This window comes from Brachyistius frenatus, unplaced genomic scaffold (assembly GCF_029030835.1).
Source record: "Brachyistius frenatus isolate BFR_SWC_R1_liver_20210118 unplaced genomic scaffold, ASM2903083v1 Contig_2, whole genome shotgun sequence".
Classification (NCBI taxonomy): domain Eukaryota; kingdom Metazoa; phylum Chordata; class Actinopteri; family Embiotocidae; genus Brachyistius; species Brachyistius frenatus.
Window position 1 is genome coordinate 3,510,661 of NW_027210601.1, and position 285,907 is coordinate 3,796,567.

At 40.4% G+C, this 285,907-nt stretch overlaps 19 protein-coding genes and 1 long non-coding RNA gene across 22 annotated transcripts in view; 12 read left to right on the forward strand and 8 right to left on the reverse strand.

Annotated features, from left to right (window-relative positions):
* Positions 1–15,754: 15,754 nt before the first annotated feature.
* LOC138618363 (brevican core protein-like) lies at positions 15,755–34,230 on the reverse strand. The gene is made up of 14 exons (XM_069694080.1): positions 33,981–34,230; positions 27,735–27,814; positions 27,166–27,543; positions 26,802–26,976; positions 26,503–26,630; positions 25,741–26,034; positions 24,679–25,512; positions 22,978–24,507; positions 18,575–18,682; positions 17,911–18,069; positions 17,725–17,807; positions 17,046–17,190; positions 16,710–16,892; positions 15,755–16,538 (listed from the first exon to the last, which is right to left on the reverse strand). The coding sequence occupies exons 1-14, from the start codon at positions 33,998–34,000 to the stop codon at positions 16,417–16,419; spliced, it is 4,239 nt and encodes a 1,412-aa protein (XP_069550181.1). The 5' UTR covers positions 34,001–34,230; the 3' UTR covers positions 15,755–16,416.
* Positions 34,231–41,332: 7,102 nt separating this feature from the next.
* On the reverse strand, positions 41,333–44,865 carry mrpl24 (mitochondrial ribosomal protein L24). The gene is made up of 6 exons (XM_069694094.1): positions 44,796–44,865; positions 44,345–44,541; positions 43,398–43,493; positions 42,841–42,944; positions 42,217–42,347; positions 41,333–41,852 (listed from the first exon to the last, which is right to left on the reverse strand). Exons 2-6 carry the CDS (start codon positions 44,525–44,527, stop codon positions 41,716–41,718), a joined length of 651 nt encoding a protein of 216 aa, XP_069550195.1. The 5' UTR covers positions 44,528–44,541; positions 44,796–44,865; the 3' UTR covers positions 41,333–41,715.
* Positions 44,866–46,034: 1,169 nt separating this feature from the next.
* On the reverse strand, positions 46,035–53,448 carry LOC138618375 (hepatoma-derived growth factor-like). Its single transcript, XM_069694106.1, has 6 exons — positions 52,963–53,448; positions 50,651–50,727; positions 49,853–49,991; positions 49,597–49,755; positions 49,306–49,494; positions 46,035–47,844 (listed from the first exon to the last, which is right to left on the reverse strand). The coding sequence occupies exons 1-6, from the start codon at positions 53,047–53,049 to the stop codon at positions 47,824–47,826; spliced, it is 672 nt and encodes a 223-aa protein (XP_069550207.1). The 5' UTR covers positions 53,050–53,448; the 3' UTR covers positions 46,035–47,823.
* A 1,576-nt stretch (positions 53,449–55,024) lies between these two features.
* Positions 55,025–60,446, forward strand: prcc (proline rich mitotic checkpoint control factor). Its single transcript, XM_069694118.1, has 7 exons — positions 55,025–56,157; positions 56,259–56,306; positions 56,444–57,028; positions 57,428–57,520; positions 57,674–57,820; positions 58,270–58,335; positions 59,228–60,446. Exons 1-7 carry the CDS (start codon positions 55,846–55,848, stop codon positions 59,312–59,314), a joined length of 1,338 nt encoding a protein of 445 aa, XP_069550219.1. The 5' UTR covers positions 55,025–55,845; the 3' UTR covers positions 59,315–60,446.
* A 540-nt stretch (positions 60,447–60,986) lies between these two features.
* mrpl9 (mitochondrial ribosomal protein L9) lies at positions 60,987–63,888 on the reverse strand. The gene is made up of 7 exons (XM_069694132.1): positions 63,726–63,888; positions 63,011–63,170; positions 62,788–62,912; positions 62,642–62,695; positions 62,389–62,490; positions 62,163–62,246; positions 60,987–61,850 (listed from the first exon to the last, which is right to left on the reverse strand). Exons 1-7 carry the CDS (start codon positions 63,804–63,806, stop codon positions 61,539–61,541), a joined length of 918 nt encoding a protein of 305 aa, XP_069550233.1. The 5' UTR covers positions 63,807–63,888; the 3' UTR covers positions 60,987–61,538.
* A 561-nt stretch (positions 63,889–64,449) lies between these two features.
* LOC138618412 (transmembrane protein 272-like) lies at positions 64,450–66,767 on the reverse strand. 2 transcript variants are annotated; one of them, XM_069694145.1, is made up of 5 exons: positions 66,695–66,767; positions 66,544–66,606; positions 66,388–66,438; positions 66,078–66,269; positions 64,450–65,503 (listed from the first exon to the last, which is right to left on the reverse strand). In XM_069694145.1, exons 2-5 carry the CDS (start codon positions 66,602–66,604, stop codon positions 65,253–65,255), a joined length of 555 nt encoding a protein of 184 aa, XP_069550246.1. In that variant the 5' UTR covers positions 66,605–66,606; positions 66,695–66,767; the 3' UTR covers positions 64,450–65,252. The 2 variants fall into 2 exon arrangements, with proteins under 2 accessions (XP_069550246.1, XP_069550247.1); XM_069694146.1 differs by lacking the exon at positions 66,695–66,767 and having other exon boundaries at positions 66,544–66,688.
* Positions 66,768–67,742: 975 nt separating this feature from the next.
* On the reverse strand, positions 67,743–71,139 carry LOC138618400 (1-phosphatidylinositol phosphodiesterase). The gene is made up of 4 exons (XM_069694140.1): positions 71,017–71,139; positions 70,207–70,293; positions 68,857–69,427; positions 67,743–68,114 (listed from the first exon to the last, which is right to left on the reverse strand). The coding sequence occupies exons 2-4, from the start codon at positions 70,275–70,277 to the stop codon at positions 67,743–67,745; spliced, it is 1,014 nt and encodes a 337-aa protein (XP_069550241.1). The 5' UTR covers positions 70,278–70,293; positions 71,017–71,139.
* Positions 71,140–74,970: 3,831 nt separating this feature from the next.
* Positions 74,971–77,223, forward strand: rpz2 (rapunzel 2). The gene is made up of 2 exons (XM_069694155.1): positions 74,971–75,055; positions 76,196–77,223. Exon 2 carries the CDS (start codon positions 76,238–76,240, stop codon positions 76,922–76,924), a length of 687 nt encoding a protein of 228 aa, XP_069550256.1. The 5' UTR covers positions 74,971–75,055; positions 76,196–76,237; the 3' UTR covers positions 76,925–77,223.
* A 794-nt stretch (positions 77,224–78,017) lies between these two features.
* krit1 (KRIT1 ankyrin repeat containing) lies at positions 78,018–85,989 on the forward strand. 2 transcript variants are annotated; one of them, XM_069694174.1, is made up of 17 exons: positions 78,018–78,252; positions 79,076–79,245; positions 79,538–79,694; positions 79,824–79,916; positions 79,998–80,127; positions 80,235–80,478; positions 80,636–80,751; positions 80,961–81,104; positions 82,608–82,764; positions 83,300–83,407; positions 83,827–83,983; positions 84,190–84,341; positions 84,460–84,626; positions 84,778–84,865; positions 84,981–85,187; positions 85,365–85,481; positions 85,655–85,989. In XM_069694174.1, the coding sequence occupies exons 2-17, from the start codon at positions 79,144–79,146 to the stop codon at positions 85,742–85,744; spliced, it is 2,229 nt and encodes a 742-aa protein (XP_069550275.1). In that variant the 5' UTR covers positions 78,018–78,252; positions 79,076–79,143; the 3' UTR covers positions 85,745–85,989. The 2 variants fall into 2 exon arrangements, with proteins under 2 accessions (XP_069550275.1, XP_069550267.1); XM_069694166.1 differs by having other exon boundaries at positions 78,018–78,210.
* A 798-nt stretch (positions 85,990–86,787) lies between these two features.
* cyp51 (cytochrome P450, family 51) lies at positions 86,788–91,018 on the forward strand. Its single transcript, XM_069694249.1, has 10 exons — positions 86,788–87,136; positions 87,228–87,326; positions 87,862–88,038; positions 88,171–88,297; positions 88,655–88,829; positions 88,923–89,042; positions 89,251–89,446; positions 89,934–90,029; positions 90,178–90,346; positions 90,472–91,018. Exons 1-10 carry the CDS (start codon positions 86,987–86,989, stop codon positions 90,648–90,650), a joined length of 1,488 nt encoding a protein of 495 aa, XP_069550350.1. The 5' UTR covers positions 86,788–86,986; the 3' UTR covers positions 90,651–91,018.
* Positions 91,019–91,977: 959 nt separating this feature from the next.
* Positions 91,978–161,113, reverse strand: akap9 (A kinase (PRKA) anchor protein 9). The gene is made up of 55 exons (XM_069694263.1): positions 160,890–161,113; positions 152,147–152,413; positions 148,132–148,176; positions 146,945–147,007; positions 145,248–145,397; positions 144,472–144,627; positions 144,142–144,339; positions 141,130–144,015; positions 139,139–139,216; positions 136,248–136,395; positions 136,006–136,073; positions 135,775–135,895; positions 135,449–135,546; positions 134,837–134,915; positions 134,084–134,342; positions 132,391–132,442; positions 131,138–131,485; positions 130,354–130,632; positions 128,011–128,147; positions 127,563–127,750; positions 125,245–125,477; positions 118,270–118,432; positions 115,819–115,913; positions 114,381–114,498; positions 113,039–113,077; positions 111,842–112,074; positions 110,837–110,956; positions 107,417–107,593; positions 106,803–106,907; positions 106,127–106,279; positions 105,463–105,549; positions 103,989–105,017; positions 102,975–103,091; positions 102,841–102,885; positions 102,595–102,735; positions 102,295–102,339; positions 101,111–102,163; positions 100,733–100,790; positions 100,158–100,279; positions 99,729–99,917; positions 99,321–99,488; positions 98,914–99,019; positions 98,511–98,706; positions 97,626–97,776; positions 97,152–97,496; positions 96,688–96,987; positions 95,960–96,189; positions 95,173–95,278; positions 94,779–94,973; positions 94,346–94,546; positions 93,902–94,134; positions 93,717–93,811; positions 93,499–93,631; positions 92,938–93,068; positions 91,978–92,506 (listed from the first exon to the last, which is right to left on the reverse strand). Exons 1-55 carry the CDS (start codon positions 160,935–160,937, stop codon positions 92,463–92,465), a joined length of 12,624 nt encoding a protein of 4,207 aa, XP_069550364.1. The 5' UTR covers positions 160,938–161,113; the 3' UTR covers positions 91,978–92,462.
* A 4,081-nt stretch (positions 161,114–165,194) lies between these two features.
* LOC138621772 (transcription termination factor 1, mitochondrial) lies at positions 165,195–167,358 on the forward strand. The gene is made up of 2 exons (XM_069700079.1): positions 165,195–165,226; positions 165,828–167,358. The coding sequence occupies exon 2, from the start codon at positions 165,877–165,879 to the stop codon at positions 167,035–167,037; it is 1,161 nt and encodes a 386-aa protein (XP_069556180.1). The 5' UTR covers positions 165,195–165,226; positions 165,828–165,876; the 3' UTR covers positions 167,038–167,358.
* Positions 167,359–167,636: 278 nt separating this feature from the next.
* Positions 167,637–174,042, forward strand: dus3l (dihydrouridine synthase 3-like (S. cerevisiae)). Its single transcript, XM_069694185.1, has 16 exons — positions 167,637–167,919; positions 168,090–168,197; positions 169,231–169,492; positions 169,587–169,935; positions 170,210–170,280; positions 170,401–170,490; positions 170,701–170,742; positions 170,893–171,045; positions 171,195–171,311; positions 171,522–171,587; positions 171,813–171,923; positions 172,378–172,474; positions 172,637–172,712; positions 172,937–173,125; positions 173,522–173,650; positions 173,757–174,042. The coding sequence occupies exons 2-16, from the start codon at positions 168,121–168,123 to the stop codon at positions 173,827–173,829; spliced, it is 1,902 nt and encodes a 633-aa protein (XP_069550286.1). The 5' UTR covers positions 167,637–167,919; positions 168,090–168,120; the 3' UTR covers positions 173,830–174,042.
* Positions 174,043–175,750: 1,708 nt separating this feature from the next.
* LOC138621516 (zona pellucida sperm-binding protein 4-like) lies at positions 175,751–180,360 on the forward strand. The gene is made up of 12 exons (XM_069699650.1): positions 175,751–175,907; positions 176,591–176,956; positions 177,057–177,169; positions 177,289–177,517; positions 177,657–177,779; positions 178,220–178,392; positions 178,972–179,069; positions 179,226–179,374; positions 179,484–179,661; positions 179,747–179,882; positions 180,208–180,282; positions 180,352–180,360. Exons 1-12 carry the CDS (start codon positions 175,751–175,753, stop codon positions 180,358–180,360), a joined length of 1,806 nt encoding a protein of 601 aa, XP_069555751.1.
* Positions 180,361–181,117: 757 nt separating this feature from the next.
* On the forward strand, positions 181,118–188,245 carry cndp2 (carnosine dipeptidase 2). The gene is made up of 12 exons (XM_069694198.1): positions 181,118–181,225; positions 182,310–182,387; positions 182,799–182,942; positions 183,064–183,226; positions 184,596–184,684; positions 185,776–185,976; positions 186,150–186,234; positions 186,320–186,480; positions 186,592–186,756; positions 187,185–187,326; positions 187,668–187,815; positions 188,056–188,245. The coding sequence occupies exons 2-12, from the start codon at positions 182,328–182,330 to the stop codon at positions 188,120–188,122; spliced, it is 1,425 nt and encodes a 474-aa protein (XP_069550299.1). The 5' UTR covers positions 181,118–181,225; positions 182,310–182,327; the 3' UTR covers positions 188,123–188,245.
* A 1,024-nt stretch (positions 188,246–189,269) lies between these two features.
* On the forward strand, positions 189,270–201,799 carry recql4 (RecQ helicase-like 4). The gene is made up of 28 exons (XM_069694209.1): positions 189,270–189,651; positions 189,841–189,874; positions 190,106–190,212; positions 190,395–190,541; positions 190,698–190,855; positions 191,057–192,137; positions 192,246–192,328; positions 192,417–192,516; positions 192,818–192,986; positions 193,446–193,556; positions 193,784–193,951; positions 194,046–194,138; positions 194,231–194,367; positions 194,543–194,626; positions 194,884–195,072; positions 195,453–195,635; positions 195,777–195,978; positions 196,188–196,381; positions 196,564–196,647; positions 197,340–197,477; positions 197,617–197,721; positions 197,826–198,063; positions 198,359–198,488; positions 198,664–198,830; positions 199,171–199,348; positions 199,957–200,110; positions 200,460–200,568; positions 201,481–201,799. The coding sequence occupies exons 1-28, from the start codon at positions 189,562–189,564 to the stop codon at positions 201,600–201,602; spliced, it is 4,755 nt and encodes a 1,584-aa protein (XP_069550310.1). The 5' UTR covers positions 189,270–189,561; the 3' UTR covers positions 201,603–201,799.
* Positions 201,800–207,074: 5,275 nt separating this feature from the next.
* On the reverse strand, positions 207,075–216,159 carry slc39a4 (solute carrier family 39 member 4). Its single transcript, XM_069694222.1, has 12 exons — positions 215,950–216,159; positions 213,612–213,959; positions 212,278–212,479; positions 211,881–212,059; positions 211,417–211,600; positions 210,850–211,022; positions 210,410–210,595; positions 209,927–210,031; positions 209,482–209,536; positions 209,204–209,356; positions 208,922–209,109; positions 207,075–208,817 (listed from the first exon to the last, which is right to left on the reverse strand). The coding sequence occupies exons 1-12, from the start codon at positions 216,157–216,159 to the stop codon at positions 208,689–208,691; spliced, it is 2,112 nt and encodes a 703-aa protein (XP_069550323.1). The 3' UTR covers positions 207,075–208,688.
* Positions 216,160–218,387: 2,228 nt separating this feature from the next.
* Positions 218,388–219,640, forward strand: LOC138621781 (uncharacterized). Its single transcript, XR_011310964.1, has 2 exons — positions 218,388–218,675; positions 219,422–219,640. It is a non-coding gene; the product is annotated as an uncharacterized lncRNA (long non-coding RNA).
* Positions 219,641–232,425: 12,785 nt separating this feature from the next.
* LOC138618492 (CD59 glycoprotein-like) lies at positions 232,426–235,560 on the forward strand. Its single transcript, XM_069694235.1, has 4 exons — positions 232,426–232,489; positions 232,655–232,714; positions 234,323–234,430; positions 235,249–235,560. The coding sequence occupies exons 2-4, from the start codon at positions 232,660–232,662 to the stop codon at positions 235,407–235,409; spliced, it is 324 nt and encodes a 107-aa protein (XP_069550336.1). The 5' UTR covers positions 232,426–232,489; positions 232,655–232,659; the 3' UTR covers positions 235,410–235,560.
* A 41,360-nt stretch (positions 235,561–276,920) lies between these two features.
* Positions 276,921–285,907, forward strand: part of LOC138618515 (transcriptional repressor scratch 1-like) — a 9,911-nt gene continuing 924 nt past the window's right edge. The window contains exons 1-2 of the mRNA XM_069694274.1: positions 276,921–277,864; positions 284,150–285,907. The exon at positions 284,150–285,907 is cut by the window's right edge and continues 924 nt beyond it. Of these exons, the coding sequence (XP_069550375.1) occupies positions 277,741–277,864; positions 284,150–284,925 (900 nt within the window). The 5' untranslated portion in view covers positions 276,921–277,740 and the 3' untranslated portion in view covers positions 284,926–285,907. The remainder of the gene's footprint in view (positions 277,865–284,149) is intronic.

Here is a 285,907-nt window from a genome sequence, read left to right on the forward strand (position 1 = left end):
TTTTTAATCTTCTCTGACCTACTACTCTGAACACAGTGACATTCGTAACACAACAGTCAAAACCAACATGTCACCCAGTCCGTCACAATATAAATATATATATAGAATATATATTATAATACTGATCTACCCTCGACAGTAAAGTCATCTTAAAGATGTGGTTTTACAGTGAAGGTATCTCCTGAGGTGTGTAATTAATCAATTTATAAAACAAAAAGCCCTCGTAAAAACGTCTGGAGATGGAAACCCTCTGGTGCCGAGTACAGATAATGTGTTCATAACAACATCGAACACAACCACTGATCAATGTTTACACGCAGTGCACATTTGCTGAAAACCCAAGTCACATCTGGATGATGTGTCGTGTCTGGGGCAGCGTGGCACAGCTGCTACAGAGAAGATCCAAGCCAGAGGATCCAGCTGCTGCTGCTGTGCTGTGTTGGATACAGCCTCTGAAAACATCTGGAGGAACGAGCACCGCGGTCGGCTCACAAACACTCCGGGGTTCAACGAAACGAGGTTTCTGTGTTTCGTATTCATGCATTACAAAACACGACAGTTACTTAAAAGTATTAATCAGTTACCATCTAAAAGGTCTGCAAAAACAGTGCGGCACAACTCGCCTTCAGGTGATGATACAAGACAGAAGGATGACGAAGATTAATCCAAGTTTAATGATAAAAAAAAGACAGGCAGACAAGAATTTTTTATTTTTTTTCGTATTCTTTATCACAAAGTTTTACATGATCCGATATGTTAAGTTGCCCGTCAGTGGAGGCAGACAGAAAGACACATATTTCTAAAATGAAAGTGTATAAATTATTATCAACCCTAATTCACAGTTTTTAAATGTGCAACTAGATGTGCTTTCAGTTTCTTGAAGAGGCTTCACCTTTCATCCAAGTGGAAAAAAAAGAAAAGAAAAGAAATCCAGTTAGATGGATCTTGGCTACTAAAAGCCTAAATTAACTTATCATAAGCTAATAGCTTTGGCTGACAGTGACGTCCAGGCTTTGCTCAGGCGGTAAGAAAAATAAAAAACAACAACACAGGTTTAGATTTTAGGGTTAAATTTGTAAATGAAATGGGTTTTTTTGTTCCTAATGAATTTCAAAAAATACTTTTAGTAACATAGTCTGACAATAATATGTCTCAATAGTCTTTTTTTAATGATTGTGTTTAAATATCAATAAGTGTAGTTGTATATCGGTTCTAAAATACTTAAATTGTAAAACATTATTGGTGAATTTAGTCATGCTTATAACTGACTTTTACATGAAATCCCTTATTTGTATAATGAGGAATCATAATCAGTATAATCAAAGTAGAAGACTTCAATTTACAACCGATGGCACCACGTGCTTAAGTGGGTGACCTTTCGCACACAGACTTGCCTTTAGTAAGCTTTGATTCTATACAAGTAATTAACAGGTACATTTAAATTAGAAAACACTGAGCAGTCATAACTGCTGCAAATGTCAAATCAATTATAGAATACTTCATGACTGTATATGACCTAATCTAGGAAACCTTCACAATCACAGCATTAGTATCATGGAAAAGTAATGTCAGAGAAACATTTTAATACTGTATCTTTAAAATCCTTCACACAGTTTGTAGTTTGTGGAACTATTTTGTTGCATCTGTTCTTCTGAACCACTGACATTCTTACGATACACTGCAGGTTAAATAAACATGAGCAGTTCTACAAACTATATGACAAATGGACTGATTGTAAAGCATCAGTCAGACCCCTTAATGTGAAAAACACAGCACTGGAAATCATGTACAGCCAATTATACAGTGTGCTGTGTCTTAAATGAGCCTAATTACAGAGTGATCAAGATCAAGACCTATTCTAGGCCGAGATAGAAATACACTAACATTTTTCAGTTCATGCACTTTCTTACTTCAGGGTAGAGAATTTCCACAGTTTAAGATCTAAATATAAACTGTAACATTTAAGGTGTCAAAATCATTACATCAGTGTATTAAAGGGAAAAAAAATTCAAACGTCTGTTAAAAATCCCACCATTACTGCAAGCATAAGTACTCCTAAAGTTGTGGTTAACATGATAATTCGCAGTGCAGACGCTGACTTTGAAGTAAAAGTTAAATCCTGAATGACTGTGCCATATGAAATGTACGGGCCCTCTGCTTCAGTCAGGGCTGCAGAGTGGCCTCCAGACAGCAGGAGAGTTACGGGAACAGTCTGATTATGATGGAATCAATGACAAAACAAAAGCTCATGTCTGGGAGGAAAATCGTGGGAAGTGCCGCCGAGGGCCTGATTAGCATTCTGTATTGCGAGTCCCCCGTAGGCCGTCTCCTGGAGCCCCCCGACCCAGAAGTGAAGAATGGCTGCGCGGGAGGGGAGGGGGCAGAGACGGGGGATAGGTTGCAGAGGGCCAGACGGGGGATGCGGAAAGTCAAGGAAGACAGCCTCACAAAGACAGGCATGGTGCTGTGGTGGTGGTGGTGGACGGGGGAGGTGCTGGAGGGCTCGAGGCTGCCACCGTGAAATCAGGCGGTGTGAGGGAACTGGGTTCAAGTTCAACGGCAAATCCTCATCTGCATGTCGAGGTGATGAAGATGAAATGTCTCTTGAAGAAGTCTGGCCAACTTAAACTGACTACATCATGTCTGACCCCATCTACGTCTGTCTAAATCTAGCTGACCTGAGAGAAAACTGCTAAAAAAAAAAAATCTCAACAGTTTCAGCTCTAAACAAAAGCCCATCAAAGCCCTTGAAGAAACCGCATGAAAGCGGGACATCACTAGCTGAAGACGACTTGAAAGCAAAGCCAGTGACTGAGAAGAAAATAAGACAACACAGTACATCCCATAAACATCATTAACTTTGGATAAAAGATATGTTTGGATTCATACTCCGCGGTGGTTCTGTAACCGTGTTTATGGAGACGTAACCAGTTGCATTTGAATACACTGAACCGCAACAGACTCGGCATCAAATATTTACTCTGATGTAAACCGATCTCTACTTCACACATGTAGCTCCATCTCGAGGTAACAACTTCTTCAAACTTTTAGACAGTGATTTTAGGCAAAGATCACATGACAAGCAGCTGATGCACTGAAGATACTACTGTAAATTGAATGCTGATCAGGAGCGATGATGCTTTAAATGTTCTCATTCTTTACAAATCTGGCCTTTTGCCAATAGCCAAATACCTAAAGTACATACAACTTAACTGAAATGGTTTCATTCCCAGCACATCTCCACTTGCTTCCTGTCTCTTTACAGACTGAAAATAAAGTTAGATTTTTCACCATGTTTGTGGTTTTTTTAAGGCATCCGAGCTCATTCTGTCTGTTTAATATTAAACAATTTAGTGAAAGTAACACTGAAGAGAAGTACGTTTTTCGCCCTTCTTTGCTATTTTTTAAATCAGACAGTTTTAAAGACTAGTTTATTAAGAGAATTGTTTTGTTTTTGTATCTGTGCCAAAGTGATTAGTGTTAGTATATAAATAAACAATAACTATCCCTAATGGGAATATGATGTACTACTTATGAAGCAAAGAAACAGTCCATGTCTCACAGTAGAGACGATTGTGTTTGCAACAAACTATTGCTAATAAATTATTGCTAAAACTGGTTTTGTTCGGTGTTGACTGCCAGTTGTTTTATTCTTTTTGGAAAAAGTCAAGCAATATAATTACAAACTGACTGTGTTTGCAAATAAATTTGCAGTTAAAGTATATTAAATGTATTGAATATTTGTTTCTTTTTATCTTATTGGGAATGGTCCATATCAGCATCACTACAGATTCCAGCAACAGACTGACACAGTTGTGCTGCGATTCTAGATATTTATCCAACCAAGTATACCAGCTTACTGGATGCTATTTATCGAGATGACATTGTGGAAAAACAAACACCTTAAAACTCAATAAATCAAGGTCAGAAATTAAGTGTGACATCAAGATATCTGACCTCAGGGCGGAGGGACAATGGTCACTTCCTCCCTTGTAATTCACGACCTCTCCACAGTCACACAGTCAAGTGTTTACATTTGTGTGTGTGTGTGTGTGGGGGGGGGGGAGGAGGTCACCTCTGTGTGACCCTCGTTGATGGCCTTTTAAATCTACAAGTTGTTTGACCTTTGATCCCTTTTGATTGTTGTTCTGCCTCCTCGCAGGCCTCTGGGATTTCTCCTAAAGACACCTGTGAAATCCTGATGGTTAGTTTTTATGCCGGCACACCCTCCTGATTTAACACTATTAATTCTTGCTAAAATGGGCAGTAAGCGTTGGAAGAGTTACTCAGACCCTGCACAAAAATTAAAGTGCCACAATGAAGTACTCAAAGTCGGACTAAAATTCCTGCATTCAAAATCATATTTAAGGAAAGTTACAGGAGTATAATTTTCTTACCATGTCAAAATTTATTGAAATAGACACGTCATTTAGTATTTTTTTTATTTGTATTTATATGTATATATTTAGTAAAACAATCAAAGAAGGTCCTGTTGAAAGGGCAGACTTTTTTTTTTTTTTATACCAGGAGCTCATATGAACACAACCTATTTGTGCATCATCAAAAGACAAAAAAGCTGGTGGAGGATTTATAAGATCATTATGAGGTTTATGAAGTCAAGTGTTACCTGAAATGTAACTACAGTTGCCACATAAATGTGAGAGTAAAAATTACAGTATTGAAATGTAAATATTCAAAGTTCAAGAACGTCAAATTTGTACTTAACATATGTGGAGTAGACAAGTGAATGCACCAAATTGCTGACAACCACTGAACAGTTTTAACATGGAAAGAAGCAAGAAAAACAATACTGTACATTTACAGTATGTTCAGCTTGTTTGCAGTTAAAATAATCTGAGATCATAAAGCTCTTGACTTGAAAACAGTTTGGTGAAAGATTAAATAAACAAGATATTTTTTGAAAATATTAAATGTCAGAACCATGCTCCCCGGTTCATTCCTAAACTCCACAGTGGGGGAGCAGGTCAAGAAGGTCGAGGCTGGATAAAGAGGCTGTTGACCTGCTGGTTTGCTGAGTTTAACCTCTTGGCCTCCTTTTTGATGAGAGCTCAGAGGTCAGGACTCAGCCAGGAGGGGAAGTCTTTTCCACGGACAGTCAGACAGGAGGAGGAAGTGTGTCGCTGGTCCCCAGCGGACCGTGAAGATCTACTAACACACACACATACACGTGTGCTCAGACAGACGCACACATCACAACTTAACAGCTCATTTCTAAATGTATGCAGACTGCTGCAAAAACAAAACAGTCAGGTTGAAAAAGAATCTCCTGACTTTTCCTTTTTGTTGCGTTAACACACATTGTTAAAGATCAAGCATGGGAATGCTCAGTTGAACGTCTCCCAACAAATGTACATTGTCTGAAAATTATTTCTGTCTCAAAGCCATTCACTCGCTGGTTTCCCACAAAAACAGTCTAGTGGGTCCTATTGCACATTTTGTGAATTATCCCTAGACTCTCTCAGACCATTGACAGAGGGGCGCCGAGCTCGATGGGAAAACAATATCTCGTTGATTGCGATAAAAAAAACGATCCATCCAGGCGAAGACACAGGCACAAAACATGGCTAGAAATCAGCCATGAGTATGTCATGGCACGCTGGAGGGTCTGACTACTTAATTAGACATATAAAAAGGCTGGGTCAGACGGAGCAGACAGGCAAAGAAAGGCAGGCGAGATGAGGCCCTTCAAATCGTCTGCATCACACTGTGTGTGTGTGTGTGTGTGTGTGTGTGTGTGTGTGTGTGTGTGTGTGTGTGTGTGTGTGTGTGTGTGTGTGTGTGTGTGTGTGTGTGTGTGTGTGTGTGTGTGTGCGTGCGTGTGTGTGTGTGTGCGTGTGTCTGGATGGCGCTGTGAGAAAGTGTGTGCCATGTCGTTTGCATGTCTGAGTCTCGGCTGTGCAGGTCTGTGTGTCTGACCGCGTGCAGGAACGCGTCTGTCTGCCACATCTGTGTGAGTGTTTGTGTACTCCTGTGTTTTTATGTGCAGTGAATAAATGAATGAACATGCTAAAGGTGCGCTGTGGTTCTCTGTGGTGGAACGGAGAAACAGTTCCTTATGTCGATCGCCTAAATCTATGAAAATGATGATGGCTTTCAGAAGATGTGTCAGGTTGTAAAAATGTGAAATACTCTGTAAAGCACATACATGCAGCTTTTAGGGGCATAAATCATGCATAAGAAGCTTAGAGCTACATATCGGTAACTTGTGTATGATATAAAAGACTCTCGAGCACAAATGATCCAGAAAATGCACAGATGCTGAGCTCTGTGCTAAACATGTTATATCACAGTGTAAGCCAGTGGTTCCCACCCTGGAGGGTTGAGAGGATTTAGATGCACGAGTAATGTAAAAGAAAGTGCACAATATGTCAAAAAATACTTTTTCTGTCAGATATTCCTCCAACCTTGGCTTATTTTCTATTAGCATCCCTGAATGGTTTTGCCATTAAAAAGGATTTATATTGCACAAGATATAAAAATTTCTATTTGATTAAATTGCCCACACAAACACACACACACACACACACACAATCAGACACTAGCGATCACACAGACACCAATTTTACACCGCAGAGTCTGTTTACAGCAGCTGGGGAGCACCGCCGCATGCATGAAATGTTGTTGCGTCTCCAGAGGCCTGAAATCATGCCAACATCGGTTGAGGCTAAAGACTACGAGAAAAAAAAATGAGCGTGGAGTTAGATGGAAATAGATGACCAGACCTCTGTTACCTGCTCCTTATCTCTGCTCACAGCTACATTCGCTGCTGAAATCGACAACAGAATCTCAGATCTAACTGTCAGCAGCTCTGTTGCATTGTGGGTACTGTGTCCAGGTTTCGTCAAGGAATCTTAAATCAATCCAACTTTGTTTAAAAAGCACCTTTCAAACAAATCAAATGTAAATCAAAATGCTTTACAAACGACTGATGAAATGTAGGATGTTAAAAATTGATTAGAGACCAAGGAGGGATAAAAAGACGATGTCACCAGTTCTGCTGCATTGATTTGGATCCTTTTTTAAAACGGACTCCATGTTACAAGCAGAAGTGCAATGCTCTTCTGGTTGGAAGTTGTGAACAAGTCACAAACCAGATGGAAAGGGAACACTGGTCTATCCTCTGCTAACTATCTACAGTCTTTGTGACACTGAAGAACCGAGTTAAACGCACCGAGTAAAAAACAATGGCTCGTAGAGAGGAACACGATGGCACTCTGCGCTGATTCACCGAGGAGCATTTCAGTAACATTTTAAAGTCAGATATGTAGCTTTGTCAGCACTTGAGTCCAATTTGATTGAACTTAAAAAAAAATTAAAAAAAATCTCCAAAACCTTTTGATTCTTCAAAATTCATCCATTTTCTCATTAAATCCATTCATGCTTTTCTAACCTGTCCAGATCTCTTGTTACAAACCAAACACTAGCTGGTATCATAAATACTCTTAGATTATGAAAAAGGTCCACTTTTGTCATCCATAAACACAAGGACATCACAGCGCTTCCATCTCGACAATTACCACTGCAGATTACCAACAACTGGGAGCAAAACCCCATGAAAATAAAACCACAGGTCAAAACAACATAAAGTGAAACACGAGAAAGAACCAGAAAATTGGTCACATCACTTTCATATGCCATAATTCTGCAGTTCGATGTGCGATTGTCAAATATAATATATTTCTAAGGTGGTAAATGATGAAGGGGAATAACTTGACTATTGTGAATAACTTGACTATTGTAAATAACAAGCAAGCAGGAATAAAGGCGGATTTGAGCTGTTAAACAGAAGATTTTCTCATGTTTATTATCCTCCTCAACAAGCTAACATGACAAGCTTTCATTTGATATTACATTTTTCCTGTCATTTCAACACAGCACCATCTGCAGGATGTCTGCTTTCCTGTGTAGGTATTAATATTAAATTCAGGTTTTTTCTGGCCACCGTGGTTTGAATTTTAGTCTCCACTGTGTGAGTCTGCTCAGACTGGTGTTCAAACTATGTTAAGTGTATAAGAGAGGACAAAGAATGTGCCTCAAAAAGTCATTAATGGTCTAAACAAGTCCGAACCACTTATAATAATCACTTATTCTTACTCACTCAGAGTTGCTTGTGAGCAGACATGCCGCAGTCAGTCTGGACTGGGGTCTGTGGGTGAGAACCGACTGGGAACCCTCCATCCCAGCTGCAGCTATTTGTTGTCTGCAAGACATAGAGGAGAGGTCACAGGTCAAATAAGTTCACAGGAACTCGGGGCTTTCACATGTTAATGCTTCAGAGCGACACCAGAAAAACACAGTGGTGATTATAACCTTGTCAGGACACTGTTTATTTAAATGCATCACAATCTCATGTTTGAAGGACACATCTCCCCAACAGGTGGATATGAATGACTCTGGGTTAACAAGTTTAAAACCAGAGCACTTCTTGAAAGTGACAAGAAAATACTGACATGAGCAAACATGAGTGAGATGGTGAAGCTGCTGCTGCGTTCAAAATGTCACTAGAAGCCACCAAAGCAAACAAGAGTCACATCTGGTTTACAAAATGTGTTTTATGAATAATTATTTTACTGTGTTATAGACAGTGGAGGAACCTTTTTGTGAGCTCAGCTACTAAACTTGAACTCGAGGGGAGAAAACTGTAATTTTTACTCCACTTTGTGACATCTGATGTTACTTTAATTAAGATTTTTGTATGTTAATAGACTGTCTCTTAATTTTGCAGACGATACTTAAGATTTTTTTGTTCTTCAAACAGTATTTTTACATTGTACAAGGCTCTGAATAAACCCTCTACTACTGGTTGTGTATTAAAAACTTGCCACCTCCCATCCTTTCTATGTATTTTATTGTGCTACTGTATAATATCTTGTATATCTGATTTATAACTGTTCTTTTATTTCCATTTGAAAAGCAACAAATAAATATGAAAAATAAATATGGGAGCACTTTTAAATGCTTTAACAAGCATATAGTACTATGTTAATGTATTCAAAGACTGTTGTAACTCAAGTTACACACTAGAATATCACCGGGCGTCCTTGGGTCTTTGGTGTTAAGATGCTGACCATGTAACGTCCGAGATTCACCAAGGACCTTTGTTGCATGCCATTCCCCTGTCTCTCTTCTGCCACTCATTTCTTATCAGGTTTTTACTGTGCTCTATGTATTAAATGCCAACACATCCCAAACTACTCTAAACAAACCACTAATGCACCGTCTTAAGTTCCCATGTGAAGAAATAGTGTTGTTAAGTTCTGTTGTCAGGACCTTAAGACCCCTGAAATAACTTGTGATGTAAGTTGGCGCCATATATAAAAAAATCAAATTGAAAATCTATTTTCTTTTTCTATAATCAAAACCTGCGATCATTTAGCACCATCTGAACACTGAGGTACGGTTACACACCCTCACATGTACACCTGAGATGGGAGATCAATCACCAATGCAGAAGAATAGCTGTGAGAACAAGAGTCTCACAGAAACATGCACAACATGAGCGCTACCAATCAGCCTCAGGACTTATTCCCACGTTGTTCAATCACACCAACTAAAACAGAGGCTGAACATCGAGAAGTGATTCCCATGCAGTTATTTTGGAGCTACAACTTCAGTTCAGAGTGCCCCCAGCTGGAGCTCCGCAGCACTGCAGCTGCTGAGCATCATCAAGATGCTTTAACTCACAAAATATGACCAAACAACTGCATGTTTCTCAACGTGATGCTGCTTTTTTTTTTTTTCTAATTATTTACTGATTTCCAACACAGAAATCTTTGTAATTATCAAGTCAGTCATTTAATCTGTAATGAAAATCGATGACAATATTGTTAGAAGTACCTTTAAATACTTGCAAACATGTCCTCGGTACTTGGATGCTTATTTGCCATGGAATCAAAAACCAGGTTGGCTTTTGTTTGTTCAAGTATAAAGGAAAAATAAACCCACATTGTTCTTTTCTTTAGAATCTGTAATTTCCAACCTGCGGCCAAGATAAACCTGACAGGTCAAGAAATGATTAAAGCAAATTAAAGAAGATCAAAATCTCTCTCTTCATTTGTTATTTTGGTGGAATCTAAAATGTATTTATGTGAAGCAGTCTAAAAAAAGAAATACTTAAAGCTCAACACCGTGTCCAGACCAAGATGAGGGTTTTGTTTTAAGGGGTCACAACTCAAAAGAATTGGGGAACCATGCTAGAGGAAATTAACATTAACATACAAGGGGTTCTTTATACAGAATTTTTTTTTAAATTACAAAGAAATATATGAGCTCAATTAGATTTTTAGAACGACCTAAGGGGTGCAAATATTTGATTTGATGAAATGCTACCAAATGATTGCTCCTAAAGGTTAAAATCTTTAGTGACTGATACTCCCATTAATGGTTTCCCATGCAGGCTGCGTCCTCCATATTGCACCTCCATGGGTTCAAATTATAACCTATTTGTCTCTGTTGTTTTCACACGGCTGCCTGTCAATCAGTCCTCCCACCCCCAGCGCAAATTGGTGCGGTGTGAAAACAGCCACTCGGTGCCCTGTGGGTCTAATTGGCTTGGATTTAAGAAGCCATTATATCAGTGAGGCTGATCTGAAGCTGAAGCTGCTGACTGCAGGCGGCCCACACTTTTCGTCGTGCCGAGAAGCGGATGCCGCTGCATCCAGCTGCTGCAGCTGCACACTCCCTTTAACAAAGATTTCTTACAAACACACTGTATGAAGATGACTGTCTGAAGGTGGAGTTGCACTGTACTCCATCACATGTAAATAATAAATAGTGAGTAATATTTGTTATTGGCTACCAGTTGATTTAACTGTATTAACAGACTGATTTTAAAAGGAATACATGCTGATTTATAATTATAATTGACAATCATTAATATTACCAGTGTAAATGTCCTGTAACAGTTGATTTGTAAAAGTTTATAATGACAGAAAAAGATGCAGTAAAGCTGAAATAAATTAAACATCACACAACACAATTCTTACAAGATTTACAATAAGATATTATCTCAGAGGTATATATATATACTTATATATATATACTAGTGCTTCATATTTATAAGAAATAAGAACAAAAGTAAATATGGCACAGACACGATATTCTTGTTCCTCATCTGTTCAACACGTTAGAAATAGAAATAGGAGAACAGGTCACTTTGTCTGTAACGGTCTTCACTGGCAGTTAGACAAGTCGGTTTTAAACGAAATAATGTGCAGTTTCTACAAATACTATTTTCTTGAATATAAAAGGGTTTTTCAGTGATGTTCCTTAAAAGTATCGAGATGGCGATTACTGTATCAGTAAACTAGAAGTGAACCTGAACTTCCGGGGTTTATAGTTAAGTTCATGTTCTGTACTTTCAGTGAACAGAGAAAAATATAATATTATTTTATTTTAAAATCTGTTTTAAGATGTTCCTGACCACAAAAAAAAGGATAACAGAGTTTTCCTCTATCAAAAATGACAGATCTCTGAAAAATGTAAAAATGGAAGGAATTTGTCATGATTTTTTCAAAGTCAAATTAAATGTAGAACTTTGTAAGGTTAAAGAAACTTTAATCATTTAATATCATGTTACCTTTATGGGGGAAAAAAACCACTTCATGCTAACTGATTGGAGAAGACTTTTTCTGTGACTGTGGTGTATGTGCGCACACACACACACACACACACACAGACAGAGAGAGAGAGAGTATATTCCTGCATATTGTAGTATAAGGACCAGAAGAAGAAGGGGACACCGCTCAGACCCCAAAAACACAAAAACAAACAATAAAGTCCAAATTGGAATTCAGTGAGGAGTGAAGCCACAAAGGTTGTTTGTGTCCCAGCGAGCAGCGACAGTGGGGTGAAGGGTTGTGGGTAAAGCTCACTTCTGAGGTTCCCAGCCAACTTGGCACGCCTTTTCAACTTCTCCTCGCCCCTCTGTCTTCTCATTGTGCGGACAAAAGCAATCTTGTTAAGTCCTGAACCGACTGTTCAGTCATTACCGATATGTTTTGTGTAAATCATCATCTGTTTCCTCTCAAATTCTGGCAGCGGAGTCATCGCACGACGATTCACAGTATGTAAACTGTGCCGCACGCAATCTGGAAAAATGTTTTGTTTACGTCCTATTACAAGAATCTGGAGAATAAAAATTCATTATTCTAACACAATATATTCCTGTAGTTTCATCTGAACAAAAAGATCATCTTGTGCAGGTTGTGAATGTGAAATTCTTTAATAATTAATTTAATTTGAATATGACAACAAAGTGCTGATGAACAGAAACAACTTTGAAATTAAATTTATCATTTAGGTCATATATCAAGTAAGACTGACACTATTTGCTGGTTAAAGCTCCTCAAATGTGCATATTTACTAATTTTCTAACGTTTGTATCATTATAAATGAACTATATTCAGGTTTGTTTTACACTTAATTGATCAGTTTGAAAAAATAATTTTGGGTATTTTTAACTATTTTCTGACACCTAATAGACTAAATAATTTATTAAGCAAATAGTATAGATAAATGTATAATGAAAATATTCTTAAAGTCTTGTCCTTGTGGCATTTTATAGACTAAAATATAATCTACAAATCTCAAAAATGACCAGTAAAGTAATCCATTATGAGAAAGTTTAGCAGCACAGCTACGATAATTACTCCTCACTCCTCTCCCTGCAGTTCACACCGGCAGTCATTTTCGGGCGTCAAGCACCTCACACTTCGGGTTTGAGGAGGTGGGCCCTCAATTAGTGAGCCACGCGTCCCGTGGAAGAAAGAGGAACTCCATAAGGAGTCTGTAAAGACTGGCCTCCGTTCACTCTGCTTTGACCCTGCCACCTCGGGGTCACAGGCCACAACACACTCCCATCTGGAGCCGTGTTATCGGCTCTATGACAAAGAGGCCGGACACCGAACTCCTGCATTCAGGCTGAGCTGTATGAGGCTATTCAAGGCCTGAGAACTGTGGTCTTGCTCCAGCAGAGACACTTCTCTGCACATCCACCCAGCTCCACGAGTCCAACCTCAACCTCTGATCAGCACAGATAATATGAGGCTGTCTTTTTTTAATTGAGCTGAAACATAAAGGCAGGAGGGCTGCACGCCTATACTGCCCACCGGGGGAGCAGCCTGGAGCAACTATACAGCTGTATGTTTGACCAGTGAGCAGCACTAATGTGGAGCTGTTCCAAGATGAATGCCTTGCTCAGTGGCAGAGCTGGGGGAAAAAAGTGCTTCCCATTCACCATCTGAAACCAGTGAAAATACAAAATATTAACAATAACAACGTATGAGAAGTTTTTCGCCTGTTTAATGCAGATCTTAAACTTTTTATTAACTGATTACACACTCTCGTCAAATTTGAATGGATTTCCATTTTATTATACTTCACAATTCAGAGGTAATTATTGCAGTTTTTACTCTGCATTTATTCTAATAACTTTGGTGACTAATATCTTGACTATATTCTATATTATTCATCAGAATTTTCATATTAATTATGATGTTTTAATATCTGTTAAAATGAGACTTTATTGATCCCTGGGGGGAAACTTACAAGCTACCCTGCAGCCCTTCTTTCTCTGTTGCGACATCAAAGTAACTTGCATAAATAATTATAACCCAATAATATTCTTACACAATGACACAATTCTGCACAATGAGTACTTTGACTTTTAGTACTTTTAAGTAGAACTTTGTTCACTGAACTTTTTTCACCACTGCACAAAACACAGACATTTCAGGGTTAATGATGCAGTTGGGAATTCATCTGTTGAATCGCCTGGCACAAACAGACATCTTTAAATCATTTATGTGCAATCCAACCCCCCACCCCCCCAATTTTTTTTTTTTATTTTTATTTTTTTTTAAATTACGTTTTCTTATATAAACAACAGATGACAGCAGTGGACTCTGCTTATTAAATAATTTAATACAACAAAATGGGAGACTATTTTTCAGCTGACCTAACAAGATTAATTGATTCATGTCTTAAGCATAAGCAGCAGAACTTCAGGCTCTGGCATTGGCTGATGTTTAGTTGACTTTCCATCTTTAGTTACAAATTAAAGGGATTAAAAAATATTTGATAAAGAATAATAACAGGTTCTATGTCAAGTCTAATATTATACCCAGTTGTCTGTATGTGGACATAATGGAGCAGGCTGTTAGTATAACTGTTTTATATTAGCCAGGGGGATTCTTTTATTTCAGCTGCAAATTATCTCATTCACTTTCATCACCTACAAAAGACTGCACATTTTATATTTGGTAAGTAGAGAAAGCCCACAAAGAATCACAGCACACCCAGTTACAAAAGTGATGACGCTTGTACAGTCTAATACCATTTTTATGCAACTGTATGCAGCCAGTAAGAAATGCAAATCAAAGTGGGCTCCAAACAACATATATTTAACCTAAATCTATTCTCCCTGATAAAGTCCATGTCTGCAGTGTCTCTGAGGAACAACTCGTGAAACAGGCATGTTTGTTTCCGCTTTTCTGTTGTTGATATGGCAGTGATCAACACATTTTGTGAGGGATCAGCTGTGAAGTCAACACGTTCTTCCCTGACATTTTGCCATCCAGTTTCGTACAAGTCCAACAAATCGTGGCACAGTGATGCCATCTGGTGGCAGAATAACCGTTGAGGAAAATTACTTGTAAATCTGTGCAGAAATATGTGAAGAATTCAGGATGAAACCTGAACAGGTGCGTGGCCTCAGCATGGAGCACTTGGTGTGTCAACCAGGCTTCTCTCGGATAAATATTCATTATTACTTTATCAAGCAAATTCGTAGCACTGACAACGTCATGTTTTTAAGCGACCATTCTCAGATGTGCTCAATGCAGGACCCTGTTTTAATGCTTTTCTGCCTTTTCTGCACACAAACGCTCACAACGCCAAAGGACACTTGCCTTCCCTTCTCCTTTTTCACTACACACTTAATAGGTGTTGATATTTTGACCCGCGACAAACTCACGTTTACAAACATAAATCTACTTACTTTCTGCGTCCCTCCTGTTTTCCCTCCATTTTCCAACCAAGTGACGAAACCGTGACGCAACATTCGCGCGGCTTGTGATTGGGTGTGGGCGGACCTGCGCACAGGTAGATTGATCACCTTATTTGACTTGGCATGTGGTTGTTGTTTAACGTCAGTTTCCTCTGTGACTGTTATAGTCTGTGTGAGACTTAAAGATCCAGGTTCACTGCTTCTCAGTTTTTATTTTGTAAATTTACAAAAAAAAAAAAAAAAAAAGTACAGCATCAGCTGAAATGGGTCCTGAATTATTTGCAGACTTCATGTCTTATAAAACTGTGTCAAAATAAATTGCACCCAAATGGTGTAAATTCCTAAAGGTTGTCAAATTACCACAAACTAACACAAATGTATTATAATTTAAGTAGAAGAGTTCTGGTTTCACTGACCTTGGAGGTATCAGGATATATGTTACAGAAGGGGAGATGTGGGGTTAACAGGTTAACCTGTATGAAAACCTCAGAAAGTAAGCTATGTCTTGCTAAAAAAAAAAGTGGGACCAAGTGATCAAATGGGACACAGCTTTGGAAACACAAGGGGGGGGGGGAGCTTTCTGGGTGCAGTGGCCACATAAGACACCAGACAATACACAAAAAAAGATATAGTACAGTAGTTTATGTTTACACAGGGCTCGGTTATATATTTATAATGTCAGTGTTTGGCAATTAATCCACATGAAATGAAGCCACCACACAGTGCTGAGGGTAAAATAAGAGCGTGATTTATTCTTTGCTCTGTTCTACAGAACTTTATTACAACATAAAGCTGAAGAACAAAACTGTGTCTGCTGGAAATCAAAGGTTTCGCTGAAAAAAATGCGGACAGCAATCACAAGTGTGAAAACTACTATATGTACAGCATTTATTGACCGTTAGTTTTAGATTGAGTTTGTACTTTGGAGTTGTAGGATTCTTTGATAAAGTAGGAAAATAGGAACATGTTACAATAAAATTTAAATTGGATGAAAGTGTCTTGAAGATTTTAGCACCATGAGACACAATGAGACCGGTAATTGATGTAGATTTTGACCTGACAACATAGTAATAAAGAGTCCACACATTTACTTTAGAGTCAAAAGGACTGATCGGGTAATCAGTTTAAGTGCAATAACCATTTAAAATCTATTTAACCAAATACAGTAAAAATATCTTAAAGGACAAGAAATAGGAACGTTTAACTTCCTGTCTGTGCTCAGACTCACTCTGATTGGCTGATAAGAGGCTTCAGTTTGTGTCTTTATTCTTCTGTGGTTCATTTTGTCTTGTTTGAGCATTCATTGGTAAAAGAACTTGACCCTACACCTTGTCGTGTTACAGTAACAGAGTTGAAAGGAAACGAGTCAAGAGAAGCAGGTCTGCCTTTTAAAACCTGATGTTCCAGTACTGCAGAATATCTTTACTGGCCTCAAAGTCATCTTCAGTTGTAGCAAAGTTGATGTCGGTGGGTGACGTCACCTCAGGGTCCAGCGTAGGGCCTCCAGCCTCTGAGGAGAAAAAGGTTTTAGTGTTTTAATCCAGTTTCTTTTGTTTTGGTTTTCTTCTTCTTCTGAATCTAATAATCAATTCACATCAGCCACAGAATAAAAGAAGATTATTGATGGTTCATTTCATGAAGGTTTTTTTTAATGGATTATAAGGATAATCTCAGATTTTACCAGCGATGCACTGGATCTGTGGTCTCTCCCAGTTGCCTCCAGACAGACATCTGACCAGAGGGTTTAGTCGTTGCTGGAAACCCTCTGTGCAGTGATAACGTACGACCGCATTGGTCTCGTATCTCTGTCGAGTTTTTCCGAATGTGGAGGTATTGCGGACCTTTGGTGGTGGACCACAAGAGGCTGTTGGAAGAGCATCTTTCTTTAGGCCACATAAAGAATTAATCTCTGATCTATTATGATGTAACAGCTCGAAACAACCACACGAGGGAGATAAAACCCTTCTGCAGTAAAAGAGCTGTAACATGCGTTTTCATCCTCATTAATGTGACTCACAGGTGCCTTTCTTGCAGGTGTATGAGAGGTGATAGTTGCAGGGTACGTCACTCCAGCGCCCGTCATCGTGCCACACCATCACCACACAGTCTTCTCCGGAGAGGAAGTAGCTGTCTGGCTGCCCTCTATACCAGTTCTCATACAGCTGTAAAGATGCAGAGAAAATATATGATCATAGATTTATGTACTTGCATGCAATAATTAGAACAAAATGTATGGAAATGTAAAGTGTGTCCATGTTTATGTCAGGCAAAAGACATTCTTTACAATTCTCTGTTTGACAAAATGAAATCTATTCAGCTTTGTTTTTGTTTAACAATAAAACATGAAAGATAAAAAAAAAAAAAAAGGTACAAAAACAATATAATTAACCTGGATGCAGGCTTTCTAAAGGGCTGAATTTTTTTTTTACAATATCCTGTTAAAGTAAGTAAAAAGTAAATGAGAGCAACCCCACAAATACTTACTCTCAAAAATAGGAAAAATTGAATAAATTAAATGAAAGTGCAAGTAAAAATATCAAACGTTTGATTTGATTCGATGAGTTGTTTTTTTTAATATAATAATCCTCTGCTTGGACATCCTCCTTTATCTATCAGCAGTGTTTATCTTCTGTGATGTAGTATGCAATTACATAACTGTAACCTGCAATCAACTGTGTTTCTATGACATTCCTCACCAGTGGGTTGCCATCAGACCAGCGGAAATCATCCTCAATGGTTTTATCATTCAGGCCGGTCCACTGGTATTCTTTGTAGTTGCCTGATGAGGAGGACATAACATTCAATAAATTAATAAATAAAAATCCCACATTTATATCAAACCATGTCTCATTTCCTACATGTATTTGTTGGTCTCAACCTACTGTTGATGTAACTCTGTTCCTCAGGGGTCATGATGGAGACCAGATGAGCTCCCTGCATGCGACACTGCTGCTCTGCGACCTCCCAGCTCAGACGCTGGCTGAAGTGTCGGTAGCAGAAACCGTGAAATTTATCCCAGCCTGTTTCACATCGCTCCAGGTCTGAAAAAAAAAATCCCACAGCAGGAGACAGGTCAAACGAGACAAACAGTCTTTAGATGTCTCAGTAGGTTACGACCCCTCCCTTTCTACTTGTTGTGGCTCAAGCGGCCTCTTGAGCTGGCAGTCAGGGAGGCTCGTTAAGGTGATGTGGTGGTACCTGTGTTGGCCTCTACCAGTGCTACAAATACCAGCCTGGTTTCATTGTGTCTCTCTCTCCTCGGCTCCACATCTCCTGGTTTGGTTCGGTTGACTTAACCTTTCACCTTCAACACTTGCATACATATTTATCACCCATCCATGCATTACATTCACCACTGATGCTACTCATCTTCACACCTCATGTTTCTTTTATAGTTTAACTTTGTTAATTTTAAATAAAACTCTCCATTGGCATTTCAACCTGTCTCTTCTCCCCTCCTCTTTGTCGCAAGCACTGAGCCGGTTTGTGACATGTCAGTTTAGTGGAAATTGTTGATTGGTTTGAGTTTAACAGCAGAGAGCTCACCAGTCTGACAGAGGTCTCCTCCGTATGTTGGCAAACAGAGACATTTAACCTTCCCACCTCGGTCAGTGCAGGTACCTCCATTGAGACAGGGGTCGTCCAAACAGGCGTCTGAAACACAACAGAGGGCCACTTCAGATCAATCTACAGCTGAAACCATATAGCAGAGGACGTGTATGTCATTATTCAGACATATTTTAATTTCATGAAGCCTGTGAGTATAATTAGTGCATCAAAAGAAATTTGAAACAATATTTAATGATGTCTGAAGCATTGCTAATCATTTCTGTGTGAACCACATGGTAAGTTAAATGCTTATATATGCTTACATTAGTTAAATGATTGTAAAAAATAATAGTGTTTCGCTAGTGTATCACTGGATGCTTCTACAGATGAAAGGACATCAGGATCCATGTGAGCCAACAGATGGCAGCAGAGAACAAGCTTTTCAGCGTCACACGAGGACAAAGTCCTCAAATCCTCTTCTGGCTTCTTTGGTGCATCCCTGACACTTCTGTGTTCATTTCTTCTTTCTTCTTCTTACACTCTATATCAATAACAAACCTTGAAAATAATTTTTGTGTGAGGTGTAATCCAGACATGGGGCTCCTATGGCTCTCTGATCAATTTAAAAAAGGCCACTGGTCAGTCCAGGAGATGTTCGTCTGATTTAAAAAGGTGTGGCGACTTTAAAATAAATTGTATTTTGTTTGCTAAAACATAACATGTCAACAAAGTATGTTTGGAAAACAATGTTCCTTTGTAAATGCAAAGGCATTTTGAATAACCATGTTTTTATCTTCTGCTCTCCATTAAAGGTTCAGTGTTTAGGATTTAGAGGGATCTATTGGCAGTATTGAATTATAATCTTTATGCTTGTGTTTTCATTAGTGTATAATCGTCGGAAACTAAGAATCTTTGTTTTTATTTCCTCACAATGAGATAACAAAATCATATCTACACAGGGAGCGGGTCCTCTTCCATGGAGTGCGCCATGTTACACCACCATGTTACACCGCCATGTTTCTAAAGAAGGCCTGAGTGAACCAAACACTGAACTTCTGAGCTGTTCCTGTGCAGAAAGAAGCTATTGTTCACTTTGGTGATGGTTATTACAGTATGTCAACTATTGGGACAAAGGCTGATGGCATTAGGTGGTTGGTGTTCCTATAGAAAATCAACTGATGACATTATTTTATTTTGATTAATTCCCACTATTTTACCTTGTAATTCACAAACAGAGTTTTGCATTAATTCTTTCACAAAAAGCCCCCAAAAGGCCCACACAGGATTATTGTTTATTTTCTGATTTTGGTTGCTGCTGGTTATTACAAAGATCGTAATTTGGGAGAAATTCATCGGTCACCTCATCTGACAGCTCTCCCATGTGTACTCATGCTGGAGTGACCTACTTCGACCCTTTTCTATGTCTTTATGTTACAAACCCTCTATATGTATGAGTCATTGTACAAGAGAAATACAGCACCTCTTGGCTTCTGGCTATGTGTCACCATCAGATAACAGTTGTTTAAAGTCCTGAGGAGAAAAGATGGGTTGGAGTTTCGTTTTGTTTTTCTAAATTTGTAAAAAGAAGGTAAAATGAAGGCATGTGTGTCCAAGCTGAAATTAAACATTTTACAAGTGAATTTGGTTTATTTTCTTCCTTTGACACCCTGTAAACACAGACTCTGTGTCGTCTGTCATTATGCCCACACTCGCATGCTGCTCTTTTCAGAAACCTCTGTACGGGTCAGTGTGTGTAAGAAAGGTAATCACTGCTTTACACGAGTCAAATGAGAATCAGATGCAGTCAGAGAAAAAACGTCATTCTATTTTGCTGAAGAATACACAACTGGTGAGAGGAAAACCATTGAGGAGCCTTTTAAGTCTTAAGTATGAAAAAATTATAACTTGGACAGTGACCCATGTTGGCATCTCTATAATAGTCAAAGATTGTTTTCATTTACATTTCAGCAGGGACCCGGTTTCAAATATATATTTACATTATTCCTCTCTCTTCCATTCCCTTCCCTTCCCAAAAGCACAACAATAAATTGCATGAAGGTGATAATGTGAGGTTGGTAATTTGAATTACTGAATGAGGGATTTCTTTTCCATTGTGTTTTCTTCCGCTCTAAAAACAGCTGAGTCTCCAGCATTTTACACCATGAATAGTCCAACACATAAAGGTCACTGCTCCCCAAATTAAGGCTTAATGGAGGTGCTGATTAAATGTGGAAAAAAAGGAAACGCTTCTGCATGCTGCAGTCTGTGCAATACTTCTGAGGCAAATATTTTGGATGATTGAAGAATGTCTCATGAATTGCAGTTTAATCATTTAAATTGTATCAATTAGAGAAAGCAGACACAGACTCACATTAGAAATGTCTCCTGCAATAAAAGTATTAGTTTTACAGTGATGGTAAAAAAATTGTGAGGTGGCTACGTTTGAGACTGGGTTGCCAAACAAGGAAGTCAGGTGACGGAGTATGAAGAGTTGAAAAGTCCAAATGCGTGGCTTTCATCTAAGAGAGTTGTTTGAGTAGTGTACGTTAAGCAAGTAACTCACTATATCTAACGTACCTTGACATAACTGAACCTAATTTAACGTACGTAACCTAACCAAGTACTTTTAGTGCCTAAACATAACCAAACTACAACTGTGTAAAGACAAACATAGGCATCTCACAATTTTAGAGCGCTTATTGTGAAAGCAATACGTTTTGCGCTGTGCACCAATGTAACTCTTACATATTTTGATGTGAGACTGTGTTGTGATATGAGTAAAACAATAACAAATAAAGTTGCACTTCAACATTGGATCAATCTTAGCTGGATAATAGTTTTAAGTTTCACCAAGCAGCAGGTGTCGATAAATCTGACATTGTGTACAGCATCTTTCCCATGTAGAATGCCTTACAACATTTTGTTATATTAAAAATAATTCATGTCCCAAAATACAGGATATTTGCTGGATTAAATATATGCTAATTTACTGTGTATTGTTTTGTCAACAGATGTAAAAGAACTTCTCCGAAAATCTAGTTGAAGTTTTTATAATTCTTCTAGTCTAAAATATCAACAACTTCTTCAAATGACACAAAAAACAAATTGTATGAAAGCCAATTTCTGCACACAAATGAAGTGAAGAAAATTAAATTAAGTTTGCATTCTAGAATCAAAAATATTAAGTTTGAATCAAATTGATGAGGAATGCAGTCAAAATTAACTATGAGAATTTTTAGTCTTTTCATTATTTTTTTGGTTATTGTTTCGGTTTTGTTTTCTTCTCAGAAATGAGCTTCCATACAATGCATCACTGTCCGTAGCTGCCCTTTTGGATTGTATGTGTGCAGTAGATACTACTCTGTCATTTTTAAACTAAAACGCAGAAACCAAAGGAAAAAATATTAAGAATAGATTAATCAACTAGTGGTGAGACAAGAAACAAATATAGATTAGTTGTCTTTATCAGTATTTGACCTAAAAACACAATACAAATCTTGAACGATCATGATTGAACAACAGATCATGACTTCAGAATGGAACATTAATGACCAAAGAACATTTCTAAACATGTTACTAAATCCCACCTCTTACAACAAAGCAACACCGAACATATTTTGTGCTTTTAAACATAATAATAATCTGTGCTTCTGGTACTAGACTGACTAAAAAAAAGTAATAAAAGTAAAACCAAAAAATACCAAGAAAGACAACAGTTAACACTTAAATGTAAAGTATTACTGCAGTTGCATTGGTCAGTGCTGTTAACATTCAATGTGATTGCTGCTACATTCCAGAGACAAATCAAGTCCCTTATTGAGTTACTTTCAGATTTATGGAAAGGACATTGTTGGATTTGATACTTAGCAGGAAGAAAATTATTGCAGAATAATTTGCACTATTTTGGAGCAAAGATCGATTATTTACAAATAAAATCTAATGATCAACATCCTGATTTAAGGTTCACCAAGGCCTATAACCATCACTCTCACAGGAAAAAATTGTCGAAGAAGCGCTAAAATACTCATACCAGTATATTACTTCACAGAAGTCAATCTTTGGATGAGGGAGACAACATCATGCACAACGATACTGGACTGTCGACAAATGTCAAATGGGAGCTGTCCCAGTGTGAGTATCTTGGAGGGTAGAGTGGAGATCACAAGGAGAGCAATGAGGAGTGTGTGAGGGTGAAGCGGGAGGAGTCAGAGGGGTAAGTGGGCTTGCTGAGACAACAAGTGAAACAAACGGGGGGAAGTCGTTTGAAAAGCAGGAGGGGTGTTTTACAGAAAAATGGAGTAGAGGCAAGTTGGGCAGAGGACAGACCAGGGGATTTTAGTGCATCATTGCGTTGAGTAGGAAGAGGACGGTTAGGCTGATGAGAGTGGCTTTAACATTACCTGAAGATTTCCCTGTACCGCCTACAGCTGCCCTCTCATTGGGCAAGATAAGCAGGGTGGGTGGCTTGGTGAGACTAATCTCAAAATCCACCAGACCGTGATCCACTGGTGGTATGGTCATCTTCTCTGGTTCAGCTGTCTCGTGGAGAACTTTGGGTGTCGTCGTGGCCGGACTCCATGTTTGTCTAGACCAGTGTGTGGTGGTGGTGATGGTGGTGGTGGTCGTCTTCGCGGAAGCAGCAGTGGACTTTGTACTCAGGGAGGAATCTGAAGCTGCAATGGAGGGGGTTTTACGGCTGTACTCATGATCGTTCAGAGACTCTTGGGGTCCAGCGGCGGTGGTCATCAGAGCCCAATCAGATGTTTGAGAATTGAGAGGAATGACGGTAAAGTCCTCAAGGGTAGGGGAATCATTAACGTCTCCTTCAAAGGTTGGGGCAACATTAAGGTCTTCTTCAAAGGTTGGGGCAACAATAGCTTCTTCATCAAAGGTGGGGGCAATGTTAATGTCTTCTTCAAGGGTTGGGGCAATGGTAATGTCTTCTTCAAGGGTTGGGGCAATGTTAATGTCTTCTTCAAGGGTTGGGGCAATGGTAATGTCTTCTTCAAGGGTTGGGGCAATGGTAATGTCTTCTTCAAGGGTTGGGGCAATGGTAATGTCTTCTTCAAGGGTTGGGGCAATGGTAATGTCTTCTTCAACGGTTGGGGCAATGGTAATGTCTTCTTCAAGGTTTGGGGCAGCATTTGCTTCTGCTTCAAGGGTTGAGGAAATGTTAGCTTCTTCAAGGGTTGAGGAAACGTTAGCGTCTTCTTCAAGGGTTGAGGAAACATTAGCGTCTTCTTCAAGGGTTGAGGAAACGTTAGCTTCTTCTTCAAGGGTTGAGTTAGCTTCTTCAAGGGTTGGGGCAACCTTAGCTTCTGCCTTAAGGACAAGATTTGGGATAATTTCAACTTCTTTTTCCACTGAAAAGGAAATGTTGGCTTCTTCTCCAAGAGTTGGGGAAACTTTAATTTCTTCTTCAAGGGTTGGAGCTACTTTAATGTCTTCTCGAAGGGTGGGATTAATTGTACCCGGTTCAGATCCACTTGCCTCTTCATAAGCACCGGTCACAGTATCCAAATACACTCTGTAACCTGATGTTCGATACCGTGCTGTGGTGGATTCAGTAGGTGAGTGAGAGGTGTTCGAGACCACTGGAGACTCAGTGGTAGCTAAACTTACTTCAGAAACTAGCTGGTCTTCAGACTTTGTTGAGTGCAGATTTGTTTCCTCACTTTCCATGTTGAGTGTGTCTTCAATTTCTAAGCTTGTACTTCCCTCCTGTCTAGAAATGGGAGACTCCCACAGCTGTGGCGCTGTGGACAGGACTTCCAAAGCAATTTTGTCAGAAAGGCGAGACCCAGAGGACATGGTTGCATCTGGACCTGCAGTCAGGGGTTCAGTCGGAGCGCTGCTAGCAGAGACAGAAGAAGATGGGTAGGAGTTGACACCGGAAATGGAGCTGACTGCTTCCACATCACGGTCCCTCTCTGGAAAGGAGTACAAAACATTTTTGGAGTTGTAAATACATATATTAAAGGAATAACAGGTAATAGGAATAACATGCTGGTGGCAGAGAGTAGAAAATCGTGACAAGAAGGCAATTCTTTTAAGATAGTAATGTTTGTCTTTTTGTTAGACTCAGAAAAGGCTTCACATACCTTGAGAGGTATCTCCAGACCCATCCATGACGACCCACGTTGAGGTTAGCGCCTCAATGGTGAACTTGGTTGTTTGGGCTAGTTGTGTGAGAATTGTTCTTTCTTCTTCTGAGGCCTGAGTTGTGAGTGACATCTGCAAAGGATCTTCTACTGCGGCCTCCTGAAGCAAGGGGTCAAGGGTGATAGGGGTTCCCGCCCAGAGAGTCTCCTCTTGAGTATGGTTGCTGTCTGTCTCAGTGTAATTTTCTTGTGATCTGTTTAAAGTCAGGTTGGTTTCCTGTACTTCTTTGGCCTGTATCAGCTTCTCTAATGGCTCTGTGTCTAGGATTGTCTGGTTCTGAGTGTGAGGTTCATATGTGGTACTTTCCAGCTCAGATTGGTGAAAGGTGAAGCTCAGGTTCTGGTGGGAGTCTGTCTCGTTGTAAACACTGGGCAATAATGACTTGTTTTGTGGAGAATTGTAGGTTTCTGTGCTGCTGATTGTGCTGTTCATCAGTGCTGTGGGATGCTGGGAATTGTAGCTCATTTCTGTTGGAGGTAAAGTTTCGTCAGATGGCTGAATGAGATCCAGCGTAGATGTGGTGTTGATGGGAGACTCTGTGATGTCTGATATAATTGTTGAGTCTATGTCGACTTGGTTTTCTTCAGTAAAAGGGACAGGGATCAAAGGCAAAGATTCAAGCACACTTTGGGCCTCTCGCTCCACTTGTTCTTCTTGTTGGTTCAGATGAAGTTCTTGATCTTTTTCCAGCAGAATAACAACATTTTGTTCAACGTCTTCAGGTTCTGTGGCCATGTAGTCCATCGGCGAGTCAGTGGAAGTGTTTCTGTTTTCTGTATAGGGTGGGTAAGCAATTAAAAATCTGTTTTAAGAAGGTATGATTATGACAATTTTGTCCATCTCCTTGAAGTTATCTTCAAGCACGGATTGCTTTAGTGTGACGTGAATAGTTTTCTATTATGACTAGTATAACTGAGTCATAATAAACAGTTTGCATTTACACCAAATGTCATTTTAATGTTATCTAATATAAACATATTTTTGAAGCACGAGATGCTCACCTTTGAAACAGTAAACGTCATGAAGGCTGGACAGCTCTGGGAAACCAGTTTGGTTGCTGAAGCGGTAGACAGTTTTGACGCCTGCCTGAGACCCTCCGCAGCGGTCCCTGGGGGTTATGATGGGGTAGCGCACGCTGCCGTCAGACAGCCACCCGGGACTGCAACGGTCCAGTCCTTCACTCCACGCCAAGTACAACTGTGCTGTTGTAGCCAGCTCTGCCCCTGCAGCTCTGCAGTAGGACTGTGCTTCGGCAAATGATAAGTGCTGCGGGATGTTCTCATGGAACATCTCCCCTACAAACACACAATATTTTCAATATTTTTTTTTACCATATTTATAATATATTGGACACTAGCTTGGATCATCAAGTTTATTGTGTTTATAAGTCGATAAAGTCCAAGCAAAACTTTGGGGTGACTGATTTTAGCTTATCACAGATATATCTGTACATAGTGGGTGGTATGTTGGCTGATGAGAAACATGAAATTGCAGCACAGGAATGAAACACAATTATGGAGATTGTCCACCACATATCATTAAGGTCATTTTGCAAGTGTAAAATGTCCTATGTAATTCACATCTTACACAAATTTATCACACTTCTATAGTAAACAAATTAAGAGAAGGGCAAAAATGTTTTGATAAATCATAGCAGATATGCGGTTATTGTAGTTTTTAGGTTCTTAAATACTAATATCAGTACTGGTTCACAAAAATCTAGTATTTAGTAGTGAAAATTATTTTAATATTATGATTCATACCATCAATTTTTTCTATGTAACAATAAGCATCAAATAGATCATCTGGATCCATTGTCCCATAGTTTCTCACTCCTGGTTGCCCTTCCATGTCACCGTGGCAACCTTCACGGGGCACTTGGATTGGGTACCTGCACGAAAAACAAGCAGCTTTTCTTACATGAAAGTAACATGTGCAACATACAGCTACAGATGTTTCTAAAGACAACAGGTGAATCAGACAGAATGAACAACAGATCTAGTATATTGCCAAGATCAGGTGCAGTCTTCAAAGCGAAGGTTTGAGTATTTGTGTAGTTTACCTGACAGACTGGTCTGCCAGCCAGCCTGCATCACACTGCTCGTATCCATCATAATAAGCTGCCAGCAGCTGGTCAGGAGTGGCAATTTGTGCCCCGATGGCTTCACAGGCCCTCTGAGCCTGATGGAAAGTAAAGGCATACCTGCCCAAAGCATCTCTGTAGTGGAACACAACACCTAAACACACACAAAAATGTACATATTCACATACTAACAAAATTACTGCATATAAATAACACGTGCAAAATCTGATCTCTTAAAAACAGCATCTTACTAATACGACAGACAATTGAAAACAGCTAAGGACACTCAAAATTATAATCTCTCCCACACTTTAATGATGATCTGTGTTTTTCATTGTGCTACCTTTGACCTTGAGTTGCATGAGGTCGCTGGCATCCTCCAGGCCCTGCTGCACCTCACAGCGATAGTGACCCGAGTCACTGGAGCGCAGATCTCCCAGCCAAAGTGACAGATCGTCAAGGGAGGAGGTGTAGTTGAGCAATGCGGCACGGTCCCGGTACACCTCGTTGACCTTCACCCTTTGATCCCGTGCCACCAAGATCAGTGTCTCCACCCCACCGGACACCACTGTCCACTTAACCCGCGGTTCAACAGGGGAGGAAGAGGAGGCGGTGGGTATGGAGGACAGAGACACCATGCAGGGGATGGAGATGGAGCTGCCCAATGGGGCAAAAACCGGACCTGAGTGGGGGATTGTCACCTGGAGCTGCCGCACCTCATCTGCAACCAAAAAAAAAGTCCCAGTCTCTGAGGAACAGAGCGGCGCTGTACATTTGCTGAAAATAGTGAATCATGCTCTAACCTTTAAATGTACTTTTGTATTCTCTGCCTATGAATAGTATTCATTTGGCATATTAAAAATCATGAAGATTTATATGATGAGAAAGAGATAAGGGGAAATGTAGACATACCATAAGCAGATGGAGTTTGGGTGGGAAAAGCCAGAGTAAGACAGAAGACTGCACAGAGAAGTGGAAGAAACTGGAGATGTCTATGGAGAAAACAAAACAAAACACAGTATGAATTCATATAAAATACAGTTGAAACAGATAAAGATTAATAAAATAAATCCTAAAGTAAACTCAAGGAGCAAATGACACAAAGTCAATTTTCAATTTCCACTTTCACACATAATTAACCTTAAAAAGGCAGAGTGATTTCTGTCATTGGAAGTCATGTTTTGTGTTGGTTCAGCTAGTCTAAGCTTGAACACGCTCCATTGATCTCACTAAATTGATATATTGTGATATTAAAGGCCACAACCTTTGTGTTCACCACAGCTTCAACCTACTGTGGTTTAGTGTGGTACACGTGCAGACAAGTAGCTGGGAAATAAGAAAGTCTCGTTGCGATTGTTAGCAAATCTTCTTTTGCAGTTTTGTTATTTATGTTTTCTTTACATAATAGAGTTTAGTAATTCATCTTACCACACAGTTTACATAAAAAATAAAAATGTACATACAGAAGGCAAAAAGGGCCATAAAACAGCAACTATAGATTTTTATTTAAGGAAAATTAAGAAAGAAATGATCTTATATCTTTCTCTTTTATCTATAATATATTCCCACCATAAAACTTGTATTTTTAGGAGATATTGTTAAAAACAATGACAAGCCAATGGCCAAGCTAGCAGCTCTCTGAGGCTCTAATTAGAGCAGCCTTAGTTTAGCTTGTTAGCATCTTAACAAACACTAAAACTGAACGGGAAAGTCTACAAAATTTATTGGTGATCCATCCAATAGTTGTTGAGATATATCAAAAAATAAATTAAAAAAGCTCCCATTTTCAAAAACAAAAACCAGCATGAAATGTATTGCAGGTCTGTAGCTATTGCATTAGTTTTAAATAGGTGTACCTAATAAACTGGCAACAGAGTGCAACCATTATACATGTAGATAAAAAATGGTGACCTGCCAGTTTTGCCTGAACGAAACAACTTTGGAGAAAAATCTCTGTATAAAACACACAAGTCCCACAAGATAGTACAAAAAAAAAAAAAAAAGAATCTCAGAGTTCAACCATGCAACATAAAAGACCAACTTCTCTGGTTTTCAGAGGGAAGCTGAGAGCACAGACTCCTAACCACAAGCCATTCATCACCTCCGGGAGCTAATGACATGGCGTCCTAGCCCAGCGGCACCGTGCCAGCTCTCCGTCACCAGCCTGGCCCTGTTATTAACCCAGTAGGCATGGCAGGACTTCCACAGTGACCTCACGCAACCTCCTAAAGGAGCCCATGATGAAGCTGCAAATGTTCATCCGTCATTAAAAAGTAGCATTCTGGCTCCAGGACTTTTCAGGGCTCAGATAGCGAAGAGTGCCTTTATGGTTCTGAAATGTGGCACAATTTTAACGTGTATATCAACACGTACCTTCCCATTAATCCTTGTTTATAATAATTATGGCACTTTTACCTTCAACTTAACATTGTATGACCTTTCAGTGCTGTCAAATATTCAAAACTACTGAATATTGGATATGTATTACTCAACCATCTACATCTACAGCTGAAATCAGAGAGTGAAAGGTTGCAAGGTTGCATCACAAAGTTAACTGACCAGCAGCAAATTGACTCCTGGTGAAACTAATTCTAAATAAATTTTCTTTATTATTATAAAATTGTGAAAAATGGGAACAAATGGATTTAAAAAAATAACCCAGGTCTTTACTAAAAATGAACTGCACACAGTTTGTACTTTACATATAAGAAATCAACATATAAGCATCAGACATCAAACTACAATTTTAGAAAGCTTCGTTTCATTAAACATCAAAAATGCTTTTCCAAAATCATAACAGCTTAGTTTTATGTTGTGAGTGTTCTTGAAGGAATTGGTTTTAATTTTGTCCAGCTGTGAGAAGCTCTTCTGTTTCTTTTATGCATTGCAGGACAGTTTTATTTTTAGTAAGTATACCGACTGCTTTGAAAATGCCTTATTTTTTTTTTAACTCTTCCAGGTGTGAACACACCAGAAAACATAGTATAGATGTGGGACACAGCAATGGGGTGTGAGAATGAGAGAGCAGCTGAATATAATGAAAATGCTCCTGATATGCCCATGTTGTTTCGAGGAAGTCAGCTAAAACAGTTTTAAACAAGTTCAGACAAAGAAGTTTCAGATTGTTTGACTGTTGCTGATGCCACCAACACAACCAAACTCTTAATGGGCACAAAAGAGGCTCGAAAAAAAATCCATAGCAAAGCTGTCTGTGGGTCTAGGTGAGGTTTTAACACAGTTTTGGCACTTGCACAGCATGAGCTCAACATGATAAAACATTTGTAATTACAAATTATTACAGTAGCTGTTAATCATGTTAAAGCTGAAGAAACAAAGTAAATATTACCAAGGTCAGAGCCGCTGGATCGAGCGAGAAGTTTAACAAGTGCTAACAAAGTTGACCTTTTCTGCATCTGTAAATCAAACACAGCCTTCGTAAGGAGTCGGCACCAACACAGCTCACTAACTTGTGTCAGATTAAATGGCCTTCTTTAATGTCAGAATAACTGTTGTCTGTTTCCTCTCCAGCTGGGTGGACTCCACAGGGCTGGCATCACTATTAGTATTCTTGACAAGAAAACCTCTCACAAAAAGCGTGCAGTGGGCCAAGAGGACAGCTGCACACTGTGCTTTCACTTTATACCCACTCCCTTACAAAAGGCTTCAGGGAAAATTAAAGGACGAAGCACTGGCACACTCGCCTGCTTTTTCTCTTTTCTTTCTCTCGCTCTTTTCATGGATGGAAAAGGAAGTTTTAAACCACTGAGAATCGTTCTGGAGGAGGCTTTGTACAAAAGAAACGGGCCCATTAAGACCCTACACACTGATTCAAATGATTACTGTTGTGACAGTGTGCCTAAATATCGGCTTGTGCATTCAGATCGATGACAGAGGAGAAAACCCTGGTCGCTGCTGGTTATTTTTGTGCCGTTGTTTCGCTGAGGTCTTTGGCCTCGCTGTCACCAGGCGCTTTGTAGTCCTGCTCATTTTAACGAGAGTAACAATGAAGAAAAGTCAAGCTGAAATCAATGCCACCCACTGCATTTAGAGGTCCGCAAACTGCAGCTAATGCATTATCCACAAGGAGGACTAATCCAGTCTCCTCCTCCTGCAGACAAGTACAGTGAACAGCTGCGGACTAACATCTCGGTCATTAGTGGAAAAATACAAATCTGGATTAAATCTGCATTTTCAACTTTAAATTTGAATGGAATAAGTAGTATTCAAGGAACATAAAAATTATGCTAGGATCCCTGTCTGTGCTGCACTAACAAACTCGTGGGTGGCCTCTGCAGTGCTCTGCATCAGGGTCAATACAGACAAACCTCGTCTCCACCAACAAACCAGAAAATGACTCCCGATTCCAGTTTAGGCAGGTCAAACATTTGTGACTGATGTGCTGTGAGCTCTGGAGAGTGCTGAGCTGGATCCATCTGTTTTTACCTTTTAGATTTCAGGCTTATTGGCAAGACTAAAAACTAAATATACACCAGGAATATGCATCATAAGTCACTTAAACAAAGTTACAAGATTATTAAAGAAGGCACCAGGATAAAATTAACTTTCGTCCTATCCAACAGCACAATTAAAGTCAACATAAAGTTGTACTCCATCTTGCAGTTACATTCTAATGTAACTATCGTAACATTTAGCAGGATTAGATCATTTTGAAACTTTGCAAACAAATCACTGTTTTTATATCTTCTTGTTAGAATTTGACAAATAGCTGCCAAAAAGAGCTTATTTCTTAGTTCTGCTCCTGTATGTCTGTGAGGATAACGGTCAGATTTCTAGTGAGCAGCTAGACTGATTAAAAATGTGTAAAGAGGGCAAAATAATTGGCAACAACAATGATCAATTCCTTCCCCTATTTACCTCCAAAGCAAATCCTCCAAATCTGTGTATGCTGATGACATTTGACTAATAACCCAGGACCAGAAAAAAAAAAAAAATCACCAACTAGCCTCCTTAAATAAGAAAAAAACCTGAACAACAATTAAAAATTCAGCACAAATGAACTAAAGCTCAGGCTTCACGTAACTTGACGGGAGTTTGACGGGATGAAGTCCTTTAAGGTAGCTGAGCTAAAGATCAGAAACAACCGAAATCCCCAACTAAGCGTATCAGGGCTGGCCTGCTGTAAACTTCGGTGCAGAGCAGATTGGCCTTTTGTGCTCCACGTCAGACTATTCACTCAGCACCACACCTCTGACTCCCTGCACCATCAAACCTAACACCTCCACACAACCGAAAGGTTGCACTTACTCACAGCAATCCCCACACTATGCAGACTTCTCCAATAAACCAATCGTCTGTCTCCCAACAAGATGGCTGCTTTGGAAACACCACCCACCAGGTGATTCATCACCACCCAGTTCGTCTGGGAAAGAGTCAAGCGAAGTTTCAAATAAACATCTGATCCCAGACCTGACTCAGCAAATCCATGGACAGACCACCGCATGTAGATGACTGGCCTATTATACCCAAGAGGAACCTTTCTGACCTCCTGATTAGATTATGTGACTTCAGGCTCAGGTGGGCTCTGCTTCGGAAGACCGATCACTTTCTCAGTTCAGCACCAACATGGCTACAATTAGGTACCTTCGGTTTTAAATCATTTGTGTGTTTGCTGACAATTAAACCAAGGTAGCGTAAAAGAGGTAGCTGTTGGCAGAATGACTTTCCTTTAAGCAAAGGATTGATGTTTTTATTGCTGCTTAAAGCTTTCCATTACTTGTAAGTCATTCCAGTAACCTTAAACCACGAAAGAGGCATATGCTACAACCCTCGCTGCCTAGCTCACATTGTTGACTTTGGAGTTTAATGGGCTGATCCCAGTTTATTTTCTGGGATTTTTAACAACATTTCCACAGTGAGTGTGAGCTAGGTGAGCTTATGTTTCTGAATTTCAACTCCAACGTCTAGAAAACAGAAAGAAATTGATAGACCATTTTCTGTGTAGATTAAAAAAAAAATAATAATAATAATATGCATGAGTAATATATAATACTCGTTATCGTCTTTAAAGACACAACAACACAAAACATTTCCAACTGCATCAAACTATAATTACGTCATGAAATTATCATTAGTGAATTAGAGGGTTTTTTTTTCTGAACACCCTTAGATACAGCAGTGTCATTGTGTTGCTCTGCCTCATATTTGTTATCCTGATAATCAGGCTGAATTTCCATTGTGTTTTTGATTTCATTATTTATTCTGAACATTTGGATGTGGGCAGCCAGGCTTTAAATGTAGGTCTTAGTCTAACTCTAGCAGCTACAGTCACTGCAGTTTCAGCCACACTCACTACTAATGATCGAGTATCACCAGCTGTACTTCACCTTCATTTCTACAGACTGCCTCACACTTTCTACCATGCTTCATGTTTATCGTTGGGGCAGAGTAACATTTTGTCTCCATTTTCATATGAAATTGCAAGACAACCAAACCAGTGCTTTTTCTTGCTTCACCGGTTAATGTCAGACCAAAGAGTCACAGGACCATCAAACAGAAGAAAGGAAACCTTCAACGTCTGCCTTGTGTTTCTGTGTGCCCTCTGTCTCGCTACCTGTCTATTACTGGCATCCACCCGAGCCCCGAGGTGGACCACGGAGAGCGAAGAGTCTACATAAGCACTTAAGACAAAAAGCAGGTTCCTGTGTCTGAAGGGCACATGAAAGCATGAAAAACAGCATTGAAATGCACTTTTGCAGTAGACTGGATCACATGGTTGCTTTCAATAAATGTAGAGGACAGTAAATCGATTTTAAATAGACGTCATCCTCAATTTTCCTTCATCTCCATAGAAATATCCATGCACATCTATTTGAAAAATCATCACAGGACTCCACAATCATTTCACAACCAAGGATGCTGATGTGGAGAAAATCTTTTCAAAAAACATTCATCTGCCTTAAAGCAGTGTAAGAAAAGAAGATAAAACATTGAACATAGCAAGACATTTTTTTTAATAAAAAGTTATTCTTAAGTGAGTTGCACCAGAACCTGAGCAGGACAGCAACTACTCCAACACGGTTAAGTACAGAGGGTTGCTTTCTGAACAATTTAACATGAAACTGATTTCAAAAGAACTTTGAAACGATCAAACCGCATCAACTGCGCATCATTAAAACAGCAGCTCAAACACAAGCCTACCGGATTGTTCTTAGCAGCATTTCAGCTGATGCAGGATGGACGGACTTCTTGGATGAAACAAGTATTTTCCGTCAGTTCCTCTCAGCTTGCTGCAGTGCGACTGTCCTGTCAGGGGAGAGCGGCTCTCTGGATGCTGCCTGCCCTGCACAGGTAAACGGAAGCTGGGGCTGCTGTCGCACCGACGGACTCAGAGGCTCGCGGAGAAAGAAAGGAGGGAGTTGGGAGAAAGTGACGCCAGATATGAAATCCTGAACTGCCCACTTTTTCAACCAACAATCGGGATGGAGATGACGCATGCCTGTCGGGGTGGGTGGGGGGGTGGATTGGGAGGGATGACATCTGAAACAACCGATGTTATAGGCTATGAAGTGAAGCCTCCACTCAGGAGATGACCTATATGGTTTTTTTTTTTCTGTTTTACTGCAGGGCGACAAATACATTGAGCGTCATTTGGATGAGCCAGGGTGACTTGAGTCAGCGCAGCAGCAGTCCGGAGTGAGTTGCTGATGCTGCTGCAGGTACTAATAATGCAGTATAGTCAGGAAGGATAGGGAAGCTGCCTCTTTTCCTGACTCTGGCTCAGTTTTGAGAGACATTCATACCTTGAACAAGTTTGCAAGCAGTACCAGTATAAATGAGCAGTTTGAATCATCCTGGGGAGGAACAGTCCCTGTAACAGGACACAGCTGGTGCGCCAGCATTTACTCCAATCTGCAGGATGTCTTTGATCAATAAACTGAATGCTGTATGTCAAAGTTTATGAGCTATTAACTTCAACTAATATCGAAATGCGTGTTAAAAGAAATTAAATATACTTTAATGTAGCAAAAAAGCAGATATATATTTCTGACACAAATAATAAATTGATTATATTTTTAAGCGGATGTTAATTTCTTGTTTTCACAACTGGGAAGCCTAAAAAATATTGATACAACTGCTGTTGAAAAGGAATGAAGCTTTCGTGACCCTGCTCAAGGTCAGATTAATCCCAATGGAGCAAAAATAAACACTGTGCCTTTTGGGACGACGTTTCTCCCGACATCACTATAGATCATGTCATCTCCAAGTAAACAAAATCAAACACAAATTTATGCAGGCAGGCACACAGTGGCCTAATGGCGTGGCACATTACTCATTGACTCTATTTTAAAACGTATATAGGCTACATTCTGGGTCTGAAAATTGAAGCCGATGGAAAAGTGCCCTTAAGGGCAATACCACTGATAGCCACAAGGGGTTGGCTCCAAAAAACCTCTGGCTTCAACAGACTCTCATTCAAAGGGTGCCAACTTCTCTCATTAAATATAAAGTCAGTCATTTTTTTTCACAAATCATTATAGTGTCATTCACTAAATTCACTCTTTCTGATCAGTGTTTCTGGTGATCCAGCTGAAAATAATTTCAGATTGAATTAGATATCAAGCCTCAAAGAGAGGTATGTGTGGGGGATGTCGGGTTTGATTCGACATGAATGGGGTGAAGTAAGGTTTTCAGTATAGGTATGTGGGTTTAGCTCGTCCTAATATGGTCCCATCTGGTTTCCAAGAACCAATATGGCACCAGCCAAAATGCCAAACCCGAGGCTTTAATACGACAGCTTACAAACCAATAGGTGGTGTCACGATGGATTTCTTCTTGGCATAACTACATAAGCGTCCATGGTTTGATTACTGGCCAGCTGGACCTATTGTATGTCACACCCCAACCCCCCGTCCCCATGTTTCCTGTCAGTATCTCCACTGTCAGCACCAATAAAGGCATAAATGCCACAACTACGCACATAAACTATCTGACAAACACTGGTTTATTCAAAACATATTGACATCTTTCCTAATTCAGTTGATGTTGTAATTTTATGTTACATTTTCACAAACTAGTTTCGTAGATTTCCAGTCCATAAAACAGGAGAAGCAGTGTGAACCTGGAGCAGGTGCATGCTTTGCACAGTTAATAATTCAGCTGAGTGGGGTGAGCACTGACTCACCTCAGTCAATACTGTGTGAGATTTGTGGCCAAGCTCAACCTGTTTGAGTTACGAGTTACATAAAGTACCCTATATTTTCAGGAATCTACTGTACCTTCCCATCTGTTTATACTGTATGTAACAGACACACACAAAGTCGAGGTAAACTTATAGCCGTGCCCTCTGCAGACAGCGTGAATGGTGCTTTATAGTGGTCTTCCTGTGACTCGGCAGCAGGGTGGTGCTGCACACCCGAGGAATCTCACACCCAGATAACAGCAGGAGAAATGTCAGATCTCAGAGAGCAGACGCAGATCAGAGGTGTGCTTCCAGCGATAAATGACTGTCAGAGTGACCCAGACTGATTCACGTCCAGACAACAGTTAGACATCATTCTCTGCTGTCATTTGGACTTGAGCAGTCGAGGAGTAAAGTGAAGAAAAAAGCCGGCGCTCAAGCAGAAACTTCCTCCGTTCAGAATCCATCCTTGGGCAACTTTCTTCACCAACAAATTATAACTGACCATGACCTCTGACCTTTTGTCTGTAGAGTTGGCCAAAGAAGAAAAGGTCTTACTGATGAAGATCATTTTTGACACGGAAAGTGTCAAATTGTTAACTGGCTTGTAAGAGTTTTTCACCATGTCATCATTTTATCCTTTTAGAAATGTGTAAAAATCTTTCAACATCACAGTGTGAATTCACAAACAGTCAATCAATCTTTCCTATAGTGTATATCAGTGCAAATTTGCCCTACCTCACAAATGACAAGATTTAAGTGCTTTTCTGCATTAATATATTATATTATACTGCACAACAGGCAGGAATCATAATGGTTGTTGGAAACTTCAAGTTTAGTTTTACTTCGAGAAAGGATATAATTAATTCTTCCACCGCTGATGTCAGTGACACATCCTTTCCAGAATGTTTAAAAATAATAATGTTAGAAACAGAGTGGGCTTCACTCCACTCCACTTCCCAGGGTGTAAAATCCTTTGATGCCGGATGAGACTTTACTGATCAGGATTTAGAAAGAGGTTATGAAGACACAAAGGATTTGGTTGGGCTCACAAAGAACACTTTTATCCATATGACTGAACAAAACATTGTTCTAATAAACACGAATTGAAAAGGATATAATTGCAGCTGACGTCTTAATATTTTGACTGACATTTCTGAGAAATCTGATTCTCAACTGCAGGATAATCTCCAGTAACATGTGGAAAAGTGTCCTATGAAAATGAAATGTTCATGTTTCATACAACATCTTACACTATATACGATACAATTTAACTTTTTTTTTTTATGTGAACGATATATTTTCTTTTAACAATTTAGTTAACATGAATATAGGACATGTAAATCAAGAGTGAATGATTCCAAAAGGAAAGGTAAGCACAGCATTTTACGGTCCTTTTCAGCTCCTAACTGTAACATATTGAGGTCATATACAAGAATCCACCGGGAGACGACCAAATTAGACCAAACATAGTCAAACATGCATGCAAGCCATGCCTCAAGACCTGCATACAAGCTAACGTTACATTTTCCAGCAGCCTTCAAACAACCAGCCTATAATTAGACACTATCATTACATTGTAGCTGAGCTTAGATCATCAAGTGAGTCAAGAGCAGCATTCAAACTTAGGTTTAAAGTGCCTTTAGATCCACAGGAGAATTTAGAGCTGTCGTTTACGGAGAGAGGCAGCGAGCAACTACAAGCACTTACTGAAAACAATTGAAAGGACTTTTAATGTAATCAGATTCGTTAGATTAACGAACAATAACACTTCTGCGAGTGAGTTGGACTCTGACACGTGAAGCCTGCGCCACCAGGTGGGACTCATTAGTTCATGTGGCTGAGAAGCAAATGTGACTCAGCTGAAATGCAGAGCACAGCCTGCAGTTTATTTTTATGTATTCCTAATCCTGCTTGAGTCATGTCAGTGGTTTCGTTTATCTGGGTTACCAGAATTGCTGTCAAATTACCACAAAGTAGAAGTTACAAGATGGCCAATCCTTTAACTCATTCTCCCCTGCACGAGTGGAGACTCGCGTAAATCTGTGCTTTTGTGTGTGAATGGAAAAAATGAAGACAAACGAAGCAATACAAAAGGTTCCACTTCACCAACATTACACTTCACCTGGCTGCAGCTCCAGACTGAAATCCACACAACACGCATGCAATGGCAGGAAAGACGACCAGCCTTTGAATAATTTTTCCTCCCATAAAAGCAAAACCTCAAAACCCTGTTTCCGCTGACTGGCTGCTTTTATTCCCTGTTGGATGAGGAGCGACAAAGGCAAACTGGTTCAGGAGGAACGAGTCTGGGAAAACTGCTGCATTCATCGACTCCACCGGCCAAACCGACGACTTGCCATGCTTTCTGCATGATGTTACTGCTCTGACCAGAAATTAGGGTCCAGAGAGCCACTGTGAGATTTTGATGCAATTACTCTATCTGTGACACATCATTTTTTGGGTTGTTTTCTTTTTGTGTCATTTCCTGGCATAGAGGCTAGTTGCTTCACCAGCTGGAGATCTGGCAAGTTAACGTTCAGTAAATCTATACATGTGGTTAACCGGTGAGGAAAAACAGACTTGATGTGCTTTATAGGCCGCCTCCCTCGTATATGACAGATAAATGTAGAGCTGAGGATGAGCTCAAATAAGACTGGGCACTTTATAGATAAATCTGGACATTTATAGCTATAATGGGATGTTTTAAGTGTTTTTTTTATGGAATAACCATTATTTTTAAAGTAAGAGGTGCAATTTATTCAGGACCATAGTGAAAACCTTAGATATAAAAAAGAAGCCCAAATCCTGCAGTTCAACGCAATCTACAAAAGTGTAACTCAAAAAAGCCTGTAAAATTTCACAAAATCTTTTCCTAATTTTCTTAACTTGTTTTTTTTTTAACATATATTTCTTTTAGGTTTATTTCAATCTCCCTACATTATGTTCTTAATGCTTTATGACACTCCCAAGATACAACTCTGGTTGAAAATTCCAGAATAATTTTGAATCAGTATCATATTTCATTTATTTATCTAAAGTCTATTTAACATAGTTATTGTATTAATTATTTTTTTAATATATTATTCTATTATATATTTCCAAATTATATCTAAATTAGTCATCTGTGTAATTACAGACTATAACTTCTCCCCAGGAGGCCAAACTTCTCCAAATATAGAAAACATTTAGTCCTGAATTTAAATGTTGACCAACTATCTGTATTCACATTAACCCACACAGCCATGCAGGTGTTTTTTTTTTTATTATTATTTTTTAAATCTAATATGATACCAAGCTAATAAAACACTTTTTTATTCTGATGTCATCTCAACGTAACACCACTGCAGCTAACCAGAGGATCTGACTGGTTTGTTTAAACCCCGATTATGTGGCACCGTTGTTGGATCAAAAGTATGGAAAATGTGGGGGAAAAAAACTAAAGCACCATCCCCCTTCAGCAGCTGCTCCAAAAATGTCCTTTAATATTTCAATAGGCCTTTATACTAAAACACAAGTGAAAGCCATAATATTTAATGATGGCTCTGGACCATTAAAGCGTCTCAGTAAACCCTGTGACGGTGAGCCAGCCAACACTGGAACCCGTGCACATGAAGGACATGCCGTACTGATATTAAGTCTGTCGGAATAGTAAGGATGAAAACTTCTTTCTAAGTATCATATGAATTCATTCTTATCAAATTCAAATCAGTTTTATGTCCCCAGAGAAACAATTGCATCTTTTTAAATGCTTTTCCACATTTTAAATACAATTTACCTTTGAATATTCTTACCTTTCATCTTATTTTCACCCTTAACATTTACTTGTAATCGTCTATGGGGGAGTGGCATGGGTTTAGAATAAGATGTTCAGAAAACAACATGCCTGCTTGGGGCGCTATGGGGTTAATTTTGGGGAATGTTAATGGCTTTGTAGGTTGATTATATGGGAATTATACAGGAACTTAAACAAAATGAAAGCAAGTCTAACTGTCGTGAAGAAATTGACAAATTAACCACTGTACTTAGCATGAAAAGAGGGTAAAATATACAGTAATATTCACAGTCATGCTGTAAGGGAACAAACTACCCAATTTAAAGTGATATTTCCTTCTTTTTTTTTTCAAATCTTTTTTATACCCGTGTTATTTTCTATAGCGGCTCATAAAATTAATAAATGATATCAAACTTGAAATCTGAAAAACTGTTACACAACACAGGTAAAACACACAGTGCCAAAAGTCAAATGAGGTCAGTGAGGACTGAAAGTAACCGGTCTGTGTCGTCTCCTCCCGAGCCAGTTCTGTCTCCACAGTTTCCCAGACACGTTGGAAAGACCGACTCATTTGTCTAAAGGTTTTTACTTTTGGAGAGCTGCATGTCTGGGCTTTTGTAAAATAATATGACTACTTTCAGCCTTATGAATGATCCAACAAGGCAGCAACCATTACCATTTTTAATCCTGCCAACACCAAGAATAATGTTACTTTTCCAGTTATACAGACTGTGTATATGAAGCTTTGTGCGAACCACTGGTATTGGCTTACTCAACATTGTCATCTCAGTTCAAATGCTGCAAGTTTCTAAAACCTTTCATGTTTTACTCCTGTAAAGTGAATATTCGCATGGTGTGGGAGAAAATTTTCATTTTCTCTTCCCAAATTACTGTATCTTGATGTTGACATATCAAATCCAAACTAACTTTCAAAAACTTAAACATGCATTGTCTTATTCTTTGGCAATTGAGGGCAACGAGTTATGAACAACACCAACATCTGATGTTGATATGGTGAACAAGTTAGTAAACAGTTACGTTTAAACATCCAGTAGACACAGTTGAGTCGAATCCAGGACAGTGCAAGTCCAGTGTTTTACTTTAGTTTTTTACTGTTTTGGTCTCCATTAAGTCCTGAAGGAAATATCTGTCTGTTTAGCTGCTTAATGCTAGATTATGTTCAACAGGTAGTCTCTTATTTCATCACAGACTTTTAATGAAAACCAGTTTGATGAGAGCATGCAGTGACTATCAAAACATTTCAGTTTAACCAAGCGTCGACCTCCGGGGCTGAAAAATGAAGCCAACGCAGAGGTGCCAAAACCTGCAGTTCCTCACATGACCTCTTGAGGCTGGCTGTAAAAGCGAGTCAATCCTCACAACAACAAAAAACACAACCAACTTTACAGCAGAAATAAACAGGTTTACATTCGATAGCAAAACACACTTTTGGTCTCTGTAGCTATTTTTTGCCCATACATGAAAATGATGTGGGGGATGACATTTTTTAACAACTCATTCATTTAAATTGGGCATAAATAAGGGCAGGGCAGCCTTGAGTGACAGGTGGGTGCCATCACAGTAAAGTTTCAACCCCCACGCACAACCTCTTTGCCCATTTTTGGAAGGCAGAGTCAACCACTGCCGAGTTGGCGAAAAACTGCTTCAAAACTCCTCTTCACAAAATTGTGTGATGTCACGAAGGCTACGTCTATTTTTTTTAATAACACCAAAGCGATGAGCTGAAAGAGGCGAGAATGATTAGTCTGATTTCACCTTCTCATACTGTTTCTTTAATGTCTTTAATAATTTGTTTGTTGCTACAGTATTTTAAAGTCTATACACCTTTCTCTTGGCATCCTCTCAGTCTTTTTGCGAGTTGCCCTTCAGCTTGACTCCCTCCAGAACAAGGTCTGTTCAGAGTCCCTGTGAAAACTGGACAGCACAATAAGGAGCCTTAATGTCTCTGATTTGCCTGGTCAGTACCAGTAGGACCTTTTGTGCCGCCTGTTCTCCTTGATACCCAGTTTCTCCATGACTTCCTCTTCCAGGGTTTTCAGAGATGGTGCGTACGTCTTTTCTAGAGTGTCTTCGGGGCTGGTATCTTTAGGCCCATCTGTAAAGGCAAAGGGCAAAAACAAATGAGACATTTTTAACAGTATAAACATATAAAAAAATATTAAGCTTTTAGCATAAAAACTTAAATTTATACACAATGCAAGCAACAGGAATGACATCATGGGAGGGTTGTTCAGCAGTGTCAAAATTGAGCATTTCCCATGTGTCTTCTAGTTTGGATAGAAATATTTCCACTGTAAAACAATCAAACAGCATGACACAGAAAACTATTTTTGGTATCCAAGTCTGCACAGGGTTTAAAAATATACAACAGCTGGCTTTAATGTGCTGACTGTCACTTTCACATGGAATAAACTGGTTACTGAAAAGACGACCCCTCCAATCAAAACACACGCTCTCACCTTTCCACTGCTGTGGCACGATGCCATCTCGTCGCTCCACAACAGGTTTTGGGATGATTCGACCTGTCCTGGCTGACACTCGAACCCTCTCGCCCTCCTCTGTGAACTTCCACTCCACCTCAGTTGGCTTCCTGCAGTATTAAGATCATTCCGACAGAATTGGTCTGTTAACATATTAAAGATCTGGTGCACGTATTTAGGAAATGCTGAATTACTCTTTAGCATTGCATTGCTGTTTACTTTAATGATGATGTGGAGGAAAGCTAAGTATTAAATACAGCACGTGAACATTACAGATGCACAGAGAATACAGACGTAACACAGATGTAACACCTCAAAATATCACTAGGGAAAGTAAGATGTGTCAGACTCATTAAAGACGAGCTCTTACTTTACTATTTTAGGTTTGTCGCTGTTCTTTACCTGGTGTTTTATTGTACGAACACCTGGAGTTCCAGCTTTTACTTAAGAGTTTAAATTACCAATAATTTCAGACCATCTAATAAGAAGGACAAACAATCATTTTGACTGCTAACCTCCGGTGCACCTATTTTATCGTCCTTACATGGTTGTGTACAAGCATATCCACAATTTGAACCAGGACTGTGGTTCAGCTTGCCGTACCTGTCTGAGGGGTCAATGAGGGCGATGTCGCCCAGCAGGATCGGAGCCTCGCTGGCGATGTAGGTCCCACGGTAATCCAGCGTTTTTCCAATATACCTGTGATGCTGAGATGAAAAACAATAGTTCACAGTTCTCCAACTTAAAAGGTAGAAAGGCCAAACAGATCATGGCCAAATGGCTTTCTGTATTCGCTGCACCCTGATCGCAGACATCTGCCTCCATCTGCTGGTGCTAAAGAATAAATACATTGCGTTTTAAACGCTGCAAAGTTGTCACTGTTACCTTCATCTTCTGGTGAAATAATAGGTTTGGTAACGTCTTCTCTTTGAAGAGAGTGAAATATCAGAGAACAGATAGCTTTTCATCTTCTCAGCAGCAACATCATGCAGACTTTGATGCAATCAATTCATGCACTTACACAGCCAAAACAAGTCATTATAATCTTCCTGTTGGATAGCAAGACAGCAATCAAAAAAAATTACAGAATCAGAATAATTCACAGAAGATATAAAACTAAATGTTCTATAAAATTGAACATGTCGGTGCAGTTTCCTTACTGTGTTCAGTCCCTCCAGGATGACCCAGTTTCTGTGTCTGAAGACTTGGATCACTTTTCCCTGCTTCCCTTTGTCTTTCCCAGCAAGAATCTCGACCTGAGAAACAGATGAAAAGCCGATACTGATTTCTGTGCAAACAAAATTAATCGATGCACTTTCATTACATTATTAAACTGAGATTGGCCCAAAAGAAATTGAGTTTCACAGTTGCAACCGGCAGATTCGCTCTCAGTAGTCCTCATGCATTAGTTACAGCAAATGGATCTTACTTTTCATGACACGAGCTTAGTTTTCAAAACACAAAAATAATTCAAGCCAGAATATTACAAGCACCAGCTGTATGTCCCCTTAAAGTTGGATCAGCATTTTAAGTGTGTAGGTTTTAGGGGTTCTTTTGGCAGAAATGGAAGATAACATTCATAATTAAATGGTTGTCAGTCTTTCTGAGGGACTGGCATCCTGTGTCCAGGGCGTACTGTGGCTTCACCTAAAGTCAGCTGGGACTTGACCCTGTTCAGTACAAAGCGGGCATAGATAATGGAAAGATATCATTGTAGTTATGTTTTCATTAATAGTCTATTCTTCTCTGTTCTATTGATGCTGTGTGATGTTTTGTTGTTTGGTTGTTTTTGTGTGAACCCCAGGAAGAGTAGTGACATCTTTGTGGAAGAAATAAAGAATAACAAGTAAAGACTAACTTTTGCTTGATTGCTCTGAGACTTTACTTATTTAAGACCTTTTTAGACTTAAAAGCAAAACTTCTGACCTGCTGAAAAAAACAACAACACAGTTGCACTTAAACATCTATATACCTTGAATATTTAATCGTTACGAATACGGTGGTGGGGGGGGGGGGGACTCCGGGTATAAGAAATCACTTATAGCTCTGACAGAAAAATGTACTCGTATCATTTCAGGTTTGCTTGCAAGTCCTGAGTGTTTCTCACCGTGTCCCCTCGGAGCACCGACCAGTCATGTGGCTCCAGCGGCTCCACAAACACCTTCCTCCTCTTCTTCCCCGGAGGATTCAGCCTCTTTGCAGCCGCCGTCCACGGTCTGTTGGTGCCGTAACGGTAATCTTTGGGCACGACGACCCTGGCCGCCATCGACAGGAGAACGGTCAGCCTCATTGTGCTGCAGGGACCTCATCAAATAAAAAAAAAAAAGCACGTTTTCCGTCAACACCGCCAGGTCACAATAGCAACACCAAGCGAAGCTAACGTTAGCTTCCGGAGACGCTATCTTTAACGTTAGCTCAGAGTGGCTAATCAGTCGCCATTGTTTTCTCAAATACACAAAACTCAAATGAGACTGATATTTATGTTTTCAATACAGCCAACAAGTCAAAATGTTGGAATAAAAAGAAAACGGAGTCATGGACATGCAGAAAGAGCTTACCCCCTTGTTGGTGTCAATGTCACATGCAGCAAGGCTCGACACTCGCACTAAAAAAAAAAAAGGAAAGAAATCCGCCCGCAGCGCCACCTGCTGGATAGGAGGGTCAGAGCTGTCTTCACGCATGCGCACTGGGAAAATGTAGTTTGTAGGCAACAGCGATGACGGGTTTGATTTGTGGGCGTGATGCAGGCCGCTGAGGGAAAAATGACCTTCACACTACTGTAGCTGTGTACATCAGTGTATTCAAACCATAAAGGATTACTGGGAGGTTTACAATTCACAGAAGAAAAAAATTACAATGTTTTACTTATCTGAAATAAACTGCTCAGAAAATAAGATCACTGCTAGAGGAAAATCATTTTTGAATTGGAAAAATGAATGGTTTGAAAGTATGAAAAACCCTTTAGGTTTTTCTGCTGTCGCTATATATATTAAACTGTAAACAAAGTAGTTCAAAGTAGCTCTAATTTCAGCAGCTACAACAGTAACATGATGCTTACACACTGATGCTTCAGTATTAATAATCTAACGATGTCATATAATACTACATCAATCGGAGGTACAAAACCAATCATTTCTCTTTAATATTTTACATTTATTTTGCTGCTATAACTTAAACTAAAGTAGGATTTTTAATGCAGGACATTTACTCTTAATAGAGTATGTTTTCATTGCTGTATTGGTACTTTTACTTAAGTAAAGGATCTGAATACTTCTTCCACCACTGGAAACAGATGCACCAGCACCCACACAGATCATTTCAAAATCAATATCAAAAACAAAATGGAACAACAATTTTCCATTCAGCAACTCATGAATAACATTGTGTATATGCACAAACACTATGATTAAAGAACTCAAACTCAACCTAACCTCATGACAAATTCAATGCTGTCAGGACGTGTTGCATAACACCAAATCTAGTTCAGCTATGGCAGCCTTTGGGGCCAAACTGTGCTGTAAGGCTCTCTGGGGAGCAAATTATTTGTGACAACTGCACACAGACACACAAAAAGGTTCCATTGTTAGTGTCATACATTTGCATCAGGGAGGTACTTGGTTTAGGAGGTAATTTACAACTCATGATACTGATTTAAGAAAAAAAAAAAAAAAAAAAAAGTGATTTCAAACAATGTAGTTGGTAAAACCAAAAACAGTTATTTTGATCTGACTCTTTTAGATTCTTTCCAAAAGTACAAAATGTTTAATCTATATTAAACAAGCAGGGTTTGTTGGATCCAAACATGACAGAAACAAATGTGTTGTTTTTTTTTGTAATCAACATGTTTATTAAATGGACTGGCAACTACAATAGTAAACTAAGCGGCAGATTAAGATGGATGGCAGCTTTCAAAAGTAACAGAGAAAGCTGAACCAAAAAGTACACTTTAATAACAAATTAAACGCTTGGATTTAGCTCCAGATCTGAAGTGGCGCTTTGAGCTTTGACCATTATATAATCTGAAATCAGCGGTGTGGTGAAGGAAATGTGGCCGTCTGAGACACAACATTCAGAATTATTTTTTAAAAGCTGTGTTTTCCCTTAAATTCACAACTTGATCAACTGCAGGCTAATGTTTCCAAATACACGAAAGAACACTGAAGCAATGACAATGACATCCAAGTAACATGATGGAAAAGCTTGAACCTTTCAATTCAATTTGCACCAAAATGATCTACGGTGGAAAATAACACCATATTTTTGACCATGTTGTCTCAACAAATGACTGAATGAAACATTAAAACATCACAACTTTGTTTCACAACCAAAATAATAAGACCACTGAAGTAAAACAGACTCATATTCCAGTTAAGAGGATGGGAAAAGAAAAAGTCAGATGGTTCCCTGCACATATTCTTTCTGTTGAGTTTCTCCAAAAAAAAAAATCCCACTTTGTGCAGATCAGAGCCAAGAAAGAAACATATTTGGTACGATCAATTACTGAATGCAATCAAGTGTTCTTGACAATCACATCTCCAGTTTTTAAGCAGCGGTGGCACTGCTGAGCTAAATAGAAATTTATAATAACACGAAAGTAAGAGTTACTTTTGAAAGAATTTGTCAGATAATTTCTTCAGCAATGACTTACTTCCCCCCACAGCAGTTACGAGTGCTCTTCCCCGACTCGAGCTCAGACACAACAACATTCAGGAATGTCTTTCTGCTTTCAACGATGCACATCATCAGCTAAATAGAGTTAGAGAGCGGTTTCTTCTCAGAGTAACTGCAAAGTAACAGTGTGAATCCTAAAACAGTTCTTCTCAAATGGGGTTTTACATATTCAATATGTTCAAAAGCCAAGTAGTCCACATGTGGGATCCTGTGAAGTTAACCACATAATTTGGTCACCTGCATGAAGCAATACACACCAAAGCAACAAAACCAGTGTTGCATAAAAATGTCACAGAGCGAACGAGACAACAATTGATGGGGCAGAAAAAAAAAACCATCTCGAAGTGCAACTCATCATGTATCCAATGACTGAATAAATGACTTGAATTAGGCTGAGAAACTAGGTGATACAAATGGAAGAAAACCAGTTAATCTTTGAACTAAGTCTGAAAGCGTTGGTGAAATTTTTTTCTTTTTCTGTACAATATCTATGTTTTAAAACCAACAAATGGGAGTATGTCAACTATTTATTTTTTTGTGATTTAACTTTTTTTTTTTTTTTACATTTATTTAAATTCAGTGTTTATTCCCTCTCAACTGAAAAATGTTTTGACACCTAGCATTCAGTCTTTGTACTTATGTAATTGCACTTAGAAATAAAAAATATATACACACCAAAATCTCATTTATAAATGAGCCCTAAAATGCTCGCTTCAATTGTTTGAAATCAGATTAGCAAACTTTTTGTTTCTGGGATATATGATATCCCAAAAATAGCAAATGAGGACTTGTTTGTCTCTCAATACAAATTCTCTTATTAATGGCTGAAATGTGGCATCCTGCAGGTAATCATGGTGATGCTTAAATTCCAGAGAGAAGCGTCAAAGGTTGTTGGTTTTCTTCTGTGAGTTGACGTTAAGCACTGTCTGTCACAGGCTGCAGAGAGAACACGGAGAAGCAATTAGAGGAAATATTTAATCAATTTTCTCTTTCTCTTTTAGACACTACAAAAAACATACATACAACTCTCACAATTTATTTTTGCATTGCTGTAAAATATGTCCATTTAACATTACTGCCACCCATTTATTTATTTATTTATTTATTTATTTTAAACCATGGCTTGTTATAACTTCCATGCATCCACTGTTCTCTGTGCAGTGAACGTCATGTTTTTGTTTTAAGTGTTGGTGTGTTTGGCGGTTTGTCTGCAGTTTTCACATCCACCTGCAGAGCATCGGCTGTCAAACACGGCACTTTTTAAAGCAAGAAATGGCCAAAATGTAACCGGCGGCACGGCGCTTTTATCTCCCCCTTTTGCCAATGGCAAGAGATTACAAAAACATTGTTGATGCTTGCTCGTCGTTGGTTCCTCCTTTGCTTGCTCCATAGATACTCTCGCGAATATGGCAATTTAAAACATTGGATAAATTGTTTTGAGTGCCAATCCACCCCTCCCCATGCTCACCACCACCACATGAACATTTGGAAAGTCTAGGAAAGCCAAATGCTTTTATCGGCATTGTGAAAACATATTTGTCAAGGGCTTGAATACATTCATGTATATGTAAAACCCCCGCACTATAGGTTTAAATTTGGGTCCGAACAGTTTATAGACCCATCATAGATAGATCGGTGTTGACATATGTGCTGGCCAATATAAATCTTTTTTTTTTTTTTTTACAGAACATTTCAGAAAAAGAAGCTTGGGATAAATTAAAAATTCTTCTATTTGTGTTAGTTGTTTATATAGTTTTTTTTATTACTATCAAAGTCACAGTGAAGTTTACCATTACAGTGCACTGATGTCAGTGTAGACAATACACTGGAAAATATGCTGCCTCCATTACATATATTTATCGCAATTGTCAAAACTAAATAAAACATCTGTGTCCATGTTTATGTTTATCATTTTTTACTTCTGGTTCTCATTTCTCAACAATTAGAAGATAAAAGTACCATTCTGACTCAAATATACAACAGTAACAATTAACACGTTTCATTCCTGGAAATCATGTTTGAAAAAGTGAGCTTGTCCATTTATGAAGTTTTTCCTCTTTCAAAGGATTTCAAAGTATTCTTCTAAAAAAAACATTGTCCTAAAATCACAGTCACCTACTTAGCCCAATAAATAGTAAAGTTTTTCTAGACTCACCACTTAAATGTCAGAACTTCACACAAGGACATAAATACAACTAAAGAAAATTAAATGCTCACTGAGAAATATAATACTTTACTGGGATGAACGGCAAACGGTGGCTGCTTGGAAGTAAATGAGGGGGAAAAAAGTAAGAGAAAAAAAAAAAAAAAAACACCATCGTGGTCTTTTAACACCCAAACTGAGTCCTAATCATTTGATGTGTCCCAGGTAACCAACATTAGTAATCACTGTCTGACCTTATCTGCTGTTAGCTGGCCCCCTGCTGGAGCATTTTCCTGGGCCTCTGGTTTTGACTCGCTCAGTGAGGAAGGAGCTGTTGCCTTGGGTCCAGCCACATCGTTGAGCTTGGCCTCTGTCTTAGACTTGTTGCTGTCTCCTTTAGAATCACCTTCCGTCTCTTTGTCCTTTGGCCGCTTGGGAGATGCCTGTAAAAGGTTGGACCAAGTGTCGGAGGACCAGTTAGCGTCACGATGAACTGACCACGAAGCGCTCTACGTGGACTGACTGACTGACAGGTTGGAACTCACCTCTGTGGACTCCTCCGCTTTTCGTTTATTTCCTCCCCTCTCATTTTTCTCGTCGATGACCAGAGCCCCTTCGTCCTCGTCGCTGCTGCCTTCAGCATCTGCCTTTTCTGAACTGCCTGTATCGCCTGCTCCTTCTGACGCGTTGTCCTTCTTCGATGACTAAAGGCAGATTATGACATATCACCTCATTGGTCTGTCTGGGTGAAAGTATATGTACTCGCAGTAGATCTCAATCTAGACGTAGACATCTACCCACCTCGTAGCCTTCATGTGTGACGGTGGGGTTGTTCTCGATCTCCCAGAGTCCCTCAGCAAAGCCTTTCCTTTTGTTTGCTTTTCCAAACTTCTCCTTGCATTCATCATACGGGAACAAATCCTTGGCCCCCAGGAATGCCCTACAGAGGTCGAAACATTACCTCGTGCTTTTTCGGTAAATGTACATCCAAATATGTCTATTCTCACACCGAGATAAATGAGCACGCTTTACACTTAAGTCACGATGAAGTTTAGGGATGAAATGGTTCATCATTTGTTACAATAAGTGAAGTTACAACGTTTAAAAAAAAGTCCACAGAGAAATCAAGAGGTCACCCAGAACATCAACAACATCATGTTTCATTTCGAGACAGTAAGTATTCACTCTGAAAATGTACAATTTCATGATAATCTGTCCAGAGATCACTAAGATAACTTGTCTTGGACAAAGGTTAGATTCAATAGTGCCTAAGAAAGGTCACGGAGTAACCAAAGTTATTATAAATAATTCTTTGGTTAACATATTTGCAATTAAATAACACAGTGACCAGCAGTTGCCAATATATATTTATCTAGATTTGCACATCACTTTGTCTTAACAAATAAATAAATACTTCAAAGAAAGTACAAGCTGCAATTAAATAACTTTCTTCCTAGAAATGTATAACTCACATCAGTGACTGGCATTTCCCAGATAGTAAAACATTGGTGTTGTTTTGTTTTTTTTAGCTTCGTTGAATGCTTCATGTTTCTGTAATCTTATTGCATGTGGAATAACACATGAGCACATATTACTCACGTTTCATGTGTCCCAAAAAAGAACACTTGGTACTTGTTTGAGGGCGACTTCACTGCTCCTTCGGGTAACTCGTCAATCTGTGAATTAAGAAGACAGCTTCTTAAAACAAAAGATGTTTATTAATTACAAAAAAATCGGTCAAATGTAAAACAGTAAGTCAAAAGTAGATTCTGACGTGGATGTCCCTGACAAATACAGAACCACAAAGTAAATTAAAAAAATTAAAAACCTATTCACAGCTGACTAATAACTGCAAAGGTTTAAGCCATTTTTTTCTGAAAGTGTTAACTGACACATCAGACAGTCCAGACTGGATGGATTATTTTCATTGTTGATTCATCTTTTTAATGACTTCTTTTCTTATAATCATAGCTTCTATGAATCATTGTGAAAGTATGTGAAAATAATGACGACAAGCTCATCACGAGGTGTGAAAGCTCGAGATAACATTGTAAAGTTGAAAAAAAAAAAAAAAAAGGTTTACAATTTGATAACGTGAGAAGAGCAGCAAATCTTTGCATTTAAGCAGATATAAGTAGAAAATATTTTGCGTTTCTCTTTGATAAATGACATTTACCTGATTATCAAAACTGCGGTTCATTAATTTTCTGTAAATCGACCAATGAGTGAACAGTTTTAACAGTGAGGGTCTTAAGTTTACTTTCAGTTAATGGGACTGGACAGTTACGCAACACAATGGGAGTACTCTCCACAGCTAATTAAAATGGTTTTTGAGATGTTTGATGTCGTGCAACCAGCTGCAGCGTAATTCCCTCTAACTTTAAACTCCCAACGAGGCCGATGGGAGCAGGGGGTCGCTGTTTAAACACCCTCGCAGTGCTCTGTTTGGACCCCACTACTCTGCCAATATTCAAAAAGAAAAGAGCGAGACACCGCGGCACACGAAAGCGCTGTTTTTGATGGGCAGGCACGGCGTCCGTTATAGCCTCTGCCAGATGGGCCTTTTGGCATTCCCAGATAGGACCGGTGTCAGGACAGGCGGGGCCGGGGGCCTGTGGCCTGTTGACATGAGGCCAAGCTGATAAGACTGAAAAAGGAGGGAACAGGCGCAGATCAATATACCGACACTAATGTCACTGCAGAGGGCGAAAGTGCAGATTCATAGGTGTTTGAATTCAGACGTGTCCAATAAAAACAAACAACAACAAGAGGTGGGTGGAAGTTGTTCATTCAGTTGTAATGAACGGTTGTTAACATCAAAGCTGAAACCGGGATCCAGTTGTTCCTGTTCAACTGTGCAAGCCAGATGTGGTGTTATTTTTGGTCGCACACTTTTTCTACAAAGCACTGCTTGATTTCCAATTCCTTATTTTATGTATACGCGCATGAAGTGACAAAAAAAAGATAGAATAAAAAAACAAATAAAATAAAAAGAGAGCTTAAAAGTCCACATTTCCTGCTGCTGAATTATTAGGAAACACTTGACAGGTGTGTTTACGGAGCCGGTAGACATTACTGTTTTTGTTTTATTATTATTATTATTAGCCCGGAGCAAATTCAATTTCAACGTTACGGGCGCAAACGCTGTTGTCATCGTCTCGCAACAAGTGCGGGAGCGGGCGTGTTTTCCAAAGTGTTATAAAAAAAATAAAAAAAAAAAAGTGTGCGGGCTCCACCAGCGGCCGTCGGTCTGTAATCCAAACGGTTCAAAAAGGGGGAAAAACAAACAAAAAAACAACAACTTATTAAAACCGCGTGGGTCGGTCAACTCCAACGGTCCTTCTCCGTTAACGCTGACATCACCGTTCATTGTGTGAGCCAACGTTCTCTTACCGATTTTTAACGGTTACGGAAAAAAAAAAAATAAGAAGCTTTAAGTTAACGTTAACCTAACGGCCTCCCTCCCCCCCACCACCACCTCCTCCTCCTCCTCCCCCCTCCCCCCTTTCTCCCGAAAAGCGGCACGAAAAAAAAAAAAAAGCAGCATTTGTTGGCAAAAAAAAAAAAAAAAAAAAAGAGACGCTCGCAGGCAGCTTTCGGCGTTTTGAGTCCGCTCCGACGAGTCTCCGACACGACGAGTCAACCTGGAAGAAAATGTGCGAATGGCAGCAGCTGCGTGGTGCGTGAAAGGGGGTGACGCTGGCTAACACGACACAGCTAACGCTAACTCATGGTGGCTAACTTGCCGTTAGGCCTCGCAGGTAACCGAGCAGGGGAGGCGGGCGGGCGGGGAGGGAGGGAGGGAAGGAAGGAAGGAAGGCAGCCGGGCGGACATGAACACCAAAACATGAAGCTAGAAACAAGATCTCTCTCTCTCTTCCCCCCTCCCCTCCCCCTCGACGGGCGCTTACCCTCGCAGGCCAGTGTGGATACCCCTTCATTTTGGCAAACACCAGATCTCCAGGTTTGTACTCCTTTTGCCTGTTGGACCGCGGCATGTCTCCGGCAGAAACGGCTGGTTTATTGTCAGATGTGTGTGTAATTAAAGCACCGTCACGCCGCGCTTGCTCCGGTCTCCGTCGCGGTCACAAACCTGCAGCAAACAAGCCCGAGTGTCGGTTTCTCATCCAAAACTGGAGCGAAGACGCGGCGGGCGACTTTTTTTTTTTTTTTCTCCTCCTTTCCTCCTCTCCTCTCCTGCGGATTCAGTTCCGCGCACTTTCAACAAGAATATTTACACGGTTCAATCCCTCTCCCCGGATACACGAGGTAAAATGCGCTAATCGGCATAAACGTTGTCCCACAGTCAACTGGCTCGTCCCTCGGATTATTTGGGTTTGAAATTGAAACCCGCTTCCCTCTTTGCAGACGCGCCCCCAGCTGCCTGAATCCGCAACCGGCAGCGCCCCCGTTGACCAAAACATCTCGGTGCATTTGCTCAAATAAAACAAACTCATCTTTAGGAGGGCAAACTCAAAACTTTCAAAAAGTAACATGTAATTTGGGCCTCGAAGGGATTCACCCAAAAGTAAATTGATTGAGTTAATTTACGGCGATTTAGTCCTCTGCTACCACTTTTTTTTTTTTTTTCCCCCATGCCGGGGGTCTATATAGCCTATGTTGTGTGATAATGCTTGAATAAACACAAATTTATGAATATTTAAGATACAAAACCAAAAATTATAAAGGTCTTAAAATAAATTGTTGACGCGAAGGCCCTCTTAAAACTGGGACTCAGTGGATCAGTTCAAATAGAAGTGGGATTATATGATGTGGGTTACTTAGGTTAGGTATTTACTTTATTAATCCCCGAGGGGAAAAAATTTTTCCCGCTACAGCAGCATACAGAAGCAACAAGATAATAATAGAATAATAGAAAGTAATAAAATAGCAGTCAAATTATAAAATATAAATATAAAATGCACAGTATATACAGTGTATACAGTACAGTATATATCTATATATATTATATTATATACTTATCCATAGTAAATGTATTATTTTCAGTAAATGGGGAGGTCAGTAAACCCCTCAGTTTGAGGAACTAGGCAGCTGAATCGGTCATCAACAAATTGTATTTTAGCCACCTAAAAGAAGGCTCACCCCAAAAAAAATAAAATCTAGATCCGTTTACATTTGGGATGTTTTCACCACTTCACCTTGCTGTCATACAGCCCTTTGTGATGGAGAATGGACTTTGGTGTTTTCGTTTGGATCTGAACATTTCAAAACACCAGTACTCACACAATAACACAAACGTATATTATCTTATTGCTTCTGTATGCTGCTGTAGCGAGAGAAAAAAATTCCCCTCGGGGATTAATAAAGTAACTACCTAACCTAACGTACTCATGAAGGCAGTAGTAGGCCGGCAGCTCCTGTATTTTGCGAAGTAAATTCACTGTTTCCATCAAGTGACTCTGGTGCTTTGTAGTAGTAAAAGTACATACTGCTGCTTGACTCTCCATAGGGGGGATGTAAGTACCTCACACAACCCCTCCTCAAACAAACCAAACTACACCTTTATGGCCCAGAACATCAGTTAATGTGCTTTAGTGGTGCATTTTTTTCTAAACAAATTTCCGGCCAACATTGAAACAAACCTTTAGCTTTTGGGTTCTTATTGTGGTTGGCAACTTTGCAGTCAGTCTTTTTTTTTTTTTAATCCTCCAAACGTAAGCCCTCATTTCAGTCATATGTAGAATAAACATTTTTAATTGTTTGATGTAGTTATTTCAAATGTTTAATGAGATACAACTGGTTAAAAACAAGAACCTGTGCAATGCGACCCGTCATCAATCAGGGCACACATATCTCACACTTCTTTCATTTTCTTTCTCATGAAAGGGTCTTTTTTTTTTTAAAAATTGTTCCCACAAAGTTTGAACAACTATTATTATATGCAGTAACATTATTCTTTTTTTCCTTCCTTAACTTGAACACATGGACAGGAAATATCCTGTGTTCAATAATGTAGGTCTACAAATACAGTATCACTCAGCTGCATTGTCATAATTGTAGAATAATTAAAACAACTTCACTTCGTTTGCTAAAGGTTTGCTACATTTTTTTCCTAAAAGATACTGCGATCATGACCACAATGTCCTGAATTGTTGCTACATTCCTGATCATCAAAGGATTATTATAAGAAAATAGATTTTGCAGTCGCTGTAAATTGATGTTTATTTACACTCCGTCCGCTGGGGGGCGCTAAAGCCCCGAAGTTGTTGACTACCTCACGACAAATAGGCGAAGAAAAGAAAGCTGCGCACAAAACTGCGCAGTTGTCGTTTCATTAGTCGCGAAAGATGGAGGCGAATGTTTTGGTGGAGTCCAGGAACTAACGAGCCCAGTTCATCGGCGTAACAACCCACTAAAGTGTGGCATTTTTGTTGTAAAACAACACAGCTGCCGCATCAGGTGGTGCAATTTTATGCGCAATTATAGTTTTGAGACGAATTTAACTTTTCGAAGGAAGAAACGGTGAGTGAGCTGATGCTGTTTGCTGTGGTGGCCTAGCTAACACCAGCTAGCTCTGTGAAGTTGGACAGTCCTTTCAATTAATCGGCTCACCGGGAGGTTCTCCTTTAACCTGCCGTGTTCCCGCGACACTACAGCTACACCGGGGAACTATTTTGAAACCACTGTGCAAAGATTATTATTGTTGTTGTTTTTTTTTTTACCTCTTAATTGAAGCCTGTGTTGAGCACGGCTTCTTGAGACCCAATTCAAGAAGTGCTCATCCATGTCCACGAGTTTCTGCAGAATATTAATCCTCAGTAGAATCAGCAACCATGTCATTAGTCGCCTACGGCAGCAGTGATGAGAGCGACTCGGAGGAAACCTCCATCCCCGCCGCGGCGGAGAGCAAACCGGGCGCCGGGGGGCTTTTCTCGCGCCTGCCTGCTCCTAGGAAGACGGGATCGGCAGGAAGGTCCGACGGACCAAGCCATGAAACGAGAGCAAGCCCTTCAGCGGCGGACAGCCAGACCGCCGACGACCTAGATCCTCAGCCGTCGAAAGGAGGCTTATTCTCCAGTCTGCCCAAGCCGAGGAAACGAACAGAACCTGTAAAGATAACCGTACCGCAGATCCAGAGACGGGATGTGAGTACCGAGTCAGTTCAGACCTTCGCTGGTAGCAGGTCGTCTCCGCTGTGACAGGAGATCAGGTTGTAATTCATAACCTATTCATTTATTTTCCGTAGTCTGACTCCGATGACGACGAACCAGCAAAGAAGAAAGTACAACCTCAGGTAAGTAAACGGTTGTCGCTCTGCCACTTCCCTCTTTTGTGCTTCTCCGTGATTCTAACCCTTTAAATGAGGCTAAAAGAACAGATAAATTAGGACTTGTAGATTGACAATATGCTATTATTATTTTTCTCCACCAGGGTGCGAGCTCAGGCCTGTCTTCCCTTCTGCCACAACCCAAAAACCTGACGGTGAAGGAGACGGACAGACCTCTGATCCCTCATGCGCTCACCAAACGGCAAGAAGCCAAAGGACCCAAACCCGGAGCTCCTGCTCAGGGTCTGCTTGGTTCTAGTGCGTCTCCCTCTGCTATTAAAGCTGCAGCCAAGTCAGCAGCCCTGCAGCTAGCAAGACAAATAGCCACAGACGACCAGGACGAGGAGGACATAACCCCACAGAACTACTTTTCCCTCAGCGAGAGCTCCCAGCCTCTCCCCGCTGTTGTCCCAAGCTTAGACCCTGAACCAGGAGCCCCCGCAGCCCCCGCAGCCTCCGCAGCCCCCGCAACCTCCGCACCCCCCACACCCCCCACATCCCCCGCAGCCTCCGCATCCCCCGCGGCCCCCGCAGCCTCCGCAGAGTCCCTCCCCGTCACAGCCGCCGATGAGCCGGGACAGTCTGACGCTCCTCTCGACTTTGGGGGGAACCATGAGGCTGCTGGTGCATGGGGAGGTCAATATCCCCAGGTTCAACAACCCATAGCAGGCCCAGAGGCTTTCCCTCAGGTAACAATGACTACATTCTGCATATGACTTTCTAAACCGCTTCAGGTTCAGGCCACACATTATATTTAAAATGTCGTCCTCCCTTCAGGTAGCTTTCGGTTCGGTTCGCGGCATGCCTGCACTTGAATTCCATCCAGCGACATACCTTAGACACCGTTTACAGGACAAACGACACAACGGGCTCCGAAATACAAGAGCCACGTAGCAACATGCAGCGACACCCGCACTGCCATCCAGAACAGACACTATGCTTCTTAATCTATAGTCCCGACTGTGAAAGGCACTTACAACAATTCAGGAAAACCCAGAGGTCTCGCTGTCAAAATGAGATCATCTCCACGGTAAACCAACATGAATGAATTTAAGTGACCTTGTACTTTGTCCTTGCCCTTTTGACAGGGATACTACACTGAGCCATACTACCAAGATCCGAACAGCGGACAGGCAGAGGCTGAAGAGCCTGGGCAGTCCGCCATGTTTGACGATGAAGCGGTAAGAACTGCGCTGCTTCTTTGCCTCATTTTGCTAATTGTGCACCCACGATCGGTCCCGTCATCACTCTCGAGTTTAGGCTCAACAGTAGCTCCTGCTTCAACAGAAGTATATGTGCGTTTGTCCAACTGCTCTCGTCTTGCCGTCCTGCAGTTCATGCGGTTGCAGGGGAAAAGAAACAGAGGCAAAGAGGAGGTGAAGTTTCTGGAGATCAAAGGAGACGACCAGCTGAGCGGAAACCAGCAGTGGATGACCAAGAGCATGACGGAGGAAAAGCAGAACCGCCAGTCCTTTAGCAAGGTGACCTGACCAGCTTTGTGTCACTCAGTGTTTTGCATGGAAGCCCAGAAAACCCGACGAGGGCTCTCGGGTTCATGTTTGTTTGTTGAATGCGAGAGGAAAGAGGTGATGTTGGCTTTTGTGCACCGTGGATTTAAACTCATTTTAGACTGGGAACAACTGAAGCTGTAAAATATTTGATGGCCTCCAATGGGAACATTTGAAGGGGAAGGCAACGCCTCTCGAGATTCCTACAAAATAAAACAAATTGCCGGTGGGCTTGATACTGGCAGGGTTGTTACGTGAATGATTTGATGCAAGTCAAATAGCATGTGAACTCTAAATATGCGAGGATGTCAAAGCCTTTTGGATAGAAACAAATGATTCATTATTGTTTAAGTGTGAAGGTCATGAGACTGTCAGGAACACTTTCTGTAATTTAATGCATCTTTTTCTCTACTTTCCTGCAGAAAAAAGGAGAACAGCCGACGGGACAACAGCGACGCAAGCATCAGATAACATATCTTATTCACCAGGTGAGCCGTGCCGAAGCTCGACTTAAATCTTTCAGCGCTTGCATGGTGTAAATCTTAAGGATCGCACCTCATATTTGACACGAGCTGTTTGGTCAGTGATATGCCGCACATATTGTACCACCAAAAGCATTTCTCATCCCTCTGTCATGCGCAACTGTCAGTACAGTCGCTTTGTGCCGATATTGATTTAACTAACGGAATATATTGCAGCTCGGGGAGAAGAGCTCATAGTCCCGGACTGACCTAACAAATAAATATACCAACACTCTTTGAGCCGGTTTTGAAGGCGATACAGAGCAGGGTGGAAGTCAGGAGTTTCTAGAAGTCCTACACTCAGTGTGACCCGCATGCAAACATCCAGTTCCAGGTTGCCGGCTGCTTTGCCTGTTTGCACAGAGCTAACCTCCAGCCTTGTGTCAATTACTGTGTGCCAGTGATTTTATACGATAAGCTGCAAGAAAACTTCACCACAACTCCTTAAGTTTACTCAAAGCATTCTGGTAAGCTAAAAATAAGTCAAAGGTATCTCTTTGCCAGAACTTGTAGATTTCAGTGCAAATGGCTATTTAGTATATCATTTTGAGTGCTCATCATACAGGAGGCGTGATTTGATGTTATTCAAAATCTGGCTGAGCGCAGTGGGCGGGGATTTATTTGCATTGTTCACAACTCGCACACCTGACTTTAGCTTCTCTGAACCAAGATTTTCCCCTTTGTTTCTCTGGTAGTCTGACCCCCATGTTAAACCTGCATACCGATAACAGATCCCATAATAGTGACAAAATTATCACGCCTAAAAGTTTATGAAAACAGATGTGGCTGTTTCTTCTATTTTCATTTGAAAAAAAATTGCTCCAAATGATGATGAATTTTTCTCTTTGTTCTTTTCCAGGCAAAGGAGCGTGAGCTGGAGCTAAAGAACAGCTGGGCAGATAACAAACTGACCCGCCGGCAGACCCAGGCCAAATATGGTTTCTAAATGTCATAACTGTGGACTCTGATGGCATACAGAAACCCTGCAACAGAAATTAGAGTAGAGCTTTCCACATTTACCCACATAAAGGGAAAAATTGTGTTTAGTTTAAGTATACAAACCTTCAAACTGATTATTTTCTTCCTGCCCTTAATCCTGTTATTTGTGTTGAATTGTTAATATTCAGTAGTTCTTTTGGTCAATTGTTTCATATCTTATTTGTGAAAGCAGTCACAGCCTCTCCACTCTCCACTCTCCACTCAGTAATTTACAGTAAATATAGGCACTATTCCTCCATGAGACTGAAACTGAATTTTTTTAAAGGTACCTTTTGCGAATCAGTGGCAAAAAAAACATGCAATTTGATCACCGTAAATGTTTTTCCTTTGAATGTTGTTTCCCTCCTGTTCGTGACGTACTTTGAGGTGTGACATTGTTTTGGTGGTCAAACACGACTCTACTAAAAGGTTTGGTTCTCTGGGAATTATACAGTTACAATAAAATGTCGCTGTTGATCATGAGAAACGAGCGGAGGTCAAAAGAAAGCGGTGACGTGTTGCATATTTTTACATCAAATCAACATCTTCGCAATGAATATCAGAATATGTATGTTGCAGTTGGTTGTTTCTCATTAAATTAAAATTTAAAAGTTTTGCATATAAATGTAGCCATTTTCTTCTTTTTTTAATTAATTTTTTTTCTATTTTTCATTTCTTTTGGCAGAAAACTGAGTTCACAGGGAACCAAACATTTTCAGCTGCCGTAGCTGTATTCAAGACCAGAAAAACATCTCGAGTTTTACCTGCTGCATCCAGCCAGTGATGCTTCGTTTCAGCATCCTGAACTGGATACGTGCATAATTACCCGTTATGTACCGTGAATATTCTCCAAAAGGGGATGGCATTCATTTTAGGTTGATATCTTATTCTCTGGTATGCCCGAATTCCGTAACTGCAGTTTTCAATATGCTGGGTCAGCATTTTCTGTGTTCCTGACCTGTCCTTTGCCAGAGAGCCCGAGTGTTTTGAATTACAAAAACCTTTGTTTGAGGAAACGTTCACTGAACTGTGTCAGAAGGTCAAATAAAACACTGCCGTTCTCTTCTGGTTTGGAGAAGACTGCGGTTTTCTTTTCCAGATGGAAAGAGGTCGATCTTCAGACTTTTCCATACTGCAAAGTTGTCTTTTAAATGACTACTGAAGCTTCGATATTTTATTATTATATATTATTATTATTTATGTGGCTTTTCACCTTTCCGTAAACAACCCTCCATCGGTATTCTGTTCGTTCTCAAAGAGCAGCAATGTGAACCCACAAACCAGCTTGCATCCAAGTGTAGTACTCCCCATACCTGTTGGATTTTCCAAATATGAACTGCCGTGGGCGGCGGCTCGCTGCATTAACACACGCACAACCTGATCTGCCTCAAAGCTTCGTGTGTTGGGCAGAAACACAACGCATCCAAATGTTATGCAAACGACTGCCAGCGCTTGTGTAAGAGTGCATTTACGCACTTGGCACGGAGCCGACGGTCAGATCACATATCCTCACGCGTAACTTTAACAGGAATAAAAGTCACAAAGCTTAAAACTCTTTGACTTCAGGTCTCATGTAAAGTCTAGCAAAACACACACACACACACACACACACGAGTGTATTGGCACCCAGATTCTAAATTTATTGACTAATGTAGTTAATGGCGTTGCCGGGAGCGCCCGGTTTTGTTTCACCTTCTGTTTTTATTGTGCAGTTAAAATCGATGAATAAATCTTGGATTTTCTTGCCTCCGTACCTGCAGGGCAGTTTACTGTTGTTTCACAATAATGCAGGGAAAATAATAAAATATTATATTATCCCACAGTTCCCTACCTACCCAGCAGCTAACTCTGTCCTTCGATGTAAAACCTTAAAAAAAGATCCTCCCACTATCAAACGGCCGATGACCTTTTATTTTACTGCACAGTCTATTTTTTTCCTCTGAATTCTAAACTGGATCAAAGTTTATTCTTACATTTGTTCCGACACATTTAGATTACATTATTTTAACGGCGCACTAACCAGCAGGAGAACGCACCGAGAGCGACGGGCCAGATTGTGTTGACTTTCTAAATATTTGTCCGGTGTATTTTCTGAGAATGATCGCACAGACACAGTTGTTTTATGCACGCGTGTTGTATTACAGACAAAAACTATCCACTGCAGTTTTACGGACGCGTTCATTTGGAGTCCCTCAATCTTTTTTGGGGCTTTCACCCGGTGGCGCCGCCGTGTCTTGCTCCGCCCGTGTGGTTGCTGCGGCTTCCTCTGCAGCGGAGCTTCCTGTTGAGGTTGTAGCCGGACTCTCGGCGTCTCCACCGGCCTCGGCCTCCGCTGCTGCGTCAGAAACGGCCGTCAAAACAGCGTCCCGCTCATCAGCGGCTTCTGAATTATCTCCGTCTGCCTCCGGATGGCTTTGTGCTTTCTGCTGCCGCTGGTGGCTGGCAGACGGTTCTTCATACTGCACCAACGACATGGGCACGCGAACCGTGTCCAGTCCGTTGACCTGGAAGAATACAGTGTGGAGAATAAGCGGTCTGCTTTTTGGTAAACAACAACCGTATTTGAACATTAGTCACTGTTGTGCTTTAGTAAATGAAATACTTAAGAATGGAAGAAAACCAAAAACGAGGAACACATATTTGAACGTGAAATGAGTAGGTGCTTTTGGTATTATTGTAAAAACACTAAGAAAAGGTAACTCCGTCCCAAAGAAAACTTAAGTACTTGTAAAACGCAGCTGCTTTATTTTGCAGTAATAACAGAAAAACACGTATTTTTGTGTGCAACAGCGTGAAATACACAGATATATTCTTACCGTAACGTCACACCAGTAGTCGCCCAATTCCTTCACCGGCTCAAATGGCAGATTCAATGCATGAGGAGGCACAACGACTCCCAACTAAAGCAAGGTTATATTAAAAAAATAACAATTGTATTGCTTTTGTGTTCATCAGAATCACTTCATATAAACAAAAAAAATTATTCAATTCTATTCGAAATAGAAAAGTAAAGAGGATAAACGCAGAGATAAAGAGCCATACCTTCTTGGCGAACTGTCTACAGACACCTTCTTTAGTGAGCTGGAAATCAGGAGAAGGCATTTTGATCATCTTCAGCTTGGAGCGTTTAAGGAACTCCACCGTCTGCAAAAACACCAGGAAACATTTGTTAAAAAAAAACTAAAAAAAAACTGACATCTGTTAAGTCTGTTGTTCCTTTTACTACTTGATGATTTGTGACTCAGGGACCTGAGTCGTGAGGAAAATCCTGAAAAAAAAGAAAAAGAAATCTCACCATTTCTCCAGTGCGGGTTTGGATTCTGTCTTCTGGCCTCCCCTCGCGCAGGAGCTGCGTGTAAAAAGAGGGCACGGTGACGAAAAGCTACACGTTGTTATCCAACCCGCGTGAACTAAACGACATCATTTAAAAGCAGCACATACTCTTAACTCCTCTGCGAACATCTGTTTGTTCTCCGGCGATGGATACACTGCGAGGCCTTGGGGCAGCAGCTTATTTCGGCCAACGGCCTTCCTCACCAACACCGTGTCCCCTCGTCCACCGAGCTCTGTCAACAAAGTTGTTTCCATTATGTAAATCATTTAACCGGTGCAAAAAGAAAGAAGAAAAAGTTTCTTAACTTCCTGGGACACTGAAGCTACTCACTTGGTACCGTCTGAGTCAGTATGAGCTCCATCTGGTCCTTGGGAGCATGTTTGGAGTCTTCCACCAGCTTGTAGATCCTGTGCCTTCGAGGGTAAAGCCTCGGCGGGCTGCCCACTTTGGACAAGGGCACCTGCCACCATCGCTCCACCACAACGGTGCTCTACGGAAAGATGGAGCGACCGGAGATGAGTTCACAGACCTGTAAGTTTGCTGTTGTGGCAAAACACACGTAGTTAATGTAATTGTTGTTATAGCTCTGCGGAAAAAGAAAACGGTTATGAGTTGGGTTTTTTTTTGGATCGTTCTACTTTATATTTATATTCTTAACCAATCTGACCAAAAATCTATCTTACTATAAGATGCATCGGAGAGGACATTTGAGCTTCCTTTATAATCAAAAATGGCGTTTAAAATTCTTCCCCTAATATACAAAGCCCTTAAATGTATAGCTCCATCTGTTAGTACAGATCTCAGTGTACCTTAGTATCCAACCTTGTGGTTCCTTCCTTCCCATCCTGTCTCTCTCTCTCTCTCTCTCTGCTGTTCTTTTCTCTCTCCGCTCTCCTCACCCAACACCTCCCGACACGACTTTCGTATTGTCCTTAGTTAGGCGTGTCCGATTAAAGCTGTCCATTAATACGCCGGGACCCCCCCCCCCCCCCCCCTCATCATCATGTCATCCGTCCGGTTTGACCGAGCGGAGACACCGACTGACCTGAGCAGCCGTCACGGAGAAGCTCCGGACAGCCGGCTGGCCGAGCAGCTCCTGAAGGACACGGCGGCCCGAGCTCCACATGTTCGTTCGGCAACCGCAGCTCCACCACCTTCAACAGTTTTGAACCGCACAAGTCGTTTCAAGAGGTCCAGCGCAAAAAAAAACAACCTCGCTTGGGCACCGCCACTATTAATTTATCCCCGAACCACACTGTCGATTCGCTGCACGCACGCCAGCAACAAAGATAACTTGCGACGCTTGTTGTGTGACGTAAAAGGACCCCACCGGTTGCGTAGTCGTCCAAAAATAAAGCCGGAATCAAAAAGTCCTGTAATTCGAAAGTCTTACAATCTATAGTCGTAAACTTCGTTTCTAGCGTCAAGATAAAATAGAATTTGCGGCGTGTATACAGATAGATTTGAATATAGGTTGAATGTATTTCATTTAAGCAGTTAATGTCATATGTATATGTCTATGTACACGCACGTGGGCTCTATATGATAAATGTTTTGTCTTTTATGCTTTCTCGTTCAGTTATTAAAGTAAAAATCTATATTATCTGTACAGAAAATACTGTGTATAAAAATGTCAACAAACTCGAACCTTTATAGCAGAAAGAGTACCCGAAGTTTTAGCAGACTATTAGGGTACTTTTTTTTGTTTGTTTATGGTCATTGAAACCTTTTGTGAAAAACTGTTACAGAGCATTCATTTTCAAGTGTCAATACATAATACAGAGGCAAAAATAAACATTTTCTAATCATCACCTCAATCCAAATTTGGGGATAGTAAAAACACAACCATAAAGTCCCTCAGTGCTTAATTTTAAACACTGAAATATCATTAAAAAGAAGTTATGTAGGAAATAGTTTCCTTTTTTACACAATTTATTTATGCAATAAAACACATTCATCTTTTATTTTTAAGCAACGCACTTCATTATTACTGCACCATCTTAAATGGTACAATTAAGAAATGTTATTCCAACTGCAGAAACACATTTGACAGACACATAGCAGAGTTGACTATATAAACATTTATAAACAAAACTAATTACTTATATATCTCAATACTGAATCAATATTAGCTGCCACAAAAGATTTTACAGGTCGTTGTCTTCTGGCTCAAAATATTGACAGTTTTACAAGAAGCACAAGTTCTACAAGAAGCATCTGATCTGACAGGAAGTTGATGTTTCAACAGCTCTTAGATTTCAATACATCAGCTTGTTAAGCAACTAATGTTGAATTTATGTGGAGTGCTGGTGCCATGACATAAGACAATTTCAGGAAACCTCCTTTCTTCAAGCATTTATAGGAGGATTGCAGAAAAGAAAATCTATCTTGTAGCAGTGTTTAGATTTGCAGGTGCCTACTGCGTTAATACCTAGTGTACAACTTTAATAACTACCACAAATAATACAAAAACAAATATCCTTAGCACCAAGAGCGAAATCTGTCAAAAAATTCCACACTTTTGAAAGCCAGTGCAAAGTTAAATTCCTGGAGATATGACCCAGGTGTTAAGTCACACATCACCATAATCACTTGTCGCACCGTAGAAAGAATTGCGGCCGGGTATCAAGTGGCGTGTCGCAACTACAGTCATACAGCAGGTCAGCAGAGCGAAGCAACAACCAAATAAAACCAAGACCGCCAGGGTGACCCACACCAGTGTCGTGATAACAAAGGCAAACTGGTAGGTCGTCCTCTGGCAGTACAGATTTGGTCCGTCTTTTGAGTAGTTTGGAGGATACACCGAATAAATCCAGCTGGTGCCTACAGGGTGCAGACAGACAAGGCATACAAGAGAACATTTCAGTTCAGTTTAGAGTTGAAACTGTCACTGGACTGAACTTAAAGGCCGAGAATATCTGCTTTATACCATGACTGATGGGGTCCAACTTCAACAAGAATTTTCCTTCCAAAGTTAGAACAGCTTTGCCTGTCTGATTTCCATCTATGTTGCTTTCATTGGGTGAGGTTTGATCAGATATCATTGACAGTGACCAAAAACCCCACCAGATGTCATCTGATTCTGACTCAAATAATGCTGGATCCTGATTGGTTGCACGGAATTAAGTGACATCACTTTTTTCTAAATGAGCTTCACCCACTTCAAAACATTAAAGGGTGCACAGAAAAGAAAAGGAAAGTATTGAAAATGTTAAATGACGAAAATTAAAAACGCCGGATCCAATCAATCATGCTAACACAGTAGGTATTTTTTGATTTTTGCTGCAATATGTTTCCAAGTACAAATACCTAAGGCACTACACTTAGTTTCTTTCCATCACTACCTGATTTTAAGCAAAAATGTAAAATGTGTGGAAAGATTCATTTTTGCGCTCACCTGCTATGAACCAGCAGAAACTGAAGATGTGCAGGCAGGTCATGCAGACCGTGCTCAGGATGTAGACGCTGCCGTCCTTGAACATGGACATGGTGTAGGCCATACACAGAGCGAGGATACTGCTTGCTCCCAGCACTATCAGGTAGATGGGGATGTAGGGGTGCAGAGGACAACTTCCCAGATGTGTGATCCCTATGCAGCCGAACAATATCAGATACAACCATGGTAAACATGAAAAAACATACTGAAAGCTGCATTCACAAAATATTTAAAAATGTAAGTTATGGTACTAGTACAAAAGTAGACCGACCCAATCCAATGGCTGCTATCATGACGATCCACCAAATCATGTTCACCACAACTACAAAAAAGAAAGAGGCAGAGGGTCAAGGATTGGTAAAACAGCAACGCAGATTCAAATAACGTAAAAGCAAGGCATGAATTTGATGAAGAAAAATCATCGAACCAATTGTTGCAATCAGCGTGGCTCTATGAGGCCTGGGCTCCATCTGCGGCGATGGATTCATATCTACAGTCAAGACAGAGAGAGTCCTGTCACACTTATACACAAACAACTACGAGTAGAAGAGCTGCAGCAGCACTGCTCCGTACTGTACCTGTCCAGCTGTGAATGGAGACACTTTTAAAAGCCGTTTTCCTCTTCCAGTATTCACCAAACTAGAGGAGCACCATGCGTGAGTCAGCGTCAGTCACTTCTTAACAAAGTGATAACTTTGTGAACATCCTTTGCCGTTTTGACAGGATGTTAAGACATACAGCAAGCGTTTCAACAACTTGTGCAATCCTCTCTGAGTCCAACGAAAAGGAAACAATGATAAAATCAGCCACCGTTATCTGAGATAAACAAACTGCATGCAATATAGGCTGAACAGCTACTGTACATCCCAGCTATAACTGTTTTGTTCTAAAGAGGGTCTGTGAAAATTATGCAATGACCTACCAACATTTTCAACGGGTTTTCAGGCTTTTGACATAACTCATCGGACTTGTAGTGTAGTTCCCTTTTTAAAAGTGATAAAAAATACATTTTAAAACCAACAGGAAACCGCGCAAAGATAAAAAAGCCGATGTGCAATTAGTTTTCATTAAGACTGTGGTTCTGTTGTGTGACAGCTGCAGTCATTTTGTGTTGCAAATGTTGACGCTGCATGTTTCCTACAAGACAGCTTAAGATCAGGATGTTGGTGCCAACTATAGAGGTGCCAACACAACCTGCTCCCATGTGTCTCTGCAGCAGCACTGCCACCCTGTGACGAACATAAACATGACTGTTCACATCAGTCCTGGATAAAATATGACTCTTGACAGCCATTCAAAGGGGTAAAGAAACAAAGACAGCGACCTCTGCCAACGTCAATATCAGCTTGTTGTTCATTTGGATTGTTTCAGGTTTATCACAGCTACCAAATTACCTGACTGGTTTTTAACTGACACAACGTGTCATGACAGCACTTATTATAACACACTTCATCAGTTTTCACAGCAGTTTATTGCTGCACAAAACTCCACATGTTGCCATTTTTGTTTGTTTTTTAATCGACATTTATTTTGTTCTCAGTATCTTTTGTGAGTGACACAAAGAGTTATAATTTAAACCATATTCCTTTTACTATGGTTGAATCTGAGCTACAACGGCTGTCTGGCTCAGACATCAGCAGTAAAATGTTTGATCATCCTCTTTGTAAGTGAAGTGAAACCTGCGTTGCTATGTATCGGGTTAAAGGCCTGTCCTCTCTTTATGACCACTTTTAGCTGGAAGTCAATGATCATTTGAATAATAGGCGCGGCGGGGAAGTCCATGCATATGATTCCAAAGCGCTGGTTCAGGTCTGTCTTGGCTCTCAGGTAGTCATACAGTTGTGCATTGATGCGCTGTGCGACGGCTCTGGGGTATGCAAACAAACCAGCTCCACTGCTGTAGGTGAGAAAGATCTGCGCATTGTTTCCTGCGGGGGCAGCCTCGAGGTGTTCGTAGACACTCTGCCATTTCTCCTCCACATGCAGGAGTGTGGGTACCTACAGGGAACAGCAAAAGGTTTTGTGGTTCAAAAGCATTTTGGGTCAATTCAGAAAATATTTCAAGCATCACAAACTGTTGTACAGATTACTTTAAAAGAGAATGGGAGGTCGATATACAACATATAGATGATATTATATCAGAGGAATCACATTTACTGTTCTTAGCTTAAATATTGTTAAAGACATGAATTTACAATACCACAGAGGCTGTAGTTTAAACATGTTACTGAGAAGCATTTTTGCCTTAAACGCTCTCGAAATGTTCAAGGATACTTATTAGATAGACATTTTGAAAGGTGAAGAAGCAATCTTTAGTAGAAATGATTCGTACACACAACAAATCAAAAAAGGACCACAATACAAAACTAGAAGATCAGAAAATTGTTTTTGACCAGAAAGGTCATCACTTTATCATTTTATCCTACGAGACATTTGTGTCAAATTTTGTCATGATTAGTGTATGGGTTTTTTCAGTTATGGCTATAAACATGTTCTATGAGGTAACAGTGACTTTGACCTTTGACATTTCACCACCAAATCTAATCAATTCATTATTGGAACCAAGAAAACGTTCGTGCCAAATCTAAAGACAGTCCCTGGAGGCCTTCCCGAGATATCACGTTCATGAGGATGGGACGCATGTATGTACGGTCCACCAAAAAAACACATAATGCCTCCGGCCATGGCTCTCACCAGTGACAAGGGATTAAAAAAAAATTATAATAATAATTTGTTATACCTTCCAGTCATCAGCTATGTCCAGGGAACCATACCGCATCCCCAAGTCTGGCCCAGAAAAGTCTTGCAGGATAATGAGTTTCCCTCGGGCCTCGCTCATGGTCGGCATGAGTCGGCTGTGCCATAGCAGGTCCCAGTGAGCGTAACGATGGATGAAGTCCACCACAGCACCGTAGATGTCGTACGTCTCACTGAACTCCTCTTTCACACGCATCAGCACCGTCTCACTTGGATACTCGCGCAGGAAATCAGCCACACCCTCCAGGACGTGACCAAAGTGCGCCCGCTGGTAGGACACCCCGTGATGGATGGTGAGGTTCCCCTTGACGTGACGCACACGGACGTCTAGAAAGCGAACACCGGCGCGGAGCTGAGAGGCCAGGCTCCAGGTCTGGCACTCAGCGTACACACCGCCATACAGGGCCATGGTGTTGTGAGTCCCAGGCATGGTGACCTCAGACAGCGGCTGAGCATCAGGGATTTTGGCCATCCAGGACGGGTTGAGGAACTCCGGGTTGGGAGTGTCATCATAGTCAGGTCTCTGAATCGCACCAGAACTCAAACCAATGATTCTAAAAAAAACAAAAACAGACAAATATGACATATTTAGTTTATCAGCCTTTAAACATGCCAGACGTTCATGTGACTTTTTTTTTTCTTTACTCAGGCACGACTGGAGTCTTACCATTCTGATGTGGGTGCTTTAAAGCTCTTTGATACTAGATAGCTGTTAATTGTGATGGCAATAAATGTTTTTATAGGTATATGTAGAGAACAATATCTCTAAATCACAGTAATCGTATGGTAAAGAATATAAATACAACTAATAAAAAAACAACAACACAAGTGCGTAGGCAATTTGTTCAGAGGTGCCAAGAGCTCAGTGCGCTGTGACGTATGAAAACACATGCGAGTATAAAACATTATGAGAAAACACTTCCTCTAATTGAACCTCATATGCACAGCATTTAGAAAAGAAGTGAGAAAACACACCTAAAGATTGAAATGTGATGCAAATACAGCAAACGAAACCACCATAGTTGTTTTTTTTCTGCTTTTGTACAGCTGCGTTATCTTGTATGGGTTTTTTTGTAGAATGTTTTAGATATCTAAATTTACTTTTCAATGCATTGCACACAAAGTTGCTCTTCAGCTTTTGATTGCTTCCCTTTGTATTCTCTGATTCACCGTTTGCACTTGTTGATCTGAACTGTCTGTGCAGGAAGAAATAAAAGCTGAATTTAAATAACCTAAAACGGGAATTTACAACAATATATTGGCACGCAGTGTGTTAGTCTGATTATGTGTTTAATGTATATGCAGCATGGTTTTTGTTTTTTGACATACTCACCCCAACAGGACAGTCAGGTCAGTTAACAACTTGTCCATTTTTACTGGACCTTGTCTTGTGTTGCTCCTCATGTCTGACTTTCCAGTCCTGAGAACAGAGAATGATTTAGAGGCAAAGGAAAGAAAAAGAAACAGAAAAACAAAAAATGTTATTTAGTTTAATGTACTAAGAGCAACTGGCTAATGAGACGATCATTTAGATACAGTAAGCAGAGCATCAAAAGACAAGAGATCAAGTGACAAATTGCCAGAAAAGTGAGAGAAGTTATCCAAATACTGTATCTATCCTGATGATCATAAAAATAAAAAAAAATCACTTAAAAATACTGTAACAAACAGGTAGTGATAAAACAAATGAAATTTTTGTTCTGGTTCAGTGAATGTTATTCAGTATCTTGCACTGTTATAATGGCATTGATGCCTACACTCCTGATTACAGATGGCAAGTTTAAGCTATTGTCTCAAGTTTACATTTATCGCAGAAAAACAGCAATATTTAAAGAAAGGTTTTTAAATCAATATTTGTTCACTTTTGGTTGAGAAATACATAAAATTAAGAGGAAACAGAAGCTAAATAAATTTTCAGCTCTTGTAAAATTCACTTGCTGACAAGAAAAATAAAGAACACATTAATTTCATGAGAGTGTGTCAGTCTATCAATTTGATTGTGGTTGGGCCTGAGGTCGACCTCACCTCACCCCTCTGCGCCAATTCAATGGCGGGCTTAAACCCATTTAATCCCAAAACTGAACTAAACCATCCACCGTTGCTTTATCGAACCTGCTGATGTGCTGCTCTGTTCGCTTCATACCTGAAACCAGAGGGTGTTCGTCCTCAGTCCAGTCCGGGTGCCTGGGAGATGGACGGCGGGCAGAAAGAGAGGGAGAGAGAGGAGCGGAGGTATCAGAGACAAAATGACAGCCAGCGTTTCGACCTGGGATGTTATTGTGGGAAATACCAGAGGGACGCAGCTGAGCCCTACACTACAGATCTGGGGTGGGAGTGCAGGGGTGTGTATGCATGAGGGGGGAGAGAGAGGAGAAAGGGGAGAGGGGGGAGAGGGGTATTCATCGGATCACGTCCCTAACCTACTGTGGTACGGAAACATCAAATATCCACGAGTCACATCAAGGAAGTAGATCAAAAATCCAGTATTTAATAACTTCCTTCAGTTTATGTTGGTGATTGCTTTGATATAACATATATACCTCATTCTATTTGAAAATAGCATGCAGACAGTGATTAGAAGGTGAAAGTCTGGTAAAGTCAGTAGAATCTTCTTATCATCACTTAAATAATGAGTCACTTATTATTGAGCAAAAGCAGCAAGTGGATCCTAAATCTGCAGCTTTTCTGACAACAAACAATAAACAGAAGTGAAGCTGGATCACAGTGATGAACTTGTGCTTCAGCTGGACTTCAAAAAAGACACAGTGGCTGTTCAGGTATATGCAAGGCAGACATTGCATTCCAGTTTCTCCCCTTTTCTCAGGTTCAAATCCAGTTAAATACCTACAGAAACCTCGACAAATGTCTCTCTAACCAGTTTTAAACAAAAGTTAACAATAATTTTCATTACAAAATGTCCTCTACGATGTGCGATTAATGTGGTCATGTATTTTGAGGTTTACGCTGAAACTCTTTTGTGATGTGTGGACTTAAGTTATCATTTTGCATTGCATTCTGCATGTGTAATCGATGAGCACTTGACATGTAACTTTGCTGCCTTTCTGGCCAGGTCACTATTAAAAAAGATTTTATTTCAAATGTTTTTTGACCTGGTTAATAAAGGTGAGACATATTTTTTTTAAAAGCTGCTTGAAACCTCCATAATTCAGTAAAATTGCAAGAAAGATGGTTTCTGTATTTCTATTATTTTGATGTGCTAAACTATAAAGTCGTGATCTGTTGGCCTTTTATGGCACAATGTAGCGAATGTTATGCACAATCAATCAAATAAAACAAAGTTGAATTGGAGGTGTTTTACAGGCAGAGTGGAGGGTGAATAAAAGCACAGCCTCCTGGTTCGAGTAGCAACTGTCACATTTCAAACATGTAACTTCATGTAACTGTAATTGTCTTTCTATCATCGGTAGAGCGTCACCAAGAAGGTCGGCAACGATCTACAAAACACAAAATGAATCTTTTTACACAAGCATCCCACACAAGAATTCATCTGGGTCCCGCTCGTCCCTTCAGAGGGCGCAGGCTGAGAGGAGTGTGAAGTCCTGAGTAAGGAGGGGTCAGGGCAGTGTGTGTGTGTGTGTGTATGTGCGTATAGTACTTGGAAAAATCTGCAGATGTTTTCCAGTTTTGTCTCATATCACTACGGGGAAAGTCAAATATTACACAACAGTGTTGTCCTTGTCCTGTTGTATAATGTTTGGTTAGCTGCTCCTACAGATTGTATACCCAGAGGGTGCATGATAGAAATTCCGGCAGTTTAAAAATAAATAAATATTCAGGTCAGGTGGAATCCAGGAAGCAGAGCAGTTTTTCTTTTACTTCCCCAGTGAACCACAGACTGGTAAAAACATTTACAGTTTATGTAAAATACAACTAATTAATGGAAGTGTGTGCATCTGCATCTGCCAATCGGCTTGTCGCTCCCTCACTGCGAGCTAAACACTCTACAAAATCACGACTGTTTGCTGTCCCGGCTCCTAAATGGTGGAATGAGCTCCCCAACGACATCAGGACAGCGGAAACTCTGTACCTCTTCCGCCGCAAACTAAAAACACACTGCTTCCGACTTTACCTTGAATAGGTAGCACTTTAGTAGCGCTTAAAATGCCACTTACTTATAGCACTTTGTAGTTTGTCTATCTTGAAGAAAATTGTACTTTCTTAATTGTTGTTGTTCTGAATTTGTACCCTCATGGTTGAAATGAACTTATTGTAAGTCGCTTTGGATAAAAGCGTCAGCTAAATGAAATGTAATGTAATGTAATGTTGTTGATGCCTGTATCAACAGTAATGTAGTTAATTTAACAATTGCTGTCTAAAATGTCTGACATATGATCGTTGGAAACTGGAGTTTGTTATTCAGAGAGAAAAAAACAAAACAAAGTCAACCCATCACTTATCTACCCAGCCTAATAATAGTCTGGGATGATAAATGGTGAGGGAGGTGTTCAGATCTAAACACTGCAATATAAAAGTACTCAATAAGAAGCAAAGATATTTGAAATATCTAATAATGTAGTTGGTGGAGGTGGACCTATGCTATTTTAGATTTCCCTGTAATCTGCAAGACTAAATACTGTTTTAGGTGCTGATTTTTATTCAGTCTATTAGACTTTGTAAGGGGAATGGACACAGTATTTGACATCTTAGCTGGTTTGTTGTACAATTGGCATCACTATGGGAACAATTTTTAAAATTCTTTTAAAATCACTTGTGATGGTTACTGAATGGGAGCATTTTTATTTAATGTGAGCTCACCAAATCAAATTCCTATCTGATATGTTGAAGTGGCAATGAATTGAATATAATATATTCCGTGCAGAAGCTCATTCTCAATACGACCGCCTGATGGAGCCAAAGTAAGACATTTTCAAGTGTGACGCTTTAAAACTCCTTCTAATGAAAATTTAAGCTTCTAACCTTGTTAACATGACAGTCAGAGTTTCATCCATCACATGCACTGTGAGGCCTTCCACATCATCGAGCTGCAGGCGAGCCATTATTCTTTTAATTCTGTTGGGGCTGCTGTTAGTTTGGCCATTTTCCACAGCAGAAATCCAGATTCATCTTAATGAGAGAATAACATTTACGATGCCTCCGTTCCACTCCCAATGAGCTGAGTTTGTATTGTATTTAATATTTCATTTCTATATCAGAACTATATTGTAGTATTTCAGAGACGGCTGTGAAACTGCACTTGGGATCTTTTGTATTGACAAGTCAAAAATGTCTTTAGGTGTTGGGGAGTCTCATGATGTCCATATCTCTAATGCTGTATATGTCTATGCAGCTTTTGGTCATGGGATTTTATATCATGTGTGTGGCCTTTTTCTCTGTTGGAGCATTAACTTTTAGGTAATTTAAAGGGTCAGCTCACCCAAATGTATTCAGATTTTCTCTCACCCCCAATTGTGTCTAGCTGCAAAACTCGTCACTTTCTGTCATCTTTGAACTGTTGACAGCATTTTCTGTCAAGACATTTTTCTTCCTACATTTTTACAACCACTATAGCTACCTGAAAAGTGCTGACAGCTTTTTCTGTGATACTGTATCTGCAAAGAATTGCTGAAATTTTCTTTTACACTGGCAAACAAAATAAACAAATCTATCTCTTTGGTAAGAATAGGAACAGACATGTGAATAAACATTTTCTTTTGTAATTTGGGTGAAATGCCACTTCAATGCTCTGTATGTGTCCTTTCAAAAAAGGATTGAATATGCTTGTCTTCACTGTTTGAAAATTGTGATTAAAAATAAATCAAAGTCTTCTCAGCAGTATCGGTGATGCTCACATAAAACCACAGACAATATGAAGTAGTTTGTTTCCTGATTTTTAAGTGTCACATTGTCAATCACCTACGCTTCCTGAGCATTTCTGTGGTATCTGGTCATCCAAACTGGTTAGGTGGTGTGGAACTTTACAATTAAAACAAAAAGAAACCCACTGTCAGTGTTGCAGCAGCCTGTGGTTGGAGCTTCAGCCACAATGGATCTGAAAAATCTACCCTCATCCAATCAGCACAGGGCATGCCTGACTCACTTCCTGATGTTTAATCCCTTATTTGGCAGGAAGGGGCCGTCCTTATTTGACTAGGGTGGAAAATGGTGGAAAGGAGAGTCAGACGGCTGCAGTAAACAGAGGGATACCAACAGTTTTATCTTTGGTGAGTAGACATATGTCGCCTCTGTGCTTTATAATCTCTCATCTGAAGGATGTTTAATCTCTGTGTGAAAGATGAATCAGCTGTATGGCACTGATAGGAGCACGAGTGGCTGATTCATGTGAGTGACCCGGAATCAGGAAATGAGAGAAAGATGCCTGAAAGCAAACAGAAAAACAGCCAGCCAGAATTTAAGATAAAATACCTGCTGGAGGTTATTTCAGCTGTTACAATGATACTCTGAAGGGCAAGACCTGTAACCATTTGTTTGTGTTCAGTCTTTCTTGTGTTACTACAAAATGAAGACACACCTATTGTTGTCCCAGAGTTAATTTTCCAGAAGGACAACATTGAGAAGGATGATTAATCGCACAACTATGAGACCGATGAATTACAATTAGATTTGGGTCTGTGGTCGTTGATTGCTGCGTGTCATCAGAAACACTCCTTTTAAGTGCTTTATTAATAACAATATGTTTTAATTGAGATTATTTACTAAAACACTAAACAAAATTCAGTAAAAAAAAAAAAAAAAAATCTAAATTTGAGAGATGTTGTTTTGCATCAATTAATTGTGAGTCATTGAAAAAAAACAAACTTTTCTTTTATGTTGATTGATTAAGTCTATTTTAAAGCTAAAACATCAAATTGTGGTGGTTCCAGCATCACAAATGTATTGGCTGTTCTTCTTTGTGTTCTGTCATAATGAATAAAATATGTTTAGGCTTTGGAATGTTTTACTAATATCATCATGAGCTTTTTTCTTCCTTTTTTCTTTTCATATTTTATGGATCAAATGAATTGAATAATTGGGAAAACAAACAAACAGATTTATCAATAATGGAAACATTGTTACCTCTATGCATAGTTATTGAAGGTCTGTGTGTAACATAGCATGACCCCTGTTGGTATCATCTTACAAAGTATGGAGTACAAGCAGCAGCTGCTGACATGTGGTGTGTATGCTCAACATTATGCCTTAAGCTTGATTTTTGGAGTCATGGTAGATGAGGCAACATTTGAGATTCTCTGTGACCAAGTTCTAAGTAAAAGCTCTTGTTTCCGACATCCAAAACAGTTGTGTTTTATGGTGCATTTTGTTGCTTTTTAAAATTTTTTTTTTTTTTTTTTTTATCTCTTCAGCCTTCAGATTCACTTTGTGTCGACCTTACCGTGGCAGCAGGGATGGCTGACGCAGAGCAAATCAAGAAGACTGCAGCCAAAGTGCTGTGCTGTGTGGAGAAGGTTTCCTCCTTTGCCTCCTCCATCGACCCCATCTTTGGCATTGTCTCCTCCTTGGTTGGGGTGGCTCGCAAGGGCCTGATAGATGAGGAGGATCATGCTCTGGACAAGGACTTCAAGGAGATCCAGACCAAGCTGGAGACCATCTCTCAAAAGAACCAACAATGCCTGAGGAAGATCCGCATTGATGAGGTGAACGAAACTTATGGGACGTACGAGGAGCACATCAAACACCAGTACACTGCGTTCAACAGCATGGTGGCCCAGGTGAAGAAAGATCCAGACAACACATCGCGCTACATGGAGACCTTTGAGAAAAGTTATGAGAGAGACAAGAGTGACATAAGCCTGGATGTGTACTACCGCGGTGTGGTGAGTTCAAACACGGTGTTTGGAAGATCTCTGCTGAAGGTGTATCTTGACAACTGTGACGGCGACCGTGAAATCATGGAGCGCCGCTGTTCACACATCGTCCACCTGTTCCACATTGGCCTCATCGCCCTAATGGCCTACACAGCTGTTACACAGGATGACGAAGACGACGTTCGGGTGAAGTGGGCCAAGAGGGTGCAGGAAATCCAGAAGAAGATGGAGGAGGTGCTCAGTCAGTGCAAAGACAAATCGTCCTGAACATGGACCTGCTGTGAGAGGACGTCCTGCGGGTTTGGTGGCGACAACACGACCAACGATCTGCGCTCTTAGCTGTGGACCAATGAAAAAAGACAAATTATGTTATAATATAAAATATATATCAAACCAAAGCCATGTTGATCTGTATCTGATGTTTGAAATGCAGCGTTTTAGTTCTTGGGTGTTTGTTATTTTCAAAGTCGTCATCATAGCTTTCAGCTGCTTGTCACACGTCAATAAAAGCTGAAGTTTTATACAATCTTCTCTTCAATAAAATGCATAAATGATTACGATGTCAACTTGTATATTTGTGAATTTCTGTCACTTTATCTACGCTAAAACTAGCCATTTATATATAAAAAAAAGTTATGCATTCCATAGATATCCACTATACAGTACAGTCCTCAGGTTTTATCCACTCTTCAAGGACATGAGTTGTACTTAAATTAAGGAAAATATAAATATTATTGAGCTCAATAAAACATTCATGTCAAACTAATAACCCTCAGTTCAGAATCAAAACGTAAAAAAAAAAAAAAAAGTGTGGATAAAACCAAATATTTATACATAATATAAAGGACAAAGTAACATTTGTAATTAGACCCATGAGACCTTAATTCAATTTGTATTAATACTCACATAACTTATAGCATCGATAAAGACATGAACGAAGCTGATCAGTGTTGAAAGCATTATTCTATTGAACAATTAGTCACCAAAATAAAAATCCCAGCTGTTCTTCTATTCCAGTTTACATGTGATAGTGTGTGCTAATGTTTTGGCTTCCTCAAGTCTCCCCTGGTTGCCAAGCAACTGCGCATTTCTTTAAGAGGAAAAACAAAAATCAGTAAATAGTACAAAACCATTCATGTAAATGTTTCTATAACTGCAATTAACCCCTGAATATTTTTAAACAAATAAATATATATATATTTTTTAATTTTTATTTGTTTTATTTTGTTTATTGCTTGCGAAATGGCTGCTAAATTGTTGCTATTGCTTGCAGAGTTACGCAGCGAGTAGTTCCGGGCTCTGTTAGTTAACGTCGCACCGCCGCTTGGTTGCGGCGCACCGGGTCCCCCTCGCCGCCAGAGTCCTCTGTTGTCCAACCGGAGCTGCTGCACTGAACGTAACGTGATTCCTCTGTTCGTCTCTGCTGCCCTGCCCCGACTCAAAAGGGCCCGAAGGATACTTCAACCCATGCTCGTGACCGTAAACCTGGAGCAGCCTCCGGGCTCCGGACTCTTCATGTGACGCGCTGAAGACCATCGGGAAGGCGACGCAAGGTGCGTTTGGGTCTGTTTGAGACGCAAGTCGCGTCGCTTTCGGTAAGTTTCGGGCGGCTCGACGAGCGGAAAAGCGGTGATGATCAGTGTAGCATCCCGGCTACTGCTGCTGGTTCAAACTTCAAACAAACCAAAAAAAAAAGTTGACCATGTTTACTGTGGACGCGAATATATAGAAACACCGGACGTACACGGCAGCACGGCGTGTACTGCAAAGTACAAGTATGTAAAAGACTTCGTGTAATAACTGTTTAAAGACGGCACAGTCTGGTTTCCGGGGCGTGACCTTCCTTTGAACTCAACAAGTTGATTTCTGAACTGAGCGTTATGAATGTTGATTATAATGTACTGTATATTAATCCTATTTCACTTCATTTGTGTACAACATCCGTATTTAAATATAATTCGATTTTAAATGCACTAAAACCATTCATATGTGCCCCAATCTTTGTTTTGCTGCTTCTTTTCAAGTTGCATTACAATCAAATAATGCCGTTTTTACAGGTTAATTGAACCTTCAAAGTAAGAGAAATGACAAGTGACTTCTTTCACCATTAGACCTGCAGTGATTATTCAATATATTTGAACGGTTAATAGATAATCCGAATAGTTGCAGACACATTTCTGTTGTTGAACTACTTCATTATTCTAATTGCTTCAGATCTTGTTTAGCTCATCCCAAATGGTGTATAAAGGATTTAAAGATATCATAACATTCCTGGTATTTTTCTTAATGGCTGAAGCTCTTATTTTGTCAGATTTGTTGAGCTTAATGATCAGTGTGAACTAGCTGCCTCTCAGCATTAAATTACTTTTCTCAGCAATCACGATAATATTTTCCCTCACCTGCGATCTTGTGTTTCAGGCATGCCTCTCCACAGCATCTGGCCCCTGTGTAGGATACTTTCTCGGGTCTGAGGAAAAGAGGACACGATGGGCAACGAGGACGGCCTTGAAGATGTGTTCGTTGCTGTCGTTCGTCCGAAGAGTCAAGTCAGCCTGAGCTCGAAGGAATACAGAGCCAAAGCCTACGAGGTATGAAGAGAATCAATCACGTTCTTGCCTCAACATCTAGTGCAGAAAATGTTATATACAGAGGACAATGTGATACAAAATATACTATGAATAAAAACACTCGTACAAAATGCCCATTAAGTAAAAAAAAAAAAAAGCTAGATGGGTGCTAACATAATTACGGTTAGTTGTCACGGCTGTGTGCGTGAACCAGTTAACAGCTCAAACGAGAACAGCTACATCTAACCAGATCAAACTACCGCCAGCACAGAGCTCGTGACTCACTGTCAGTTTCCATGTGTCCTGTGTGAAGATCCTGTTGAAAGAAGTTCCTTTGGAGGCGAAGGAGAAGAAGAGAAAGAAAGTCCTTCTGGCAACAAAGATCAAAGCAGGGGGAGACAAATCCAAATCCATATTGGATTACGTCGACGAAACGATACGACCGATCTCCAATAACCAGGGCTTCATAGGTGAGACTGACATGAATACGAGTCGCAAGCAGTGCAATCAAAGACTTGATATGATCTGACGGATGGCTTAACCCTCATCGTTTTTCGAGTCTTGGGAAGCACTGATCTAAGCACAGTTTTGGTTTGCAGGAAAGCGCGTGGTGTATATGAAGAAATTCACTCTTGAAGGATACAATGAAGGGAAAGAGGCCTCACTTTTTGTTGTGCCAGTCAGTGTTAAAGGTGAGCGAACTGGCTCTGTAGATTCTGTAAAACGCAGTTTGAGCCGTACATGCGTTCGATTAATGAGGTGTTTCTGAACAGACAACAGTAAGCCGGTCCACAGCCCCGGGAGCCCCAGCTTTTACTGCTTCCAGGACATCATGCGGGTGTGCAGTGAGACCAGCGCTCACTTCTGCTCCATCACCTCCAAGATGCTCCTGGCCTTAGACAAGTGAGGATACGTCCGCAAACGCTGTCTTCTCATTCCCAGGAAACGACACCGAGGTGAGGTTTTTGGGGGTGAAATGGTCTTGAGCTCTGCCTCTTTCGCCTCCACAGATGGTTAGCGGAGCAGCACACTGTGCCTCACGCCATCCCCGGTCTGTTCAGGCCGGCACCGGTGGAGCGGGTGAAGACCAACGTCAGTAACCCGGCCTACAGCAGCGAGGGCAAACTGAGTGACGAGGGTCTGCACATGGGCTACACTGCTCTGGAGATCAAAAGCAAGATGATGTCCCTGGAGAAGGCAGACATGTGCATCCTGAATCCCCTCTATGGCTCTGATCTGCAGTACACCAACCGGGTGAGAGACCTCGTCATAAGACCGTCTATATACAAAGAACTATTTCTGTCAATGCCTCTTTCTGTACCAGGAGACTTCACAGACTATAAGTGTATTTGTTATAAAACTTATATTTATAACTGCTTGAACTTAAATATTTCTTTTCTTTTGTCTTTAGGTAGACAAAGTTATCATCAACCCCTACTTTGGGCTTGGAGCACCAGACTACTCCAAGATACAGATCCCCCAGAGGGAGAAATGGCAACATGGCCCCAACTGTGTGACAGAAGACAAGTAAGAGTTTGTTTCCCACACGAATCACACTGTCATTTCTGTCATCTGCCATCATTTGGGGATTCTTGGATCGTCTGGATGGACAGTGTGGATGCTCTGAATTGAACTCACGACCTTTGGCACACATTCACCCACTCTTTTTTCCGCTTTTTGTTTCCGCATCATTAAATGACCTTGAAACCACTCACCACTCACTCCTGTCTCCACAGGGAGCGCCAGTGGGTGGACGACTTTCCTCTCCACCGCAGTGCCTGTGAAGGAGACACGGAGCTGCTCTCTAAGCTTCTGGACAGTGGTTTCTCAGTCAAGCAGCAGGACAGTGATCACTGGGCTCCCATACACTATGCCTGCTGGTGAGTCTGACAATCGTCTCGCAGCCCGAGAAACTCTTAAAGCTGATGTGTGCAGTTTTCTGGAAAAGGCAAAAACAAAACAAAATTAAAACTGCAAGCAGTAATATGCGGGCCCTCGCACGCTGCGCATCGGGGAGCCATCCCCAACGTGCATATTGCATTTCCCAGCTTGCAGTTTTAATTTTGTTTTGTTTCCTGTCTCCAGCAGGGGGCACCATGACTATGAGCAAATCTTACCATACAGGTGTCTTCAGGGCGGGACTGTTATCAAAGATGTAAATGTTTGAGGAAGATGGGAATATGTACATAAAAGTTACAGTCACTTATAGTTTCATGACAAGACGCTCAAAATGGCCGCCACGCCACGGGCACACTGACCGACAAAAACAAATTCATGATGCCGAGACACTTTTTTTTGTACATCTCGTTGTGATACACACGTCCAACGAATTTGGTGCATGTAGGTGAAACTAGTTGCCGGGGCAGCAGTTTAGGAGGCGCTGGCGAGCCGTTTGGCCACGCCCACTCGCAAAACACATATCAGATGTATCGTCTCACCACGCCGGATGTATTGTGACACGTTTCATGAGCATCTGTTGACCTGAAACGTCAACTTCCTGTGTCACGGCAACGCCCTTTGACAAAGTCGCATGAAACTTCTCAGTATATCATCATCAGTGTCTGAAGGCTATTCTGACCCCGACTTTAGGTTCATGTGATCAACCAGCTGGAGGAAGCATGTGAAAGTATGAAATATTTCATTTCCAGTTGCCAGCAGGGGGCGCTATGACTATGAGGGGATATTACCATACAGGTGTATTCAGAGCTGGACTTTTATCAGGGAACGTTTGAGGAAGATTGGAATATGCGCATAAAAGTTACAGCAACTCGTAGTTTCACGGCGAGACGCTCAAAATGGCCGCCACGCCACGTGCACACCGTTGGACGAAAACAAATTCCTTTGATATATTTTCATCTCCCAGGTGTTAAGATAGGACACAGAACTTCAGGTCGGTACGTCAAAGTCTGCAGGAGGAGTTTGTTCAAATACGACGCACACGAACCATCGGTGCTCGGGGCCCTAAAAATACCCAAATTTGAAAATACAGAGTTGCCTCTTCCAATGCTGGGAGAGCAACTTTTCTACCGCTGAATCATGGTTAATATCTGAAGGGACGTGCAGGCACATCTGTATCTGTAGGACAGCCAATAGAAACGCCCCTCACTCTGAGCTGATCCGTAATCGGCCTCAAGTCTCCGTCATCGGCCACATTTTCTCTAAAGCCTTAAATACAGAGCCGAGAGTCGAGCGTTCTCTCAGCTCGCTTAAGATAAAATATACTTAAAAGGTTACTGTGGAGTTTTTGACCGACGGTGAGAAAGAAAACCCTTTTTACCTCAGTTTTTTTTTTTTTATCAAGTATCAAAAAGTTCTTATTTCTTTGGACTTTGTTTTTCCTTGCTTATGATGAATCGTGGTAAAGTTTATGCGTTTCCATGCAGGCACGGTAAAGTTGAAGCGACCAAGCTGTTGCTGGAGAAAGGCAACTGTAACCCAAACCTGCTGAACGGCCAGCTCAGCTCCCCTCTGCACTTCGCAGCCAGAGGAGGCCACGCAGAGATTGCGCAACTCCTGCTGCAGCACCCCGAGATCGACCGGGTACGAAATATGACGCGGAGTTGTGTTCATACTTTGTTTTTTCATCTTCTTTCTTCTGCAGCTACATTAAAATGATTAAACAGACGGTAGAATTTGAACATGATATTGATCAAACGTAGCTGCAGCTACGTACAATATTTTACTTGATAAAATAATGTATTTGCCTGTTTGATCTGTAATATTATTAAGCCATTAAAAAAAAATATTTATCAGATTACAGCATAAATCATAAAACATCTGTTGCAGAAAGGTAGAAAAACATTTCCTGTTATTTATTTTTTTATGTTTAAATTTGCGAAAATTTAAGCTGGACATTTTTTTTTCAGTAAAGTACAAAGAGTGAGGGTATATTTGATTCATGACTCTGAACTTTGTGATAACTGTGTTAAAAAGTTGTATGATTTGTAAATTTCTCTCATCTAGTTGTGGGTTTATATTTAGACGACACAATTGTTTATCATTATAAAAACCTGTAATTCATTTGACGTGGTAGATAAGAATCAGTCATTTCTGTTATTGACTCTTCCAACTGCAGCACATGGAGGACCAGCAGAAGAGATCACCTCTGCAAGTGTGTGAGGAGAACAAACAGAACGAATGGGAGGAGACGGTGAAACTTCTGCAGCAAGCCAACAGCAAACCAGTGAGTCTCACAGTTACTTTATTTGTTGTATTGGAAAACAAATTGTGATGGAACCGATTTGATTTTGTGAAAATAGACGAGTTTCACTGAAACATATACCATCAAGGTAATCATGCTGCTACTCATCCCAGCACTGACATATATACTGAAAAGTATGCGTTAATGTGTGTGCCTTAAAAGTCTATTAAACCGGCCTATGTTTATTAAAAAAAAATAAAAAAAGAAGTAAGAATGCAAGAAAATAGAAGTGCTTGAGGTCAATTGGCTTTGGATGTTAACTGAGGTATGAATTTCTGTGGCAGTTCAGTCCGATGACCACTAGATGGTGGCGTTTCCTCAAGCGTCGTCCCAGGTGTGAGGCAGATTTGAATAGCGAAAGACTGTATTTTACTCTGTTTTTTTTTTGTTGTGTTTCCCAGTATGAAAAGGTCCGCATCTATCGCATGGACGGCTCATATCGCTCTGTGGAGCTAAAACACGGCAACAACACGACGGTGCAGCAGATCATGGAGGGCATGCGTCTCTCTCAGGAGACCCAGCAGTACTTTACCATCTGGATCTGCTCAGAGAACCTCCGTGAGTCCAAATGTTAAACTCTCAAATACATCCAAATGGACACCTGCTCAGTCAGGGTCGAGTCAGGTGTGAAATATTCATTTGAGAACAAGTCTCAGCAAATGTTTTGTGCTGCTTTTCTGATTCAGTGACTTTAACAGAACGAAGCCTTAGTTTGGTTTTTGTTGCAAGATCCCGTGAAGATTTGTGCGTATTTTGTGTGTCAGACCTGCAGCTGAAGCCGTACCACAAGCCCCTGCAGCACCTGCGGATCTGGACAGAGATCGTTACGGACCTGACGGTGCTGGATCCCCAAAGGGAGACACCTCAGCTCTTCCTCCGCAGGGACGTCCGACTGCCTCTTGATGTCGAAAAAAAGGTCGTTCATGCTTACGAGAAGCTTTTTGTTTACAGTCTGTATGTAAGAAAAGTCAGAGACTGACAAGGTTGACTGTAGATGTTGGCTCTTGATGCTGCTACTTACTGTTTTGAAAAAGGTGGAGGATCCACTGGCCATCCTTATCCTGTTCGATGAGGCCCGCCACTGCCTCTTGAAGGGCTTCTTTCCGGCTCCGGACAGCAAGCTGATCACGCTGGCCAGCCTCCTCCTGCAAATCATTTATGGCAACTATGAGAGCAAGAAGCACAAACAAGGCTTCCTCAAGTAAAAGACTGTTTTCAAATCCCATTTGTGTTCAAATATGACTTACCAGACTAACATTTTTCCTAAAAAATTAGGGAAGTGCATAAACAATTTAAGAATGATATGAATATTTTGAACAATGAAGCTACTTTTAATCGTTTTATTTCAACAGTGAGGAAAACCTGAAATCAATTGTGCCGATATCCAAAGTAAAAAGCAAAGCGTACCACTGGACCAACAGGATTCTTCATGAATACAAAGTACATTCATGTTTTTATTTTTTTTAAATTTTTATTGTTTTTAATCCTTTAAATAAAATCCCATTGCTGCCTGAGGTGACTTCTGCCCGTCTGCACCCCCCCCCCTCCCCAACAGGCCCTGAGTACCAGTGAGGGAGTGAGCAAAGAGATGCACCACCTGCAGCGGCTCTTCTTGCAGAACTGCTGGGACATCCCGACCTACGGAGCGGCTTTCTTTACAGGCCAGGTCTACACCAAAGCCAGCGCAAGTAACCACAAAGTCATCCGCGTCTACGTCGGGGTCAACACGAAGGGGCTGCACCTCATGAATATGGAGACCAAGGTGTCCCGCCATCTTTCTTTAATGTTCGAAACTTCTGCCGCACGCCGCATTTTCCTGTCCGCTGAAGCTTTCTGTTTTCTGAACCACGACCAGTTAACGACCTGTCTTGTTTGTTGATTTTAATATGCGGCGTCTCACTTTTGCATGCAAGAATTGACCTAATGCCTTCCCTCGCAGGTCCTTCTCATCAGTTTAGAGTATGGCACTTTCATGTGGCAGCTCGGCCATGCTGACCAGTACTTCCAGATACACAGCGGCGACAACAAAATGAACTTCATCGTGCACACAAAACAGGTAAGTGCTCCAGGATACGACCAACTCTTTGCGCTTCAGTTTTTATATCTGAAGTAGAACGATCCGATCCGGGCACGAATAACCCTCGAGTCCATGTCTAGAACTTTTCTTGGGGATGCAGGCTCAATTTTAAATGCTGCTATGTTCAATGTCCATGACTTTTTTTTTTACAGGCTGGCCTTATTGTGAAGCTTTTAATGAAACTGAGTGGACAGATGACTCCGAATGATAAAGGTGTAACAGACAAATACGCATACGGCTGAACACTGTTGAAGGAGCCACAGCTGCCAAAGATCCCAGTGGAGGTTCTTTGTACTGACCATCATCTGACTGCAACAACTCTGGATGGGGAGTTGGCCTCACCAAAAACGCCTCATTTAGTTTTACAGGCTTCGTGATCTCTTTCACAACTTTACATTGTTTATTTTGACGAGTCATATATGTTGATTGCATGTAAATAGGTTTATTATTTAATGTTTGTTTTAATAAATGGATGTAAGAAAGAGGACGTGTCTGTCACAAAATATTTTCAAAACAATATTCATAAAAAGTGTGGTTTTACAGTGATACATTTTTATGTTATTAATAAGAAGCAACCATGCAGCAGTCTGGTTCATGTTAGAAACCGGCAAATGTTTGAGTTTTCTTTCATGGCATTAAGTACGAAACAAGATACTGCAGAAATACGACATGAAAGACTTTAAAGCAATGACATACACAAACAATATTGTGCATATATATGTTATGTACAGTCTTAATACAGAATAGAACTCCTGAGGTTTTTGAGGGTGTTAATGAAATACACTTAATATCTAAGTTAAATTATATGTTCTACCTTATTTACTTAATTAACTCAATCCATACAGCTGTAGCCTTTTTAGTTAATAGTATTATTGTTTTTTTTGTAAATAGCTTTTGATGTTTTTACACTTAATTAAAAAATTTTGTTGAAACAATCTTTTAAAAATTTTGCAATTACATTTTTTTTTTTTCGATGTCTTGGTACTCAGAAATATTCCATTACCTTGAAGGGAAGGAAACGCGTGGAATAAAGAGTTTTAAGGAAAAGTAAAACGTGGAAAATTAAGATAAAACGAGTTCAATTATGAAAAAAAAAAAAAAAAAAAAGGAAATCAGAAGTCCTGAACATCGACTGGCGGTCGTTGTCCCGCTGTGGTGACATCATATAGCAAGACATGGGTTCAGGTACCGGCAGCCAATCAGAGCGGCAGTTCCTTGACTGACACGCGGCCAACAGCCAATCAAAAGCCAGCATCGGTCAGGCGGGGGGGCGGGACCAGTATTGACAGGTAGAGATGTCGGGGAAATGAACCACGGGTCCGGACCCCCCGACAGGCACGTCAGAGCCTCCGGTCTTCTTTACGCGTTACGACCGAGTGCTAAAAATCAACCGCACACGTCTCCCAGCTGCTGTCGGCGGGTGAGCGACTCTTTTTTTTTTTTGTCCGGGAGGGGGGTAGCGGATCCCAGCCGGTGAAGTTAAAATGTCGATGTACGTATATCAGATGAGCAGCAAACTTATCGGGGACACCGTCGGGACAATGAGCGACAACCTGACCTCCGTGGTGCTGGCAGCCTCCGTCATCACTCTCGCTCTGGGATATATCTTCAAACACTTCTCCGACGAGGACCCGGTCAGTTTTCTTCACATCAAATATGCAGCAAGTGCCCGTTTTAATTCGTCTTAATTCATTCTTGTCGTCGTCACGATTCTTCTTCTCACAGAAACACCCTCCTTACATACCGTCCTGCGTCCCCTTCCTTGGACACGCCGTTGCATTTGGAAAAAGCCCGATTGAATTCCTTGAAAATGCTTATGAAAAAGTGAGTAGCAGAAAATCAACACGCAGCGATTGTTTTTTTTTTTTTTTAACAAAATAGTCTTACTTTTTTTTTTTTTTTTTGCAGAAATGTCAAAATATGATCAGATCCTGCTTCTAAATGATATATTTAATGTTTTACCCAGTTTTCTACTTACTAGATTAAAAAATCTTTGGATTTTTACTTTATAAAACACCCAACTTGGGAAAATAATCCTGCGCAAACCTGTGTTAGTTTGCACCCGTGCATAAAACCCATCTTAACAGTTTAAAATGGGTTTTTGGAGAAGCTTCACACACTTCCTGACATCCCCTAAACTATTTGGCTTGTAAACCCTTAAAACAAAGCAAACAGCGTCAACAGTGATCCAGTAGAGGAATACATAAATATAGATTATAACCAGGTTTTTTTTTTTTTGGATGCAAGTAGTAGAGATCTAAAGGGACACAATTATCCACTGATTCACAAGAAAAAAAAAAAAAAAAAAAAAAAAGCTCCATGTTTGACCTCCTGTGTCTTGCCCGGCTCTCCCCTTCAGTACGGCCCCGTGTTCAGCTTCACCATGGTGGGCAAAACGTTCACCTACCTGCTGGGCAGCGAAGCAGCGACGCTGCTGTTCAACAGCAAGAACGAGGAGCTGAACGCGGAGGACGTCTACTCCCGACTCACCACTCCCGTGTTCGGCAAAGGGGTCGCCTACGACGTGCCGAACCCCGTGAGTCCGTCAGAAGCGACACAAGATCATGTGATAGTGAACATTTACAAATAAGGAAATTCACTTATTATTTTTTTTTTTTTAATTTTTTTCTCTCCCCCCCCCCCCCCCCCTCTCATGCGCGTGTTGCAGATATTTCTGGAACAAAAGAAGATGTTGAAGACTGGACTGAATATTGCCCATTTTAAGGATCACGTGAAGATCCTCGAGGCGGAGACCATCGAGTATTTTCAGAGATGGGGAGACAGCGGGGAGAGAAGTGAGATCTTTCACGAATAACCCCGTGACAACGCGAATATTAGAAAAGTGACTTCGTTCGCTTCACCTTCCTTCAAGATTCCCTAGCCGTAAATAATCCATCGCCTTACAAAGTGTTGTTCAGCCATGTAATTCAATCGCAAACTGCACAATCTGAAGACGCTAAAACACTGAACATATTTTGAAGTGATAAGGAGACGAGGCTCGTGTGTTTGTGCAAAGAATCTGCAAAATGCCTTTTAGTTTATTATTTACCAACTAGACCTAAAAGAAATGCACATTGTTTATCCGTCTGATTGTTTTTGGATTTCCCTGAAAATTGCTGAATCTTACTCAATGAACTTTCACCTGCGTTCAGACCTCTTCGAGGCTCTGTCCGAGCTCATCATCCTGACGGCCAGCAGCTGCCTCCACGGGAAGGAGATCCGCAGCATGTTGGACGAGCGAGTGGCCCAGCTCTACGCCGACCTGGACGGAGGGTTCAGCCACGCTGCCTGGCTCCTGCCCGGCTGGCTGCCCCTGCCCAGCTTCAGGTACAAGTTGGTCTGCGCCTGAACACGACCTGCCACTGTTTACGACACCCGAGTAAACAGCATCCGACTGTTTTTTGTTGTTGTTGTTCTTAGGAAGAGGGACAGAGCTCACAGAGAGATCAAGAACATCTTCTTTAAGGTGATCCAGAAACGCAGGAGGTCTGGAGAGAAAGTGGACGACATCCTGCAGACGCTCATTGATGCCACCTACAAGTAAGCAGGCGTCAGTCCGTTGCCGCGGGTGTGTCCCGAGACAAAGTTCGGGAGCACCAAAATTGTGGGTTTTTTTTTTTTTAGCCAAGAGACTGTCCCATCGTGAAAGTGTCCACGCAAAGAAACACCGGATACATCGTGACGTCTCCGCTGCCGAAACGTGGTAAGGTTTTATTCAAACTTTCCAAACTCGTCCTCCCCTCTTCAGAGATGGACGGCCGCTGAACGACAGCGAGATCGCGGGGATGCTGATTGGTCTCCTGCTGGCGGGTCAGCACACGTCCTCCACCACCAGCGCCTGGATGGGGTTCTTCCTGGCCCGAGACAAAGCTCTGCAGGAGCGCTGCTACGCCGAACAGAGGACGGTCTGCGGAGAGGCCCTGCCTCCACTACACTTTGATCAGGTAAGAGTCGAGTCATTGATTGTGATTTTCATTGTTATCGGGACGATAACTTCATTCCTAAACAAGTATTAAATGGAAAATAAAGGAGCCATTTTATAAACTCAATACACCATGACAACAGCGGTCTACTTCAACACGGATAAGGAACAAAACGTGAGAAAATAAAGAACAAATAAATTGTGCATGGGTTTTATTGTCTTGTTCTTGACAGAAAATCAGGAGACACACCTATAGAAATTCAGGACCCCTCTTTTTTGTTCAGGCAAATTCACTTCAGCTGCGCTGACCACCGAGATTTAGGTTTAGCGTGAGAACAGCTGCATTACGATCAAGCAAGGAGATGGGAACATTTTAGCCCTCAAAACAGACCGACAGGCATGCATCAAATATTTTCTACACTTGGTATCCTCTGGGCTTTTTTTTTTTTTTTTGATGTGATCACAAAGACTTAACTTAAGTGCTAATTCTGTCGCGCCGTCATCCTCAGCTGAAGGATCTCAGTTTGCTGGAGCGCTGTTTAAAGGAAACCCTGCGGCTCCGCCCACCCATCATGACCATGATGAGGATGGCTCGCTCTCCTCAGGTGAGGCCGGCCCGGCCGAGTACACACACACACACACACACACACACACACACACACACACACACACCACCTCTACATTTCACTCCAGTCTCACTCCACATTCTTCTGTCAACTCGCGTCACGATATTTACTGTATCCGCTTCCTCAGACCGCTGCAGGGTACACCATCCCTGTGGGCCACCAGGTCTGCGTCTCCCCGACTGTCAACCACCGTCTGCAGGACACCTGGGCGGAGAGGATGGAGTTCAACCCCGACCGCTACCTCAACGACAACCCCGCAGCGGGAGAGAAGTTTGCCTATGTGCCGTTTGGAGCCGGTAAGAAGAAATATTTCACTGTTCGTTGTTCAAAACAAAACAAAATTTACCACGTGAACCAAATTATTATTTAACTGTATTAAATGAAATAAAAAAAACAACAACCTGTCCTCTTCCATCGTCAGGCCGTCATCGCTGCATCGGGGAGAACTTCGCTTACGTCCAGATTAAAACAATCTGGTCCACCATGCTGCGCTTGTACGACTTTGACCTGGTGGACGGATATTTCCCCACAATCAACTACACCACAATGATTCACACCCCTCACAACCCCGTCATCAGATACAAGAGGAGAAAGCAGTGAGAGACGGGAGGCAGACGCCAGAAACGGGAAACATCCCGAGTGTTTGAAGTGAAGCTCTGACTTCATGGGACTTGAACGGAGAATGATTTTCGATGAATGCACTTTTTTCCTCTCGCGTCAAACCTGTGCTTTTACACCTTCTTTATTTAGTCTGGAGTCCAGCTCTTATTCTGAATGTCCGCTCGGGGTATGTTCTATCATTTCATTCAGTCATTTTTACCATGACAAAACAAAATTCCCGTTGTGATGACAGCAATGTTACGTGCACAGCTCGCACAAAGAAACAAAAAGCCTGGCTGAAAGCGCCTCCAATTTATTTTTGCTGCAATTGTATGTTCTTGAAATTGATAATAAAATATTTGTCAGTGTTTTGTCATATTATCAGGAATATTGATATTGCAGAAATACCCTAAAATATTGTAATATTATTTTAGGGCCGTATCGGCTTTTATATGCTTGTATCTCCGGAGGGAAAAACGTGGCTCAAACTGCAACGCTGATGCTCATATTCACAATGTGAATTTAAAAAAAAAAAAAATTTTTAAAGTAAGATTGGAGAAATATTTGTGTGCCTTTGTGATGGGGGAAACATGCCTATAAGACTTTGAGCCCATCACCAGAAGAATCCCAGAGATCTACATTGTTTATATTGTTTGTCCAGTAATAATGTAGTCCTCAACCAGCTCACCAGCTCGTCCATTTGCAGCTTTCTGTCGGCTAAAGCTTTCGATTCCATGACGTGATCTTCCTCTGCAGATGACAGAGCAGCGTTGCATCAGGACTTTTACTTGTAAAAGTAGTATTGTAGTACTTTTACTTTCAAGTGAAGGTCTGAGCTGTTCTTCCGCCAATGCTAGGGGTCGCATGAGGTCACCAAACTATCTCCTATTAAGAAAGGCAGCGGTAAGTCCGGGAGAAGTCAAACTGAGCATCTGGAGGAGACATGAATCAGGGAAAATAAGGGAAGACACGTATTACACGTTTAAAACACGTTGCAGAAGCTTTAATCAGAGAATTAAATGCTGTTTGAAGTTTTGAGTGAACAAGCGTTTGTAAGAAAAACGAGATTTAAAGATGAGTCAAACTGTTAACAAGTTGTGGCTTCATATTTACAGAAAAAAGTAGTTTAACTTTTCCTTTTTTAGTTTTTATAAGCCCCCAAAAAACTGTTGTTAATATTCAAATGTTTGTGCTTAATATTTTCTTTGAAAAATAAACTTTCTTGGAAACATTTTTGATGTCCTTTGCAGAAAAATGTGGATTTTCCTCCAGGAATGCAGTAAAAGCAAAAAAAAATAAAAATAAAAAAATCCAGAGCTCTTTCAAATAATGTAGTCCTCTTTATTTCAGTTTTTGACAAAATACCCAGAAAATTCAAAGCTCCTACGCTTTACAAAAATACGTTCTTTCTACAAATGTCGTCCGTAGTCTGTCCGCCCTAAACAAAACACAGTGTAGTGTAGAATATCCAGTAGCAGCCTCCTGAACAGTAAACCCAAACATTCTCTACATAACGCTCCACCCATACAACACAAACATATAAATTAATCACAAAGTTTTAAATTAGCATTAGACAAATATACATGATTGTTTGTCATCCACAACAAAGAGGCAGATCAAATTACAAACATAGCTGTTTTTCAAGTGCTGGCGACAAAAAGCCTGAATACAACGTGTTGTACACTAATAAAAAAAAACAACGTGTTTTGGTCCACATGGAAAGATACAGTCCACACCAGAATGATAGAAAACAGCAGAGCGCTCAGCACGAGAAAAGGCAACTGAGTTTCTTCAAGCCAAAGGAATCGGCATCTATCGTCTCAAGCCAAAGTGCAATTGAGCGTATGAAGAAGCACCTGGGGGAGAAAGTAAAAACAGTGTTTAACATACAGCAACACAGCAGCTACAACACTGTGTATCTGAAAGAGATGGCGCCTTCAAATGTAGTTGTGTTTTTTTGTTTTTTTTTGGAACGATTTGCATAAATGAGCCGCAGCTCTGAGGCTATTTGTTCCGAAAAATCGCACAAAGCAGTAGCAGGTAATCCTTTTTTTGTTTTTTTGTTCTTGACATGACATTGAAATACCAAACTGACCCCTTTCTTCAAAAGTTAAACACAAGTTCATATGCTACTTTCATCCCACATCTCTGAAGTCTTTGCCATGTTTATATTACAGAACCTGGTAGTGTGCATATACATGACGGCACGTATTGTTTTTCCCCAGAGGAAGACGAGCTGGGAGAACCGGCCGTGACCCGGTCACTGTGGTGTTCGTGTACGCGTCACCTGATGTCACGCTGCCCAGCCTCCTCTGCAGGGCCTCCAGTCTGGAGATGTAGTCCGTGAGCGCTCGGTCGGGGTCGTAGCTCTGCAGGTGGGAGCAGGTGAGAGCTCCGTGGTCTCCAGCCACGTGAAACCTGCAGAGTGAACACTCGGATTGAACAACTCTGTAAGAGCGGTTGACACTGCGACATGGCTGGTTATAGTCGGGGTGTCATGAGCATGTTTAATGAGGATGTCGCTCGTTTTTGTGTGTCGTATAATATGCTCTTTGCTCTTCGATATGCTATGTACGGTTCTGACTAGTATATATCGGTGTTCTTGATGGATCAAATAGAACATTAATTATCGATGAAACTACATTAAACGTTTTCTGACAACAGCTTTTCAAACACGAGGGTTGTGCTTGCGTTTACCAGTTTCGTGTGATTGTTAACACTATGCTTATATTTTGTATTGACCAGACAATATTTGCAATTTTAGTTGAATTATTTCTGGTATTTTCCCTTTTACCAAATGTTTTAGAAGCAGAAGAGAAAGAGGCGTCAACATGATCGGTGGGTGTACCTGTGTTGTGCGGACATGGCCGATCGTGGGGATTCCCGTCCACTCCTCCCCCGGCTGCTGGAGACTCCTCCTCCTCCTCTGTACATCTCCACGCTGCCTGGATGAAGATAGGGTGAGTCCCTCGCCTCCGTACCTGGCAGAGATGAAGAAAAGTGTGCTGAGCATCCCTTTCGAATGACAAAATAAAGCACCTATAAAACACGCTTCGCTCTGGCTACCTAACGTCTGTCCGGCTCCGCTCTTGTTCACGATGCAGGCGGTCGTGGAGCTCATCCCCGTCGCCTTGTGCCACCGCTTCACGAGGAAACGCATTCTGGAAGATCGGAAACGATTAGCTTGCTAAAAATTCAAAGACATGAACTCTGTTACTTCTGATGTGATCGATAAACCTCCCTGCACCGACCTGGAGAGGGCGATAGAGACCCGGACGGCAGAGCGGAAGCGCATCAGCCCCCGGCGGCGCTGGCTGAGGGACTCCAGGCTGGAGAGCGACGGCCGACCGCCCATCCTGGTCAACAGCGTCAGCGTGGCCTCCTCGCACTCCTGGAAACCGCCCAGCAGTAACAGCAGATACTTCTTCTGGTAGATCAGTGCTTTGCGAAAGCTTTCTGACCTCAGGTACTTCCCATACATTCTCTGGAAGTGGCGACAGAGAAGAGAAGAGCAGGAGAGGATGAGCTTTTCTGGACAGTGGCTTTAACTTCGGTGAACAAAAATCGAAAGCATTTAGGTCATGTTTGCTGGTTTTCAAAGGGAATTTAACACGGGTTGTTTTTGAGCTTCTACCATTTACAACGCCTCAGGAGACATGTAGATTTAAAGTGGTTATTAATTGTTGCTTGCTGACCTTCAGCGCAGCATTGTCGGCCTCCGGTCCGGTTATTTCTCGCAGGTTGTCGGACCTGATTTCTCCCCTGAGTCGGGCCACCTGGGACTGAGCCAGATGTAGAGCTTTGTCCAGACGGATCTTCTCTCGGGTCCAAGCTTCCCGCTCCTGGGAAAGCAGCATACCTGCCGTGTCCGTCTTGGACACTCCTCTTCTGTTGGACTGTAGTAGGAAAAAAAAAAAAAAAAACCTCTTTAGTTGCTGTAATTCTTTTCTTTGCAGTAACATTTGCATGAAAAACACAAATACCACGTCCCCAGTAAACAAATGAGATTACGGCAGATTACTATTGCCGATTAGAACAGAAATACATGACACTGCACTGCAGTCACCGCCTGATCTCAGAACTGTTTTCAGTCTCTATTGAAAGACTATTTTTCTGCGGTGTACTCACGCCGTCGCCTGATCCCAGTCCGGCCTGCCGATAGCGTCGGAGCTCTTCCTCCAGACGGAGCGTGTGGTTCCTCAGATCGTTCTTCTCTTCGGTCAGACGGCTGACGAAACCCGTCAGCTCGGCGTTCTGCCTGAGCAGCCGCTCCGTCAGGGTGTTGGAGGAGCTGGAGGAGCCTCCCGCCAGCAGGGACACGCTCTGAGGGGGAAACAGACAAGCAGTCACAACAGACGCTGTTTGGAAAACACCAACATGAACAGCCGAGTGCAGCTCATTACGACACCCGGGCACCTTCTTTTCAATGAAATATGCGTCTCGCGTATGTTTTGCTTCCGCACGTCATCTATTCAAAAATAAACACAGCGAAGGGATACCGCCGAAATCAAAAGCTGCTGACCTCTGGAATGGAGGGTAGACCCGGGGATTGCTGTAACATGGTGATGACCTCATCAACGTTGGACTGGACCCAGGACAATTCTTCACTGTCGACCTCTGCGGTCGGCCTGTACAGAACACGTGTACAGATTATTAATCAATGAATTTCACTACGTCTGTATGAGAGAAGACCTACATTTCAAGACAGGCGTGTGTTCTGCATATAAACACAAATATGGCTTTAATAAAGCAAATGAAACAATCTGATATTATAAACAGCGATTTCAATTAACATGAAAAAAAATGACACTGATATATTATCATGTTTAAAGCTGATATAGAGAATTTGATAACACATCCAACAGACATATAGTACATCGTGATTTATTTGGAGATGCCTTTAAGGTCGGTAAACAAACTTAAGTCTAAACTTCAAGCTCCTTTTCGGTCCATTTTCGTCTCCACCAATTTATATCTGATTCTCTTGTACCTGAAAACTTCACTGTGTTTACCAGCAGGTCACTAACTTTGTCTTTCGGGGCTGAACGGGTACTGAACAACAGTTTTTTTTTAGAAGTTTGTCACCAAGAATAGTTGTTCAAAAAAGATACTGATATGATTAGAGTGAACCTGAACAGTGAAGCCGTGCAACCAAAACAAATGAGCTGAAAGACGTTAAATTACTAAAAAATAGTTGAGGGAAGCTGCAAAGTCAGGTGATAATTCTTTGTTGGTTCACTCTCACATACAAGTAGTCTTTTGATACATTAATCGGTGTGGAAATATTCATTAATATCTGCTGCGATTACCTGTCGGTGGTCTTGCTGGCCATGCTGCGGATCTTTGAAGAGATGAGATGGAGTTTGCTCACAATCTTGTCCACCGTGCGCCAGGGGCCGTGGTGCGGCCCGCCGGTGTGGCCTGCTGCCGGACCCTCGAGGTGGGGAGACGTGCCGGAGCTCGCTGGCTGAACGTTCCCACTCTTCTGCTGGAACACCCAGTCTTTGGTGCGGTCGGTGGACTCGCTCTGCCGGACGCTCTGTTTAGAGAATAAAATTTGTTTTAAAAAAAAGCCGCAGCTTTAATCCTCCTGATAACATGAGATTAGATGAAAAAAATATGTCTGATCTGGGAAAAAAAATAAAAATATTATAGTTACTAAAGGTCACTGAATCATAAACATGGCTTGACAGTAAAGGTGACCGTTTTTGTTGTTGTTGAAATTCCTGGCCGTTGGTTGCCAACAGTGGCCAATGAGATGTTGTAATTGTTGCATTGGTGATGTCTAAATATTTCTGTCTCACATGCGCAGAGTTTTAGATGGTGAAGCAAATGAAGTTGTTTTAACTGTGCGGTAAAAAGTTTTGACTTACTCATCAACATCACGAAAGAAACTCGATTGATTCATTCGCAATATCGAAATTATTCCAAATTTGCGGCGACTAAAATAGCAACCGTACTTTCAATTTCTGCAGCCACCAGCTGATGCAAGGGCAGAAGCCCCGGTGAAGAAAATGTGCTTTTCTGTGCCACTCACACTCTGGCCGTCGGCCTGCAGAGGTCCACTGCCGTCCCTCTCTCCTCTCTGCTCTCCAAACTGGTTCAACCTCTCCTCCAATCGCTCCTTCTCTTCTTCCAGACACTTTCTCCTCTCCAGCTCTCTCTCCAGCTGCTCCTGGACCTCTGACATCTGTGCCTCCAGCCTCTCCAGCTGCACCCGAGCCTCCAGCAGCGCCTCCTGCTCTCGTCTGGACCTCTGACTCGCCAAAGTCAGCTCCTCTTCTTTTCGTACCACTTCAAGCTTCTGGACCTCGACCTGGCTGAGGAGATGTACCACCTGGAGAGAGAGAAAAAAATAAAAATCAGGTTCAATTAAGATAAACAAAAAAAAAATGCAACATTTAGACACAATACTGCAATGTCACATTCCTGCTACATTATTTTTTCAAGTGAATTAACATTTGTATTTGAGAGGAGTGCGGACACCCATAAACATCCCACCTGTGCGTGTTTGTCGTCCAGCTCCCTCTGCAGTCTTTCCAGCAGACTCCCTTCCTCTTCAGGGCCCCGCCCGTCCTCCTGTACCCGCCCCTCATTGCTGGGGCCGCTGTCGGATGAGACGCCGGTCCGCAGCTCCCTCTCTCTCCCCAGTGCAGTGCTCATCTCCTGGGCCTTGGCTCGCTCGGTTTCCAGCTGGACCTGGAGCTCCTGCTGGCGTCTCTGGAGGCTCAGGCGCTCCTGTTCGGCCTGCTGGGAGAGGTGAGAAGAGGCCTGCCGCTCCTGCTCCAGGGTCAGGGTCAGCTGGGCGACGTGGGTCTTTTGCTCCTCCAGAGTCAGCTGCAGGTCCTGGTGGGAAAACGAAAATAGAATTGGTTCTTAACCTGGCCATTACATTTCAGGGAAAAGCTGACATGTTTGAGCACTCCCAGTGCAAATGAACCGATAATTACTTCATTTAAAATACAGCCGTCTTACCTCCAGCTCCTCTCGTTTACTCTCCTCAGTCCTTCCAGTCCGACACTTCTCCTTCTCCATGGACCACTGAAGATCTCTGCTCCTCTTCCTCTCCTCGGTCAGCTCGTCAGTCAGTGCGTCCACCTCTGCAGCTTTCTGCGATACCTCGGCCCTGATGACACGTTGACATCATTTTATTAAACTGAACTTCAGTCATATACTCACTTTTGAACTGCTGAAGGAGATTTCTTCACACTGAACATCACCTTTGCCTCGTGTTATTTCTGATGGCTAATTTGTACTTTTGGTCACTTGTTTCTTTTGATAGTTTAGTATAATAGTTCAACACTACGTTGACTTGTTTGTTGTTTGAGGGTTATCTTCACTTTATTTTTTACAAGCAGTGTTTCCCCTGGGTTGGCTGCTTTGCGAGTGTGTGCAGGTTTTTTTTGCAGAGCCAGGAGTATTTCCTCTCTGACAGCCAAGATGGATCAAAGTGTTTCCTCCTGTTCTTGTCAGAAGTGCAGCTTTACCAGCAGGAAAGCTGCAGGTGCTCGGGACAGGACGAGTAGCAAAATTGTGAAACTGTGTAATAAATGAAAAAGCTGCAGTTTTTCCAGTCTTGTGAGACATAAAGGGAACTGCAGACTCCTCATAAATACTATCATTACTACCATTGTTTCACTTTTAATTTTTTTTTTTTTTTTATATTATGCCAACAGCAGCTGAATAAGGTCTCATAAAGATGAGATTTCAAATGTTTATTTAATGCGAGATGAGTTATCTTGTGCTCGATAAAAATCAGTATTAAGTGATAAATCTGCAGCTTAAAACAAATGCATATATTCTTAATGCACCCCAAACATACAGTGTTTTCCGGTTACTTAAATGTGTTGGATGTCTAACCTGAGAGTGTCCAGCTCTTTGATGTTTTTGTGTTGAGCCTTGAGCGTCGTCTCCAGCTCCAGTTTAGTCTGGGACAGTTCACCCTTCAGATCCTCCACCAGCAGCATGTCGGCCTCCGCTGCTCCGGCGGCTCTTCCTCCCTCCCTCTGCCCCATCACCCTACAGTCACTGGCCAATGGGAGGGCAGAGTGGCCACCTAAATGAGAAATATTTCAAAAACAATCAATATCAGGCCCTCGTCCTAATCAAAGCAACTGTGTGAGTCAGCCGGTTATTGGATAAACAAAATGTGGAATTATGCTTTTGATATTTACAAGAGAGATGTACAATAATTGCAGTGAAATAAAAACAATATATCAAAAATAAAATTGAGGTGTAAAATGTTTTTTTTAAACTGGTTTACCTTGATTAAGTTGTTCTAGTTGACCACGCAGCTGACGAGTCTCAGAGAGGAGACTGGATCTTTCTGCAGTGTGGAGGGAACCCATGGCCTCTCGGTGTTGGGCGTCCTGCCACAGGAAGACAAAAACATCTGTTTGGTTCAAATGATTTTGAGCCTTTGTGCATCACAAATAAATGTTTACTTACTTCCTTTTGTAGGTTACGAGAAGAGAAAACTGTCTGGATTTCGGAAAATATATTTTCTAATAGAAGTCATAGCATCTATATAACATTTCAATAATAAAGGAATAAATAAATGACAGTCACTAGAATCAAAGTCTTTTTCTCTCAGCTACTGTACATTTATCTGTACAACAGTGAACACTATAAAGTCATCTTAATGAGAGAGACTCAGTTGTAGTTATCGACCTGTTCAGTCAGTCTGCGCTCCAGCTGATTGAGGTGAATGATGGCATCACTGGTGTCCAGCAGGTCCAACTGGCTGTACAGAGCGTTCTTCAGCACGCTCCTCTCCCTCACAAACACCTGCCGCACTGCTTCCAGGAGCTCCCCACGCCAGTCTGAGCTGCCCGACGTCTGCAGCAAGTCACAAAGAGATTCACAGAGATTAAGAGATGAGCACAAAGACAGAGGAGGCAGTTTCTTCCATTTTCTTCCATGAAAAGTTTTTGTTACCCGATTTGAAGAGTTGTACACGGTACAGATTTCTGATATTGGGCTATATAAATAAATCTATTTGTCACCCCATCCAACATTTCTGACTGCTTGAGCTTCAACAAACTCTGGTCGTGTTTTGTGACGAGGCCTTCTCTCTACCTGTGTTTCCCTGTGTGTCTTCATCTGGGTGATGAGGCTTTTGAGAGACTCAACAGTTGCCAGCAGGTCGTCTCTTTCCTTCACCCAGCCTGGGACGTTGAACTGGCCGCCCGCTTCTCCTTCAGAGAAAGGGAGCTCCGACAGAGAGAGAACCTGCATGCCCTCCTGGTGCACCTCACGGAGCAACGTCTGGGTAAACAAACACCACACAAACACGGATGAAATTAGTTTTCCTCTTTTCTATTTCTGTATGATAAAGCCATAAAACACAGAAACACTGCAGGGATGCATCAGTAAATATTTCCAAAAGTAATGCAAATAAAATCAGCCTCGTGATATGCACATTTCCCTGCATGAATCTGCTTGGAAAGGCCACAACATACAGTGCAATTATGTCACTCAGGACTCATGAATAAGTGAAAGTTGTACCTTGATCCGGTCGGGCAGCGGATCATCAGTTTCTCTCCTGGCGCCCTCTGGAGTCGTCCTGAACTCCGGCTGTAAGCTTGGCAGGTCATATCCAGTCCTCTGGCTGTAGTCTGAGCTGCTGTCTGCAAAACCACAAAAACTCTCTTTATTTTTTTTAAACAAAAAAATGAAAGTAGTGAACAGCAAAAGAGGAAATGTGGGGTACCCGACCAGGTACACTGAAGGATTAAGGAGCTCTATTGCTACATAAAGTAAAATACTGGGGCTGAAGTGGTTTGTAGTTTATAACAAATTATTTCTGTAAATTCAAACAAAACACACGACAAAGCTTTGTTAGTTTAGGTTCGCCAAAACAAAAGTTTGACACTTCAGACGGAGCCGTGCTTTCCGTTTCATTCTTTTCAGTCTTTATGCTAAACTAAGGAAATCACTTCCTGGCTGGAGCTTCCCACTAAACAAATAGATACAAAACTACTATCAATCATCTCATCAAACTCTCGATAAGATATACATTTCCTGAAACCTCTCCTGAAAGGAGAGTGGCTCATAGGAGAGATGAACGTGCTGTGTCTTACCACTGGTGTAGCCGTCTCTGAACTGTGATGTAGGACGGTCTTGTCTTGATATCGGAGCCTGGAGAGAATGAAATAAACATTAAAATCAGTCTCTCTCTGTGTCAAAACAGAAAGCGTCAAAAATCTTTAAAACAACATTCAAACTATAGTTCATGAAAATGTAGAACCAGCTTCTGACGGCCACAGCAGTGCAAACGTGTATCGACTAAAACAGTCTTTAAAAGTCAGTACAGGTTTTCAAACAAAATTAAAAATGCAGCTGTTCATGACAAACATGCATTCGAAACAGAATGTATGCAACCTCTCTTACACAATTAAGCAGTTACTGCAGACACATTAATACAGTTCAACATGTTCCTTCTTGTTTCCTGGCCTCACCTCAGCAGTGCGCAGTTTGTCGATAACGGCCTTCAGGGCTTTGCACTCGTCCTCCAGTGCCTGCGTGTCCCTGCGGAGGTTCTCGCTCTCCGAAATGTGCCGAGCCTCCATGTCGAGGATTTCTGCTGCGTGGAGCTCCTGCATCTGTACAATCTTCTCCTGGAACTCTACGATCACTTCCTCCACCTCCTCTTTGGTGGCAGACTTGCTGTCCGGGCTGAGCTCGGACATCTGGAGAGGTTCGGTCTGTGTGAACGAGTCCGTTAGGGCCACGTGTTGCTGCTCCGAGCTGCTGTTGATCCGCTGGCTGTGCGATTTGTTGGAGGACTGGCTGGAAGTGGCAGAGGTTTTCCTGGACAGAGACTGTTTCTCTTTGGCGCTGCTTCCCTTAACAGCCGGCTGTTTGCCTCCTTTCTTTTTGGGCTGTGCGGTGGAGGAGGAAGAAGCTGAGGAAGGAGGCTGCGGAGATGGAGAGGGAGATGGAGTAGGAGGACCAGAGTCTGCTGTCTTCATCAAGGCTGTCTGCACCTCCTGGAGCTCCTCTTTAAGCTTAGAAATGGAGAGTTCCCGGACATTCAACTCCTCCTGGAGCTCCTCTTTAAGCTTAGAAATGGAGAGTTCCCGGACATTCAGCTCCTCCTGGAGCTCCTCTTTAAGCTTAGAAATGGAGAGTTCCCGGACATTCAACTCCTCCTGGAGCTCCTCTTTAAGCTTAGAAATGGAGAGTTCCCGGACATTCAACTCCTCCTGGAGCTCCTCTTTAAGCTTAGAAATGGAGAGTTCCCGGACATTCAACTCCTCCCGGAGTTTGTCATTGTGTTGCCTGTAGCTGTTCAGTTCCTCTTTGGTGGTATCCACATTTGTTCTCACCTCCTGGAGCTCCTCTTTGAGTTTAGAAACGGAAACTTCACTGACTTTGAGATCCTCTTGAAGTTTCTCACTACGCTCCCTGTAGCTGTTGAGTTCTTCTTTGGTGGACGACGATTCATTTCTGATCGCCTCGAGCTCCTGGATAAGCTCCGTCATGCCAGCTCTGTCATCTTCAGCTTTTACCTGGAGGAGAATTAGGCAGGCCGTCAAATTTTATTATACAGCCAGGCATGATAAAAGAATATTTTCAGACAAATCAACATCTGCATCATATTTTAATGCACAAGAATTAGGTCAAAACATTTGTGATTTACTTGGAAAAGTTCTCCTTTAAGCTGAGCAATGGTCATTTCCCGCTCCTAGAAAAAACAATCACGTATGATTAAACTTACTTACACGCAAACAGTACAAATATAATATAAACTCTTTCTCTGGGAAATATGCTCACACTCAAAATGATTGATGCCATTCATGTCTGCATGTTAAGTATGAAGCAACTACCAGCAGCCAGTTAGCGTAGCTTTGCAGATAAACTGAAAACAGCAGGAGGTAACACAATCCACCTATCAAAAGATTATTGTCTAACGTGGATAATATTTTCACTGGCTCTGTACCTGCAGCAGCACCTGCAGCTTCTCCAAACTTTCCTTGCAGCTGTTCAACTCTTCTTTGGTGGCAGCTGCCTCGTTCTGAGCCTCCGTGAGCTCCCGTTGAAGCTCAGACACTTTTGTCTCTTCACTGGCGCTAGATGATACCTAAAGTGACCAGGTTGAAGTATTAAATTTGACTTCCCAGTAAGCAGGTTTGCTTCTTTTAAAATGACTGTTTTATATTCTGAGGGATGACATTTTTCTTCTTACCTTTTGAAGTTGGTCCTGCAGTCTCTCTATTGTTCCTGTTTTCTCCTGCAGAGATAAACACGGGTTTTTCAGTCCCACTAAATATCAGAAATACTGTATGAGTGAACGCTGGGAAGTTGTTTAACAACACATACTCGGAGCTCCTCCTGAAGTTTGCTGCAGGTCTCCTTGTAGCTGTCGAGCTGCTCTTTGGCGGCCGAGACCTCGTCTCTGACCTCCTGCAACTCCTGAAGAAGGTCCTCAGATGAGGCCTGATTAAACAATCACAAATATTCAAACTCATCCGAGCAGTGTTAGACAACAAATCATAATCTCTCAGTTGAATAAAGATTTAAATCCAGTGCACCACAACAAACACAGAATTTAAGTTTATTGCCTGTGTATTGTCTCCAATATGGTCTTCCAGTGTAGCCTACAGTACATATCAAGTGTAATCACTCCCTTTTTTTAAAAAATTATTTTTGTCCAGATGGAAGCCCTCAATTGTCTTTCTGTGACAATTTTCTTTCATCTGTAAGTTTACCTGAGCTTATTAAATGTTAAACAGATGAAGCCTTTTTTTTTTTTTTTTTTTTTTTTTTGGCACGTGGAAGCTCAAATTGATCATTTTTGGATGGATAAAATGTTTTAAATACTTCAATTTCTTTTGTAGTTCCAAGGATTTGATCATTTCCCCTTATCTTTAAAAGCCCAACCTATAACTGGGATTCCAACTGGTATGGTTGGTGACCGTAATATTTTACACATTAAAAACAATTATGAACAAATAAGATTTATTACCTTATGAATGACCTTTCGCTAACATGTCCTACTAATTTCAGTTTCTTTGCTTTACTTCTATAAATAATAAACTAACAGTTTAACTTTAAAGAGGCCTGTGTGCTGCTCTTTAAAGCAATAATTATAATATTTTGGGAAATATGCTTATTTGCTTTCTTGCTGAGAGTTAGATGGAATGATCAACACCACTGTCTCTTTAACTCTAACACAGAGACTGCAAACGGGGGAAAAAGTTAGTCTGTCAGTCACAAACTCTGTCTGCCGTCACCTCTGCAGCAGCAGCTATAGGACTACTGGATATGTGGGACTATTTCTTGGCCCAAAATGTTGGGATATTCCTTATAAAGACCTGTTGGCCGAACTCTCACCTCCACAGGCGACGATGTCCTCTCATGTTTCCTGGCCTTCATCTGACTGAGCAGGTCCATGAGCACAGACAGCCTCCTTTCATACTCCAGCACCTCCTCCTCAGAGCTGGACAGCAGCTGCTTCTGGAGCTCCTGGTCTCTCTGCATCCCGCTCAGTCCGACCTCCAGCTCCCGAAGCTTCTGCGTCAGATGAACCACCTTCCCTGTGGAGACTTGTTTCGATTGACCTGTTCCACTGAAACCCATCCGGGGAATACCAAAGTCACCGAACTCGCAAACATGTGGCTCAGCGTGTCCCTGCAGGCCCTGGTCTTGATGGGATCCCCCTGGCTGCTGCTGCTGCTGCTGGAAGGCCTCCAGTGTGGCCTGACTGACCGGCGCTGGCGCTGCAGCCACGTTTTCCTTCAAACCTTCCTCCAGATGGGAGACCTTCTGTTTGAGACCATCTGCATCGCTCTGAGTCTGCTCCACAAGCAGGCGACAGCGGCTCATCTCAGAGTCTTTTTCACCGACCAGGTCCTCAAGCTCCCGGATTCGGAGACCCAACTCCTCCACTTTGGATGATGCGCTCTGCTCGAGAGCTTGCACTTGGGCCTGCATGACTACAAAACCTGCAGTTTTCTCTCTGAGAACTTCCTCCAGCTCGCCCTCAGAGCTCTCCAGTTTTTCCGTTTCAGCTAAGGCTTCCGCGCTCTCTTTTAAGCGCAGATACGTCTTCAACAGCTTAGTGTGCTCCGTTTTCAGCTTCTCCAGCTCTTTGGTGGCCGAGTCCATTCTCTGCTTCACCTCATCGTATTCCTCCTTGCTTGGCCCCCACCCACCACTCTCGGCCTCACCCTTAGTGTCCTCGTCTTCATCCGCAGACTGCTTTCGCTCGATGTTGGCCAGTTCCTGTTGGAGTTTGTCTATGACTGCATTCAGTTGCTCGAGCTCCTCCTCGTTATTCCTCTTCAAGCGCTCTTGTTCGCTCCGCAGGCACTCAACCTGAGACTCTAGGTCTTTTATCATCTCATCCCTCCCATCAATTTCCTAAAGAGTAAAACGTGGTGGTTATTACACCATACAAATATCAGACTTCACGAGTCCATGGCCAACCCGCGATTTGATTAAACATCGGAGTCTCTGCTGTGATTCGAAAGATTCCTTTAACCCCAGATAATGTCGTTTTAATTGCCATCTTCAACTAAAGTTTATAAACTTGATCAGATTGTAAGCACTTCATAGACTCAGAGGTTTAATAAGCCACCTCACACGAGCAAATGATCACCTCACAACAAAGGATGATGTTGTGGATCTACTTACCGAGACACAACAAGCCAACACCAGCAAAAAGTACAAATGAGGGAACCAAATGGAGCCAAATAAAATAAAAGCGAACAGGGTACCAGAGAACACACACACTGATGCACTTCCACGGAGCCATGCGTATTCGAAATAGACTTTGGTCCTATTTCGCATAAGCATGTTACGTTACCTTGTTATCAGAGGCTGTTTCCATGTGTTGAAGCTTAGTGATCTGTTCATTAAGAAGTGCTATTTCCCTGTCCTTCTGCTCCATCACCTTCAAAAGTCAGAGATTATAATGTAATGGCTATTAATAAACATATTACGCATTAATCTGTCAGCCTTATGGCGGACGAGTGAAAATTCACTAATTGAGAAAAGAGATGTGTCGGCAGCGGCAGTGAGTTTAGCATAGGAAAATAATGGTCAAAAAAAGCCTAAAAAATGCGCGAACATTAGCAACATAGAGCAACGTTTTTTTGGAGTTTGTGAGCAGATATATTAGCGTTTAATAGAAATGATAGTGTTATAAATGTATTGATCAAAACAACTGTCCTGGTTGGGAGCCTTTTTTTTTTTTTTTTTTTTTTTTTTTTTATCATGTGGTTAATTCCTCTGTTGTAGCTGTACAGTTTACATTAAAGCTAATCGCACAATTGTTACACATAAATCAGTTTTATATCAGCAGTAAGCAGCAGTTTAACTTAATTAACAGTTTGCAAGCGGAAAAAAGAAGACGTTAAATGAATCAATCAGTAAAATACTATATAGCACAGTACTGTAGTATGAAGACTATTTTTAATACAATATGTGGTGAGAGTCTCCCAGACAAACACTACAGGTTGTGTATTTACCTGAAGAAAGCTGTCCCTTGTTTCCAGGTATTGCTGCTGGCTGCTTATCTCCTTCCGCTGGATCTCCAGCTGCATGTGGAGCTGCTGCACCTCCTCGCTCTTGTTCTCCAACTCCTCCCTGAACTGCTCCAGTTGCTCCTCCAAGTTACAGATCTGAGGCCACAAATAAATGTCACGACATCTTTTAGAGGAGACGCGACGACACTGTGCAGAATATGGATTGACGTCACTGTCAAGGACTGAAAAACGTCCACAGCTTTTTTTTTTCTTAGCAGCTAAAAGTTAACTATTCCTGTAACTGAAGAAAAAAAGGGCAGACTTTAATATTGGAAAATATAACAGCACTAATGTTTTTCCCTGCAGGACTGTTTTGTTTATGTTAATGCTTTAGTCCTTTGCATGTTGAAATAGTAGTTGATTTGAATTTTTTTTTTTTTTTTTTATCTGCAGTATTGCTCTTAACATATTCTTTAACATTTACTATGAATTCAAACAAACAAAACATCTCTTATGATAATGACATATTTGTATTTCTATATTATGAGTATCAGTGTTTACAATAAGTAACAATGAATATTAGATGTTCAGTAAATACGTTATGTACTGCATATCTGGTCCCAATCACTGGTATACTGAAAACTGATATAAAATAAGCACAAACTGAAGAGCCCACTACCTCTTTCTCTTTCCGCTCCAGGGCTTCTCTCTCCGTTTGTAACTGAGCCTCCAGCGTGGAGTGTTTCGCCTCAGTGATGGATGCATGCTGCTTTTTTTGTTCAACCTGCGAAATAGACACACACCAAAAAAAAGACTCTTTAGCTCAGCAGTTATTTGTAACATGCGCAGAAATCAGTGCACAAATCAAATGGATTTTCAAAGCTTGTATGTTGTCCTTACTGAACCCTGTATAATTGAACTTGAACTCTGGGTAAACCTGCAGCACAGCAAACAGGAACCTTTCCTACACTTCTTTTTGTTCACTCACCACAGCCGTCCACGAACACTGGGGGGCAATCTTGACAGTTGCTAGCTATAGCTCAGCATCATCACCACGAGCAGACTGCCGGGGCGGCTGAAGTAGACCCACCCACACATTGTTCTCCCTCTCTGCACGTCCCAACCCTCCTCCCATTACTCCTCTAGCTGGCACCTCATCTCCATGCTCTCTCACACACACTCTGCTATGCTCTGCAGCTATTATTCAGGCTGGTTTTTCTCTGTTGCCGTCTCTGCTTCGAGCTCCTTCATATGCCCTCTTCCCCCTCTCCCGCCCCTCCCCCCCTCCCTCACCTTCTCCAGGGACTCAGCGCTGGCCAGCAGGGCCTGCTCCAGCTCGCGGATGCGGCTCTCCAGCTTGTCAATCTCTTCGTCGCGCTCTCCCAACTCACGACGCAGCTGCTCGGAGCTGAGCAGCAGCTCACTGCACCAATCCGCCTTCTCCTTCAGCTGGGAGGTCAGCTGGTCCACCTGGTAGTGGAGAGAGAGAGAGAGAGAGAGAGAGAGAGAGAGAGAGAGAGAGAGAGAGAGAGAGAGAGAGAGAGAGAGAGAGAGATGACAGGCGAGGGGGAGAGAGAGGAGTGGGTCGTTTAGCGAGATCCGTTCTCAAGACACCACTCACAACAGCATAGCTGGTACATGAACAGCTAGCTGGGAGGTCAGCTGATCCACCTGAGAAAGGAGGGGGCCGGGAGTGAAAAGAGGTGCAAGGACAGAGGGGAGAGAGAGATTTCACTCGGGGTGACACAGACCACAAAGCAGTACATGAACCAGGGGGACGGCTGGCAGGTAACTGATCCACCTGTGAGATGGGAGAACATCAGCAGATCAATGAGGAGGAGGAGGAGGGGTCAACGGGAGGAAGGTTTGTTTAGGATGAACTGAGAAAGCTATTCATATATTTTTTTATCAGGAAAAGCTAAATGTAGATAATAAACAGTTCCCTGTTTGGTTAGGTACAAACAGAGAGAACAACAATCTCCTTCATTAAAGACTGACTGACTTTCAAAATGCATTTCTAAGGACCGCACGTCACAGAAAACTGATTCTAACCAAATCAAAGTGGAACTGTAGTGAGGCAGATGGTGCACATCTCTTCATAGACGTCCCGTCATTAAATATTAATATGACTCGAGCGTTGGCTGGACTCTTCATGAAAGCATTTCAACACAGAATAAGCTATTTATATAGGTTGAGCTTTATTTTACAAAAATGTTCCATGTGGTTCATACTTGGATGGACGCATTTTTTTGGTGTGATTTCTGACAAATTTCTTGACAGTTTGGAAGAATCTGGCGAGAGAGCTGCTAGTTTTTCCTGCATTGATGCCATAACAGATATTTAAAGCTACACTGAAATTTCACATCAGAGTAACAGATAGGAAAAGTTGTTGAATGTATAAATTAAATGTTTTCATTCAAATATTGTAGTTTTACATAACATACTGAAGTAAAAGGTAAAACAAGGAAGCTTTATTCTGAGAGGCTAATTTACCTAACGCTGATCTATATTAAACTCAACAGTCCTTTAAACTGTTGTTTTTTTTAAAATTTATTTTTATGCTCGGAGGTGGAATTGAGACACAACAGAATGGAGCACAGGGAGGTTTTGGACAGGAGCAGCAGAGGCAGATCAAACTGGAGGACGGAGAAAGAAGGGAATAAGAAAGATGGACAAGCCATTAATCGCTAAGGGGGTTGGCAGGATTACTAAAATGCACTAATTGTTCTATGAGGGAGACTTAGTTTTACGTGTAGCTACAAGCAATACCTTAAAGGTTACTCCATCCACCTGCAATAGCCATGGGAGAGAGAAGGCGGCGGCATAAAGGGTCACAGCATGGAGAGTTTATGGGCGAGAGGGAAGCAGAGGAAGAGAAAGCACTTAGTGATAAAAACGCTACAGAAAGTTCTGAAAATTATAAGATAGAGTTAATCATCAGGGTGTTTACCTGTGAAGTTAAAACTATGTGCAATAAACACTAAAAAAAAACCCCACTAAGAGCACAATTAAATGCCGCAATAAGAAACTTGCTGATTATTGAGGTCAAAGACTAACAAACAGCAGCAGAACAGGGACACTTTAGTTACTGCTGATGAGAAGGAAATGACAGCGAACATTATAATACCATGAATCATCAGTGTCATCCTCCCCTGAATCAATAACTGACTTATCTTGTCATATGATTTTCAAAGAGGTGAGTGAAATGCACCGAGGGCCCGAATCTCGGCAGCTAATTGTGTTCTTTCATTTTATCTAATGAAGAGTTAGATGAATTTAACCGTGCAAGCAAGTTGCCCTCACAAAAGGCAAATGCTGGCAAATAAGTCTGAGGTGTGCCATAATTCAATCGACTGGTTTGAGGACATAATTAACGCTTCAAATGTGCTGCAGTTCACAGTGTTGATCACAATTACATTTCTCCTTGCCCGAAGTGATGCATGATGAGCGGATGAAAGATTAGGATTAATAATGAAATTCTTGAGGTGCCAAGCAGCTGAAAAACCACAAGCGCAACAAATATGCAGCATGAAATGATGAATTTGAGTGATGTACAAAAACAAAAATCATTCAGATATTTGTGCCAACAAGGAGCAATTAAAAAGTGCAAGTGAAGCATTTTCGTAAGACCATCAAATATTGGACAATATCTCCCACACGTGCATCATTTTAGCATCAAAATTCAATGAATAATTCAGGACAGGAACAAATGCCAGAAGGTAAACAAAATCAGCTATTCATAGCTGTGGAAGACTAGAAACTGTATCTGTGGAAAATAATCAGGATTTTCATTTTCATTTGATTTTAATCTGATGATTACGCTCTATTACAACTTTAAAAAGTCGATGTGACAAACATGTCAGCATACAGTTGCTCAGTCACACATGAAGCAGATACAGCGCAGCACCTAACATTCAGCCCAGTACTCACAGTCCTGCTCAATCTGCTTTGGTTAATCTGCTTAGGTTTCCATCAACCCCTGAGGGAAATATCTGGTTCTTTAGTTGCTAAATGCTCCACTCTGTTCACCAGTTAGTTTCTTACTTCGTCTGCCAACTGTTTTGTGCTGGTTGAGCAGCATTACAGAAGATCTAGCACAGTTTTTACTACTGAAAACAGCTGTGTGCTGAAATAGTTAAAACACTGTGGAGGTGAAGTGAGTTAGGTGACAGTTCTCACTATGAGCCATTTGTTTCACATTATGCATAGTTGTTTGGTCCATTTTAACATGAAAATATTATAATTTGGCCTATAAACTGTTGGTGCTGAGCGACATTGACCCACCAAATGTAACTGACCCATGATGTCACAAATAGATGTCAAACAAACACACGGCCTTATTTTTAACAACATTCATATGTTGTAAATCACAAACTTAACAGTTCCGTGATTAATAACAGAACGAGTTATTATCTAACTATCATCTTGTTGAAATGTTACTGCATCTTGTATTTCATGATCGTGAAAATAAAACCTACTATTACTCAGCTCGGCCGAATTACGAATAGTAAGTCCTCTCTCACTCTTTCACCTTCTCAACACTCCCACTATTTGGTATCATTTTCGAGGCAGCACAGGTAGTTCTACTGGCTCTATTGTTCTGCTGTGTGACTCTGGGCCCAGTGTTGTCGCCACAACAGGGTTATGTTCAGAAAACAAGCATCTCTCTTACAGCCTGGTCCTCTGGGAGAGAACAGAGCTTTCTCCTGTTACCTCGTGGTTTCTTTGCTCAGAGCCGGTCTGAAGCTTCTGTGGATTCTTCAGCTGCTGTTCCAGTTTCTGGATCTCCTGCTGGAAGAAATCCCTCTCGTGTTCTCGGTCCACAGCTTGTTCCTGGATACCAAAGTAGAGACAGAGTGGACAGAAACAGACAAATAAATGACGAGGAAACAGAAAGATGTCAAAGTAATTATTCGATGAGCCACTAAAAATAATATTTTTGACTTTAATGCAGGTTTACAAACTACACAAATTTGGTTTTATTTACAAAGAAATATCGAATCTGCTTGTTGGGAGATGTGTCCTGGTCAAAGTACTGGTCAATAAAACATGAATGATTCACGGCTGTGAGGGCAAGCATTTATGGGCAAGTTGTTTCCTCCCTTCTAGTCAATATTGTACAACACAAGTCAGAGCTGAAGGAGGCAGAACAGCTGAAGGAGGCAGAATAGCTGATGGCCTTCTTCAGTGATTCCCAATCAGTGGCCCGTGTACCACTGATGGTACGTGAGGCTGGCTGAAGGTTTTAATTGAACTCCAACTTGCCCACGTCCAAAAAGTTAATTAAATTATTTTTGATTACGGACAACTAAATATATATACATATCACATTACAATGATGTAAAAATTTGGTGGTTAATCATTTGAATATTTTAGATATAAAATGTGCCTGTGCTTAGCCACATAGGGTGATGTCACATAATGTTGGATATAGCATAATGCAAACATTAGCCCGATGCTGTTGAATGAAGACTCCTCAGTCGTTGATTTCAGACAGTGACATGTCAGATACAGTGTTGTCACCTGCCAGAGGGAGACCGAGTGCTTCGAGCTACAAACAGCTGTTTCTACAAACTCATAAGAACTGATGATTTCAGGAGGCACAAAAAAAAGATCACTTTGTCACTGATATCCCAATATATAGAAAATATTTACTAAAGTAAATCGGACAAACTGCACAGCTACATGATGTTCAGAGTCTTTTTCTGTGTCACTTACATCAAGGAACCTCCTGTTCTTATCCAGCTGTTTCTCCAGGGCTTGGATCTGCTGTCGCAGGTCTCCGCTCTCCATCGTCTGAGCGTGCTCCAACTCGATCACCTTGTTGACCTGCTCCTCCAGCTCCGCCTCCAGCAGCTTCACCTGCTTCAGGAGGTCAGTGTTCTCCTTCTCCGCCTGTCGCTGGACCTCCACCTTCTCCTTCATCAGCTTCTCTGTCTCCTCCAGCAGGTCTACAGGATACGACGAAGGAAGGAGGGGAGGTTACTTGCTATGTCAAATAAATGTGGGTAACTTCAGTAAATTAGTCGCTCTGGTTTGATTTTGACAAAGAACAGGATGCCGAGATGGAACTGAAGAGTCTGAAGTCTGTGAGCCGTGTGATCAGATTCAATGCAACTTCTGCTTTTTGCTTTATTGAGCCTTTGCCATACTGTGGTTTCACCATTATAATAATCAACTTTCTCTTTGACAAACTTGTAATATATTGTGTCCACTTTTTAAAAATCTCCAATACAACACTGAATAAATGGCCAACATCAGGCTCTTCCACCATCTCAGTCAATTTCCCAACATGTCACCCTGTTACCAAACATGATTGCCCATCACGATGTCTTTTCCGCCGCCACCAGTGAACAACCCACCATGGTTCACCCAAGATCAAACCCCGCAGGATTAGTGCAAAAGTAACAGGGTGGGAGAATGCAAATGACGATCAGACAGATGGACAGTCAGGACATTGCAATATCCATGCCCAATAAGCATTTACAGCAGGGGGGGGGGAGTTCCTGAACAGCCAATCATCTCACTCAAAGACAATACTGTAAATACAGCATCAACGTATCTAATAACAGCAAAATCAACTGAGAGAGCAGATGATTGGAAATTAGGAATAATGATTACATATAAATGTCTAAAGATCAATTTAATTTCATCATGCTAAAATGAGCGCTAACACGGACTCCAAGACATTAAAAATGACAAACCAGGACAAAATCAATCAAAATGAAAAGCTGAAGTGAAGGTTAGTGGCTGGACTGAGTGAGTTTGTGAGCCCATAGCAAGCAAGCTCCAAGCTTTGTTTTTTTTTTGGTGAGTTGCTGGAATAGGGTTAGAGAGATACAGTATACTGTCACTCAGCTAGACAATTAAGAAGAACATGTAGACACGACTGAGCCATGCTCAAAGTGGACACACCTGCTTCAGGTGCTGCAACCATTGCAGCTTCAACTAGGCCTACAGGAGGATGAGAAAGCACAGGAATTTAACATGCGCTTGTTTTTCGTCACGAACAGGAAAACTGTCAGATAAAGAATGGAAAAAGGTGGAGAAAGGATGGCAGTGCTTTTCTGTCTGTTTCACAGAAGTAGGTTAAAGCTGCAGAAAGGATGCTGTGAGAGGAAAAGTCCCCGAAATAGCCCCCGTTTATTTTTCTTAGACACACAATACTCACCATTTTTATTAGAGATCGAACTAATGGAATACCTTTTTGATAATACGGGGATAATCCAGCGCAATATTAGCCGATATGGTTATAAAGCTTCATGTTTCTGGAAACTTTGTGGCGAATACCTGTAAATGTATGACCTAAAACAGCAGCAAGTCTTTAATAAATGTAGATAAGTGTTTCCTCAGTTTCGTTACACTGAAAAATTAAACAGTTTATTTTGCAATAAATAATCAAGACTGACAGCTGAAAATGACTCCGTGTGAATGTTTCACACCAAATCAAACTTTGTAATTCAAGAAACACTTTACATTTTAGTGTCAGAGAGTAAAGTTTGGCCTTCTTTTATTCCAACCATAGCAAACAAACTGAAACCTGAGCCTTGAATAAAGAAAATAGAAAACCTTTATACTGCTCCAAAAACGGTTTAGTTGGTGTTGTTACCTCACCTACGCTTCTTTTAGCTAGAGCAGGGGTGTCAAACATACGGCCCGCGGGCCAGATCCGGCCCGCCAGGGGGTCCAGCTCGGCCCGCCGGATGACTTTGCTAAGTGTGAAAATTACAGAAAGCCATAAATTGCATTTCTATGAGAATATGGAGGTTTATGAGTACAAACGTAATTGCTTCAAAAACAGCGTAAATGCGATGTCTGCTCCGGAGGCAGCAGCGCTCGCTGCTCACTTTGTGACGCGTTTGACGTCAAACGCGTCACAAAGCGAGGGAATCTGCAGAGGAGAGCCCAGGCAGATAAACAGTGGGCTGATGTCTGAGTTTTTGCTCTTTATGTTTCTAGTTTATTGTAGAAATACCTTAAATTAGGGTTTATCATCCAAAAACCTTCACCAATGATTTAAACAGAAATATTGTCGTTATGTATGTGTTATTATGCTATGAATTTACTGGTCTGGCCCACTCGAGATCAAAGTCGGCAGTATGTGGCCCCTTAACTAAAATGAATTTGACACCCTTGAGCTAGAGGAACTGACAATACTTCACAAAATTACTGCACCTTTCAGTGACACAAATAATAACCACCTGTGACTGAATCCATATTTTTTTCTTCTTCATTAAGGGAACTCTGGGATACTCACGCAGCTCACGGGGCCCTGCATTCTCCCTCATGGCGTCTTGTTGCCGTGACAGCAGCTCACGCTCCTCCTGCATCTGAAGCCTTTCCTGCTCCAACTCGTGCAGTCGACTACTTGTTACCTGCAAAGAAAAAAAAAACCATTCGTGTCAGGGCCTGATATTTACATGTATGATGACACTTAAAGGATGATGATGATGGCTAGGGTCAATAAATCCCTTAAAAAGACCTCATTACTTTTTGAGCCTCAAGCATATTCATTACAACTGAAGATGCAAATCTTTGTTGGATCATGGATAAATATTTTTATTATGCATGTTTTGTTTTTTTCAAAATATATAATAGCTGGGTGCTGTAGTTTTTATTATTTGTCTCCCAGTTCAATTTTAACTGTAAAATCTCAATGCAGCATGGTCTCAAAACACTTTACAAAAACACACAGCAAGGAAGCAAGGTTACAAAAACCACATCAAAAACATCAGTGGTAAAAAAGTAGCAACCCAGGCCTGTACCAGCTTAACTAGGGGATAGTTCAGGGTCCAATGAACCAGTCATAACCATAATTTATCAAAAAGGGACGTTTTAAATCTAATCTCAAAAGAGGAGACTGTGTCTTTCTCCCGAACTGGAGCTGGTTCCACAGAAGAGGCGCCTGAAAGCTGAAGACTCAGCCTCTTGTTTTACTTCAAGAAAATCTAGGAACCCCAAGTCAGCCTCGATGATATGGTACCATGAGGTCTTTAAGATGTGATGGAGCTGGGTGAGTAAGGGTCTCTGTATATCCGGAGAAGGATTTTATATTCTATTCTTGGTTTCACAGGGAGCCAATGAAGAGAAGCTACCATGGGAGAAGTATGATCTCTCTTGTTAAGTACAATCAGTACTCTCACTGAGGTATTTTGTATCAACTGGAGGCTATTCGGAGAGTTTTTGGGGACATTCTGATAATGAAGAATTACAATAGTCCAGCCTAAAAGTAACAAATGCATCTATCAATTGTTGAGGGCTCTTTTCAGTCACACAAAAGAGTATTTCTATCAGCAAGACAGTGTTTGTGGACTGGGCTCAAAGTAAACAACGGTGTCTAAGTTCATGATATTGTCACTCCGTTATGTGTTCTTAAGCTAGATCGTGCTTTGGCTACACAGGCAACACTTTTAGTGTTAGCAGGAACAACTCAGGATTTGTTAACAATTAGGAAAAAGCAGCTTGTTACCAGTCTTATCTTTTAAGAGCTATAACCTGGATATATACAAATGAATATAGCAGGTGCAGATCAATACCATTTTATGACAGCACTGAATTCAGAGTCGGGTGTTATTGAACTTACACCTGAGTCGCGACTGTGTCAGAGGCCAATTATACCTTTAATGTTGTCAACTTATTTGCACTCTCACAAAAAAATGTAATTATTCCCCCTCTTTGCAGTTGGAAGGCCTCACCTGCAGCTCCTGCTCCAGGCTCAGTTGGAGCTCTTCCTTTTGACGCAACTGCTGCTCCAACGCAGCCCGCTCATCCGTGTAGCCATCAATCAAACCTGAATGTGGATGACGCGAGAAAAAAAGAACAGTTATAGAGGGCACTGAAAAAGCCACTTATGGATATTAACATTTGGATGTCCTTTTCATGGGAGTTTTCTCCGTTATGCTCCTGTTCCTCAGAGGAATTTAGAGGAATTTCCGTTGGGCCTTGTTGTTCAGCTTCAGTCACACATTCACACATAAGGCAGCCATCCAGACGAATGAGCACTTAATAGCAGAATACAAGAGCAAAAAAACAACAAGATAATGTACGTGCACGCTGAGGCACACAAACATGCATACAAATGCAAAGATGAATACTAGAGAGAATGTTTGACCCATTTTGCTTGACAGGAAGTACGAGACTAAGCCGTACACACAATGAAATGCTCTATCATTACTGTACCGCTCAGTCACAGGTCAGCAAGCATTATGCGCCAGGATGGCATTCATTTCATAGATACAGGAAAGGAGATATGCACAGAGGCTGGTGAGAAAAAGTTGAATTACTGTTGCTGCATCTGTGGTGTATTGAGGGCAGTTCTGAGGTGAATATACAGTACAGTATTTTCTGACTTGATTTCTGCCGGTGATATTTATGATGCGTTATCTAAAGGTGAGAGACAAACAGACGGTAAATGTCACCTGTGTTGTCAGGTGATCATTTTATTTCAGGCATCTCAACAGGAACCGAGGTGTGTAAAGTTTGCCAAAGGAGGGATCCATCCATGACACTTAAATGCACATGATTACTGATTAAAAATACAACTGCGCAGAGATGTCTCGGGAATCTACAATTCCAGTTACTGTACGACGCAGTCATTCCAAAACATCATCAGGATATTAGAGCCATTTAACTTGGCTTTTTTTTTTTCCTGCTTCAAACATAACAAAAGCAGACCCTGTTTGTGCTTTCACTGACATATGATATGTTCCCATTAGTCAGTGAAGAGAGTCTTTATTCCAGGTTGAGCCTGTATCTTGGGTTAATTCAAAAACCAGTTTGAAAAGGCTCCACCCTGAGCTTTCACCTATGTGGATCATCCACACAAAAGAAGGAGAATCACTCCTCTTTCCTCTCATTGGTATTTGCACAAGTGCATGTCTGAGAGACACAGGCTTAGATGTTATTGAAGAAGCACACCACATGACCACAGAGGAGCAGGTTTACACTATGGAGTGACATTCATCCACTGTTATAGCTGCACTGACTGGCTGACTAATCAATCGACAGAAAATTACTTGGCAGCTCTTTTGATGATTGATCTGTTTTTTTTTTGAGGGGGGGCTAATTTTTCCAGATACACATCAAGGGTCTAATGACAGAAAGTGTCATATGCTTGAGGTAAATTTATAATTTGTAATACTGGGCTCATATACTGTATACATTACATATACATACATTTTCTTCTTAGTTGCAACTTTATTCTCCAAGTTTTTTTTTCCACTGCTTACCGGCTTTGATAACCTATACAACTATAAAGCTATTTTACAACGGCAAATATTTGCAGTTCCTCTACAGGATTACTGAAAACAAACACTGATAGGATCCTTGATCAGTAAAAGACCATATAAGAATAGAAATGGCTCTAAACTCACCACTCTTCAGTGTGTCCACAAAGCCAATACGAAGACTGTAGTGAACTGGGTTTGGGGTGTGTGTGTGTGTGTGTGTGTGTGTGAGAGCGAGAGGATGTGGTTGTAACAGTTGACATATGTGGACCAGCTGTCTCTGACATGGATAGGAAAGCCAGTTACCCACCAACAAGAACTGTCACAAGATTTAAACTGTTCTGAAGAAGCAAAAATTGCCTATTCATAGGTAACAACTTATAGATTTCACTTTGTTTTCTCACACATACCTTCACCTCCACTCACAGACCCTCGACATTTAGTTGCCACACAAATACAATCAAACGCCTGAACGCAAACCAGTGACAGACTCACACACAGTAATTACCATTTGTCGAGTTCTCACCACAGATGGCATTACACTCCTCTACTCTCCCTTTCAAACAGCTGATCCCATCACACCCAGCAACCCCCGCCAGCTCCCTTGAACACATGCACGTATGCATTTTCACCTCCTTCCACTTCATGCAGCTCTCTCTAGTTTCTCTAATCATTCTGACATATAAACACACAATTAGATCATCAATTAGAGTCCATATAGAGATTGTGAGCACTGCAGTTCTTCCTGTAAAGAGGTTACTTTGAAGGGGAAATGTCTTTTACAGGCCTTCTAACAGTGAATGCTTTCTCAATCGTCATAAAAATGGATCAACATTTAAATCAAATTGAAATACAGAGTCAGTGCATTTCACCCTGTCCTTGTTTTATAAAAAATAAATACACATTAAGAGCAAATCTCACCCTCAGCACGGTGGAGTTCCAGAGCCAGCTCCTCCCGTACCCGCGCCTCCTCCGACAACCTCTCCTGCAGCTCCTCCTGCTTCTGCAGCAGCTCGCTCATTTCCCGGTTGTGGCGGAAGGACTCCCGCATCAGCTCGGTCTGGGTCATCCGGGCATGTTCCAGCTGTGAGGTGAAGAGGAAAGAGACGGTGTCACGAAAGAAGATGAGTTTGGAAAGAACAAGTCTTTGCATTAAATAATTGTAGAGATGCAAATGTTAAAAAGGAGCAAATAAATATCCTCATCTTGACCAATGAAAACACCTCTGTAATGTCTTTTGAAGCTTGAAATGTTCCACAGAAAGAGACATTTTGGAGGTGTGGGATTTAAAAGAGGTTGACATTTTGGGTGGCTGGCAGAATCTGATGAAAGAAACTATCAGGTTGCCATATGGAACGTGTCGGATCTGGTGTTTTTAGAGAGCCATATTGGACCCAAGCTCGTGACTAAAAGTCAAGATATCTGAGGCCTTTGCCACATAAATTTAGACAATTCCTTTTTAAAGTTTGAAGCTTTTAAAGCTTGTATGCAAGTTTGGATGCAAGTTCCTCAACTTTATGGAGATGATATTCGCAATGACTGGATTCCAACTTGTTATAGATATTATCCATTAATCCTGTGAAAGGAGGAGGTTACGACAACAATTTTCAGGTGTGATTTTGAGTAATACAGCTCCACGCCACCAATCTTTCCTTGCACATTTGATAATCTGGTTTGGTGTTAATTCCTGCAATGACTTTTACTGAGACAATATGATCGAATTAAACAGGGATTCCCCGATACTGACTCAAATATTTGGATCGGGTAGTGGTGATAACGAAGCCGATTAACTCAATGTAGTTGTATGTTTACGTCTTCATGCGAGTACTACGTCATTCGTTAGCAGCACACCTGCAGACCCGGTCATTTTACTCGAAGGAGGGAGTTGCACACAGAGAGAGCCGACAGTGTCCGTGTCTGCTGCTTGGATGCATTTCACACTTGCTACGGCAACAAGGTCTACGGCAATATATGCGAAGCCAGTGTTTTGAGCGGTGACAGTGATGCTGAAAAATATAACACAATCAAGCACCTCCAGAAGCATCATGCATTATGAAGTCAGGCCTAATGATGCCATACACCAAAAGATTTCCACACAGTGAGGCAAACAAGCGTATTAATTAAACAATGGTATCAGCTCAGCTCTTGATATCCAAATCCCAGGTAATGATATTGGTACCTTTTACTTGCGATTTTGTATACATTTGCCTTATTGTGTTATATACTGATAGCATCAAATATTGTAAATAACTATAGATATGGATTTCAACCAGGTATCGGTTTTGGAAAAAAGTTATTTATTTTTAATAAATTAGGTAAATTCACCTAAAAGCTCTGAAAAAAAATAGATGTATCAAATCAAGCAAGTTATTCTTCACTGACTTAGAAAGGCATTATGTCACCTCAAAGAATATATTAAAGCCGGTTTTACAACATAGTCTCTTCGTATTAGAAAGACTTTAACAACTGGCATTGCACAAAAAAAAAAAAATGCTTATATATAACGACAACAAAACAAGGTTGTATAATGATATCATATTGGTATTATGGCCTACTGGTCAAGAGACAGAGGGCATCTTTTCCTTGCGCTATGAAATCATCATCATCATGCAATAAACCGCCAGCACACTTTCTCTCTCTCATTTCTTGGTTACTTTCCATAGATTTCCATATCTCCCTGAGCAAAGGTCTTATTGTAGCGTTATGGGAAGTGGTAACATGACTCCGCCACAGAGAAGTCATATAATCTTTCACCTACTGATTTCAGAGAGCTGCTGCTCCTTCGAGCTGCCGTGTGCCTATGTGGAATGACAGCTATCTTACATCACATCTGCATGTGTGGACCTGAACTTCAGAAAACAGGCCGTGAAACGTCCCTATAAAACATTAATTAACAGTGCAAGTTCCATATTGAATGTACTGTACAATTTAAACACCTGCGGGTTACCAGGCGCAGACTTACTGTGTAAGGAGGAGTGGGCAGGGAGATTTTGGAGATGACCTTAAGAAGGTGGCCGTTAGTCCTGTGATTGACATGGGAGATCTGGGTTTGCACCACCACAGCGTTTTTCTCGTTCAGGGTGCTGCAGAGTGGGAAAGGTCGGGGAAGGGGCACCCGAGATTCCACCTCGTACACATCCTGGTCCTCCCCCTCCATCCATGTGCTGCTTTGCATGCTGCCGTTCCAGTAAGAGCGGTAAGAATCCATGATAAATGAAGGATCCAACTTCAGGACCTGGCACAACTTCCAACCCTTGTTTTGTTCCGCTGAAGCTCCTTAGCTGGAGTCGTCCAGAGGGGTTTCCATTTGCCCTGATCTGTCAGGTTGTGCTGTGCGAACCGCAAATGAGAATAAAGCCCAGTGGGGACTCAAGCAGTGAGTACTGTTGTGGATAGCTCCAAGCAACAGTTTCTATGTGTTTGGTGCACAAACACACACACACACACATAAGAAGAGTAAACAACAATTGGAGAGGGTGACATCCACGTCATCTCAGTCACATGCTGCCTGGTTGAGGTAGAACAAGTGCCAGGTAAATATTGAGACAGAAAATCATCCGGTAACAGTGACAACTGTTATAGTCCCACTGAAGAGTGTCATCTTCGGTAGCAGGTGGAAGTCATATGTGGAACCGGCAGGTTAAAGGGCATTCCTGAACCCCACCGCAGGAGGTATGTAAACAAAAAGGCGAGCATTTCTTCTCTCTGTGTGTCCTCTTTGAAGATCTAGTAGTCGTCTTCCTCGTTCTGTTCTCACTGACCTTCTTTCCTCAGAGTGAAACCGTATCATGCCGCTCCGTAAAGCTCACACCCCCACGTCTGCTCCCGCTTGCTCTCCTCTCTCTCCCCTCTCTCTCTCTCTCTCTGGAGATTCATTAACAATACTATGCCGCTGTGGCAACCCCAACCTGCAGGGAAGCCTCCCAGGGGCCCCTTTTAATTGTTTAGTCCGAGCGGCAGGCAGTCTAGGGTGAAATGACAGCGGATCTAAAGTCACTCATTCTTCCCTTCTTACTTCCTCCTAGGACTGCTTTCATTCCCTCTCCACGCATGCTCCCATGCTCATAACATTACTCACTGTAGCCGGATAGCTCTTCAGTCAGGCGAGGCTCACTTACCCCCGACGGACTACTGACTCTGCTAAACTTGTTTTGCCTGTCTCGACCCATGTGCTCTAAGAAAATAAGATAAAATCCCTGACTTTCAAAGCAGTTTTCACCATTCAGCCGATGCTATCCCTCTTCACTTCCTACACTGTTCACATACAGCAGGATACTGCTCAGAAAAAGTGGGAGGGAAGCAGGTGTGGCTTCAAACCACGGGGCCAGTGAACCAGGTAAATTTGCAAATAGATCACACACACACACACACACACACACACACACACACACACACACACACACACACACACACACACACACACACACACACACACACACACACACACACACACACACACACACACACACACACACACACACACACACACACACACACACACACCCCATACACAGAAATAACCACAGACAACACACCCTTCCCACAGAAAGTTGTCAAACCAGATTCCCTCCCTATAAAGTGGCAAAAAAACAAACAATTAAGGCGTTCTGACATGCTGCCTCTTCGTCCCACCTACAGTACAGTCTTCTGTCTGGCATGTCAACCGTCATACTCGCTGAACATGAACAACCTTCAGATTATGGGAGTGAGAAATGAGTGAGCAGACACCTTCCCCGGGCAAATAATTTACAGCATTAGTTCAACAAAGACACTTAACATTCCTGATCAGGCTTGTTACATCAATCTCTGTTCACGACTTCACAAGCAAGATGTGATGATCCTGCACCAGTCACAGACAAGACTAATGTAGACTGGATCGATAGGAACAGGAAAATCATTGAAGGAACCACTAGAAGGCTTTGTTGATTACATGTTTATTGTGCTATTACTTGTGTTGTACTTGGAAGAGATATAAACTGTGTTACATGTAATCAGCTCTTAAAAATTTCAGGGGTTCTTTACTACAGCTGCAAATAAGGATTATTTAGATTTTTGAGTAAATCTTTGACTCATTTAATTATTGTTTGGTCTATGAAATGTTAAAAACATTGAAATGGGTTGACTAACGTTTCCCAGAGCCTCTGTTGACTTAAACCAACAGCTGTTTTTCTCTGACCAACAGACTTAAACTAAAAGATATCCAAAAAAATATGGAAAACCAGCAAATATTGACATTTAAGATGATGGAACCATACATTTTCTGGCATTATTACTTGAAATAATTATTTATATGATTGTTTGGCTGTCAAAATTGTGCTGGTTAATTTAACAAATTATTCCATTTTATATTTTTACAATAGTTTACTTGCAGAGCACATCAGAATTTCTTGACTTTTTTGCATGGAGGTAATATATTGTACAAGGTAAATTAATTGTAGTGAGACGGTATATAATAGATGGAACCCAAAAGAAGGTGCACATGTGTTCTGTATTGTAATCAGATGACAAAAAACTACATCTGAATGATTCAATAAATAACATTCAACCAATTTGGTGTGTTTCTCTGTAGTGTAGATGGATGCTGGAACAACAGTGATGCTCAGCCTGAAATGCCTTCAAAGCTATTATTAGGCTACCAAGATAAAAAAAAAATCCATTGCAGCGTGAATAACGCATGCATCCCAGCCAGCGGGAAGATGTGTTGTGCAATCAGTTACAGTAACACATTCAATGGCCTAGTTAACCCGGCCCCATCTCTGTGGGCTGACACTGGACGCAGCGGGCGGACCGCATGGATGGCCCGAGGGGGAGTGGAGATGTGCTGTGCAACCGGACTATGATAGGCTGGCTGGCCGGACAAAAGCTCTGTGTAAATACCGCTCGTATCTATAGGCAACCACTGGGAATGAGGCAGCTCTTTTGTGTGTGAATTCTAGACAGGCCAACTTTGTTGCCGGCACACATTCTGCCATCTCATCTCCATTATGTCTCCGTGAACAAGCGTAGAAACCCACAGAGGGGGTTAACGCTGTTCGACTGCGGGCAGTTAAACGTTTTGACAAAGCCTAAATGTGTCACTAGAGGTTTCTGTTTACTAGTAGCTGTTAGGCACAAACACACAGGACCATTCATGATGGATTCTTCTAAAACCTCAACCTGCAAAGAAGCACATTCACCGGAAAAAGCACAATTAAATAGGACCAGGTATCAAAATAAAGTAGCCACTAACTGGCATCAGATGTTTGGTCAGAATAGGTTAGGTTAGGTAGTTACTTTATTAATCCCAGAGGGGAAATTAAAAAAAAAAAAATTTTAAAAAATTATTTGGCCGAGAGACAAAGCAGAGGGATGATCTCTTGCTTATCTCAGGTCCTGAGTTCTGAAACCAGCACAACTACAGGACTGGCTCTTTGTTTGGATGAAGCGCATACCGCTAACTTTCACCTATCGGGCTGCTTTACTCATTCTGTCATTATATTATAATCCATATGTCAGGAAACTTTTCTAAGAGGTGCCTTCACACCTACCTTGTTTGGTCCGGACCGTCAGACTTTTCAGTTTGGTCCAAACCAAAGCCAGGTGTGAAAGCTGCCTTGGATCACGGTCCGGATCAAAAGACCAAAACAGGTGGTCTTGGTCCAGATCAAACTGAACCATGGTTCGGTTCGTTTGCAGTGTGAAACTACTTTCTGGATGGTCTGGACTTTCAGAGCAATTACAGGAAATCGACACCATAGAAGAAAATGAACATGAGCCACGGTGACACACACGGGGAGGAAGACAGTATTTAACTAATTTATTCCAACGAAGAAACCAAAGCTCAACTTGAAAAGCAGATAAAAATGCTCAAACTTACAACTTATTTTCTGAGAAGTACCAGTCATAACACCATGAAAAATTATTATAGTGGCAACAAACTGAATCTGTTCATTATTTTTTTTTCCATTCAAACTGAAGAGGTTACCGGCTGAATTGGCAACACGCCAATGTCTGACGCACAAACCAGTTAATGTTAAGCATAGAAAGATACGAGTGTACACATGAGTGATGTCAAAGGGATGTAATTATGTCAAACAAGTTCTTTAGTGTGCTTGCAAAATTGCAGCCGAAACAAAAACATAAACTTTGGTTTGGATTTTCGGGTGTGAGAACTCCCTAAGTTAAGAGGATTTTAAGAAGCAAAATTAGTTTCTACAGGAATAGTTCAACAGTTTAGCTTTTTTGTTAAGAGTTTTCTAAGAACACTGATATTGGTTGATTAAATAAAAAGATATAATGGGTTAATTAGTGAGCTCACAGGTTCTGGTAGGTGGATTTTCATAAGCTGTTTCCCCTTGTTTACAGCCTGCATGCTAAAATCCATCTTCATATTTACCAAACAAATATGACCGTGGCATCGATCATCTCACGCAACTTTCAAGTATAACCAGTAATAATAATAACCAGGAAATAGAAAAATGTTCAGGTATTCTTTAGACAGTGATGCATGAAGCAGTTATAATATAAAATGCTTAAAAATATGTTGTTTTATAGGCCTGATAATCACCCTGAAATGACATTTCATGTATTTATACGTTCATGTTTTAATTGATTTTATTTTACTGCTTATTTATATCATTTTATCCTGAATGATATTGTTGTTATTGTTTAATTGAACCACTGAATGAATCTGAGATGTATGAGTTGGGGCAGTTTATATGATATTATACTGTATGGCTACATGTTTGCTGGTAGAATATTTCAGAAAAAAAATATAGTTTCTAATAATTTCACGTTAAACATGAAAAGTTTTTAAATGAAGCGCAATACAGATTAAGACAGGACAATTAGCTGAGCTAGCCAATGAACAGTGGACAACACAGATCCTGAACTTAATCCACAGCGTTTGCTTTTTACCTGGTTAGTCGTGTTGCTGATGGCCATCAACATCTTCTCCAGAGCCGTCTGGAGTCGGCGGCTGATGCCCATTAAATATTCCTCTATCTCGAGCTGTGGCCCCGCCCCGAGCAGCAGGCTGTCCATCATCTTCTGAGACACCTCCAGATCCTCATCGGCCTCCAACTCTCTGGACCACAAGCTCCCGTCGTCGGCACCCGTCTCACTGCCCTGGCAACTTTGTGCAGAGTAATCTAAAATGACCAGAGCAGCACAGGGCGGAAATGTGTCATGTTTACTTCAATGTCTGCATATTCACTGACACAGTTTAGGTCTTAAAGGTCTATTACTGCTTTCTTGTGCTGCTTGCAGATGTATACATTCTGACTTCAGATGGATAAATCAAGATAATAAAAGAAAACTACAAGCATGCATCATGTAAAAAAAAGTTGCTTATTATTTTCTGCCAACTAATCGTTGCAGCTCAACTCACATCTAGAAGTAATTTAGTTTTAAACATTAAAGTCACTTTTAATATCCCTGACAGAACAGGATGCCTACCAGTGCTAAATATACAGTATAACCATAATAAGGGTGGCGCACACATCATCTGATGTAAATGAAACATCACAGTTACACAACTGCCTTTAAGAGAGTTGGTAGATTATGTAATTCACATTTAGTTATTCAACACACTTTCTCATTTTCATTTCAGAGTGTCATGAGAGCAGAGAGAGACAATGTGACTAAAAACCCCTGTTGTATTTCAGTTAATTCTGACAGTATGATACACAGCAAGTAAAGCAGTTGATAGTCTGATGGCGATAAGCAGTTAAAATGTATGGAATGTATTATTCTTTTCACACTATGAAAGGATTTGTAACCACCATAAACATAGCAAATGTAAAATGTCACTGGCTCTACGATTAAATAAAAGACATCCAATGCATCCCAGTACAGAAACATGATGCATTGTGGGAGATCATTTTCAAGAATTATGGGTCACGGATAATTTATTATTATTTACTGTGCTATGACATGAAATATGACATGAAAGTGACATTGGCCATAACTGCACCTCGTCATTTGGGTGTTTATTGCTGCAGAACTAAATGTAAAAAATGTCACGCAGGTACATAACTCAACAAGCACCAACCATAACTTACATGCAAGCATGTGATAAAACCAGCCATCACCTCCCATCAAGGTGAATGTAAAAAAATGACTGATATCTGCAGTAATCTGTAACATGAGCAGCGGTGTTGAAGGAAAATAAGCTTTTGAGAAAACTCGTGTGATAAAAAGTGGTTGTGAGGTTACATGACGGTGGGTTCGAGGAATCTGTCACATATGAGGGCGTCTACACTTTCATTTGACCAGTTTTCAACTGATATTATTTACTGCACAGTATAAAGCAGAGAGCGGTTGGTCTGAGCACAAACATCATTACTGGTCCATTAATACATTTGCAGACATTATATTTCATTTTAGCCTAACAGAAGACTGCTCAATGAAACTACTATTAGTCTACTTTACTAGTAAGACAGAGTTCAGTGATGAATCCAAGGAGCTACAAGTTTGACAAAGTATTGGGAAACTATAAATAGAAAACTTGTCAACATGAGACTTTGTTGTCTTTAGCTACTATGGAGTCACTTCTAACGAACCATTCAGCCGGCAGGGAAATCAGATTTTTCTCTGACCCCTGAAATACATGACTAAATGTCCGTGTGACAACTGTATATGTGCATACAAATACTAACTAATGGTGTGTTTTCTTTCACTATAGAAACTGAACAAAAACCTTCAGGTTAAATAAAAACAGAGAGGAGGATTATCTTCTTAATTATGCACTGCATCATGTCGTCATGGTTTATGATGTTAATGCTCTATTTGTGCTGTAATGAACACAAATTACATTTGAAATTCAACCCCAGAAGTCCAATTTAAAATACATTTAAAAAAATTGAATACTTTAAAACATATTTTGGCTTTGCTTTTCAAATGTTTTTGTTATCCACACTAAACAAAAGTAAACGGATTCAAAGCTCTGTTGAATTTTCTCAAATTTAAGATGCCAGTCTGACGACAGCTCTGCAGCTGCTATTGCATAAAATTACAAAGCACAGCAATATTTCTAGTCCTATCTCGAGGTGCTGTAAAGTAAATATGTACACATATTTACAATTTGCATGCTTTGTAGTGTTTTCTCTGATGTTGTTTCTGACTAACTCTAACCTACAGCTAACTACAGCAACATGTTTGAACTCTTCAATCTGCTGTTCAGACATGGAGACCAGCATTTACGCAAACCTTTACTGAAACTTGAAGTCACTTACCTGCAGCATAAGGTCTATTGGGCTCTGTGTTAGCTCTCTGTGTGGTGGGGAGGGACGGCTGCACTTCACCGGAAGCATCACGCAAACTCTGCATGTGGAGGCCCATCGTTTCCTCTGCTGCTGCCGTGGTCTTCAGGACGTCCACCAGCACCTGACTGAGCTTCTTGTTGGCCTTACGCAGCAGGTGTCTAAAAATCGAGAGAAGATGCTTACGTAATAACGAACACAAAAGAGAAGCATGTGGAGTGCTAACACAGGAGATAACACTAAAATCATAGATGCAAATCAGTCTCAATCCTTTTCATATATTTACAGCACTAAAACAAACAGATATGCAACAAGTTATTCTGAAGGACAAAAATCAATACATCATGTTGCTAATTATGATATACAGTAATGATATAATTTACGCGTCGTTGATCTGATTCTTAAGAAAGAGTCTCGGTACCTTTCAGTATCTTTATCTGAAGACTCTCTATCATCCTGCCATGACAATTTGCGTCCACCAGCCTGCGTTGCTCCCGACCCGCCTGGATCTTCCTCTTCCTCAACTTCTCCCTCAGCGTTGTGTCCCTTCTTTAAGGCCTGGACAGGCAGCAGAGAGAACACAGACAGCAGCCCCGTCATTGCAAAGTTTCTTCTGAATGAACAGACTCCTCGACAGCAGTGGACAGTGTGGCTGTATGTGTCGCCATTAGTAAAAGTGAATTCAAATAGGGCTCTGCAAGGCGCACGCAGACACACAGCGCTTTTCACCAACATGCATGCGCACACGCAAACACACACTTTAACTCCCTTGGAGCTGAGAGAAACACTACTATCTTTGTGCTGCTATGGCAACAGGTGCACCTGACACACAGACTGGCAGTGGCGATGGCTCCACCTTCTGGAAGAATAGCAGTAATGCGGCGAAGTTTAACACTACACTGTGCTTATACTGCAGATAAGATGGGCACTGATTTCAGTCGAAGAATCACTTTTTCAGCTGAAATAACATTTTAGTATCAACATACAAGTACTGCACACTGACATCTGAAAATAGAGATACATTTGAAGCTTAAATATACACAAGATTTTGAAACATAAAGTCAGATATCCATTGATTAAACTCTGTAATTTATGTAATTCATTCAACTTTTATAAGCAATTTATAAGTCTGCTGTAGTGTTGCAATAAATATTATTCTACTCTACGTGTTTTGAATATTTTGTCCAACCCCATTTTCAGACATTAATTTCAGTACCTCCTTTGGACATTTTAAAAGATGACTGTTTGAAACATTAACAATTTTCAACAACTAATAAATATTTATCGAGCTATAATATTCAATTTTTTTTTTTTTTTTTACTTTGAAGTAAATTAAACTGAACCTTATATTGTCAGATTTTATCATCTAAAGATTTTGGACATATTTTTGACCTGGAAGGCTGTAAAACATCTAAGTTTTGTCAAAATAAAACCTTTATTCTGCAATTCACAAAATATTGTTGTGGCTTTCTACGTTGGTTGGTTTTCTTTGGATCACTTTCACAAAAAACAATGTGATAACATTTCTGGTCTTTACAGACACCAGATAATTCAGCAGTGAATAACAGTATGCATGGAAACATTTCAGCACAGAAAAGTACAGCAGTACTTTTTTCATCATTAAAACTAATCTAAAACAATTATTGAGGTTTAATAACTTTTTTTTTTTTTTGACTAATTATTACCACCAAGAGTGTGTTGGAGCAAGTCAATCTCACAAAGAACACTGAACCTGACAGCGACTGCAATCACACGCTCAAAGCTTAATCATGCAATAAATGGTTAGTGAAAACCAAGCAGGCCTTGGGATTCGCTCTTCAAGGCAGCAGGAGTGCTTTGAAAAGAAATCATCCTGAATCAACATGAGGAAACCAGGGAATGCATAGCAGATATATGATGAAACTTTGTACAATCAAGAATCTAAAATATTACTTTTGGAAAGAAGTGGATAAACAAAAATACTTCCTGTCAAACCAGCAAAACTGTTATGACACTGATAAACTAGTTTTTCTCTTAAACTGGTTCTGATCATTTAAGAACTGTTCAAAACATGACAGGACGTCTATGAACTAGTCAAAGCTCACAGCACAAGTTCACTGGAAATATAGAGGAGTAACATTATGATGTTGCACCGCTCTGAATAAGGAGTGTAAGGCTGCACACATGGTTTGTTTCACATGTTGCTGTGTGCCTTAAAGGTGCAGGTAAAAGAAATGCACGCATTTGATGACGCCTATTACTATTTAGTGTTTTGGTCTAATAACATTATAGTAGGTTAAAAAAAAAAAAAGCAATGTGTACATCCAAAAATAAGTATAGGTGCTGGATACCAAAAAAAAAAATCAAAAGGATATATAATATATTTTTTTATAAATATTCTACCTATAATGCATACATTTGGCAAACATGTTGCTGAATAAATTAATCCTGGCTCAAAAACCAAACAAACCTGCTTCAAACACATTATTGCTTATAGGTCTGTACATAACCAAGCACTTATTGTAAACTCGATTCAGGCACCAAATTATTTAATCAAAATTGGCAGTTAAAGCAGTAAAACACAATATTAATCTGAGTTAAAACATACAGAATTAATGATCCAGTAAAGAGATTCAATTCTATTGATGCGACACAGTGCATCTGAAAATGAATGCCACGGCAGCAGTGGGGTTTGTCAGATGGAAGAAATTAATGAATTTGTCGTGTGTGGTTGAGAGTTGAGGGTAAAAATCAACACATCAGGTTGTGACAGTTCAGTACTGACCTGCTCGGGTCCCGATTCACTTTTCTGCAGCTCCTCCTTTAATGTTCTGATCTCAGCGTTCCTCTCCTCCAGCTCCCTCTCCAGTCGCTCCCTCTCCACCTCCTCCAGCCAGGCGCATGCTGTGGGGGAAGCTCTGGGAGTCGGCTCCTCTTTCTCCCTGTCCTCCGCCTCTTCTTCATCCGACAGGGTCTGCATGGAGGTGCTGGTCTGGCAGGCGTATTTGTTGATTCGAGCCCTCTCAGTCTGCTGTGCAAACTCCACGGACATCTGAACTATGGCCTGTGAGGGAACAGGGAGAGCTCCTTTATGATTCTATTTGATGATAGACACAATAGAGATCTAAGAGGGCTGAAATGATGTGTGACTAGATCTTCTTTTGTACTTGTGTGTCCCCGTTCATGCCTTCATGCAACTTTGTTTCAAAGATGAATAACACAATGTATCTGGAGCTGCCGTGATTATTTTCATTATTGATTATTCTGATTATTATTAGAAAATGCAGCTACCCAGATCCTGAGGTAACGTCTTCACAAATCTTGTTTTGTCTTAGCTCCAGTTCACAACCCAGGGTCATTAAGTTTATTATCACACAAGACAAAGACTGAAAATATTCTCTTTTCAGATTGTAAAAGCATGTTAGGCAGTTTTGGTTAATCAACCAACTGAAATTATCAATCACTTCTTGATTCATTGACGATTCATTTTAGCTGAAACTGCTTCCTTTCACGAGTCAAACTCAACTGTTGCCGTCTAGACACATTTCTGTGAATACACAGCCACGTACCTTGGCAACTTCCTCCTCTACTTTCTCCTGGTGTTGCTTCTCTTCTCCGCTGACCTGTCCAGCTCCCCCGAGGCTCTCCGTGGAGCTCCCAGTGCCGCTGATGCCGTTCAGATCCAGCTCTCTCTCTCCTGTGTCTCCCTGATGCTGTTCTCTCTTCCTCTCCTGCTCTCTTTCTCCTCTCACTCTCCTAAGCTCACTGCTGTGCTGCTCTTTAAGAGCAGCTACTTCTTGGATGTACTTGTGGTAGAGAGCTTTCCTCAGCGCCTGCAGCTGTGCTGTCAGGCCAGGAGTCCTGCCAGACCAGCGTGACTCCTCACCTCCCGCTGACAACTCGACATCGCTCAGGTCCTGAGAGGAGTGAAAAAAAAGAAGCAGAAAAGAGCAAGTTACAAAAATAATGTGGCAGATAACAGCCGATTTACTGTGTTAAAATGAGGTAAACTATGCAGTTTTGGACCATTAAAGTTCCTCAGGACTGTTCCAGAAATAAACAGGTTATACTTACTGTAGCTAAACCCCACCTACCCTTTGACCACCGATAAATACACCAGTTTGTTCTCTTTGCCTCCGAGGAACGATGAAGACGATAATGAGCTATCTTGCATTACATTTCAGCAACATCTTCCACTAACACACTACCACTCTGTCTTGTGATGAATCCCTGTCTTGTCTATTTCATAGTCCTTCTCTGGTTGTACTTGCCTCAAACTAAACACTTTAAGCCAAAACACATAATGTCTGAAAGCACCAGCTTTTTGAGGTTTCTCTTTCTCTCCTCTGTCAGTCTCCTACTCTCCTAACTTCTTCTCTGATCGCTGCGTGAAGATGTAAACACCTCAGAAACCCATGCTGTGGAGTTTTGAGGTTGGAGAGAGCGAAAGTGACCAACCAAGGAAGGATAGAAGTTGGAGAGACGAGTGTGAGAGATGGCTTAAATGGATCACGCTTCACTCACGCTAGACGGAATCCTCCTTTCGTGCGGCCGACAAGATGAGGGTAAGTTCTCTTGGTTATAACGGTGTTACGTAACTTCCAGTCCTTTTAATTGTTAGATGTATGTAGGTCCACTCATGACGCTGCTTCTGGAGCTCGGCCGGGGATTTAGGGCACGTTCTAGCCTGAAGGCTGCAACTGCTCCCTCTCACCCACCCTTGCTGTCATAGCGTCTTAATGCATGTGCACGTTTCAGCTTACAGTAAGACGTGATGCATGTGACACAGAAGATTTTAGAAGGCAAAATATAGGATGCAAACCTTTAGCTCCTCTGCGTTCTCCTCCGTCCTCTCAGAGGCGGATGCTGGAATGCTGGACAGAAAAAAAAACGCAATGTCAGTATTAATTGTCTACAACCTAAAGGAAGTTTAAAAGTTTGGGAGTAATTTAAGTTTATTCCCTTGAATAATGTGATGATTATTTAGTGATGAGATTCATAAATAAAACATACAATAAACACACAATATTAAGATTATATAACAACTGCAAAAGTGCTGAAGAAAACACAAAACTTGAAGTGTTGGTATAATTAAGGCTGCAGCTAATGTTTATTTTCATTATAAATCAATCTGCAGACTATTTTGTCAGTTAATTGTTTGATAGTTAAGTGTAAGCTGTAAAAATGATAATTTTTCTTGCAGGTGATGTAATTTTCTGTTCAGTGACTACTTGATTTGTTTTTCAGCTCTTGACATAAAATACAGACAAGAGTGTAACTAACATCTGCGAACAAGGCGTGAAGTAATGTAAGTGACATATTCTGTATATTAATCAGGATACTGTATCTGGATATCAAATATGTGACTGTAGTCTAAATAATTTTCTCGAGCATAGCCAGGAATTGGAAAATAAGGTTGTCAAGTTTTACATTTGCAAAAGCAAACAGTGGAGGGCAGCAGCATCTCGGTCTTAATAGAAACAGTCGGACTCTTCCCTTTAGCCACGAGGTAGAGCTGACATGTTATAAAAAAATTAAATAGATGTGTATAAAAAAAAAAAAAAAGACCGTTAGAGATACAAGTGATTTTTCATACTGTAACATTAAAAACTGACATAAAGTCTAACTTCTGTTCGTTATCTTTGTTCTAACACAGGATGTACAGAATGGGGTAATACAGCAGTTCATGCATACTTCTGACATTTAAGGTGATACCAAATAGTTTTGCCATTTTAGGTTGTGAATCTTAAGTTGTTTTTTTAAAACCAAGTGCGTCATCTCTCAGGTCACATTCACTGTGTTTTCTACTGAGGATTTTTCTCAGGAAGCCACCTGGAAAGACTGAAAGGGTAGTTTTACAGGTTAGTGGGCTAACAACAGGCATGAATAGCACTTCAAACACCCTGGTGAATATTTCATCAGTGCAGGCTTTGTTGTCAACTGAACTGGGTCAGGTAGCTTCCACGTGCTGCACAGGATGTGCAGACCAGCTTCTATTAGAAGTTATCTTTACTGCTGTCAATCATGGAGCTCGGTCTGCTCAGACTGCTCTCCCAGCAAACACACACTGTCAATCAATCAAGTACATTATCAAAGTGAAATCCACTGATTAAAAGTAATATGTGTACAGGAGAGAATTATACAAGCTGGACAAGAGAAGAAAGTATAAATGCAGTGAGTGTGGTCCTGCAAAGCTACAAAGCTGATGGGGCAACAGATTTATGTTGAATTACTACTTCAGAAATATATGGCTGCTCTAATACAAATTTCAGGGCACGTTCTGTTGCGTCACGTCATCACAGAGATGTAAGCTGACAGATGAGTCAAATCAGGCATTCTGGTTTATTGCACAGAAATTATCTACGGCATAGCTATAAAAATCACCTTTTATGTTTTCTGTGTTTAACATTTCCTTTGTAAAAATATATCATTATTGACTTTGTGAGGGAAGTTTTCTCCACAAACACATTTGCCTTCAACTGAAAATGCACGTTTTTGTTTCCATGGTGCGTCACCTGTAGTGGGTCTGAGTGCCTGTGACCTCCTGCAGTCGCTGCTGCAGCATGAAGAGCTCCGTGGCGTATCGCTCCTCTGTCTCTGCGGCCTGCTGATGGTAGTGAGCTCTGAGACGCTCCATCTCTTGTTTGTGACTCTGCTCCAGCTGCAGCTGCTTCTCCTGAGCTTCGGCCTTCAGCCTCTGGAGTTCCACCGAAAGGGATGTAGATGCAGCGGCTCGCTCCTCCAGACCTGACAGATAACCAGGTGAAAAGTGAAATTCATTGCACAGATTAAACTTTAATGTTCACAATGGGAAAATAGGTTGCTGCAAAGGCAAAAGACGGCATGTGCATCAAAGTGAGACATAAACAGGAAAGAGTCAAAGAAACAAATAACTCAATAATATAAAAGTCAATTTTTGCATATAGAGATGAACTGGTTAAAAAGTATTTGCCATGCTACATGTTTCGACTTAAATATAGTATGTTTATATCCAGGATCTAAAAAATATTTACCATTGCCTGTTCACAGAATGACATTTGTATTTTTTTGTGAATGTGAATTAGGCTCAAAACAAGGCAGTCTACAATTTGATTTCTCCGTTTGTAGCTCACAACGAATACAAAAATGTACAATGCAAACAACACTCTAGGCCACAGACTATACGTTGCAAGACGCATACTGTACGTGGAAAGACAAGCATTGCTCAGTTTAATTGTCACATACATGTAGAAAAAACCTTAAAGCCAGACACTAAAGAAGAGAGTGAATACCACATATGCGCAGGTCAGAGATCTCCCTCTCACTGTTACTCTTCAGCTCATCGTAGGCCATCTGCAGTTCAAATATCTGGGAGACAAACAGGTTTGTTAGTGTCATCCTGTTAACACTATTCTCTCAATCAATCTGTGTGCATAATTCCACACTACATACCGACTAATTATAACGACTGATAGTAAACCGATTTATTTTTCTCTAAAAAAACAAAAAATTACTATACTTACCAGTTTTATACTGACAAGAAATGAAATGAAATGATATGCAACCAAAATATGTTACCCAAACTGATACTAATCCAATTAAACTTCATAAACAAATGACAAAATGTTTTTCCAAAGATTTAATAGACATTTTAGGTTTTCTTTGGTATTTTCTTACAATTCTAAATTTGTTTGGACTTTTTCCAGCTGCTCCATTTCATTTGTGCAAAGCATTATAGGAAAACTGTCTCCAAAAAAAAAAAAGAAAAGGTCATTTTGTTAAGGATATTCTATTCCGCTATGTCACCAGTGTGAACATTTACATTTCCACACATATTTACTCAAAACCTGCTTAGATTCAGCATGTAGTGTGAAATTGAACACAGTTTATACAGTTTGTACCTTGTTCCCATCAGATCTCAGCAGAGTCTGAAGCTGTGAAAGTCGATGATGTTCCTGCTCAATTCTCTCCCTCACCTGCTGGAGATCTCTGTAGAGCTCTACAGTAAGAGAGAGCAAAATATAGAGACAGGTTAGACTTGTTTTTTATTTTATTGGAACGTGTAAATCCATTGCCGTGAACACACATAGTTGCGTGTTTAGGTAGAAGTATTGTGTATCTACAAAGTGATCCACGCAGGCCCTCAGTGCTGCGTTCAATGAGAACACGTGTTTTATTATTTGTAATACTTATTTAATACTGCACTGTAATTCTTTAAAAAGTGTACCTCTGGCCTCCAGGACAACTGAGGTGGATTCACTAGTTACTGGTCTTTCCTCTGAAGAGAGCGGCCGGCCGTCAGCATCAACACTCTCCAAATACTCTTCACCAAATATCTTTCGAAAAGACTGGAAACAAGACAAAGCCAAGGTTGCAAAGTAAGGTCATGCGGCAACACAATATATTAAAATTCATTCATAAAACTACTGTATTTTTATATTTATATATATATAGTTACCAGAATGATCTCACTGCATTCTTCTGACACAGCTCGTATCATGTTCTGGTATTTGATTTTCCGTTCATCTGAGGAGAAACAAGCATAAAGTAGATAAAGGTAATATCATGAAGTGTTTCTCTATAACTAACAAAGTACAAAAATCCATCTGATTTCTGTCCCGTTTCGATCTAAACCATGTGGTGCCACTCTGCCACAAAACACAGATACACACACAGCCGTCCAGCTACAGCTCTGCTCACCCTGGTTGCCGTGGTCTTTCAGGTCCTGCACTTTCAGCTCCAGAGAGTGTTTGCGGGCGTCCGTCTCCTCCTGCAGCAGCTCGAGCTGGGCGGCATGGATCTGGGACAGGCTGATGCACTGGGCCTCCATCTGTAGCCTGCACTCACCCTAAACACAGGAAGAAGATATCATCGCATCAACATGGAATAATACACGGGGAAACATGCATTTTCATGTACCGTACATTTATAAAGTGATATTCTATTGGAGTGTTTGTGTTAATGTTGCTAAAAATGGTCAACACTGGATGACAAGTGATAAAAAAAAATAAAAAAAACAGTGTCTACAAACAAAGCGTTGAGACTGGGAGAGTAAAAAAAAAAAAAAAAAAAAAAAAAAAAAAAAAAAACACTTAAAGTTGACCACAAATTGAATTAACAGGCACGGTACATCTATTTGCTAATCAGAGGATATAAATGATTAGGTAGAAAAATTCCACCGATCCTATTTCTACGACAGCCGCGGCAGAAGCTATCTGTGTAAAGGACGAGAGGTCTGCTATTATCACTTCTGTAACAGGGAACAAAAGGCACACTGTGAGGCTTCTTTCTCTAATTATGCATTATGCATTAGCACTAATTTGTTAGGGTTACACAATTATGAAATTGGGATTCTGTTACCTTTGATGTCCCATGTTTTAAAGTGCACTCTACATTTTAATTAGGCTGTATTTAAAATGCTTTGTTACGATACAATCTCCCCGTTTGTACTGCATCTAACAGTGCAGTGGAGAGACTCCTTTTCAAACCTGTTCATACTCAGACGCTGCTGCGTAAAACATGCAAATGAGAAACATTCAGAGCCTCGTAAGCGGATGGCAGCTGTGCTATGATGTGTCACTGCGATACACAACAACTAAGACAGAATTACTTCTACAATAAAACTGAGCTTACACGAAATATAACCACTACTGCAGAGGAAATTACTAAAATATACAAAACTCACTCTGCATGTATTCTGAAAGAACGACTCACGCCTATAGATTTGTTTTCAGAGGAAGGTACGAGTGATTTAAACTCTGAAGCTCCGAGTTGTTTTTCTGACATTTCCAGCTGGAAAAAAAAAACCTCCCCAAATTCAATCATCAACCGCTTCACAACTGCAAGGACAAATTGAACAACCTTGGACTTTATGGATGAGAGACACTTGTGGGGATTTCAAAGTCCCTCTGTGCCCATCACCAAACCAAAAAAATTGATTCGTACCCTTTTAGACACCACGTGAACCACAGCACTCTGAATTCCTGTATTTTCAAAAGCTTGCGCTGCACCTCATCAGCTTTTCACTGCATTAAGTAAAGCACGCTCACAACACTCCGCTTTGTTTGCTGCACGCTGTAATGAATACCCGCATGGCCAATAGAAATGAGGTAGTCAGCTAGGCACCGAAGGCAAAATGGAGGAAAAGCTGATATTGTGTGTTTCTTTAATTCCCTGAATTTTACAACACATGATTGCATTTATATCAGGACCTCAGGAGGAAAGACCAAACAGTCAGGTAGGTTAAAGGTAGGCAAAATGTGCAGTGTAGCTTATATGATAAACTTTGTTCGGGTTTTGTTATATGGTCGTAGACGTAGTCCTGCTCGGGGTTTGAAAACTGCCTCTTTGCTATGTCCTCTCTGACTTCCCTGAACACCTCGTCAGATGAGGGCTGAGCCAAGCAACAAGTGCAGCGCAGATCACGTAGTGTCTCAAAGTGCATTTATAGAGTAAAAAAAAACAGGCATGAACATGTTAATGTTACTGAACCTGTTCTAAAGATTCTAACATGTAGCTCTCTTAAATTTAAAGCAACAGACATAAAACAAAAACTAAGCTGCATCTATTTGAATCATAATAGTACCAGTTGGCTTCTTTAGTGAATGCGCTGCACTTTGCGATTTGTTAAAATGTTGGTGCGTTGCATTTTAATAACAGATACAGCCTGGTTCCCGACAAAAGGAGCTCCAGGTTCAAGAGAATTAGTGGAAGTGGATTTTTTTTCTTGGGTACAGAAGTAACGAGTAGGTCACACCCATTGTGCAACTCTTGTACTGCTTGTTTGCCTTTCTTCACAGCGGGAGTTTAGTATGATACCAAAAGATGAATTATATAATAAGATATACTTCATGAAAAATGTATGTTTGGTTGCTGGATTCATCGAGAGGTTTACTTAGATTTTGTTGGCACATTTTGGCACAGCATCTTTTAGAGCTCAGTGGGAATTTTTTTCTCTCACTTGAGCATCTGCTTCAGGGCACCGTAAAGGACCATCCCCAGCTGCAGCCTGGCATCAAGGACCATTCTGCTCTGAAGACAAGACGGTTGGGTTTTTTTTTTACATTTGATTTCATGTCATACCATCACCTCTTTATTTCTGTCAGTGCAGCTCTGCTCCGATAGCATTTGTTATTTTTGAATTGTTGCGAGTCCTCTGGTACCACTAATGAAGATGCTAAGTTTGTTGAGTTGTTTTGTCTGCTGATTTCCAGCTGCAGTTAAATTGTTTATTCTACTCTCAAGTAAAAAAAAATTTGTGATTGAGACCTGCCTCTAAACAGAGAAGAACAAGCAGCCTTATGTGGCAATTTCAGGTGTGTCTACAATGCAAATGATTAAAAGTGTAATTCAGCAGACTGAAATAAGTGTTTTGTAACATGTTGGTGGAGGTACACTGTTTGGCGAGTCCTATGTGTATCACTCTTTTGAACCTACCTCAAAAAAAAAAAAGAGAGGAAAAATATTCTTCTGCAAGGTCAGCTGTATTGCAGCAGTGTGAGCACCTATTTATTGACCTTTACACCACACTGTATGATGTATCAAAGCAACTGAGAAATAAAGGGCAGGATGTGAGCTTAAGTGACATTTACATGCTCAGTCGTCTCTCCTTCTTCTGCTCTCTGACCCACGGCATGCTCTGTGTGGATGCCCGTCCCATGCCGGCTCACCTAAAAGAGCGAGCAGAAGAAAAATAGTCCAGTTAATTCGAAACGGTCTCAAACAGTTTTCTAGTACAAATGCAGACAAATAAGACACTAATGGGAAAAATAAAAGGATAAAATGCACCATTATGAATCACTTCCTGAGAGGGAGCACAGACAAACTGTAGCAAGTGCAGATACCACCGTGTTTTAAAAAAAAACTAGACCAGGGGCCATCAAAATGTTCAGAGACTGTTCCGGTTGCTCAGAACCGTCATGTGCACGGAGCAAGAAGAAGCAATAACCTGTGTGAGTAAGTATTCCAAGTTTCGTTGCTTGATCGACATCGGCGCCTGAGTTACTCACATTTTTGTGACACCTGGAACATGCGTATATGCGATTTGAACATACACCTCAAACCTGAGCAGAGAGTGCTCATTAAAGATTGCGTCAAACTGAGGAAATTGGCAACAGAGGCCCTTGATTTGCTTCAAAAGATCTATGGGAATTAAGCAATAAGGGGTCTTAAGAGGCATTCGCATTTCAAGAGGGGCACTGTCCCAAACCGAAAAAAAAGGGCCTGGCAGGTCAGCAGCAACCAGGTGGGTCAGACTGTCAACACTAAGTTCCACTGTGATGTTCTGTGACGTCCGAGGGAAACAACGTAAACTGTGGCGCGATGGCACTTCGGTTCTCCAACATGACAACACACCTGCTGACAGCGCATCAAAAACGGTCAAATTTCACGCCAGCAACAACACATTCGTAGCTCCCCACCAATCCGACTCATTGAATTTGGCTCCCTGTGATTTCTCTATGTTCCCAAAAAATTGTAAGATTTATCAAAATAAGATTTATCAGCTGCTTTCCCTACTCTGTGGACATCGCTGCGCTGAACTCTGTTTGTGTGCAACGGAAACAGTCCCTGAACTTTCTGATCTAGCCTCACATTCTTTGGGTGGAAATGTGCTCAGAACATCAAATACACATCTTATAAAATGGCACTGCTCAATTCTGCAAAGCATCAATAGCATATGTTACAACAAGAATTGCATTTTAGGTGGTTTTGGCATTCAAACTAAGCACATACTGTTTTCCAACCCAGGAGGTGACAAAAACAATATGAAACACAGGCGTGAAATGGCAGACAGACACTGTACATCTTTAGCCTTGTGTATTTGCGACACATCTTGAAGGGACACAGACACAGAAGTGACTGGGTTAAAATGGCTTCTCACCTCAAACCCTTCACTCCCTGCAGGATGGAAAGAAACTAGAATGTACACATTTCTACACAACGGCAATGAGTCACAGCTATCAGAAGGCTGGTTGATTGCTCTTTTTTTTTTTTTTTTTTCTATTTTCAGCCTTTTTAAAAGCAACATTATATTCGGTTAGAGCAGCGTCAAATTAAATCAGATTATACACATCGCCCCTTTAAAAGTAGAAATGAGCAGAATATCGATGGTGTTGACACTTCAGTGTTACATGCATGCTGTGCTGTGCGTGCATATTCTCTTTTGCATCATTCTTCCCACAATAACTGCAGCGAGTGGTCTGCATAAACTTAAAAACATACGGCCATCCTCTAACACAACACTGACTGCTGCTACCTCTCAGAGCAAGCCTGCAGACACTCAGGCAATTCGCAATCATGACTGTTACTCACTGGAGAGAAAACATGTCAGTGCTGAAAAGCCTCTGTCATATTCTCTTCAATAATACAGCCTGATCTGTCTGTCAATGCAGTCCACACATTTCTGATGATGCTAATTACAATATCAAATATCCCAGTAATAATTGCGTACTAAGGCATTGAATTCCAGCAACGCTTTCTTTTTGACATGCAGTTTTTGAAAAGCCTTTTACTCATTCACTCAAACATGTAATTTCATCAAGAGGCAGAGAAAAGACAGCGTTTTAGTGAAGTGAGCACCTACCCCTTTCTGGATGTAGTCTCTGCCTCCGTCTCCCTGGTACCCGTCAGTGGAGTCCTCCTTACCGGCCCTCTCTTGTGAACATGACATAACCCGGCTCTCCATCTGAAGCTGCATCTCCTCCTCTGCAGCACTTTTAGCTCTCTCCTCCTCTTCCATCACCACTGCCTCCTCGTCCTCCTCCTCCCCCCGTTGCTCTTCTCTGCGGTCTGAAAGAGCGCTGCCCACTTTGCCCTGCTGCTTCGACCTCTGCCGTCTCTTGCGCCTGCTTGACCCCGAGGCTGCAGACTTCTGCTGTGAGGATCGTCCTTCAACAGGTCCCTCCCCCGAGAACTGCCCCGCTGCTGGAGACGGAGTGTGCGAGAGCCTGTGGCGCTCCAGAGTCTGCCGGATGCCGTCTCTCTCTGCTTCAGCCCCCCGTAAGAGGGACTGAAGAGTCTTCATCTCCTCGTGCAGAGATTGAATCTGAAGTTGATGATCCTCCAATGAGCGAACTGGCTCAGCAGCTTGCTCTTCCTCCTGGAGCTTAGCTTTTCCCCGGGCATCCTGCCCTCGCATAATCTCTTGCTTCTTTTCCAGTTCCTTCACGAGGCTTTCATTTCGGTCAATGACCTTTGAGTTTTCTTGCTGCACTTTCATCAGCTCTTCTTCCAGCTGTCCCACTTTGCTCTCAGTAAACATCAACTGCTCTTTAACTTCAGAAAGCCTTCCAGACAGGCTTTCCTTCTCACTCAACGTAACATTAAGCTTCTCCATTAGCTCAGTGGAATCTTTTTCTACCACAGCTTTAGTATCTGTACTTGTATCCTCCATTTTGGTGTCTCTGCTGCTCTCCTCCACCTCCCGAATCTGTGCCTGAAGGCTGGCAATTTTCGCCTCAAATTCAAGCGTCTCCCTCAGTGTCCTCTCCTCTAACTGTGTCTTGGCCTCAGCGAAACATGTATACTCATCCTTGAGCTCCTGATAGTTTACCTCAAAATTCTTTTCAGCGAAAGAGAAAGTAGTCCTCTGCTTTTCAACTTCCTCATGGAGCTCAGCTACTTGTTGCTGTATTTGATTGTTCTCTGCAGCAAGAGTCTTAATTTCCAGCGATTTGGAGTCCAACTCTTCTTTCAAAGTGTTATTAGACTCAACCAGTGTCTCCTTTGCCAGTTGATGCTCCTTCAGTTTGTTCTCCCAATGCTGCTCTTTCTCTTTTGTCTGGTTTTCGAGCTTCTCTGTCTTTTTACGTAATGTCTGGATTTCCTTCTCCATTCTAGCTCGTTCCTCTCCTCCCTTTCTAAGTTCCTCGAGCTCTACCTGAAGCTCTTGGAGCTGTTGGACAAGATCATCCGCTTTTGAGTTGTGCAAAGCCAGCTTCAAATCTTCTTTGAGTCCGAGAATTTGGTGCAAAAGTTCATCTCGCTCAATGGCAAAACCTGCCTTCTCTCTTTGTAATAAATGCAGGTCTTCTTCATGATCAATACGCAGCTTGTCCAGTACTTTCGCATGTTTGATAGCAGCTTCATTAAGAAGGTTTTCTGTGTTCAGAAAACTCTCCCTTTGCAGTTGTTCCCTAAGAAGGGTGAGTTCTTCCTCATGGCTGAACAGAAGCTGAGTCCTCAGTCGTTCCAGCTCCGCTTCCTGCGACTCTGCCATGCGGTCCAGCACGGCATCTTTTTCCCTCTCGAGCATCTCCAGCTTGATCTTGTAATTGGTTATTTCAGAATCGTGTTTTGTTTCTGCTTCTTGCGCAGCTTCCTGAGCAGCAGATAGCTCACTCTTCAGACCATCAATGGTCTCCTGGAGGTGCTGCAGTTCACCTTGTTTGCTTTCCTGAGAGATGAGACTGTGGGAGACCTGCTCCACTTTCTCCTTGGCTGAATGGAGATCTTGAAGAAGATCCTCAACCTTGGCCTCCAAGTTGAACTTCTCCCGTGTGACATGACTGAGCTCACGTCTGACTTTATCGTGCATTGTTTGAGACTCTTCTAATGTCTCTTGAAGTTGCCTAATCTTAGCACTGAGAGTTTCCACTTCAACAGTGCTGCCACTGAAGCTTTGAGACTGTTGCTGCACCTTTAGAAACGCAAGCTCAGCATGATGTTGCTCGATCATTTGCTGCGCTCTCGCTGCGTGCTGCAAATTGAGCTCCTGCTTCATTTGGACTATTTGCTGGCCGTACATCTCATCCAGCTCTGCCCTGAGAAGTTCGAGCTTCCTCACAGTCTCTTCCTGCATTTTTTTAATGGTGTCACTTTCAGACAGGCTTCCCTGGTGATAACGCTTCTGCAGATCTTCCACTGTGCCCATGAGCTGCATGATTTCATTAGATGACATTCGCTCTTTCTGTCTGGAGATTGCAAGTTCTCCTTTACAGCTTTCTAACTCCATTTGCTCCTTCTCCAATTGTAATTTACAACTCTCTATTTCACTTTTGCAACTTTCTAGGTCAGACTTAGAGCTTTCCAAATCATCAAAGTATTTGTCTAGCTCGGATTCCTTTGCAGACATTCGCTGTTGGAGGTCACGCAAGCGATTTTCAGAAGTCTCCAGCTCGTCTTCCAGCTGCGTAAGGGAACAGTCACGTTCTGAAATCAGTCTCTCTTGCTCTGCTATGGTGATGTCTTTCTTATCTGACTGGTACATAATACTCTCATCTACAGTCCTTCCCACATGAACAAGTTCCTCTCTGAGCAGCATCAGTGAGCGCTCATGTTCTGTGATTATTGCAGTGTGCTCTAAAATCAACTGATTTTTCTCTTTCAGTGTTTGTGCAAAAGACTCCTCTGCTGTTCTGAACTTCGACAGCGACTGCTCCTGATTCAGAATAGCTTTTTCTTGTTCAGCAATCAGAAGGTCTTTTTCATTTATCCTTTGGGAAAATGAATCTTCTGATCTTCCCCCCGACTGTAAAGACAAATACATTTTAGAGATGATTGGACAAGATTGAAAGCATCCTCTACAACCACTCAGATTTAACAGAATAAATGTTTAAAACACTCTGTGACAAATTTACACAAGCCAATTTCTCACCATCTCCACCTCAGTGAGCTTGTGTTGAAGTTGGCTGATGTGCTCCAGCTGTTCACTGCTCCTCTCCTGGTGCTGCCTGACCTCGACGTTCATCTCCTCCAGCTGCTGTTGGTATTGAACGAGCTGCTGCTTGGCCTGCAGAAGATCAGCTGCAGTGCTGCTGTGGCTGGTATTCCTCAGTGTCTCGCCTGCCTGCAGCTGTGATTGGCAGTCAGATCAGATGGTAGTCAGAGTGTGGGAAAACAAAAGGGAAAACACCTGAATAACAAGTGGTAAAATAAAATAAGAACTGTGTGAAAAGAACAGACTAAACAAACAAAAACTTCCCACCTGCTGGAACTGAATATGTAGTTTCTGACTTTGCTCTGTCAGCGCCAGGAACTCTTTCATGATCTCATCTTTCTCTTCACGAGCTTGCTGGAGGTTAGATGTGAGCTGGGTGATGATGCCATCTCGCTGCTTCAGAGCTGCTTCAAAGTCCTGCAGCTATACATTTTAAATGGAATTAAGTAAAATTACTCCTGACTTATACCACTGAGCAGTAAAACTGAGAAACGAGAGAAAAAAAAGAGCAATATTCTGAAAATAGTGTTTAAAAACAGCAGTAAAGGTAACATATACACACAAATGTTGACCTGCAGCACTCTAAGGAAACATATAAACTGTTAACGATGAAGGTAGGGATAAAGAAAATTCCCATCCTATTACTTTAACCTTAATATCAAACTACTTCTCTAAGTATGGACATTTAATAGATATTTCAAACAAATTGAAAGGTGTTAACATGCAAATAATGCACTGTATGTCTGACATTTGGGAGTAAAAATTGTTAAATTACAGGCGAGAATTTATTGTCTTTCGATAAAAATCTGATGACTTTGGCACACGGAAGGGACCAGATCATAGAGTGAAAAATAATTACGTGAGAAACTAAAAATAGGTCTAATTTCAGTTGACTTAATTAGTTTGGCTTTTTTTTTTTTTTTTTTCTAATAAGAAAAGTGGAATAATCTCCACCTATTGGTATTTTCTCAAATAACAGGCAGGAGCGAAGCCTTAACAATAACAGTGGAACAAGAAATGCAAAAGAGTGATATGACATTTACTTGCTGCACTCCTTCTGTGCCGAAGGCGGACCTGATTTCCTCCAGCTCTCGACTCAGCTCCTCCACCGCCTGAGTCTTCGCCGCCAGTGCTTCCTCCATATCCTGCATCGAGCTGCCCTTTGTCACCTGTTGCAGGGCCTCCACCTCCTCCTGAGCAGGAAGACACCGGTCAGAGCTAACATAGCATGTACAAGGTTTTGGTGAGGGACCAAAGGGCAACACAGCCTTAAGTTAAAAGAGCCTCATGAAAGACAGTGCGGTAAATTTGTTAATGTTATCAACTTTCCCAGTTTAATCATGAATACTTGTATTGAAGATGTCAAGATATTCTGTAGTCCTCCGAAAACAGGTAACTGCCGGAGACGACAACAGCCTCGCAGATAAGTCTTCAAACTTTACAGTGGACAAGCATTTCTGGGTTAGATTATGAGTTAATAAGGCCTATAAGCTTAAAATATTTCCTGTTAGCAACCTGGAAATCCTGGAAATAGTTAAAGACGAACAGCAAAGTTGTTAGAGATAAGTTACTCGGGCACAAACACTGTTGTAGTTGGTTTTCAAAATAAATGACAGGAAATTAAAGGGAGAAGAAATTGCAATGAGATATTTTTTTCATGTAAAGTAATCGCGAATATAATCTTCATGTCAGGTGTTTAGTTTTGTCATAAAGTAACTGTAACCAATTCTTATTTAAAGTTAACATTGGACATATATTGCTGAATTTTTCTTCCAATACTTCCCCTTAAATAATAATTTAAATAAGTACCTGACCTCACTCGATGGCCAAAAGCATCAAATTCATGAAAATCATAAGTCTCCAACTGTTTTTACACTATGCTTTTTTTTTAGGGAATAACTTTTACAATCTTTGACATTTCCTTCCTCAATGCAGACATAAAATATATCCTCATTAATATTCAGGAGTTTGTTAAACCCTGTTCATTCAGGACATGATTACAAGCTTTGATGGGAGACAGCACGAATCAAAAGAAATGAATCATCACTTTGAGGCTTTAATTCTTCAGACAATTAGCAACGTTCAAACATGTTTCATCTCATGAAGGAAGCAAAACATTTTTATTCAACTACTTCGAGAAAAGGAATCAAAGTATTCAAATATTTCTAATGATCTTTAGTTCTATAAATGCTCTTTGACTCGATCTTGGATTTAAAACTAATCTTTGTCATTTCTCTGTAATTTTTGTTGGACTTCAAACATTTCTGGTTTTGTTCTCTGTCTGTCCGACGCTGCATTGATCAGCGTCTCCCAGGTTTCTGTCTCCTCTGTCTGAATATCATCTTGGTGAATCTTCAGCACTTTGTGTGACACCTCTCATCATCCACCCTCGCTCACTCCATTCTCCTTCAGCTTTCAGAGATAATTTACACCTCTAAAATGTCACCAAGCCCTTGTTAAGTCTTAAACTCCTCCTCAACCATTTGGGCTTTCAAAGTTGTCATTTATAGTTTTGAGATTTCTTTACCCCACAGCACAGTTTTCAAAACCTAATATAGACTGTACGTAGGTACGTATATAGTCAAGTCAGTATGGCATTAAAAAAGCACAGCTAGTGAGTTATAGGAAATCTTGCAGAAGACTAAAGTGTTAAGCAAACAGAGCAAAGTCCAGCAGCCAGTGGGGTTTGTTAGCAAAGCCAGAGCAGAGCCGAAAGAACTGCTTGATGGGATTACTGTACCCAGATAAAATCCTTGGAAGACATCATTAGGTTATCTGTCAGCTCATCGTGGCACCCATTCACCTGTTAATTCACAAGGCTCTCAGTCAAACATCAAGATCGGGGAACTGCACTGGAGAAGCCCACATAATCTCAGAAATCATCTTCAGGGAAGATTTGTGCTCTGAAACACAACAAGTCTGATGAATTGTTTAATTTATGCTCCTTTAAAAATACTCTAAAATGCTGGTTTTAATGGGATAAAGGCATTAACTACACTCACATTTGAATTATCGTTTTAATAATTTCCATTTCATTAATTGAGTCTAAGAGTAAAACAGTCTTGCCGAGTCAGACAACAGATGTTTTTAATGTATCAACAAGTAACAAATTACACAAATGCAACAAAGCAGCAGAAAATCGGAAAGGAGTCCACAGATTTTCCAACGATACTGATTTTTCATTGTAAGTGACACCGACTGGTTCGCTTTTACTTCACTCATTGTCGGAAAAGGTGTTGAGCTGCCAACAAGGACCTTTTTCAGGATGATAATGTTATCAGCTTTCAATTGGTTTGACTCATTGGATACACACCAGAGGACCTGTTCATAGCTGGTATTAGCGCGCGTCCTGGGTGATCTGATCACAAGTGGTCACTGACACACACGTGGAGGCGCATGTTACTGCCAGGTGTGAAATGACGTACTTAAAGCTGGCCACTTCAGTTCGGATCACCCAGGACGCATGTTAATATCACGTCTGAACATGGCCAAAGAGACGAGCCACGACAATTGCCGACTCGTGTTTTCCAGCTCCTTTTCCCTCTCTTTTACAGGTTTTAGTACCATTATCAATTAAAACCACTACAATATAAGATAAAAAAAAATAATTAAAAAAAGTAAACAAAAAGTGGAATTATATATTGGGCAGTTAATTAGCCACGAGCAAAAATCTTCTTCATCCATTAAAAAACAAACATAGAAATATCCTCTCGTAGTTATTTTGTGCTTTTTGAAAACAGTAGATAAGCCACAGGCCTGGCCATTAATCCCCTATTACACAGTGACATCATCAGTCCGATGCAGAGATGCTACAATGTGCAAGTTGCAACAGTGTAAACTCAACAGCATGAAAAAAAAAAAAAACCTGAGTTATCATAAAATTATGTTACTAAGTGCTGATTTATATTTTGAGAAATGTCGTCTTACCTCTGAGGAATAGTCGTCAGCAGTGGTGGACACTTCGCTCTCCGGCTGCAACAGAAAAACAGTTTCATTAATACCACATGTGGAAAACTAACAGCATATATGTGAGCCACGTAAAAGACTTCAATCATAACAGACAGGACAACTTTCTGAATGTTTTTAATAAGTTAATCAGAGCAGCTGCAGTAACATTTGTGTGGTCTTTTATTGTGAAATAAAAAAGGGGTCCGAGCATGACAAAGATTCATAACATTCATTGTAATTCTCCCAAACTTTTAACAAAATAAAAAGCAAACTGTTCAGTCATAATGATTCAAGCAATGTCCATCATCTGTCCTATTTCAGTTTGAAGTCAAATAGGAGTCCAGCCTACTTCTGCCACAGAGCTCCTTTCTCACTCCCACGGGGTAATGAGGGCCATTATCGAAGTCTATTTTTTGCATTAATACCTGGGTCATTGCCAGAGCAGAGGAAAGATTGATTGCAGATCTTGAACATTACTGACCTCAGACTGCTAATGGCTAACACGGACATCAAAGAATACTGATCAAGCAACATTTGGCACCACCAGAGTGTTTTTCAGACCTACTTTTATGGCTCAACAATCATTTTTATTAGCAAAGAACTCTGGCTTTTTACTTTTAGCTGACTGTCTCTGGTTAAAATGACAGATGTCACCCGAACCACATTAGATCCGCTGTGACTAACGAAGTCAGCAGCGGTTAAAAAGAAAAGTCTGGCTGTTCTCTGGTTCATGTGCTCCCTGCTGCTGGTGGCGGTATTCAGCCACTAGAAACATAACTGTGTAACACCACGGCACAACAATGAGGGCACTGTGTTTTTATGGTTTAATAGGGAGCAACAGAGTAACAACAAGTGATCTGGCTCAGGAGATTGCACACAATTGGGCCAATTTAGGAATTATAATCTAAAATTTGTTGCGTTTCTGCCTTCTCAGCCAACAAAAGTGGATAAAAATTGTTAGGTTGTAGATATTTTATCCTTTAGTTGCTTGAAAATGTTGAAAGGTAAACCTACCAAAGTATTCTGAATCAACAAGTGGAACATGGTTATTATAAGAGAACATTCAATTGCAGCGTATTAGATAGAAGAACTTGACGCAAAGTTTACTTTTTGATGCCCAGGAGGTATAAATGAGTCAACACACTTGTATTTGCTTGTGAAAGTCTTGAGAATGGAAAACATTGATGCTGTTGTGTTTCCACAGCAACCCATCCTGCTCACAGAGAGCAGCATCACCACAGGCCAAGGCCCCATGACCAGCGTAGACTGGGATGAAGACAGAAATTCTTCTGAGACAAATAGAAAAATAAAACGGTGAACCGAACCATTTCATAATAAATGGTTCAATAATTTACTTGCATAAATAATTCCATCATTTCACTGTATGGTTTGGTCTCTTAAAACACTTCATTTGTATGGGTTGCGTAACAGCTCCCCCACTTTGTCACGCAGTCTTTTGTAACAGAGAACGAAGGTCGCTCCCAAGGTAAAAAAATATAGAAATAAAAAATAAACGACTCGCCATGTAAGAAAACATTGATGCATTCAGTCCACTGTCGAGGTCTGCTTAGAAGTGTTGCGAGGCCACAAGAATTGGTCACGCAGACCGACACATCTCAACCTCTTTAAAAGCAATTGTCTGTTTCCATGGCAACCCGAGTAGTTTTGTGGGCATTTACAGTGAGTTCAGGGAGAGAGTGGCGGCACAGGGCTGTTAGAAAAGATGGAAAGGGCTTAAATGATGACAAAAGAAATGTCTGAGAACCTTCAAGTCTGCACGTCTTTAAATATTTACTAGATTGTCCAGATTGAACATTTATTTATCAGAAACGTTCGGACTGAATCTTTAGCCTCCAACCTTACCATTTATCATAAAATATAGGAATTCATTGCAGATTGAAAGGTTGCATATACTTGTAAAGTTTAGCAAATGCCAAAAAGATTCCAAACACTTTCACAAGTAAAAAAAAAGTAAATGTGGATTTTGTTAAATTACAAAAAGGGCTGCAATGATTAAAAAAAAATTTTTTTTTTTTTTTTTAAATCCATCAATACTGAAATGAGTCATGCCTGTGTTGGCAGAATCCCCAGCACATCAATATACCTTTGAGAAGCTTTAAAGTTTTCAAATTCCTCAACAGATGACAGTGAAATCTTTGCAAAGTAGAAAAAGTCATCAAAGCTCCACTGCACCAACATTTAGGTGCAACTCAAGTCTAGGCCTCTCACAATTAATACACAATCACCTGATTGAAATAATTTTGTATAATCGTCAGAATTGTTTGTGTTAACCTGTATAAAAAGAGCTGGATGAAACCAATAAAAATGTCATATTTTGAATGCTATTTGGTTAAAGACTAATTTCAGCACCCAAACCATTGTGGGCACCACCTGAGCCCAAATCCATATAAAGTCATTATAGGGAGCATCAAAACTAACCAAATGACTTTTCCCAGATCTAATGGTTGTAGTTGTCATTCAGTAGCAACAATGTTAATGTATATTAGTTATTTGCTTTGGCTATACCAAGTTTTGGAAAATAGTACACGGATCTGTTAATAATAATGATTTTTTTTTTTTATTTTATTTTTTTAATATATGTGAAATTGCATAATCTTAATTGACATTTACAAAAATGTTGGGGAGCAGATTTTAAGGTTCAGTAAAGTTTTGTTATGCGTGTTTTGGTCTAATTGTGAGTGTCGCGTCATACAAAACAAAAAAAAGCAGAAATTCTCCACCTCTGCATTTATTAAACACTTCTGTTTTCAATTCTGAAAGAAAAATTTACTTTTTAAATGTATTTTTTTTACTGCTGAAATTCCTACATGACAGCTCAGTGGAGCTGGTTGTCATGGCAGCGACAGTGGGCTCATTAAGCTGCAGGAAACAACAAGCACATTGATATTTTTTACAGAGATCTGTTACTATGAATAAACTTAATAAGCTCCTACTTCTACATGTTAACAATATAAAATTAAAGTCATTACATGGACCTGTAGCATTAAACATTTAAAGACTTCCAGGAACGCATAAATGTATAATGTCATTTTTTGTTGTTTTGTTTGTTAAAAGAAGTGTAATGTCACCACAACCTGAACATCCATGAAGAAAGATTCACTGACAGTGACACATTAATGTCAGTATTTTTCAATTAAGTCTCCAAAAAGCATCAAAGTAAATAGACAGTGTGCTTCATTATTCTCAGCAGGGTAACCTCAGAGGGATGGATGCATTAATATATAATGGGGTATCATCAAAAGAATTAGCAGAAATTAAATTTGCAAGTTATTATCTAATAATTAATACCATTAAATAAAGATGCAGAGTATTTGATGCACTTAAGAAAATATTTCAAAGGAATCAAAACAAGTTCGGGCATTTGTGGATTTTACTCTGGTTAATGTATCAGTACCAGAGATATCACTCATGTAACATCCAATAAAATGTTTTGATCACAAAGCCAACAGTTATGTTCAAACCAGAGACTTGAATTTCCTCTATAAAATATATATGGCAACACATAAAAATTCATCCTGAATGGAAGATACAACATCTACTGCATGTGCATAGTTATGACTGGGAGAATGATTTTCTCAGGGCCACGAATGTTGGTAAATTTGTTCAAAATAATCTGCTCTAAAACTGTCTGAATACACAAAATACACTTCTATGATCCGATTTAAGAACTGGTCAAGTGAACACCTGCTCATTCCCATATAGATGTTTAAATAAAAAAAGATTTCTTAACAGAATGACTGTGATTTCTGTATTAACTTCCAGAAGACACTTTTACTTTAACACGCATTTTAGTGCTAGAGGTCTAATTTGTACAATTTGTCCAAATGCTTCTTATTTATTAAAAGAAAAATTACATTTAAAAAAAAAAATGGCATTGTACTTGGGATGTGAGAGAAAGTTTACAATCATCACAACTGTTATAAAGTGTGAGTTGCTGGATAGAACAGTGCAGCAAACAAGTGTGAGTGTCTACCTCTATGTTGTAGGTCTGGTCATGCTTGACAGTCTCTCCGCTTCGCAGGGTCCTGGTGAAGGTAAACTCCGTAGTGGGTGGGTCTTTATTTTCTTCCTGGGATCCATCCCGTCTTCCACCTAAAACCTTCTCTCCTCCCACTTCCTGATCCGGATCCACCCTTCCCTGTGAATCACCCTCAGAGTCCTCCGTTGGCTTCTTTTTCTTCTTCTTCTTCTGTTTCTTCTGTGAGTCAGCGTGAGCTTTTCTCTGGCGGTACTCAGCCAACTGGAGAGAGAAAAGAGAATCAGTAGTGTTAAAGGTCCAAATAACACTTTTCTGCTTCAAAGGTGGTCTTTTGAAAGTTAAAAAGTATGAGCACACACTTAACACTTAGACAACCATCCAACAAAGTGTCATTCTAATCTACAATTCCAGCTTCCATTCAAGTCTTTGCTTATCTGACCCACATGTCGAACCATGAAGTCAAGAAGCACCTGCTTCAAACGAATTATATCATTAGCATTACCTAACATAGACTCAATACTTATAGCAAAGGCAAATACATATATATATATATATATATATATATATATGAACCTACTCTGAGTTGACACAGTTTGGTTAAACTCAAGCGAAACATTGTCTGCCCCTGCTCCGAGTGAATCCTCCCTCCCTGTGTCCATATGACCCGACACATGTCTCTTGCTGTGCCAGGTGCTAATCCTGACTAAAGGGATTGCTTTTTCAAACTATGTCAAAGATCCAACTTGGAGGCCAATAACAGGTTTTGCAACCGTCACTATTTACACAATTTTATTTTCTGCTTTATTCCAAGAAAGGAGACGTTTCTTGTTCCCCGAGAAGTGATTTAGGTTGTCAACATTCCTGGATTCATGTTAGACTGACAGTTCTTTGCGAGCACAACAATCTAACTTCACTTTGATCGGTTTAATAAAATGAAGTGCTTTTAGAAATGTCTTCAGATTGTGGATTATAATTCACAGACGTCTTCTCTATCTCGCCGATAGCGTCGTGCTGAACAGCCTCTCAGTCACTTTCATGTCTCTCTAAAGACAAACATAAACTTTAAATTGCAAATTTAAATGTAAACAAAAGCCTCACCACAACTCTCCAAGTGACATTTTCACCATCATCAACAATACAAAACTCAACATATTTGTTCAACGATGACAAAAACAAAAACAGCAAGTCCCCCCATTTCAGCAGCTAAAACCTCAAACGTTTTAGTACTTGAGGTTGAAAAATAATCGATTATCAAAATATTATATGCAACTGAATTCCAGTTGTTTGACAAAGCAGTTAACCATGTAAAACAAAACATATTTCTGATGTGAAATCACACTTGTAGTACAAGAACACACAGCAGTGATTTTCACTTCCAACTTCTCACCCGGCTTTCTTTCACACTTACAAGCGGGAATATTTTCCATTTTATCCTCACCAGGAAAATGAGAAAACTGACTGCAGTGCCTGGACAGTTAGTACTACAGACATTCATTATGTATTAACCGCCAGCAACAAATACGTGTCGGAGTCAGCGGGGCAGGGTGGACAGCTGGGGCTGCAGGTGTCACACCACAGCTGCTGCACGGACTGCCACAGATACTGTATAGATCAGCTGTTACCACGGATACCGCACTAATGCCTTCTCACCTGTCTGGGAAATGTTCCCTGTACCCATATACCAGACATGATAGACCAACACACACATTGTAGCACTATTGTTTGACGCTGATGCGGTTGGCATAAGCTACGATGGGACCAGGTTTCTATTAAACTGTGTGTAAGAGTAATGTGGATATAAATCCTGCATTATGTCATTTTGTATCAGGATATACAAGATAATCCATTTTCTGAGAGGTTAATTAATAATGATATGATAAAGCTTTGGAATAAAGCTAGTAAGTGGATCTTGAGTTGGGATTGGTTTTTTTAGCCATGCTGGTAGCAACATGAATGACCAGTTTGTTGGACAGCTGACAGTTTGACCCCCTGATTTTTCCTCTGATGCCATCAGCAGGTCAAACTCTTCTCTTATTCTGTGACATATTTCAGGATCTAATGGATCAATTGACAAAGAGTTGGGTACAGATTCTCGTGACTCAAGGATGATTTAATCCTCCACCTTTGGTGATCCTCTTGATTTTTCCTTTAACTGTAACACATGGTCGACTACTGGATGGATTTTCATGAAATTTCACAAAAGCACATTTTCCCCTCGGGATGAATTGAAACTCTCCATTTGAGAAACTGTTTTTCAATAAGAATAGAATCCGACTGATTTAACGGCCGATATTGGCCCATCACAAGATACTGTATATCGGTGTTGGCGTGTATGTTGTCTGATATGAAATCTTTTCTTTTACAAAACATAATGCAGAAAAAGATACTTTAGAAAATGTTCTGTGTTATTATGTTATTTATAATTATCATAGTCACAGTGAAGTACATTGTTTCAATACAATGATGTTGTTTTAAATAATAAAGTTTATTGTTCAATCAATTTATCAATTTTATCTGCAGTGCAAAATCACCATGGAAGAGGGTCCCACTACGCTTTACAATTACAGTCAATAGAATAAAAGACTTAAATGTGTTTGATGACCACATTTCAGCCAATATATCAGTGTCAGAATATTTTTATTTCAATATATAGGCACTGACCTCAAAAATCCGGAGCAAGTCGGGCTCTATCAACAACACTGTGGGAATATCTGCTTTAGTGCATTTCAATGAATTAAATACCTGACAAGAAAATTAATCAAACTGAGATCCAACAAATGTATCTAAAGGGATCATACAGTATAAACTATAGAGAAAAATGTAGATAAACTTTATATCATCTGGTCGTATCAACCACTCCGACTTCTGTGACTGAGACCGGCAGCACTGATTTTACACACAATCTGATAAACCCCACTCTGTACTGCAGCAGCTCGACGTCACTTTTTGACAGCTCCCGTTTGGTGATGCTGTACAAAAGGTGAGAGGATGACACGGCAGAGCTGAGAGTGGGTGTCGTGGTCATGTTTCCCCACCTACAACGCTCAGCTTAAATGCTCAAAAGGGCTCTTGATCTGCGCTTCCGCACCTCCACACATGACCAGCCGTCCTCCAAAAATATCCACCTATCTCTATTTCTGGAAGAGCGTTTATCTATCTTATGCCAGAGCACGCAAAGTGAAATATGAATGAATACCAGTCCTGCAGGTTGACAGCTCTAATGGCAACAAACATCCTTTATTTCTGACTCAATCAGAGTGTACGTGAGAGCAGCAGTGTATCGTGCCGCAGACCTGGCAGCAGAAATCACCCAGAGTTTTGGAAACGTGGAGGGAACCCCGGCCTTTGGTTGAGCTGCTTATCAAAGCAGGCTGCTCTGTTTGGCTGAGCATATGGAGAAGTAAAGCCTGCGTAGCTGCATCACCATCTGGCAAAACGGAAACTACGTAGGTGTGTCACCATCTGCTGCCTGAAAACATTTACACACAGGTTTTTTTTTTATTATTATACGTATCTGTGTCTAATAGTAGCTGACCAGTAGCACCATAAACAACAACAACATCACTGTTTCATTCCTTTTCAGCAGGTGAGATCCACTTAATTGCAGTTATTATTTTCTAAGAAGGTTGGATTATATAAACAAATGTATTGACTGAAAAAGCACAGATTTTGTTCAATTATATCAATAAATGTGGAAACTCAAGTTGTTGTTTTTTTTTTTTTACAGAAAATCAATCAGCAACTATTATCATCGTCAAATAATAATTTTAGTGCATTTTTTTTTAGCAATAACACGGAAACATTAGAAGGTTTCAGCTTCTCAAATGTGAGGATTTGATGCTTTTCTCTACCAAGCACGACACCAGAGGAAGAATTTTGGGGAGTTTTGGACTGCTGCTCAGAAAAAAACAAGAAGTCTGAGTAGTAGTAGGAAAAAATGTCTGTTGTAATTTCCCAAGGAGCCGTCTTAAAATGTTTTGTTTTGTCTGACAAACAGCCCGATCCCCAAAAAAATCTTCCGTTTACTATCATGTATGACCAAAAAAAAATCCTCATATTTGAGGATAGAAAAAGTTTTATTTCTATTTTTGCTTTACAAAATGACTGAAACGATTAATTAATCGACTGCTAATTACAGCTTAAGTTTATATGACTGCGTTGTAAAATGCTTCACGAGGGGAGAACAAATCACAGCTCATCATCACAAACTCCTCAGTATTTCTTTGATTTTGTATAAAAGTAACAAAGGAAAAAGGGAACTGAAGTCTGTTTAAAGCAATTTATCCCAACTAAAACTAGTTTAGTACATGGGACGCTCACGCGATTGCTAAATAAATTGTTTACGAGCATTATTTACATCTTGTATCCGTAACAAACTACATGGAGTCCCGAAGTTCAGCTGACGCCCGAGACAAACACAGCAGTGCAGAGGGGAAGTCCACGGCCTCCCATGTCATGTGCCAGTGAGTGTGTCAGCGAAAAATTCAGCTACTTGAGGGCCTAAATCACCTGCTTCACACACACACACACACACACACACACACACACACACACACACACACACACACACACACACACACACACACACACACACACACACACACACACACACACACACACACACATTCCAGTTAGCAATGAACAGCAGTTATTAGCTCTGAATACAAAGAAATGGTAAGTCAGTCATCCTCTCTTCCACCTGGTTCATCACCAGCGGAGCGGGTGGAGCTCCATCTGTGGAAGAGACTCTAAACACAAGGGTGGTAGATTGGCCATGACACACTGTATAACCCAGAGGACAAGCATGTGATGGAGAAACACACTCCAGTGTACGGTGGTCTGTCTTGTGACAGTAAAGATTCCCAGCATGCATATATTGTCAGTAACAGTGTGTTAAACATGGTAACATGAAAGGATAAAAGGCGCTCTAAGCAATTCAATATCAGCAACAAAACACGTGCCTCGTCCAATTCCCTTTGAAGGGCTTTTTCTTTTCTTTATTGAGAACATTCCCTAAAACACATTACCAAATGGGGCAGGCTTTTAAATTTGGTTCTGTTTAATTTGCAATTTGTTGCAAATCCTCACAACTGCCAACTACCAAATTTAATGTGCAAAGTTTCACGTATACGCCAGGACCTTGAGGCTATTCCCGATAGTTGCAGTATAATATTTGTGCGTGACGAGGTGATGCAGTTGTGACTTTACACTTTTGAGCCTGTTTTTTGGTACAAATCAGACTGTCATAAAAATGCTAATGTGCAACTAAACAAACCAAAAAAGTATTCTGATGTAAATTCATCCAAAGAGTTGAATCCTGCTGTTAAAAAATAAATAAATAAATCCAAAAGCTGTGGAAAAGGAACTATTTTGGACGTACAGATACAAGTTCCTGTCTGAAAACCTTTTCTCTCATGCTGGCAGTGAAACCCGCACAACCTCGTGCATGGCATGATATCAAAACGTTAGCTTTGGTGTGCAGCCTCATGTTACCACTGCACTTTCCTGCTTTGAGAGTTTGCCTGTAAGATGCTGACTTCAACACTATTGAATCAACTGAAAACAAGTTTTTGAGATAAGACATCAGATAAGACAATTGTTACAAAAGTGTCCCAAACTGCACAGAAAGTTTGATCTCATCATCATCATCCAGGTTGTAGCTAATTAAAACTGGGCAGCTGTTAGACCATCACATTCAATTAATCACCAGTCAATCCATTTAAAATCAGCACAGCAGTTTTAAAAGTATTTAGTGTTATGTGATTCTGTTACAGACTATAAATAATAGCCTACAGTAAAACCCTGCAGTGTCCATTAAGTCAATTAGTAAGCTAAATACACAGTCCCTTAATCATGCAGAGCGATACAGGGCACCTCCACGATTAGTCACCTGAAGGATTAACTATTCAGGCCTAAGTTAAGTAGATCAACTTGTATCTTTGCTGTCCTCAACAGCTACAACGCTGGCTGACAGTAACACTGACCTTTACAGCTCTCTGAAGACTGAGAAAACCGGCTGGTATTCTTGGGATGCACGATTAAAATGACCTGCATTAGTGGTATCCTCAGTTTGGGCTGCTATGTCACACACATTTAATAAGCCTTATATATGTAATAATATGTATGAAATGTTTGTTTGTTTGAAACAATAATATATTTGCATTTGTTTGTAAATAATCATAATGACCACGTGTGCCCTGATACCTCATTTTGCAAAGGATACTGAGCTTTGCATGTGTACAGGGCAATACTGCTTTAACACAACACCAGAAGCTGGTAAAGTAACTGACACACTTTTAATTAGTGACCTGCCATTAGAAAACATTATACCTGCTTCCGCGATGTTGTTTACCCACATCAGAGAAGCAGAGAAACGCATAAGCTATCCTACATGAATGACGTCTGCATCCACTGAGCCAAATTAAACAACACTGCAGTGGCCTCGCCACCGAGCCAATCAGTATCAACGTGAAACTGCAGGAACTGCAAACGACCTGACACACGTTAGTCCCTGATGTTTCATTAAATATCAATCTCTGACTGTGAGAGACTGATGATCACACAGAGAAAGATGGCTCTACGGACAAAAAGGATTAAAAAGTACAAGGGAAACAACATTAAAAGTTGATTTTATTCAGTGAAGACACACCCAGATAAAAGATCGGTCTTCAATGTTTGCTTTGAGAAAATTGCCACAGACAATGTACACAATTTCCTGACATGACTGGAACTACAAAGTGACATTACTGACCCCCTCAGAGTCATATTTTAGACTGTGGAGCTGAACAATGGGACAGATAGACAGAAAGAGAGAGAGTGCTATAGTCACCGTCCATATCTATATTGTAAAAGGTGCCACATCTGAGAAATCGTACACCATCCTGAGCTCATTAGTGCAGCACTGGGTGCTTTTCAAGAAGAGAGTCAGTCCATAATGGCAGTATTGCACCTGTGAATATGGTCCATTTTGTAGGAACACATGAGCTAATGGCTTGGGGGGAAAAAAGCCTGGCAACACCAGCCCACAATTACTGCTTTGCTTATTGTCTAATGACTCAATAGGCACTTGCCTGGTAAAGACAGGGTATACAATAGATGCTTGACAGTTTTCACTTCACTAAAACATCAACTTAACATGTACCTGATTTAAGAAAAAAAAAAAAAAACAATCGCTGCATCTGATTTTAAAAATAGAAAACCTCGAAGCTGCTCTGAAAAAGTCATATTTCTTCAAAATAATGAGACCGTGCAGATTCGTATAATGTGCAAAACAACTACATGAAATATGTTTTGAATTTAGAAGGCATCGGGTCATCTCTCCATGGCAAGTTTGGAAGACTACCGGCACAAATAAATGCTAGATATCGCTGCCATTACTGAAACATCTTGTGACATTTATCCACTGCTTTTGAGGACATGGTGACATGGTACTTTGTGAAAAACACAGCAGTCAAACCAGCCTGCAGCACAAAGGGGCCGTTAATAAGCCAAAATACCAAGGTCATAACCAGGGAGATGGTCTTTTGTGTGGTTTCTCCTGCTGTGCAGACCTAAAATCGAAAACACTAGTTCAAAGTATGAAACCTGGACTGACCAAAAGACCCAACAAACAGCATCCTGGATGTTTCTTTGCAGCTTCAGGATGAAAAGTGTTTGAACTGCAGCTCCTTTTCAAGTCTGCCTTAGAGGACTCATTGTGATCCTGCATAGTGTTTGTAGAACATCACAGCTGGACAAAACTGCTAATTTAAGCACAGTTAATTACAGAAGTGACATGGCTGTGTGACTTTCTGTTGAGATGTCAGAAATAATTCTATAATCACTATAAGCAGCATTTTTAAAATCTAATTTCCCTCTGTTTTGTGCATATGCTGGATCCAATTCAATGCATACTTCCAAGGTGTATTTTTTTTTTATTTTTTTTTTTATCATACATACATTACAGATGTGTCTATTACGTGTGACTACTGTGGAGGTTGGCCAGTCAAATGCTGGTCTGACCACATGTATGTACTTGCAGGCATTTTAGTATCAACAGAAATCATAGCCAGGATGTTTGGGTAATGAAATACATAACAGAGGCTCTGCAAAGTCATGCAGTACATCACCAGCCACAGCTACAAGGACAGTGCAGCGTTTATTTCACTGACATTTATGGCAAGAACAAAGAACATAAGCATTCACCAAGGCAAAAAAATGAAGTCCGGTATCGTCCTCCTCTATAGACTTACTGCAGGCTGACCTAATTATCGATGCTTCTGATTGATAAAGCCAATATAGCAAGTTTGGCATGCGGGGCAATGCTCGTACAAGCCTAGTGTCGACATGTCCTGTAAATCCTGTTACACCAGCCCATCAGTGTCACTTTAGGTGCCGTTTATAAACACTCGTTAACGATAACCGACTTGGTACATAAGGTCAACATTTGCGTGCACACTCCGACACGTCAGTATCAGAAAAGTAAAATACATGCAAGCATGACAAAGGCGTCCGTGGGCTAGCTGCAGCTACGCTAAACCCCCACCCACCCACACCCACCCAACCGGCCGGCTGACAGCAGGGCGCATGTTTGCTGGAACCTAACAGCTGATATGAAGGAGGGAGGAGGAGGAGAGGGGGGGGACCAAGGAAACAGCTGACAACCCCCAGTCGCGAGGAGACAAGTTGGCGACAACATTAAGTCGTTACTTTAGAGCAATGAGAGCAGCGACAGTGACACGAAAACTCAGAATCAGACCTTTGCTTTGCCGGCCTCCAGCTTCTTCTGCCTCTCCTCGTCCTCCATCACCGCAGGCCCTGTGGGTAAAACAAGACGCAAACTGCTTCATACGAAATATACGCGAGGGAAAATGCTAGAAGCTTAGCTGTTAAAAAAAAATATATATATATATATATCTCGTCCCGGCTTCCAGTTTACTGCCACTCGTATTCACTACTGGCAGTCTCCTTGCTGGTAGTCCGCCGCCATGTTTTCCACGTAAACATGAGACCCAGCGAGGATGACGTTGCGTAGGTGCGTTGACAGCCACGCCCACTAGCATTCCAACACTGGTGCCTTCACGTACGGTCAGAAATGTGTGTTTCTCCACACAACACTACAATTTTGCTGAAAAGGTTTTCAGATCAGTTTTAAGATATATAGAACTATGCTGCTTTGAATAATAGTTTTCAAAATGGCTTTTCACCTGTTTTACAAAGCTAGTGAATGTAACAATTTTTTTTTTTTTATTTCAAAAGCTTAACTTCAAGTTATTATATGTGCAATTTTAGGTAGGTAGGTAGGTAGGTATTTACTTTATTAATCCCCGAGGGGAATTTTTTTCGCTACAGCAGCATACAGAAGCAATAATAGAATAATAGAAATAATAGAATAAAATACTAGAATAGAATATAATAATAGAAAAGCAATAAAATAGCAGTAAATAGCAGTAAAAAATATAAATATAAAATGCACAGTTTATACAGTACATTATATATCTATATATATTATATACAAACAAACCAAGAACACAGTCAACGTATATATATATATATACATACAGTACAGTATATATCTATATATATTATATAATATACAAACAAACCAAAAGTCAAACCAAAAAACCAAAACCAAACCAAACCAAAAATTTTTAGTCTTTAAGAGTAAAAAAAAAAAAAAATTGCTCCAAAACTAGTTGTGATTTCACACATCAACTTGCAGATGAGTTCCAAGAAATACTTTTAATTTCAGCAGAAGATGAATTTGAAAACAGTCTTCTAATGTCTGAACCTGCGTAATTTTGGTCAGTCAAATATTGATTTATTGGGAAAGGCGCCACGCCTTGGCAAGAAAAAAAAAACTTTACATGTAAAAGATTTAGATTTAGATTTTTATTTCAAAAGATATACATGCAAATTATCAATAAAGTATATGTAGAATAAGTAATTATTTATGCGCAATGGCGATACTCCGAGAGTTACATTATATTTATCATATGTAGCGTAATATTATCGATGCATTAAAGTGTGAGTTGCATTTTAAGGAAGTTAAGATGGAACTACAGTAATTTTAAGCACTGAATATTGGATTTTTAAGAATAGCTCAAAATGTGTTGGTAATTGGTAAAGTGACTGATTATAGCTGACAAATAAAAGTGCAGTCAGTCCCTTTTTCTCTCTGGAGTAACAGTATAATTTACATCAAGTGGAGTCCATTTATAGCTTTGTTTAAGTACAGTACTTCAATAAATGTATTCATTTACAGTCCAACAGTGTGGCTTGATGACCAAACCGTTGTTGACCATTTAAAACATCAATAAATCATATGACTGTTATTTATGTCTCTTCCCTTCTCTTGATCTATGAGGTTTATTAATAAAAATTGTATCACAATAATCACGAGAATATATCTGATAATAATGCCATACATTTCACTGTTTTATACACAGCCTGAATTCTGCTTAAAATGCCTGGTCAGTTTCTATGGTAACGGGAAGAGAGGCTGCCAGAGCTGTCCCAGTTGAGACTATTCTTTTGTAACATTAAAGCTGTTTCCAGTTAATAAAGGCTGCGGCCATCACCTCATATTTTACAGCATTACATTGAACTGGACTATTCTGAGTACATCTCTAACAATACTCTTCCTCAAAGAGGAAACATTAGCTGTCTTGGCTGAATGGGATGGCAAGAAATATGAGACAGGCTTCAGTTTCTAGGACAGATGGGGTTGATAAAGATTTTACGTACAAACTCTGCGTATAATTGAATTTTTAATCTCGTTTACTTTTAATCAAAAGACCATATTCTTTGTAAACTGAATGCTTCCCTTTTATTTGTCTGACACTTGCTGCAGAATAAAAGAGTGAATACAATTTCTGCTTCACATTCATTCTTCACTTTTCCCACCAGAGAACGAAAGGAAGATGCTGGCAGCAATTCAAAGATGCGAAAGCAGGTTTTTGATGATCTGGGCTGCAGCCAGGATTTTCAAAATGTGGAAGTCATTCTTCTACGTCTAATAAACTTTGCTATGGCTTTATTAACAAAATAATCAGACTTTTTTTTTTATGTTCACATGTTGCACTCTCATTTAATTCTACTGTTACATTTCTGTCATTTCCATTATGCCGGGAGAGATATTTTAAACATAAAAAAAATGTAAAACACACACATAATCTATGTGTGTTCCTTGAATTTAAACTCTGCGGGTTGTTAAACAGCAAATTCCCCGAAACATCACAATTTCTATCCTCACTTTTACCCACAGACTTAATGTGCAAACATCTTTAAACCAAATAGGGCACAGTTACCTAGTGACACGTTTTTAATAGAGAACACAATAACATATCAACGTTTTTTGTTTCCTAAAGGGCTGATTTGAAACATACCAGCAGTGGCAGCAGCAGCAGGAGAAGATGCTCTGTGTCTTCGGCTGACAGGAGCTGAGCAGCTTATAGTTTGGCAGATCTTGAATTCCACCCATCTTCTTTTGGACATTTTTACCAATGGGATCTCACCTGTGAGCAGAGCTGCTGCTGCAACAGCGTCTGCATGAAACACTGAGCGTTTGTAAGTTTCGGCAGTTTCTAAATTATTGATTCACTCAGGGAGTACCGTGTCTACAGTTACCCAAGCAACTTCTTGAAGTAGACCACAACAAATGAACCAGGACTGGACTCCATGTAATATTAAAAACACAACAGCATTGTTGAGTGTGTGAGCAGTGTGAGTGAATTGTCTCTGCGTTACAGGCAAAAAAAAAAAATAGTAGAGTATAAGATCAAAGTCATCCACTGCCTCCTTTGCTGTGTTTTACACTCTCCTCATCATTTGTCTAACATTACAAATGATTGAAAGAAGCAGGAATAAAGGCCACAAAGGTCCTTGTCATATCATTATGCAAATGCAGGAATCAAAAGTGCTCTGGACAAGTTTGATCAAATGATTTCCATTTGTGTGTGTAAATGGAAAATAAACTGACCTGTTGATGACTGAGACAAAACACAATTGAGACTCAGACCCGGCCAATCAAGGCGGAAGCTGTTGTGACTAAAACACCTGTCACATCATCTTAGAGCAGGAGAGTGAAAGCTCATTTGCATGATGACGATATCACTGTGCTATATTAAAATATTCATAAGTGGTGGGTCTCATCAGTAATGAGTGGCTATGGGTCGGTAGGTTTGTCACATGGTAAATGCTCACTTGTGTCTCATGGGCATACAAGAACATTAGCTGTAGCAGAGAGAAAATTAACTATTAATGCTGGTAACCAGCAGTCCAGGGCTCTATGTGGTTTTATTATTCAGTGGAAACCTCCCAGGAATCATGATGAATGTTAGGCTATAGATTTACTGAAGAATCTCATTACACTCTGAGGGCTTTGTAAGTGACTGAGTACTTATGGATAATGTACAGTATGTGCAAAACAGAAATGCCCTTTTTTCAGGGTCATTTCCTTTCAGATATGAGTCATGCTGTTTATACTGCTTCTGAAAAGTGAGAGTTTAAATAAACTAATAATTAAAAGCCGACATCTACACAAATGAAACCTGGTGAATTTGAAGGCTGATTCCCAGCAAAATGTAACATATCTTTTGATTTAATTAATTGTGGAAAAATTAAATAATATAGTAATATAGCTCCACCAGAACTACACCCGGTGGTGAAGGCCTTAAGCATTTGTATACCATCAGTTATAGAGGTAGAATGTATACAGAAAGCCTTAAAGAAAAGATATTTTAATTGACAAAATCAGAGAAAAATAAAAAGTATTTAAAAAATATTTTCAGACACAGGAGTCCTTACCAAATTTTTTTTGGGGGGGGGATTTAGCAATACAAACAGCATCTCGTTTAAATTTGTTTCTCTTTCTTTTCCTTATTCCATCACCTTATGAACTTCCCAAGACTCTAAATGGAAGCTCTTTGCCTCTATCTAGTGGTTAAAAATGAGAGAAACAACTTTTACCTCTAAAACACTAGGTGGCGCCCTCTGGCAATAGTCGGATTTTTTTTTTCTGATCTCGCGAGAGCTTTTACAAGTTCGCGCTTCCACTCTCGAACTAGCACGAGCGATGTCAATTATCACAACATGGTATGTTGTTTTATATTTTTAGAAGGAGACTAAGGCATAAAGCGTTAATATATTGATAGTAAATTGTAAAATCTGTAACATCTGTGACTGTATGGCTGAGCCAGGAGATTCCATTCATTCACTGGGGCGAATAAAAGTTGTTCTGTGACTAAATAATGAAAGTAACGTTGATGTCAGTCGCCTCGTATGTTTTAAATAACACGTAGTATTAAGTTATGTACATGTTAACTAACTAAATAAGAGAGACGTGCATCAGGTTTAGCTTTATCTCTTTGCAAAGTTTCTATCAAAGTTCATGTCAGGCTAGAGCTGATAATGGGACTACATTATATATTGTTGACCTTAACCAAAGCTCGCATGTTAAATTTAAAAATAATTACTGGTTTAGTTTTGTGCAATTTTGAGGTACTTCAGTTAAATGTCACTCTCAGTCCCAATTTGTACTTCCTTAAAAAAAAAAATAAAAAAAAATGAAACGGTTATCAAAATAGATTAATTTTCTATCAATCAACTAATCTTGACTCTTCTGTCTTTTGTTTCTCTGACTAGATTTCTTGTTATTATTCAGCTAAACACACCACGTTTGTTTTTCTTCATTTAGTTGCACTGAAACCAACACGACGTTTAAAGTGTAGCCCTCCCAGTTAGAAATGGCAGCAGCTCCAGGCCTGAGGACCCTCCTCAGCCTCCTTCCATCGGTGCCGTGGCTGCGCGTCTTTGGGCCCACTCCGGTGCATTTGGCCTCAGCCTGCCTTCCTCGGAGACTTTGCAGTGCCGGTACAAAACGTAGTGAACCAAAGCCACCAGTGAACCTAGAGAATGAATCTCTGCTTGAGAACCTGAATCTTATGGGAGTGGACGTGATGATGGCACGCCAGCGTCAGCCCGGAGTGCTGCGTAAAATCTTCACTAACGAGCAAGGCCTCGCTCACTTCCTGCAAGGAAAAGGTGCCAGCCGCAAAGTAATCGCCAGCATCATATCCCGGTATCCCCGCGCTATCACCCGCTCCATCGATCACTTGGAACAACGCTGGAGGCTGTGGAGAAACATCTTCAAGACGGACGGAGAGATTGTGAGCATCCTGGATCGCTCGCCTGAGTCTTTCTTCCGCTCCAGCGATAATGGAAATTTGGAGAAGAACATAGATTTTCTGGTCTCACTGGGACTGAATGAAAAAGACCTTTATCGGCTGCTCACCACAGCAACGCGGACGTTTTCCAACAGTTTGGAGCTCAACAAGCAGATGGTGGAGTTTCTGGAAGACATCTGTGCAGAGCTCGGTGGACAAAATCCAGAGCAGTTTGCAAAAACGATCATATCCAGAAACCTCTATATTCTCATCAGAAGCACTAAGAGAGTCAAGACAAACATAGACAACCTGAGAGCCTCTCTTAAGTTGAGTGACGAAGAGCTGCTGGCTCTCCTTCAAGGCCACGGGGCAGAAATTCTGGACCTTTCCAGTGAGTATCTGAAAAATAATTTTAACAACCTTCAGCAGAAGATGCCTTCGCTTGGCAGTCGAAAAGCTGACATCAAAAAACTGATCGTCAGCTATCCAATGATTCTCTACATTGGACCAGACACGCTGAACTCTAAACTAGATTGTCTCATAAAAGGAGGAATAACAATGAAGCAGATACTGGAGAAGCCCAAGGTTTTGGACTACAGCACACAGAACATTACAGAGCGACTAGCGGAGCTGCAGAGAGTGGGATATGACCTGAAGAAGAATGGCATCAACATCCTGGACTCCAGCCGAAAGCGCTTTGTCGCAAAGATAGAAAAACTTGCTGCCTCATCAAGTCAGTGAATATAGTGGCCTGTATTAGGATGTTAAACAATCCTGGATGATGCTTGTCCCTGATTTTGCCTTCCGAATAATCAGGCAGCAAATTCACATAATTCAGTCACTTGTGAATGTTTTTTTGCACTTTTGCTTCAAAATCATTTAAACAGTTAATCATTAAAACTCTTGCTGTATAATTTCCTGTCAACTGACTAACTGATTAATTAACTGTTGTTTCAGCTAATCATTTCAGGTCCCCTTAATTTACACATGAATTACTTGTTGGATAGCACTTCTTGGATTTTATGGGAAAACGCAATCTTGAAATAAAAGTGTCACACAAAAACGGCATCACGTCTGATTACATGTTTCATCCACAGTTACAGTTGTGTAGTCACTTAAATGTGTAATAATTTGACATTATTTTTATTTTTTACTAATATGGAGGATGCGTTTTGATGTCATTTTAAAACTCCGACATGCTCCACGTGTTCAAATACCGGGGATAATACTTTTATGTTAGATCACCGGACCACAGGCCTCCTTAGCTTCGTTCAAAGTTTGAGAGGCACCTCTTGTCAGCGGAACCATTGTTCGTAAAGTATGTTCACCACGGACCTCGTTAACAGCTGCACAGCAGCTTCCCTCACGATGCTGGTTTATTATTGCACGTCAGGGTGTTAGAAGTGTTATCCCAGTTCACTATCTTCTTGTTTTAGTCACTTTTGATAAGACTTCAAGTCGTTATAGATTAGCGTTGAATGCATTAAGTAGCCAGCTGCTGCTGACGGCGCTTTTAGGTTAGCTGTTAGCTTGTTAGCAGAGTGAGGAATCATCTGCTAACTTCACTGTTAACGCAAAGTATGTTTCAGTAGTTGTTTACTTCGGCGACATTTCAAATACTCGGTAAGTAACTCGGCTAATGTTGATATTGCAAAGCTTTACTTTTCAGCCATTTCATATTGAAGTGAACGCTTTAAATAAAAGTTGTCTGCAACACGGAGCGCAGGTGAATTTACTGGAACAGAACAAGACTCTGCAGTTTCATTCAAAGGTGTTGTGTTGAAATGTTTCAGAAAAACAACTGGAGAAAAGTCTGAAGGTGCGATGGAAACTGCGTCAGAGGAAACCCTTGAAAAGGGGACCAATGCGTTTGTAAAGGGTGAAGCTGCCATCAAACCAGAGTAAGTAACCATCCGTGCCTGGCAGATGATGAAGTGTAATTTGAGTCGCACTGGAAACCGGTGGAGGTCCAGGTGAGTTTGTTCAGACCAAATGATGTTAATCACACAGCTGCCAGAACGTGGGGCATCGTGGCATCTGTTCCCCGTGCTGCACCATCCTGCCTCTTAATGCCCCACATTCAACTCTCTTTAATTGGGGGCAGCAACTAAGATGTCAATCCACCATTTTCCCAGCGCAATAGTATGGGCTTTACTCTTGTAGATGCTGCACCACCGTCCCTTCATTTCCCACGTCCCGCCGCTTTGTCTGATGAAGCCAAAAGAACTACACTGTCAGCAAAAAGGCTATTGAAGGCACTTGACTGTTTGCACAGAGTCCTGTTTCAACTCTTGCTCCGGTGTTACAGGGACCAATTAGTCTGTGTGGGCATGGGCTAAAATGATGCAATAATTGTACAAAAACTTCATGGCAGGACACACATCAGATTGACACTTTATCGAGGCAAACTAGGGGATTCCCCCCTCCCCCCCCACTTATAATTAGGTGATCAGGTGCACACTTGCTGTGTCCTTACTCTGTCCATACTACACCCTAAATGTACATAGTATAGAAAATGCTCATTGTTTCCATGTATATTGTTTTTGCAGTTAGTGTACGAGAGGTCACGGTACATTTCCATTTTCTACTAATGAGACATAATGCAGGACCAGTTTTGGATTTTCACTCTAGTTTCATTTAACAAAAAAAAAACAGGTTTTCCAGAAGCTTCATACTTCTGTTTTCAGTTTTCCAAGAATTTCCTCAAACTATCCAGCATCATCATCTATAATTTGTTTCCATTTTTACAAGCAGTGACCTGCTTTCCTATTTCCTTCAGGCACTGCATTGTGGAACCTTTGTCTGTTTCTCAGGATTAAAACAGCTCGTACTACAAACCTGCCGACATACACAGCCACTGTTTTTATTACGTTGTACATCTCACAAAACACCATGAGGATTGGCCTTTTTTCTTCCTTCCTCTTGTATTTACAGATTCCTCACGACCAAAGACAAATTTCATGGGTTTATAGACGCAGAGTGGCAGGGCTCAAAAGGAGACAAGGCCCCTGAGAATGACACAACTGATGAGACATCTGTGGAGGAACCTGAGCCCAAAAAGCTGAAAGTGGAGCCTGAAGAGAGAAATAATGCCGGGAAACAGGACGGTAAACGTCTTCGGGGACAGAATAAGTCGAGGCCGCACACAAAGCCCACCGCCTATGATGAGAAGCGACTGTGTGTCTCAGTCATTCAGGTATGAAGCTCTAACCGCTCATTCACAAATCCCACACAGAGTATTTTTCAAATTTCTCAACTGGTAGTTATTATGACTTTTTCCATCCATTTAGAACAGGGAATGTCCCTTTGGAGACAAATGCCACTTTCACCATGACATCGGGGAGTACATGGCCTCGAAGCCCGCTGACATCGGGGAAAGCTGTTACCTCTATGACACATTTGGAAAATGTGGATATGGTCTCGCCTGCCGCTTTGCCAAGGCACACACGACACCCGACTTCAAAACCATGGAGAAGGCCGATCTGGTGAAGGCGTACGAAGGCAGGACTGTGATGAAGAACAGCTTGAGCAAAGACCTTCAGAATCGTCTGAGGAAACGTTCGGTCGCCTTCAAGAAGTCAGCAGAGTACCTGAAAACACTTTCAAACAACAAAGACAAAAAAGAACAGCGAGGAAATGGTAGGAGGAGGTTTTTAACACGTCCTTTTATTTCTGTAAACAATGCTGTCAACATTACGAGAGACCCGTGTTGTCCTGTATAAATCTGCGTCACCGATTTAAGATCGCCTTCTTACTTTGTGATCGTGCACATTTAACACGCTTCATCTATAGTTTCCAAATATTTTTTAATTATCAGAATTGAGACATATTTAATAAAAGCATCCATTCATAAAATATGAAATTTGACCTGATTTAAGTTTGATGATATAATTAAGTCCTTTGACTCATTCAGGTGACGCGTGTGCAGCTGAAGTATCTGCAGATCCAGCAGGAGAAAAGCAGCTTGTTTCCACTGAAGCACAGGTACAACCTTCTACTGCGTCCTCCCTAATTAGTCTATCAGTGAACCGGAGATGATTTTTTTTTTCCCCCATGATGTTTTGCAAGTATTTTTTTACATGTTTGCTTTGTGATGAGCTGCAGGCCAGCCCTGATAAACAGCCTCTAGTGAAGACTGTCGGCCCGCTGACTGATGCTGATGTCATCAAGTTGCGCCCATGTGAAAAGAAGCAGGCATGTATCACTCAAACTCTTTCCCTCATAATTTTACTTTCTGCTTAAATAGCAAAAATAAATCATGATCTTTTTTTTCTTCTTGTTTTTACAAATTATTGTAATTTACAAATTAGAAGAATATAAATCAGAGGATATTTACATGGTTTAAAATCACTGCCAAATAGTGTGGCTTGTTGTCTAAGAAGTTATTTTCTTTGTGCGTTTAAGGTGGACTTTCAAGACAAGCTCTACCTCGCTCCTCTAACAACTGTAAGTACTACTACACTGAGATGAGCACTGCAGATAGTCCTAGAAGTAGTTTAATATTTAAATCCTGTCATATAGCAAGTGAAATTAAATGCTGATCTGTAAATAAGGTTTGCGCCTGACTAAATGTTATCTCTCTCTGTATCACCCAAGTGTGGAAATCTTCCTTTCCGTCGTGTGTGTAAGCGCTTCGGCGCAGACATCACCTGTGGGGAGATGGCCATGTGCACTAATCTGCTGCAGGGGCAGCAGTCCGAGTGGGCCCTCCTAAAGAGGCACGAGAGCGAGGACTTTTTTGGTGTCCAGGTGATGGCATCTTACATCATTCAAACTCTGCAGAACAACTGAATCTTGTTAAATCAGGTTGAAAACACATCTCCATAGATTTAGGTTTTAAAAGTTTTAGTGTCAGAGTGAGCATGTTTTTTGTTCTTAAGTCTGAATTGTGTCTCCAGGTAGAGGGCTGTTTCCCTGACACCATGACGAGGTGCGCAGAGCTCATCAACAACAACACTGATGTTGATTTTGTGGACATCAACTCGGGATGCCCAATTGATCTTGTTTACAAGAAGGTAAAGTCTTACCTAACCAGAATCCCCTATTCAGATAAATGATGTGGGTTTTTATTGCTTTATGTGTTCTCTCCCTGCTGAATAATCATAAATAAATACGTACAAATTGTTGCAACTTGACACACACTTGCTGCAGTGTGCGAAATTCAACAAAGTATTCAACATCAACATGTCTTTGACAGATGGTCTTTAAATTATTTCCCTCATCAGGGCGGAGGCTGCGGTTTGATGACACGAACTAGAAAATTTGAACAGATAATCAAAGGAATGAATTATGTAAGTATGTCTTTTTCTTCATATAAGGTCCATTTTATTATTTGTTTAGCAAAGGCAGTATTATAGTATTGTCTGTTTTAAAGAGAGGAAATGCAACAGGTAATGATTTGAAACGAACACGCAAACGCTGTGTTTCTTTGGCTTGGATTACAAGTCCAGTCAAGTTGAAGGCTGAATTAAAACGTATTATGTTTTTTTTTGTTTTTGTTTTTTTTCCCCCTGAAGGTTCTTGATGTCCCTTTAACAGTCAAGATCCGCACTGGTGTTCAAGAGAAGTCCATGATCGCACACAAACTCATCCCAGAGATGAAGAATTGGGGTGTCTCCATGGTCACAGTAAGTCTTGTATCAGTCAAAGCACAAATAAAGGAGAGATGTGTTTCAGTAGTGTGAAAAGGTGCCTATTATAATAGGTAAAAATCATACTTTAACACAATCATAATTTGAGTCTTGGAAAAAAAGAAAGCAAGGGAAGTCGCTCTTAATTTCCCAGTTTAGAAGGTTAAATTGACCAGCAACAGCTACAAACAATGTGCTGAATCATCATTTCATAATCAGAATCTGTATCATTTAGCAAATTTAATGCATGTCCCATATTCCTATTTTACAGTTTGTTTGACTCCTAATAAATACACATTCTTGTCATGTGGTAATGATTTATCCATGCGAGGTGGTTCTCACAAGCACATTTTTGCTTCCTCCTTCATGTGTTTATCATTTTCATATCTGCTTATAAATACGAGTCAGCTTCGAGATATGATGAAACACTGGCGTTGTCATTTTCTTCCAGTTGCATGGCAGATCCAGGGAGCAGCGCTACACAAAGTTAGCTGACTGGGACTATATAACTACATGTTCCAAGCTGGCGAGCCCTGTTCCTCTTTTTGGTATGTGTACTTATGAGGATTGCCGCTGAATGTAATGCAGATGCATAAGATGGCAATCACTATGTTGTAAAACCACATACAGGTGGAAGAATAATTTATTGCTCGTAATGTGGTGAACGAAGGTAACTTTAAATTTTTTTTTAATTTTTTATATTGTTCCAGGTAATGGAGACATTCTGTCCTATGAAGATGCCATGAAAGCCAGAGAGACCGGTGTTTCTGGTATTATGATAGCAAGGTTGGCATCACTTGGAAACACCTTTATACCAAATAAATGTTTGGCATTGATGTGGTTTATAGTCACTCTTAGCCTTCTTCATTTTGAATAAGGAAGGAAACATATTAAGCTGCGCCTTTCGCAGTGCATAGAAGAGTCCACATTTTTTTTGCTATAAAGTTGAATTAGTATTTGATTAAATCAGAATCACATGATTGACTTTTGTTGGGATTGTCTCTCTGCAGGGGTGCTCTCATTAAGCCCTGGATCTTCACTGAGATCAAGGAGAGCAGACACTGGGACATCTCGTCCAGTGAGCGACTGGACATCCTAAGGGACTTCAGCAACTTCGGCCTGGAGCACTGGGGCTCCGACACTCGAGGGGTGGAGAAGACCCGCACCTTCATGCTGGAGTGGCTCTCCTTCATGTGCAGGTGGGCAACAACATGCACTTCAAAATGTTGCATTTCATCTACTATAAACTATCAATATTCATGATTGGCTATTTGATCCAGAAAAACTTACAATTATTATATATATAAAAATGTATATGATGTAGGCCCACTGTTGGTTGTGGTCTCTTGTGCCTGTTGGGACATTTGACAGCTTTAAAATTTGCTTTATAGATTGTGATTTTTGGTACTTTTTCTAACTGCATTGTGATGCCATTAATGTCGAGAGTAGTAATAGGGATGAGGCGAGTATGCTTGTGTATTCAAATGGTGACAAACCAACAGACAGAATCAGGGTTTCACACTGAATACTTACAATAAAGAAGACTGGAGATAAATCAATCATGGCCTTCCTGTCCCCTTCCATCTCTCTCTTAGATATATTCCAGTGGGCCTGTTGGAGCGAGTGCCTCAGAAGATCAATGAGCGACCCCCGTACTACATGGGCAGGAACTACATGGAGTCACTGATGGCCAGTCAAAATGTCGGGGATTGGGTCAGGATTAGGTGAGCAGAACACCATCTAACCATGGAAGAGTAACCTTTCAAATTAAAGCTGCTTTAAATTAAGAGTTGAATAATACATTTTATAAAATAACCTTTTTCTCTCCAGTGAAATGCTGCTTGGACCTGTACCGAAGAATTTCAACTTTTTGCCCAAACATAAAGCCAATGCCTACAAGTGATTTTCTCTTTGTGTGACTCCTAAAAACATCCAGGTTTTTGTGTTGTTCCTTTTGTATTGTCTCTGGAGAAGAAGACAGAGAAAAATAGATCATTTGTGTTTTAAATGACAAAGACTATTGAATAGCCTGTTTATTTACCCTGTGGTACAGTGGAAGAAAACATGTCTGTTTATGTACCTGAAATATATGCAATAAAATCTTTGGCCACACTAAGATATTTTTGTGTCTTTTATGTTTCTTTTGGGGAGGAGGGTAATTTATTTAATCTACCTTTAAGTACCTTTATAACTGTTCTTTTGGAAAGAACATGTGACACGTCTGTACCTGGTTACATTTACACTTGTGCACGTGACAAAGTTATGTGTTTGCACATATGGCCGTAATAACACATTTAAACTGAACATGTTACTTTTGAGCGTTAACACAGACGACACAATAATGCATTAACACGAGACTTTTGGTCCAAAAGAACAGGTTCATTTTGAACGTGTTCATTTTCAATGTACAAACACGAGATTTCCCGGCTTCATTTTGAACGTGAGCAGCAAATCCTTCTTTTGTAAAACAAGCCTCTGGACTGGAAGTTCATGTTTTTGTATTTTGCATCTGCACCACAGGTGTTTGGAAAGATTTTGCATTTTCTTTTTGTGAGTATGTGTTTTTCCCTGCAGGACTGCAAGTTTTCATTTTTGTGTTTTGCACTTTAGTAGCACTACTGTACTGTACAGAGATAAACACATGAAAACATTTGCCTTGAAACACCTAGTCCTACAAAAAGCACGTGCTGCAAATAAAGATTATTCCCCTCCAATAGTCCTTTTTCCCATGTAAGATTCTTGAGTTCAAAAATCTGTCTTTGGGCTTCATCACTGCCCCCAATAGTCCAAGTATGGGGCCATGATTTTATCGATTAAAAAAAGGTTTGTCCTTCAGATATGAAAAGAAAGCCTTAAAACAGAGGTCTTCAACAGGCGGTCCGCGGAGGTACTGCAGGGGGTCGTGAAATTTTTGGTTGATTAGACAATTTTTCAGATTTTTTAAAAATATTTTTTTCCCACAAATTTAAATGTCTTTAAATACACATTAACATGAATCCAACATATTGTAGCGAATGGATAAATGGAGGCAGAAGATGTTATCTTTCAGTCAGAAATGCAAACATTCAACGACACACAGGAGCTCTCAAACTGGGCACAGGTTCACTCAGAGCGAGACTAGCCTGCACCTGTCCCTCCAAGCCTCCTGCACTCCTCCAGTTTAATATAAAACACAATTGTATACAATATATATAGTAGGGGGTCCCTGCTCCATCTCTCTATCAGTTTGGGGGTCCCTGGCCTGAAAAACATTGAAGACCCCTGCCTTAAAACATGGATATGACCTATAACTAAGAGAGAGCATGTGAACATTTTCTCTACATGGAATTATTATTATTAAAAAAAAAAAATGGTATCACATTTTGAAAGGGTAACATGCCTGTACCAAGTTACTGAAAACTTTAAAAACCAGAAAGACAGCTACTTTTCCTCTTTTTTTTGGTCATAGTTAATGTCTGACTTATTTCAATTATGAATATGTAAAAAAAAAAAAACCCTAACTTGCAGAAATGTATTCTGCATGCCAGAAGATTTAAGTCAATTTTGCGTTTTAATTTAGGCTATTATAAATGTCATTTTCTTTCACGATAAAATCTTGGCCAATTCATTTACCATTTTAAAAGAAGTGTTTTTTTTTTTTTTTTTTTTTTTTTTTCCCCACGGCATTTCCCATTGAGCATAAATAGGCCGGTTTTCGTTACGTGCCCAATTAGCAGTCACCAGGTGCAACTCGTTAACTTGAAACCGAGGCTTTTCGCGGGGGAGGGAGCCCTACGTGTCTTTATCCGGTGTTCGGCACCTTTGAAACGCTTTCTCTTGGATCCATGGCAGGGCACCGAGTCGAGCTGCTGGTGGTACTGACCGGGACTCTGCTGCTGCTGCTGCTGTCAGTCCGGGGATGGGAGCGGATCAACCAGACTCAATTTATCCGTTTGTACGAGACCGGAAAGTGGTCTGAAGCGCGTAGTTTTTCATTTCCAGGTAAGCCACAGTGCACTCTCATGACTCTTCAGGTGTTCACATCGACAGAGGTCTTCCACATGTCTGCAGCCTCTAAAACCTGTTCGAGAAGCAAGAAAACTGCTTCGCCAGATGCATTTAACCGGGACCTGACAGTTGCGTTAGAAGCGAGACTTACTTTTAAAGAAAGAAGAACTTATTCTGGAGAGGAGAGATTCCTCTAATTAAACTTTTTAATATGATTATTTTTATTTTATTTTATAGGCCTAGTCAGCCTATAACACCCAGGGGTGTTCTTGCTGCAGCCTTACTTGATCTGGTATGGGTGGTAGTTTATTGTTTAATGTTAACAAACTTTATGGCTCTAAAACTGATTTGATTTCATGACTGGACTTAATTATAACATCGTTTGACTTTCCCAGTTGCATTTTGGGTAAAAAAATATTTTTATTTAGCCATCACTTTTGCTTTACTTTAGTGTCACATTAATTATCTGGTCAGGCTGTGTGTGTGATTTTATTAAACCAAAGTCTTGGAAATAACTGCATGCAATTGAACAAACAAAACAACATTAATGAATGAAGGTATTTTCTGTGTGTGTGTGTGTGTTGTAATGGATAAGGTGTTTCTAAAAGGTAAACTGAAGCTACATAGAAATACCACTTTATGGATAAGGGTGAGTTTTTTTGATGCCCTTTTGTCAGGGACATCAGATAATGACCACCTTGCACCTCTAGATGACGTCTTTGACAATGAGGAGGAGGAGGATGATGATGATGATGATGATGATGAAAAATACATTTCTGAGGATGCAGTCCTGGAAGCGGTGGGTGTCGTCACCAGGGACTCCTTTGACCCTTTTGCTGACAAGGTGGACATGGAAGATTCGGATACAGCAAACTCGACCTGTGCCACACAAAATGGATTCCAGGTAGAATTTGTAGAAACCCATCCAGGGAGCTGGACTGGCAATCTGAGTAAGGGTTATCCTGGGCTGGAATTGGTTTGCAGTAATGCTGGCTTCCAAATTACTCTGCCAACTAACCTGTTCAGTGAGGTTAAAGTTTTGGGTATGTACTTAAAAAAAAAAAAAAGTGAAGTTTACATTTTTTTCTGAATGAATGTGAATGTTATTCTGAAAGATATTTTGGTTTAATTTTCTCCCTGCAGGCTTGAAGGACCTGCTGTCCATCATGGATGCTCCGAAGAATTGTGGTTATAGTGTGAACCTTCACCAGAAGACCTTGACTGTACCCTTTAGTGGATGCCATGTGGAAAAACAAGTAATCAATTGCCTTTCCTCCGTAATATTCTTTTTTTTTTTTTTTTTTTATTCCATAGAACATCCCATTAGAATTGATTTCATATCTTTTACCAAAGCTTTATTTTAAAATTATTTCAGACTAATGGCTACAGTGTGCAGTTGCTGTACATCGATGTGCTTGATCAGCCACAAATTTCTACCGCATCTTGTGAGAAGAGTATAAAGTTTGACCCCGGTCTGTCCCCTCGTGCCGGTGGGAAAACTGCGTCAAAGTGCAATAACCCAACCACTCCAAGACCAGCACCACACCCATGGTGGTTGAAACCAACCACTCCACCACCAGCAGTGAACCCAACAAAGGCGCAAAGTGAGTGTAAACTGTGTCTGGCAAATGAGCTGATATTTGATTTGTATCTGCAAGAACATGCATTGACATTAATAACGTCACACCGGAGTGACATCTGTGGATTTTTGAATGGCAAACTGTTTTAAATGTTTGGTTTCAGATTGTGCTGTCCCCACGGGAGAGCGGGTGGCTTGTGGTATCTCGGGAATAGCTTCATCAGTCTGTGAGAAGATTGGATGCTGTGTGGATCGCTTTACACATGCCTGCTACTACCCAATAGATGGTAAGGCTTATGTTTGGAGATACCTGGTAGAACTCTTCCATTTTGACTTGTTCTCTAAAGGAACACTTCTGTATTAATCCACTTTTTAAATCGTTGGCCAATCAGTGTTGATGGTAAATGAAGTCAATTGAAGGAATGAGTTCTGCTAACTCTGCTCTACCGGTTGAGTGGGTGTTGCAAGAGGAGAAACGCTGCAGAACGGGTTTAGATGTTGGGTGTCAGAAGCTCACGGTCAATGTGTCCTAGTCATGTAGGCACTGCAGGTGCAGGCATTGCTCTACTAGTGGGAAAACTCAGCCTTTTTGGTCAATGTAGCGCACACTGATGAATTAATTGCTTCAATTGACTACGTTTACCAACAACACCTAAGTGGGCACATTCAAGTGTTGAATTTCCTCTTGCGCTATTTGTTTTTATTTGTATTTCCCCCCTCAATTTAGAGTGCACGGCCAATCAACACTTTGTTTTTGCCATTCGTCACGACTCTGCATCCATCCCTGTGGACCCCACCAGACTTCTTATTCCTGGGAGCCCAGAGTGTAAACCAGTCATTGTTAATGACATGGTTGCCATCTTTAAGTTCAGAGTCAATGAATGTGGGACTCGCGTTTATGTAAGTTAATCCTTTCTTTAAACAACAAACTTGCCACTTTGGTACTTTTTAAATATAGTGCATTAAGCTACAGAGCTACTTGGTCTGTTCAGGATTATTAAATGCTTCACAATATGACTCACCTTGTTCATGTTCAAAACTGGATTAAGCCGAATGAATATGCCAGACTTGCACTTATCTTCTACTGCATTTTCACAAGGCAAATAATCAAGAATTAAATGCTGCAGCTCTTAAATGATGTGAATTTTCAACTGTATAGATGGATTTGTTGAATGAAATCATGGCCATTGATATAAAACTCCTGACCTGTCATTGCAAGTTCTGTCACAAATGAACTTGTGATGCATCTGTCTCTGACAGACAACCCAAACTCACTACTTGTGATTTCACATCTGCTACATGTCTTTCCTTTTAAAAATATAGATAGCTATAGATAGATAATTCATGGGTTTTGAGATTTTAAGAGGACACTTGGCTCTCAATATGCTGGTAGCCTTGGAAACTGCACCTCAGTCAGTGCAGCCAATATTCTGTGTGACCTGAAGCAAATGCGTGTGGAACGTTTACATTTCTGAACAGGAAGTTGGTGAAATGAAGATCTACCTGGCTGAGGTGCAGACTATTGTCCAAGCTCTGAACCTCAAGTATGGCATAATTACAAGAAGTGATCCACTCCGGTTAGTGGGTTATACAGTACATTCAACAATGCATCTTAAGGGGCTAATGGTGGTCATATAAAACAAATCTGGTCCTACTCTTGATTTGACTATTAAATATTGATTTGTTTCTCTGACGTGTTTTAATGGACTTTCTTTAACACGCGTCTTTTGTAGGTTCTTGGTGGAGTGTCGATATGGCAAATCTGGCACGGCTCAGCAGTCATTAGCCAGCGTTGGCTACATGGTCAAGACCCCAACTTTCAGTCTGCCATCAGAAGTCGTTTCCAGCGGCTCAAGTGCTGTTCTGTTGAAAATAGCGACAGGTTGGATTATTTTCCATCAAACTACAATATGCAAATCCTTGATTAATTTAGCTGCAATGAGAATATACATTTAAATGCTCTCTTTTTCTCTCCTGTATAATCTGAACAGATGACACCTATACGAACTATCTTCCCACTTACCATCAGCCCTTGCGACTGCTCCTTGGCAATCCTGTATATCTTGAATTGATCCTGAAGTCTCCCAAACCAGACGCAGTGATTCTTGTCAACTACTGCTTGGCTTACCCTCGCTCTGCAAAGAATGCTCTGGTGCTTATTTATGAAGGGTAAGCTTGAGAGTCTGAATCACTGCATAGCTATTCAGGGTCAACTTTAACTTTGCCTCACTTTAAGTTATGTTTGTGTCTGCAGGTGTGCCAACCCTCATGATCCAAATGTGTCCATCCTTAAAGTCAGCGACCTTCCTGAAAATAGTCACCAAATACGTTTTGTAGTGAAGGCCTTCCAGTTTATGGATCAAATGACAAACACGTACCTCGATGAAGAAGTAAGTCAAAATGTGGTGTTTGACCTCATGTCAGATTGATTTTACAGGATAAATGAATAGTGTCAGTGACCCTGACATGGTAATGTGGTGAAGGCCAATATTAACTGCTCTCACAGCGACGTGAATGTTTATTATAAATGCAACAAAACAAGGTAATGTGTACGACGACTCGCCCGTCTCTCAAGTTGGATATCTGACTTTGATCAAGGGATTGTTCTATGATAAGAAAATTAGCATCTCAAGACGTTAAGTGGCATCTTGTAATGAAGAAACTTTCTCTAACACAAAGTTCTCTAAACCTTGCTGATGTGTCGTTTCCCTTCAGATCTATTTCATGTGCTCTACAGAGGTTTGTAGGACAGCAGAAAAGAAATGTGAACAGCGGTGCTTTGACGGACAGGTGAGTCTATAAACCTTGCTGATATGCCACCAATTGTTTAAATGTCTAATCAAATTATTTTGCTTCCAGGCACCGTGAGGATTTGCTGCTGAAGATCTATAAAAAGGATTAATGAAATGAAAAAAAAAATAATAATAAATGGAAAATTTTTATTGTACAGTTTTCATGGCTCTTAGTAGTATGTCTTTTTTTTTTTTTTTTTTTAAATGTTGCTGAAAGGCTCATTACTGGCATAAAATCAAGAAATATGAGCTTTTGGATCTGCAAAATGATTATCTAATGCTTAAATGCACTACTGTCAAGATTCCTGCGCTACACAAGTAAGAGTCCTAACATGGACGAGCACTATTTGTTAGTAGACTACGGGAAGTACGTCATTAGTCTAACTTGCAGTAATGCATCATGTTTACATCGTTTCTGTTCCTTAATAACCACCTATCTCTTAAAACGTCAACAGGCTTGGAAAAACAATGCATTTTCCCAAGTGGATTTTAAAATTGATAGAGCATAAAGTTGTGGAATTTTCCCAGTCCATAAAGGAACACATAATCCAGCAGAAAATTTCAAATATAACCAAATGTGGACATGCACAGCATTAATGGGACAGAAAGGGTCTGAAAACTCGGTTTAATATTGAATGAAATGGAAATACTCCAATAAAAAAAATGCATCAAATTTGAGCAGAATAACTATAACCAGCCGTTTCTTTGAAAAGTCCTTACATTATGAAGATTTGCCAGAGAGGGTAACTCTTGTCACTAAACTGTCTCTGGACCCACAATCCTTTGCGCCGTGACGCTCCGGTAGCTGTTTGCGCACAACGAACGGATTCGACTTTAAACCTGCTGATTTGTCATTTAAAAAAAACAAACAAACACAGGAAGTGTCTGTCAGGTGAGAGGAGTCACATGTGGACATCAGCTGGACGGGAATAGAACACGAAGTAAGTTGTTGGGTTTTTTTTAAAAAAAAAAAAAAATTTTTATAGCGGAACTGGCGGTTTTTATGGGTCTCTATTTGAGAAATTAACAAAGTATTTTCCAGGACGGGCTACCTCTCAGTCAGCGTCATGTAGAGTGACTCAGCTACTGCGAGTTAGCTGCAGTGTTTTACGGTATGGCGCTTTTAAACCTGCTGGTTTTAAATGCCTGTACAATAGCCAACAATAACCTCCTACCTGCAGTATGTTCAATGTTAAAAACAAGCCAATCTCAAGGTTATATTTTTCTCTTGATCTCGAAAGTACTCTTGGTTTATGCAGAGCTTTTTCCACATGTTTTGTAAATAAACTCTATTTGTATTTGAACTAGGGCTGCATGTGATGGATATTTTCACTACCGATCGATCTGGAGATTTTTTTTTTTTTTCTAGATTAATTTGATTAGCTGGTTAAAAATGACAATTTCAACCAGTGGTATCAAGAAGAACCACAAAATAATCATATTCAAGCAGAATTCAGAGAATTTTTAGCACATTTTCAATTAAAAAAAAAACCCAACTTAAAACAAGTATCAAAATAGTTGGTGATTAATTTTCTATTGATCAGCTGATCGATCAATCGACTATTGTTGCAATTGTTAATTACTCAAATCACATACTAAAACATTTGAATGAAAATTCTGTGAATGAACCTGGAGCAACAATGGACTCAAGTTCAAACACCTTGAATGGTTTACCACATGGATGTGCGGGACCTGATAAATGTTATGGTCCACAGATTCCTGCTAAAAGGACATCAGACTTCTCCTTTAATATGACATTTCCAAAATGTAACTTTCCAATAAGAGCCTTTTTGGTCTTGACATTTACCCACATTATTATTCTACAAGTAAAGGGACAGTCAGCTGTGACTGTAGTTCTGCAAAACTATAACCAACTCAACTTCTGGCACTCTCACCCAGCATGATGAAGGAGGAACTACAAATACAGTGACTGTCAGCAGGTTTGCAGGTGGGCGGAGTCTCTGCCATAAGATATCACAAGGGGTTCGAAGTAGACTGACACCACTCTGCTTGTTAAACCTGCAGCTCCTGTCGCTGGCAAAAATGGCTCATCTCACAGCGCTTTTCAAGTATGTGGACGAACATCAGGATCTGTACGTGCAGGTGAGGTCACAGATTTGACAGAGTAAATCAGTGTAACTTCACCTCCTGTTGGACCGCTTGATATTACGATCAACTAATCATTATGGTGATCAGATAGTTGCCAAATGTGTGTCTTTACTTGATCAAATCGTGCTTTGTGAGTCTTGAATACTGAACAGCATTGTAACTTATTCGCCTTGACTGAACCAGACTATATGCCAAATGTCATAAATGTAAAACTAGTTGACCTGATGAAGTCGGCTTCAGTGACATTTTAACTGTAGCTGTAGTTCAATTTTGTAGAAGCCCTGCTGAGAAACATTCACTCTGGCTCTATTGGTCACAGTTTAACCAAAGCACGGATAGAATATATAAAACACCCATTGTTTGAAAACAGTGCGAGTTATTTGAATTGTTCTTTTTTTTTGCCAGCGCCTTGCAGATTGGGTGGGCATCCAGAGTGTGTCTGCTTGGCCTGAGAAGCGCGGCGAGATCAAGAGGATGATGGAGATGGCGGCCAAGGACATTGAGAGGCTCGGGGGGACGGTGGAGATGGTGGACATCGGCAACCAGAAGGTAAGAGGGTGTGAGAGTGGGCTGTTGATGTCTGCACTTGTTTGTCAAAAAATGCAAATGTTTAAACTGGGCTCTCTATGTCACCCATAACCTTCAGTTAAATTAAATGTTGTCCTTCCAGCTTCCCTCTGGAGAGGAGATCCCGCTGCCTCCGATCGTCCTGGGATGTTTGGGGTCAGACCCAGGCAAGAAGACGGTGTGTATTTACGGCCACCTCGATGTCCAGCCAGCCAACATCGATGATGGCTGGGATACAGAGCCGTTCACTCTGGTAGAGAAAGATGGTAAGTGCAGTATATTTTTGGTTTCTGTTTTGGTAATATTCTGTATAAAAGTAACCTCAGAGCAGTTTTAATATGATCCAGAAAGTCCCAGATGTCATGGTGTTACTGACTGCAGACTGGAATGCTGTCTGGCATGTAAGATAAGGCATTATGTGATTATCCTCAAGGTTTCAGTTCCCAGTCTTCAATGTAATGGTTACACCATCCTTTTTGGGTGGTTTGTTAAACTTTTAGTATCAAATCTCACTGAAATAAATGACCTGTTGGCAGTCTTGCCAAAAACAAAGAGAACAGTTTGGCAACGCTAAGGTAACAGAATAATATCATTATTACTCAGACGTAGCTTCCTATTTAAATGCTCTTTTGAGCTTTTATCAGCTTTGTACCTGTGGTCATATCACAGTTTGCTACATGTTTCCAAAGTCCAGACTAATTACCTCATGTTTTAGGTTTGAGATGTATTCTTGTCTTATCTGCAGTCCGCACAGGTATAGTGGAAAGCAGCACTGTTGTTTTCAGAAGAATCATAAATGCACTCAGAAGCATTTTATTTAGTAAATGTACTGTATGATGACAGATGCTATTTATGCAGCTTCTGCTTTACTTCACAAATAAACTGTAACTTGATTAAATCTCTTGTTTTTGTATCATAAGCCACCACAATTCCTGAATTAGTGACTGCGTTATTACACCTACCCCGGAACAATGCAAATGCTGCACTTGAATGAGTTTAACTTTAACAGTGTATTTGCGAGGTACAAAATAACACAATGACTCTGCTGGATTTGAACTATAAACCCTGTAAAACTGTTTAATACATGAGTATTGCAATTAACCTGGTCAACTTCCTTTACTACTGTTATACTTGACAGATAAAGCACTTTAAACTTGGACTTGAATTTATTGAGTCATATTATTGAGCCATGTTTTTGTGGTTCATTTCTGATACCATCAGCATTTATAGACTGTCAGATATTAATAAGCTTTTCACTTCTGGTTTTACTGCGTTGAGATTTTTTTCGGCTTATAATACCAGCACTGAAAGCGTTTTCTGGTGACAGTCAGCTGACGGAAAGTAGCACATCCGATTCCTCCTTTCTGTACAGCTCAGTTTGTGCTTACATCATGTTCTACTAGACACGCACAGATCTGCCTCCAATTTGAACAAGGGTTTCATTCCCAATGGGAAATGTGCATTCGAGCAAGACTAAAAGTCTATAGCGATGCTATTGGCATCAGATGCTGTAATGAACTTAAAGTGAACTGCATTTCTTGTAATTATCTTATTTTTCAACAATCAAAAACTTGTGTCCGCGGAATAATTTGAAAGATACTTTAATCTTTAAAGTAAAACTCTGCTTTCTCATAGGTAAGCTCTATGGACGAGGATCTACTGATGACAAGGGACCAGTGTTGGCCTGGTTTAACTGCATTGAGGCCTATCAGAAGATTCAGCAGGTATAGTTATTGCCACACTTCCACTACATTGTTAAGGAAAAGGGAGATATAAAACTCTGTGAAATGCTTCAAGTGGATCATACTTCCTATTTTGAGTCCCACAGCACTTCTTAAAGTGTTTAGCCGATTACCTTTCCCACCTATTCACATGTTCCCAAACTAAACTTTCTCTATTCTATTAAAGAAAAAAGAAAAGCTTAAATGATCAGAAATCATGTTAGATCTGAGCTCGCCATCATCACTCCGTGGTGTCTTAATGTCCAGCCAGCTGATATGATGATGCAATGTTACAGTGTGTCCAGAAGTAACCCCAAGCTGCTTTTATATAACATGATAAGTCAGGTGTGGTGGAGTGCTGAATATAAAACATTCCTTGTGATCAGTACTTACTGACAGGAATGCTGTTTGATTGGAAATACATAGAGGTGTGGCAGTCTATTTCAAGATGGGAAATGTTGTTTATAGTTTATCAGACAAAGAAAACAATCATTCAATTAATCCATCTGTTGCACACGTTCACACAGACATTTTATTTTGTTTTTTAAGTTGATTTATGAACCGTTTGTTTTACAAAGCAATGAGATTTTAGATTTGGAATATATGTAACCTTATATATGGAGACATTATACATTGTTAATAATATTTGAGAAATGGATTATCTCTGTGTTAAAGTACACCACTAATTTGGTCATTGCCTGTTGATCACTTGAGAGCCGTCAGCAGTGCTTATCCTGGTCAAAGGTCTTGGAATAAAATCATGTTGCGTCTTATCCAGCCATCACTTAATGATTAAACTGAGTCTCGTCCCCTGTGTGTTCTTTTGACTCACCTTTGCAGTCAACAGATGCAGAAAGTTGTGTTCCAAATGAAAAGGTTTTTGCTCTTTTTGAACTCTAGAAAGTGAAGATCTATGTAAGGATTTAAATCATTTGTATAGCCTCAAAATCACCCTGATTTTTCAGCTGAAATCAGTGACCACCTTTCATCCTACTTATCTTTTTTCGATGTGCACAGTGAGGCCTGGTGATGATCTACTGTATATGGCGGGTTTTTTTTTTCTCTCTTTTCTAATGTTTCTCTTCGTGCTGCAGGAGCTTCCCATCAACATCAAATTCTGCTTCGAGGGGATGGAGGAATCCGGATCTGAGGGCCTGGATGAGCTGGTGTTTTCTAGGAAAGACACCTTTTTGAAAGACGTGGACTACGTCTGCATCTCTGACAACTACTGGCTGGGCAAGACCAAACCCTGCATCACCTATGGTCTGAGAGGAATCTGCTATTTCTTCATTGAGGTGGAGTCTTATTATAGTGCCTCTTACACTTTTAGCATAATGAGTTAAAGTGTGGTGAGAACAAACCCAGGTCTCCTGTAATGCAGTGTTTCATAATAACACAAATGTACTCCAGTTACTTGTGAACTTGCGATTTGATGCATGATGATAATGTTTAACTTTCAAACTTAAAGGTGGAGTGCGGTGCCAAGGACCTCCACTCAGGCGTGTTTGGCGGCTCTGTACACGAGGCCATGACTGACCTCATCGCACTAATGGGCAAGTGAAGCTGATGAATGAGCTTTCATTTCATAAAACTCATCTGAAGCAGATTGTGGTCACTAATTTGTCACTTCCTACACAGGCTCCCTGGTTGACAAGAAGGGGAAGGTTTTGGTTCCCGGGATGTACGACAACGTAGCCCCTCTGACAAAAGAGGAGCAAAAGCTGTACGAGAAGATTGACTTTGACCTGGACGAGTACTGCAAAGATGTGGGAGTTGGGCAGCTGCTGCATGACACCAAGGCAAGGAAATGATTTATGTTGCCAAAATGTGTGGCATTACTCTGGATCACTTATGTAAAGTGTAATGCTTTTTTTATTTTTATTTTTATTTTTTTCTATTTTCCACTGTAGGAGAAAATCCTCATGCACCGCTGGAGGTACCCGTGTCTGTCTCTTCATGGTATCGAGGGGGCTTTCTCTGAAACGGGAGCAAAGACTGTTATCCCCCGCAAGGTCATCGGCAAGTTCTCCATCCGCCTTGTCCCTGACATGGACCCCAAAGATGTGGAGAAGCAGGTAGACAAAGATTGCACCTAACTGACTCTTAATAGCGTCGTCTTGTAGTATTCATGTGTCTTCAGTGTTTTGGGTTATCAACGCAGTTTTTTTTGGAAAGAATATTTCATCTCCAACTCAAATTGTGTTACTAAAATGCATAAAGCATCCATACATCATGATGATGTAGTAAGAGGAATGTTTAAGACAGATCCTGAATTTGGGAAACAAAGAGAGGTAATTTAGTGACATTTGTTTGGTATTGAATGACAAAATCTCAATCAGCTTCAGCCTGAAGTTAGACTGCGGGCCAGCTTTAATACAGCTTCAATCTGTCACTACCTGTTTATGACCTCCTGAAACTCAAGAAGAACAGCTGTTATTGATCTTATGTTAAAAATCTTGTCTGTGCTTTCATTGTACTGTTATTATTCTTTGTCCCTATCAAGGTTATGAGCCATCTGCAGAAGACGTTTTCTGAACGTGGAAGCCCAAACAAACTGAAAATACACATGGGCCACGGTGCCAAAGCCTGGGTCTCTGACTTCAACCACCCACACTACATGGCTGGTCGAAAGGCCATGAAGACAGGTACAGAGGCATGATAAGAGTCATATGATGACACGGTCAGTTCTAGGGATGCACCGTTACTGATACTGCTATCGGATCTTGGTCCAATGCTGACTCGTATTGCCGCATTGGGTAATCAATAACAGTGAAGCCAATCAATTCAGATCCGTTTTATGTTTACATCTACATAGCGCGTCTGCGGCGCTCTCGTAGACCCGGCTAGTTTGCTGGAAGGAAGTACTATAGGAGGGAGCTAACAAAAAGTGTCAGCTGTTTTGAGCTAGTTTACACACAAATATTTTGTCACGTTTGTTTTCTGAATAACTGTTCTTCCCTCCTCCTCCTCCTTGTTGCTGCTGTAGTCTTTGGTGTTGAGCCTGACCTGACTCGTGAGGGAGGCAGCATCCCCGTCACCCTGACCTTCCAGGAGGCCACAGGCCGTAATGTCATGCTGCTCCCTGTAGGATCCTCTGACGACGGAGCTCACTCCCAGAACGAAAAGCTCAACAGGTTCGACGCAGCACCGACTTTCACTTCTTGGGAATTTAGAGGCGATATCGAAGTTAAAGAAGAACATAATCAAAATAAAGAGAAAAGTTTGTTGTATGATCATTTAACTCTTGTTTACCACCTCCACGGTTTTTTATCTTTAAGTTGGTGATTGTTAAATTGACATTTAGATTTTCTTTGTTTAGGTTTTTAATTGCAAAATAAAATACTACAATATTTGTTTTATTTCTCCATTTTCAGATCCAACTACGTTCAAGGAATCAAGATGCTCGGTGCATACTTCCATGAGGTTTCCCAGCTGGAATGAATTGATGTCTCATCATGATAAAATCCTTCCTCACTATCAGAGCCATAATCATTGTAGTATGATTTATCTTCCATAATTAATGGTTTTATATACACGAATAATAAAAGTCTTTTTTCTTTGTTACTCTGTGTTGCCTTGTTTAATTCATGGCTGGATAGGATTAACCATTGATGCAATGCGCCGCATCAGTTATCTGCTTACAATCACCGACAAATATATTATAATTTATTTATAAAAAAATTATAGTTTGATTGATTAAGCAGATGTGTTAGAGTGATAGGCTGACAAAAAAACAAGATCTGTGATTACACTTTGTTGCTCTGCATAAGCATCAGTGAAACCAGTCCCATGTGTAAGACAGCTATCAGCCTTCTCATGGACACAAGAAAACATTTTTATTTAAAAAATGAACAAAGCAGCAGCATGCAGAAATTCAGCAATTCAGAACCCATAAAAAAGGCTTAAAAACTTCCTGCAAAACAATTCAGGTTGCCTTATGTGCCATTAAGAATGCTGCATAGTCAGACTTGATGCCCATTGCACTAAAACAATTGATGTAACGACTACACATAATGATAGTGATTCAACACAGAACTGCAAGAACTCAAAATGAGATTGTTTTATTTCTTCTAACACTTGTGCTATGTCCTAAGGGGGAAAAAAACCCCAAACAAGAATATTATTGAAAAGTATGTTTTTATTACATTTTGTGGGCTGGTGTACTGATAAGTGTTGTGTTTCTTCACAATATTTAATCGAAAGGAATGTTATGGGTAAACTGTGACGTAATCTATAATCAACTAAAGATGAAAATGTGGAAATTATGGGAAATGTACACGGAGACCTTTAAACACTCCTGTCCCTTTAATGCAGGGGGGCGGAGTCTGTGGAGCCGAGAGGAAGCGCTTGCGCGACATGAGGTTGCCAATTTTGTTATCAAACAGATATGCAATCGAAATGTAATTTATTCACAACTTCTACAACGACCATCGTTTTCATCTCTGTCATCTCTATATTTACACCATTGAAGAAATGCTTTTTGCCACTTGGTATAAGTTCAGCTAGGTTTTTATGGTATTGGGGGATACCGGAAGGACCTGGCAACACAAGCTGTCACTTTCCGGCGCGGGAAAATCGTAAACAACACACAGCGGAAGGAGGACCTGCATACGCATTACGGCGTTTTTCGTCTTTTCAAGATGCGGAGATGTTTATTAGAGAAAACAGATGTTGAAGCGACTAAGGGTTGCTAAAAACCTTCAAGTTTTCGTTGCTAATTAAAAAAAAAAAAAAAAAAACGAGAGCAAAAAAAGTCGCGTTTATAACGTGAACTACCTTTCGCCTGACTGACGTTATGATACAAATTTAAATGGTGTTTGTAATTTTAAAGTGAAATGGATGAGTCGGACAGGTAAATGCAGTAGTTCATCGACCCTGTGATGACTATGGATCGCTACAACAAGGTGAAACTTAATCTGAAGACCTGGGAGCAGGGGTTTGTCAAGCAGCACCAGAGGAAACCGAACAAGGTGATTTAAATGTTTTAGCACGTATTAGCTGGCAGCAAATGAGCAATGGCAGGACACTTTGTTTTGCATGGTGTGTGTTTTGATTGTGCCTCTGTTTACCCACTTGGTCTTATTGCTACAGATAGTGTTGTTGGCAGCGTGTTAACATTTTCATAAAAGCTGAAAATTACAAAGCTCTTTAACTTCCAGGAGGACATTGACCAGGCTGCAGAGGAGACCAGGAGTGAGTACTGACCATAAATTACACTACAGACACACACACACACACACACACACACACACACACACACACACACACACACACACACACACACACACACACATAGACGGCTGACGAATAAAAGGACAAACCTGAATGTTTGATCTCCCAGTTGGGGGAATCCGGTGGCTGTCTTATGCTGTTTGGGACATTCAGTTTCATGACAGAGGAAAACAACTCTGTGTGTCTTTGCAGATTTGTATAAAGAGTACCGCCGTTTGAAACAAGCCAAAGAGAACAGCAGCAGTGATGCAGCCAGCGGTCATGATCAAGCTACAGCCGAGCTGAGCACAGCCCAGAAGGTACTGAAGAAAGTTTGTGACTGCAGCTGTTTGCAAATTTTTTTACTGTACTGCAACAACTTCTGTTTTATTGTGAGTACTCTACTGCTTTGTTATTCTCTGCCACTGTGTCCCTCTTTATTATTCATCCTCTATAAGTTCCACCATTTTTTCTTTCTGTCTTTGTTTCTGTGTGAATTCAGGAATCGGACAGCTGGGGTGCCCATCTGAATCGCAGTGCGTTGCCGGTGTCTTCTCCCCGACTGACATCCCAGGACAGAGACAGTCTCAAAGCTTCCTCCCTGTATTATGGCCTAAAGCTTAAAAACAACTTGGCTTCACTCAGTAAGGTAAAACACATGACTGAACTTGTTATCGTATAAGAGAGGAGAACTGTACCCTTAAATACCTCCTAATTGTGCAAAGTTGAAGCAACAAAGTAATCACAGTAGCGATCATTTATTTGGTGTTAACATTACTGTTACGGTCTTCTTTTATTATAAAAGGACAGACCTGTCTCATTGAAGAAATCGTACCTTCCTGGTCGGCTACCTCGAAACTCCTTAAAAGATGGACAAACTTTACCTACAAACAGCCCCAGTTCTACTGCTGCTGCCGCCAAGGCCACAACCACGGGCCCCGAATCCAGACCCTTCTCACCAAGGTAGTTCAACAAGGGAAAGTAATTTAATGTCAACTGGAAATGATCAGGGTTGTTCACTTTAATGCTGTTTACCAACACTGCCAATAGTTTTACTCCTACCATGTTGAGTTTCCAAGTCAGACAGTTACATAAAAACCTTGAATAGATTAACTTCGTGATGATTTGTGTGACCCCATCCTGTTTTTGTGTATTTGATTACAGAGGAATTAAGCCACGTCTGGGGTCCCTCGCTTCAATCAAGCTGCATCCAGTGGAGCGCGAGGAGCCGGTTGAACCATTTGAACCTGTCAGACTTTCTAGCGATGGACCTGCAGATGCTGCTACTAGTTGCAGCAGCAGCAATAACAGCGGTGAAAGTAGTAAAGGCATTGTTTCAAAGTTCAGTGCCTCCATCTTAGCTCCTCCAGCCAGGTCATCTGGCCTGTTGTCATCTTTATCTCCTCAACATACTGTAGGAACTTCAGAAGGAGATGCCACAGGCGTGCTAAATGAAAGTAATGGAGCTTTAGGAGGCAAAATGGAGGCTGAAACATTAAAAACTCTTCCCCATCAGGGTATTGATTCTGCAGATATTGGAACTCCAGTTGGGCTGAAAGGAAGCTCACAGTTTCTTGGAGGTTTCAAAGGAGAAATCATCGGCAAAGGTTCCGGAGGACGGCCCTCTCCTGCCACCAGGCTGAACTTTGTTGACAGGAAGTGGCTGGAGAGGTGTCAGGTATTTGGAGAGTTGGGAGCTGAGGAGAAACCCGGAGCAGGCAACCAGGAGATGGATGTGGAGAACAGGAGAGAGAGAGAAAGGAGTCAAGAAACAGGAGAGGAAATACAAGAAGGTGGAAGAGCAGAAAAAGAAGGAACGGATGCAGAGGGAGGAGATGGAAGGTTTGAGAACATCACGGGGGATGAAATAGTCAGTGACGGTGCATCGAAATCTGCTGGACGACACTCTGGAAAAGGGAAAGGAGGAGGGGAAGGAAAAGAGAAGAGCAAGGGAGGTGAGGAGATGGAAAGAGGACAGGCAACACTTATAACACCAGGAGACAATAATAAGAATAGTCCCAAATCCAAAGGTAAAAAGCGGGGGAGGAAGAGGCAGAGAGAGGGGGGGGACATGGAGGGAGATACTACAGAGGAAGGAGCAGTAAGAAAGAAGCGGAGGAATGGTAAAAAGAAAGAGGAGAGCTCAGATGTAAGTCCAGCTCCTGGAGGAGTCGGGAAGAAAAAGAGAACCAAGAAAAAAGGAAAAGAAGATGGAGAGGAGAAAGAAACCAAGGAACCAAAAAAGGTGAGTAGGGGAATTAATATCCATTTCAGAGCATACGACAGTATATGCTATTTATTTGTACAAATGCATGTAGTGAAGATTATCTGAAAGAGTCCTATATCTGTCAAGGTGCCACAGGAGAACTTGTTAGGAGAAATAGACGAGGAATTTGGAGCTAAGAGACTATATCGGACGCAGGCTGTCGCAGCCAGGTGAGACTGAATATGTACTTGGACTACAAAATAACATTTTAATATCTCTACTTGTAACCTGGGAACTATTTTTTGCTCATTTTGACAGAGCCATGAAAGGCGCGGAGGGTAACTTTGTGAAGATAAATCTGAAGAAGAAATCTCATGTCAAAGGATATGCACTGAGAGGGATGGCTATGCGCAGACAGGTAAGGTTAAAATTGCTGTAATTTACTTTGATTATGATTCCTTTCAAAATATCACAAATCATCTCTATTTTACTATCGATTTAAATCAGACTAAACATACAAAACCTGTAATTATTGTGGAGATAGGATGTATTTACTCATTTTATGTATTTGCTGATTTGATCTTAATCTCAGAAGTGTCCTACATGCATCCATTTTAACATAATTCATAAATTATGACAATAACTCATAATTCCAAACGTTTTCAGACTTTAAAAAAAAAAAGAAGTGTTTTTGTGTCATTAATCTCTGTGTGTTGCAGTTGTACATGCAGAAGTTCCAGCTGAAAGGAGAGCGTTTTGGTGGAGGCAGTGGACAGTTTGGCAGAGGAAGGTGGAGAGGTGGCTTCAGAGGAGGGCTGAGTCAGCAGGGGGACACCTGCTACAAGTGTGGAGGGACGGGACACTGGGCTAATGAATGCAAGGGACGAGGTAAACACAGCAACACGCGTACGCACTGATTCATTTTCTTTAGATTAAACATGTATGCTTCTCCTGCACGGAATTTCAGGTGCTTCTACCTTTTAAATATAGAGTTTCTATATTCTACAGAACAAAGTTAGGCAGCATTCATAGTAAAAAAAAACCTTGAACAAGTATCACCTCGTCTTCCCAACTAGACCCCACTGATTGTTGTATACTGCATTGACAACAGTATGGGTTGATTTTTACTTAATAAACATTCATTATTAACTATATAACTAACACTATAGAACTGTTATTAAATACACAGGTTGGCTTGAACACATCAGGGCCATTGTAGAAATTCCAGACTCCTAACGGACAATGTACTGTGATATAAATGATCAATTGTTTATATTTCTACGTGGTTACGCTCCACCTCCTGTCATGCAAGCACAAACAATATAGTGTCAAATGTGTTCTTTTTAGCTCCTCCACCTCCTGTTACTGAGGACAAGCCTGCTGAAGAGGAGCCATTCGAACTGCCCACCCTGGAGGAGGTTGCCAGGGCGACGGGAACGCTGCGATCTCAGCCTCTGGGTAAAACTGTTGAACTTCTACACTGCTTTCCACCTCAACTAACCACTTTGTTTGTGGCATTATTGTTTGCTTTACATTTATTTTTTTTTCTTTCCCTTTGAGAAGTTCTAGAGATGTGGAGATGTGCTTGTTGAAATCGTAGAATTAGTAATAAATGTATTTACCTCACACCCTTGTCAACATCCTTTTTGTGTATGTTTAAATTCTAACGTGTTTGTGCAACTCAGTGGCATCTCCCAGCATCAAAGCGGAGCAACACCAACAGGAAAAGGAAGTGGACATCAAACATAAAGATGAGGTGCTGCTGAATGTGATTCGTCCCGACTATGAACGTCCTGCTCCTCCACCACCCATGGAGCCACTTTATCAGCTCACAGATGATGGGAAAGTTCAGGGTAAAAACTGTCAACTTATTCTGAAAACCCTGAATTGTATTATGCAACAGACATTTGTTTAAAAATATATATATTTTTTGTCTCTGTTGTTCAGAAACTCCTGATGAAGTGTATGCAGCTCTACAAGACCTTGGCTATCAATCATTTAGATCAGGACAGGAGGAAGCCATCATGAGGATCCTGTCAGGTATGTACAGAACATAACCTTATGCACCTGCACACATCTGCATATCTATAATCTCTGTGGAAATGGTTGTCTGTTTCTTGCTCTCTCTTTAGGTCTCTCTACCCTCGTTGTGCTGTCAACTGGGATGGGTAAATCATTGTGCTATCAGCTCCCAGCTTACCTGTATGCACAGCGATCAAAATGCATCACTTTGGTCATTTCACCTCTAGTCTCTCTGATGGATGATCAGGTAAACACTCTGATCCTACTCACAATAGATGGAAAAAGAGCTGTTCTCAGATCAGTGATGCAGCTGACAGATTCTTTTGTGTATGTCGTGTGTGTGTGTGTGTGTGTGTGTGTGTGTGTGTGTGTGTGTGTGTGTGTGTGTGTGTGTGTGTGTGTGTGTCTGTGTATGTATATAGTTGTCTGGCCTGCCAGCCAAACTGAAGGCTGCCTGTATTCACTCCAACATGACGATGAAACAGAGAGAAGCTGCAATAGAAAAGGTAACGGATGTAAAAGGAAGTGGTTCAGGTATCAGCCTTGCCATGACTGATCCGCATTAGTCAGTCCTTCCAGGAAATCATGACCTCGTGATTGCGATAATTTATGCAGACTCAACCAATTTGCATGAGCATGAGCTATCAAAGTCAATATTGGATCTAAAAATAAAAATCCAGAATACAAACCCATCTATGCTATCTTTAAACTTGAAGTAAATCTGTACTATGTTCAGTAAAATGCTCTCCTTCTGTGTCTCCAGGTGAAGTCAGGCCAGGTGTGTATGTTGCTCCTCTCTCCAGAGGCCCTTGTTGGTGGAGGAGGTTCAGGCTCAGGATGTCTGCCTTCTGCTCAGGAGCTCCCTCCTGTGGCCTTTGCCTGTATAGACGAAGCTCATTGTGTCTCAGAGTGGTCACACAACTTCAGACCCTGCTACCTGAGGCTCTGTAAGGTGGGTTAATGATGGTGTCTTTCTGGATTCCTGGACTGCGAGTTGACCCATTTATCATTTATTAATGAAGCTGCAGTAAAGTGTACATTATACTCACTATAAATAATGTGTGGATTTTTCTATGAGTGGACATGAGCTGTCCTCAAGATGGGATTGAAAACTCTGAAACAATATTGGAGAGTAAAAAAGAGTTTTATAATTCACAAGTCTGATCAGCTGCCAATGTGTGCTTTCTCTTTACGTGCTTAACAATCTCAGTTCCCCGCTTAGAACAAGCGGTGTTTCTCTTGATTATAATACAAAAAATTAAAAGTAAAATAAAAGTTTTCTTTTCAGCAAGCGAAAAGCTAAAAAGTATTTTATGCGGTGTTTGTTTGTAGGTACTACGGGAGCGCCTGGGAGTGCAATGCTTGCTGGGACTCACGGCTACAGCCACAATGTCCACTGCTCAGGACATCGCTCAACATCTGAACATCAGCGATCAGAACGGCATCGCTGTCAGATATGCTGCTGTGCCTACAAACCTGAATCTGTCTGTGTCCATGGATAAAGAAAAGGATCAGGTTTGATGAGTACCAACACAAGATCTACAGCACTTCCATGAATCCTTCCGTCGTGTCTGTCTAATAATATTTACAATTGTCTTTTTTTTTCTTTTTTTTTTTTCTCCCCTCTCTGTGTCTCTTCCATCTTTATATTTTCAGGCTTTAGTGTCCCTGTTGAAAGGAGACCGTTTTGGTTGTCTGGACTCCATCATCGTCTACTGCACCAGAAGAGAGGAGACTGTTCGTGTGGCCGCACTGCTCCGAACCTGCCTGCAGGGGGTGCTAGTGAAAGAAAACAACCAAACAAGTGGCATCAACCAAACACAACACAACCCTGTAGGACAGAGAAAGAAAGAACTGGGTGAGTGTGGGATATTTTTGCATGATTTAAAAACGACTTTACTTGAGGAGAGAGATGAACGTGGAGGGTGAAAGGGTGGAATGTTAATATCTGGTACGGAAATCATTATTATTTCCCTTTTAAAAAGCCTTTACCACAGTTCATATTTTCTCCTTCTGTCTCTTTGACTCAGCTTTTTTCTTCACAATATCTTGTCTTTCCGTGTTTAGCACGTAAGAAGATTCGTAAACCGCTGAAATGGCAGGCTGAGTCGTACCACGCCGGCCTGTCGGGGTCAGAGCGTCGACGTGTACAGAACAATTTCATGTGTGGAGAGCTCAGACTCGTGGTGGCCACGGTGGCGTTCGGCATGGGCCTGGATAAATCTGACGTCCGTGGTATCATCCATTACAACATGCCTAAGGTGGGTAGTGGTCTGATTTATATTAAAAAAAAAAGTCTCGTCATGGTGGACTTGGAAGCACAATGAAATACTTTGACTCCTATACATCTGGCTCTCTCCCTCACTTTCTGCATCCAAAATGAGTTTAGAATCTCTTTTTCTTCTTGACTGTCTTTATTTATATGGGACACGTTTTGTTACAGAGCTTTGAGAGCTATGTGCAGGAAATCGGGAGGGCAGGGAGAGATGGAGAACCGGCTCACTGTCACCTCTTCCTGGACCCTGAGGTGAGAATTAAACAGTCCTCATAGGAAGAACGTGTCCTGATTATGGCTGGTTGATATGGATTTTTTTTTTAATGATTTAAGCAAATACCTCGATATTGTGATGATATAGTAAGGATGACTGTTGGTGCTTTCACAAAATATTTACCCAATGAGATTTGAATATTCAACAGTAATGTGGATATAATGCCTAAGTGGTTAAATACAAACGATAGAGAAGGTAGAAAAGTCATATGTTAAGAAAATTACATCACTTGACTGTGCTGCCGCCTTTAAGACCAAGAAAAGACGACATTCATGCCTTATCGTGATATTACGATGTCCGAATTCTAAGATGATACTGTTATCTCTGTTTATTCTATTGCTGTAAAATAATTCACAAAATGTTAAATACAAATGGATTGAAAGAAAGTGATGTTGCCACAACTCAGCTATGTTGGCTGTATGTGTGTTTTTAACGATGTCCTCAGTTGTGTTCATCATAGTAATGTTCTGTTTTTGTCTTTGTAATGCTTAGATAGTTCATATCTACTAACATACTTAGGCTTGAGTATTTTTTCTTCTTTTATCTACCTGTCATTCATATCACATGTTCCAATTGTAAATTAATTGTGTGTGTGTGTGTGTGTGTGTGTGTGTGTGTGTGTGTGTGTGTGTGTGTGTGTGTGTGTGTGTGTGTGTGTGTGCGCGCGCAGGGTGCGGATCTCCATGAGCTCCGTCGCCATATCTATGCAGACACAGTGGACTACTATACAGTGAAAAGACTGGTCCAGAAAGTTTTCCCAGCATGTAAATGTAAACAGATTCACCAGAAAGAACAGCAACTCTTTGAGGTAACTCCTCCTTTCTGTGTGTCTTTAGTTTGCATGCTGCTCCAAAAAGTTTTTTTTTTTTTGGTCTGCAGTCCATTGTACTCAAACTAAAACTTTCAGTAAAGTAAACAAAATAAAAAAAATCTGTCTGCGCGTGTAGGACGTTGACGACTCTGAGCTGTTGGAGATGATGGATGAACGTGATCGGGACAGCAGCGTGAAACCTCCTACTCAGCAAGAGAAACCAGAACCCACTGCTGCACAGGTAATTAAAAGGGAAAATGGTTCATTATTATCTTCATAGAAAACAATTAAATGCAAATAACACTGAAGCAAATGAGTGTGATACGAGCTCGTTTTTACTGCAAGGAGACGTCAGATCTTGACTCAGCTGAGCTCCCCGTCCATGAAGAAAGAAATGAAGGAGAGGAAACGGAGGAGGGAGAAGAGAGAAGAGAAGAGCAGTCAATTGAAGACAAGGGGGCTGATTGGCAGAGGAACCAGGAAGCGGAGAGCAGTGTTTGGCCCAGGGAGCGAGTGTGTCACACACACGAGAGAGCGATTCCCATCCAGGAGACTGTCGAGGCTCTGGACATCACAGAGGAAGGTGAGTGGGAACATACGTCAGTCAATGAAGCGAAGCAAAGCTAATATATGTTCCTGGAAAGCACATAAAAATAAACATGTTTTTTAAAATCATTTCTGACTTGATGCACTGAGATGTTTAAAAAAAAAAAAAAAATTTTTTTTTATGTCACTTAAATTCTACGCCATGTCACATAAACCAAAAATACCAGCATTAAAAGGAAAGAAGTTGAAATAAAAACGGTTAGAATCAGGACAGTTGTCAAAATTAGGTGAGCAAAATGGTAAACGTTTATATCTGCGTGTTTCTTTTTCAGGTGTGGAGACGCTGCTCTGCTACCTGGAGCTGCACCCACGGCGCTTTGTGGAGCTCCTCCACCCCACCACGTCTGTGTGTAAAGTCAGCTGCTACGATGGGCCGAGACAGCTCCAGAGAATCACTAAAATGTAGGAAGTGTTTGTCTGTGTTTTGACACATCCAACACGTCTCCGTTTGTTTCCATGATGAAATGTAGTTGGACTGTCGAAGGACTTCATCACGACAAATTTTAAATTTAAAAGAAAAAAAAAACGGTTCAACTTTGATCAGGTTTGTTTCCTATAACTTCTTTCTTCCCCTCAGTTGTCATCCGGTTGCCGTGGTGTTGGCCAGGAGGCGGATGGCAGGCGAGCGCGTGGAGACGTGCAGTCAGCTGGAGTTCGACGTCGTCGAGGTCGCGGACACGATGGGATGGCAGCTTCCTCTTGTGAAGCGAGGACTCCGACAGCTGCAGTGGAGCACTGACAGAGGTTTGTTGATGAGGGTGCTTGTAAACTGTGCTATTTTAAACCATTAAAACATTTTACACAAAGCTTTCTGTCTTTTTTTAATATTATATCACTAATTATCTTCAAATATTCACGCCAACTGTGTTAGTTTTCGTTCCACATACTTACAACACTCTCTCCTTCTGACCTTATTCGTCCCTTCTGATGGATGGTGGGTCCTGGTGGCCGAGATGTTTTAGATACTGCGCTCCTCCAATTCACATTCAGTTTGGTGCCTTTGTTTAATGTTGTCCCAAAGTTTCTCTTTATTTCCCGTTGGGTCACAGCAGCTTTTGCTCATTAACATTTGGTTTTTTTTCAGCTGGCGGACGTAGCGGCATTCTGGTTGAATTCTCCTCCCCTTCCTTCCACTTCCGTTCCTACGGCGACCTGAGTGACGAGGAGATGGACAGAGTTAGTCAGTTCCTCCACAATCGAGTACAGGACCAAGAGAGAACGCAGCTGTATCAGCTGACATCCTCTTTTAAGGCCTTCAAGAGGTACAATCAGTTTTTAAAAGCTGCCACTGCTGTCCATCGGTCAAATGTACCACACAGTTCATCTCCAGCTCAGCTTACTGATGTTTGTGTTTAGTTTCTTGAAAGATAAACTGTCGGAGCTCACTAAGAGTGTTTTACAGATGTTTTTTGGTCTTGCCTTTGTTATATCACGTTTGCATTTCCTAAATTTAAATTATGATTTGGTGAACTCCACCCAAATCTTAGATTGATCGATGTTACAAGTTATTAAAACTATTTGTCAAGTTATTATTTTTTTATCTTTTAACTTTAATTAAAGTGATATTTGGCAAATTGATTGGCAAAAATGTTTAAAATCATAGTCTATGATGTTCTGTGACAGTAAAGAGTTGTAGTGTTGTTTAGTCAAACTGAGCTTTGGGAAACTGATGGCTTTTTTTGTTTGTTGTTGTTGCTATTTACTTAAAATGATTTGTAGATAAAACAATTCATAGGAAAATTTGAATAACCAAAAAAGATGAATCTTTAAGAAAATAACTGTCAGTGGCAGGATTGCAATCATCAATCTGTAGTTATGCTCGTCAGCACTCCGTGTTACGTGTCTTAACTTTATGCGTGTTGTCTTCCAGTGTTGCCTTCCAGAGTGTTTCGTCCCGTGTGGATGATTTGGACCAGAGTCGCAGTTTGCAGCTGAAAAACCTTCTTTCCGAGTACTTCGACAAGAGGCGAGACAGAGACCACACCCTCAAACCAGCGGACCTCGAGGAGCTCGACAAATACAAGGTGAAAAACACATTTCGACAGCTTTAGGGGCCGGCTGTGGCTCAGATGGTCGAGCATGGTTGTCCACTTATTGAATGGTTGGCGGTTTAGTCCCCTGTTACACTTGTCCACATGCTGAAGTGTCCTTGGGCAACGCACTGAACCGCAAATACTCCCGATGGCAGGCGAGCTCCTTGCATGGCAGCTCTAGCACCATCGTGTGAGTGTGTGTGCCTGAATGAGAGGCGAAATATGTAAAGTGCTTTGTAAGCCTTCTGAGGGCACTACATAATTGCAGACCATTCGCCGTTTTAGTTGAATTTATGCCTGTGAATATTGTGGCTTATGTTGTGTTTGTGTTTATTTGTAGCTGTTGGACTGGGAGAGTCAGATCAGAGCCGACATCAGAAGTTTCCTTGCCAACCGAAGTGATGAGAAGTTTTCTGGAAGAGCTGTTGCCAGAATCTTGCACGGCATCGGTAAGGACACACACACACACACACACACACACACACACACACACACACACACACACACACACACACACACACACACACACACACACACACACACACACACACACACACACACACACACACACACACCTAAGCATGCTCCCAGATAATGTACAAAGACAGGTATCCATCCACAGCTAAAGTACAATTTAATTTAATTAATTAACCAAATGTTTTTGCTCTTAAGCAGCATTTTTTCTCACCGAATTAGTGGACTACATTAAACATGAAGGTGTTTGCAGGTGTCATGTTACAGGTTTAACTTCAGATACCGGACTATCTACCCACGCCCGTAAAAAAGGGCTGAAGCTTTAGACCTCTAGAGGTCGCAAGAGAACAACTTAGAAGTGAGATTGTCAGTGTTTAGTTTTCCTGAGTTGGGAGATTTCAACCAGTTCTGAAGGTTTGTAGCCTCTCGATTTACAAACATATTTTCCTTTACGCAGTTGATTTATCTTTCACTGATTATTGTATTAGTTGTCGTAACATAATTGCCCAGATATTAACTCAAGTTAGAAACAGGTTGTCATTATGGCAGCGCTGAGCTGGTGTCAGCAGGTCAGCAGAGTTTGATTTTGTCCGTAACCCATTAGGATTTACTCTGCATTCAGAAAAATAGACTTTGACTTCCTGCTCATTTTTCAGACTCTCATTAAGCAAAACTAACTTCGACAAACTTGTTTCATAGCAGTACTTAACAGAGGATGAGTTGCACGTGTACTCCTTTTAGTTTTTATTTATACACTGTTTTCACGTGGGCTGCGTTAGGTATTCAGAGTTGAGCAACAAGCTCGGCCGAAACTGTATTTATCTGCTGTGGATCCTCGGATACAGACTTGTATTTACACTGTAGCTGAAAACCAATCTGCGTTTCAGGCAGTCCTTGTTATCCTGCTCAAATCTATGGCAAAGACAGACGTTACTGGAGGAAGTACATCCAGTTTGACTTCAACCATCTCATCCGAATGGCCACTCAGGAGATCATCCGCTTCAAGTGACCGACCCGACGTGCTCAGGGGTTATTCGCTGTTAGGGTACCATGATGTGCACTCACTGACTCAGTCACTCCTCCACCAGTGGACTTTTACATAAATCAGTTTTGGATGAATTTCACCGGAAACACCAACTATTTCATATTTATGTTCCATCATGTTGATGTTTTGTTGAATATCATATTTTTGTACATTTGTTTAATAGTTTTATTTTAGAGGCAATAATTAAAAAAAAAAAAAAAAAAATTCTAGCTTGTTCTTTTACATTACATTCCATTACATTTCATTTAGCAGACGCTTTTATCCAAAGCGACTTACAATAAGTGCATTTCAACCATGAGGGTACAAAACCCAGAACAACAAGAATCAAGAAAATACAATTTCTTCAAGAAAGCCAAACTACAAAGTGCTAAAAGTAAGTGCTACCAAAGTGCTACCTATTCTAGTGATATTTATTAAAAAACAACAACTTTGGATTAAACCTCTTAGAAAACCAGTGGGAACTTAAAAAAAAGAAAAAAGAAAAGCTATTCAAAGAAACCATGATGAAAGAGTTATTGTCGCAAACAATCTCACCAAAAACCAAACACTCAAACGTCACAAAAAAAAAATCCCAGGTCCAGAAAAGAACCGATAACAAGGAAGTAATAATAGATTCCTCCTCTCCACCATCACACCATGACTGTTGACTCGATAAAGCAAATATTGACTTGTGTTGACAGGAATATATCAATCACCCCTTTTTTTTTTTCTTTTTTTTTTTTTAATGTACTCAGCTTCATCAAACACACATGACCCCTGTGAATTGTAAACATCGATAGCAGCGTTTTACTGTAATTGATTTTTGTTGCAGTAAAAGACAGAAGCGAAATACTTCATAAATGAATCACTTCATCACTATTCTGCAACTGCCTGGCCTTTTTCCTTTTTTGGAACTAAATTCAAATGAAACGCAGGTCAGATGACATAAGAGGATGAGACCCGGCAGTGCTGCTGCACAGCCAGAGAGGCAGCCTGATCTTCACTGTGTAATAATGGTGGACTCTGGCTTTTACATATCTGCTTTGTCTCTGACAACAAGTCATAAAATGTTAAGAAATGTTTACAATGAGCATATATGCTTGGGAGCAGTTCACCGTCTATTAAACTGTTCATCTGTTAATCTCGGTGGATGGGTAATTTAAAATGGGATGTTGCCACAATGTAGAGAACATTGTTCCATGTTATGAATGGTACAGACATGTTAAGTGATCAATACAAGGTTCCGAAATTTGCAAAGTGTTCCGAACCTAAAACGGCTTCACCCAGAAGACGCATCTTCCTGGATTTAGCTGCCACGTGAGAACAGATACACCTGTGTGGGTGAAACAGGTAAAAACTGGGTCATTTTCTGGGAAAGGTTAGACAAAGCTGATCAATGAAGAGTCAACAGCCACTCCTGCAGAATGTTTAATCATGAACTAGACTTTGGCTTTGGCAGATGGAAAGTAGATGTAGACAGACAAGGAAATGTGAAAACAGGTTTTGTAAAGTGGAGCTGACCCCAAATCTTTAAAAAAAAATTTTTTTATTCGCATTAAGAGAGCATAAAGTTGTATCATCTGCTTTGTAAATGTATGTAATGGGTCTCCGTTATTTGTTATGTTGGCAACTATTCTTCTTGGAGTCGATCACGAAATCTTTACAACCCGCGACATTCAGTAAATAACATCTGACTGTAGAATAACAATACTATGATATATCACCATTAAACTCAACCTGATCAATTATATTAAACTGGAACATAATATGCAAACAAAACATTTGACATAAGTAAAACTTAAAAATCTCATCTTCGCAATTAATTTTCAATTAATTTGCACATCTATACTGCAAAGAAAGTTAAATCATTTTTATGTCTCTTTGCATAATGCATTTTTTATTTCATTGCATTTGTTTCTGGTTGCATGATGTGACACCGCCACACCTGCTTATGGGTATTTCCAGATAATAATATGTCTGAGCCCTAATAGTATCGTTTTTCAAACTATATTTCTCTTTCCTGCTGTTGGTAAGAGGTCACGTGTTGACTGTTCAGCCAAGTCTCTGACGGCAAGAAAGACAATTGATACCTAAGTTGAAGACTTGTTGTCACTCAGTGCACAATTACCGAAATGTAAATGTGGGATATGGTAGTGATGGTCACATGCTGCTGTGTTGTTCCTCTCCCTACACACTGTTACTTATCTGACCACTTAACCGCTTACAATAACACTCTCAGACTTTCTCAGACATCCACTACTCATCATCTCCACTTAATAACAGTCATTCAGTTTAACACTCACCAGCATAATTTCACCCTCCAAATGTCAGCTGTACAACTGCACCGTGATGTGTGTGTAGATGCAAAAAAGTGCCCTTACTGTAATGCATACATCGATGAGCCAAAATATTTAAATCGCCTGGCTAAACTTGTTGAGGTTCCCTCATCACACCAAAACAGCTCTGATCGATCGACGCCTGGACTGCACTGACCTCTGAAGGTGTGCTGTGGTGTCAGGCACCAAGACAACAGCAGCCAATCATTTAAGTTGTGATGTGGGGCCGCCATGGATCTGACTTCTTTTTCCAACACATCCCACAGATACTTGATCAGATTGAGATCTGAGGAATTTGGAGGGCAAGTCAACACCTTCAACTCTTTGTCATGTTCCTCAAACCATTCCTGAACAATATTTGCAGTGTGGCAGGGCACATTATCCTGCGGAAAGAGGCCACTATCATCGGGGAATATGGTTGACATTAGGGGGTGAACGTGGTCTGCAACAATGTTGAGGTACCACCTACCTGAACATTGTTGCAGACCTCGTGTCAAAGTGAATGAATGCAGGACCCAGGGTTTCCCAGCAGATTGCTGCCCAGAGCATCACACAGCCCCTGCCGGCTTGCCTTCTTCCCATAGTGCATTCTGCTGCCATCTCTTCTCCAGGTGAACGACTCACCGTACCGCCCTACCGAAAATTCATCAGACTTGGCCACCTTCTTCCATTGCTCCGTGGTCCAGTTCTGGCACTCATTTAGTCCACTCTTTCAGTGGTGGACAAGGATCAACATGGGCGCTAGAACTAGTCCGATGACACACAGCCCCATTCGCCGTGAACTGTGATGAACTTTGTGTTCTGACACTTTTCTATCATCGCCAGCATTAAGGTTTTCAGTAGTTTGTGCTACAGTAGCCCTTCTGTAGGACTGAAATACACGAGGTAGATTTAGCTTCCCACGATCATCAGCAAGCCTTGAGCGACCATCACCTTGACACCAGTTCATGTATGTTCTCCTTGGACACTTTTGGTAGGTACTAATGACTGCATACCGGGATCACACCACAACAGATGCCGGTTTGGAGATGGTCTGGCCCAGTTGTCGAGTCATCAGAATGTGGCGCCTGTCAAAAGTCGCCCAGACCCTTACGGTTGTCTGTTTCTCCTGCTTCCAACACATATACTTCAAGAATTAACTGTTGACTTTCTGCCTAATTATTTATATCCCACCCATTGAAAGGTGCCTTTATTACGAGATAATCAATATTATTCACTTTACTTGTCAGTGGTTAAAATATTGTGGCTGATCGGTGTCTCAATAATGATAGTTTCCAGTATTCATCAATGGTATAGGTCTGCTTTTATTGGCCCCTTCCCGCGGCTGTTTCCTTTATTTCAGTAAGTTACAGTATTCCTCTCTCTGTCTGCTTCTTTTGCTCCAGTTAATCTCTTCATTTTCGATTAACTCTACTGTAGTGAAAGTCTTATGTAGCGTAATGTATTAGAAGCTCAAAGGTTCAGCCTTGGTGGTAATTAGATTCAAGTGTTTTATTGGCACAGTAAGTTACAAGACTCTTGGGGCTCATAAAACCTCGAGCAAGTCCACTTACCATCAGATAACGCTCAGAAATACCAGGACCTGGATGACCGGGAATCTTAACATTTTGTAAAAGTTCAAAAATAATATATGGCAGTATGGAGAGCTGACTTTAGGGAAAATCTAGTTTTCCTCTGCCAGCAGCTACCTGCTCTCATCACTGTAATTTGTTTTTACACGGTACTATATGCTTGAAGGATCAGTACACAACCGAATTGTTGTCATTAAATGGGTCATCTGCTGATGAGAACGTTAGACACTGGTCATCCTTTTCAATGACTCCACATCTTACCTACAACCCACTACACACACACACACACACACACACACACACACACACACACACACACACACACACACACACACACACACACACACACACACACACACACACACACACACTTGTTTTATTAGCCCTGCGGGGAAACGTTAGCATAATGCATTCTCAAGCCCCTTACCCTGACCTTAACCATCACAATTCAATACCTAACATTAACCCTTACGTTAACCTAAACCTAACTCTATCCCTTAAATCAAGTCTCAACCCCCAAAAGGCAGACTCTGCCCATGGGGACCTCAAGTTTTGTCCCTACAGTGACACATGGCGCCACGGGTTAGTGGGCATTCAGGTTGCAGTCCCCACTGGGATATAAAACGAGCACACACACTGCTACTTACTTTAGCTTTTGCTCTATAGTATGTTCACTTTGCACAAGACACTTAATGCCTGGGAATTTTTTCATTGTGGTTACAAGAACATGAGAACACACTGCCCATTTTGGCATGATTCAATAAGAACAGTGTAAAAGTCAATGTAATACATGTGTAGCTCATACTTACACTCAGGAAGTTAGTCTAATGTTTTTTTTTTTTTATTGCACTTGTCTGCTATTGTCGGCCTTATCTATATATCAATCACCTAATAACAATTAACTCTCTAATCTAGAATCTTTGAACTCATCCATACAACACATACAGTATGTATGCAACCATACGTGGTAATAAACATCTGCCTGCCTCTGTGCACGATGAGTTGTCATTGGACTCTGTCCCTATTGAAACCGTTCGTATAACCTGGAAATTGAGATTAGATGAGAAAGTCCAGTTTCCATTGCACCTTGAGCGTCATTCGCACTTAGATTATAAATTTAAGAAATGTGACCAGCCTTCAATCATACAAGATTCAAAAAAGAAAAGGATAAACCCACCACTGAAGACGGTCATAAAATACGATCACTGTTGAACTGGCCAACAGGTCTTTGTTAATGTAATGCTGAAAACTCTAATAATATATGTAAATATATTTATAATTTATATAAGCAGGAACTTTACACCAATTAACCTTCAATAACTGTTTTTGATCTCGTTTCGTGGCTGTCTAAATAATGATAAAACATAACTCTCTTTATTTATACATTAGTCTCTGTTTTAAGTTAAAAAAATTTATGAAGGAACTTTAAAATCTAAATTTATAATTATCCAAAACACAACAAAGGCGTCCAAAAGGCCTAAACCACTGCAGGAAGACAACAAAGATAGTTTAGACCAAGACTATATATTCAGTTTTAAAATGTTTTTTTTAATTTTTTGAACAAGCCAAAAATACAAAAGATATACCACAGTGTTTGGACTAATATATATTTACCTGTATGTTACATTTACTTTCAACATAACAAGTGGGAGTTTTAGTCAGTAAAATTAGATATAGCTTCTTCTTTAGGAAATGTGACATTCCTGTTCATATTTGACTCAACAAAAGATACATTTAACAAAAAGCACAAGAAGAACATCTTTGTGCAAAGTTAGATAATACAACAAAAAACAACATGCGCATATTATATTCTGTTAGTTATTACTTTTGTCACCAGACACTTATCATTGCACATCACCACTTCTGAGTTAACAGTCCAGCATCCCTTCTCATCTATTACTGTTACTATGACGTAACTTTAATGTTTCTGTCAAATGTTGTGCATGGTGTTTCATCTCTGTCAAAATGCATCATAAAAGACAAACGTCAGCATTGATGAAAAAATAAATGTCTTTTTTCACCTCATCATTGAAATAACATTCATTACTTACTTTTTTCAGATAAAGCGATATTTTTGACCACTTGCACTAGATATTCTCAGCTACATCAGATGTAGTCCATCACAACAACCTTATTAGATCCTCAATATAATAAAAACACGGTTAGAAAGGTGTTAATTGAAATCTCCAGGCTGTTAGTGGTGGCTTTACTGTAGTGGATTGCATTACATGGTAGGATGTTCCTATTATTTATTTTTATTCATCACAGGGAGGCCACTGTTAAACTCTGTGTTTGCTTTATTTGACACACGGTCAAATAAACAAATCAGTTGGGGTTTTAGAGTTTAAGGCACTGCCATGGTGCATCACATTTTAATCCCTTTTCAAGAATAAGCTTCCCATCTTCCATTAGTGGGAGGTCAGTCTACATAAACTTTTCAATGAGTGACGACCCACTGTAACGTCACCCATTGATTTGTAAACTGCCGTTTTGTAGCCCGGCACTTTGGCCGTCGCCATTTTGGGTTTTTTTTGGAGCCAGAAGTGATCATATTGATTACATGAGATGAGAAGGTGGAGCTGGGGAGGAACACAGGGTGGATCTGACTGAGAATAAGAGGAGCCTTCACCCACCCATCTATAGCGGAAACCTGACTTCACCCCAGGCAGTCAATCAAACCAGGGACGCCCCCAAACATGACTTTTTTTTAGGCATAATATCTATTTAATAATGACATTATTTTCAGAAAAACCACCAGAACACTGATCAGAAGGAGTGAATGTAGCTAACCGCACTACAATTAATTTTGGCAAAAATATATTGACTTTTGTATTTCATGAGAGAAGTTGATGCTTTTTGAATAAGAGTCCATTGGAGTTAGAAGGTTTTTTGTAGCGAGCCCCTAGTGGTCCACAGTGTTATTGCACTTTAAGGCACTTCCTCATTGGTTTCATTTTTCACACCTGGAGACTACGTCCATTTTTATATACAGTCTTTGCTTTTCATTCCGTCCCAGTGGTCTCATTGTGGTCATTTATGAATAACGTCCATAAACTCCAGGTCATATTACTGTAAATGTCATCCAGAGATTTTACATCTGCACTGGTTAATCTCAGAAGTAAGATGAACCCACTGAGCTGGCAGATGTCTTGATAGTCCATGTATTAAAAGTTGATTCTATTTTCATAAAGTGACAACAACAACAAAATACCCCACCCCGTCAGAAGGCCGACATTCTGCAGCAGAAACATCAGCCAGGGTCTCTTGTTGCTGATATGGACCATAGTGGGGAGCTAGAAGGACAACGAGGAAATATGCAGTTAAACATGCATGTCTTGTCAGTTTATATTATTCAGAAAGATTGGTCCGGTCTAGATCTGTGAACAGTTACACCTACCATATCAGCCAGTCCCACATACAGAAAGAGTCCTGCACTGATGGCAGCAATCCACTGTTTGGCTGCGAGGTCAGTGGCTACAGACAGACCGATATACAGCCCGATGAACGAGGTCATGGCACTGCCAACGTTCAAAAGCAGCGCCCTGCGGAGAGACACACCACTGTGGAGCAGAATGGCAAAATCACCTGCAGAGGAATAAGAGCAACAGGATTATGTTATTGAATAATGAAAACTGATCACATCAGACCTCGTCGCTGGGTGTGTTGGTGTGATATTTACCGAGTTCATGTGGTAGCTCATGGCAGAGTACAGCCAGTGATGTGGCTATACCAGACTTCCATGACAGGGAGAAAGCTGCACCTATTGCTAATCCGTCTGCAAAGTTGTGGATCCCGTCACCAATAGTTATCATATAAGGCAGCAGACGCTGTTCTGTTGACGCAGACAGAGGCAGACCCTGAGTTATAGTTTGTGTTGGAGTAGCCTCAATAATTATTACAATTATCGTGATAAGATGACATCATGCTTGTTATTGTGTTGGAAGTAACTTCACTCGCCTCTGTTGCGCTCTTTTGGCTCTGAGAGTGATTTCTCATTGTCTTCATGGCCAACCTGGAATGAATATATTACATGAAATGAAAATACCTTCAAAACACTCAGTATCAAGTCCAGATGTTGACATTAAGTGAGTTTGTCTTTGGACATATTTACAGCCCATAAACTATTTGCTGAAAGCAGCACTCTAATGTGGTAACATCTCAGCAGGAAAAAGTGGCTGCACCAGTTGACACCTTGTTTGCAGAAATTCAATGGATCCTATGAGGCTGTATTGTGACTCCATAACCTCTTTATTATTTGTACTATACTGGGATGTTGAATTAATGTTCTGTACAGGTGAATTAGAGCCACTTTACACCAACAGAAGCATTGGTGCATTCGGTGTAGTTTATGCGTTAATAGTATTCCCCCTCAAACTTTCAAGAGTTAATGTATTTCTCTTACCAGGTCTGATTTGGATACTGACTGTGACTTGTCTCTTTGTTTCCTTTCCTGCTGATACATCTCTAAAACCCTCCCATGGTCACAGTGGTGAGGTTCAGAATCTTCCTAAAAGCAGAAAAGAGGCAGCAAAACAGTTCATAAACGTAGCCTGAGGATGAGACAAAACAAAAGAACTGGAGAACAGGAAAGTGTGTTGAGCTGGGGTAACATTGTGAAATCTACCGAGATTTAGTGCAGATCATTTCTAAATCAAAATTAATTGTAGGAATTTATCTTTGGAAAATGTACATTACATTTATGTTTACATAATTTATAAGTTACTTTACTTGGCAAGATATAGCTGTAGAACTTTAGGGAATTATCCCATAATTTGAAAGGGAATGTCGGAAAACAACTTTTCAACTTAATTAATTGTATCGAGCCTAAATCAGCATTGTGCTGTGTGTGATGTTATAGCTGTGCTGGTTTGGCAGTTTTTCTTACCCCATGGTGATGTTGATGATGGTGATGATTATCTTTATATGTGACCAGACCGAAGATAGTTTCCATCAGGTAAAAGTAGTAGATTCCGGCCAGCACTACCAACATCTTGTATATGTAGTCTGGAGTTTCTTCCTGGTGATCGGCACTTGAATGTCCGTCGTCTGAGTGAACATGTAAACCCAGAAACTAGACAAAAACAGCAAGAAGACAAAATGAACATATAATATACAAGAATCATCCCGACTGTTACTGTCATTATAAATCCAATAAGTGCCCTGGTGACTACCATGAAGCGACTGGATACCGGACTTATGATTTATAAAGTCAGAATATGGGGCTTGTAATATGAGTATTTGTGTAAGCATCTGGTAACCATGTCAGCCATTACAATTTTACAAAGTTCCATCTGTTGCAGGTTTTAAAGTGATGACATCACTCACCATGGGCAGCAGGTGCAGTAAGGCATCTCCAGTCAGTGAACCTACAGCCAGGCTGATGCAAAACTGGATGCACATCTGGAAAACGTTGGTACACGAGGTACACAGCAGCACCACAATGCCGAACATGGACGTCAGTGTTATCACCACATTGGCGATGGTTGCATAGATGTATCCTACATGACGAAGAGAGACAGAAAAAGGGATGGGGTTCAGTATAAAATGCAAAAAAACACCTGCACATCCAGGTGTCGTGAAAACTGTACAGTATGTGCATTTTTTTTTTTTTTTTTTTTTTAACACACCCTCCCTTCAAGTTGTAATTGCAAAATCACTGCAAAGAAGTGCTTGGTTGAAGCCTGATTAAGAGAACAGAGAGTTCCACCTCATGAAGAACAAATCTGTGAATCTAACTTATTTCCCAAGTTCCCTCTTGTGATTACAACTTACAACAGCAACATGTATTTTCTACTCGATTTCCCATTGCAGGTGGAAGCACTTTCCTTGTCAGTCTTTTAAGGCATGCCTGGTTCTCTGGATATTTATTACTCCACTCAATAACACACTTACTCTCCATCTTAGAGAGCCCATCTGGTTTCATTGCTCCTGGGGTGTCCACGCAGGCTCCACTCAGGATCTGCTGGACAAGTGCAGGGCTGAGCTGAGCCATGTCAGACCGACCCATACCAGAGGGGGTAGAGCTGTTGTTTGGCAGACCGTGGATCAGGACCAGCTCTTCGGCTGAGAAACAGCGCTGGGACAGGAGAAAACAAAACACTGGCTGTAACTTGGTGACGATCTGTGAGGTACTGTAGTAAACTCTGCCTTTTCCTGATAATCACAGCCACTGTGGACTCTACCCAGCATTTGTCACTTTCTTTGTGCTATGAGGAAGATCTGTACCATATACAAGTAATACATTATATCAATGGACGCATATTTTATCACCTAATTTTAAAAGTGATTTAAATTCAAAGTTTTGTCAGTATTTAAAAAAAGGAAGTGCGCCGTCAAATCGATCATTTGGTATGTACCTGTTCCAAGGTGCTGTTGCTCTCGTGCCTCTCATGATGTTCATGGCTGCTCCTCTTCCTCCGTCTATGACCGCTGTGATCATGATCGGCGTGCTCATCATGATCGGCGTGCTCATCATGTCCGTGGCCTTCATCCAGGTGTGGTCCGAGGTTCAGGCTCCTCATAAGAGCCTCTAAATCTACGGGACACAAATACAAAACAGCTCTAGGATTCAAATCGTCTTGCAGTAGCAAGATTTGAAAGAAGGTATCCAAGGGATGTGCGGATGAACACAACATGAAACCCTAAATATTTTAGCTTACAGGATCTGGGTTTTGAGTGGAGAGTGTCTCTGTGGCTTTATCCACATATAAATCTATATCCATCTATTTGTGTGTGTTTGTGTAGGACATTTACCCTCAATGGTGAAGTTCTCTGACCCGAGACGGCTCATGATGAAGTCCAGGAAGAAGCTCTCATCCGGCAGCGAGTGACCAACGAGGCAATGACCTTGCAGGGTGTGATACAGGACAAGCCCCAATACAGCACCCACTTCCTGTTTCTGATCTCCCGTTGACCTGTTGACCTCTGCCATGATGTCACTGGCTGTTACACAGTTCTGGTTACCATGGAGATAAGGAAGACAAGAAAAGAGAACGCTTCTTTTACTAAGGAGCATTTTCGGTTTGAGGGAAACGTGACAGAGCAGGATTACAAGGTTAGTGAGTACATGTACCCTGCAGTATATCCTGACAATAATTATTTTGACTTAAATCTCTGAAATGGAATAATAGGTTTGGGATTTTGACTCATTTGTGACTCATTAACAGTCTGGAGAGATACCTAACAGCCTTCTTTATTAGTTATCTGGTTAACTTAACTCTTGAATCATGTGCATTGTCGTTATTGATTCCTCATTGTTTTGTCATCATATTAACTTTGCTCAAGTTAGTTTTTTTTAGGAACAGTATTGTCCACCTTGTGAAAAACTGTCTACCCCACACTGTTTTGTGTAGGTGGTTAGGTTTAGGGACTAAAACTACTTGGATAGGTTTAGAAAAAGATCATGGTTTGGCTTAAACTAACTACGTTTGTTATGTAAGCTACGTTCTGCTCTTTATACTCTGTCATCTGACCTCCCCCATTGCACGCATCATAATTACAACGCCCACTTGAGGCTGCAATAAACACAAATAGGTCATTTTAAAAATCTTCAATGATCAACAATGTTGATTACAGTATAATGGCGGGCTCTGCTGCAGGTATCGCCCAAGTATGACAACATATGTTGCAATCAATAGTGATCGCATAAAGTACAATTCACAAGTAAATTAGAACAAAGGATGGGCAAGATTTAGAAAATATGTTATTACATGAAAAATTATGTTAGAAACAATGACAGATCACAAACTGGTTACTAAAATATTTAATTATCACGCATAAAGCACAGTTCCAAAATACAGTTCTCTGTCTTTTTACTTGTGACCCTTTGAAGCCAAACACTATGCCTCCTGGCATTCACTCATCACTGATAGCAAGTTTCCTAGTGTGTTTCAATGAGAAAAAAAAAAAAAATCAGCAAGTTTTTGTGTATTGGTAATGTTTTGTTTTGTTCTTTGATGTTTTGTTAATTATCTTGTTACCGCTCCAATTTGTCCTGAATATGACAGAAACCAAGCAACAGATTTGACCACGGATAAACATGGTTTGATGTACCAACAAATCAAGGTTCAGTATTGTCTTATTCTTACCTCACTGTCTGACGGCTTATAGTGGTGGTGAAGTTCTTCAAGCACAACTTCTAATCCATGGAGGTGTATGTGCTCATCATCTTGGTCCCGGTGCGTCTCGTTCTCGTGTTCATCGTGGTCATGATGTGTGATTTTGTGCAAGAAGTGTTCGGTCTCCTCTCCCCACCTCTCCTGCCTTATCGCGGTGCAGACCAGGTCAGGAGAAGTAAGGTATAGGATGCTGCCGGCAGCAAGAGCCATGAACTGAGACAAGCTGACAGTTACATTTTCGCTGCCTTTTCCAGTCTCTTCCTCCCCGTGGACAGAGGGATTGTTGATGAGCTGGTGAATGCCATCTGAAAGATCACACTATGCAGCCATACAATAAAGCATTACAAGGGAGAGAAAAACATAAGGACAATGTCATTTACAGGGAACATCAGCAGTTTATAAAACGACACACAGAAACAACAGTGGCTCCAGCACACAGGTCCTGAATGTTATAAATCAAAGTTCATTCATTTCTGTGTTTCGTGTTGTTCAAATCAATGATGCACAGTTGGCATTCAAAATTACATTGACAGAATGAACGGCAGCCTGTAATCTAATGATCTTGTAAAAATCAGCTCTTATATGACCTTTTATTAGGGAAAATGTTTTCAGATAACAAGCAGCGCTGAAAGAAGGTGACATTATAAATGGAGCCAAGCACCATAAAGTACTGACCTCCATCTATCCTGACTCGCAAACTCTGACAGGGAGGAAAAAGGAGAATAAAAGGGTCATAAAAATCTACAAGGATAGTTTTATTAAGTTTTGCTCCATCCAAATAACAACATATACATATTTTTTTCTATTTTATTTGGCCATATTACTAGTTTTAGTTTCATTTTCCGGACTTTCAGACACCTGTCTCTGATATGCCTGCCTCCCCCTCAGATATAACACAGATAAATAAGAATTTGGTTTGTGAATAAATAATTTAAAAAAAATCGAGTTACTCTGTTACTCAGCACTTATAATTAAAGAAATAGTCCCATGGTTAAATGGAATTTAATAATGTTTTGTGCACTACAAATTAAATTTCAGTCACCTCTGTTGTGTTGAATTGATGGTTTAGGAAGACTCGTATTTCAAAATATGAGAACATAAAACTAAAATAATGTCTAGATAACAGTAGGCGAGGTAAGAAAGTAAAAAACTTTTCCTTTGTAATTTTGGCGAACTGACCCTTAATCCTGTCAAAACAAGAAGCAAAATGCTGACACACCATAATTCTAATTTACAAGGTCAAACTATAAGGACTCCATGACATCTATCATGACATTAATGTCGCTCAAATAAGGCTTATTATGTTATTTAACTCCTTTCATGCCGTTGTCACCACTAAACCTTTGATATCAACACTTTATTTGGCAATGTTAGGTGTAACCCAATCAATAAAATGTGCAATAAAACAATCTCATCTTGTGACTTTTGTCTATCATTCACTGGCAGCCACTACAGCTGTTTGACGGTAGATATTAATCAATTATTAATATCTGTGCATTCATGCACTTTACAGCGGACATGTAGGAACTAATAAGGACTTTGCTGTCCTGCACTGATAAAGTGGTTTTGTCTAAGTTGACTGTAAATACTTTAACAGAGTTTATAAAATAAGCATGGATTAGTGCTGCCTCAGTGACTAAACACGATTGTTTCAGTCATTAAAAAAAAGACTGGTTCTGGTGTTCAATTTAGACTTGATGATCTTGCTTTGCATTTCCTATGACTGCTTACATTAGAAAAAAGCCTATTCGATGTTTTTATAAGGTTTCAGAAGGTGTTTTGTCCAAGATTTGCTCTGATAAAGTGATCAAAATCTTTACTTCATTATTAAATTGTTGCATTGGAACAGTGTATGCATGGCCAGGCCGCATGCATAGACGTATTACAATCAGAACATGTAAATATTATTAATTGATTAAATAGTACTCGACAGAAAACATCTTTAGTTGTATGTGCAATATCAGGAAAGGGTCTGAACTTACTGTGAAGCCAACATTAAAAAAAAACAACACGAACAGTTGTTTTATTTGGTTCCTTAATGTGCATCATTACATGTTCATCATCAGGGTGAGTTGTTATTTTCTTGATTTTTCTTGGTATATTCAACAGGATATTTCAAATGACTTTGAATAAATAAGCCTGTTACATTTAAAAGCAGCTAAAGGATTCCCACAGATGAATCCAGTTTATCAGCTGAGTCATTAACAGATTGGTTAATAGCTTTTGGACCTCGCCCTTTTTCTACCGCACCTGCAGTTTAGGCACCCGGCTCTCTAACCTGGCCGCGCAGTTACCCAATAAAACTTACCTTTTCACACGACACTTCGCCACACTGCACACGTTTCTTCAGTGTATTAAAGAGGGAGCGAAGGGACTCCCCCGTCAGATGAGTCTGTCCCGGAGACACGACACCGACCACAGCCCCGTAAGCTTCCTCCACAGCGGGAGAACCCGATACAGAACCGAACAAACCCAAAACGGAATACAGACAAATAAGAAGCATCGCGGAGGAAAACATCTTAAAAAGTTTCTTTAAGAAAAAAAAATCGGCGTAAACTGAGAGGTGATCATTTAAAATGGAAAAGAAATAGGCAGATAGAGCCCAAGTCAGTCCCAAGGTATTTCTACAAACACATTGAGCTTTATAGGGCTCAACTCACGACTATTATCAGTTTGCAGTCACGCTAGAACTGGATCTGGATGGTGATTGGCTGAGACGAGGCTCGTGCGTCCTATACCTGTTTCATATAAAGCATAGTTACCTGCTCAGCGCGGAGAAGTTCAGCACACCTTCGCTCCACAGGCTTCCCCCCCCCCCCCCCCCAGAAAACAAACAGAGATCATTAGTCTTTCCACCTTTTCATAAATCCAACAATGTTACTAAAATCAAAATCTTGCACACAAGGCTGCTGATATATCAATGAGCATTGTAACAGGCATCTGCAGTACATAAATCTAATAATAAGAAGTTTGTTGGCTAAGAAACCAAGGGTTTACCAAAAGCTTGTCTCATTACAAATGCATCACCGAATGACCAGATTTGCCCACATACCAAAGGTATATATATATATATATATATATATATATATATATATAAAATTATTCCTTAGGGGATTAAGCTATATATGTAAAACAGAGTTATTTCATATTAGTAATTATCCTGTTCTAACGTGACCATATCCTCTCCATAAAGAAAAGTGTTGTCTAAGTGTTGGTTGCCGCTTGGTTTTCATGTAGGCTATAAGAACTTGCTTTGTGTTGTTGCTCTTGCTGGTTGTCGACTCTCTATTTTTGAAACCAAGTCAGCCCATTTTGATAGAGGTTTAGCCTTTTAGCTAGACAATCTTGAGTTTATGTTGGCAAACGTTGCTACATAACACACACAAGTTTTGTAAATTGAGTTTAATTGACTAGCTCCTCTTTGTCCTTCAGCATCCCAAGTATTCTGACTTGACAGCTCCCTTATATTGAAATTACGATTTTGTGTCATTACCACTTGTGGCCACAGAGGCCGCTGTTGCTGCTGCTAAGCAGAAGTTGCATAATGCTGCTTTGATTAATAATTCGGTGAGTAAAAACAAAACATAAAGAAAGAAAAAGAATAAAAAGAAGTTACTCTACTTTAAAAAACAGTTTCCATTTTGTTTTCTTCACATCCTACTTATACTATTTGAACAGTGAAATATAAGTGAAAGATTGAAATCACATTAAAAAAAAAAAAAAAGAATAATGACAGTATAAAAAAGTTTCAGTTACCGGGAGCTGCAGGAGATAATATATATGTTTGTACCTTGTCTGATGCATTTATCACAGTACATTCATTCTGCACCATGACAACGAGCCCAGACATACAGCCAAACATTGCTTAATCAGACGTTTTTCCTTTTACTGGCTATTTTTCAAAGAAGTTCACTGACTGAAAGATAAAAAAATTAAAACTGAAGGAGAGAGGTTAAAGAGTTTGTAAGTTATTGATTTTTAAAAGGACTGGTAAAAGTTTATCACTAGTGCAAAGATGAATCCTTTTCACATGAAAGACACGTTTTAGACACACATTTTCCCAAATGCAGTAAGTTTGTTAAGTGAAACTCCTGGTTTCTACAGTTGAACATCTTTTAACTTAGATTCTACTTGACTTCATATTTTGTGTGTGTATACTTTACAATACTCGTCATCATCAGTGAAGAGCTTGACAATCTGTTCAGGGCTGAGAAAAAACACAAAAACAGGCTCACTGAACAGGACACCAAGCACAAGGAAGTGACACTCGATCAGTTTATGAATTATCCTTCCTCTTTCCTCATATCATAGTGTAAGATGGATCTTAATTATCCTGAAGACAAAATAAATGCAACACAATACAAATACTGTTCTTTTTTTTGTTCCTTTTTTGGTTTTGTTTACTTGTAAGAACAATGTGTGCCTTCATGGGCTTCATTTAAAAAAAAAAAAAAAAATGTAGGCATATCAATGACTTCAGATACTGATGGAAAAATAATGAACTCATCAGGCTTGTCAAATATTTGTCTATCTGTTGCACATGTTTCTATTGTCTCAGAAAGGATGTCCTCATCTATCTGTTACACAACATGTTTCTATTGTCTCAGTTACAACGTCTCTGTATCTTTATCTTGTGACCTACGACCTCACTCAGTACTATCTACAAAACCACATATATAGAGGGAGTGGGAGTGACTGTCAACTGTTTGTCACATTGTATAAAAGCTGAACTACAGAGGAGTGACGTTAAGCAATGCTGGACATCCTTCTTTGAGTATACATGTATTTGCTCCTTCTTGCAAGATTAAATGTTTGATTTTGAATATAGCCTCTTAATAATTTTTCTAACATAATTTGGTCCTTCGAGCCGGATCCCAACATCCTCTCCTCTCTCCGGATGCAGCCTGAAACCGTACACGTGGGAGTCTGGGACTCCTGATGAAAGTCAGATAGGCCAGGACTATTTGGAGGGAGGATGGGTGACGGGATCCTCGAGAAAGGCTGATTCACCATCAAATGTCAGATACCCGACGGGTAAGAATTTTCTTTTTCTAAAGAGTAAGGTCAGGGACTTGTACTAAAGAGTAAGGTCAGGGACCTGTACTAAAGAGTAAGGTCAGGGACCTATACTAAAGAGTAAGGTCAGGGACCTGTACTAAAGAGTAAGGTCAGGGACCTGTACTAAAGAGTCTGAGGAGACCATATAAACTAAAGAGTCTGAGTAGACTAGGTAAACTAAAAGTCACGCGCGCAAAAAAATAGGTCAGGGACCTACAGGTAACTAGGTTGGGGACTTAGGAGATAGGTCTGGGACCTACAGATAACTACTTAGGAAAACTTACGGAAGATACAAAAAAATAAATAAAACAAAAATAATATACGAACAAAATAGGTATAGTAAAACCAAACCCTACTGTATCCCGCCAAAGCGTTGCAAATACGAGCTCACACGTAGGTCCTGTAGTCCGACGATTGAAAATAACCAAATTTACAGATGTGGTGTCACTAGAGACGGGATATGGTGATACCAATATGTGGCTACAGTGGATGCAGTACTCAGCTCAGATGCTGGGCAAAGCCGACTGCATTGTACGCTCCGAGGCACGCCCACACTTAGGTCCTATACACGAGATGCTGTTAAGGGCCTCAGCGAACAGCTCGATGCCACTAGTCTTATGGCGTGGCAGAACCGCATGGTATTGGACATGCTGCTGCTGTCAAGGGGGGTATATTCAAAATGTTTGGCTCAGCTTGTTGTACGTTTATTCCTAACAATACAGCACCAGATGGATCTGTCACCAAGGCTCTGAGGAACTTGCTGAAAATGCTGGGATTGATGATCCTTTTTCCAGGATGATACAAAACCACATAAACAGAGGGAGTGGGAGTGACTGTCAACTGTTTGTCACTGTATAAAAGCTGAACTACAGACTTTCTTTGAGTATACATGTATTTGCTCCTTCTTGAAAGAATAAATGTCTGACATGTTTGATTTTGAATCCAACCTCTGAGTAATTTTTCTAACATTTTTGAGTATGCTGTTCCTGTATCATCTCTGATAAACCAAGACATGTCAGTTTCACTTTGTGCTTACAATCAAGGATACTCTTTCTGAATATTTCTTTTCATTTCATTTTCAAGTTTACAAAAACATAAGGACAGAAAAGGTATCAGAATGAAAGAAAAACAATCAAAAAGTCTGAGTTTAAGACTAAATGCAAAGATAAACGTTCAAGTTCTTGCCCTGCAAGTTCATTCAGAAAACCCTCGGTATATTTCTTCACATACAGTTTCTCAAATGTATTGCTGTTCTAGAGTAACAAGCAGCAAACATAAATTTAATAACTCACTTTCTGCACGAAGATTTTGCAACATCACAATGAGGCCCCTAATCAAAAGATTTCACAGCCCTGTGTGTGCACTTCACCGTAATAACCACTAGGTGGTGGAGCTGCTCTGCACAACATCACAACAAATTATTTGTTGTCTCAGAATATTAAAAAAGAAAAGGCTACACCTATAAATTATAAAAACAAAAATCTAAAATTTTAACATTTATTTGGAATACTATAATAATTTCCACAGTTGAAAAAATAAAATTGGTAGAATATTGTATTTTCTAACTCTTCTTTTAGGTAGAATTTACCTTCTTCACTTTATGTTTATGTAAATTATTTATTTACTGCTGATATATAATGATCAACAGTTGCTGCACTCCCATAATAATAATAGTAATAATAAAAATAATAATTGTATTTGTTTTATTTTAGTGTATGATATAAAATCAGATTTCACAATAATAGCTGCTATAAGTTCAAAGGTGTTAAATATCATTCATTTTAATGGGACATTACATTTTGCTTCTTTTTTGTCATATTATTGAAAAGCTGCACTGTCTGCTGCTGTTAATGTGATAGAATAAAAAATTAAACCATGAATCTATTTAATAAAGTCAGAGTTAATTGCAGGAATAAGTTGTTTTGTTCAGTTTCACAATGATTCAGCTATTTGATCAAAAGGACGAGCAACAGTAGGCTGTTACATTTGTATTTTGTTCTATTTTAACAGTCTCTTCAGACGTGCACTGCTGATTGCTCAGTAGTTGCAGTTTGGACTGAAATCAGTCATGAGGAAAAAGAAAACAGCAAGAAATGCCTCGTGGAATTAATCCATTTTTTATCCCTAATTTTATCCCCAACCCCAAATTTGTCCATGGCGGTTATTACTGCCGAAGTCAAGTCTGAAACGTGAACTGAAATCATGTCAACAGTCGCTCGCTGTCGGCCTCAGAAATCATTGAAGGGAAGCATATTGAGTTGATTGGCTGCACATCACTTCACACACATGAAAAGACAGCAGCGCACACACAAGCTCGCTCACGGCATGGGACTCTGGACATCTGCCCCCCGTATACACACACGCACGCAGGCATGTTGACCCCCGCACTGCTAATCTTTGAGACAAACACACACACTGTCCCATGACCTGCTTTCACACAACACATCGTCATGTCACTCTCTGTTATGGTGTCTGTCAGACAAACCTGTAGATGTTCTCAACACACACATTCATCAAGTCCACCCTAACACACACACACACACACACACACACACACACACACACACACACACACACACACACACACACACACACACACACACACACACACACACACACACACACACACACACACACACACACACACACACACACACACACTGTCTATGTACTGTACATAAACACACATGCAAACACACACATACCATATATACATCTCACTCTATTATTGTGTTCAATTGCTCAAACATTACCTGAATTATTTTTATTTTTGATAACTACTACCTGCTCATTTTTTCTACACAGTAGATAAATAATCACATCAATAAACAAACACTGTACTGTATATCACCTAATTTCATAACTAAAAGTAAACAAGACATAAAAGCTGAAATTTCAAATGTTGATCCAAAAACCTGACTATTCTTATGTTTATGACCTCAAGCATATATATGTTTTACATAGAGTTCTCATTTAGTTAAATCCACAAATATGACCAATTATTGGCAACGATAAATTTGACTCATCTTTTAAGTTTACATATATCTTTTCAAGGTAAAGTATATAAAAAAATAACCCATGTTGATCCCTTCATTTCCAATCATCTCTCTACTGTCAACCCCCCAAAAATGCTCCAAAATATTCAAGCATGAACTTTATAAATTAATTGATGTTAAAAGTAATACATTCTCCAACTTCTAAAACTTTCATTAATATAACAGTTGGTTTCCCGAACAGTCTCATTGTAAAGCACATCTTTTAACCCCCACTAAACCTGTCAGAAACAGCATTCAATTACAGGAAATGGACTTGTTGACTCAACGAATAACTATGTAATATGTTTTTATTTTGACTTCATTACTCTCTTTGGTGGAACTGTGTGATTCTGGATGGAAGAACACACACACACACACACACACACACACACACACACACACACACACACACACACACACACACACACACACACACACACACACACACACACACACACACACACACACACACACACACACACACACACACACACACACACACACTGTCTCATACACTGGCTGCCTGGCCTCAGCCCTACTTTCTTTCTGAGGCTGATGTTTCCATTACAGAAATAAAAGCATGACGGCTAATCCAGTTATATGTTCCCTGGACAACCCCCCCCCCCCCCGCCCCACACACACACGCACACATGTACACGCACAAACCTGCTGAACATAAGACGACAAGCACTAACACACACACATGTTGCACATGGACAAATGTCAGCACGCACACATAACTGACGACACAAAGGCCCTCAAACACGCACACACGAACACACACTGATAAACAATAAACACATACACACACGCAGACAGGGGCCATGTGATTGAAGCAAGACCTCCTATTGTGCAAAAGTCAAACAGAGCTTTCTGGAGCTCTGGAAATAAATACCAAACACTGGTAATCCACATACACACTTACACACATGTGCACACACACGCAATGGTAATCTCCCAAGACAATTTCCCACAGAGCTGTACATCCTTCCCATGGAGTGAAAATGGGAGAAACCAGGGAAAAGAAAGGAAGGAAGAATCTTTCCCAGTTGATACTGAGATCCTGCAGCCCACTTCTCTCATCTTAATTCATCAAAGAACATCACTGAGAGTTCATCTAGTTATTTAGATAGTATTTTGAGGTCACAATGTGCATTTAATCCCATCCTGAGTATGTGACGTCATTCTGATGACGTTTTAAATTGTTTTAAATTTTTCTAGAATCTAAATACTCAATCGATTTCAATACTATTTTAAAAAGAATGGTCACTTACTTTGTATATTTGGATGAAACCATCTTTATTGTGGTCAGACATTCTTGCTCTGTATGTCTTTTTACTATTCTTCCAGTACTCCTCAATTTTTCCAAAATTTGGTGGATCCAAGTTATTTTATTCTCTGCTAGAAGATAAATGCTGGTATACTGGATAGCTCAACATCCTCACGTAATGACATAATGGATCAGAAATACTCTAGAATTTATGACGATATAGGCCTTTAAGGCCCTTCAGATATTAAGGCAGAAGATCCTTGAAAAGCAACTCGGAAACACAGAACCCCCGGTCTCCCTCTGCAGGAGGAAGGGAGCTGGGTATCCAGAGGCACACAACACGAGCAACTATAGGGCCTTTTGCATCTCATATAGATGCACAAGGTGCCTTACGATTAGTGACCAAAACCTACATGGTTATAGTTGGGAAAAGATCAGGGTTTAGGTTATTTTTTTTAAAGAAATCCTACTTGACTTTAGTTCTTTCATGGAATTGAAAACCGTTCTCCCTGGTAAATGACCTCTAACCCCTGTTTGTACTTTGTCACATGACCGAACGGCCCCGTCACGGTGCATAAGACATATGGTACCTTGTCTTAGACGCCAAAGGGCACCTTGTGAGTATCTCTCTGAAGTCAACGGCTGTGACAAAACAGCATTATTTGATGTCCTGGGAATGGGACCCCCGACTGGCCCTCACGCACAAAATAATGTCATGTCTGCGAACCCTCTGTTACCGAGGTTGAAACTCATCGCTGTTCAGTTGGGAAAGAGGCCCAGATAGGGAAGTTTTTTGACCGTGATACCTGTCTCATACAGGCAGCCGCCAGTCCCCGCTAGCCCCAGTCGGATGCAGTCACGAGAGGCCGCATAGGTGAGCAACAGAGGGTCGAGCTCCCTCATGACCGATGAATTGACTCTGACTTGGAAAATCAGCAGACTGTTCCTTTTAACATTTAAACATTGACTGTTAATATAACAAAAATGAGAGGGAAAAAAAGCCGATGTGTTACTTGATCTTAATGACAGCACTGATCATGTGTATCACCCACCTATTATTATAAATAGTGCACTGTTGTTTTCCCTCTCTGTCAAGGTTTATATTTTGCCCTGGTGAGTTTATGTTAAGGGGGAAAGAGTTTTTCTTTTTATTAATAGTCTAATAATGTTTCAGAACTTTGGCAAACAAACTAACCAAATAAATCAGACACAAACAGCACTTGTAGATCTGGAAATGCTCTCATTTTTGTAGAATAACATGATGTCTTCTTTAGAGAAGCAATTTTCTTCATGGAATAAGTTCAGTAACCTTTGGTAAGTATTACATTTTTGTTAACTGATGTTTCCAGATTTTAGACTGTTGTTCTGTTCCCTTGTTCACTTCGTATTTAAGTCCACAGATGGAGGTACGATTAAGGGAGCAGAAAAGAAAAGGTGACGTGGGACAGTGAAGAGATGAGAGATTTATTGAGGTGCTTCTGTCTGGAGGAACAATGAAGATGGAGGAAGGACACGATGAGAGAGGAAGTTAAAACACAGAGATATAAAGAGATGGACAGAGAGCAGTTTTGTCCTACATGCATGGACACTCAGGTCATTGTAGATAATTATACGACCAATGAGGGTTTCTCTCTCTATCTCACCCCCATACATTTATTAATTTACTGTATTAACCCTCACATGTCCAGCCAAGTTTGTTCTGCGGATATTTGCACCCCACAATAAAACACGTAGACACACACACACACACACACACACACACACACACACACACACACACACACACACACACACACACACACACACACACACACACACACACACACACACACACACACACACACACACACACACACACACACACACACACACACACACAACCCATTCTGGTCCTGTACATATTCTGTATGTGAAGTTTAATTGGTATTTCGCCGCTCTTTAGCGTTCATTGATTGAGTTAATTATGTTGTTAATGAAGACACTATTTATTCCTATATCTAATTAAAGGGTAGTTACACCATTTCATTGTAAGTGTCCTGGAAATGACCGCACAAGTTGAAAACTGCCGTCCTCTGAGATAGAAGTGTATGATTGAGTGTCCTTACTTTCTCGGTGTACGGGGATCCCTGTGTACCACACAGTGTTGAGTGCATGCATGCATGTGTATCTGTGTGTAAATGTGTTGTACAAATGTAAACAAAACACGTGTACAAAGAAAATTATTGAAAATCACTGCAAAGTGTAAAAACATAATCAAAGACAGAAATTGATTGCAAAAAAGACGCGAATACAGAAGTGCTGCAATTAGCACAGACTGCAATAGAAATGTTTCTAGTGCACTTTATAAAGGAACTTTTTTTTTTTTTTACTATTGGACAAATATTAATTTGATATATAAATGTAACTGGGCAGCACAGTGGTGCAGCGGTTAGCACACAGTGAAAAGGTTCTGAGTTCGATCCCGGGCCTTTCTGTGTGGAGTTTGCATGTTCTCCCTGTACCTGCGTGGATTCTCTCCAGGTACTCTGGCTTCCTCCCACCATCCAAAGACATGCATGGCAAGTTAATTGGTGATTCAACAAATTGCCCTTAGGTGTGAATGAGAGCGTGAATAGGCTTTGTTTCTGTCTGTCTCTATGTGTTGGCCCTGTGGTGGACTGGCAACCACCCTTCGCACAAAGTAAACTGGGATTGGGTCCAGTGACTGCTGTTCAGGATACAGCGGGTATGATGGATGGATAAATGTAGCTATGAAAAAGTCTTTGAAACAAATGATTGAAATGTTACAAGAATAACTTATAAAGAAGGATTATAAATATAGATTTCAAGTGTCATTTTGTATGATTATAAGCTGAAACCATCTTCACTTTTTCATTCCACCAGCGTTATTTTCATCCCACGGCCCAGTTTGCCCTTTGGCATCCCTGTCGAAGACATTTTAAGCACTCACCGCTCAACAGAGTTCTGCTGCGGGTGTTTCAGCCCCTGGATGAGGTGAGTAACTTTGCACTGCTGGAGCATGATTTTATAATACATGTATCATTTGCAAATCTATATGTATTTCGGATTTCTTGTGGAACCTCTTTCATTTAGAGGTGCACACACGCACACACACACACACACACACACACACACACACACACACACACACACACACACACACACACACACACACACACACACACACACACACACACACACACACACACACACACACACACACACACACACACACACACACCTACATTGGTCAAATGTTAATGGTTTCTTAAATCTTTTGGTGCTGAAATTCTTCAACCTTGCAGATGGAAGGAATACTGATTGAGAGAGAATAAAAAGAGATGGAGGAAGTGAAGAGAAAGAATAGTAATGAGAGAGAGAGGAAGAGAGAGAAAAGGAATTAAAAAAAAAATCAGTACTTAAAAATAATAACCATGTCATGGCCTGATTGGTTTGGTTTTCCCATATTTAACTCAGTGGACTGGGAAATGAGAGAAAGACAGAGAGAAATGGTGGCAGATTGAAGGAGAAAGAGGGGAGATGTACAGAGAGAGAAGAGGAAAAATGAAACAACATACAATGAATGCGATGGAGGAAAAGGACAGGGAAAAGGAGGAGAAAGAACAAAAAAAGAAAATATGGCATAGGAGCAGAGGTGGGGGTTATTATGAGAAAACTATGAGATTGTTTGATTCAGTTTAATGAATTAAAATCATTTTTCAAGTGTGCATTTCGTCCTAAAAAAATCTGTGATGATGAAACTACAAAATGCCCAGAATGAACAATATGGGCTGGTGCAGATGATTTCCCAACAAGTGGGACATGTGTTCAAACCAATATTAATGTTTCATGTATGTTTTACTTATTTTTTTACATGTATAATATATTTTCTTAACCTAATCCTTAGCTAATCTTAGACTAATTTAGATTGAAGAGTAAAGCAGGTAATATGGAGCATGGTTGACTTATCTAACTTGACTCTGCTATTGACAAAATATTAAACCAATATATATATATCAAGTAATATTGGTTGGATTAGTGTAGTTGAATCTTTTCCACTAAGTCTGAACTACATAAATACTTTGGAAACCCATTCATTCTTTCACCATTTATACAGCCAGAGATGAGGCAAAACTTTATATATAAACTTAGAAGGTTTTTCTATCACATTGTGCTAAGCAAACCAAGATGTAACATGATAGATAGATAGATAGATAGATAGATAGATAGATAGATAGATAGATAGATAGATAGATAGATAGATAGATAGATAGATAGATAGATAGATAGATAGATAGATAGATAGATAGATAGATAGATAGATAGATAGATAGATAGATAGATAGATAGATAGATAGATAGATAGATAGATAGATAGATAGATAGATAGATAGATAGATAGATAGATAGATAGATAGATAGATAGATAGATAGGTAGATAGGTAGATAGATAGAGTGAGTTCCTTTTTAAGTTGCTTTTTTTTTCCTCACCAAATTGCAAATCGCAATACTTTTGAATAATTTTTTAATGTTCCCAATACTTAGCTGCACTGCTGAGGTCCTGCATGGTATAGCAGGGCCAACCACAGCCAACCCGTGATGGTGTGTGTGTCTGTGCTGGAGACTAAAGAGAGAAAGCTGTGTTTTTAGAGCTTATTTTCCCTCCTGTGTTCCCGTTTGTATCCTCAGATATCAGCTTTATTTTATTGTTTACTGATCACCTTCACACACACTTGGAGCTGTGGAAATGTAAACTGAACTCTTCCCATTAAAAGCTTTCCACTGACAAATTGGTGGGTTGTTATAGGAAGTTCAAAGTGAGGCTACATATTTTCTTCCATAAAAACAGGTCAGATGTGGGCATATTTTGAGCAGTTTGGTCAGTGGATTCAATTTTGCTTTGAGGAACAGAATAGACAGAAGCAGCCACAGTGAGATATCAGATACAAAGCTGCTTTTGATTAACATACCTCCAACTCATCATAAGCAATTTTGCCATGCATGCAGCGCAGCGGAAAAACACTCGGATCCTTTGAGCGTAGACACAACTGCTTGCGACTTTTCACAGCCTCGACCATCCGCAATGGAAAACCACTAATAGGACCGAGTTTACAAAAAGCTGGTGTAACCCAAAGCAGTTCATGTCTCGGTCAGATGAATAGTATTATCATTGCATTATCATTGTAGCATCTGGGAATCATGGATATCAGAAAATGTCAGGGCAATCCATCCAAATGTTCCTGAAATATTTCAGTCTGGAGCAAAGTGGTGTCCCCGCTGACTGACAGACTATGACTTCCCCATAGAGCTACGTCACCAGCACGGCTAAAAATACTGTCCGTATGTCAAAAATAAGGATGCGGCCAAGGACTAATCGGAGTCCTTTGACAACAGTCTTACTTTCGAAGAAACCAGAGCCTGGCTCTGAAAAATAAACCCAAAAAACGCAGCTGTTATCACATAATAAAAGACAAGAGTCAACAGTTTTCCTAACATGCACTTAAATAAGTAGAATATTCTCTTTATCTTGTACAAAACATCAATCTACGCTGAGGTGTGAGTGCTGCAGATCCACAAAGAAAACCTGACTGAAGGCCGAGTCCATGCCAGATACAAGTGACGGCTCTGGTTTGCCTCATTACACCGGCCTTTAGCTCAGCCTCAGACAAGAAGTAATGAGCAGCAGGACAGCAGTCATTAGCTTAAATAGCTGCAATGGCAAAGGAAAGTCATGTTGCTCTCAGAAGGTGACGTTTAAACCTCCGTGAGAAAATGTAGAGCTCCCTCTCGGCAAAATATTACACAGTCTCCTCTGAATAAAACATGACTGCGTTCCCAAATAAATAAATAATACATTATTTTTACTGGCACGTTGGTAAAGATGCAACTTGCAAAGTGGTATTGTGATCAACTTTGTTATTATACAAACTCGTCTTCTCACAATGAAATTACCTCTCTTCTTTTAAGGTCTCAAAAAGCCGCAGACCCATAAAGAAAACACTTAGAGTGGAAAAACTGTAACATGAACTTTGATTTCATGCTTCTGGTGCAGGTATATAAAAGCGAGAGTGTCCCTGAACTCTGATTTCACGCCTCCAGCAGGCTCTAAAGCTTACAATGAGGGAGAGGAGGAAGAAAGGGAAACTTAATATGAATTCAGGATTATAAAACTCATAACACCCGAAGGAGAGTTTCATTCCTGATTGAATGTTTATTGACATAAAACCTGTGTCAGTTCTGTGGGAGTTATTTACAGACTGAAATTTTCATTATAAAAACCAGCTCTCCTGGCTGTTTGCATTGTTAAGTGATAACACAGCATTTCCAATAGACTTAAACTTCTAGATGTTCTGGGAATTTGTGGACCCGACTTGTTCTGGATCAATGAATCTGATTTCAATGTCACAAGTTTTGCTTTCTTATCAACACAACCAAAACCACAAAAACCCAAATATTTTAGTTTAAGTTCGTCCAAATTGAACGTTCTTTGTTTGGGCTTAAGATAAGATAAGTTATATTCTATTGTCGCTGTGAGGAAACTTTTCTTGGGCTCAGCATAACTGCATCCAAACATACTAATAATCATTATTTAATTCAAATATATATTTAAAAAAAGCCTGTATTCAAACATTTATCAGTAAAGATAAACATAAAATCAATCAAATGTATACCACTAATTGATCCAATATAACTTGAATATTAAACAAAAGCATAACAAATTGCACCAGAGTAGTGCTTAGATGCTGTTACTCTGCTGTCTGTTCTGATTTGTGTTTCTGTGGCTGTTTTAAAACCTCATTAAAAGACAAACAACCAACAATATGTTTGTCTGGGGCACCGAGCTCCATGCCCATTTGATTTTACTGCAGATATAAATTGGATAGCGATGTACAGTTTTATTAAAAAAGGTGCAGTTGTTTCCTGAACAGCTGATGTTACTCAAACAGGGCCTGTTAGTGACTATTTTCAGCTGCAACTGAATACACATGATGCTCAAGTGAGTATTTCCTGCAGCGGGATGATGCATGTAGGACTGACTCAAAATAAACTGCAACACTCATGTTCACATTAATGAAGAAAAATGTCTCCCTGTGCAACGCTGTGGCTCGATTATGTGTTTTTAATAGTTTTTGGACAACAATAGAGATCTATGGCACAGAGGAATACGATATATCAGGCTTTGGATACACTTTGTGTTGGTTATGCTCTTTTCCTGGACTTTGTTTACAGTAATAAAAAAGTAGAATACCTCCAGACTTATTTTTCAGAGAAGGTCTTTCTCAAATCCTCCTCAGGTTGCAGAACTTGTAGGGCTTTAATGTGTCATTTAGGTTTCACTTTACACAGACATATTGCTTATTGTCAGAAAATTTCCTTTTGACTTGGACCCCCTAAGCACCAAGCTATTTGAAATTTCCACCTGAAAGATTCAGTCGGTACCAGCTACACAAAGTGTGAAGCCAAAATGAACAAACTGGGGCTCCGAGTATAAGAGACACTTGGAAGAATTTTAAAATGCGGTGAGTCTCTGTGTCCCCATTACCAGGCCAAAGTTTGAGTTTGATAAAAAAAAAAGAAGCAGAAATTGACCTTTTTACCTCTTCCCAAATAAAAACTGTAAATTAAAGTAAATTAAAAGCCTTATAACGGTGAGTCGGTGAAACTAATGTTACTGAACCCGTCCAAAAGTTCTCGACTGCAACTCTTTCACATTTAATGCAACAGAAATTAAGCATAACAATATACATCCATTTCAATTATTGTAATACCAGGTGGCCTCCTCACTAAATGCTCTGCAAACTTCTAAAAACGACAGCACATTGCTTTTTAACAAAAGACACATCCTGGTCCCAGTACAGGGACCTCCAGAGTGAAATGGGCTCTTACTCAAATGATGTGTCTAAATTATATATCTCACCAAATATCTGGCCAAATAAACAGATAAACATGGTGCACAGACACATTGTGTATACGAAACAAAATTCATTGCTCGTGAACTCTCCCATCAAAAGTATGTTAGTCACTGTTCTGTTTGTTTTTCCTCCTCAACAATGGATATATAAACTTCGGTAAAGTTTACAATGATTCATTTTCTCTCAGCTGAAATGTGCCGACTCCTACTTACATCTCTTGCATCAATAAGATTTTCCCAGCTCACAGCATGTGACTCCACTGTTCAGACAGAGACTCTGTCATCAACTGAATACCAGACTCGCTTGTGTTTCCTTTAAGTTACATGGGAGGCTGTGGCTCAGACGGTAGAGTGGGTTGCACACTAATCGGAAGGTGGGTGGTTTGATCCCCACCTCCTCCTGTCCACATGCGTAAGTGTCCTTGAGCAAGACACTGAACCCTAAAATTACTCCGATGGTATCATCGGTGTGTTGCAAGTCGCGTCAGCTGAATGTAATGTTACAACCTCTGTAAACAACCCCCCTCCCACCAGACTCACTGATTAGCTTCTTTCTTGTCGTCTTTCTTTTATGCTACTTATGAGTTCCTCTGCTCTTTTCTCTCTACTCTCCTTCATCTTCGCCTTCCTAACCTCTCACCCTCCATGACAAATTCTCCCTCATTGTCCTTGTTATCTTACTGTTTGCAATCACTAATATGTATGGGGCGCTAAGGAATTGTGGCAAAATGCAATTAAATGTTTGGGAACTACAAACAACATTGCATTTTCTTTAGCTGGGATACAGATATAAATCCTGCTTGTGCAGGTGTTCAAGAGTATCCTGAAGCAAACATGACAAAGATAAAAGAGCTGTCTCAATAGTAAAGAGAGGACATTATTTCATTACACCAGAAGGTAAAAGTGTAAAAAAAAAAAGGTAAATTGGCTTCACTTATAGCACCTTTTTACTTTAGCGGTCTGCAGAGCGCAATACGGCCTTTGCCTTCCAAACCTTTTGCATGTGTGGACAACATCAGATGTTTGAAAACAAAAGCTGAGAAAAATAAACACTTTATGACAGCCAAAGACCCGATGAAGCCAGGAACAAACATTTTAGTAAAAACTACAAGAAGAAAACATTAAACAAAAAACCTCACCGGACTTCATGCTTGACCAAAAAGATCATATAAAGCAGATGAATAAATTTGCTTATGGTTATTTTTGAGAGTACAACTAGTTAACCCAACATCATGTTTTCAAAAATCCCTCAAATATACTCTATTAAAATCTTTTTGACAGGAAACAGGCTTTAGTTGATACTTTTTCATTCAATTTGAATCGCACAACTCGAATGTCTTGCAGGTTAAGGGGAATAATGAAATGAGACTTGAATAAAAACAGTATGATATTTCAACATAAAACTTCCTCTGTGTTACATAAAGTCTTTACTGCATTGGGCAATATTTTAGACATCTGAATGAAATCCACACACAGACTCTGAACCCAAACAGATGGGTTGTTTACTTTTCTCGGTTGGATCTCTTACAAAAAGCCTCTTTCAAGCTGAGAAACGTTTTCTTCACATTCACTGGTGAGTGTTAAATTACTGCAGAAAGAACAACTTGTGATTAAAAAAAAATGGATAATTTAGAAGAAAAAAAAATCAAATAAGCTGCTCTACTGCCAATTTAATTCTTTATAACAGGCGTGCCTGGTCTGTTTGTCTTCTTTTTTATTCTTTTGTTTTTGTTTTCAGTCACAATGAGATGCTCTGTGGTGTTTCGCCTGGCTGTCAGCTTTGCCATGTTTGGATTTGGTGAGAAAAAAAAAAAAGCAACTTGAAGAAGTAACTCTATCTATCTATCTATCTATCTATCTATCTATCTATCTATCTATCTATCTATCTATCTATCTATCTATCTATCTATCTATCTATCTATCTATCTATCTATCTATCTATCTATCTATCTATCTATCTATCTATCTATCTATCTATCTATCTATCTATCTATCTATCTATCTATCTATCTATCTATCTATCTATCTATCTATCTATCTATCTATCTATCTATCTATCTATCTATCTATCTATCTATCTATCTATCTATCTATCTATCTATCTATCTATCTATCTATCTATCTATCTATCTATCTATCTATCTATCTATCTATCTATCTATCTATCTATCTATCTATCTATCTATCTATCTATCTATCTATCTATCTATCTATCTATCTATCTATCTATCTATCTATCTATCTATCTATCTATCTATCTATCTATCTATCTATCTATCTATCTATCTATCTATCTATCTATCTATCTATCTATCTATCTATCTATCTATCTATCTATCTATCTATCTATCTATCTATCTATCTATCTATCTATCTATCTATCTATCTATCTATCTATCTATCTATCTATCTATCTATCTATCTATCTATCTATCTATCTATCTATCTATCTATCTATCTATCTATCTATCTATCTATCTATCTATCTATCTATCTATCTATCTATCTATCTATCTATCTATCTATCTATCTATCTATCTATCTATCTATCTATCTATCGATCGATCGATCGATCGATCGATCGATCGATCTATATCTATCTATCTATCTATCTATCTATCTATCTATCTATCTATCTATCTATCTATCTATCTATCTATCTATCTATCTGTCTATCTGTCTATCTGTCTATCTATCTATCTATCTATCTATATATCTATCTATCTATCTATCTATCTATCTATCTATCTATCTATCTATCTATCTATCTATCTGTCTATCTGTCTATCTGTCTATCTGTCTGTCTGTCTGTCTGTCCTTAATACTCCCTCTTTTTTTTTAACTTGGAAAAGTGCTGCCAAGAGGGGCTAAATCAGAGAGATTATCATCCCGGGGGAACATTTTAGCAGATCACTGTGCTAGTTTGACATATGGAGAAATATTTATTATTTGCAGAGAGAGAAAACAAGTGTTAGGTGAAAGGTTTTAAAGCACAGAGAATTCTGTCCAAAGACAACATCATCCGGGGACAGACACCCCTGAAGCTCCCAAACCAACATGCTATACTGTGTCTTTTGTTTACTCTATAATCGGGATTAGGAAATTACTGTCTGTTAAATTAAGCTAATATTAACTGCTTCATATTTACCACACTGACACAAGAGTGTTACCAATCCTCTAATTCTCTTTAACTCTCACTAAGAAAAAGAATAGGAATATTGCCAAATTGTCAAGCTACTCCTTTGAATGTGTGACGGTTTTGCCCACTCCTTAATTAAAACTTGATCTCAGACATGAACCTCTCTGAGAAAAGCACTGATATGAGTTTTCATGGGACCCACTGACCGGACCGCTTCAGACTGTAGACACAACCCCGAATCAACTGAGCTCTGTCTGGTCTCTGCAGGCCTCTCACTGCAGTGTTACTCCTGCCCTGAAGGCTCCTCCAGCAGCTGTGAGGTCACCCGCGAGTGTAACCAGGGTGAGGAAAGCTGCCTCAAACTCATCGGTGGAGGTAAGCATCATTCAGTGGACAAAGTTCACAAGTACAAAAGAAATAATTTTGTACAGCACAAAAAGTAACAGGGTTTTGACATATGATATAGATGGGATGTTATTAAATAATCTGAGTTTTATGAAATGGAGAAATGAGTTAATAAGGAGAAAATGGCCCTTTTTATATAATTATGACATTATCTCAATTAATTAAATCAATTTAAAGTGGAGTCATCAAACAACCTGGTCCATAGTGCACATTACAATTTCAAAGAATACATCATCCAGAACATACAGAAAGGGAATAAAATAATAGAAATTCAAGTAAGACAACCACATTAAAACATCGGTGTTAACATTGACTACCAAACAGAATAGATACAATTATAGAATAGAAATAAAACAAAAATGTTACAGAACTGTTAGAAAGACAGGAAACAGTTGCATACAAATGCAGAAAAGAGACTAAATAAAAGATGATTCTGATAGGAGCATTTAAAAATGCTGCTTACAACTTTGGTTATCATTAATAAACCATACAAAATAATGATAAGTGACGCAAAATAACTAATGACTGAACAGATAACACATTTTGAAAATGATGTTGTTTTGTTGGGTTTCAACAACTTTGGAAATTATAGTTTCAGTTTTCTAAAAAGTACAATCTTCCTGCCAAATCTGACGAGCCCTCATGAGTCTGCTCATTTGTCATGAAGATGGTTCAGTTTTTGTGACTTCTTATTGGTTTCTTGTTGTCATGTGACTATTGTTGATGAAATGCCCAGCCCAGCTATAGTTATCTGTTATAATAAAATATAATGATCTGTCTCCCCTCAGAAAACACGTACACTGGATGTGTAAGGCACACTGACTGTGACTTCACGACTCTGGGCCTCAGATACATCCTCCCTAAATTCACCTTCAGCTGCTGTCAGTCAAAACTCTGCAACGGTCAAGAAAAAAGTTTATTTCAGAAATTCAAGGATCTCTTTGGTTAAATGTTGAAGGACAATACAAAGAGAATACAAATGTAATTTTATGTCCTGAAATCAGTCTGTTGATTCTTCTATGGAACCCTAAATTATTGTTTTGCTGCTAAACATCATTATAAACTCAACAACAGTCTTAATAAACTGTGTGCTGTCTTCATGAAGCAATTCAGTCTGGGTTTATTAGATTTGTTGCAAAAACTCACTGCCTTTCTGGAGGAAGTGCACGTTAAAGATCAATGCGGTGAACAAAGCAACAATGAAACACTTTAACGTTCGATTGAACCGACGCCAGGGACAAACAGAGGGACTGCGCAAGGTTTGCCGGTGCACTCACGCTGGTGTGGTTTGCCACAGACCATATGTCTTTCTACATTTACCCACACTGCAAAAGTCTTAATTTCATCAACAACATTTTTTTCTGAGTTATTTGCCATGTTTTCTTGCCTGTCATTATTGTCTATTTAATTCAGGGACAACAACAAGTTTATTGTCAGGTCATGAAAATCCCTTTGGCTGATTTTCCTTCATATCTGGTTTCATTGCAGTTTAAAAATGTTGGTAATCCATTAATAAATGAGTGAGACACTCTTGATAAATAGATTTTCCTCTACTTGGTAATAGCATCCAATACTTTAAAGAGATGTTTCTTATCTTGGCAACCCAAACATTGTTCCTACTAGTGGCTTGGAAAAGCCTCATAAATCTTTAACAAGTGATTTTTGACCATTAATTAAATAATTACAAATGATAAACCCCTAATACTAAAATAATCTCACTGCATTGTCAGATTCCCATCCCTTTTTAAGGATGATAACACTTTTTTTTGTGTGAAATTAAAGATGAAAATTACTCATGGCGTTTTTTGGAAAGGAAATTGTTTGTTTGTTGTATATCTTCAGGTACAAACAATTTTTTTTTTGATCAAGTCTGATTTGAGCTACAACAAGCATGTGACAGTCACAAACTTAATTCACTTTTATATGCTTCTTTAGTACAGCTAGAAGCTTCAAAATATTAAATATGTTCATTTTTATCCTCCTTAAAATATTTGGAGTCTGTACTGACAAACAGAGAGAGACAAAGAAATTTAGATCCTATAGACAGATGGGTCAGCACCATGATGCTCTTTGTGGCTCTGCACACACAATGTCCACTCAGTGCCATGTTTGATTACTGGATTCAAACCCGTGATTTCAAAAGGTCTCAGTGAGAGTTTTAAACCCGCTGAAGCACAACAACAGCCTGAAAACAGTCTGACGAACAACACCAAAGTCCAGGGCTGTGCGACTATCTGCTGCAGCCCCTGAATAATAATTAAGATTGAATAGAGTTTCTAAAAAAATACTGTAATGTTCCCCTATAGTTGATTATAGACTAATTTGGAAAGGAGTGAAATGTGTGTGTGTGTGTGTGTGTGTGTGTGTGTGTGTGTGTGTGTGTGTGTGTGTGTGTGTGTGTCTGGGGCTTGTTTCTGCCGCAGTGAGTAAGTGCAATGTCTTAATTTGTTGACTTTAATTAAAAGAAGGACAACATCTGTTACCTGAAACAATGTGTGCATGTGTGTGTTTGTGTTTTATCTTATCCTCATGAGGTCCACACATGCACATCACAAAATAAGACCGAATATATATTTTCAAACTTAGAAAGCTCAAAGGTCGTGATTAATCTTTGCACATGAATGTGCATCAAAGCAAGGGGTGGCATTGTATGTTAATGTGTGTGTGTGTGTGTGTGTGTGTGTGTGTGTGTGTGTGTGTGTGTGTGTGTGTGTGTGTGTGTGTGTGTGTGTGTGTGCGTGCGTGTGCGTGTGCGTGTGCGTGTGTGTGTGTGTGTGGTACAACCTCGACCAGGTGGCTAGATAATTAAAACATTTCTCACACTTGATTTTACATCGAAATCTCAACACTAACATCTGGCTGAGCAAGGGAGAAATGGACCAGGTGTGTGTTTCTGTGTGTGTGTGTGTGTGTGTGTGTGTGTGTGTGTGTGTGTGTGTGTGTGTGTGTGTGTGTGTGTGTGTGTGTGTGTGTGTGTGTGTGTGTGTTTGAAAGACACACTAAAATAAGCTGTGTGTAAAGCAAGAAAATTATAATAATAATAAACAACATACATATTAAAAAAGTACGGTGGCCCTGAGTGGTCAATGCACTGCAACCTGTGTATGCAGGACCGAAAGACACACTGCAAATATAGAAAACACAAATACATATAAGACAAAAAAAACAAAGAAACCCCCCCCAAAAAACTCATGCAATTTGCGCAGATCAGAACAAAAGAAGTTTCTATGGAACACTGAAAGAGGAGACTGAAAGAAGACTCCTGGGCTGAAAGTTGCCATAGTTTGGTGCTAGAGTCACTTACTGCATGACTTCTGTAGCATGATGAAGGCTGTTCAACTGTGCTGAATTCACATTAATGACCTCATTTGTATATTCTGTATTTACAGCAACTTGCTGCACAAGACAGTCGTGAATTTGCTCCTCAGTTTGTTCATTTTTAATGCAAGTTATGTTTGCCCTTGAGTTTTAATCTGTTTAATGTGTTGATTATATTTTTTCCTCAAAGCATTTTTCCTCCAAAACATTTACAAAGCATATTTTTTTTAAAATATTTTAATCCACTCTGAAAATTCTGCCGCTGTAAATGAAATACTTTGTTTGAAAGCACAAATTCTCTAGATTTAAAGGATGTAAACTATTTTGAAATACCAACACCACAGCAACAATAGCAGCAATAGCAGTAGTAATAGTTCCTTACTTTGTAAAAATAGTGCATACATAGCAAAATGGAAGTTTCTTCGTCTATAGAGAAACATACTTGTTGAGATAATATGAGCTGCTCCGTAAGACTCCAGTGAACAAAATGACTCCAAGTTTTCCAGTATTTAATTTTTTTTTTAAAAATTTTTTATTTAAATTTTTTTTTTTTTTTTTTTGTAAAGTAGTGCTGCAAGTGGTCAAAAACTTTTCTTTAAGTTTAACTGTTGGAGCCACTGTAAGAAAAAAAAAAAAAAGCACAATGTTATAATATCATATTTCAACAATAAACAACAGGTATTTGTTGATTTCATGTTAAATGGTTTATTTTCTCGTCATAAGTACGAGAGCCGGCGTTTAAAAATCCTCTGTACAGACTAATAAATGTATTTTAGAGGCAATGAAGGGAAAGACCATGAAAAAAACAGATGTTTCATGCAGTCTGTTCAGCTGTAGGACTGACAGCGAGGAAAGCTTGCTGCTTCAGAGTCGAGTGCGTTTCACAGACGAACCGGCAGCGTTGACATCGAGGGGAAAAAACACCAGCCGACGTGCTAGAAACTTTGCAGGCACTGAAATGCATACAGAGCTGGATTTGAAGCTTTAAAGAGCACATGTCAGTATTTTAGCTGAGATCCATCGACAGCCGCCACAACCAGACAGTGTCAGCTGCTTTTTAAAAGGTGGAGATCTGTTTTTAATTAACAGCAGGTGGTTTTTTTTAAGTGTTGAGACGAGGAGATGGCTCAATGAATAACAGAAATTTTTAACATTTGAAGAAGTGTTCTTGTTCAGGGTATCTGATGCCTCAGGAGCCTTCTGTTTCTGTGTCTACCTCTTTTATGGATTTGAAACCGAGTCATGTAGACTGTTTTTGTTTTTTCAATATCAGTTTTGAGTGTCATAAGATTGTTAATGCTTTCAATGTTGCCATGTGCACTGGCTTTGGAAAATGAAACGAGGGTTCTCCCACCGCTGACCGTTTCTGTGATTAATGCAACCAATTAAACTTGACTTTTTTGGCAGCACTTCCTATAAAAACTGTTTGGAATGTGATCTGTGGGTATTTATTTATTTCATATACTGTCTAAAACGTTTTGTGCATTTGGTCTCGTACAGTTTGTCATAACGGGTCTTTCTACTTTTGTGCTTTTATGCCTCCTTGCTGGCAACAGCCGTGGCTGGAAGCGTCATGTTTTTTGGGTTGTCTGTCTGACCCAATCTCATAAAGGGGAGGGATTTCTTTAAACTTGGCACAAATGTTCACTTGCACTCGAGGATGAGCAGCGAAGGACTGAAATATAATCATGAAAGTCCTTTTTAAATGACATCTATCTATGAGTTTGAAGACTTATCAAAGACCGAAACACTGTGCAATCATCTGCAACTGTAATCTACCAGGAATATGCGCTTACGTTTGACTGGCACTTTTGCAGGCACTTAACAAATGAAATCACATTGTGGCAACAGTTGAGTAGAGTTCAGCTTTAATGTCGGGCGAAGTTGAATTAGTTGCTCGGGTCCTCTGTGTTTGCACTTCTGCTGCAACATATTTCGAACATGATTAAAGTTGACCTCAATGTAGCTGAAGACATGTAAAGATGATAACCCATACAAAAACAGAATGTAAAAACACGGTATGAGGTGTAACATGTTAACCTTTGACCTCTACATATGCTAGTCACTGTTTTCTGAACTTTAGCGAGAGTTAGCTATCAGTTATCCCCTGCTTCCAGTGTTTTATGCTAAGTTAAACCCTTCTTTCAGCTCTGTAGCCTTCTTTACAGACATACTGTACGTGTCCAATTGATCTTTTAATCTCACTATTTGCAAGAAACATATGAACATCAGCAGGATCACTCTGACTCTCATTGTTTCCTGCTCATCTATCTGTAGTGTGCGTCCTGATAATTGTGTATCATTTTTTTGTGCAGCTTCCTCAAGACGAGCAGTAAAGCAATAAAAAAAAACCCGGCAGGATTCACACACCTTTCTGATTATTACATTAGCTCATACTGCAGTGTGGCTGCCTCGTGTCAACAAGTTGCAAAGCTGTTAAAAGACTAACAACACAGCCACAGGTTCACTACCTGTGCGACTCTAATGAGCTTCACTGTTTCTCTAAATAGTTTCGTACCACTGGTTTGTAACGGTGTTATTCTGGTAAATAAGACAGCAACTGGTTTTATTCTCTTTCCCTGTTGCTTTTGCGCTGTTGCACAGCAGACTATTGCCATGGAAACCAGACCTGTGGAAGGCTTGTATAATTTTTGTGTATTTTTTATATATAATCTCCTCTAATCCTGGACCAATTAGTTTCAGACCAGGACAGAGAGGAGGAACGTCTTCTCTCGCTCCTTCCCCTGAGGATTTTCTCTCTTTCCTTCCTCATTTCTCCAAATCTCCCTCTGTTGCCATGTCTTCTCTTTCTTTCTTCATGTTTTTTCACTGGCTTGTCTTTGCACAACAACTGCTGCACACAGACACACGCCATCATCCCACATTCATTTTCCTTCTTATTAATCCAATTAGCTGAAAGAAATTGTTGATTTAGCTTCATCTGTTCTCTCCTCTTGTTCTTTTTTCTTCGTGCCCTCTTTTCTTTCTTCCCAAAAGTCGATTACCAGGACTTCTCACTCTTCTTTTTTTCTTCTAGAAGTAATACATCTGTAAGAAAACCCACACTGATTAAACTGTTTGCATGGTTTCATCCTCAACCATTTGATGTTTGAAAACTACATTTTTCTACCCATTCATCCCTCTTTTTTTGTCTCCCCTGGAGGCCCTCAGGCGTGTGTGGGTGTGTGTCAGAGCTCCCATGGGGTGTGTGTCTCCTGGGTTTCTGCAACGCACACACACTGGGAGGACACAACACACACAAACTCATTGTCCTAGTCGGGGGTATGGGCTCAGATCTGGGGGAGAGAGATTCACAGCGGGAGTACGAGGAGAAAAGATTATACCTCTGGGGCTGACACACACACACACACACACACACACACACACACACACACACACACACACACACACACACACACACACACACACACACACACACACACACACACACACACACACACACACACATGTTCGCTGATGATACAGATGACACACGCACTAAAATCAGCCAAATGCACACAACACAACAAACCAAAAATTGAACTTTTAATGGAGAGGAGAGATTCATGTAGGAAAAACACAAGGCTGATGTTACATATAAAACTTTTTGATGCTACTTAGTTGGATACACATTTTCTCATCGTGCATCTGACTTAAAAACTGCCGCACAAGGCATTTCCATTACAGTAACTTGAAAAAGATTTTAGGGTGTTGTAACATGGCAATAACTTATTGTATTAGGGCCACGTTAAGCAAACAGCAAATATTTTGCGCATTTGATGCATTTGATTTGATTGCATCTGTTAATTACCATCTTTTACATTTGCACAGATACTGTATGGCCACTTCTTCCAAGTGTCTGTGGTTTCCTTTCCTGAATAAATGCAGTTCACAGCAGAATCTTTTCAAAGTCTTAATTCTTATGATCACCAAGTACAATTTTACCAGTTCATCTACACAGAGCATTTTGTAAAAGCGTACACACTAAAGGTATAGCGCTTTGCTTCATTCTCAAAAGTTCAACTTTAATGTCAAAGTAATAAAAAAATCCTCCTCCTTTTATTCTTTTTTCCTTAACGTGACCCAATACTTTGTCATACAGAAGTATTTTTAAGTTGCAGACTGATACTTCTGACTGCGTTGTAAAACGGTCTGTGCAGCTTAGCGGTACTTATTTTGTGCAATCCATCAAGGATATTTTTTCAGGAAGAAGCTAAAATATTTGTAAAAAAAATTTGCCTGAATATACCCCCCGCTGGGGGAGCAGCTGTCTCCAAACATTTTTAGGCCACGGCACCCCTCCATAGTGATTTTCTTTTTCAAGCCCCCTCTCACGCCCACTCACACCTATTTAGCTAAAAATGACACCATGGGAGAATAAAGAATAGATTAAGAGAATAAATGACATCATGTGCAAAAGTTTTAGGCACTCAAAGTAAAATCAGGTTGCTTTCAAAAATAACATCTTGAACAGTTTTTATTCACCAAATAAAGTGCAGCAAAGAGAAAAAAACAACAACAACCTGAACTACATCCATATTTGGAGTGAGCATCCATCGCCTTTAAAACAGCACCAGTTGTTCTTGGTACACTTCTATAGCTATAGTTGTTTAAGGTATTTGGCTGATGGGTGGTTCATGTAATCTCAGAGGGACATGGAGATCAATCTTTATGAGTCTGGATGTGTGTTTCAAGTTGTTTAGTTAGAGCAGAATGAATGTGGAACACATCTGGCTCCTCCCTGATTGTGTCGAAATGCTTAACCCTTTAAAAACACACCTATTTTTTTTATTGCAAAAAAGAGTATATCTCTGCAACCACAATAAAAAAATTATAAAAACAAATATTTTTAATAATAAAAGGAACACTTGTGAGATTTGTTCAGATGTGTAAATATCAGTATATATGTCCATATTTTAATAATAGTTTAGTCTCTGGCCCCCAATTGGAGGCCTCTAGGGCTTAAAGGGTTAAGGTGACTCAAACCTTTACACAGCGCTGCACATGAACTAACATCAATAGTAAGCTAAATGTTATTGATATTTGCAGGTAAAAATTTAACTTGATCAAAAACATCAACAAAGATGCAAATTCCATTCCATTATTGAGCGGTATAAACTCTTGTGGTCCCAATTCTGTGTAGTATTGATATAATATCCAGGATCCTCTCTTTCTATGAATTAATAGCATTAATGATGACTTGCTTTCATTAAGTGTCACTGTAATCCACAACAGTGAACCAGCACGAGCAATATCAGGACCTACAATAAGTGGAATGCATCCATTTATACACCAGTTGTTTTCCTGCTGCAGTTTACATTTGTGGAGTGTTGTAAAATGTAAAGATTAATATGTATTTGCATTATTTGTAATGCTACACACAAAAAAAAAATCTAAAAATGTTTTTCTATCTGGAGGAACATTGACAGAAGTTGACTTTACAGCAGGAAACATGCTTCAACAAATCAGCAGCACATTCCTCCTCTATTAGCCTCACACTGAGTATAATGTTTCAATAACCACAACACTCGCGGGTGTCCCATACTTCAATGTCTGCCGGCAGTTTAAATAATTCCCCACCAGTTTTCAACAGTGATCATTATCTGGATGGCAATTTAGCTGTGTTTGCTAATAAAATGAAATGACTGATATTAGAAAATAACTTCCATATCTAACCTCCAATTCATGAATGTGATATTTATTTTTTATTTCAGTTGCTGTGGGGCTACACTGCAGTCAAGTTCATTAACCTTATTTCTACTCCCCAACATATAAATTCACATTGTGTCTCCAGCTCTCTCTGTCTCTGTCTTTGTGTGAGAGACAGACGAATTTCCTCTTTGTCTTGGTGGTATGTAAAGACCACTCGAGCATGGAGGGGCAAAAGAGCTGAGGTCAAGGGTGAAAGAGGCTCGGGGATGTGTGCGTGCGTGTGTGTGTGTGTGTGTGTGTGTGTGTGTGTGTGTGTGTGTGTGTGTGTGTGTGTGTGTGTGTGTGTGTGTGTGTGTGTGTGTGTGTGTGTGTGTGTGTGTGTGTGTGTGTGTGTGTGTGTGTGTGTGTGTGTGTGTGTGTGTGAATAGGTGTGAGTGTAAATGCATGTGAGTCCTTATCTCAATAGAGAACATCAGCGTGCTCGCTGACAGCATTATGAGCACTGAACTCAGATCAGCTCATGTTGAGTTGTTACAGGAGTCGTGGCACTTAAACGGTGTAACGACATGTTGACAGATGCTGTCAGTACAGGATCACACTCGCTGTCATTGAGCTTCAAGAAAAAAAAAACACAAGTGGTGGCATTTGATGAAAATATCATCAACATATTTGTTCTGTTCTCTTTCTTCCGTAGTGTTCTGCTTTATCTGCAGGAATCTTTGCCTTCTGAGCTGCATGTTACTGGCCACACCAACTTAATGTTTACTGTATGTTATCTCTCTATGCTGTTCTTTTCTCTCTCTGCTCTCCCCTTATCCCAGCCAGAGGAGATAGATGGCCGCCCACCTGAATCTAGTTCTGTCAAAGGTTTTGTTCCTGTTAAAAGCGAGTTTTTTTCTTCCAGATATCACTCATGTTGGGATTGTGGAATTGTTTGGTTCCTCTGTAATGTTGTAAAAATCAAGGACCTTACTGTGTTAAATGCCATGAGATGACTTCTGTTGTGATTTTGTGCTATAGCAATAGATTGTTTCCATAATAGAATATTTTTTGTGAATCAACATAAAGAGAATTTGTACATATTACACCCAAAAAGCTGTTTCAGTGAAGAGCAACGGGTCGGCGTAACTTAACATATCCCTACAATGAACAAATAGCTTTTAAAAGTCAAGAATAAATCTTGTTATAAATCTTCTCACTAACACATATTTACACTGAAACAACACAACACAAAATATACGAGCATTTTAAGGCCCCTCTATTTGATCAACATGTCCTCAAACCTGAAATAAAGAATACGTAATTTGACTACGAGCAAAGTGGACGTTCGTCGTCATGGTAACAACATTAAGCATGCATTCAACGTCATGAAATGGTTGCTGTTTGGCGGGACTGAGGAAAAGATCATGCTTGTTTGTTATGTATGTAACAATTTATGTGATGTTACGTATGTGGTGCAACACATTATTAGTTAAAGTAAATTAGTGTTGATTTTTGGTTCTACACAGGACACCAACAGCAATCTGCTAAAAGTCCCATATGTTTTATACATTCAACTCCACCTGTCATGTTTCCAACAAGGACTTTGACACTCTCCTTACTCCGTCACCCGAATCCTCCATTTCTCCAGATATAACTAGAATCCCCACTAGAGGTCGCAGTGAATGTAAATCATTTTAATCGACTTGTGTTGTTGTTTTCGGTATAAGGATGGGCTTATATCCACTCCAGTTTAGAGGTTAACAGCATCTTTTTTTCCCTGAAATGAACAGTACAGTACTGAAATATATATATAGTTTAACATACTCTGCAATATGTACATGTGTCGTCATCCCAGGAAGCCAAACAGTTTTAGACATACAGCCTTGATTAAACTGTTTGTCTCACAGAAACTCAAATTAAACTTCACAGAACACTGAAAGTACTACAAAATATATGAAATCTCCTTCCTTATCTCCTTCAATGTAAATACGATGAAAGATGAAACCGGTGTAGTGAGAGGAAATGGAAAATGCTCTTTATTTGGTGCCAATTTCAGCACAGAGAGAATATTTTTCTGAATATTTCATCGATATATTTTTACTCATTCATGAACTTGCAAGGAAGAACAGCTTGAAGTCTAAATCCACATTTTTAGAGGAATTTATTTTACACTTATTGACAGGATCTAAATGCAAAATGTCTGTTTCATTTGACCAATAAAATTTTGCCCAGAAACATTTTATTTTATTCACGATATTAGTCCACTGAGACCATGTTGATCACAGCAAACACGTCTGTTTTTGACTGATCCACTGTCTAGCAAATAAGAAACAGGTTTAATCTTACCTGTGCTTTTACAGGGTTTGTTTACATACACATATTTGTCAGATTAAAGATTCAATTTATTTGTTTAAAACACAAGACACAAAGGTAAATTAAGGCAGATATGGGTCAAATTCTCCAAAGACACATGTTATTATTGACAAAAATGAGATTCTTGATTGCATCTTGAAGTGCAATTGTTCCTCAGTTGTGTGTGACAACAAAGAAAAGGACAGCGAGGTGATGTCCTAGTGTGGCACACACACACACACACACACACACACACACACACACACACACACACACACACACACACACACACACACACACACACACACACACACACACACACACACACACACACACACACTCCCACCCTCCTCTAGTCCCCATATGGACCCTCTCCTGAGAGAAAAAGCTATCAGGGAGGCGTGTATGTGTGTTTTTTATGACGTGAGGGTGTGTGTGTGTGAGCACAAGAGAGGCCAGTGCACCAGTCTGGAAATAGGGGACACATTAATCTTATTTGTCATAACCTGTCCCTTGAGACGCTCGGACCCCCCTGTCCCCAAACCCACCCAACCACACACCCACCCACATGCACACACAAAGACACACACACACACACACACACACACACACACACACACACACACACACACACACACACACACACACACACACACACACACACACACACACACTGACACCCTCCTGTGTGCTATCGGTATCTGCGACGGACAGAAAGAGTGAAGCTAATTACATGTGAGAGTTAAGACGGTGGAAACAAGACAAAGACCATGCTGGTGTGTGTGTGTGTGTGTGTGTGTGTGTGTGTGTGTGTGTGTGTGTGTGTGTGTGTGTGTGTGTGTGTGTGTGTGTGTGTGTGTGTGTGTGTGTGTGTGCTTGGCCTTTGTTTGGGTTACAATATAATTCACTTTGTGTCCTTTGCTGTTGCTACATTTGAGAAACAAAAATTACTCTTATCTCTCATTAGTCTCTGTTGGTTTCCAAACTTTGTGTGTCATGTCATCGTGTGTGTGTGTGTGTGTGTGTGTGTGTGTGTGTGTGTGTGTGTGGTCAGTACAAAGGGACATTATGCAGGACTCTCTCCTTTTTTCCTCTATTTTGTCATGGTGCTGTTGGCTAAAGACACCACGATCTGTGCTATGAAACCTGCAACAGGAAAAGACAAAAGCTGGTGAGAAGTTCGGCTTAAAGCCAAAATTAAATCTTGATAAAAGTGGACAAAAGAAACACTAAGGCCGCTTGAATAAACATAAATCAACCAAATGTTTATCTGTAATGCTGCTACACATCATTCTCAGAATATCTGCCTTTAAAAATTTGAGGTCGAGAAAGCAATTTAATGAAAGTTATTTGTTTTTCAGAGAAATTTAAAGAAAAATTTCAATTTAGCTTTGTTTCTTTGTTTGTTTACAAACCTGTATAGTCAAACCAGAAATATTGGAAGAAACATTTTATTCTTTTAAAATGATAAATTAGATTTATACTGAACTGGTTTTGACCACAAAGAAGGGTTTTCATTTTAATTTAAATTGTGCAAGTTTTTTGGGTCATCATTAATGCTTCAGTCTGAAACAACAGCTTTTTTTTCTCCACATTTTTCTCATGAGGTTCTTTAAAGATTTGATTACACACATGGTTCTATGGTTCTTCGACATCTCTGTGAAGAACCAGTTCCAGTTAAAGACCAACATTGCCTTCCAGTTGGTGGCGGTAATGCACCATAACGTTGTTTGTCAACTGCTATTCAAAGAGGAAGAAGAAGAAGAAGAAGAAGAAGAAGAAGAAGAAGAAGAAGAAGAAGTCTGGGTCAGAGAAATGATAAAAGAAGAAACTGTGGAATCACACATCGCTTACAGGTATCTTTAAAAATGTACTACTGGAAGATTTTCTGAAACCATGTGGCCAGCACAAGCATAAAATTAACAGTTGGGAACACCTTCAGCCAGTTAGCTGAGCAAGCCAGCATTTGCGTTATCCAATATAATCGTGTAGTGAACAGAACGTTTACCTAAATTCTGGGGAATAAGTTATGGGCAGAACGTGGACTTGAGAGAAACCTCCCCTCAGATGACACCACTGAATGAGACAGATGTCCTGTCACAAACTTTCAGAGATTGTTAGCTGGCTGTGTAACACTAAGTTGTTTTTGGCCTGACTGTCACTGACTAACTGAATGACCAAAGTTACGCCATTGGTCGGCCAAATGACACAGCTTCCTGTGTCTGCATTCAAAGCCCTCGTTTCAAAAGCCATTTCACAAACAGTCCAGCCATACAGTGAACCGGGTTTTGAATCTGCTAGTGAAATCGAGGCAGAACAGCCATTGTTCAGTTGCTAATAAGACAAGTTAAATGTTGTCTTTTCCTAATTTAAAAAAAAAGAAGTTTGTTTAATGGATCATCGAACAAAAGCTGTCAACATGCTTTATACTGGGAAACATACGGATTCTGTCCCCCCCCACCCCCCCACACACACTATTTTTCACACTCACTTTCTTCGGTCAAACACAGCTGTAGGAGATGCAGCATTTTTGCAGAACGACACCAACGTCACACTAATGAAAGTCTTTTTTTAGTTGTTATAAAATACAAAAAAAAGACAATCCAACCATCAACTCATGGCATCAGTCTGTATTTGTGGTTCTTTCATTCTCTGCTGGTCCCCTCACCTCACCCGGTCTGTCTTCCCCCTCTACCTCCTGTCTTTCTCTCCCTGTCTCCTCCTCTCTTCCTCCCCCCTCAGGCCAAACTGCAGCTATCAGATTTCTCTCTGCTTGGTTCTTTTCAATTAGACTTGCTCACTTCCAGCCTCTCTCTCTCTCTGTGTGTGTGTGTGTGTGTGTGTGTGTGTGTGTGTGTGTGTGTGTGTGTGTGTGTGTGTGTGTGTGTGTGTGTGTGTGTGTGTGTGTGTGTGTGTGTGTGTGTGTGTGTGTGTGTGTGTGTGTGTGTGTGTGTGTGTGTGTGTGTGTGTGTGTGTGTGTGTGTTCAGAGTGTACATATCTGTGTGTGACACCTCAGGAAAAAACACCACGGTGAATTCTATTAGGAAGCCGCTCATTTTCCAACACTCAAAATGCAGCAAGTGTCCACTAATTTTCCTCTTCTCTTCTCTTCTCTTCTCTTCTCTTCTCTTCTCTTCTCTTCTCTTCTCTTCTCTTCTCTTCTCTTCTCTTCTCTTCTCTTCTCTTCTCTTCTCTTCTCTTCTCTTCTCTTCTCTTCTCTTCTCTTCTCTTCTCTTCTCTTCTCTTCTCTTCTCTTCTCTTCTCTTCTGACTCACTCTGTCAGAGCATTAGCGTTGACAGCTGATTGCATTATAGGTGATATTGTTGCATGTACACACACTCACACACACACACTGAGGGACACATGCTCATGATCACAGAAATAATTCAGGCCAAGTTTGGATAAACATTTGTTCCTTCTTGTTTTCACAGTATATATATATATATATATATACACACACACATCTGTGTTTGCATTAGGAACTTTTTCTGTATAATTACAATACAAAGAATCAAGAAACTAAACAAAATCAGACATTTGTACAAATAGTACAAAACCACAATTAAGTAGACGAGCTGGTACTTGGATTATATACGTATGAAAGTTGTGAAATATTGTTTTGATCACCAGTGAAACAAAGAAGCAACGTTTCAGTCCCCGGATTGTTTGTGTTTACAGCATCTGTGCTATTAATGTGGTGAACTGTAGAGCTGAGAAAATAAATGCCCCTATAGATGGCTGAAAACTGTGAATTGTCAATTATCACTCTTTATGTTATGAAATTTATGGTCTGATATTTGCAGAACTCCATTAAAAATGATTACCTCTATGCGCATTATGTCATCCGCAGGGTAAAGTCTATGTGCCGAACGTGGAGCCTGGCATCCAACTCAGATGATACATCCAGAACACACCCTCACAGGAACACAGAGGACGCAATACACTTTTCTGCCAACTGCAGAAGGAGCTAAACAGGTGAGTCAACGCTTTGTTCAAGTTTGAATGATAGGAAAAGAAGCCAGTATCCCAAGATTGGACAAATCTGAAGCTTGTTATTTACATTCAGCATCAGTGTTTAAAGTAATGCAGTGTCCTTTATTATGTAGAGAGTAAAGTTGTGGACGTTGGGATGGTGGATGGGTCTGTATCCTTTCTTGACTTCACTTGTGATCACAGTCTGACCTGAATCCTGTTCCCCAAATTGCACAAAAAAAGGTGCACACCCTTAAGAGTCCTGTTAATTACAGCGCTGCAGTTACTCCGCCATTCAGTTAGAGTCCTGCAGCACGACAACAATCTTTCTTTTGGACGTAAAAAATGGTGTAGGTGGAGGAAACTCATACATCTCCAGTCTGTGTTTCCTGGTGAGCCATCCATCACTGGCATGATGAAGATGGCTTCCCCCTGTGCACCATGTGACCGGTAGAGAAGTCAAACTTGGAGGTCAGCATCTTCACACACAGATTTGTCCTTTAACTGGCAGTTCACTATGTTTTATATAGTCTCTGGTGTCGCCTCAGTTTAAATGTGTCTGTGGTGCAACACCATATTACTGTTGATGATGTTCACACCGTGCGACACCAGAGCTGGTTTATTGCAGACGAGATAAGGTGTGTGTGTGTGTGTGTGTGTGTGTGTGTGTGTGTGTGTGTGTGTGTGTGTGTGTGTGTGTGTGTGTGTGTGTGTGCCAGTCTATAAGACAGCCTGGGGGTTAATTAGAGAATAGTAAACAGAACACATGTGGCAGCTTAATATCCCCTCTGCCTTACAGCTCATTTCACACCCCAACCGCTCTGTTGCTCTCTTCCTGTTGTGTGTGTGTGTGTGTGTGTGTGTGTGTGTGTGTGTGTGTGTGTGTGTGTGTGTGTGTGTGTGTGTGTGTGTGTGTGTGTGTGTGTGTGTGTGTGTGTGTGTGTGTGTGTGTGTGTGTGTGTGTGTGTTTACGTGCATGGTCGGGGTCATGGGCGTTCCCCCACCACGTATCCCAGAGGCACTCACCCCCCGCCACACACACCCACACACACAGCTGTGGTGGAGCTGGTGCAGGTGTGTGCGTGGTTCGGAGGTAATTTAAAGCAGATGAGGTGGTGTCTTTCAGCCTGTGGCCCTGTCACTTCATCAATATCCAAAAGATGGAGGGACGGAGGAATGAGGAGGATGGATGGTTGGGTGAAGAAGAAGAAAGGGGGGAACACATGGTCTCATGGGAAGAAGACAAAAGGTCTATCTATCTATCTATCTATCTATCTATCTATCTATCTATCTATCTATCTATCTATCTATCTATCTATCTATCTATCTATCTATCTATCTATCTATCTATCTATCTATCTATCTATCTATCTATCTATCTATCTATCTATCTATCTATCTATCTATCTATCTATCTATCTATCTATCTATCTATCTATCTATCTATCTATCTATCTATCTATCTATCTATCTATCTATCTATCTATCTATCTATCTATCTATCTATCTATCTATCTATCTACCTATCTATCTATCTATCTATCTATCTATCTATCTATCTATCTATCTATCTATCTATCTATCTATCTATCTATCTATCTATCTATCTATCTATCTATCTATCTATCTATCTATCTATCTATCTATCTATCTATCTATCTATCTATCTATCTATCTATCTATCTATCTATCTATCTATCTATCTATCTATCTATCTATCTATCTATCTATCTATCTATCTATCTATCTATCTATCTATCTATCTATCTATCTATCTATCTATCTATCTATCTATCTATCTATCTATCTATCTATCTATCTATCTATCTATCTATCTATCTATCTATCTATCTATCTATCTATCTATCTATCTATCTATCTATCTATCTATCTATCTATCTATCTATCTATCTATCTATCTATCTATCTATCTATCTATCTATCTATCTATCTATCTATCTATCTATCTATCTATCTATCTATCTATCTATCTATCTATCTATCTATCTATCTATCTATCTATCTATCTATCTATCTATCTATCTATCTCTCTGTCTATCTATCGACATGAAACTACATAGTGTTAACATGGACAGCTGTTTGATTACCAGTCTATGAGAAACGTTGCGAATTCAGCGTGAAACTCTCTCATATTTTGCTAAAGTTTCATCCATCGTTGTTTTTACTTCTTCCTCCTCTGACGTTGGACCGAGGGCAGACTGGACGCTGCAGTGATTCACTATCATCTCTTAAGATGAACTGGGCCAAGGCCAGCTGGTTAGCATGCTAAATTTACGAGAGATCTCTGCAACCCCAAACATACTGCAGATGTCTTTAAAGAAATGAAAAAGCTGTTATCTGTTTGTATTCGCTTGATAATTAAAAAAAAAAAAAAAAAAAAAAAGTGTTAATGTTTTAAACTAAAAAAATAACTTTAATATTGTACCCTTAAGAAAGCTAGCACTGTCACTCAGCCTTACTGACAATTTTTTCTAGTGGTCACTTGTGGTATTATGACAGAAAAATCCCAAAATAATTTTAATCATAGACCCCTGTCATAAAAGAGTGTAAAACTATTCAATGGACAGGGTTTCACATTTTTTATATTTTGCAACTGCCTAGAACAGTGAGTTTCTCTCTAAAACATGGAAACAGGAAGTATCCAACACATCTTTCCCCGATGTGCCCCACGTTCATTTGTTCCTACTTGGGACACAAATATTTAAAAATGATTGAATGACAATTGAATTTAGATTTTTCCTTCAAGAGCCACATACAGATTAGAAGTTTTGCCACGTTTACTTGAAATAAACTTTTGCACAAAGTGAAAACTTCCCCCGCAACTGAAAGCTGCTGAGAGTGAATTGGGACTCCTTGTTGTCGGAGTTGAAGGCAATCATATTCACTCATCCGTCACGCACTTCCCCACACTCTCCCCTGCGTCTGTTCATCGTCAAACTACTGTCTTATTATGCCTGTTATTTCCTAATTATGACCACAAATTTCGTAGGCGGTCTGGCTGCAGCATTTAAGGCATTTACGTTTGACGACAGGGTGCATTTTCCCCGGAGCGTCGTAGTCTGAACTTAAGCAGTTCTTTCAGCGTGAACCAGCGACCGATCAACAAAAGACCAATCTGTTAGACCAATAAATGAGCAGTCAGGTGTGTGCGTGACTGTGTGTGTGTGTGTGTGTGTTTGTGTGTGTGTGTGTTTGTGTGTGTGTGTGTGTGTGTGTGTGTGTGTGTGTGTGTGTGTGTGTGTGTGTGTGTGTGTGTGTGTGTGTGTGTGTGTGTGTGTGTGTCTCCGAGCAGTAAATTAACACTCTTTCTATCTCTCATCTATCAATGGTCTGACACCAGGAGCAGCTGTGAGCACGTGCGCACGCACGCACACACACACACACACACACACACACACACACACACACACACACACACACACACACACACACACACACACACACACACACACACACACACTCTCTAATAGTTAAGCAATTTGGAATAATTAGCCCACTATACAATGCCTGCCCGTGGTCCCCAGGGGTCCTGTGGGCTGAGTGTGTGTGTGTGTGTGTGTGTGTGTGTGTGTGTGTGTGTGTGTGTGTGTGTGTGTGTGTGTGTGTGTGTGTGTGTGTGTGTGTGTGTGTGTGTGTGTGTGTGTGTGTGTGTGTGTGTGAGAGAGAGAGAGTGTGTGAGTGTGTGCGAGTGTGTGTGAGAGTGTGTGGGTGTCTGGTAAGGATCAGCTGTGTTAAGCATCCCGTGACATCTAAACTACTAATTCATTGCTACATTAACGGCATTGATTAACATACGGCAGACACACTGACACACTAACACACACTCACGCACACACACTGACCCACACACACACTCTTCACACACACATACATCTGGGGAATCCATTGTGATGCCTTCAGCTGTTTTTGACAGTCTGTAACCAGACTGTGAGCTGGTGTGTCTAAGAACACAAAAACACAAAAGACACAACCTGCACTGTTGGTACAAAATAACATTTCTAAATTTAGATAGTGGTGAAAAAAGTATTCACATCTTTTACTTTTACAAGAACTGTAACAAAACTGCAATGTAAAAATGTAAGCAGCATTTAAATATTGTCAACTAATCTTAACGAGCCTGACTGCGCCAGACTATCGCTCAAAGCTTTAGTTTTCTTCACAGTGATTATAGTTATAGATAAACTGCTCGTATTAGCGATCGCTCAGCCACTCTGAAGGGCGGACCAATCAGTGACCAGTGGCGGTGGTTAAGTGCGTTTGTTCCTTCCCGGACCCAGCCATCCGTGTGATTGGACAGCTGCGTAAAAAGTGACAGTGATACGCACAGCGTTTTATCCAAAGTTCAAAATTTTTCAACTCACGCTTTGCTCAGGAAAAAAACCTTTTGATGGTCACGGTCCCGGTTAGTTGCAGTGGTGTCACGGTGTCGGCCGGGTTCGGTACATACTGATTGGTTAAAATGAACCCGAGGTCTGCGCCCAGTAGGAGGGAACGACAGCAAACGATTCCCTACGGAGACCCAGACCCATACGTTCACACTTTGAATTTGGGTCTGGCTATGCTCAGCTAAATTTGAACACCTTCATTGTAGATTAGTTCACCTATAAAATTGTATCATGTTTTACAAACTGATTATGTGTTTTCAGTTTTCCATTTTGAGATGGGATAACATTGAAGATGAAAAATAATTTAAATGCAGGGAAGCAAAAGTATAAAGTAGCATTAAAGGAAATAAATGAAATATGACTACCTGAAACCTGTACTTCAGTGCTGTCCTTGAATTAATGTAATTAGTTACATTTCAACTGTGCCTTTGGATTTAATGTGCCGTTAACTCTGTTGAAAGCTGCTGAAAATAATGCCTCATTTAATCTGAATGTTGGTTAAACCGTAAAATTAAGGTTTTAGATTCACTAAAACCTTCATAGTTGTTGTGTAAAACACAATGTGGTCATCAGGGCTTTCACACTAAAAGCACAACTCTGACATCCGCATTTATGACAGGCTGTTCAACATCCATAGTCCAACCTCAACTGGACTCAAAAATACGCTGACCTCCACAATGCGCTCACAATGGGATTCTGGCCTTGGCAGGATGTGGAAGTTATGTATACCTACAATTTTATCAGTTTCGAGTCTCCCTGAATGGCTGTCATGAACTGTTGCAGCTGGGGGACTTTGTTTGTTACATTTCATTTAATTTCTCTCACTTCCCTTATTTCCTGTCATCTCTTTACTTTCAACTATCAAATAAAGGCAGATAAAATGTAAAATAAAGTAGAAATGATAATATCAGTGAAGCTAGTCTACTCTTGGTCTACTCTCAGAACTGAAAACACTGGTGTGAACTATATATGCCCATAACACTAATATAATTGATATACAGTAGCACATCTATGCACAAACAGTAACAACAAAAGTAGGTATGCTAATGTAGGCAATATCAAACACAAAATTATTTTATGTTTGAGTGACATTGGTGGAACCGAAATGGAAAAATAATTAAAGGCTAGAAAATAATGAAAAAAATGTCAGTTTGATTTAATAACATGTTAACAAACAAAAAACCCACACAATAATAACAACAAACTATAAATCCCTGTCTTTATTGATATGACAATACATCTTTCAAATAATACATTTTGTCAAATCTGTGAAATAAGTATAACGTATATAATTGTTCACACTAAACTGTAGATTTTTATAAAAATGGAAGGGAAATACACTGCTTCAGAGAAATGGGTCGAACAATACCTCGTTCGTACGACCTGTTTATACCAACATATTCTGGTTTCTAATGATAATAAGACGAGAATGACTCAGAAGGTTTCTGTACAGTAGAAGAGATGTGAAGTTTAGCAGCACTCAGTCCTAAAGACACTTAAATGTCCCCAAAAAACCAAAGGATCCTCAGTTTGTGTGTTGTTGTTGTTGTTGTTGTTGTGGCTGCAGACAAGCAGCCAATCGTGACAGAAAGGAGCAGAAAACATCTGTGTGTGTTCGGTTTCAGAGTCAATGACCGGGAGACAGATACCGAGAGAGTTTGTATGCGTGTACTTCAAAATAGAAAGTGTGTATGTCCCTGTAAGATGGAAAGATAATGATGTATAAATGTCTGTCTCTGTTGCTACCGAGCCTCAGTGTCCCACTGTGACAAGAGCCAGGTGCTGATGGGAGAGAGAGAGAGAAGAGAAATCAAGCAGCAAATCAATAACATCTTGATTGGAGATGATTACACTTCTCATTCCCCCTCTTCTTGTGTACATTTCTAAGTGTGTGCATGTTAGTTTTTGTCATTATGATCTCCAGCCGTCTGCTCGACTCCTCACAATTTGTCCAATCACACCGACACACACACACACACACACACACACACACACACACACACACACACACACACACACACACACACACACACACACACACACACACACACACACACACACACACACACACACACACACACACACACACACACACACACACACACACACACACACACACACACACACACACACACACACACATCTTTTCATAACTTCAGAGGACATTAAATTGATTTACATTCATTTCCTGGAGACTTACTAACCATAACTATTATAACATAACAATTTACTTGCTTAACCCATAACCTTCAACCAAGTCCTAATGCAAACATTTAATTATTTAAATAATTGGGGCTAGGTTTTTGTCCCCGAAAGGAGGTGAGCATTGAGTAAACAGATTTAGGTCCCTACAACATGAGCACACATATAACTGAGGACAGTCTTAACATGTTGCTCTCCCTTCAATAGCCCCATCCTCTAACCTTAACCATGAAAGACAAATAATTAGTCCTTATCCTAGTCTAACGTCAACATTAAAATCAAGTTTTAACCCACAAAGAGCCCTTTGAAGTTGTGAGGAGCAGCCAATCAACTCTTTCTTTGAAATGTACATAAAGACTACAACACTTTAAAAAAAAAATATATATATATAAAGCTCTTTCTTTTCTTTTTTAACCAAGTCAAATCAACCAAGTTTTCATTAGTCATTTAGTCACAGGGAAAATAAAAATCCCTCAAACTGCACCTTGTAAGAAACGTTATGATTAACGAGAAGAGGAACTTAAACTATTACCAGATGCCTAATTTTTTTATATATATATTTATATATATATAATAAAATTATTATTATTTTAAATGTGTGACTTTTAGTCAAAGAGGAGAATCTTTTGTCAGTGCAGCCGCAGAAAAAAGCGTTGACACATCAGTGGTTGTGGACAGTGCTCTCACAGCTGCAGAGGAAACTGCACACAGACACGTCTTAACTAAAGTCATCTGCAAGCATAAGTCAGTTAGTTTGACAATCTAACCAAGGATATCCGATTGTTCATGTAAGTTAACTGATGCATATATTTAACAGAATTGGAGTAATACTGCAACCCTGTTTCTTTATATCTGGCTGTTGTGTAGCTTGTTTTAAACAGATTCTTCCCCCAGTACAATTCTCAATCAAATGTAGGATCAGGCAGTTAGATTGCTCTATTAAAGGAAAAACCTTTTGAACTCTTCAAAGCCGGAAAAAAATAATTGTTGTTTGGTGGACATGTCTATTGATCAGGGTGTGATCGTTCTCTTTCTGACCTTATTGCTCTGTCCAGAGCCTGCAGAGAAAAAGAGAAAACGAGGTAGAGGACCATTGTTCTGTTCATTGACCCACCCATAAAACAACTGTTTGCATTTTCTCCTGCCCTCATTCCCCTATAACTGCCTGCTTTTTTCAGCACCCATCTCTGTCTTATCTTTTATCTCTCTCTCGGAGACAAGCTGAGACAGAGAGATGCAGACAGGAAGAAAAAATAAATCAGACAGTGATGGAGGTAGAGATGGAGCGAGGGAGGTAAACAGACAGAAGGAATAAGAGATAGGAAGACAGCGCTCCATGTCTGTGATCTCGGTGTGAAGCTGATCCCTGCTTGGCCCAATTCTTCACCTCACTCTATCTCTACACCTCTCCATCCTTCTCCCTCTGTTTGTTTATTATTGCACTCTCATGCACCCTGCTTTTAGCTAATTAATTTTTAAAGGGACGATTGCAACTTTGGTTTGGTATTTAAATTTAGGTTATGACCTTCCCTGCAGGTTTATTTTATAGGATTTCCTCCTCCTTTATCTCTTTTCTCTGTCATCTTTTTATTCTCTCTGTAGGTAGTGATCCCGCTGCTGACGTGTACCTTCACACCCCACAATTACTGTTAATGTTTGGCAAAAGGTAATGAGAGATGTGTGAAATGATTAGAAATGAGGATGTGATTTTACTAACAATTTCTCTTGTATTAGTCAGATGTTCCCCACTAGTACGCTTGATACTTTTGTTTGATTTTATTTAGCAGTGCACTGATTTGCCCTTTGCAAAACTTTCCACTGCTGTGTGGCTCCACTTAACACACATTTTTACAATATATTGCAGTGCTGCAAATGAGCATGCTGTGCAGCAGCAGCATGAAAATGTGAACAACAACTAGTTGCTTCAATTATGATTCCCACACTTACATTGTTTGCAAGCGAGGCAAACTAAAATATTTTGGCAATAGAAATTGGTAATTTGCTCCAATTTCAGTGACATTTGGAGGTGAACAATGCCTCTAATGTGATGCTACTCTCTGAAAGTTTGATATGAAAATTAATTATGACGGCAAAAAAACAGCAGTGACAAAAGAAGGTTAAAATTGATTTAAAAAAAGGAGGATTTTAAACTTTCCTACCACCCAAATCCAAAACTCCTCTCCACAAGAACCAAGAATGAATTCACCTGTTTTTTAATACATGAACAATGTAAAGACATAAAACAAATATAAAAGTACAAAAGAGGCACAGAACAATACAAAATACAGGTAGATACATGACCAAGAATGCCATAAATAGTAAAGCATGCCATATCATTCGTTATTTTTGACTTGATTTAAACTTTGATATCAGAGGGTGAGGAGTTTTATTTATTGATTTCCCAAATAGACTCAGTTTTGGTCTGTAGGCCGTGACTCATCATAAGTGTACAAGATGAGGAGGTGGTATGTATAGCAACCGGAATCACTCATCTAATGCATTGTTACACAGATAAAACAAAAAATATTGTCAAACTGTGTGATAAAAGACCCATTTTTATGAGCATGTATAATCTATTGACCACTTTGTCCCTGTTTGCATAGATGATGTAGTATCAGTGGACAGGTAGTTGATGCGCAAACACTGAAATGTTAATCTGCTGGGGTGACTGACTGAGTCTGAAAAAAAATCCAAAGGTTCCATCAAGTCATTGATTTGACTTGTTTGTTCAGCCTTTTGTGGATGGTATTTAAAGAAGTGATCAAAATGAACAAAATTAGTTTCTTGAAAACATCACAATGGCTTCCAGATAACAACGGCAATGGGGAAATAAATCAGAATGTGATACCGGACGACAAAAGTGTGTCAGTGTCTTTCTCCTCTTTCTGCTGTTTCCTGGGTTTCCTATTGTGCGTTTAGCAGCATCTAACATTACTCTGCAGGGTTTGATAAGCTGCTGATCAGGACTTGGGACATCTAAAAAAGAGGAAAGCTGAGACAGCTTGCCTCCTGTAGCTTTAAACATTCATTTTAATTTTCTAACAGGTACGGTACATGCAGACAGGTTCTTCATCCACTGTTATGGCAGGCATGTTCATGTATGTGCGTTTACTGTTAGTGGAATATCAACACCCCTCCTTGCCTGTACAGTGTCACGCCTCCTTCCTCCACCTCTGTGTTTGACCTTGTTGCTGCAGATCCTGATGGTGGGGTGGGGGGAGGTGGTGTGTGTGTGTGTGGGGGTGGGGGTGGGTGGGTGGGTGGGGGGTGGGAGTGATTGGGGGTGGCGGTCAAATCTCCTTCAGTTAACGAGCTGTCATCTGCAGACTGGAGTTCCCACACATCCAAACAGACCTTGAGTTCATGTGCCGCTGACCTGCCATTCACACTGTGCCCTCAAAATGGGTTTATTCATAAAAAATGTTGCGTGAACCCTCATCTGCGTTTGATGGTTCAAATTCTCCACCAAAATATTCATGATAGCTTTTTAGTATGGTCTCTGCATTTCTTCATTTTAGTTCACACTCACACATGGCTGTGTTAGGGTTGCATTTTTGACCTTTTGACCTTCCTGGTCAGAGGTCTCAGCCAATCAAGAGTCTAAATGTGAACAGAAGGGGCAATGGACTCCCTTGACTGTTCATTACAGCTCCCTTTCTCTTTGTGTGTGTGTGTGTGTGTGTGTGTGTGTGTGTGTGTGTGTGTGTGTGTGTGTGTGTGTGTGTGTGTGTGTGTGTGTGTGTGTGTGTGTGTGTCAGCAGGTTAAGAGCCTTTCCATTGGCACCATAGAGAAAGCGTGAATAGACTCTAATGATTGATTTTATCCTTTCACCCTGTCTCTGGGTGTCTTTCTCTCAACGTCAAAGCTGAAATTAGAGTCACAGTCGTGAGTTGCAGTACATGTTTCAAACATACACAGCCCACTCTGTCTGACCCCTGATGCCTCAGGTTGCTAAATATACGATGTAAGAAATTCTTTCTAAATAACCCACATCATTTGGATGCTCTATTTTTAACCAATGAATAAAGATACACTATCTAACATGAGAAAAGGGCCTCCAGATTTATAGGCTGAGACATCTTTTCTGTATTTTTATCAGATGTATGCAAATGACAGTGAGAGTTTGAACAATAATCTGAGATCCTGTGCTTGATGAAGTACGTTTTCATTAGATATTGCAGGGAAATTGAGGAAATTTCACTGTCGGATGGAGGCGTTTTGTGCAGCGGTGTCTTTCTCAGCTCCTTCCCACTCAGTGACTGTGCATCAAGAGGCCAGAGTGTATCATCAGCTGTTTTCTACTCTAGTTACTGTTCCGCCGTGTTGTCATTCTTGCCTGGTAATGATCTTGAGCTTTTATTTTCCAGGCTGAGGTCTATTAGTTCTCTATTTAAAACCCCAAGGGGGGAGGAGACCTCTGTGTGTGCAGCTATCAGCAGGGAGCACATCAGAGTCTCTGCAGGTCTGACGGTCGCTGATAAGAGCTGCATGATTAACACACACACACACACACACACACACACACACACACACACACACACACACACACACACACACACACACACACACACACACACACACACACACACACACACACACACACACACACACAGAGAGAGAGAGAGAGAGAGGGGCTGGTGCTGGTTAGTCTATTGTTGGGGGAACAACAGACGTCTGGGTGTGCGCTGATAATCAACCATCAAACCAGATTTTACAAAGCATTTTCTAGAAAAGCGTGACAACATGGAAAAGCTTTACTTCAGCTCGACACAACTAACAACAGAATAAAAACATCAAACCACACGGCAAAATCTCACAGTAAAAAGCTTAAGCCAAATAAAATATCCACCAAAAACAAATGTAAACACTAAATCTTTTTAAATAAGTAGCCTCAATATTTTGCTGCTAAGCAAACTTTAACCGTCACGAGGGAAGGGTTGGTGAAGCTTATCTTAGGAAATTTTGGATGATTTAGTTTGCCACTGTCACCGTTGATGCAGATATTTTTCAAATATAGAAAATCAAACTGTATGTAAATCCTTTTGTTCCTGATGTCACCCTGCACCCACTTCCTGCTTGGTCCTGTAAAACCAGCTAGCACATTTCACACCAAATTCGTACCAGTGAGTGGAAAATGAATTCTTAAAGATTGTCAGTTGTTTTGAGCTGAAATTGTAGTACTTCTCCTCTGTGTACTGTTTACTTGTTAATTCATTGTGGAACTGTAGCGTGGAGACCAAAAGTCCTTCACACAATATCGGACGAGGATTACATTTTTCATGGAGCAAGAGGTCAGAATGACTTTGCTTGCTGACTTCTTAAGCCCCAAATTCAGTTAACTGGTCTACACTGACATCTCCCATTAACTGAGCGGACCTAAGCTGACTTAACCAGACTTTCACTGAGCTTTCAGACAAAGTTGAATAAGTGTGGGCCCAAAAAAAAAACAGCAAGAAGAAGAAGAAGAAGAAGAAAAAAAAAATCCCTGAAAAGGACTCAACTCTAAAACCATTAAAGCATGTCCTTCTAAAACTTCCCTGTCATTTATTCCTCATTTATCCTCTGATCCCCTCTTCTGTTGTCTTGACTCTGCTGGGCTACGTTTTCCTAATTTATCCCCCCCCTCCCTAGTGCTGTCCTGGGCCCCTTGTGTCATGGAAATCCTTTGTTCCCCCTGTGTCTTATAACACATGCACACACATGAACACAGATGGAGTGAGTCAGTCTATTTACGCAGTCTCATCATCTATCTAGCAGGAATAGTCTTTTGTTGAACAATTGTCTGACAAAACAGAAAAAGGAAGCAGGGATCTATACGTATAAATAACATAAATATCTTACCAGAATCATTACAGTTACTGAAATGTTAATACAAAAATAATAGTCAAACATCTTTTTAGAAAGAGAAGAAAGAGTTATCTCTTCTCTGTTATTCTCTTTCTATCGGCAAGAAATTAAATTTAATGCCCTGGTGTAAAAAGATAATGATAAAAATAAAGATAAAAAGATTTTTTGATTTAAAAATTAAATCAAAGCCCTTTATCCCTTATCACTAATTTGGTCTATTTGAGAAACGGTCGGGGTGGTCTGTGTGGTTTCTGGTGGTCGCACACCTAACTTCTACCTTTCATCTTTGTCTCGGAGTGAAGTCAAACAACATATGATGCAGCTCTCCATCCATGAGAGCGGATGTATGCTAACTCAATGGAATAACTGCATTGCTCTGCAACTCTGTGACACAGGAATCAGCAATATTACTCAGAATGAGAGAGAGGTGCACTGCAAATAAGGAGAAAGTGAGTGAGAAGGATTGGCCCGTGCGTGTATTTGTGCCAAACTTCTATATGATATTCTCCTCTGATCCATTTACTGTCTTAGCTGACCAAGAAATTCCTGTGCAATAATCCGCCCACTATATTTCAAATAAGATTAAAATTTGATAGAAAAAATTTGACATTGACAACAACAGAATATAGTGCTGCTTTATCACGTGCGTCATATCCTTGTGTGTGGATGAGTCACTTTTCAGGCATTTTGCATGACTCAAAATTAAGTCTTAAGTCTTCTGTCTCTATAAAGTCCTTTTTTCCACCTTGGCAAGTCTTTTAATTGCATAATAATCTTTAACAGGTGCCACTTTTTTAATATGTGAGTGAATAGGCTGATCACACCATTTGCTATACATTTTTAAAGACATTGCAAAACATGTGATGTTATTTTAGAATGGAGAAGAGGTCAGGGTGGATGGATGGGTCAACAAAACGTTGAACATTGGTCAAACTGACAGTTGGGGTATTTTTTTTATTTTTTATTTAAAAAAAATAAAAATTTTACAACCATGATCACGGTCAACCACCTTAATCCCATATCTATTATTGTAAATATAATGACCATGAATACTGTGCATTATATTTTTTGAGACTGTAGGAAATTCGGGTTTGCATTGAACGCAATTTAACACAGCTCTAACGCGTGGATTCCACCGTGCACTCGTTTGTGATGTTGCTACGTTTGTGACGGTTTCTGCAAATCTTCTTTCCCCATCAGGAGCGTTTCAGCAGCAACTTGATTTTTCTGCCCGATTTGGCTGACGTGCAGATTTGGTAATTTTTCTTAAAATTTTGTAGCCTGGTGTTACCAGATCCAAATTCACTGTGTAAATATGTGGGTCTGGCTATGCTCCATTGGGAATCGTTTACAGTTGTTGCATCCTACCGCGCGTAGAGCTCGGGTTAATTTAGAAATTATCGGAGCAGCACATTTGGTGGTCAGATGGTACTCTGATACGTTAGTTTTATTACATCACTGCACATTCGCTCATGTCAGGAAAATGGCTGACTCTCCTGCGGCTGTTTGGAGGTTTGGTTTGAAGGCCATCATCTGTCTGTCTGCTTTCAAATCATCAGGCGCAGGACTTAGATTGGATCTTTTTGTTGACAGTGCTTTGTGCGGAAAAGGGATGTTCCAAATTAGAAATCAGGGAGGTATGTGAGCTGCTGATATCACCTGACCTGATTTGAAATTTTTTTCTGTGATCACTGTGCTCCCCAGAGGATAGAGAAAGACATATTTGTCTTTGTAAAATGGGGGAGGGGGGGAGGGGGTATTTGTGCTCAAATCTGTGCCAGCATCACATTTTTTGCCTTATAATGTTTTTACTCAGTTTGCATACAAAATACATCTGTTGTGTCCAAACTGTAAACATGCTTGTCTACATCTGGTTTTGACACAAAAGCAATGTGACAGTTCATCATGTTTGTCATGACTCATGAGTTAGGCATTCAATCTGAAAGGCAGGTGAGACTTAAACAAATTGGATCAAACTAGCTCCGGTGTGTGTCTACACATAATCATGTTGTGACAGATTGGGATTCGTCTGAGTTAACTACTACAACATACCATCAAAATAAAAAATAAAGCCCAGGTTATGATTAAAGGAAATGTGTTTTTCGTTAAGCTGGGGTTTACATGTCAGCATGCCTCACACAAATGGCATGTCAGATGGTCTGAATTTGTCCTCATTGTTTCATTTTTTACACCTAAGCTATTTCTGTCATTTCTGTGTGAAAAAGGTAAGTGCAACATACATGAACGTATGTTTCATCCACCACTGATTATCTGGAGTTGGATTATTGACATGCTGAGAACAGCTAGTGGTGCCAATTCTCCAGTCAGGTGTCATTAAATTCTTGCTGAGGAAGAGGGGACAAAGAGATGAGTCACTTTAAAGAGCCCCCATCCAGCCTCAAAAGCAAATGTGACGCAAACATGACATTTATATTTGTTTCGTGTAATAACTGGAAGTGTCCTCAGTGAAGCAGAAGATTGAATTACATTTATGTCAAATGCTTCATGTACTTTCCTATTAATTTACCAAAACTGTTTCCATTACTTTTGCCAGATTTAGCTTTTTATTGATACACTAACTTCCTGTCTCAGCCAAAAATCAAATATGTCGTCACACTTATTGTTTGAATGTTTGGAGAACACTTAACTATTTGAATTACTTGGATGATGCATGCTGGGGAAGACTATTTAGAAAAAGTTGAAATTACTGTCATGGGAGGGAAAAAAGTCAAAGTATGTGTGTGTTTAGCTGTTGGCTTGTTTGTTTTAATCCAAGACAACAGACACTCCTCGGCTTTTTATGTTTTATTTTTATGTTTTCAGATACAGCAAGTACTGCACGAAGACTCCTTTGTGAAAAATCCATGGCATTTTCCAATTTTTTTTGTGTAGCCTAAAAATATTTGTACATTTTCCCCCACAATATACAGTATCCAAATCTCATACATTCATTTAGGAGGGAAACTATTAATTAATATGAAAATCTACGGGGGGAAAAAAAACCCAACCAAAACAGAATAAAGCCAGACGTGTGTACCCACAGTGTTTCATTAGGGAATACCACAACTGCAAACATACTGTTGCTCACGCAAACACAACAACAGCTTAACAAGATAGCGCGGTAGGTTTAACAAGCAGGTTACTTCCTCGCCTCTCCGGCTGATAAAAATGTTTGTTTCCATGGCAACGGAGCATTGTTATTTTACAATCCACTCTTAACTGTCACCCCTTCAACTTTTTCTGCGTCTCTGTTCCTTCCATCACAGCATCGCTTCCTAGTTTTTCTATCCGTGTTCATCCTTTTATCTTGACCTGCATCTCTCTCTCCCTCCGTTTTCTCTCATCTCCCCCTCCCCCATCCTCTGTCTCCTCTTTCACCACGTTTCTCTCTCTTCTTCGCTTTTCCTCTACCCATCTCATACTTCCTTCATTATAAAGCTAAGAGGATTTGGTAGTGTGTGTGTGTGTGTGTGTGTGTGTGTGTGTGTGTGTGTGTGTGTGTGTGTGTGTGTGTGTGTGTGTGTGTGTGTGTGTGTGTGTGTGTGTGTGTGTGTGCGTGCGTGCGTGTGTGTGTTGTGCGTGTCCCAAGACCCAATTAACCCCATGAATCTCTTCTTTCGGCTGAGTTGTTGCACGAAATGAAAGACATTTTGAATAACAGACTTTAGGTGTGATGTTTTCATAAATGCAAATGGAAGCTAAATTGTCAAAGACAAAAGGGTCTGGGAAAAAAATCTCAGTTCCTCGGATGAAGGTCACCATGTAGACAAAGCTGGGACCTGACCTATAGAAGATCTGCATGTGGGTTCTAATCAGAGGTGGATTGGTTTCCAAATTTTGGAGGCAAGGTTGTTAAAGATCACAGGAGAAGCATCACTTCAACTGTGTTTTCCTCAACATGTTGACACAGCTGAGACCTGAGTGAAAATAGATCCGCATGTGGCTTCAAATCAGACGTGGATTGGTTTACAAATATCACAGTAAGATATCTTTTCATCACAAGTACATCGCAGACTATAAAAAAAAACATTTCTCTAATTTTAGCTAATTTTCAGTCACTCAATTTGATCAAGTGATGTCGACTACACGTGATGAACTTAGTGAAAACCACGCTTTGAACATTTTTTGATTTGCGCAGTAGGGAGGGTTTATGGATCGCTGTTGCACCTGCTGGCTGCATTCATTCCAATAGGAAATGTATAAACGCACAGGTATTTATCAGGAAGTTTAAAAATACAAAAAAAAATAAAAATGTAATGGAGTGCATTTCACCGGAGGAACGCTTGTTAAAAATAATAAAGGAAATGCACATCAATACAACAATAAATTAATATCAGTATATCAACCACATTACATTCATGTTTACAGTCACATTATGATAGTAAAAATAATGTAAAGATATTAAATATAGCAGCTTTAATATAATAAGTACTTCTCAACCCCTAAAAATGCATGAATGCTTTGATAATGTGAGCTGACATTTATCAGGGTAGGGAAACCACAGAGGAAACAGTAAAAGCATTTCTTATCATTTTATCGCACCTCGGGACAAAACAATGGCACAGACACAAAATCTCACAAACAGTCAAAGGTGTCTGGGGGCTATTGAAGGTATCAGGTGTGACCCAGCTGTGAACACAGACTGGTTAATAAGCTGTCTGTGTTTGAATTAATGACTCATAAACCTGTCTGTGTGTCTGCATGTGATGTCCCAGACTTGGGTTTATAAAAGTAGTTTTTAACACTCAAAATTAAATAATAAAGTAAACGTCAAAGCGATTTTTGTTCACGTGATACGCCACTGTCCTCAGACTTAGTATGCTTAAGCACATTTATCTCTAAATGTCATCAACATATTTAGAAAACGGAATTAAAATTGAAAAGACAGTCATTTTTCATTGTCGGCCAAAACCAGCGTGTAACTTTTCAGCCACATATTTATCTAATTGTCTCCGACAAGACCAGACAAATTGCCTGTATCTATATTTTGCTGTGAGAGGAATCAGCAATATCATTAGGTGTTCGGATCATTGTCGAATGGCAAATCCAATTTAGTGTAAAGAGATAAAATGAAATTGCACTCAAAATCCAAGAAATAGAGTTATTCAGGACTTTAATCATTGAAATATGAGAAGATTGTTCAAAAGCCTTACTGCTGCTATAAAACTCTGACACAGTTTTGAACAAATCTAATCTTTCTTTATCCTGACAAAGCTATAATTTTCCTTTTTCACTGTCAAGTTTTAAAAAATGATGTGAAGGATATGAAGACGATTACACTGTAAGAGACACTTTTCTCTCCAATACAAGCTTCAGAAGGGGTGTTGCTGCTAAATATGTCAGTGTATGATTATAGAAACCCCCATCAATGTCAGGTATTTACTGAACTTCTTGAAAAAATATTGGATCACGTACACAACAAAGGGATAACGCATCGTCTTACCGAAACGACACGATAGGTCCATTTCAACTGACTCCCAAAACGATGTATGTGCATTTTAAGCGCCCTCTATAGGACCAACAGGCCTTCACACCTACGCCTAAACCATAAAGTAACTTAACTTTTGAAAAGAACCAGTGACAAGTTTAATGGAGCTTTGTTGTTATGGTAATGATAATAATAAACACAGATGGCTAACTGTGGTTAACATTTGGTTTAGGCACCAAAAATATTTAAGTTGATGGCATAGGTGACATATATTTAAGTACATTATGTCAACGCTGACTTTTGATTTAACACGGGACACAGCGACTCCTGGGGTAAAGTATATAATTTGGGCCTCCTAATAAGTGTGCTAATGGTCATTTGGTGAATTAGTGGTACGTTAATAAGATCTGAAGGCTCAGAAGGCTTTGTTGTCTGCCATTAGACAGTTTATTGACAGCTGTGATTGACAGGTGGCTTGCCTGATGCTCTCCCGAGCTACTGAAGTGATCCTGTTTCAGGGACTCTGTTAAAGAATACAGAGTGATTTTAAAGAGCCTCAGTTTTACACTGTTCGGTGTTAAAAGACACTCACTTGATGATGTCATACAATATTTTTCTAAGTTCAATGATTGTAATTCATGATGATACTTAATTTATCCTGTTTGTACCAATGGGTTACCACGAGGTGATGTGTCCTCCAGTGTCCCGCAGGCTGGCATTCGCTTCGGTCCAAGGTTACGAGACATGTTTCCATGGTATAAAAGGTAACATCCCACACTCCTTACTTGGAAGGTTCTGGTTCTAATCGGGAAAAGATGGCACAGATCATAAGCTGCCATTTTGGGCTTTAAACAAATGGGTGATGTCACACCTTCTTACATCTCTACCTGTATACATTCCACGTCTTTAACACAGGAGACTGCTGTTCATCAATCCACATTGTCTCTGGTTCAGAACTGTATGTTTATTATTTTATGGTAAAAGTCCTCTAGCCTCTACAAAATATTCTTTTTAACACAAACCGTGATCTTTTCCTCAGTTGTTTTTGTGCCTTAAGCTTATCTATAGCATATCTCCTGCTGCCAGTATGCTCCTATGGGTCGTATCGGAGAGTAGAGACAGTTTGGAAGAACTGTTTAAAGACTCTGAAATGTGGCAAAGAGTGGATGTTTGAATGTTTAAAAGCTCCGCTGAAAAGCATAGTTTTCTGTCGTGACAACTAAAGACCCACGAGTCGGATAATTCTCAAGTATTAGAAAGTTTTCAAACAGCGTGAGATTCATTATGACTAATGTGATTCCCAGTTTAATATCAGTCCTTGCACAATCAGGGCTGAGACGCATTTCTTGGATTTGGATTGGATTGGTGTTTCATCGTCATGGATAAGCAAAATTGCAATATTATTGGTTCTGTTGAAACTGCTATTTTATTGTATTTTTTGAAAGCAATATCATTGAATTTGCCATTACATGATGTCTGGTAGATGGTTTCAACTTTAAAAAGCTCAGGAAATAGAAGTGTACTTTTTTTTTTATAACTCTTATGTTCACAAGGTCAATCTCATGTCACGGGAGTGCAGGATACTGACCCAATAGCAACCACAAAGACAGGGACAGAAAGCAGAAACTGCTCTTTATTGTTACAGTGGGTGGACGGAGAATAAGCTCAAAAGTCCGTGGTCTCCTCTGAGCGGAGCAGGAGACCGAGAGACCGGGGATGAGTCTCCAGCCGGAGGGTTCAGAGCCCACTGAGGGTCCTCGTGGACCGACGCGGGGCGGCGGGTAAATCGAACCGACGGCAACACCTGGCCGGCTGGCACGCCGGCGGGTAACTGAGTAAGGCAGACAAAAGAGAGACGGTCGGAACCGGACAGCGTAACGAGGGCCGGGAACTCACTGAGGTAACGTGGTACCGGGCGAGCTGACGGTACGGACCGATGAAGGTGGAGTGCGGGACCGGGGTAAATAATACAGCTAAGAGGACGTTAGTGGAATCAGGTACAGCTGTGCCAGCTGGGCGGGTGATGGTAATTAGTGTGATGTGTGTGTGTGTGTGTGTGTGTGTGTGTGTGTGTGTGTGTGTGTGTGTGTGTGTGTGTGTGTGTGTGTGTGTGTGTGTGTGTGTGGAGGCAGGCGGTGGAGAAAACCACACCCTCCACACGCAGACCAAAACACACAGCACGTGGACGACAAAAACAAACGGGGGGAATGACAGAACGCACTGTTAAAGGAGATCGGGGGAAACAAAGGGAAACGACACGGGGGGGCAGAAAAAGATCCCGACATCTCATCATTGTTTCCATCTCACTTTTGAGATGCGCTTGAAGTCTTTGGGTGTCAGGTGGCTCTGTTTATTTGGATATCTGTCAGCTTGTCTGAAATGTATTCTGTCTTCTGCTAATCTTAAATAAAAGTATAGAAACTTAACTCAAAATGTAATTTGTACTAACTCAGTGGTGATGGACACTTTCTCTAGTTTAGTATAGTATACTAATATCTATGGGTACATTTGTAAACAGTTTATATCATCATGTAATGAATATATGTGGCCTCTTGTTTGGCACTTGGAAAGGAAACACGTAGTAAGTTACACAGAGGAAGATGACTTTCCGTGAATGACTAATGACTACAACACCACGTAGGGTAACAGCTGTCTTACGTCACCCCACTATAATGACACACGTGACTATTTAACACGGATCCAAATATCTGTCCTTCTGCACCTCTTTCCTTCTTTTATCCTGAAATATGCACCTTGTTATCTTTTCCTCCGATTTTAGTCAATAATTGCAAATACCATCTCACCTACACATTTTGTACCGCTGACATGAATACTATTTCTGTTTTCTATTTGAGGGCTCCAACCTCAAATATTCCCCGTGTATCGGGACCTCAGATCCAGGTTTAAGGCGATGATGCGTGATGATGATTAAAATGATACTTTTCACCCCCCCCCCACCCACAAATAGGTCAACAGTCAGGGTCAGCTACGAGAAGCAGCAGCCACTCCCTCGGTAGACAGTTGAAAGTCTTGCTTGAGGACACTAGCAATCACGTTTCAAGCCCTCGCTGCATCTTTGTCGTCCGAGTGAGTTCACAAGTTCTGGTCTGTATTTTGACTTCTTTTGGCAGTCTCACTGCTTTCCGCCTCTCTTGTGGCATTCCTAAAAGACAAATAAATAAATAAATTACGTAGAATAATTCTTGGGGTGCGGTGGTGATCTTGAGGGTATCAGGTGCTCTGTGTGGCCCCGGCCTAATGAGCCACATGTGACCAGTTAAAAAGGAACCATCTGATCTGCCCATTCGCCTCATTACCACCCAATACATATTAATGTCCGGGGTCACATTTTATACATACAGCATACATATTCATAGCACACACGCAGGGGCCATGTATGTATCTTAATGACACGGACATGATGGGTTTACTGGTGACGCTCTGTTCTTTTTCTCCTCCGTTTTGTTCCATTATGGTCAGCGATGTGCGGCTCTTCTTCTTCTTCTTCTTCTTCTCCTCCTCCTCCTCCTCCTTCTTCTCCCGGTGTATGTTCGGGCATGTCATGTGCTGTTCACATGTTAATGCGCTGGGCGTGAGTCGTCTCGTATTGCACGGGGTTACAATGCATTGCACTATGTTTAATAAAGGCAGTTGTTTTTGAAGCAGTGTCCTCTTGCGTGGACCAAATTTGTGAGCAGCTCAGCCCCGACAGCGATTTTTTTTTTCCACCCCGCTCAGATTGTTTTATTTAAGGATCTCTAGAGGCCTGAAGTTTCCACAAAAATTTGATAAAAAGACTATACATGTTTTCCTTCTGCCTTTAATCATCTTGCAGCCCTTCAGTTGTATCTTTTGACCCCTTGGGGGGTGCGGGGGTGCGGGGAGTGTCCTCTGAAGTTACAAGGGGATGTCTCTGCTGATGCATGCAGGCATGGGTGTTGTTGGGTAACCATAGGTCACAGAGGAGCAGACGATTACACCTCCCAAATCTTGGGAAAGTTGTATGGATCTGGGAGACGTTAAATTGAACCAGCTCCTTCGGAGGCAGGTTTGAAGTGGAAAAGAAAAAGCATGTAAAGTCTGAACTCTAATGCATGCAGGTAGAAAACAGCTTGTTTGTGTATGTGCAGCCGAATCCACCTCGCGGCCTTTGGAAAGTGCTCCTCTCGAAACAAGGTGAGGGAATATTGAATGAAAAAAGGCACCCTTACTTCTAGTGGAGTGCTTGTAGAATCTATGACAGCCGTCTATGAGAACATATCTTCAGTTCAAAAGCTTTTTACAATGTATTTATTCGTTTGACAAGAGTCAGCACTATTTGTCTTCTGTTTATTCCCCAAAATTGTTGATTTGATTTAAGTGGGTTTTGTTCCTAAACCAAACCGAACCTTAACCGTAGTGGAGGCAAATTAGAAAACAGCCACATGAATAAGTCTTTATTGACCGTCTATGACAACGTTAGAAGAAGAAACAATGTCAAACTGCTGGTATGGAGTGTGAAGCAAGGAAATGTGCACGCAGGCAATCAGTTGTCAATAACAACATATTTGCCATCACGTTTGGAGAACTTAATGAGCACTTTCTGTTGGTTTTTAGTTCAACAACGTCAGCACAATTAACCGTCTCACTCGCATGTATTACAAATACAAGAAAAATGCATAACCAGAGTTGGACCAGTGCAACACATTTGTGCTGGTTAAAGTCAAAGTCAGGGTCTTCCAACCTTTATCAACCCATTGTGACACTTATGCTAATGAGCTGCTTTTCTCTCTCTCTCCATTAAAACCCTATTTGACCTTCCATTTGTCCTCCATAAGAGGTTTTTCTCTGTAGTTTTCCCTCTCTTTGTTTTTCTGACTGTCTCCCCCCCCCCCACCTCTCCTCCTGTTTCCTCTCCTCCCTCCTGCTCTGTATTTCTCTCTGTCAGTTTTTGTTTACAAACCGTTTCATCTGTGTATTGCTTTATATGTAAAACCCTTCTATTTTGAAGGGAGTTTTGTTTAAAACCCTGTCATTTAAATAGCTCTTTAAAGGACAGAGGAATGAAAAGTCAACAAGGACCCTCCAATTGTGTTTCTTGACAGGACTCACACACACGCACAGACACACACAAATACTCGCACACCGCCTGCCTGTCTACATGCATCCGAGTCTATTATTATGCTAATGAGTCTCCAGTCTCCACATGTCCCCACAGTCTAAACACACACACACACACACACACACACACACACACACACACACACACACACACACACACACACACACACACACACACACACACACACACACACACACACACACACACACACACACACACACACACAGCTATTTTCGCTGAGCTCAGCAGTATAGCTGCAGTCGCTGGTAGCAGGGAAAATAACGGAGAGTGGACAATTTCACCATCATAGAAGCAGATGGGATAGAATGGGCAGTGCGTCATTGATCGAGAGAGGAAACACACGTAACCCCCGCTGACAGGTGAGTATATTTTAATACCTTCTTTTCTTTGGACTGCCTTGCCCCCCACCCCCACCCCATTTAAAACATCTGACTCTCTGTGGTAAAAGAAACATCAAATAAAACGAGCCAGAAAGGTAAAAGGCTCAACAAGTATCCCAGGTGCGTGATGTGGCATCGTGTTGCATGAAAAAAATGGGTGAACTGTACTGTTGGAGTGGATTTTTTAATTTTTTTTTATATATAAATATCTTATTTCTAAACAATTTATTAATATGGCATTAAGCAATTTTTTTTTCTTCTCACAGAAACCTGAAAGCCTAAATGCAAATGTTTATGTAATTATGACATCTGTACATTTTTCTGAAGGCACATAGATTTTTGTCATCTATGAAGTGACTTTATCCAGTTTATGTCATGAACCAACTGTCATACAATAGCACCGCTATTCAAGGTGTAACATGTGAAACATGTGGACTTGACAGTGACTTGTAGGTTGAATGTTGTTGGTCCTTGTAGCTCAGGTTAGTCCAACCAAAAAAAACAATTATTCCTTCAGTTGGTAGATGTTCTGCTTTCTCCACCTAGTTCTGCTCTCTGCCTTTTCCAACAAGTCTTCCAAATGAAAATAACAAAAGCAATAGTTTTTCCATGTCATCTAGAATGACATATACGATTTTTTTTTTTTTAATTAAAAAAAAAAATCTGACGCACGATATAAGCAGGAACATAATATTTGTCTGAGCCTCCCCAAATCATAGCAAATAACTGTTAGGAACTGTTTAAACCTGTAAATCGGTTTAATAATGTGAAAACGCTGCAGGCACAAAAAAAATCTCAGTGGTTAAGGGAAAGATTGAGGGTTGGATTAAAATGGTCATTGTAGTTACATTATGGTTATAGAAAAACTGTGGTCATACACTGACAAGACTATATATAAAACCTAATAGATGTTTGAACTGTGTATGAAACTACTAGGTACTTTCATATTTGAAACGAGAGCTTTTAATTTGGAACAGATACAGGAAGTCGCAGCATTTGGCGGTGTAGCTTCATCACTCACTCACTCACTCACTCACTGACTGCAGACTTGGTAGCTCTATAAAAATGTTACCTGTTTTCCATATTTTCCCTCAACTGACAAGTCATCATTTCTGAGGCCCCTACAGGGCTTTGTCACTTACATTAATATCAAAATGTCATTTAAGGGCATTTGCTGAAACTAACAAAAGGCTTGTCAGAGAGCGATTGCTGAAAATGTCTTTCAACAGCTTCAAACAGGGCTGATTAATATACAGCGGGCGTGTAGGCCACGATGCCAAAACAATGAGATGGAAACAACTAAAAGAGGCTGTAAGCTACAGGAGGAGATGGATGTTGATTCCCAATGGATCAACACTACAAGCAACCCTTTGACCTTGATAATAGAAATGTGATTTATTGATACCATTACTGAAATCTCTTCACTTCTGAAGCCCTCAGAGCCCTGGATGAATGAGAACCCGTACATAGAGACTCAGACTACATCTTCAGACACATATTGTTATTCCCCGTATCTAATATCATACAATCCACCTGGGTGTTGAACAACAACAAAAAAACCTGTCATAGATCAGCACATGTTTAAAGCCAAATTACTAATCTACCAAAGACACAGATAGGCTGATGAGTATTTTGTGCTGCACTTCACTACACATACACACAGAATACATGTGTTTTAAAAAGACCCACTGTCATACTAACAGGACATACTCTTTCTCTCCAACACATTTATCAATGAGCTATAAAAATAGGTTAACTCCAAGGACCTCACTGAACAGAACTTACATAAACGTACACGTCACTGAATTACATCACACACCATCATCCATCCTGCCCGCCTGTAAGTGTGTGAATGGGGGTAGGGCTGAGCATGTGTGTGTGTGTGTGTGTGTGTGTGTGTGTGTGTGTGTGTGTGTCTGTCACTGTCTACTGGCCGGAGGGAGAAGTCTGTCGGTATGAGTGTGTAAACACCAAAACATTGCTCCATCACTGCGCGTCAACTCCCTTTCTTTTGACACATGCATAAATTAATATAGTGTACAGCAAAGTCCAATAAAGGCCTGGCAGTGTCTCTCTGTCTCAGTGAAAGACCATTCAGTAAAAACACCTTCACCTCAGTTATATTTACTAAACTCATTGGCTAATGCTGAGTATGGATTTATGCACGGGGGATCTGATTGGCCGAGGAGGAGCACTGATTTGCATAAAGGGAGCTTCATTGGTTGACTGCAGTGTAAAAGCATTGACCTGTGTTCAGTGCCACAAGAACTAGGATTTCAGTTGTTGGTTTGATGGTTCTCAGTCAAGAAAGGCTGTAAAGCAGGGGGGCGCCAAGTTTTCCCCTCTGGAGAAACGGTTACTGCTGAACCTTTATATTCAAAGAAATAAATATGATGGTATCGTGTTGATGTTTACCAAATAAAATTAAATGAGATCGACTGTCAGTTTTTGGAGCTTGTGTTTCATTATGTCAGATAGAGTGAGTGAGAAAAAGTTGCATGGTTGCAGCAATAACGTATTTTAAGAAATGTATTCACTTTGTTTTTCCTTTTTTTCAGGTGAAAAAACATGTAAAACCGTCTCACATCTTTGTGGATATAACACAAATCAAATAAATCCGGTTTGCAATTAAACATGCTACACTTTAAGCAGAATCTGATTGGTATGTATAATCTACGTTTTATCGAAAGGCAACTGGACTTCTTTTAGTTTCTTGAAGATGTTTCACCTCTGATCCAAATGGTTTCTTTAATTCATAGAACTGAAGAAATGTATTCAATAAACTACAAGATGTAGTTGGATAAAAACATAGACCTGGATGAATGAGAACCCAGACATTTGTAGGTTATATGTAGTAGTAGTGTCCAATTACACTCTGTCTTAAAATCTAGAAAAAAAAAAAAATCCCATATCCAAATTTCTTGACTACCAATCTAAATTGTATAAATATATATATAATACTAATAATATATGAATTTTTACGAATTATTTTGTTGATGTTTTTCCTATAGCTATATATATATATATATACTGTAGGATTTAATTTTTTTTTTTATATATATAGAATTAGATTTTATAGAAATCTGCAAATGGTCTTTGACCCCCAGTTTGTGAACGAAAAAAATACACAAAAACAACGAAACCTGCCCTATATTTTTCACTGTCATAAAATCAGCGTGAGCGAGCACTTAAAACAGTCGAATTAAAAACCCTCCCCGGCCATCACCGCGCACCGCTGCTGGTGCCACAAGACAAGATGCTCCTTTTTTTTTTTTTTCTCCTTCTGATGAATAAAATTAAGCTCTCTCTCTCTCTCTCTCTCTCTCTCTCTCTCTCTCTCTCGCTCGCGCTGGTATAAAGCCGCAACAGCTGATCTCGTGCATCACAGAGAGCCGCAGCTCCGCACGCGCAGAGGAGAGAAGAGACCGAGAGAGAGTGAAACAGAGAGTTAGCGACCGGAGAGATGAGATGTTCCGGTCGTCCAACTGCAGTTTTAAAAAAAAAACATTTTCCAGCAATATTTACGAGGAGCAAATATTTGGCTGAGTTTGTGGATGTTTGAGAGGCCAAAGTCTTGTGAAGGTCTCCAGACGTTTTCTTGGACTCAGCGCTCGTCTTTTTGAGCCTCTTTAACACCCGTTTCTCTCCGACCGTTAAGCCAACCGTTACAACTCGTTGCCTATACGCTTTACCACTTCTTTTTGGAGGCACCAGTGCTCCCAGCGGTTTGATTTTGACCAAAAAAAAAAAACCAAACAAAAAAAAAACCCTAATTTTGTTGACTCACCTTGGGATTTCCAGAAGAGCTAAATTTGACCGTTAAAATTGCCTTTTTTTTTTTTTTTTTTTTTGGTCTCTTTTTTTCCTCTGGAGCTGAACGGCAGTTGGCTGTGGCACGCGGTAAAAATAAGGGGAAAGAGTCTCGCGCTGAGAGGAGCTGTCCGGTGCTGAAACCTACGAGACTGGACGGGGGAGGGGGGGACGGGACGGGGGGTGGCACGTCAGCGACTGTTTGCTGGGAGCTGTCCGCGTGCTGAAGACCAGCGGGTTCTGAGAAGACAAAAACGTGACAAAAAAATGTTTCTTTAGGAGCAACGGGATAAGAAAAAAACAACAACAACAACAACAAAAACTAAAACAAGACGCGAGGGACGTTTATTTTATTTTTTTCCCCATCGGAATAGCCATACAAGAACTGATTTATATGTTTATTTTTGACCTTTAAGAACTCCACAGGTCTTCCAGTGACGAGCTCAAGGAATAAAAAGAAACTATTTTTCACCCTAGGATCCAACAATCACACGCAAACGTAGCCTCTATTTGAAGAAAAAAAAAAAAAAAAAAAAATTAATATGCTGAAGATGCAGAAGCACGCGAAGAGCGCCTGGTTGGTTTGATCTTTAAAAGCCATGTCTTCACTTTCGAGGCTGTTTGATGGGAGGACGCCAGCGCACCTTTAGTAGCTGAAAGAGGGAGAAGAAAAAAAAATACATGCTAAAAATCAGCTGAATAAGTGTTTCATCAATAAGGCTTTGAGTTCGGACCGAGGAGGGTGAGAGAAGAAAGAGAGAGCGGGTGTTAATCTGTATGAGCGTAGGAGCAGACACTCTATCATCATGCCTCGGTCTTTCTTAGTGAAGAAAGTCAAACTGGACGATTTTTCGGCTGCTGACCTGGAGAGCTCATATGGTCACAGCCGAAGAGGAGAGCTCAGTCTGCGATTCCATCATCATGACAAAGGTTAGTCACCCCCCCCCCACACACACACACACTCTCTCTCTCTCTCTCACACACACACACACACACACACACACACACACACACACACACACACACACACACACACACACACACACACACACACACACACACACACACACACACACACACACACACACACACACAGTCTCACACTGCCAGCCATACATCACCCAGAGTATTTCTTTTATCCCCAGATTTAAAGCATCAGTCATGACTGTTTCAGAAGGAGGAGGAAAGGGGAATTACAGGGTCACACTCCGGTCACAACCCAAAAATATACCAATTGCAAACATTGAAATTCTGATCACTGACATGTTCTCTCTCCCTGAAACACTGTTTTGTGGAGGCGTAGATGTGAGAAATGGCAGGAGGTGAGGAAAACCTACATTTTCAGTCAACTGGGAATTTGTCACACCTGGGGGGCGATGAAGGAGTCAATTATTTGAAAGTAATGTAGTGGGTTAAATGCGTGATGCCTGTTGACCCTTTCCACAGCCAGGTCAGAGGTCAGGGCAGAGCAAAGGAGTCTTTCTAAAAGGCACTTCATCAGGGGGAATTATTGATCACTTAAACCCAATTTATACATGAAAATGTGAAATTTGTCACTTCCTATACACCGGACATAAACAACCTTTTGGATTTAATTGTATGTAGGACATTATGCATAACACCTGCTAAAAATTTGGAAAATTATATGTAAGAAAAACAAAGGTTTTATACTCCAGGTGGTTTCAAATGTGATTTTATTTGAATCTCTAGTTGAATTTCAGGTTTGTTGCTGTGACACCATGGACTATATCTATAAAGTAGCCTATAATACTGCAATAGTCTTCAAATTTTACCTGCAACATTTCACATGTTGGCCTTCGAACATGCATCCTGAAACAAATGTTGATGCCAAGTAAATAAAGTTATCTCCTAAGTTATCTGCTTAACACTAATGCACTACCACTCTATTTAACATACAGTACAGAACCCATATTCAGGCATGAAAAGTTTTAAGCACAAAAATAAAATAAAAAAAATGTCCTCCTTCGAATATATGAAAACAGTGGAGGAGCAACAAGAAGCCAGAGAGCTGAGATCATTGAAGAAAACCATGCTAAATGATTATGTTAATACATTATGTCACCAGCACACATGCATTAGGATTCACCGTTGTTCTCTTGCCAATTATATTATTCAAATCAGTTTCTCTCCAGCACCTGTGAGTCTCTTTCCAAGATATTGCCCAGTTACATTGACTGCAAATGGTTCCCACGCACTGTGTAATCCCGGATAAACAAGCAAAATACAATACAAAGTCAGTGAGAATGGACAATATTTGGGTCAAATATTCAGTGGAAAGGCGTGAAAAGCAGAAAGTATTGATGAAATACTTGCCTGGCATTTCTGAACAGAAGATCTTATATGTGCTCTTAAAAGATTGTGTTGATTTTCCGAGTGGCGTTTGGAGTTAAACCTCAGAAATTACCACTACAGGCACTTAATGCACCCGGGGGTGAGTCTTTAACAGAGGTAACAGCCCTTGTTTATGTTAAGACTGCGTTGATATTTATAAATAATACACAAATAAAGTGTCTATATTCACAACATAAAAGTCATGATGCCTTTTAGCCTTGTCTAGCTTGTTGTTTCGGTTTATCTTTGGCGACTCTTATCACTCAGCAGTTTACAGCAAACACAGTGCTAAATGAAGTAAATATTGGACTTATAAACGGCCAATGACGAATAAATAACTTTGCTGGGATGGAAATAAAATCCATTTCGTGAGTTAAAACGCTCTCCGTAACACTGCTGTTTTGCCAAAATTGTGTCTTTCAACTTGTTTGTGCCCTCTGGTGGGCAAAGAAAGATGAATGCAGCCTTTAAAGAGCTACAGAAAAACTCACTGTCACTGCACAGAGACAAGTGTGTCGCGGTGTTAGTGCAGCCTGGTGGTTTTCACATTGTACCAAGGTCAAATGTAAGATGAAAAGATCCCCGGTGTTCTGATGACACATCAGAACACCTCTGAACAGAGAAACACACAACAGCAGCAGCAGCAGCAGCAGCAGCAGCATTGTGGCAAGCATGTAAAGACTGAGGGAGCTATCCCTTCTTATAAATATAACAAGACTTTGACTGAAGCAACTGCAGCTTGTTGCAGGCACGCACACACGCACGCACACACACACACACGCACACACACACTGCTGTGTTTCTGTCAACTCGGCACATTTCCCAGACAGCTTGCACAGCTGAGTGCACAGCATTACACACACACACTCACACACACATACACACATACAGGAAGCAGTCAGTGACCTACAAGTGTCCAAAGCACACAAGTGTGCGTCAGTTACTGCTGGTTTGGATCAAAAATTAAATTGTAGCTTGCAGCTTTTCTCTCTCTCTCTCTCTCTCTCTCTCTGTCTCTCTCTGCCTCGCTACGTTTTCCTTTCCCTTTTCTAATTCTCTGTATTTCAAAGACACATAAAAGAGGGATGGCTTTGGTTTGCCAGAGTATTTAATCTTTAATAAGCATTTAGAGCAGCTATCAGCTCTTATGCTGCTAAAGTACTTTGAAATGAATACAGATGTGACACAGCGAGACGGAGACGGAGAGAGACAAAGACAAACAAGTAGAGACAGTACACTGATGCTGAGGTGCACAGTAACAGCAACACTTGCTATAAAAAGAGGAAGACAGCGACTGCTCATGTTTAATTGTCAGGGATATAATTGCCATATTGCGTTTACACCTTAAGATTTTGCATCCTAAAACCAGGGATTGAGCTTGATTTTATGTCTGTTCTCACTGCCTGTTTAGTCACTTACTCACTGCTCAGTCTGGCCATTAGTATCTTCACCAAGGCAAACACATACAGCTGAAGAAGAGGTGACATGATACACACTGAATAGTGGACGAGCATAAATGGAAAGTTATTTTGCCCATTGCTCAAGACATTTTCACCAAGAGCCAGACTCGGGTCAGTGTGTCTGTCTGTATCGATCCATCCGTCCAGCACAGAGCATTATGTTTTGGCACCCAATCTGACTGTTATCAGACTATTGAATTATCATCACACATCTGTCCCAAATATATAGGCTAATGGGATCCTGCTAAACCTACTGGGCAAAATACTAAAGATTAGAAGGTTACAGTAATGGTGACCTCTAGTGGTCGTAGTAATTATCGTGGGAGCGAAGGAGGAAGTCAAGTGACGTTGTATAAAGCGCAACAAAGTCTGCGTCAAACGGCCACCACGGTGACGTCACCCGTTGGTTTGTGAACTGTCGTTCTGAAGCCTCAAGTTCGACATTTCGGGCCGTCGCCATCTTGTTTTTTTTGGGGAGCCAGAACTGACCGTATTTGGACACTTTCGGTGAATCTGACTCAATCTGATTGGGAACCCGAGGACACTACGCTTACCTCACGTATAGTGGAAACCTGACAGCACCACAGGCCTGTCAATCAAACAGAAATGTCCTGCAAAATACCACTTTTTGAGGTCTAAAATCAAATTAATGACGGGAATATTTTCAGATGGACCACCAGAAAACTACTAAGAAGAAGTGACTTTAGAAAATGACACCATCGTCACCTGTGGAAAAAAATTATTGACTCTGTTTTTCATGATAGAAGTTGAATAGGAGTCTATGGAGCCAGGCTTTTTTGGGGCCGACCCCCAGAGGGCCTCAGTGGTACTACAGCTTAAGACACTTTCTAGGCTCAGTTTTCAGACCTGGAGGCTACGTCCACTTTTATACACAGTCTATGGTTTGTGTACATATTATGTACATATGTTAACTTACGAAACATTTTAAGTAACGTATGTAGCATTTTTTTGTGTGACATTAGCAACGGCTCTTACATAGCAAACTATTATCTTTTCCTGAGCCGAAACCTAACTGAACTGCGACTGTGTCTTAATGTTAACCATTTGTTAATTATTATTGTTACCGTGATAAAGAACGTCCAGTACGCCTCCTGAACCTACTAGTAGGTTTAGTAGGCCCCCACTAGCCGATATAGTTGGGACAGATGATGACAACAGCCTATTCAATAGTCTGATAACAGGCAAACTGTTTGGTTTTGGCCGGCAACAGACGTAAGTGGTTTATCTATACTTTTTAAAATTTCTACAGTTGGTAGCAGCGGCTTATGAGGCAATGGCCTGTTCAGTGGAGATGTTCAGTGTCCACCAGTTCAAGACTGTAATTGAAACCAGTTTGAGTGATTATGACGCTTTACAACATCCTAAAGACTGGAGCTGTTCTTAGTCAACTTACATGTTTAAATAAGGCTTTAAAATGAGCACTTGGTCTGTTTCAAAATGTTACCCATGCTCTATAAAACAAGACACACTCATACACATAAACACAGTACTTTGTTCCAGAGTGCAATGATTGAATATTTATGATTCATGATTTTCTCTCTCCACGCCATGCCACTCTTTCTGACTCCCTCGATCTCCCCTGTATTCTTTTTTCTCTGTTAGTCTGTCTTAATTAAATTCAAAACATTGAATTACAATTAGAGCTGTATAGCTACAGCTCTGCCAAACCACCAACACTACATAGCACATAACATCACTTTCTGTCTGCGACCTTTCTTTCTTCCTTTCTTTCTTTCTTTCTTTCTTTCTTTCTTTCTTTCTTTCTTTCTTTCTTTCTTTCTTTCTTTCTTTCTTTCTTTCTTTCTTTCTTTCTTTCTTTCTTTCTCCCTCCCTCCCTTCCTCCCTTCCTCCCCTCACCTTACTGTACTTCTCCTCTCTCTACCCCTTGTCTCTTAGTCTCATCATGTTATCGACCAACATCTGAGCTTTTCTCAGAACTGCATCATGAAATTATATTACCAGCAATAGTATCTCCTCCGCAGTCTGTGTCTTAATGCTCACATAGTGCTAATTGAAATGGAGAGCTATCGATCGGCATGGATCCACAGGAGTTGTGGCTGTGGGTTATTAGCGATTCTGTCTCTCCTTGTGTCTGTTATAGTTCAGCCTGTTGAGTGTTGAAGCCAATAATAGAAATAATAAAGCAGCTGACATCGTAACACGGCAGCAAATAATTGATCCGATTTGTCAGAAGCTGAGCAAAAAAATTGCGGGTTGCTTAGGAATTTGTGAGTCCTAGGCAAATACTGTTTAGCTCAAGAGGGAGATTGTCATGTCACGGTGCCCACTGAGCAATGCTACAGACCCCCCCGGCTTCTGTAATAGAGATGTTCTGGGTACAAGAGTTGAAGTTTTGACAGCGCCGAGGTGTGACTGTGTGCAGCTGGAGACCTGTCAGGAAAGGTGAAGCAGATGAGGAGCAAGTGTGCTCACTGAACCGTCTATGAAAAATAAAGATTTCCCACTGAGGGGAAAGTGTCTCCTTCTTGCTTGCAAAGACATAAAAGCATTTTACTGCCACTATAAATACCACAACTCTTTATATCACCTCCAAAAATAGTTGTGTTTTAGACGTGCCGCCCAGTGTTTCTAAAGAATGGACTTGTGTCTGAAGGGTATGTGTATTAAGGGGGAACATAAAAGATTTTTCTTAATAATAATGCACATGTTGTTAATGTGATCCAGGGTGGTCCAATTAATATTTCGAAACCAGAGACGCCAGGCTGTGAGCAGTAATGTTATCTGGAGACAAAACATTAACAATGAATGAGTTTGATTTGTGGCTTGTGTTTTTGCAATTATATGAATTCAGTTTAATTTTATTGGCAGCAGTGGGTACCACATGTATTGTCTTCAATTCCCTTCTTATTTCTGCGAATTTTATGATATTTGAAAATAGACATCAGATTTAACAATACACTGGGAGAATTAGCACAATGACCTCATCAATAAGTCATTTATAACATTCCATTAATGTATTAGTCAACAGTAGCGTGCAGTTTCCTAAGAACGATAGAACCATAAATAGTTTCACCTTCACTCAGTGCTGGTAACATTTGGCCTGAAAGTTAGCTGTAGTTGGAGATCTGGACCCGGGTAGTGCACATGGTATGAAGTAAAATTTTCAGTGTTCCATTCGATGTTGAAAATAGAGACACTGTAAAAAAAAAAAAGGGCAGCTCCTCTTTATAGAGAGGTTTGTCAACAGTCAAATGTCAAAGGACAGAAAGGATGACTCTTTTTGAGCAGTGTATTCTCCCTTTCACCTCCTTATCGCTTTTGTAGCACTCGTGTAGCATCCCTGTAAAGATTTTCAAACCAGTTTCTAATTTCCAATCAATCCTCTTGCCATGACAACTAACCTCTTCCTCTGTCTCCTCAGGCTACGTCAGCGATTATCTGAGTCCAAATTCTTACGATGACGTGGTGGGAAGCGACTCGTCGGTCATCTCTAAAGTACCCTCCCCGAGCCCCTCATCAATCATCTATGGACGCATCAACGACACCTATTCTGGCATCAATGGTGACAGCCATGGCGATTCGGACCAGCCGGACAGCCCACGGTCTGAGGTCTCGTCCTCGGCCGGCGGATACATCAACGGGGACGCGGCCGTGAGCGAGGGATACACGGTGGATGCCTTTTTCATCATGGATGGACGATCACGAAGGAAAGCCACAGCAACCCCGAGAGGCACCACCCCGAGGCACACCTGCAGCGAGTGCGGCAAAACCTACGCAACGTCCTCCAACCTGAGCCGGCACAAGCAGACGCACAGGAGCATCGACAGCAAGATGGCCAAGAAGTGTCCCACGTGTGGGAAAGTTTACGTCTCCATGCCCGCGATGGCTATGCACCTGCTGACCCACGACCTCAAGCACAAGTGCGACGTGTGCGGCAAAGCGTTCAGCCGGCCGTGGCTCCTGCAGGGCCACATGCGCTCGCACACCGGCGAGAAGCCGTTTGGGTGTGCACACTGCGGGAAAGCGTTCGCTGACCGCTCGAACCTGCGTGCTCACATGCAGACACACTCAGCCTTCAAGCACTACAAGTGCAAACGGTGTGACAAAACGTTTGCACTCAAGAGTTACCTGAACAAGCACTACGAGTCGGCGTGCTTCAAGGGGGCCTTCTCCCCTCTGAGTTCACTGGGGGAATGATGGACTCACTAAACCATGACTGGGGTTCATTTAATTTATTCACATCAGATATTACCGGCCTCACTTCCGACTTCTCCTGCTTTCCCCTAAAAGAAGAACCTGAGCACCACGAGGGAAAAGTGTTTTCTCTGCAAGGATCATGAGGTATATGACAAAAATAGATGGAAGACGTCTGTTTTTATCAAGAACCCTCCATTCTCTCCTTTGTGTCATCCTTCCTCATCTGGAAGTGGAGTGAAAAGTTTTCAATGCCTGATTTAGATTGTCACCTGCTTCGATAGGATATGTCCCCCTGGGGCTGTTTTAAATATCTGTGAAGATAAATAAAGCACAGCACATCTAGCTCATCATTTTTGAAGATACCTAGATCTATTTATGTCCATATCTATCCTCATCATCCTGTGTTTTCTTTTTTTTTTTTTTCTCCGAACGATGAGGAAATGACACTGAAGCACAACCTCCTCTTCCATCTCTCTCTCTTTGTGACAGGAATTTCACAGAGCTTAAAGCATGAATCACGTCATCAGTTTCTTGCAAAGAGATTCTATGAACTTTCATATTTTATGATTTTTTTTTTAGAAACAAACATTCATAATCTAAAGGACACATCTGGTGTCCTGTTTTCGTGACACTGACCTTGGACTGAATTTACAAGGAGATAAAGCATCAAAACAAAGAAAGCACACAGTGTTACTTCTCAGCAAGTAAACAAGACACTTGTAAAGATTTTGATCTACACTTGTTAACACCTACAGTTTACCACGTCTGTATACTATTGACACAACCACAATGAACTGTGAAGAAAATACAATGTACAAACCTGCCATAACGCGGTACTACAGGTATAGCCAAGTACACCTGTGCAGTGGGAAAAACTTATTTTTTGTGACGTTTTTTTAAACCATAGATGAGGGAGCTGTTTTCTTTACTTCAAAGTAACGTTGGTGTTTGTGCTTTACTTTACGGCAACCAGTGAAAAGTA

Coding starts and splice junctions, on each gene's coding strand:
- LOC138618363 (XM_069694080.1), bottom strand. CDS start 34,000: ATGCTGCTAAGAACAATCCG. Junction 26,977..27,165: donor CATGCAACTCAAGGTCAAAG/GTAGCACAATGA, acceptor GTGTGTGTTTAG/GTGTTGTGTTCCACTACAGA. Junction 18,683..22,977: donor CGGTACAGGGAAATCTTCAG/GTAATGTTAAAG, acceptor GTTGTGTTTCAG/ACGCCTGTTTGGACGACCCC.
- mrpl24 (XM_069694094.1), bottom strand. CDS start 44,527: ATGAGGCTGACCGTTCTCCTGTCGATGGCGGCCAGGGTCGTCGTGCCC. Junction 43,494..44,344: donor CGGTGCTCCGAGGGGACACG/GTGAGAAACACT, acceptor TCTGTTTCTCAG/GTCGAGATTCTTGCTGGGAA. Junction 42,348..42,840: donor CTCATTGACCCCTCAGACAG/GTACGGCAAGCT, acceptor TTAATACTGCAG/GAAGCCAACTGAGGTGGAGT.
- LOC138618375 (XM_069694106.1), bottom strand. CDS start 53,049: ATGCCGCGGTCCAACAGGCAAAAGGAGTACAAACCTGGAGATCTGGTG. Junction 50,728..52,962: donor ATCCACACTGGCCTGCGAGG/GTAAGCGCCCGT, acceptor CTTAATTCACAG/ATTGACGAGTTACCCGAAGG. Junction 49,992..50,650: donor TTTTTTGGGACACATGAAAC/GTGAGTAATATG, acceptor CGACCTCTGTAG/GGCATTCCTGGGGGCCAAGG.
- prcc (XM_069694118.1), top strand. CDS start 55,846: ATGTCATTAGTCGCCTACGGCAGCAGTGATGAGAGCGACTCGGAGGAA. Junction 56,158..56,258: donor CGCAGATCCAGAGACGGGAT/GTGAGTACCGAG, acceptor TATTTTCCGTAG/TCTGACTCCGATGACGACGA. Junction 57,029..57,427: donor GCCCAGAGGCTTTCCCTCAG/GTAACAATGACT, acceptor CCCTTTTGACAG/GGATACTACACTGAGCCATA.
- mrpl9 (XM_069694132.1), bottom strand. CDS start 63,806: ATGTGGAGCTCGGGCCGCCGTGTCCTTCAGGAGCTGCTCGGCCAGCCG. Junction 63,171..63,725: donor TCTCCGTGACGGCTGCTCAG/GTCAGTCGGTGT, acceptor ATCTTTCCGTAG/AGCACCGTTGTGGTGGAGCG. Junction 61,851..62,162: donor ACTACTGGTGTGACGTTACG/GTAAGAATATAT, acceptor GTATTCTTCCAG/GTCAACGGACTGGACACGGT.
- LOC138618412 (XM_069694145.1), bottom strand. CDS start 66,604: ATGAATCCATCGCCGCAGATGGAGCCCAGGCCTCATAGAGCCACGCTG. Junction 66,439..66,543: donor CACGCTGATTGCAACAATTG/GTTCGATGATTT, acceptor TCTTTTTTGTAG/TTGTGGTGAACATGATTTGG. Junction 65,504..66,077: donor TTTCTGCTGGTTCATAGCAG/GTGAGCGCAAAA, acceptor TGCACCCTGTAG/GCACCAGCTGGATTTATTCG.
- LOC138618400 (XM_069694140.1), bottom strand. CDS start 70,277: ATGAGGAGCAACACAAGACAAGGTCCAGTAAAAATGGACAAGTTGTTA. Junction 69,428..70,206: donor GACCTGACTGTCCTGTTGGG/GTGAGTATGTCA, acceptor TGTTTTTTTTAG/AATCATTGGTTTGAGTTCTG. Junction 68,115..68,856: donor ACATAGCTGATGACTGGAAG/GTATAACAAATT, acceptor TGTTCCCTGTAG/GTACCCACACTCCTGCATGT.
- rpz2 (XM_069694155.1), top strand. CDS start 76,238: ATGGCTGACGCAGAGCAAATCAAGAAGACTGCAGCCAAAGTGCTGTGC.
- krit1 (XM_069694174.1), top strand. CDS start 79,144: ATGGGCAACGAGGACGGCCTTGAAGATGTGTTCGTTGCTGTCGTTCGT. Junction 79,695..79,823: donor CAATAACCAGGGCTTCATAG/GTGAGACTGACA, acceptor TTTGGTTTGCAG/GAAAGCGCGTGGTGTATATG. Junction 80,479..80,635: donor ATCTGCAGTACACCAACCGG/GTGAGAGACCTC, acceptor TTTTGTCTTTAG/GTAGACAAAGTTATCATCAA.
- cyp51 (XM_069694249.1), top strand. CDS start 86,987: ATGTCGATGTACGTATATCAGATGAGCAGCAAACTTATCGGGGACACC. Junction 87,327..87,861: donor TTGAAAATGCTTATGAAAAA/GTGAGTAGCAGA, acceptor TCTCCCCTTCAG/TACGGCCCCGTGTTCAGCTT. Junction 88,039..88,170: donor CCTACGACGTGCCGAACCCC/GTGAGTCCGTCA, acceptor CGCGTGTTGCAG/ATATTTCTGGAACAAAAGAA.
- akap9 (XM_069694263.1), bottom strand. CDS start 160,937: ATGGAGGACGAGGAGAGGCAGAAGAAGCTGGAGGCCGGCAAAGCAAAG. Junction 115,914..118,269: donor GGAACTCCACCGTGCTGAGG/GTGAGATTTGCT, acceptor ATCCACATTCAG/GTTTGATTGATGGCTACACG. Junction 102,736..102,840: donor TGCAGGACCAACTTCAAAAG/GTAAGAAGAAAA, acceptor TGGTCACTTTAG/GTATCATCTAGCGCCAGTGA.
- LOC138621772 (XM_069700079.1), top strand. CDS start 165,877: ATGGCAGCAGCTCCAGGCCTGAGGACCCTCCTCAGCCTCCTTCCATCG.
- dus3l (XM_069694185.1), top strand. CDS start 168,121: ATGGAAACTGCGTCAGAGGAAACCCTTGAAAAGGGGACCAATGCGTTT. Junction 170,281..170,400: donor TTGTTTCCACTGAAGCACAG/GTACAACCTTCT, acceptor GATGAGCTGCAG/GCCAGCCCTGATAAACAGCC. Junction 170,491..170,700: donor GCCCATGTGAAAAGAAGCAG/GCATGTATCACT, acceptor TGTGCGTTTAAG/GTGGACTTTCAAGACAAGCT.
- LOC138621516 (XM_069699650.1), top strand. CDS start 175,751: ATGGCAGGGCACCGAGTCGAGCTGCTGGTGGTACTGACCGGGACTCTG. Junction 177,780..178,219: donor CTGCTACTACCCAATAGATG/GTAAGGCTTATG, acceptor CCCTCAATTTAG/AGTGCACGGCCAATCAACAC. Junction 179,883..180,207: donor ACACGTACCTCGATGAAGAA/GTAAGTCAAAAT, acceptor GTTTCCCTTCAG/ATCTATTTCATGTGCTCTAC.
- cndp2 (XM_069694198.1), top strand. CDS start 182,328: ATGGCTCATCTCACAGCGCTTTTCAAGTATGTGGACGAACATCAGGAT. Junction 187,327..187,667: donor TCGAAAGGCCATGAAGACAG/GTACAGAGGCAT, acceptor TTGCTGCTGTAG/TCTTTGGTGTTGAGCCTGAC. Junction 187,816..188,055: donor CAGAACGAAAAGCTCAACAG/GTTCGACGCAGC, acceptor CTCCATTTTCAG/ATCCAACTACGTTCAAGGAA.
- recql4 (XM_069694209.1), top strand. CDS start 189,562: ATGACTATGGATCGCTACAACAAGGTGAAACTTAATCTGAAGACCTGG. Junction 189,652..189,840: donor ACCAGAGGAAACCGAACAAG/GTGATTTAAATG, acceptor TTTAACTTCCAG/GAGGACATTGACCAGGCTGC. Junction 190,213..190,394: donor AGCTGAGCACAGCCCAGAAG/GTACTGAAGAAA, acceptor GTGTGAATTCAG/GAATCGGACAGCTGGGGTGC.
- slc39a4 (XM_069694222.1), bottom strand. CDS start 216,159: ATGTTTTCCTCCGCGATGCTTCTTATTTGTCTGTATTCCGTTTTGGGT. Junction 211,601..211,880: donor GCAACAGCACCTTGGAACAG/GTACATACCAAA, acceptor CTCCTGTCCCAG/CGCTGTTTCTCAGCCGAAGA. Junction 210,596..210,849: donor TACTGCACCTGCTGCCCATG/GTGAGTGATGTC, acceptor GTTTTTGTCTAG/TTTCTGGGTTTACATGTTCA.
- LOC138618492 (XM_069694235.1), top strand. CDS start 232,660: ATGAGATGCTCTGTGGTGTTTCGCCTGGCTGTCAGCTTTGCCATGTTT. Junction 232,715..234,322: donor CTTTGCCATGTTTGGATTTG/GTGAGAAAAAAA, acceptor TGGTCTCTGCAG/GCCTCTCACTGCAGTGTTAC. Junction 234,431..235,248: donor CCTCAAACTCATCGGTGGAG/GTAAGCATCATT, acceptor GTCTCCCCTCAG/AAAACACGTACACTGGATGT.